At 38.4% G+C, this 288,358-nt stretch overlaps 2 protein-coding genes and 1 pseudogene across 2 annotated transcripts; 2 read left to right on the top strand and 1 right to left on the bottom strand.

Moving 5' to 3' along the window:
* Positions 1–61,970: 61,970 nt before the first annotated feature.
* LOC136880465 (distal membrane-arm assembly complex protein 2) lies at positions 61,971–65,982 on the bottom strand. The gene is made up of 2 exons (XM_067153303.2): positions 65,931–65,982; positions 61,971–65,806 (listed from the first exon to the last, which is right to left on the bottom strand). The coding sequence occupies exon 2, from the start codon at positions 65,730–65,732 to the stop codon at positions 64,911–64,913; it is 822 nt and encodes a 273-aa protein (XP_067009404.2). The 5' UTR covers positions 65,733–65,806; positions 65,931–65,982; the 3' UTR covers positions 61,971–64,910.
* Positions 65,983–66,282: 300 nt separating this feature from the next.
* Cdk8 (cyclin-dependent kinase 8) lies at positions 66,283–230,785 on the top strand. The gene is made up of 10 exons (XM_067138108.2): positions 66,283–66,540; positions 66,813–66,888; positions 96,345–96,455; positions 96,535–96,675; positions 122,246–122,435; positions 127,279–127,492; positions 173,032–173,104; positions 199,629–199,726; positions 206,503–206,608; positions 229,948–230,785. Exons 1-10 carry the CDS (start codon positions 66,410–66,412, stop codon positions 230,209–230,211), a joined length of 1,404 nt encoding a protein of 467 aa, XP_066994209.1. The 5' UTR covers positions 66,283–66,409; the 3' UTR covers positions 230,212–230,785.
* Positions 144,081–145,507, top strand: LOC136880449 (piggyBac transposable element-derived protein 4-like; annotated as a pseudogene).
* Positions 230,786–288,358: the final 57,573 nt, after the last annotated feature.

The raw sequence follows: 288,358 nt of genomic DNA, 5'->3' as shown, positions 1-288,358 counted from the left end.
ATTTGTTTTTTCGGCCGAAGAATGAAAAGCGATGTCATTAAGTCTAAGGAATACAGTGTAGGACTTAATTTCAACAATTCAAAGCGGATATATAAATCTTAAAAAGAAATTTGAATTGAATCCACTGTTCACTGTTCTAGTTTCTCACATTAAACAATGTAAACAAGTTATTGAAGTTCCAGCACATCTTACTGTCTTCAGATGAGGTGAGTCAGGAATGTGAAAGGGATCAAGTACATTCTATTTGGTTCAACTTAATAACAGAGTATTTAATATTGTATATAACAAATTTTCTCGTAAATTTGGGAATTTCCAATAGCCTAGTTACAATGTAAGGAACTTTCTACATATTTCTGGTTGCACTTATTACAGTGTGTTACACAATTTGACATTGGATTATACATCATACATACAGGTAATGATAATTTATATACTATTAATTATGTGTTCTTAGATAAAATAACTCATATTAGTATATATACAGCAGATGTTTCATGACATAAACTCACAAATAATATGATCGTGATTTATACCATATAAAGTCCGGACATAACTACGTAAATCATAATACTAAATTGATGTAAACACTTCATAGCCATACCTCACAAGTCATAATAATAATAATAATAATAATCATCATCATCATCATCATTATTTGCATTAGTTACCCATGGGTTAAAGAATATTGTTTCCAAGTTATATCAGTCTATTACACTTGTGTCAATGTGTACAAAGTCACTTCTTTTCTGAGCTGCTACATCAATCAGTAATCACTGACCTACATTTAGGGGAGTCGCCCAGGTGGCAGATTCCCTATCTGTTGTTTACATAGTCTTGTCTGAAATAATTGTAAACAATTAGGAGATTCATTGAACATCCCCTTGGGTAAATTATTCCAATTCGTAACGCCTCTTCCCATAAACAAATATTTGCACCAATGTGTCTTTTGAATTCCAACTTTATCTCCATATTGTGATCTTTCCTACTTTTGAAAACACCACTCAAACTTACTTGTGTACTAATACCATTCCATGCCATCTCTCCACTGGAACATACCACTTAATTTAACAAATCAGTAGTAATTATAGTTCCACCTTATTGATACGATATGTTGTGTGCTGCAAGCAAGTTTGCAAATTATAGTAGTACATGTTTCATTTTATTATTAACATCATCAGCTACAGATATCTTTGTCTAGGTAAAAACATTAAAAGTGTAAAGAAATAGTCTTCTCAAGATGATCTTAAAAACATACTTAACCATTTAAAAATATTGGAAAAAGGTAATGGCTAAGGGGGGAGAAAGTGAAAGAGGGGGGTTAAAAACAATAGCTACAAACTTAAAAAACTGTGATGGTTTGTCATAATGTTCTTGTAAAAAGTCTTTGTGTATACATGCACACTGTGATCAATAAAAAAATTAGGGTAAAATGTGTCTTCCTATTGCACTGTGTTCTTGGAAAATTCATTAGCAGATCTCAAAATTGATGAGACTCATAGTATTTTTTTGTAGAAAAGCATAAAGGTTTTTGATAGCTCTCAGTGTGGGACCTTCCGTAACTGAATGGTCATTAAGAAGTTAATATTTTGTAATTGTGACCTGTAACCATGAAAAGGTAAAGAAAAAAAAAAAAAAAGGCATGAATATTTCCCTACTAACCTTTGATCTAAAGTGAACTTTGTGTCGAAACAGATGTTGACTCACTCAGAATTGAAGCGTCCCAAGATTTTTTGCCAGTCTTGGAGCAGTCTTCCTGCCACTAATACAGCTTTACCTCTAGTGAAGTAATGATGTGTGTTTGTTGGGTTCTGCTGACTAGCTTAGGAAGGTGAAGAGAGGAGAAGAGGAGGCGTGTCCTTGACTTCCTTATTGTTTACTCCTACTTTGTGGGGAGAGGGAGAGACAATTTGAGGATTTGGAAGCATAATCTATCTTCTTTTATTTGCTTGATTATAATATTTCCTGCCTAATAACTTTAAGTAAATCAAAATATAATCGTAGAGAGTGTTCTTGTATTCAATCGCGTCATTCAAATTATCATCTTATGTTATCTTTATTAATAAGCTTATTTTCAAGGGTATTGTATTCATTAATCTACCTTTGTTCATTTTGTTTACAGTAGTAAGATCTTGTTCAATGCTTCCGAAGCTATGGCCTCTCATACTCGTGCGCCCCCATACTAATTTGTGAACTTGCTTAAGGCACACAACATATTGTATCGATAAGGTGAAATAACAATTACTTTCAATTAGTTAAATTACGCTACACATCGATGCGGATCATGAAGTTGATTACCTGCAACATACCATTTAATCAAGAAGTTAGTATAAATAACCACCTAATCGATACTTTATTATTGCCTCAGGCAAAATTGAATATAAATTAACACTTACAGGACATGTTTCGACCACTTAGTGGTCCTCTTCAGCTGTATAAAGAAAGAATTGAGGAGGAAAAAACCCATTAGAATTGAGAAGAAAAACATTAGGACAATAAGCACAAATAATAAAAGTTCTTTGGAGACTCCATTGTTAAAAAAAGACGTTTATTCTGCGCTGCCTAGAGGGTCTGTCTTTGAGCGCGACCTGGTGAAGTAACGATGTGACACAGTCTGACAGTTCATGCAAAGCTCTGGAGAGAAGGGAAGTAGAGTTTTGTCGTCATCTAAAATATCATGTGAGGGAGGAGGGAGATTGGGCTGTGCTTCTGCGAAGTCGTGTTTGATTATATCTCTTGTTCGTCTTGTCTGTTTCATATCTACCCATTCCAAGTATTTACTAATATTCTCGTACAAGATGTTTTTTTGCTCGTTTTCGTTAAGATTCTCTTCACCGTTTTCTAATTTATCAAGAACGATGTGGATGTTTTCCGGGTTGTTCATTAGATTTCCTTTATTTATCATACAGATAACACTGGTCAACAATGATTTTGTTAAATGTATAATTTATGGTGATTCTTATGTACTTTTGTGTGCTGATTACGAATATGAAACCAGAAACTTCCCATCACCCACAGTTTTTTTGTAATTTCAAATCTTTGTTTTCATATTTACGGGTTAGCATGCTACCATTAACAAAGATTAATAAACTATTATAATTGTTGGTTTATCATACTCTTACTATATTTTTTTACTTTTTATTCTCTTAAGAATGTACAGAATTCGATATTATTCATTGTTGCCACAACAATTAGAAACTTTAAAACATTGCAGTTGTCAGTTGAATTAGAGATTTCTTTCATGCGACTGTCTGCATAGAGTTGTGCTTCCAAAGTCTATTGAAAGGAGATAGTTTGTGTTCAATATACAGTAGTGTTTTATTTTATTGTGTGAAAAATGCCTCGCAACTGTAAAAATAAACCAGATATTTTCTGTAATATATGTGGCGAGTTAACCCTTAAAGCGCAGAGGTGAAGTGTTACTACTTTAATTAAGGAAGCTTATAAGTTGTATTTTGATTGCAAGATGGATCTGAATCAGAATTGGGCCCCTAACATATGTTGTGCTTCATGTGTAACTCTATTGACTGGATGAATGAAGGGGACTCGCCATATGCCTTTTGGAATTCCGATGCAGTGAAGGGAACCTACGGATCATTTGACCGATTGCTATTTTTGTGTGACTAATATCTCTGGTATATCTTAAAACTCAAAACATACAGTTGTATATCCGTCTCTGAAATCAGCAACCAGGCCGGTTCTACATGGTCCAGGGCTTCCTATACCTTCTCCACCAGATAGATCGTTGATGCATGGAGATGAAGAAGTTGATGTTGGTGAAGAGTTATGTGATGATAAAATGGATGATGACCAACCCTTTGTAAAGTTCTGTTGCTTCTTCTGAGCCTCATTTACTTACACAATCAGATCTAAATGATTTGGTTCGTGATCTTAATTTGTCTAAAGCCAAATCAGAATTAATCGCTTCAAGACAATTTTTTTTTTTTTTTTTTTTTGCTAGGAGCTTTACGTCGCACCGACACAGATAGGTCTTATGGCGACGATGGGATAGGAAAGGCCTAGGAGTTGGAAGTAAGTGGCCGTGGCCTTAATTAAGGTACAGCCCCAGCATTTGCCTGGTGTGAAAATGGGAAACCACAGAAAACCAATAGTGGGATTCGAACCTACTATCTCCCGGATGCAAGCTCACAGCCGCGCGCCTCTACGCGCACGGCCAACTCGCCCGGTACGCTTCACGACTAAAAGGCTGGAACGTTATAGAGAAAGATACCAAAGTCTGCTTCTTCCGCCAACGTCAAAAGGAATTTGAGCATATTTTTCCAAAAAGGAAGAACTAGTTTTCTGTAATGATGTTACAGGTCTCTTCGAGTTACTAGGGCAGCAGCATAATCCAGAAGAATGGCGTTTATTCATTGATTCTTCAAAAAGAAGTTTGAAAGCGGTACTGCTTAACAATGGAAATATATTTCCATCAGTTCCTGTAGCCCATGCAGCTAACTTACAGGAATCATATGAGAACATGAAAATGGTACTATCCGCTATCCAGTATGAAAAGTATTCCTGGCAGATAAGTTCAGATTTGAAAGTTGTAGCTCTCTTACTTGGTTTGCAGTTAGGATATACGAAATTTTGCTGCTTTTTATGCAAGTGGGATAGTCAAGATAGAAATAATTACTATATAAAAAAGAACTGGCCAAAAAGACAGTCATTTACTCCAGGACAGGAAAATGTCGTTCATCAGCCTCTTGTTGCATCTGACAAAATCATACTGCCCCCATTACACATAAAACTAGGTTTGATTAAGAATTTTGTAAAAGCACTTGATCATAGTACGGATGCATTTCAATTTCTCCAAACCAAATTTCCAAAAATATCTGTAGCTAAACTAAAGGAAGGCATATTTGTTGGTCCTCAGATCAAAGAACTGATGAAAGATACAGTGTCTGAAAGCAAGTTAAAAACATACGAACTAGCTGCATGGTCATCATTTAAGAAGGTGGTCACAAACTTTCTAGGAAACTACAGGTCAGAGAATTACAGGGAACATATTAGTGAACTTCTACAAAACTATAAACACATGGGATGTAATATGTCTTAAAATACACTTCTTGGACTCGCATCTTGACTTTTTCCCTGAAAATCTCGGCGCTGTCTCAGACGAACACGGGGAACGTTTCCATCAAGACATCGTCGAATTTGAAAGCCGTTACCAGGGAAAATGGGGTCCAAATATGCTGGCTGACTACTGCTGGTCACTCAAAAGGGGTGTTCCTCAAGCTAAGTTCAGCCGAAAATCTACCTCTCATACTTTTTAGGTATGTAAATGAAATTTAAGTTTAGATAATAAATTTTAGTAGGAACAACAACATTTTTTTAATTTTTTGAAAATTACTCAAAAACTGTGAGTGATGGAAAAATTCTAAAAATGGATTTGAAATCAACAGAAAAAAGTGTATGTAAATTAAAATGCATGTAAATTCAATTTAAGTTAAGATAATAAATTTTAGTAGGAATAACAATTTTAACATTTTTTAATTTTTTTTTAAATTACTCAAAAACTGTGCATGATAGAAAAATTCTAAAAACAGATTTGAAATCAGCAGAAAAAAGTGTACCAGAAACACCCTTTCACTTCCATTTAACAAACAAACGCCGGGCTGAGTGGCTCAGACGGTTAAGGCGCTGGCCTTCTAAACCCAACTTGGCAGGTTCGATCCTGGCTCAGTCCGGTGGTATTTGAAGGTGCTCAAATACGACAGCCCCGTGTCGGTAGATTTACTGGCACGTTAAAGAACTCCTGCGGGACTAAATTCCGGCACCTCGGCGTCTCCGAAGACCTTAAAAAGTAGTTAGTGGGACGTAAAGCAAATAACATTATTATTATTAACAAACAAAAATTTAAATTTTGTTGCCCAGTGTAATTTGAAGGTCCTGTCTGATATTGGTGAATTTGTGGTTGGACCCTTTCATATGGGATCCCATGGCAGAGAATCTTTTGTATTTTTCAGCATTGATGTGTTCTTGTTATCTAATTAAGAAGTTCCTTCCAGATTGTCCCAAGTGAGTTTTATTTACACTAAGTACAAGTTAGCTTATAAATACCAGATTCCTGGAATTCGTCATCTTTAAGTTTATTAGCTTTATTGTGACTAAAGAACCTATGTTTTGTGTTGTTGTTGGTTGAGAAGGCTACTTTGGTGTTGTGTTTCTTGAATAAGTTGGTGATTTTGTAAATCTTCGGGTTATTAAAGGTGAATTTGACATATTCTTTTTCTGAATGCTGTTTAAGTTTAATTTGTTGTTGGTATTTGCATTTAGTAATGATTTTATTGATGAATTTCAAACTGAAACTGTTATGTAGAGCTTGTTGATGAATGAAAGATAGTTCCTTCTTCTAAATACTTTGAATAATTTAGACCCAAACATAAAATTTACAGCTGAAGAAGAAGAGAAAGGCATACTCAATTTTCTAGATATCCAAACAATTCGGAAAGACAAGCATTTCCAATTTAAAATATACAGGAAACCCACTTTTACACCGACCACCATCAAAAGTGATTCTTTACATCCCATCTCACAAAAGAAATCTGCTTATTATAGTTTCGTCAACAGAGCCTTTGAAATTCCGCTAACAGAAACAGACAGAAAGAAGGAACTATCTTTCATTTGTCAACAAGCTCTACATAACGGTTTCAGTTTGAAATTCATCAATAAAATCATTACTAAATGCAAATACCAACAACAAATTAAACAGCATTCAGAAAAAGAAAAAGGATATGTCAAATTCACCTTTAATAACCCGAAGATTTACAAAATCACCAACTTATTCAAGAAACACAACACCAAAGTAGCCTTCTCAACCAACAACAACACGAAACATAGGTTCTTTAGTCACAATAAAGCTAATAAACTTAAAGATGACGAATTCCAGGAATCTGGTATTTATAAGCTAACTTGTACTCAATGTAAAAAAAACTTACGTGGGACAATCTGGAAGGAACTTCTTAATTAGATATCAAGAACACGTCAATGCTGAAAAATACATAAGATTCTCTGCCATGGGATCCCATATGAAAGAGTCCAACCACAAATTCACCAATATCAGACAGGACCTTCAAATTATTTTATTTTTTCTTCTCAATTCTAATGTTTTTTTCTCAATTCTTTCTTTATACAGCTGAAGAGGACCACTAAGTGGTCGAAACATGTCCTGTAAGTGTTAATTTATATTCAATTTTGCCTGAGGCAATAATGAAGTATCGATTGGGTGGTTATTTATACTAACTTATTGATTATACTCATCGATACAGTCATGAAATGGACAACTTGTAATACATACCATTTAGTCGAGCAGCTCATCTCCTTTCTCCCAAGTCTTCCCAGCACAAACTTGGCAACATTTTCCTAATGCTACTCTTTTATCAGAAATCACCCAGTGCAAATCAAGCTGCATTTATTGTGGAATTTTTCACATTCTCGAATCAAGTAATACTGGAGAGGCTCCCATTACTCCAACTGTAGTCTAGTTGGGGTCTTACCAGAGACTTATATGCCCTGTCTTTTACTTCCTTACTACAAACCCTAAATACCCTCAAAACCACATGCAGAGATCTGTACCCTTTACTGCATTTACAATCCCATTCATATGATTATCCCAATGAAAATCTTTCTTTATATTAACACCTAGGTACTTACAATGATCCCCATAAGGAACTTTCACCCCATAAACACAGTAATTAAAACTGAGAGTACTTTTCCTATTAGTGAAACTCATAACTTGATTTTTAACCCTGTTTTATCATCATTTGTACATCATACAACATTACAAGTAACAACTCTCATTATTGTTCCGTATTGAAAATGACGTTAGGCATAGATATAAAGGATGATTTAATAAAAAACCACCTATTCAACACTTTCCACGTTTAATGTGGTTATTACCGGGCGAGTTGGCCGTGCGCGTAGAGGCGCGCGGCTGTGAGCTTGCATCCGGGAGATAGTAGGTTCGAATCCCACTATCGGCAGCCCTGAAAATGGTTTTCCGTGGTTTCCCATTTTCACACCAGGCAAATGCTGGGGCTGTACCTTAATTAAGGCCACGGCCGCTTCCTTCCAACTCCTAGGCCTTTCCTATCCCATCGTCGCCATAAGACCTATCTGTGTCGGCACGACGTAAAGCCCCTAGCAAAAAAAAAAATTAATGTGGTTATTATCTACATGATTTTATGTAGACTTATTTAGGTCAGGTACATGTTTCACCCATTATTTTGGGCATCTTCAGCCTGTATACAACCTTTAGGTCAACGTTTGGGACCTTTTTAACCAATATAAACATACCAATATATACAAACATTAATGAACTCTTAAGACAGGTAACATAAGTTAATACAGTTAAGTTTTTTGGTCCTAATCTATCTAATTTGAAAACTGTCCAAAACTAAAATGGATCTTCTTTTTGGTAAAGAGGATTACATACCGGGGTTTATGTGACCCCTATATCATATCATGTTTTTGACGTACCGTGTCTGTTGACAGAATGTGTCGTTCACAATAAGTGGAGATTTAAACTGATTGTTGATTGTAGGTTGGTCAAGATTGAAAATATAAATTTAAATTAAATGTGTTTTAACTTGCCAGTTCTATTCTGGTTAACTTAAAATGTTCAAAAATGAAATGAAATGGATCTTCTTTTTTATCATAAGTCTTGAGAAAGGATGATATTAAAACTGGGGCTTATTTGACCCACAATTTTCATTTTCATGTTCTTGACGTAACTAATATTTAAATGTGTTGTCATGCACAAGTGGAGATTTTAAAAACCGACTGTTATAGGTAGACTGGTCAAGAACGTTGTTGTGAATGAAACTGTTAGCGTCTTGACTTTGGGTCTCATGTAACGTCAAGGAACTGACAAGAGTACTCAAGAGTAGAAATGTTGATAAGACAGGCGCTGCCGGAACAGACAGGTCCATCTAGCATGAATTGAACAAATATTCTTAAGATCCCTCCCAAAGACCAAGCAACACATCAATGGGAACAATATTCATACAAGACTGTATCAAGTGTCTAGGATGTTCCTTCTCAATTAAACAGCAGCCTAAAACTAAGAAACAGCTTAATATTGTACTCTTGTCAATTCCTTGATGTTACATGAGACCCAAAGTCAAGACGCTAACAGTTTCATTCACAACAACGTTCTTGACCAGTCTACCTATAACAATCGGTTTTTTAAATCTCCACTTGTGCATGACAACACATTTAAATATTAGTTACGTCAAGAACATGAAAATGAAAATCGTGGGTCAAATAAGCCCCAGTTTTAATATCATCCTTTCTCAAGACTTATGATAAAAAAGAAGATCCATTTCATTTTATTGTTGAACATTTTAAGTTAACCAGAATAGAACTGGCAAGTTAAAACACATTTAATTTAAATTTATATTCTCAATCTTGACCAACCTACAATCAACAATCAGTTCAAATCTCCACTTATTGTTGATGACACATCCTGTCAACAGACACGGTACGTCAAAAACATGATATGATATAGGGGTCACATAAACCCCGGTATGTAATCCTCTTTACCAAAAAGAAGATCCATTTTAGTTTTGGACAGTTTTCAAATTAGATAGATTAGGACCAAAAAACTTAACTGTGTTAACTTATGTTACCTGTCTTAAGAGTTCATTATTAATGTTTGTATATATTGTATATATTGTATATATGTATATATTGGTATGTTTATATTGGTTAAAAAGGTCCCAAACGTTGACCTAAAGGTTGTATACAGGCTGAAGATGCCCAAAATAATGGGTGAAACATGTACCTGCCCTAAATAAGTCTACATAAAATCATGTAGATAATAACCACATTAAACGTGGAAAGTATTGAATAGGTGGTTTTTTATTAAATTATCCTTGATATCTATGCCTATCATACAACATTGTCGAGGACTTTTCACAGTTTGCTCGCAATCTTGTAACTTATTTTTTACTCTATACAGTATAACATCATCCACAAAAAGCCTTATCTCTGATTTCACGCTGAAAATTAACACCAAAATTAAATTAATTCGGTCAACTGAACTCTTTGTAAATATGTGCAGTACGTACATGTACTTTTTTCCTTCGGTTAACTGCTTGTATCCATCACCTTTTTCAGTCCAGTTCTATCGCTCATTTTGGAAAACTATAAAATTGTACTTCACTACCCGTACTTGCGTATGTATTGGAATATCTGACAACACAACAACAAATCCTTTTCTCTGCCATTATCATCAGAGTGACTACATGTTCATAACAGAATAGGGACTGCATGTCTGGAGTCTGCCCCACGTGTGGCTCTCCGTCCAGCCGCTAGAGCGACACGCGTGGTGCCTGCAGTTACTTTGAGGCAGAAACAGGTTCCAAGAAGGACATTCCAGGAATCATTAAGGAACAAGGGGAGTACGCATGTGAGGATCTTCAGAAGGCAGAAGTATTTAGTCAGCAGTATGTAAAAATTGTTGGTTACAAGGATAATGTCCAGATAGAGGAGGTGACTAATACTAACTAAGTATTGAAATTTACCTACAATAACAAAAGATACAAAGGCTGAAACAGAAAAAAAAGCAGCTGAAATTGATAAGATTTCTGGGGATATACTAAAAAGGCAATGGTGCCATATCTGGAGCTATACCAAATGAATGGAAAGTTGTTATAATAGCCACTGTGCATAAAGGAAAGGGTGATAAACATACAGCCAAAAATTACAGGACAGTCAGTTTGACAGGTGTTGCATGTAAGCTTTATGGAAGCATTCTTTCTGATTATATTAGACATGTTTGCAAAATTAATGACTGATTCGATAGAAGGCAGTTTGGGTTTAGGAAAGGTTATTCCACTGAAGCTCAACTTGTAGGATTCTGGCAAGATATAGCAGATATCTTAGATTCAGGAGGTCAAATGGACTGTATCATGATTGACCCGTCTATGGCATTTGATAGGGTAGATCGTGGGAGACTACTGGCAAAAATGAATGCAATTGGACTAGACAAAAGAGTGACTGAATGGGTGGCTACATTTCTAGAAAATAGTGGGTGAAGCATTATCTGATCTTGTAATCATTAAGACGGGAATACCTCAAAGTAGTATTATTGATCCTTTATGTTTTCTTATACAGAATTAGCACTCAAATCAAAGATAGATCTACTCTATTTAACCAACACCAAAACAGAGTAAGAAAAGAATCAATACTACTACTATTTTAACAGAAAATATCTACTCAGTTATATAAATCATACTTTTATGTACGGAAAGGGAAGAAATAAATTACAAAGTGGTACTTAATTTTGGTTGATGGAAGTGGATTCCCTCTGCCTAGATTATCAGGTTGGCAGATGACCTTGTCCTTGTATTTAGACTGCTTCATTGCACAGACTGCACAATATCGGATTTAGTTGACCATATCAACTAAAAATTCCCTAGCTGTATCTCTCGGGCGTTGATCGTGGGCTGGTTTAGTTGAGTACATCCCTCTTTGAATTTCCATCATGGTACCAGTTTCCTTGAAGATTGGTTGCTGAAAACTAACACAAATATTAGTATGGAGCATACCAGAATTGATCCTAGTACAGATTATGGTTTTAAAAATACGGTACTTAATTTGAATTCCTGGAAAGATATTATGCTGCACTGCATTTATGTCTTATATTTCTCACTACACAGACTTCCAGGTTACTAACTGCATAGACTAGAAAACGTTTAGCTGACAAATGGAGCAGAGTTCCATTTCTGCAAAATTCTCTGCGTAGGCTGTCCTTGCTCATATCATGAGTTAAACACGGACTCCTTCATTCGGCACTCCGCTGAATTGTAGTCGTTGCTCGGATAGAACTGTTCTTGATACAATTATACCAACTTCCATTTCAAAATTAATATACATTTACTGCAAGAGGGTTCTAACTTGAAGTTTCACAGTCATGAATAAAACGTTGCCTTGGTAACATTTTCTCACAGCTCGATAAGAATATTAATTTCCAGCTAAGAATTATGTAGATCAGAGAGCTCGTACAACTCCTCATACTGCCTATAAAAGCATTACATGGTAGGTGTGTCCATAAATTACCACTCCTAGTTGGTTAACATTCCCTATGTAAATGTTTATTGGTTAAATTGATTTCGCCTCGGAATTTTCTTGAATCTTTTGATTTGAAAACATAGCTCTGCACAATGTGCATTTTTTCTGATTATATTAGACATGTTTGCAAAATTAATGACTGGTTCAGTAGAAGGCAGTTTGGGTTTAGGGAAGGCGACAAGCTTTCTTATTATAATTATTTCATCTTCTTTTAATGCCCAATGAATTACTTTCTTCAGATCAACTGACTTTCAGTCGAGGTCCATACTGGTTGATGAAAGAGAGTGAGAAACAACCTCTTCTCTTCTTATCGGCATGGGCGGATGACTTGCTCACTCTTAAGGTCTCGCACTAGGTGTTTGATCAGGTCGTTCAAATGTATATCAAGTTCCTTGCGCTTGTCAATACAATAATGGTAATTCCTTTGTAATTACAGCTACAATATATGGGTACAGTATCTCCCTGGGTTGATGTATAATTTCATCAGAAGATTAAATTATAAATATTAGTACCTGAGTTATGTGCCTGTATTATTTTCCTTAGATTTCAAAAATATTACTCTTACTGGCATTTCCTTCCAGTTGTAATCCTGTAGATTAGCTCCAGCTTTCAAGTGTTCTAACGTAAATTTGCTGCATTGTAATTTGCTCTATAATTTCCATTAAGACATTGAATTATTTTATAGGGCCCAATAAATATTAGTGCAAATTTGGCACAATAGCTATTTGTTGGATTATAGGTGGTAGGCTTTCTTACTAGAATTATTTCATCTTCTTTCAATGCCCAATGAATTTTTTTCTCAATTCGACGAATTCTTCTTTTGGCATAATTTTCCAAGTTCTGTCTTGTTGCTAGAATAATTTCTTGATGAGTAGGCTGGGTTTGTTTAGGACGGGTAATTAAGTTACTCCAAGGTCGAATTGGATATTGATGAAAGTGAACAATAGCTGGTACTTGTTTTGTAGCTTCATGGACAGTATTGTTCACCACTAGCAAAAATCCTTGCTAGATTTCCTGCATATCTTTTGGTAATTTAAATTACCTGGCTCCAGTTTTCCCATTAAATAGTCAATTATAGGCCTTAATTCTCTATCCTTCTTTTATGCTTGTTGGAAATATTGAAGTTTCCTCAGAAATTCTTGGTCTTGTTGATCAAGTCTAGTTGATTGACTTCAGGGATTTCCTCACTAGGGTTTCTGCGTAAATAATCAGCTATTGCATTTGATTTACCGGAAAGTGTTCTAACTTTATATTGAACTGTTGAACAAATATTGTCCACCTTGCCACTCTTTCACCAGTCAAATTTGCTTTCAACATAAATGCTAAAGAATGGTGATCTATTTGTAAAATCATTGAAAATCCATAAATGATTTTTTTCCAATACATCAATGCATAAACAATGAACAATATTTCCAACTCAGTAACTGTATACTTTTTCTCATGGGCTCTCAACTTATGGCTTAGGAATCCTAGAAACTCTTTCCTTTCAGGTTTTTCCAGATGCTTCTAATATAATATGGCTCCAACACCATATTTTGAAGTGTCTGTCTGGATTATGAAGTGTTTTCCAAAATCTCGATAGCCTAATTAACACTGTTTTGCAGCATTTCCTTTGTTTTAATGAATGACTCTTCTTCAATATCAGACCACTTCCATTTCTGTCCCTTTTCAAAAGTTCTAGTAGAGATGACACTGTTTCCGTATATTTCGGACAATGATCGACGAAAAACTGGCACATACCAAGGAATTGCCACACTTGTCTTATACGAGTGGGTCTCGGGAATTTGCTAACAGCCTCAGTTTTCACAGGATTTTGTTTCATCCCTCTACCATCAGTTTTATGGCCCTAAATAATACTGAAGACTGACAGAAATTGGACTTTTGAAGATTCACTTGGAATCCAGTTCTAGTTAAGTTGTCAAGTAACATATCCAGTTTGACTATTGTCGCGGCCACCAAATTAGGCGGGTGAGGAAAATTGTGCTGTCATCAGATTGGGAACGGCGAAGCGACAGATGATCGAGAGTCGCTTACCCCTGGGCACGGATTGGCAACGCTGATCGTGCAGTGCTGTCATACTGAAGCCCATCCGCTCCAGGCCACCTTACCTGAGTCATTCCCTGTCAAGCAGCTGTTGAGCTCGCATCGTAAAGGCAGTTAAAGATGGATAGTGAATGTGAATTGATTTGGGCTCAAGTGAAGAGAGAAGTGGCAGAGAGGAACAAGACATTCAAAATAAAGAGCGTAGAAAAACTCACGTCAGAAGCCATTGACAGTGCGACTGCTGCAGACTGGGAAAAGTGCATCAATCGCATGGAAGATGTTCAAACAGACGATTGAGCCAAGGAAATAGTAAGGGACGAAAGAAAGGAGCCATTCATCATCAGTGTAAAAGACGACTCGACAGATAGTGAGATGAGTGATGACAGTGACTAAGACTGCCTTGAGGCCAGAAACCGATTCTTACTTCATTGTAAATCAATGTAAACCTATTCTTTAAAGTAGTTATTTTCCTATATTACTCGGTACAATATACAGTATTCAAATATTTATCATGTAATAAAACTGATACGGATTAATATGTAATCCGAAAGTACTTACGGGGTCCTGCAGCCTGTGCTGGTGCGCGTGCCGCGAACTGCCTCAGCTAGCGGCATTTACATGATCGCTTTCCGGGCCATTTTCCAGGAAAATTACAAGACTCACGGAAATATGTTTCAGATAAAAAATATGTCAGGCGATTTTTTACATTTTTCTCGCAGACAAAATTTTATTGGCTGAAGAAATAAAAACTTGGCCGCTTACTGAAATGTTCAATACATGATTCTACGGATTTAAACTTACTCGTTCAAGATTTTATTTTTCATAATTATTTAAAGTGGTTTATATGGAAAATAGTTATACCACTGAAATCAGCAGTCTTTTCTGAAGCTTGTAGTATAATTAGTCTCGAAACATTGTATGAAGTAACATCAGAAACTTGAGAGAGAACAACTTGCCTCGCGCTCCAAAATGATGTGTTCAGTTATACATTTCTTCACCAGTTGCTACATAACCTTGGCAACAGCGTAATTTCTCTGACCCGCCTAATTTCGTGGCCGCGAAAATAGGTGTTCTTCAAATGTTTCTGACGCAATCAAAAGATGGTCTATAAATCTTGTTGTAAATTTCTTCACTTCTGGAGTGAGTCATTGGTCTAGAGATCTGATCAGGGCTGCACTAGCATTTCGGACACCGAATGGCAGAGTTTAAAAAAATATACATATGCTGCTTATATAAAAAATCCAGTGAAAAGTCTTCATTTTTCCTCAAGGACAATATGGTAATATCACAAAGTCACATCCATAATTGTGAGGTATTTCATTCCCTGGAATTTACATATCAAGTCCTTTAAATTTGGAACTTGATCATTTCCGTTACTAGTTTTTCGTTTATACCTCGTGCATCAAGACAAATTCTCAGCAATCCATCAGGTTTCGGAATAATTACGAAGGAATTGAGATATGGAGTTCTAGCCTTCATTATAACACCATTTTCCTCCATCTCCTCAATTACTTTCCCAACTCTTATTGTAATATTTCTCAGGAATAGGGTAAAATTTCTTTTTATACAGTCTCCAGTCAGTCATAAGCAGGGTATATTTAAAATTGGGAATTACTCCTTAAGCATAAAGACTAGGTGTTCTTCAAATGTTTCTGACGCAATTAAAAGATGGTCCACTTCTAGCTTATCTTGTTCACCTCCAACAATTTCCTGTGCTTTCCTCTTTATTAAGTCGAGTGGATGAATTTCTTGATCTCCGCACATAGAATATGGTTGACCACTCTGCAGGTCTTGTTCCATTCTGGATCATAATAATTTTCTTCCTCCCTCGGTGTCAATTTGTTAATCACCAATCCTGGATTATGCAATTGATATTTTTCTTCCAACAAATCTTGTGGTTTTATTACCCAGGAATCCACTTGAATAACTTCAATTTTGTTCTACCAAATTAAAATCAGTCATTTCTGTGAAATCGTTCTTCCTTGAACTTATTTGATTTTCTTCCAAATTAATTGTGGCTTTATAATAACTAAGAAAGTTAAATAAAAAAATTGTATTATAATTGATCTTTGACATGACCACAAAAACATGAGTAAATTACAAATTTCCAATTTGCAAATGAATGAATGCCTGCTGTTTGCATTTGACTGACGTGTCAGGTATAATTCCCTTTAATTTTGGTTTCAGAGACTGGAATTATAGGAATACCACTCATCTTCTGAAGTTCTTCCAACAAAGTATTAGAAATTGTGCTAATATTGGCACCTGTGTCCAATAAACAGGATACAGCTATTCCATAAATCATAGCTTTAATTATGGACAATTTAACTATGTTGCAAGTGTACAACTGATCTTTTTCTTCCAACAAATGTTGTGGTTTTATTACCTAAGAATCCACTTGATTAACTTCCATTTTGCTCCTCACAAATTTTTCTATTTTGTTGATCTCATTATCATTTAGAAAATTGGAGGGGTTTTTATCACCCCCATGTTATTTTCTTCTGGCCGAGGTTTGAATTTTTGGTGGCTTGTCTTCTATGTTCCTCTCGGTATGCAAACAATTCAGCTCCGGTAACATCTATGTTTGTATTTTGGCCTTGAATTGCCTTTTCCCATTTTCTTGTTTAGCTGTCTTTCTCCAATTCTTCAAGATATCAAATATTCTTGTCTTTAGTATCGCTCCTCGTCTCCCTGCATTGATGTAATTGGTAACCATCATTCCAGTCTTTCTTCTGGGATTAGAATCGAGAATTTCTATGATTATTTTTGGAATATCTGACATTCCTTTCTCTATTTCTTTAAGTGTAAGGTTGGAATCCTTGTGAGTTCCTCCAGTAATGCTTTCTTCCATCTTCCTCTGAACTATCATTTTTCCTTTGATGAGTTTGAATTTCTTTGTTCTTTGACTTAAATGAAGCTTTCTTATTCTCTGTTTCAATGACATGGATGATGGGATCATAGTTTTTCGATGTTTGGGGTTGCTCCTTCAATGTCATATCTAATTGTCTAACGAGGGAACGGTATGAAGTCGGACGCCGAATTTCTATTTGATTTTCACATATTCATGTAGGTCTTTTTAAGCTGAAACAGGTAGTGGAAATGTAATTTTTTGCTGGTCCTTTTTAAGGGGGCTTTTGGGAGCTCAAATTTGGCGGAGCGTGCAATGAATTGTATAGTATATGCCAGCACACATCAGCGCTCACTGCCAGCGACTGTCTTGCCTCGCCACTTGAATCTAGGGAATGTCGAGGTGCAGCCAATAATCGGCTATGTTTGGGCGTGCTCGAGTCATCTCGGCGTTTAGTACCGCCTACCTAGCGATTGCGCACCACGTGTGGGGCAAGAAGAAGAAGAAGCTTTGTTTTGTTTTGCTGTCGAGGTGCAGCCGATGCAGCTAGACGCCGTATATGTTTGTATAACTTTAAAGCCTAGAGTTTTTACTACGGTACTTGACTATATTTTTAAAGCGTTTTCAAGTCCCTGAAAAATAATTGCTAGTTGCTTTACGTCGCACCGACACAGATAAGTCTTATGGCGATGGTGGGACAGGAAAGGGCTAGGAGTGGGAAAGAAGCGGCCGTGGCCTTAATTAATTGCCGGGTGTGAAAATGGGAAACCACGGAAAACCATTTTCAGGGCTGCCGACAGTGGGGTTCGAACCTACTCTCTCCGAATACTGGATACTGGCTGCACTTAAGCGAGTGCAGCTATTGAGCTCGGTTGAAAAATAATTAGGCGGCAAGATTGAACATCGAACGTTACGTGTTTAAAAATGATAGAAATAATTAAACTAAATAATGATTTTTGCTTCTTTCCACTATGATAGTTGAATGTTAATACTGATAGTAATAATAAAACTCAATAAGGATTTCAGTTTGTTCGAATCCTTGGTTGTGGCCGTTATTTCAGAAGGTCCCGGATTTGATTCCAATCCGGATCGGAGATTTTAATCCCGTCTAATTACTTCTGGCTCAGAGACTGGGTGTGATTAGACCCATATTGAATTTGCTATAATATGCTTACAATAGTGTGATTTTTTATTCCACCTTTTCAAAACAATTGGTTTTATGTTGTTAGATCATAGTGCTACAACACTATTTTATGATTATGATCTAACAACATAAAACCAATTGTATTGAAAAGGTGGAATAAAAAATCACAATATTGTAAGCATATTAAGTGGTATGTTCCGAGCTGTCAGGGGAGAGATGGCGTTGGAGGACATTAGTAGACGAATAAGTTTGAGTGGTGTGTTTAAAAGTAGGAAGGATCACAGAACAGAATGAAGATAAAGTTGGAATTCAAGAGGACAAATTGGGGCAAATATTCGTTTATAGGAAGGGGAGTTAGGGATTGGAATAACTTACCAAGGGAGATATTCAATAAATTTCCAATTTCTATGCAGTCCTTTAAGAAAAGGCTAGGAAAACAACAGGTAGGGAATCTGCCACCTGGGCGACTGCTCTAAATGCAGATCAGTAGTGATTGATTGATTGATTATCAATTTAGCAAAATAAATATGGTATTTTAATTAATGCCTATCAAAATACGTACAATTGAAACTGCCTAAAATTATTTTAGAAACTACTTGACAGTCTTTTAGGCAGTTAAAATGACCTTTTAACACCTAAATATCCGAAGTCTAGTAATCACTATTGCATGTTTCTGCGGTGGTTGGGAGTGCAGTGTGTTGTCTGAATTAAGAAAAAAACCTACCTCCTGTTTTCCTTGACCGTGTCAAGGATGAAATTAATGAAGCATATTTAGGCTGTTAGTATGAAGGGATCGCCACTCCCAAGGTGATTTATTAATGAGTGATAGATACTATGAAATGAGAATGGAGAGTGTTGCTGGAATGAAAGATGACAGGAAAAAAACTGGAGTACCCGGAGAAAAACCTGTCCCGTCTCCGCTTTGTCCAGCACAAATCCCTCGTGGAGTGACCGGGATTTGAACCACGTTATCCAGCGGTGAGAGGCCGACGCACTGCAGTTTGAGACACGGAGGCTCAGTGTGTTGTCTGAATATTAAGAGAAAAGTGATGGAACAAACACTAACACCCAGTCTCTGAGCCAGAAGTAATTAGATGGGATTAAAATCTCCGATCCGGATGGGAATCAAATCCGGGACCTTCTGAAACCACGGCCACAACGCTGGCCATTCAGCCAAGGATTCAAACAAACTGAAATCCTTATTGAGTTTTATTATTACTATCAGTATTAACATTCAACTATTGCAATAGAAAGAAGAATAATCATTATTTAGTTTCATTATTTCTATCATTTTTAAACACGTAACGGTCGTTGTTCAATATTGCCGCCTGATTATTTTTCAGAGACTTGAAAACGCTTTAAAAATATAGTTAAGTACTGTAGTTAAAACTCTAGGCTTCAAAGTTATACAAACATGCACGGCGTCTGGAGAGACAGATTTTATTTGTACTATTGCTTAAGAATGAAGGATATTCATACTTTAAAACGTGGGAGCGGCTCCACGCACTGCGCTCACGAGACACAGTGCTGGCTTCACGAAAACTGCATCGGCTGCACCTCGCGGAAACAGGCGGACATGCTTTATGGCTGCACCTCGACATTCTCTCGACAGCAAAACAAAGCTGCTTCTTCTTCTTCCCCTCCTTCTCCTGCTCCACACGTGGCGCGAAATCACCATGATAGGTAGGAGGTCCTAAACGCCGAGATTTCTCAAGCTGTCCTGAGCAAAGCCGATGATGGCTGCACCTCGACATTCCCTAGACACAAGTTGCCTCGCCTTCCCTCTCCAATCCTTTGGTTCTCCTCTGTCCCCCACCACATACAGCTGCCTACAGTTGTGTACACGTGATTCTGGGTGAAGACTGACATTAGTTGGGACATTTTACTTACAAAGAAGAATTCATTGTGGAATAAATAAACAATAAACATTGTTTACAAATCTCTACTTAACATACAAATAATACATTATCAAATATCATCTGCATCATCATGACATTCAAAGTGTCCAGGAAATGACTTTATTCTAACATAGTCTGGCATTGGTTCATTGTTCATGGCATGATAGTAAAAATCTAACACAAAATGTGAATAACAAAACATAAGACAACAATGTGCGCACCTTATAAACGAAAAATTGGTACAATCATTTCCAGCACACTTTTTATCAAATCGTGAAAATTCATTTGCGAGATGGTATGAATTGTGCTTGTCATTAATGGAATAACCACCAACTTTCAAACCATATTTCAGCATTGGTACAAAACAATCAGCTTGTAATTGGTTATGCACTAGCATTTGACTAGTTATAAAGAAAAGTCTGTTTTAGGGTTTTAATTTTGACTGGCCATGTAAATTCCTTACCCGGCAAATGTTTTCCATTTGACGGACTAAACATTTTAGTTGTTGGAAGAGTCCAAGATCACACGGCTGGCAAGGATACGTAGTTCCTTTTGGTATGTATTCAATTTGTACATGTTTGTTCGTCAGGGATTCAAGTTGTGCATTTTTGCCCTGGGCACTGAATGAATCTATGAGAAGAATATTTCTTCCGTCTTCCTGTAATTGAGGATGTAAAACGTTCTGATACTTTCTTGTACTCTAAATCCAAACTTTCCATTAATTTCTCGGAAAACGATCAAGAACAAATGTCCCATTTCTCCGGCTTTTGAAATGTGATATTGCACTGTGTGAGAGTGCGTAAAGCTATTTCGGGAAGTAAGCGTAGCAAGAACGTCTTTCACACCACGAAAATCATAACCTCTCTGTGTTGCCATTTCGTACTGAAATCGGGACTGTTCTGAATTCCAGATATTGGCATCCGGGATCTCTTTCTTTTGTTGCAATTCATTAATGAATGTTACAAAATTTTAGCCACTTCATGTCGTACTTCTTCGTCCGTTTTAAACGTTTTACTGACTAGTTTGGTTACTTTTAGGAATTGAATTTTCAAACGCCTTTCAACGTTTGTCAAGTATGAGTCGCTTTGGAGAAAGTGTTTGGGGCAATACAACTCTCTACCCCATCATACCAACGCTCGGTATCCAATTTTGTGACATATAAATAACACATCCTTGCCTTGGTGAACTCTTCTTTCACATAAGCTCGAACCATTGCACATTTCCTAATTTCTCCATTGTGTTCAACATGATTGACGATTCCATAAATTTGTCTCCGAGTCTTATTATACTCCTGTACAGCATACATAGGTCCTCGTTCCTTATTTTTTGATACATGTCCAACAGTGATTCGGAATCATAATCTTCCACTGACTTACAGGTTCTTCCTCGGCCATCACAAGACTTTTTATCTTCGTTAAACTCATCTCCATGTTTGCGTTTTTTCGGTGATGTCCTTTTCTCAACGCCAACTTCGTCTTCTGAATCAAAGAAAACGGCGTCTTCCTCCTGAATAAATTTATATTTTCCCTCCAAAATTGCATCAAACATTGTCTTTATTTGTATATACATGATTTGCTCTTCATCAGAAAGCCCTGTAGCTTCCTGAATATTAACACCGTAGGCATTAATAAGAGCTGCAATAATGTTGAATGCGGCCATAACAAAGTAAAGAATCCAATGCGATTGCCTGTATGTGGAATAGCCATCAGTCGTGGAGAACTTAACCAAATAGAAAAGGACTGTCCGTTCCATATACGCAACTATTGGCAGCCGTATGTGGTCCGGGACAGAGGAGAACTGAAGGAGTGGAGAGGCAGGGCAGCCGCTGGACATAAGCGCTGACGTATGCCAGCATGTACTGTACAATTCAGGGCGCACACTGCCATATTTGAGCTCCCAAATATCCCCTTAAAAATACCAGCAAAAAATAAGACTTCCACTGCCTGTTTCAGCTTAAAAAGACATCCACGAATTTGTAAAAATCTAATCGAAATTCACCGTCCGACTTCGTATCGTTCCCTCGTATGTAGTTTTTCAGTCTCTACAGCAGATTGGATATTCGCAGCGACTGAAATTTGCTGGATATCAGGTAGTAATTGTCTAATTATAATTGAACATACTTCCTTCTCTTTAAGTGAAAAATCTAATTCTTTAAATCTTCTAAATTGATTAATGAAGAATTCTATATACTTCATGGGCGATGATGAAGCACATTTCCTAGCATTAACTTTGGTTTTCAATCCATGCTGGAAGTCCGTATTCCGGTACTAGTCAAGAGAAGCTTTCTTGAATCCCTCAAAATTGTCAAATAAAAGATGAAATGCCATAAACCAGGAATAAACTGAGCATTCCAAAAACTTCTCCATAGCTCTTAATTGTCTTTCAGGTGGAATATTGTGATCACGAAAATACTCCTGCAAATCCTTAAGAAATGGCTTTGGAGTCCCACCTTTTTGATTACCGTACCAAACTTATGAGGTTGATCGTTTTGCAATCGTATCATATTTACTACAGTAGAAGTCCAATAGTCTGGCACAATTGGGACCGGCCCGGTGCCAGATTACCGAAAATGCCGGACTATCGGGCGGTACCTCTTACTACGATATAGGTTAAGGCATACAGTGAAAACAGCTCTAACACCCCGTTTTGCAGTAAAATGTTGATCAGCAGAATCATTAGTTTAATAACACAGTCCTCTTTTCAATCGTGTTGTTTCTTATTGTCATTCCATAATAATGCCGAAGTTCATCGATATCTTTATCTGTAAGTCTTCCTTTACCATTTAGAGACTTTGCATCTACAACTTTTTTTTTTCCTTCTGTCTGCTTCAATTTTTGAAGGCATGTTCCCATCCATTTTTGAACGTGGCTCAAACATTCAATTTTTTAAATCTGGTTTTTTATTATATGGTTGGCTTTCCAGTACTCAGTGTAGCACACAGCCTTCCAGACTGAATATTTCCAGAGATAGAGATATTTAAGTCAATGCATAACAACTGGATTGTATCAGATACATTTGCACTATTTACTTTGAAATAATAAAAAATACACTTCCAATGGTTTCGACAAATGCATCAAGTTGTTCAGGAGAGATCGTTATTAAGAAATAATTATATTAAAAATTCAGGAATGGTGCCAGACCATCGGGCGTTCCGGACTATTGGATGCCGGACTAATGGAATTCTACTGTATATAATTTGAAGCTGGTTCACCCCACTGACTGTGGGTAGCCGTCTCATTTTGAACCTGATTTGAATTTTCAACTGGAAATTCTTGTTGTTTCCTAGGAGTAGAGCTAACTATTCCTGTCCTCATTTTATCTTCTAATTTATTTTGTTGTTCTATTATAGATGCTGACAGAAGTCTAGAACTTTCTTGGTGAATTTTGAGTATCTTAAACTCTCGACTCAAGTTAGAAGTTTTGTCTTCCCTTTCATTTACCTGATCTTTCAGTGCTTGTTTTTCTGAAATTTGACAAGAGTTCTCATTCTACTTTGAATGCACTTTCTTTTACACTTTCTCACCTACTGTTATGTCTAATACATTAAGTCTGTGAAAAAGAGTTTCCGGATTCATCCGTAAATAATTGTATCATGCTGTTGCATAACTCTTTGAAACAACCTGCCCATCTCAGTTGAATTGTTTACAAATAAGATTTATTGCTTTCTAGGCCTTCATTAACTGTATTGATACTAGCTTCTATCTCTTCCTTGTGTTTTTCTAAAGATTCACTTAGATGTTTCTTCATTGTTCCTAATCGCTCAGTAAACTCTTTAGCCACACTAACATCCAAACTCGTGATTGTCCTTTCCACATCCAGTTTTAATTTAGAGTTACTAGTTTGCACTTAATTTTGTACAGCTGCTAATTTACCCTGTATTAACTTGAATTCAATGCTTTTCAATTTGAGATTTATTCTGCTTATGAATTTCTCTTAAAGTGTTCCTAAGGTGATCCTGATTTCTCATCAGCTTAGCTTCTAACTCAGCTTGACTATTTTTCAATTCCGCTTGGTTAGCTCCTAGTTTAGTTTCTATTTGAGCTTAATTAGTTGTTAGTTTTTAACCTTTCACTAAGCTCACTTGCTAACTACACGTTTCTCTTCGAGACGTACTTATTATCCTCCAGCCAAACACTCAATTCATTCACTAACTTCTCTTGGTTAGAGTTTATTTCGGCCTTTGAATTGGTCAGCATATCGCCTAAAGCTTCTAGATCCATTTTTGAGAACTATTGCTCTTGCCCCATTCAACAAAACAACCTATCTATACCATTTTCAGAGAATCCATCTCTATCAAAGAATAGCCAAAGAAATACTCATGAAAGTGAGATTCAGTGCCTCCAATATTGAGGTTATAACTTTATCAAAGTCAAAGTCATGAATAAACTAATTACACTGAGAAGAATAAATTAATATTGCCACCAAATTAAATTACCATGTGCCTCATTAATAAGAGCCATAAATTCAAGAATGCCACAAAAGTATGGATGCCAAATAAAATTTAGATACATCTGCCAGGTCATCGGCCCAAAATACGGCGTTAGCCATGTGGTTAGGGACACGCAGCTGTGAGCTTACTGTCGGCAGCCCTGAAGATGGTTTTCCGTGGTTTCCCGTTTTCACACCAGGCAAATGCTGGAGCTGTACCTTAATTAAGGCCATGGCCGCTTCCTTCCCATTCCTAGGTCTTTCCCATCCCACCGTCACCATAAGACCTATCTGTGTCGGTGCAAAGTAAAGTAAAGCAAATAGCAAAATACGGTCACATATTAAATTGCCAAGATTTGCTGAACCCTTCCGTTGCTTAGCGCCAAATAAAATGATTGCCAAAACAACTAAATCATCGGCCCTGTAAGTTGGGCTCCATATTAAATGTCCCCTTTCCGGGTACGCTCAGTCAGACAAGCACGAGGTATCCTGGGCATGGTACATTCGTAAAGCCGATTTTGCTATTTTAGGACATTTAATACAATTTATACGACAATGGGGATATGTGGCAAAGTAGATTCATGGCATAAATGAAAGAAAAATATACAACACTGGTGGACTTTTATTACAGCAAACACAAAATTAATAATATTCTCTGGGTAAATTTTTGATCAAGAAATTAACAAACTCTGAAATCTTCACTTTCTGTGGATTTTATACAAATACAAAATTGACTGGACAGAATTTGAGGCATCTCCTTCATAGTTGTCCTCGCAGTGGTTAAAGAAAACTAAAATTCAACTAGAAATAGCTGTCATTATTTGAAATACTCCATCCTTAGAATAACTAATTAATGTGTCTAACCTTGACAAAAATAATACCACCAGGTGGTCAAATTACATTCTCTAATACATGAAATTTTAATAAATGGACTTTTAAATCATGTCTCTTATTTAATTGACTTGGCTTAAGTCAGTATCCTTTGACAGTTGTCAAATTTTAACACCATTATCTTTTAAGGTAATTACAGTTGCTTTCCTATGCACAATGAAATGAAATGTCGTATGGCTTTTAGTGCTGGGATATCCCAGGACGGGTTCGACTCGCCAGGTGCAGGTCTTTCTATTTGACACCCGTAGGTGACCTTCGCGTCGTGATGAGGATGAAATGATGTTGAAGACAACACATACACCCAGCCCCCGTGCCATTGGAATTAACCAATTAAGGTTAAAATCCCCGACCCGGCCGGGAATCGAACCCGGGACCCTCTGAACCGAAGGCCAGTACGCTGACCGTTCAGCCAACGAGTCAGACTCCTATGCACAATGTACACTAGTGACTGATTTAGGTATCAAACACTCCACTTCTTTTAACTAACTATTTACAGGCTCTTGTTTACATTGTAGTGGTTTAATTAAGTTAAAATATTATTTGATTAATCCACTAATTATTTAATTGATCAGGATTATTATTTCACTTTTTTTTCCATTTTATGAGCTCATCGTACTGTTCAGTATGCAAGAATTAAGAAATAAAATTGACACCAGTATGTACCAATCCGCCCAGTTCTTCCCTCCCTCAACTCGTCCCCCTCCCTCCGCCACACCCTTACAATACACGTAGTAGAAACGCCAGTCAGATTACCGCTAGCAACAGAACAAGTTAGACACTCTACGGCATTCGAGTAAGTACGCATTTTTACGTAACCCATAACCGTACACAACCACAACTGTTATCTTTGTACATACACTTTAAATGCATTTTTTTTTCTTTACAGTCTATCCAACATTCTAATCATTGAAAATTTACACAACAGAGGGGATACTACAATTATATTGATAAATATCTTCAATCCAGTGCATTGTCGTGAATTTACGACGTGTATTTTTAATTCAACGTATTCTTATTTGACTGGTTACATAACCAATTTAACCCAAGAAGAATTACCATGATCATCCCTGACCTAATCTTCTACTACATGATTAATTAGACATTCGTCTGAAATTGAAATGGATCCATTTTCTTTAACATTTGGTGAAGGTCCAATTAAGCTGTATTGTTTAGAATCCTCCACCTGCTAGCTTGCCCATTCAGGAACACCTTAAAGTGCCTCTCAGAAAGCATGTTGTTCATTAAAAGTGCCAACTTTTGACATGGGATGATTTTAATAAATTTGGACATCAAGCCCTCCCTCTATACAGTGTCATAAGCTGCTGTAAGATGCACGAAAACTGTAGCTGATTTGAAAACTCGTTGAAATCCAGCTTCTACTACAGTTGTCAATGTTAAGACCTGGTCGCAGCAACTCTGATGTTTCCTAAAGCCACCTTGTTCGATCGGGATGATTTGATCGATGGCCTCTTGAATGCGATTTAGAATAAGCCTTTCTAGTAGCTTATAGGTCATGCTGAGTAGTGATATTGGTCGATAATGAGAAGCATCAGTTCCGTCTTTTCCCGGTTTCAGGATGACAATTATCTTAGCCTGTTTGAAGAGCTTTGGTAATTTTCCAGTTTTCAGAATTTCCTTGAAAAATCCAATAAGCCACTTCTTTATTTTCGGTCCGATGGCTTTAAGAAACTCTGGATATATGCCACCAAAGCCAGCAGCTTTGTTTACCTTTAGCATATTCAGGGCTTTATCAAGTTCCTCAATGCAAAAGTCACGTGAGTAGACTGGGTGTGGTTTTAGATGGGACCTCTTTATGTACAGTTCATTCTTCACAGTTCGTGTCTGTTCTTTGTCTATTTTAGTTTTTGAAATATTCATCAGTCTGGATGCAACAGCATTGGCATTCACATGTGTGACTGTACTTGAAAACCTGGGATCGGTACCAAGTTTTCTAATGAGGTTCCAGGCTTTCCGACTAGAATGTGTGAAGTTGAGTCCTGCCATTGTTTTATGCCATTTTTCTCTTCTGTTCATATTCAGAGCTTTCAAGAGGTCATCAGCTGTCACATCGTCGTGAGATTCTTGATATTTGGCATATAACTCATCGCATTCTTGGGACCATCCAGGGATGTACTCCTTCCGAAAACCACGTGGGATACATTTCCTGGCATTTGCTTTAATCGCACCCAGAAATCGTTCATAATTGGATGGTACCGTAAAACGGGGTAACTCGGCCATCCAGGGTAAATTCGGCCAGTGACGCATGGCAACACTGATTTTCTCCTGCCCCCTATACTATAAAAGATGAATCACTTGCAACAACTAAAATACGCGCGCAATAGAATGCTCTGTCAACACTCGCTAGTTCAAAGAATATAGGCGGGCTCATTGTCGAGTAAAGCGATTTGTTTCGCAGCACCGATTATTGTCTTGTTGGGTAACATTGAAAAACAAACTGTTCTCCAGCCTCAGCATATGATTCTCTACTCCAGCTATTTATGGTGTTAGAAAGTAAGTATGTCTGGTAACTGATCAACTGAATTTGATGCATTTTATTCAAATAGGTTTTTCATGGAATAGTTTTGTGATAAAAGTTGTCCTCTTCCAGGGTAACTTTGGCCATGCCAAGCAGATACAAGAAAGTTTTAGGCGGCCGCGGGTATTGTAATTACAATCCCGTTTACCTAAAAAAAACGCATTAGAAGAGATAAAGAAAGGCACTATAACGATTCGGCAAGCCTCAGAGAAATATGCTGTTCCGTGATCGACCCTGCAAGACAAGCTGAGCAAGAAGCACACGGGAAAAATAGGACGTCCAAGCATTCTTTCAGCTGAGGTTTGCTTTGACGCTTATATGTAACTGCTTCATTTATACCCCCAAGGTATTGCTAACCGAGATATTTTATTTACCTATTACCTCTGGTGTTTGTTTTCAGAAAGAAGCCGACCTCATTCATGGACTTACTACGTGTGCTGAATGGGGATATCCGTTAACACCTGGAGACATCAGAAATGTGGTGAAGGATTATCTAGACAGAGAGGGAAAAACAATTTCCATCTTCAAAGATAATGTGCCTGGTGCAGACTGGCTCAAAAGTTTTCTTGATAGACATCGAGATTTATCGTTTCGCTTTGCGGAAAATATCAAACGTGCTAGAGCCTCCGTAGGATCGGTAGAAATTGGTGAATACTTCGACAACTTAGAAACAACACTGGACGGAATTCCTCTAGAAAATATTATAAACTACGATGAGACTAATTTTGTAGATGATCCAGGTAAAGTTGAAGTGATTGTAAAAAGAGGAAGTAAACACCCTGAGAGGGTTACTGACTGATCAAAGAGTGGAACTTCTATCATGTTGGCAGGAACAGGGTCAGGAGAGTTCTTGCCTCCATATGTGTTCTATCGAGCCAAACATTTGTACCCAGGCTGGACGGAAGGTCGTGTCACTGGTGCACATTATAACAGAAATTAAAGTGGTTGGTTTGATATGGCCATTTTTGAGGAATGGTTTTCTACAATTTGCCTGCCGTATCTCAAGAAGTTACCTGGTAAAAAAGTAATAATAGGTGACAACCTGTCCAGCCATCTGTCAATGGAAGTAATCAGACAGTGTAAGAACAACAATATATCGTTTGTGCTCCTGCCACCAAATTCAACTCCACTAACACAGCCATTGGATGTTGCACTTTTCCGTCCACTTAAAATGTCTTGGAAGAAACAGCTGAACAAATGGAAGAATAAGAATAGAGGAATCTTACCTAAAACAGAATTTCCCAGAGTTTTCAAGGTGGCCCTGGAGGATATAGGGGATGGAAGGTTGAAAAGTAGCCTGAAATCTGGCTTCAGAGCTGCAGGACTTTGTCCTCTAAATAGAGATGCTGTCCTAAAAAGACTTCCTGATTTTACCGAAAATCAGAGTTCGGAAAAGTCATGGAGCGAATCGTTCACGAATCTCCTGAAGACATCTTGATTAGGAGAGAAGATTAATTCCAGATTCAAAGGAAAATGACTGAATGTGAGGCCTGGACGAAGTGTAACCACAAACTACATATCAGAGCAACCCCGAGATGAACAGCTTGAAGAAAATGATGAACTCTGCAGCCAAGAAGAGAGAATTTTAACTGAAGACAGGACGGCAAGTTTGGAACTGCAAGTAGATGGGACTGATGAATATGAAGCAGGAAACTTCGTACTTGTAAAATTTTCCAAGGACAAAATTCAGCGATTTTATGTTGGAGAAGTTAAAGAAACTGGAGAGCACTTGGTAGTGAAGGTTTTGAGGAAGAAAGCTGGAAAGGATGTGTACTTCACTTTCCCAGTTATTGATGATGAATGTGACGTCTAGAAATATGATATTTTGAGGAAATTGGAAGTTTGGGATCCAGTCAGACATTGGCGATACAAATTCAAGAGCTTAATTGACAGGCCAGATATATTTTAATGTAGACGCCAGTGTATTGTGAGAACAATCCAAAAATATTTTATTTTTTCCACTTGTTTCTTTCTTCATACATTGGACTCAAGAGAATATGATTTTGCTATCTTCATTATCTTTCATGCCAGGAAAATTAGTTACGTAATCATTGAGTGCTTATAGGCTTAAGTTAAATAAACTTGTTTCTTCTTTGGGGAAAATGTGAGTTATTTGGGAATATCTTGTAAATTTGATCACTATACGTCTGTTTTACCCCGATTATTGATATCAGGCTTTTTACAAGTTTTTAAAAAACTTTTACGGTGGCTGAATTACTATTACTATTATGTACATACATAACAATGAAGGAAAAATACGGCAGAACTTATATTATTTTTTCAGAAAACTAGAGGGAAAATTCTATGTATATATTTTCAAAATACACGAAAAAGTGGCCGAAGTTTACGGTACTGGAGGAATCCATTGAATGGTATTATCTAGACCTTTCTGAAATAGTTCCCAGTTTGCAAGTTGAAAATTCCATCGAGGTTGAGGTATGGAGGTGACTAATGGAATTTCAGTACCAAAATGAATTATGACTGGCCTGTGCTGGCTGTGTGGGAAAGACTTGATGACTTTTCGTTGTGTCATTTCATTATTTCCAGATCTAGATGTGATGCACAAATCAGGAGAATAGTCCTTTAACCATCTGTCAGATCGGAACGTTCCAGGATCTTTAGCATTATACACAAGCTGAAGATTGTGCATGTCCATCCATTCATTTAGAATAGCTCTATTTTGGTCTTCTTTCTGGTATCCCCAGACATGACTTTGACTGTTGAAATCACCATCATACACAACTGGATGACTGAAGAATCTTACAGGTGGATTTGGCCAACTAACTTGTGGTGGTTTGTAAATATTTGCAACTGTGGTTCCGGCAACTTCTACACCCGAAACAAAAATATCTGCTGTTCTATCCTGGTAAGTTACTTTGTAGTCAGTAAGATGGGACCTGACGTATGTTGCAATGCCATACTGTTCATCATTTATGGACCCAACCAGAACGTATCCATAAATTCTTCCTCTTCTGTAAAGATCTGCATCATTCTTGGTGTGACTCTCCTGTAATGCTATAACATCTACTTTGTTCTGCAGTATCAGACGTGAAAGGTATTGACTTTTAGCAGAGGAAATTGATTTAATGTTCAAGTGACATATTCGTAAGCTGTTACCAATAGGGATTGATGAGTGTTCTGTGTATGGTTGGTCCTGAAAAGGACTTTTCGTTGGTAAGTTCTCTTGCACACTTGTTGCTGTGTAGCAGCACCTTTGTGGAAGAATTAGCCGGTATTAAATTGATGCCCAGGAATTGCCCGATTGCAGTACCCACAGTCTTCAGGGAGGCTCTTTCCTTGATCCCCAATATGAGAATAGAATAATAGTAATAACAACAGTGGTAATAAGAAGGAAACGCTAAAAATAAAACACAGCGTGCCATTGACATAACCAAGGAGAGGGGTAACATGGTGAAAGTAGGTCACGGTCTGCGGCCTTTTGGTTCCACGCCAATGACAGAGCAACAATTTTCCAAAAATCTCACCTTAAATGCTGGAGTAGAGACAAAGGAAGACATCATTAAGATACGTTCCAAATTTCAAGTTCCTAAGTATTAAACAGAAATAAACATAAATGTTCCCAATGATTGAGTGTAATTTGATAGAATCTGATGATGTTCTTTCAAGAACAAACCATGTCATTATTTAATAGTCGTTGTTTAATAATGTGTTTTTTCACAGGTATAGCGTAATATTTATATTTAACTTGTATGTTCAACAGAAAGTTACATTTCAGTGAGTCGACGCTGGAAAGTACGGCTTCCTTCTTTAAAAAAAATAAAGTCCATTTACTTGTGTCAGTGTCCTTGGTTATCATTCTTTCCCGACCCTGAGGATATTAGTTTTCAAGGCCTTGGGAGTCTTTCATTTTCACGTCCTTCATGGCCTTTACCTTTCTTTTGCCGATACCTTCACTTTTTTGAAGTGTTGGACCTCCTCCATTTCCCAGTTGTACCTCCTCTTAAGACAATAATCGCCACTACCACCATCCCGACTTTATAGATCACGATTACCTAAATCTCATCCAGTAACCGCAACAATTTGCAAGTAAATGAACAAGTGCGCAAAGTATCCTGGAATAATACCCGTGGCGTGACACCTTGCGAGTGCTAGGTTCCAGAGTTGCTAGCTCATGATGTGATGTCAAAATCAAATCAAATAAAAATCTCTTTATTTGCAAATGAGGTGTCTACCTCGGTGGCAAATGGTACACTAAAATACATTATTGTCAAGCACTAAATATTAAATTAACAAGAGAAGAAAATTTTCCTATAATACAATATTATACAATTTACACTAACAATGTTTTCTACTAAACACACAGCTCATCCTTATTAAATTTATATTGTTTACAAAATTCTACTTATAATATCTCCTGTACTACTTACAAATATAGTCAACTGATATACAGTATGTGGAATTACTTCAAATGATACTATACAACTGGTATAAGATTAATATTTATATTGCATTTATTTACTTATTTACTTTTTTTTTTACCCGTTCTGGAACCTAAGTTGCATAACGACCTGCTGCGTCTTAATCAGAGCCCCTTTTGCTACCATTTTTCAGAGTTCCTGAAGGGCCTTCACAGCTACCGTAGCGGTCCCAGGGCCCTCGAAGTCCCCACTGTACTTCACCCCTACAGGCAGTCCCCTACTTTGGCTGTCCAAACTCCTTAGACCAGGGGATGGAATTAATTTATTCACACACATTTTTTTAAAATTTACAATAACCTGCACTGGTTGAATGCCCTCTAACACTTCATTTATTTTCTCTGTTGCTGTTTATTCTCTTCTTGAATATCTGTACAGATTTTGGAAAAGGATCAAACACGACCCCTGGTAAACTGTTCCACTCCTTCACACCCTTCCCAATGAATGAAAATTTACCCAAATCGCTTCTGCTAAAATTCCTTCTAATTTTATATTTGTGGTCAGTCCTGCCGATATAATTATTTTCCAACTGAAGCCTCTCACGGATATCTCCCCATGCTTCTTCTCTTGTATAGGCTCTATATAATCCTATAAGTCTAGTTTTCTCCCTTCTCTTACTTAAAGTTTCCCAACCAAGTTCCTTTAACATTTCTGATACACTACTCTTTCTCCTGAAATCCCCTGTTACAAATCTTGCTGCTTTCATCTGTACACTATCTATTTCTTTTATTAGGTATTCTTGGTGAGGATCCCAAACACGGTTTGCATATTCCAATAATGGACGAACCATACTCAAGTAACTTTTTTCTTTTAATTCTTTGTTGCATCCTTTAAGTAGCCGCATTATGACATGTAACGATCTGTATGCTTTCCCAACAATGTCATCAACATGACCCTTCCAGTGCAAATTACTTTCAAATCTCACACCTAAGTATTTGCACTTGCCATCTTTTGGGATAACTACTTCATCCAAAGTACAGTATATTCAAATTCAGTTTTAAAGATCCTGTTTGTAAAAGTTGTAACAGTTGATTTGCCTCCATTAACCTTCATATTATTTTCTTCAACCCATTGTTGGATGCTTTCAAGGTCCCTTTGTAATTCTGAACAATCCTCAATGTTGTTTATTTCCCTATAAACAATTATGTCATCAGCATACAATCTTATTTTTGATGTTATATTGTTCCCTAAATCATTTGCGTATATTAAGAAAAGTAACGGACCGATTATACTACCCTGTGCAATTCCCTTCCAAACTTTCTCTTCCTGAGATACATTATTTCCTACTTTGACTTTCTGAACCCTTGAATTTAGAAATGTTTTTATCCAACGTGTAACCCTTACGTCCAATCCTATTCCCTCCAATTTCTTTAATAATATTCCATGTTCCACTCTATCAAAGGCTTTGGAAAGATCTATGGCTATGCAATCTAACTGACCTCCTGAATCCAATTGATCTGATATGTCCTGCTGAAATCCCACCAGTTGTGCCTCACAAGAAAATTTCTTTCTAAATCCATACTGGCTCCTCATGAACCAATTTTTATCATCACATATCCCTCTGATGTACTTTGATATTAAACTCTCCAGTATTTTACAAACTATACTGGTCAGGCTGATTGGTCTGTAGTTCTCTGGTTTCCTTTTATCACCCTTTCCTTTATAAATTGGTATTATTATAGATTCCTTCCATTCCTTTGGTATTACACTATTATTTATGACATAGTCAAAGATAATTTTTAAATAAGGCACTATATACCGCCCCATCGTCTTTAATACCCCCCCTCCCCAGTAATTTGATCACTTCCTGCTGCTTTTCCTTGCTGAAGCAGTTGGATTTCTCTGAAAATATCTTCATTTGTGAATGAGAAGCTTCTTGTTTCCCTCTGTGTCTCTCCCTCTCTATCTTCTGTTTCAGTTTCCATGTCCTGACAATCATCTACTGAATCTCTGAACTCCGTACTAAATAGGTTTGCTTTCTCAGTATCTGTTAAATAGTGTTCACCCCCTTCTCCCATCATTGTAGGAATTTGGATTCCTTTTCCTTTTTGATTCCTGATATATGAATACAGCTTTTTCCATTTCCCTTTGTGGTCATTACCCTCTTGAAGTATGCCATTCATATAATTCTCTTTTGCTTCCTTTTTCACTCTATTGAGTGCCCTCATTAGCTGTTTTCTAGTTTCTCTACTCTCCCTACCCTCTTTGATTTTCTTGTTTACTATTCTACATTTTCTTTTTAATTTTCTTATTTCCCTTGTATAATAAACAGGGTCTGAGGTCATTTTACCCTTCTTAACAGGTACAAATCTCTTCTCTCCTTCCCAAATGATTCCTTTAAATTTAGCCCAAAGTGTATCTCCCTTCACTTATCCAACAACTGAATTGTGATTTAAGGTAAGTCCCAAATTCATCAACTTTAGTTTTTCTGTACGATTTCTTGTCTTGTGTAACCCTCTTATTAAGCCTTTTTAGTACGAGTCCTACATCCATTATTACAACCTTATGGTCTCCTATTCCTTCAATTACCTCAGTTTTATCAACAATTTGCCATGGTTTAACCAAGAATACATCTAGTAAGTTATTGAGACAAGTCGGTTCTTGTACTACTTGTGTAAATCCTCCTCCCAAATTAACTTATTTGCCAGTTTCTGTTCATGGGCTTCACTTGCAGCTCCATTCCATTCAACTTCAGGCAAATTTAGATCTTCCCCAATTATTACCATATCATTATTATTGTTTTTATGAGTATAATCTATTATTTTCTCAAATATTTTCATGTCTGTTTCCTCTCTTCCAGGCCTGTATGTTCCTATAATTCCCACCTCCTTCATATTATCACAAACTAATTTTATCCCTAATATTTCATCCCTTTCATCGGTAAACCATTCATGTGAATAATAAGTTTCCTTCACCAGAATAAACAGCCCCCCCTCCCTTTTTATCTCCTCGGTCTCTACAATAGACTGTGTACCCTTCTGGAAATACTTCTCTATTACCCACACCTTCTCTCAACCACGATTCCACTCCTATCATCACATCAGTCTCATACGATTCCATCAATGTACCGAATTTTAATTGTTTATTTACTACACTTTGACAGTTTACCAAGAGCAATCTCAGACCCCCTTCCTCCCTAAAACTTGACTGTTGCAATTGGGTAACTTGAAATTCCTTACTATCCTGAGTTTCATTTTCTAGTTGACTGAGCCAGCTTGAAGTACAGCTGGCTCTTTCTAATAGTTTTCCTGGTCAGTATTATAACTCAAGGGAGTTGCCTGTTTTACAGTACATATCTTAAGATTAATAAAATCTAGAACAATATTTGCTATCTTTTGTTTACCTGAATTGTTTAGATGGAGGCCATGTTTTGTATAACAGTATCTCTCAAAACTGCTGCATTCAATAACCTGAGTATTCCGAAAATGTTTACAAATTTTAACAATATCTGTATTGACCTTGTCCACTTCAATGTTCACACATGAGTCTCTACTCAAATCATGCCTGTAGGGCACGTTCACTACAATGTATATCAATTACTGGAATGTAACAATTACAGTTTTATTTCAAGAAGTAAATTATGAGCAAAAATTTGTTAAAAGTAATGATCACAAGTAAAAATTACTGAAAAAGTTATATTTACATGAAATGTAATTACTTTTACTCAACTACTTCCCAACGCTGCCTGTTGGATAGCATAGTTTACTTTATCAGTTTATGTCTTCTCTCTGTGTCTGCATTGGTAATATTAAATATAACAACAAATGTATTGCAGCCAATGGCCATTATATAAAAGCAGAGTCAGGGATAATGTTATCTTGGGACACATAATAGCATGATATCTATCACAATGTCTGTGACATAGTTCACAAATGCATTCAGGACCTGAAAAATGAAATAGTCTTGTCATACAGATCTTACGGTGAAAACCAAGTACTGCAAATCTTGCGACCATGTGACACAGCTTATAACATGTGCCTTTCCATTCTGATGACATCATGGCATCAGTGCCGTAAAAATCAATCGGAATTTCATTCTTATTTGTCTGGAGCTTAAAAACATGTAGAGACGGTATATACTGGGCACATTTACTATGCACAGAGTATCTTTAAATGACAGAAAAATGGATGTGGGTGTTCTGCAGGATATGTCACTATTAATTATAGAACATTTAGAAAACTCCCGCAGCTTTTTAATAAATTTTCTTTACGTACGAAAATTACCTAAACCATCACACTTACCTACAAAGGTCATTCAGTGAAGTATCTGTGAATTGTATGTTTTGAAATCTGTAGTTCACCTTCTTATATCAAGAAAACTATATATGCATGTTAGTCTGAAATTATAACAAGTGGCAGTTCCTGTAATGGTGTCATGTCCTGCTTATAATTGAATTTGATTGGTGTTGCTGTAAAGATTCTTTCGACATTATATTCATAAATCTTATGTACTGAGAGACAGAATTTTACCTGATAATGTGTGTAGATGTCTTATGATGTTGTGTGCATTTGTAATTAAATTGAGCTGTCAACAGGTAAAACATTTTCACAACCTATATGTTGGGTACCATCCTACCATTCACTTGTTGAAGTAAGAAACCAGAGAAAACAATTTACTGGTTGGCCAAGAATGGAATTTTAGTCCACCTCTCTTCTTACTGTAGTTGTGTTATTTGAGGCTGAGTGCAACCCATTGCAGTCAATGAGGAATAAATGAAGGCCATATTTTATCATGTTCATACAAGGTCTGTTCACAATGAGACTAAATAAGCTCACCGGAACAAAACATTAGTCACCCCTGGAGAAATCATTACAAGCATCATTTAACACCAAGGAGCTCCATCTCTGGACTTGGTAACTGCCTGGATTTGATTAAGAAGTGAGTCCACAAGGTTGTGCAGGTACGCCACATCCAGGTTAAGCGACTCACTGAGGATTTGATCGTACAATGCCGCCAAAATGTGGGGATGCTGATGTTGGCGTATTACCTGTTGTTCCAACATGTCCCACAGACTTTTTAATGGGGTTCAAGCCCTGTAATTTTGCAGGCCAGTCGAGATTTAATAGGATGCGAGGTTGTTCCTAAAACCAGTCACATATGCATCCTGCCCGATGTACTTTGCTGTTGTCATTAAAAACTCGGGTGTGAGCAATGGCCGCTTCCGAGGTGACGGACTTTGAAAGTATATTGCATGCAGTTCCTTTCACAATATTCTCTTGCTAACAGGTTGGGATGGACCTTCATTCACTGACTGCAGCAATTTCTGTGGGGTTTGGAAGCTATTTTTATTCACAAGGCGTGAAGCGCTTCTCTGGTCCCTCTCAGTCAGGATTTTTTTCCGACCACAATTCTGACCTCGTCTTTCTTGACCACGTGTAGTACATCAGTGCTTGTAGACACGTTGAACAGTGCTCTGCAAAACACCAACAAACCCAGCAACTTCACATACCATATGCCCGTGGGCATGGCCAAACATGATTGCCCCTTTTTGCTACTCTGTCACATCCTTACATAAACCCCAGTTGATGTGCACTGTCCACTTGAAACCTCAATGTTTCACTGATTGCTACTGTCTTATGCTCATGCAGAGCCAGTGCACATGTGGTTGAGCATGGAACTCGTTCGCCGTGCCGTCTTTACAGGCTTACTGATTCCTTATTGCTTATGCACTAGGGTGGCTAATTTTTTGTCCGGTGAGGTTATGTCAAGAGCAGAACATCCTGGATTTTAGGTTTATCTGTCATAACACATGCAGAGCATCTTTTCAGGATTCGTTGCTTTCAGAGTACTGTATATTGGATCTTTTCTGTTAGTATGAATTTGTTAATACTGCTTATTTGTGAAAAGAAGTGAAATAGAACAAAACACAGTTTAAAAACTCTTCAAAAAGGAACGAAGCGTTATTTGCAATTAATTAAGAATTAAGTATTGTTGTTTCATTAAATTATACTTTCTCTCTTTTTTTATCTTTATCTTTATGTATTGACTTATTCAACAAAAGAAGAACAGGAAATAAGAAGAACTGTACATATTTTACGCTATAAATGCAACCTGAAAAGTAGATGGGCAACTAGCTGGTCCTAGACTATCTTAAAATATATTAGGCAAATCATACATGATTTAGGTATTTTTGCCTTTGAAACTACATACACCAGAAACAAGTATTACATTGCACTTTATTTTCTGGGACTTTTGTTAACACATTCACTCCCAGCTCCCTCCATGCAGCCCAGTGATTTTTTATGCCACCCTGACTCGCTAGGTAACATGTAACATATGGATTTAACTTAGCATCATCACTCCTGTAATTCCAACCATGAACTACAGAGACCTTCAGGACTGGCATGTGTCTATTTAGTTCACACACACCCCACAATGCGGGAAATTACCCCAAGCTGTAGTAAAATGTTCATCTACTTGCTATCTACTGGCAAACTGATATCCTGTGTCATCTAATGTACATTTGAACATAAAAAGTTGGCACAAATTCGATAAAAGTTGGATACGTTACTTTACACACGTGAAACATAATCTGACCATCATCAGATATGGGAGTGAATGTGTTAAATACTTCCAGGCCCATGACTTTCGCTTGGTACCCATTACTATGCGCTAACTATATTATTTAATAAATTCTGAGTAGAAGAGGGTAGACCATTCACATCTACCATGAATCAAAAGGCTCAGGCTCAAATGAAATGATAGATTCTGCTCGTGAGTTGATTGCTTGCACATATGTCTCGTGTTATTTGATGTGAATCAAAGACCGTTTGACTAAGATACCGCAGGGTGTTATTGTTCTCAGTGTACTGTATCTAGGAAGCATTTTAACTCTTCTCTAGAGGCTCATGAGGCATGTCTCCTCTGTAAGACATTGAAAAGTTATTTAGCTTCTTGAGACATGTGCTCTTATTTCTCATGCCGCTTGCTGCATGAATCTACAATGGTTCATTCCCATCATAGGAGCATTTTAGCAGGATTATGTGCTGTGCCTTCGATCATTTCATTTTTCTGATCTGAAAGGAATGAAGAAATGTGAAGAATAATGCGTTTACAATTTTTTCCGATGCCTCGATTCACTCGCACTCATTTCTTAGGCTGTTTGTATGATGGGTTCACCACTCCCAAAGGCATTTTATTACCTTCTGCCAGGTTCAAATTAGGCCACCCCTAACATGGAGTCAGACGCCTTTTGTAGCCGCTCTTCTGGAGTACAGATGCGACGGGTTTGCCCCTTCCGCCACCTCCATTGTACCGAAGTCCATCTTCTCTGCTGTGGATGCCATTGAGGTCTTCACCCATAACCCAGGGCACGGGCCCTCCATTATGACCCCTAGAGAGAGGGTGTCCCAGTATTTTAAACCCCCCAGGAATTGGGCTACCTGTTGGTCCACGGGTTTTATTGGGTATTTCAACCAGCCCTACATACTGTAGGGTCCCCCTATCCGCCACCTGGGGATGTGCTCTGTAGGGGTCAGGTTCCCCTGGTTACTTATTGGAAGTTAACCCCACCCACAAAGGCTGAGGTTATTTGCAGAGGTGGTAAAAAGGAATGTAGCTAAGATATTTGAGAGAGTATTGGAAGCAAGACTGAGGAGGAAGCTAGAAGGAAAAATGGAAGAAGAACAGTATGGTTTTAGGAAAGACAGATTAACGTTTGACCTGATCTTTATATTGAGACATATGATGGAGATGAGATGGGAGTTTGGAAAAGACATAGTGATGACATTTATTGACACTGAGAAAACTTATGACAGTGTGCCCAGACAGTTGGTATGGGACACATTCTTCTTTTCCTGCCGCTTTTTCCCACACCTGTGGGGTCGCGGGTGCGAACTGCGCCGCACATGTGATTTGGCCCTGTTTTACGGCCGGATGCCCTTCCTGACGCCAACCCTCTATGGAGGGATGTAAGCACTATTGCGTGTTTCTGTGGTGGTGTATAGTGTAGTGTGTTGTCTGAATATGATGAGGAGAGTGTTGGGACGGACTTATACACCCAGTCCCCGAGCCAGAAGAATTAATCAGAAGCGATTAAAATCCCCGACCCGGCCGGGAATCGAACCCGGGACACTCTGAACCGAAGGCCAGTACGCTGACCATTCAGCCAACAAGTCGGACGGTATGGGACACATTAAGGAAAAAAAAAAAAAAAAAAACCAAGTTAACAGAGTGGAAGTGCAAATGATGAAAGCTATGTACAAAAATGTTGTTAGTAGTGTGAAGACTAGTATAGGAAAAACAAAATGGTTTAAAGTTGAAAGTGGTCTCCGACAGGGAAGTGTACTGTCCCCCATACTATTCATCATAGTCATGGATGAAATTCATAAGAACATTAAACAGAGATTGGGAAGACAGGCAACAAAAGCCATCTTGCTTGCAGATGATATAGTGATATGGGGTGAGGATGAAAACAAAAGTGCAAAAACAAGTAGAAGTATGGAATCAAGAGATAGAAAAATTTGGGATGAAAGTAAGCACAGAGAAAAGTAAAACAATAGTGATGACAAGGGGAAAGAAGAGGAAAGATAAAACTGAATGGTAAAATTCTGGAAGTGGTTAAAAGTTTCAAATACTTGGGAAGTGTGATCACAGAAACCGAGGAAATTGGGAAAAGAATACAACAAGCAAACAGCTCCTACCAGAGTATAAAGGGTATTTTGTGGAACCAAGATGTGCCGAAGAAATGTTAGAAAGTATTATATTCAATCTATTATGAACCCATACTAATCTATGGAGCTGGATCGTGGACTACTACAAAACGAGAGGAGAGTAGAATATAGGCAGCGGAGATGAAATTCCTAAGAAGTATTGAGGGAAAGACCAGAAAGGATAGAATTAGAAATGAAGAGATAAGGAAAAGGACAGGAATCTTGAAACTTCAAGACGGGATAGAAACAATAAAGCCAAAGAGGTATGGACATATGATGAGAATGGGAGGAGAGAGTGTGTGCCAAAAAAAAAAAAAGAAGCTTTTTCAGAGAAGCTAACAGGAAAGAGACCACGAGGAAGACCCCGAGAGAGGTGGACAGATTCAGTGTGGGAGTGCATAGAGAAGAGGGGAGGAAAACCAGAAGATGTACTTATAAAAGGAGAAGAGTGGTGGAGAGGCAGGCAGCGATGGAGGTCCTTGATTCACAACCAGACCTGGGAAGTTGGAAACGGGAAATGAAGATTATGATGAATGTGTTTGCAATAAAGATTTACTTCAAACTGGATAAAATATTCTTCAGATGACCCAGGCATAGTATTATGGTGTCAGCATTTCAAAAGGCAAGCATCCATTGAAGGCGATGCAAGACCTGGGCAGCCATCTATGCTATTTGATGATATTTGTCCCACATGTAACATTATACACATAAAAAATAGTAAAATAATAAACAAGCAAAGGAAATAAATAAAAAAAAAAACATTTAATAAGCAAAACCAAAGGCAACAGGAACAGACGGAGAACAGGATGTGGACGATGCTGGACAACCTTGCTGGGTGGAAATTCTAAGTTCCCATAGAGGGAATTAGATATTTTTCCACCAATAGAGCATATCAAAAATCAGATAAAAAATTAGATGTATGGCAAACGCCTGAAAAGCCATACATCTAATTTTTTATCTGAACCTTGCTGGGAACGTAACCAGGAGGCACTTAAGTTCTTGAACGGGGGCAATAATATTCAAATAGCGTTTATTAAACATAATCAACTTAACTTTCAAAACAGAGTAAAAAGGAGATAGTCCACAGATATTAATGGGCATGATTGATGCTGGAAATTAGATCTACTATTAGGATACAAAAATGCATGACATACAAAATTCTTAAATAAACTATTTTACTGTGGGAGTGCGCACAGGCACTTGGGTTCGTGGTCCTGCCCTCAGAACTCGATGTTCCATGCACCAAATAAATGCAGTCATGTTTAAAGGTGATATCAAAGGAATTTAAAATTTTAGAAACAAAAGTCAAACAGTAGCAAATTAGAAAACACAATAAGCTAACAGGCATCAAGGAGATTGCAAAGACATGACCATTTGTACTGGGAGGGACAGCATATCCAATTAGGAACCTATTTTGGAATTGAAGATTGAACGTACGTTTGAATGTAAAAAGTTGGCGCAAATTCAAATCTAATAAAAGTTGGAAACGGTATTTTACACATGTTAAATTTAATCCAACCAGTGGACTAGCCCCATTCTACCAGAAACAGGCAAACAAAGAAAAATACAATTATATTACTTTTATATTATGATGTACGTTGCCTGCTGTCATTTCTTGATGGATACAGTACTTTTGCATCCATCTCTTGGCACAGACCAGAGTAAAGTGTAGCTTCCACCGAAGTCCCAGTCAACATCCATGGCTGTGACAATATGGAAGTTGCTGGGGTATGGGTAGTGCTGAGTAATGATGATATTCAGATCATGACTAATGCATCTGAGTGTTATGAAAGGTACTGCTCATAGGGTCAGTCGTGCTGCAGTAGTACTTTCTGACCCGGTGAGGAAAGCAATGGCAAACTACCTCACTCCTCATCTTGCCTAGTATGCCTCATTTTGGTGCTGCCATTGGTTTTTGGGGTTTCCTTATAACTGTATAACCTTTGGTGGTGCTATTTGAGGATCCAACCAGCCTCTGGGCTGATGACCTAACAGACAGACAGATTATGATGTACGGTACATGGTAAAATTGCCTGCTCCCACAACAAACTGCATATCATAGTGCTGAAAAGCGCTTTTTGAATTAAATTAAGCCATCAAACATGCAAGACTGTCCCAAACAATTCCTGCAAGAAAAGCAAGCTCATTTAAGACATAGTAACGGAAATAAAATTTACCTTATCCACATCAAGCCGGACTCCCCTTTGAAGTGAGAGCTCTAACGAACTACTTCCGCTCTGACTGATAACCAAGATGAGAATCAAGGTACTAAAAATTGTGTCTTAGGATTCCCCTCCCCAGTTTGCATGCGACACCCTTCCAAAACAAGGGAAGTAATCGACCAATCACGTGCAGAGTTTTAACGAGCAGTCTTTGCAACTTCTTACATGAGGGTGGAATATTTGCCTCACTCTCTGATGTTCTACAGAACACCCTGACATTTGCCAGAACACTTGAAAAAAGGTTTCATTCTTACATCATTCCCACACTCTTGTAACGATCACTCACCTATTTTCGGTTGCCGTCATCTGGAACTCCACCGATTTTCATATACTCGCTGCTACTTTACTCATCTAACCGGCCTTGGACTTTCACTGCTGCCTTGCCGTGCATCCGTCCTGGTGAACTGCTCACTACACACTGAGTCTCCACTGGATTACGTCACCCGTTGCGTCAGTGTCCGATATTTCTCGACGTTTTGTGTACTTTTTTCCTGAACTTTCTACAGCGGTATAAAGGCTTCCCCCACATACTCGGTCTTCAGTCCAGCACTGACACCGAGTGTGGTTGGAGGGTCATCTGATGACTTCCCAGTATTTGCTGGGAAGCTCCACTTCTTTTATTTGCTGTATTGGGTGAGCAACAGAGTATTTATTTTATAATTACCACTATTATTCTTCCCCTATGAATTTTGGAGTTATCTTCATTGCTATGGCCGTTTTTCTTTTAAGCTTGATATGAGTGATATTTCTCCTTAACAAATGAACATCGAGTAATATGCAATTTCAAGAGTTAGTGAGTGATTGAACTTGTGGCCTGGGCGGTACAACTTATCACATAAAACTGTTCCTGCATTTGGCAGTGTTTATACTCAGGCGACTCCCATTATTGTGATCCCCGTCCTTGGTCTTTCCCGTGCCTTTCTTCTCCCTTTGTTTACCTTTTTGGAAATCTGTGTCAATATTCTCCGAGGCTTATAGGTTACCATGTTCATTTGATTAGTCACACATTATAACTTGTAAATGGTCTAGGGATTCTATTCTAATGTACGTCATTCACGATGAGCGATTTCTTTTATGTGCCAGATTACAAAATTTTGAGTTGTAAATTTGAAATTGATTTCCTTGTAGAAACAATATACTGTTTTGATTAACCTTTTTTCTTCTTCTTATTACATCCACCAACCTCCAATTGGTCCCAGCCCTTTTCTCCTTGAATGTCTTGTCAAAGAATCTTAATCAACTACTACGTTGTTGCTTTGTTTTTCTACGAATTGATAAATTTGTTTCTTTCTACATCCCCAATACATCACAAAATGTTAGCAGAGTAACTCATCTGATTTATTTACTGTTATCTTCTTTCAATTTTTCTCCTTTTTTACTCTTTGTTACTGTACTCTCTTTCTCAACATGGCAACTTTTTCCGATAATTTTCCATTAAATTCTTCTGATAACTATTCATTTTGACCCCCGATTTCTCGGTCTCTACCTAATCCACCTTGTGTGGATTTAATTTCTTTTGATGACACTCCGCCCTCAGAACCTTCATCCACTATTTGTTCGTCTTCGTATTCTAACACTTCAGATTTATTTGATCAAGACCTAAAACCTAAACTTCGAAGTACCACTCATCATTTACATCCTGAATCTTCTAGGCCACTCACCTCATCGCCGATTTCCCCAAATCCACTCATTCCCTCATTAAATCTAGAAATTATTAAACAGTCATTAACACAAGTGCCTCCTTTAACTGATACAAATCCTCGAAATTTAACTATATGGCTATTTTTTGTCCATAAATTCCTTAAAATTAACCTTGCCCCATTTTCTCAACTCATTAGTTTATTAAAGTCTAAAACTACTGGACATGTAACAAATTTTTGGCTTGAAAAAAAGGCACATTTTCAGGATTGGGCTCAATTTTGCACGTCTTCATAATTACTTTCTACCTTATAAGGTACGTCATACATTGAGTTTGGAACTTGTCCGCCGTCATCAACGTTCTGACGAACCTGTACACGATTATTTAGACTCACTTCTTACTTTTAGTGATGTTCTTAATATCGCTAATAATCCATCGGACTTAATTTCAATTGTTACATTTTATGCTGTGCCTTCTTTCCGACAACTTCTTCAGATACATTCTCCTCCTACCTCTTTGCTACAATTGTATACCACAGCACAAGCCCATACGACTTACTTGTATGCAGATATTTCCTACTATGCTCGTATACCACCACCAGTCTTACCTTCTGCTACTACCTCTCCCCCGGCGTCATTATCATTACCAATATCTCGTTCTGTTATAGTCAGTAAACCTATTATTTGTTACCGCTGTAGAGGTACAGGACATATAGCTAAATATTGTGCCTCTCCCATCTCGGGAAACGCCCCCAACCCCCGTCCTTAGGCAGTGGACGCGTTCAAGGGGCAAATCTGCCTGATCAAATACATGCTTTTCATCACGACACCTTTACTACTCGGCAGCCTTTTCGATCTTCTACTATTTCTTACACTAAACCGAGCGTAAAATATGATTCTCACATTTTTTGCTCATTACCCAGAACTTCACATATTGTAGTCTTGCTCCACAATATAAGTTTATAGATATATAGATATATTATTTAACTGTATCACCAGTGAACAAAAAATTTTTCTTGGTGCTCAATTTTTCTCATTGTAATGCATCTTAATGTTTATAATTTAATTACTAATCAGACACCTGATTTTTGCCTTGAGGAGGTAATTTGACTGATGATGCCCTCAATGAAGGGCGAAACATGTCTCAAACAGAATTAAGAATATATTCCTAATGTTTAAAATTTATATTGTATTGAATAGGTGACACATTAAACCCTTTAGCATCCTGCGATCTGTCCATATCTCCGAAATCTGCGATCGTTAGGAGATCATATTAAACCAGACGTATGTTCCAGATGAGGGGATTAATTTGGTATCAATTATAACTTCCAGTTCGGACTGCGAGTGCCGATTTGAGAAATCCACATCTCCCCCTCTCCAAGCCATGACATCAGCTAATCCACCAGCTAGGTCCTCCATCAATATACACTGACTGACAGAGCAAATGCAACACCAAGAACGAGTGGTTCGAAAGGGATGAAAGTTGGGGAAAAAACAGAGATGGCACGGACGAATAATTGATGTTTATTTCAAACCGATATGCAGGTTACACAATGCGCACGGCATCGACTCAGTAGGATGTAGGACCACCGCGAGCGGCGATGCACGCAGAAACACGTCGAGGTACAGAGTCAATAAGAGTGTGGATGGTGTCCTGAGGGATGGTTCTCCATTCTCTGTCAACCATTTGCCACAGTTGGTCGTCCATACGAGGCTGGGGCAGAGTTTGCAAACGGCGTCCAATGAGATCCCACACGTGTTCGATTGGTGAGAGATCCGGAGAGTACGCTGGCCACGGAAGCATCTGTACACCTCGTAGAGCCTGTTGGGAGATGCGAGAAGTGTGTGGGCGGGCATTATTCTGCTGAAACAGAGCATTGGGCAGCCCCTGAAGGTACGGGAGTGCCACCGGCCGCAGCACATGCTGCACGTAGCGGTGGGCATTTAACGTGGCTTGAATACGCACTAGAGGTGACGTGGAATCATACGCAATAGCGCCCCAAACCATGATGCCGCGTTGTCTAGCGGTAGGGCGCTCCACAGTTACTGCCGGATTTGACCTTTCTCCACGCCGACGCCATACTCATCTGCGGTGACTATCACTGACAGAACAGAAGCGTGACTCATCGGAGAACACGACGTTCCGCCATTCCCTCAACCAAGTCGCTCTAGCCCGGCACCATGCCAGGCGTGCACGTCTATGCTGTGGAGTCAATGGTAGTCTTCTGAGCGGACGCCGGGAGTGCAGGCCTCCTTCAACCAATCGACGGGAAATTGTTCTGGTCGATATTGGAACAGCCAGGGTGTCTTGCACATGCTGAAGAATGGCGGTTGACGTGGCGTGCGGGGCTGCCACCGCTTGGCGGCGGATGCGCCGATCCTCGCGTGCTGACGTCACTCGGGCTGCGCCTGGACCCCTCGCACGTGCCACATGTCCCTGCGCCAACCATCTTCGCCACAGGCGCTGCACCGTGGACACATCCCTATGGGTATCGGCTGCGATTTGACGAAGCGACCAACCTGCCCTTCTCAGCCCGATCACCATACCCCTCGTAAAGTCGTCTGTCTGCTGGAAATGCCTCCGTTGACGGCGGCCTGGCATTCTTAGCTATACACGTGTCCTGTGGCACACGACAACACGTTCTACAATGACTGTCGGCTGAGAAATCACGGTACGAAGTGGGCCATTCGCCAACGCCGTGTCCCATTTATCGTTCGCTACGTGCGCAGCACAGCGGCGCATTTCACATCATGAGCATACCTCAGTGACGTCAGTCTACCCTGCAATTGGCATAAAGTTCTGACCACTCCTTCTTGGTGTTGCATTTGCTCTGTCAGTCAGTGTATACGAGTGGAAGGAACACTCATGACGACAGTCGAACCACAGTTTACGACAGTTTACCACAGTCGACGACAGTTTACTTCAGTTTATGTACTAACTCATTTCTACGGACGACCGCAGGCACTTATAACCGCTCTTACGTACTGTATTCAGAGCTCGGGCGATGTTGTTGTGTTCCAGTCACCCGCGGGCCGATTAAAGTTAGATCACGCCAGATTATGCTATGGTCTGAGCCTACGAGTGGGATATTGTGACTTCACATAAAGATGTAACAGTAGCAAAGAGTGATATAATAGCTTCTTTTAAAGTAACAGTGAAAGTCGGTGTACTAATCTGTGTGACGGACAGTAAATGAAAATCATACTGAATAACTGAGCCTGTATTGTAGGTAGCTGAAATAAATCCGCCGTAAAATGAACACATCAAGAGTGCGACTTGTTATTAATTCGGACGTGCCGTGTCGGATACCATGAAACGCACCGGGCGATGTAATTGGCACTCTGCTGTTTGTGTCTGGTCCTTTGTGAGGGGAAAAAGGGACGAAGATAAAATAGTGTACATAGATAAACTTGGGTCTATAGTGCCGTAGTGGTATTATATGTAAAATTTAATTTCAGTGTGTTAGTGTTAATATGTTATAATTAATAAATCAGTGTCATAATGGAGGAGTGCCATGGATTACAATATGAAGGGAAAATGAAGCCAGCCATTATGAGGGCGTAAGCCGGAAAAGAGGCCAAATGGGCCTCTCATCCGGAAAACCTGCCGTATAGTTCAACTACAGATGAGTACTGATATGTAAATTTATTTGGGGATGTTACCATGAATGGGAAGGGAAACAGTTTTAATTTTGACTTGGTTACTGCATGTAACAAAATGGATTGCTTCCCGAGTCCATTCTAAATTTAGTATACATGGACGGAATTAAATTGTAGTAGTGTAAATGTTGGGTCATATAATGTGTTTAATTTGTTGTGCATATAATTACGTAGGTGTAGGGTAGAGATTTAAGTCATGCATGGATTGTAGTATAAATCTAGTTGAGTTTTTCTCAATGTTTGATTTTGTGTTTAATGTTCAAACTGACCCAGAGTTTGCTTTTTATGTCAGTCAATTGACGACAATTCGTATGATATTGTTATGGAAAATCCAGCCATGTGCGATGCCAGCGTTTTCCCTTGTTTTAGGGTTTTTTATTAACATTGACAAAATTTGTAGGAAATGTCACGAACTAATAATTATAATAATAATTCATGAGATACCGTCTTTCAATGTGAACAGTGAGTAACATTAAATTTTGAATGGATAAAATGTTAAGATAATTGGGAATCGTTGATGACAGAATAGTTTTGTTATTCGGAATTCAATTATGTGGTGATTAAAAATTTGTGAATTAATAATTATGAGTATTAATACCGGTGCTAATAAACCCTAAATGCTAATAAATGTGTTGTTTAAATTACGGTCCAATATTTTATAAATAAACGTCAGATATTTAATTTGCCAGTATGAACCAGACCACGTAGGACTAATAATTACGTGATCATGGTTATCGAATTTCGGCGAATATAACTTCAGGCTGTTGCGATTATTTGTGGAGAATGACCTAAGAAGTAATTCAGATACACAGAGAGATGTTGTAAAGATCATGCAGTCAGAATCTAAATATGTCGTACGATGTCGTCAATGAGAAATAAGTCAGTTGAAAACTCTGTGATTAATAATTGAATAAAGTGATGTTGAGATATGAAGAAAGATAAATTCCATATGGGGACACTTACCGTATAATGAAGCTGTGTTGAAAGATAATGTGATATGAAGAAATGTATGAAATTAATGAGACACAGAGAAATGAGTGTACAAATACAGGCAATGTAACAGAGTAGAATTGAATTACGTAGAGGGCAGGATTTGCACCCATAATAGTATGTACGAAATAAATGGATTGCGCAGAAAGTCGTTGAAAGACTACGGACCCAAAGATGAAAAGAGGTTAAGATTCCACGTAAATGATTGTAGGGTGTGATGGTTTAGAATGACGAATGCTGATAATCATGACAATAATAATAATAATAATAATAATAATAATAATAATAATAATAATAATAATAATAATAATAATAATAAGTATTGCAGATCTAAAATTGGACCGTGTTAAATGAAGGGATGATGATAAATGTGTTAAAGAGGAGTATAACTAATGATGTGAAACTGATAATAATAATAATAATGTTAGGACAGTGATAAATCATAGTGATCAAAATAATAATAATTATTATTATCAAAATAATAATAAGAATTTTTTTGTTGATGATTGAATATTTGTAACGCGACCGGTATGTCGAGACGTCTGCGGACGTGACCAACTAATAATAATAATATCATATGAGTAAAATCATTATAATAATAATAATAATAATATTTGTATTTTGCGTCCAGTAATAATAATGATCATAATAAAAATGTGGCAGTGTCAGAAATCATAGATAATAATAATAATGGACGCAAATGATAATTTTGTGGATTAATAATAATAATAAATTAAATTATTGACGGCAATATCCTCAGCGTAAGAATTCGAACGGAGATGATAATCATATGGTGTCTCGTAACTACCGTAAACCCGGTTTGTTTATTTTTGCTTGAGGTGGAAAGGAGGTCATCGCCCGGTATTTCCCACTACACCTCGTGTTATCTCATCTTGACAGTGACCTATTGAGACCAGATGGTCGAGCTAGGTAAAGTGACCGATATACGTCGGTCTGTCATGCTAGAATCGAGGAATGGTATTAATACTCGTGGCAGTCTATATAGTTTAGGTTCTTTTAAAACTCATGATCGTCTATATAGGTTAGGTTCTTTTAAAACTGTATTGGGGAATAGTGTTAATGTGCAAAGTACACAGACTAAGTTAGATTCTTATCAAATCACTAAAATCAATGAACCTGTAGAAACAAGGCCTATTGTGGAAAATGACATCCAAGATACTAAGAAAGCACCAAGGTTAGTTGAACACTTTAGAGGATACTATCAAAATGTAAATGGACTTTGAAGCAAACTAACTGAACTTACAATTTCTTCATGTTTAGCTGACTATGACTTCGTGGTATTAACCGAAACAAACTTAAATGATGGAATTAGTGATGGGGAACTCGAACTCGAAACGTATTCAATTTTCAGATGTGATAGGTCTTCTTTAACGAGTACGAAGGCATCCCATAGGTGGGTAATGATCTGTATTAACAAGAGGTTTAAACCTACTCTGATACCGTGCATTAACACAGTTGAACAGTTGTTTGTGTCCCTGACTTTTAACACCACAAAATTAATCATTGGTGCTGTATACATACCACCCAAGTCTCCTGTCCAAAAATATTTCGAACATTGCAGTGCTGTTGAAAAAATTATGTCAAATCTTGACAACCATTTATTGCTCATTGTTGGTGACTACAATCTACCACATCTTAATTGGATAGTAAATGAAGAAAAATCTTCTGGCCTTATGTCAGTAGGTAACCACACTAAGCAGTCCAGTTTAGTTATAGACACTTTTTTTTATCTCTGTTTAAATCAGTTTAATGCTATCCCAAATTTTCTAAATCACTTTCTTGATTTGGTTTTCAGTAACTCCAGTTCCATTGAAGTAAAATCTAGTGATGAAAGCATTGTCCCCCTCAATAGACACCACCGAGCATTAGAGATTTCTTTACCTATAAATGAGCTATACAATTCCTTGCCTGCTGATAGTTTTTATTTTGACTTTTTAAATGGTGACTATTATAATGGACTAAATTATTATCTGTCACAGTTCAGCTGGGAGGAGATGTTTCAAAATGTATCAATTGATAAAGCAGTAGAAATCTTTTATTCAGTACTACATTATGACATGGAACTTTACATCCCTATACGGAATTTTAAGACTCTCAAATTCCCAAAGTGGTTTAATCATAAATTGAAGTCCCTGATTATTGAAAAGAAGAAAGCACACAAGCGATAAAAAATATCAGGTCTCAATAGTGATTATCAGCATTTCTCAAAATTAAGAAATGAATGCAAGTCTGAATCTAAATCTTGCTATACAATGTATGTCTCCAACTGTGAATGAAGTATTACTTCCAATCCGCAGAAATTCTGGCAATATCTAAGTTCTAAAAGGTCATGTAATAATATTCCTTCAACAATGCATCTTAATGAAGTTACAGCCGATACTGGAGAAAATATTGTCAGTCTTTTTGTTAACCACTTTTCATCTGTTTATTCTTCTTATCAGAATAGTAGTAGTATGTCATATGATTATCTTTTCTCTGTCAATCTATCAGTTATAAACATTAGTAAGGCAGAAATTTACAACAAACTGATATCTTTGGAATTAAAGAAAACTGTCGGACCTGATGGTCTTTCAATGTACCTGCTCAAGTACTGCTCATTTATTTTATGTGAAGCACTCTTTTATCTGTTCAACTTTCATTAAACCAAGGCGTTTTTCCAGTGGAATGGAAGAAAGGATTTGTTAGTCCAGTTTTCAAAACTGGTGATAAAACTGACATAAAACAATATAGACCAGTTATAATTTCTTCTCATATTTCCAAAATTTTTGACTCAATAATTCTTGACAAAATCACACCTCTCTGTAGAAACATCATCATTGATGAGCAACATGGATTCTTTTCAGGACTGTTAACCTGTAGCAATCTTCTTTTATTCTATCAGTTCCTCTACGATGCAATAGAGAACCACCCCCACCACACTTCTCAAAAGCTTTTGACACTGTCGACCACGATATCTTGCTGCAAAAACTAACAGGCTACGGAATTAATGGGCCTCTCCTCTCATGGTTTGAATCGTATCTTAAAAATCGCCTGCAGATTGTTAAAATAAGGGATCATTTTTCTGCACCTATTATTGTTACCAGTGGAGTTCTTCAAGGGTCTCACCTTGCGCCCTTACTTTTTACTCTCTACATAAATGACATTAAAAATATACTTAAGAATTCTGAATTGCTTTTGTTTGCTGACGATGCAAAAATTTTTATGCATATTAATTGTCCACGATTGTTTAAAACTTCAAGATGATTTACATCATCTGGAAAAGTATTGCATTCAAAATGGGTTGAAACTTAAGCACGAGAAATGTAAAATAATATCGTTTTTTAAAAACAAGAAGAAAATATCATTTCAGTACAAATTTAGTAATAACAACATTCTAACTCCTGTTTCACAAGTTAATGACCTTGGTGTTTTATTCAGTTATAACCTATCGTTTAATGAACATATTGAAAATATTTGTAAGAAAGCATTTCAAAGATTGGGTTGCATTACTAGATATTCTAGAGAATTTTCAAACTTAGCTACCTATCTATTGTTGTATGTGTCTATGGTACGCCCTATACTAGAATACTGTACACCTGTTTGGAACCCTTCTCATCAGACCTCTATCCATAGATTAGATTCAGTACAACATAAATTTCTTCGTTTATATTCATTTAGAACAGGATTCTCATATGATAATGTTGATTATACATCCTTACAACAGTCCTTATATATGCATAGCCTGTCACAACGCCGTGAATTATTGGATACACTCTTCATTTTTAAATTGCTTCATTCTTTGGTGAATTGTCCACAACTCCTTAAAAAAATTAACGTACATGTACCAGACAGACGCACAAGGTTCAAGAATACATTGTCTACAAATTGGCATAGAACTAACTACGCATTCAATGGGCCAGTTGAACGAATGTCAAGATCTCTAAACAAACTGGATATTGATATATTTAACTGCTCATTGTCAAAATTGAGAAATCACTTACAGAATCTCCAAATTTGACTATTACTTTCCTGTGATTACTTGTAATATAACCTGTGTATATATCTGTACATATTTTTCTACTTATACTCCATTGAACTTTCTTTTTTAGTGTGTTTTGTTTTGTTTATTCTTCTGTACAGTTATGTAAAATGGTATTACTGTTAATAAAGTATTATTATTATTAATTAGGTCATGCGTAAATATTTGTAGAGGCGAATTTTAGCTGGCAAGGCATCCGCTGGGTAATGATAGAGTCTGTCCGTGAAATAATACACCTTCCTAAATCATGTAGCATTACTCAACCCGATTGCCGACATCAGGAACTGTAGATATTGTCGGAGGTACTCAATCTAATTAGAATCGGGAAGCCGACGATAAATATTATTATCCTCGGGCTCTCGACCTAAAGAAGGCTCGTCCTTGTGGACCATCAGATCATACGGACACTGGTTCGATCCTAACGTGATCAATTTGTGAATCATACCCCAAATTTGTTTCTTTTCCAGGATGGACATTATAAGTGTATTGTCACCACTTGCGGTGAAGCAAGTGACCTTATTATTTAATGTGTTGTAAAATCATTGTTTTTCTGAAGTGTATCTAAATTCAGCGTGCCAGATGGCGCAATAAACTGCTTCTTCTGGCATTTATTTTCAAAGGAAACCATTCTCATAATCGTTTTATTGTAGTTAGATATTATGCCCTTGATAAAAATTAAATGTCACTTCCTAGTCCTATCATGGAGTCCTTAAATTCATGATTATGATTGAGCATCCCCCACTTTATATTTCTTGCATGCCCCGTTCATCCCTGTGTTCACTGATGCCTCTACATTTATAATTTTGATGAATTAAAATATGCACCGACATCCCTGAGAATAATGCTAGTCTGGGACTCAGAGGGTGGACGGGTGCAGTTGATTAATATAAAATACAGGTTTCAGCAACAAGTAAGAATCATAGTTGACATTCGACGGTATCTTTAAGATCTATGTCCAAGTAATTCTTGAGGTAGCGAGGTGTTCATGTGAAGGTCATATTTTACTGAACAATGGCTGTTGTTAGTCCCAGTTCGATGCGGAACCAGAAAGACCTAATGAGAATAATAGGAGCATAGGTGTGGAGTAAAATTTAAGGCAAGGGAAAGAACGAGAAAAATAATGTGTAACTCACCTTGCGCAGTGTGATGGAATGCTTGACATGCAGTGAGGGACTGAACTAGTAGATGTGTGAGAGAGCAGAAAGGAAAAGAGAATGGAGTGAGGGAGGGGGAAGGGAGAGACTAAGGGGGGGCAGAAGGTTGAGGTAGTAGGGGTAAATGATGTGGGTAGGTACTATGCAAAGCGTGGAAAATCAAACTTGAGTTTACAGATAACCCTTGAACGCCCAAATTTTTTATTTTTTGAAATGTTCAATTTTTCTTAATAAACATTCTTAAGATAGGGTATTATTCGAGGAAGATCCATTATTTTGAAGGAAACATGTTTAGTTTCGGAAATATAGGGTGTTGCATATATGCAACACTAGGCGCTTAAGTAGTAGTCTGCAAGGTACCAACACATGTTGTTTTCTCCGAGAAAATAATGAAAACAAGAGGACAATGAGCATGGAGAAGATATAAGTTATTGTTAAGTTGATTATTTACTAAGAGACAAAATAAAATAGTTTATATACAATAAGACATTATTTACAGTACGTATTATATATATACGGTAATCAAAATCCTATTTATTGGAAAATTGACAGGATATTCAGAGTTCTTCAGTTTACTGGTGTGATCATTTGCTGTGGGTTTCTCTGAAGACTCAGTGATCTGTATGTCCCTTTGTGTGGAACGGAATGAAGCAACTTATGCAATTTTGGTTGAACTGAATGAGAATACTATATAAATTTAGGATCTTCAAGTTTTTCTTCTTTTCTTCTTTTGCTCCTTAAATGATCATATGCTAGTCTATACAGTGGGTTATCTTCTGCACTTCTTTCATTTAAACTTGATTCAAAATTATTTTTTTGTGTAAGGTAAATTTCTAAATTTTCCAAAACATTAATTAATTTTCCCTTTTTATGTATTGATCATTTTTATAATATTTCTTTCTACTCTTTGATATGGTGTATTAGGACAATACTTCTTTAAATTGTAAAACAAAAGATTGTGTGATAATGTTTTGTTCTTTGATCTGACCACTGAGGAAGGGAACGGTTGAGACTTCCCGAAACATGTTTGGTTTAATAAATAGTTTTTCTTTCATTTAATGAGTGTATTGATCAAGGTGGATTCAAATAAACTAGTTACATTATACAACTTCATGTACGCGACCTTTCCCCTGGGCTCTGTGTCGTAGAATTTGACGTAGTATTGCACCACTTCCCACTCTGGGGGTTCTATATAAATAGTATTTACTCCTTCATCTCGCTTCCCTACCTCCTCGAGAATTTCTGCTAATGTCAAGCCCCTGAAATAAATGTGAATCGAATAAATGATGCTATTCAACTATGATTTCCTCCTATATATAAAAGACAAAATTTCCTACCACCACTTATAATAATAATAATAATAATAATAATAATAATAATAATAGCTTAATAATATGTACCACAAAACTGGTATATGAGTTTGAACTGCATGCACAGCAACGAAGGGTTGTTACGTCAATAACAAACCTTTCAATACCAAATTGGTACATAAGGAAGTGATTTGACAACGGATCCGCCTAGCGTTGCGAATATGCAACGCCGAGAATATGTGGATCTCACTCACCCACGAGTTATTAATTGTAACTGGAATCGTGCTACATTCAAAATCTGATGAATTAACTTCCTGGATTTCCTAAAAGAGGTTAATTATTTCTAAATCATAAAATTATATGGTGAATCTTACCTCTTACGGTATGCCATTGTGATAGCTGGAACACACAGCGAACTTCAAACATACACCTCGTTGACAATAAAGCAGTGACTATTGATTAACCGACTCGTAACAAAGCACAACACTTCCCTTTACCGAATACTCGTGCAATTTTCATTCGTTTATTGAAAAACAACTTCATACATTGAAAGAAAAGAGCACCGGCACGCCGTTGCACATTTGCAACGCTAGGCGTTCATGGGTTAATACTTTAAAAATAAAGATGAGAAAGTCAAAAAGAATGATGTTTGGTTTCTCTGAAATGCCATTTAAATTAAAATTAGGATTAAAGTACTGGTCAAGATGTATGAAACAATTTTCCGTTACCTTTGTCTATTATTTTGAGGATTTTCATGTCCTGTTCTACGTTGGTGAAACTGTGTTTGGAATCATGTATTTGTTGTCCTATTGCCGAAAACCTATTATATTTTGAAGCATTAACATGTTCTGAGTATCTAATTGTAAAACTTCACCCAGTCTGCAGTTGTTGCATTTAAATCTGTAAGTTCCAGATTTTGAAAAAAAGGTTAGATTTGTTGACTGAAGTAGAGCTGTGTAAAATTTTTACATTCCTGTTAATGGTTATAAAAGCTACTTTTACGTTGTTCTTTTTGAAGATGTTGGTGACTTTCTAAACATCCTTATTAAAAGTAAAGGTGGAAAATGGGGAAGCATTGAGTTTTCTTTTGTTAAAGTGGTCTTGGGGCAGTATTTGAATTTTCTGATTATCCGATCTATGAAAAAATTGTTGTAGCTGCTGAATTTAGCAATTGCGCGGATAATATTCAGTTCGTTTTTTTTAGCCCTTCTTAGACATCAGTATGTTAAATGAACGAAAAACTGAACTATTATAAGTTGCACGTTGTGTGCTTGCGGGTGCGAAGGGAAAATAGAGAAAGAAACAAGAAAAGGAACATACAATAAGAAAAACACAATGGTAGGTCAGCATGGGAAGAAGGAACAACAGAAAGAGAAGAAAAGGACAAGGACAATCTCTACATCTTCATACACTGCAATCTTTGAATAGATAGACTTTCTCCTAATCAGTCCTAGTTCTTCTACATCCATCTCCTCACAGCCCCCAACAAGCTTATTTCTACTTCCCAGCTTCATTAGGAAGAACGGCGGGTATCAACAATCATCAAGGGGACTATCTAGGTTGATCTTGTCTTGAGGTGGGAAGTGCAGGATAAGAAGCAAGCCAGATAAATAAAGAAAAATGGAAGAAACATCAGATAAATACAAGTGGTAAAAGATTACGAACACAGGACAAACAAAAAAGGAGGAAAGGATCTCTATGGGATAATATAAGTACTGGAAAGAAACAAATTGGTATAAAATCAAGTTATATATATATATATTTACACTAATACATAAAATAACCTGATAAAACCAATGAAAAGATGGTGCAAATCTAGGACACGGTTCAAAAATTGTTCTGCTAAGGGCCCAATAACTCTGATTATATTTTAAGCTTGCCAATTCCTGAACTGATGCAAGGTCTCGGAAAGGAGCTGTGACTCTTTTTAAATTGGCTTCCCCGGATAGACAGTCTTTTGCAGCTAGCATGCCAGTGCTAGTCCTATTGTAGGATATGGTCCACACTGACAAATATTCACAATTATAAGAAATGAAGGAAGGTCCACCTATTCAATACAAATTAATATTTGATGTACGTTATATTTACATTAAATATTTCCTTCTATTCTTATAATTGTGCATGCTAGACATGGTGCTTTTGCTGGCAGGACCTGGTGTTTACAGTGCACTATGTCTTCTGGTATAGACTAGAGCAATTTTGTTACTTTCATTGATCTGTCTCAGCTTTATTCTTGGTTTTGACAAAATGAAAGTGACTGAGGTATGAGTGATGCTAGTAATGCCATTCCTTCTGCAGGAAGTCTCTGCTATGGATGGTGTGAAAATATTGCTCATAGGATCAGTTGGTGCATGCATTTCAGTGGGCTTGGCAGACTGATATGTAATAGCAACTTCTGGCTCAGTGAGGAAAGCAACGGGAAACTACCTCACTCCTCATTTTCCTAGTACGTCTCTTCAGTGATGTCTAGGCCATCTATGACAGCTGATGATGGAGCTGTTGAGGATCCAACCAGCCTTCGTGCTGAGGACTAAACATACACATACAGACATGCTGCACTGAGTTGACTATCTAGTTCATTCCCTTCAACTTACATAGCCCTGTGTCAAATACTTCTCTAGATCTAAACATTTACATAATATTCACTGGTGGATAGTAAGTATGCTCTCAAAACAGGTGCTGCAGTAAATAGGTACACAATTAGAAAACAGAGCATACACAAGAACTTACCACACAACTTTGTTGCCATCCTGTATGGCAGGTAACAGCTCAGCCCTCTTTACATTAGGTGCAGTGAGATTCCTCAAGACAACAGCAAGGAATATACAATTCTGTGAAATGTACATGGAACACTGTCCTTTGCATATTTCTCATTATACACTGCATGCAGTTAATTTCAAATTAATAAGTACACCTGAGATAGGATGATTGCAATTATTAACCGACCGAGATATCTTGTGCACGTCAGTGCGTTATGTCCTTCGCCTACATTTCTGAAAAGGAAAAAAGATACCTTTGGTTTTCAAACTTGAGTGGCAGCAACCTACATCTTTAAGGAATCAGGAATCAGTCAAAACTCAGACTGCATTTTAACGCTATCTGTGGTTAAATATCTGAAATAATGCACTTAGCTCAGTATGCAACCTAGGTTGGCATTCGCGCAATCACCTATGTCCAGGGCCTGTAAAATTGGTTTCAAGCAGCGGACAGCGCATGCATTTGGAATTCAAACTTAGAGAAGCAGCGAGTACTCTTGAATCAGAAGACAGTACTCAGATATCAGTGATTGAATATACAACCTGTGTCTGAAAATTTCGGTGAATGGTCGCCTAGTTTGTACACTGGGCTAGTTCTGACGATGTGCTCGCGCATACGCATTGCGAGACATGACACCAAGTGCCCCCTATCGGTCAACTCAACACAGTTAAACGAAGTTGAACGCTGCAACACATCGCACGGAGTCAGTGTGAGGACTCGTGTCATTGCACAATGGAGTGCAAAACGGAGCAATGCGTTAACATGAAGTTTTGCTTCCACCTAGGCAAAACGGCAATGGAAACACACACAATGTTAGTGCAAGTTTATCACGCTGCTCAAGCAGTGAGTAAAAAAGTGGATTTAAGACTGGTTTAAACACTTTCGAGATGGAAAAGAAGGTGCTGAGGACGAGGCGCATTCGGGTCGATCAACCACAAGCACATCTCCAGACAACATCGAACGAGTGCGACAGATGCTTGTGAATGATCGGCGACTGTCCTTACGAATGATAGCAGATAAAGTGGGTATAGGCAAGGACAGTGTAAGGACCACTGTTCACGAACATTTGAAAAAGCAGAACATTTTTGCCCGGTTTGTACCGCACAACCTGAGAGACGAGCAGAAGCAAACTCGGATGGAAATGTTGGGAGATTTCATTGACGTTTATGACCAATATCCGGAGGTGTTGAAAACCATCATTAGAGGAGATGAGTCGTGGTGCTACCAGTATGATCCGGAGACCAAGAGACAGTCAATGGCGTGGTGTTCAGCGTCTTCTCCACCTCCCAAGAAAAGTCGGCCCCAAAGTCCAAGATTAAGGCAATGCTGATCGGCTTTTTCAACAGCAATGTTGTCATTCATCATGAATTTGTACCCCAGGGTACATCTGTCAACGCGGAATTCTACAAGGGAGTTTTGAAACGGCTACTGCAACACATCAGACAGGTTTGGCCTGAACTGTACCGGAGTGGACAGTGAAAGCTCCTCCACGACAATGCCCATCCACACACCATGATCCGCATGACCCAGTTTCTCGCTGAACGCCAGGTGATTGTTCTTCCACACCCTCCGTATTTGGCGCTGGCAATTTTTTTTGTACCCCCATCTTAAATTAGCCGATAGGCCACCGGTTCGACAGTGTAGTAGGTTACAAGTAATGAAAATCATTTTATTATCCGTATTGAAAGAATCTCAATAATAATATAAGAAAAATTTATTGGACATAAATATAGGTATCCAACAATGTGTGACAAGGGTTCTCTGGGAGATTCCAAAAGAAGCGTTTGCTACCAGCTTCCAGCAGCTTTACAGCCAATGTCAAAAGTGTGTTGTAGCTAACGGAGATTACTTCGAAGGCCAGTAAAGGAGTTTTGTGTGTAATTTACGTTGTAATTATTTCATGAAACCATTCACCGAACTTTTCAGACTCAGGTCATAGAACTCTTTACAGGTTAGATTATTTTTGGCTCTAATGGACAAGCCCGATTTTCTCTGACCTTAATTTTTGTACAAAACACAAAAACACACACACTGTATGATTTTCTGGAATTCTTTTGCCAGTTCAGTTGACATTTGTTATTACTTTTACTCAGTTTTCATTATTTCATATAATTTTAGACATACAGTCGAACCTCGATATCTCGAACCCCAATGACTCGAATTTTCAGTATCTCGAAGTAACTTAAATTTCCTGGCCGTCATGCATATTTATTGCGCTATTGCTCGAAATTTGGTTACACAAATTTCTTGATTTCTCAAAGCAAATATTTCCTCCCTTGACGCAAAAAATACTATGTAACTCGAATTTTATGCAACATTAACTGTGCAACACAGCATTTGTAGTTTGTGAGGAATTGTTAACAAGTAAGGAAAGTTATTTTTTGCTAGTGGCTTTAAGTCGCACCGACACAGATAGGACTTATGGCGACGATGGGATAGAAAAATGCCTAGGAGTTGGAAGGAAGCGGCCGTGGCCTTAATTAAGGTACAGCTCCAGCATTTGCCTGGTGTGAAAATGGGAAACCACGGAAAACAGTCTTCAGGGCTGCCGACAGTGGGATTCAAGCTCACTATCTCCCGGAAAGGAAAGATTTTTATTGTTTCTATTTTGCTTTACGTTGCATCGACACAGATAGGTCTTATGGCGACGATGGGACAGGAAAGGCCTAGGAATGGGAAGGAAGTGGCCGTGGCCTTAATTAAGGTACAGCCCCAGCATTTGCTTGGTATGAAAATGGGAAACCACGGAAAACCATCTTCAGGGCTGCCGACAATGGGATTCGAACCTACTATCTCCTGGATGCGAGCTCACAGCTGCGCGTTCCTAACCGCACGGCCAACTCGCCCGGTAAAGGAAAGGTTTACAATGATGCTGGGAGCTAATATGACAAGAACAGAGGAACTAAAACTTCTAATGATTGGAAAATCAGCGAAGCCTCACTGTTTCTTGGGTTTGAATTAATTACCGTTCACGTACGAAATCAACTCCCTGAAGTCGTGGATGACAAGCTCCATTTACTAATCTTGGCTGCGTGGTATTGACGAGAAATTTCAACTTGATGGGAGAAAAGGTTAACATTAACAAATAGAAGAGACTAACAGATTTTTTTTCCAAAGGTGTTAACTGAGGTATGTTTCTTGTATCACTACTGTATGTACTGTATCCTGTCTTCTAAAAAGTTACTATAATATGAGTTATAATACGCTAAAACTGTTGCCGTAAAATAGAATCAGTCTGTATATTTTTAAATACTGTTAAAAATAATGTATTCAGTTTATACATACGATACATATGATACATAATTATGATTCAACTACAATACTAAAACTGCTCACTCCACAGGGAGAAAAATTGCTGTATTACCTTCAACATGATCTTAACTTACTCCTAATGTTATTATCTTCATCAAATTACAAATAATTTATTTTATTAGTGTCTAATCTTACCCCGTAACATGAGGTAACATTGGACATGGGTATAAAACACATACCATCTGTACACACTCTCTAGTATAGAAAAAGAGGCCAGGAAAGTTAACTATGAATTTTTTTTAAAATGAATGCATAAAAATCATAAGCTTGATAATTATGAATGGAGAAGCCACACACAATAAATCAAGGTAAGGGTTAATAGAGAATGTTTTCAGGGTGGATATATGAGAGTGTTGTTTAGGCTGAGTATCTTTGCTTGCAACACTTGGTGGAGGTGACAATCTTCTATTCTTGGCAGACTTACTGGTGGTAGCAATCCTCACTGGTAGTACATTTTCCAAGCTGGACGTTAATTTTCTTTCTGTCATTCTCCTTGTTGGAGTCTCACAATGCAACTTTTCAAGAATGTCTACCATAGCAGAGGAAACAGAACTTTGAAGGTCTGTGGTACCATTACCAGTCCTCTTTCCTGGCATCAGCTTGAGCACACACTCTTCATCAAGAGGATGTATTCCGGATTTTAAATTTCTAGAATCTCGTCCTCCTTCATGTAGTCTGGACATAAGCTGGTCCAGAAGTGCAGGAAAACAGAGTTCACACAAAATTATCTGCTAACTTGGTAATTAACAACACTGCAATGAGTAAAACAAACTTCAAAAAGCTTTAATGCTGTGTGATTTATTTGTGGTATCCGTCTAAAGATACCCCTGAAAAATGAACCTCCATTATTAGAAAACCCAATGTTTGCATAAATGTCATTACTTTTTGCAAATTGCAGTCGCTTAAGTGCGGCCAGTATCCAGTAATCGGGAGATAGTGGGTTCAAATCCCACTGTCGGCAGCCCAGAAGATGGTTTTCCGTGGTTTCCCATTTTTACACCAGGCAAACGCTGGGGCTGAACCTTAATTAAGGCCACGGCCGCTTTCTTCCCATTCCTAGGCCTTTCCTATCCCATCGTCGCCGTAAGACCTATCTGTGTCAGTGCGAACGTAAAGCAAAAAAAAAAAAAAACTTTTGCAAATTTATTTTAAATATATCTGTAGCATAAAGCAAATCATTCTAAGCTATATTGGGGAGATTATATTTGATATATCTTTCAACAGCAGAAACAGTGCTGGATCCTTCTTTACCTCCAAAACATTAATAACAACAGAATATAACAGGACGTGATGTAAATTCAGTAGTCGTGTTGTTAGCAACACGGCAAAACTAAAAGTACCTTTCACTATGATGAATCCGAGATGAGGAAAAAAAAAAAAGGAAGACCTGCATTATGTCCTAAGTTACCCTGTTTTATGGGATGTGCTATACATGCTCAAAAAGTGTATTCTCTATGTCTTGCGATTTCGATAACTCAAAATAAAATTTAGCTCCCGACATGATTCAAGATAAGTTCCACTGTAATGCTGTGTGATTTATTTGTGGTATCCGTCTAAAGTTACCCCTGAAAAATGAACCTTCCATTATTAGAAAACCCAATGTTTGCATAAATGTCATTACTTTTTGCAAATTGCAGTCGCTTAAGTGCGGCCAATATCCAGTAATCGGGAGATAGTGGGTTCAAATCCCACTGTCGGCAGCCCAGAAGATGGTTTTCAGTGGTTTCCCATTTTCACACCAGGCAAATGCTGGGGCTGTACCTTAATTAAGGCCACGGCTGCTTCCTTCCCACTCCTAGGCTTTTCCTCTCCCATAGTTGCCATAAGACCTATCTATCTCGGTGTGGCGTAAAGCAAATTGTAAAAAAGTGAGATACAACATGGCGCGGCTTGGGCGAAATCACGTAATACAGAGCGGGCTTGCCAACTTATGCATTCTTAGTGACAAGACTATTGGGCTGGATTGGTTAGGTCTGGGGAGTGACAAGACCATTGAGCTGGATGGGTTAGGTCTGGGGAGTGACAAAACCATTGGTCTGGATTGGTTAGGTCCGGCTAGTGACTAGACCATTGGTCTGGGGGCGTAAGCTCCCAGGTTAGAGCTGTGAAGCGGCCCTCAAGCCTCTCGTATCCCGGGTGACACCACCATTGGTCTGGATACGTTACAGTAGGTTGGTGACAAAACAATTGGTCTGGATAGGTTAGTGACAAAACCATTGGTCTGGATAGGTTAATGACAAAACTATTGGTCTGGATATGGTTCTCTTACTTTTAGCGAATATGGCAACCCTTTATTACACGTGATGTGAGCTCCGTCGGAGACAATACGAAGCTTGTCCGGAGAATAGGAACACATCGTAAACATTGGCCGGCCAACAGGAACACAGCACATGGTCGCATTCAGATGATTTACACAGTCTCGGTTTTAATTTTGCTATATAAGTGTTAATACTTCTTGGGGCGGGAAGGTGGGTTTCCTTTCTGCTACTTAAGGTATCATTGTACATAATGTTTATAGGAGTTTTATCATCCTTAAGTCTGCGCACCAGGTATGGAAGCAGCACCAGAAGTATTGAAGTGAAGAATAGATAGTACTATCACAGGGGCGAGCATAAATAGCTTATGCTTTAGCAAAGTTCTTAAGAATTCAAATTAACATTATCACTTCAGAATAAATCACAGAGAATATAACTCAGCATACAAGACATTGCTGACTTTAAAACTGTTCTAAGGAATCTTTATGAAGCAACACACTACAATAAGAATGATACAGTGTAGGGCCTAATCATTATTTACTTATTTAAACAACATAATTTTCTCACAACTGTTGATCAGTTTTGAGGCTAAACATAACTAAGCAATATAAACCGACAATCATTTATACATTTTCTTCTAGTTTCATGTATTCTACTCCATCTATTTTAAGGTTTGGCATAATATCCTCAAGTAAAAGACAAACTAACTGAAAGGTTTTAGAGTTAGCTAAGTTATGCACTTTCAAAGTCTGTAGCTTCTGAAACCTATATAACGCACAAAGTCCACGCTCTGTCACATTACGACAATTACTAATGTCCAAGTATTCTAAAGTCTCCATATATTCACCACTTATACGATCCATACACCAGTCATCAAAATACGGACAACTGTTAAAACTCAACCATTTCAAGTGCTTCAGTCCATACAAATTACGAAGACCTTCATAGTAAATAGGCATATTAGAAGCATCTATGGCTTCCACATACAAATCTGGAACATATTTCTCAGGAAGGTCATACTCTTCTTCTTCGTTCTGTTTCACCCAATCAGTTCTACCACAGAATTTGATAGATCCATTACGATACACAATGAAATGAGCTGCTGCCAAATCATTCCCCAAAATTTCATGGCGTTCTGGAATAAATCCTTGGTTCATTATTGCTTTTAATTCCTTTCTTTTAAGCCACCATTTACGAATTTTTTGCGGGCGTAAATCGATTGGTGTCTGTAAGAACCTAACTATATCAGGTTTCATTCCCTTCTCAGGAGCAAATAATTTGAAAGCACTGTACCATTCTCCTTCTTGCTGATGCCAAGGTATTCGAAAAGGTTTCTTTTCCTTTGTATCATCTGCGGACGAAAAGCGAACAACAGTGTTAAACACACTTGAATAAGATGTTAGTTTCCTTGTAAGTAAATTCTTCCTCAGGATATTAACTGACATGTTTACAACCGTCTGGATCTTCTTAACCTTAAATCACGTGCAGCTAAGAGAGGACGAAGAACCCATCACAATTTCTGAAAACAATACGTTTCTATAAAAGTGATTATCAAAATGTCATCTTAATGCTGCATTTACAACAGCAAAATCAGAGAAAAAATCTTATACAGTGGTACAAAAATGCACCTCCGCCAATACTACCTATCAGAGCGCCATATTGCAATGTCTTTCTCAAGGATCATATATAAGAGAAAGTCTTTCTTCCGAAGATCTATTGTTCCTTGTTTTGCAGTGTGCGCATCTTTATTGTAAAAAAAAAAATGTGATTTTATATATTTATGAATCCTCCAAGTTTGAAATAAAATTAATATTTATGACAATAAAAGAAGAAAAGATAACGTGTCTATCTTGAGAAATGTTAAATATACTTCAAAGAATAACCTTTAAATGCAATGTATAAATATACCGCTCTCGGTAATTTTTATTTATTTACAGGGGAGTCAATGAACAATTGCATACACCGTCAGGCTGATATTTATGCTCTCTGCTGGGAACTTCAGAAAGGAAACATAAAATCAAATAATTTGCGGAGCGGACTATTGCGTTAACTTTTGACAGGTCAAGAGGTATTCGAGTCTCGAGATAGTTGTTAAGGAGGTTGTTCCTTTTCCTTTATCTGTATGATGGACTACGAATTCAAATTGAAAACAGCAAACGAGCGTGCCAAAGTAGAAGATTTATTTGATTATGAGGGGTGTAAAGTAGGAAGAGGAACGTATGGTCATGTTTACAAAGCGCGGCGTAAAGACGGGTAAGTGATAATTTTCGTGTTAATAATTTCGTTAGTTAATCTTACAGTAAATTATCGTACTAATAAACTATTTTCTAGATTGCTTTTTCTCGAGAAAGAATTCTTACGTTCATAAAACATGCATTTTCACGTGCACTTATTACTGCAGTATCTTCATAACACCAGTGTCGGGATTTTACACCTTGTTTACTTGTATGATGACCCAACGAATTGATCTACAATAGTTACTGAATGTGCTTGTGCTCATGAAAATACTTTTATTATTATTTCAGATCAGACACCAAGGATTATGCCTTGAAACAAATTGAAGGAACTGGGCTGTCAATGTCGGCCTGTAGGGAGATTGCTGTAAGTACCACTTTGAAACTAAACAGAAATACTTCAGTTCGAGATTGGTATGCATGGTAAAATTTTCAAGAATTCAGCCTTATGAATAGGCTACAAGTAGGCCTACACCTCCTTAGCTGTACAGAAAATGATTATGGACTATGGCATGTCCAGACGTATATAAACTACATCTAAACGCATTTCTATTGTGCCTTAGAATATGTCTCGTGTGGTCTCTAGCTCTTCCAACTAAATGTGATCGAAAAAAGGAGGACAGTTATTGCCAGGTGTGAAACTGTTTGTAATATGTATGGTAATGAGAGAAGAATATTGCCTAGTCAGGCTAAAAGGAATATACTCAGCAGAAAATTTATGGAAATCTGTGCCAACATAAGATCTAGTCCCATACAGTAGACTAAAGGAGTACTTCAGAGGGATCCATTGAGCCCCATTCTGTTTACTGCAGCCACAGCAGATGTCAGAATAACACCAGAAAATGTTCTACATGAATGCATATGACATGGTGTTGGTTTCAGGCAGCCAAGGTGATCTTCAGCAAGCCTTCAGAGTGACTAAATGGGCAGAACTAAAGGAATTGCTCATCAACGAGGCTAGGGCAGTGATAGTAACTTTTATAAAAGGAGGCAAATGTGAAGTTATTTGCTATAAATGCAAATCCCCTCTTGTCTGCCTCACACTTCAAGTATCTGGTGGTCACGCGACTGATACCAGGGAACGTTATCACAATCCATGTCCATGCGAGAGTGAATGCTGCTGTAAGAGTAATGAGTAACATGTTAGAACTCTCTCACTGGAAGTGATTACACTCTTTCATCCAAAAGTTGCTCTAGTGGCCTCATATAGGCTAGAGAACGTAAGTGCAGGCATCTTGCTAAGCTAGAGAAGTTCTTAAAAAGATTTCTTTGTTTATCAAAATTCATACATAGCCTATGCCTTAACGAGAGCTCCCTTTCATTAAGGAATTAAGGCTCTAGCTGCTCTTACTATCTACACCAGGATATGAGGCACTGATGACCATTATGAGCAAAAATCAGGATGGAATGTAGAGTGACTTTTGCTACGATGTGTTGATCTGAAGGGAGAAAGAAGATTGATTTCAAAATGTGTGTTGCACTTGTGTGTGTGTGTGTTTGCTCTCCCTATTTCCTTGGGGTGTTTGGATGTGGGGATTCATGAAGAGTTCAGCTTTGTTTGTTTACTGTGATTGTAAGAATGGTAAGTAAAATTAATTTATGATTAAATTTGCTTCATCTATCTTCCATGTTTGTTTGCATTCAACAATAATGATCACATTTTCTGAGGCTTTTAGTTTAGCATTTTATAAATGTACTTTTTGTCAAGTCATTCTTCTTTCATTGTCAACTCGGTTCAACTTTTTCAGTCTCTCGAAGCATGAAATATTTTCTTCTTCTTTTATGACTGCATAGGATCACTTTATTCAGTCCATCGTTCAGGTCTCTTTGAAGGGATTGTTCGGGCTTTGCGGTCCTCCCAGTACTTCTTCAGACACTCCGATCTTCGTGCCCTTTCCTCGGTTGAAAATATGCGTGTTGTTGGTTTGTTTCATGTAGGGGTAAAGCGGAAGTTTATATTCTTGAGTTTTATATTCAATTTTATCTTATTGTGGTGTCTTCTGTTGTAAGGCTTATTTCCTTCAGATCCTATCTTACTTCTCTGATCCATTTACATCCTGTTGTGGTATTTTTTTGAGACAAGATTATGTTGTACTAGTTGTTTCAGAAGTCTCGAATCCTGCATCCTCATGATATGTCCAAAGAATCCCCATTTCCTCTTACACATAGTAGCCTATCTGTAATGGGTTCTAGTCCTTTGTACACGAATTTGTTAGGTATTATCTGCCACTATCCATTTTTCTGGTATTTGTTGTTGATGCAGGTTCTTCCAATCGTCTTTTCAATTTTCTGAAGTCTGTCAGTCTTTAATTGTTTATTCAGGTAAAGTAAACTTGTGTCCTCATCCCGAGGTGGTGCAGCTCTTTTCAGGCACACCCCAGTGGAGGTGAGCTCCATGTACCATTTCAAACACATACCAGCCCTCCTGCCATTCTTAAATTTCTGACAGTACCGGAAATCAAACTGGACCCCCGAGGACGGCAGCTAATAACACTAACTGTTACGCTACAGAGGCGGACGTTTATTCAGGTGAAAAAGTGTTTCTGCTGCATATGTAGCATCCAGTTTTATAACTGTGTTGTAGTGTTTTATTTTTGCATTTATTGATAAACATCTCTTTTTGTAGATATCCCATGTTAATTTTTGTGCTTTAGCTAATCTGTTTGTTCTTGTTGGGATTGAGATTTTTTAAATTTCGGTAATGTGTTATTACTACTTCGAGATATTGAAATTGAGTTACCATTTTGATTTTATTACTATTTATGGTAACTTCTTTTAGTTGTGTTTGTTTCGGGGGCATAATTTCTGTTTTTTTAAATTACATTTTGAGGCCAGTTTTATCTGCAAAGTTTTGAAGTTCTGATATCTGGGTTTTTGCTTCTTTTATGTCCACTGCGAGTAATGCTAAATTGTCGGCGAAACCCAGGCAATTCGTTTTGATTTTTCAGCCAATCTTTATTTTTGGAGGACATTTCCTAAGCCATTCGCTCATGACCACTTCTAGAGCACAATTAAATAATAGTGGTGAGAGCCCATCTCCCTGCTGCAGTCCAGTTGTAATTTCAAATGACTCTGATGTTTCACCCCTAAACATCACTTTTGATTTGGTGTTAGTGAGAGTAAATGTTATCATGTTTATTAATTTGGGGGTCGATGACCTTAGATGTTACGCCCCTTTAAAAAACAAGCAGCAGCATTATCTACATCTACAATTGTTATCACCCTATCTCTGTTTCTTCTCTTGTTATAGTCCATTATCAACTTAAGACTCATGATCTGATCAGGAACGCTCCTCCTGGTCTGAACCCTCCTTGATATTCTCCTAGTTCTTTCTCAAGTTGTAGACTTATCTTATTAAGGATGATTCTTGAAAATATTTTGTAAGTTATGTCTAGGATCGAGTTTCCCCTGTAGTTATTAGGGTCGGTCTTGACTCCTTTTTTGTGCAGTGGGTGATTGTAGTTGCTTAGCCAGGATTTCCGTTGGGGGGGGGGGGGGGGGGGGGGGGGTTGGGCATTCATCCAAATGAGTGTCCATAGATCCAAGTAAGAGTGGCGGATTCCGGAAGCTAATAGTATTCTTCTTCTTCCCCCGCCTTTCCTACATCTGTAGGGTCGCAGGTGCGAAGTGTCTCGCACATGTGGATTCGGCCCTGTTTTACGGTCGGATGTCCTTCCCGACGCCAACCCTATGTGGAAGGATGTAATTACTGTTGTGTCTTTCTTTGGTGGTTGCTAGTGTAGGATGTTGTCTGAATATGAAGAGAAAAGTGTTGGGGCAAACACCCAATCCCAGAGCCAGAAGAATTAATCAGACGGGATTAAAATCCCCGACCCGGCCAGGAATCAAACCCGGGACCCTCAACACTGATCATTCAGCCAATGAGTTGGACTGCGGAAGCTAATATTAATATACATTATATATAAATTTCTTAATAAAAGTACGTTCGTTAAAACTCCTGGGATGTCTGGACTCCTTGGACGACCCCCCCCCCCCACGGCTACCTCTGTTACTCCCATCCCAATATAACTGCAGCATATCATATATTCCGAGTACAAGTGAAATGAATGCAAGAATAAACAGTTTGAGTGAAAGTGCAATCTGGTTTAGAATAAATACGGTAATGTTATTATAATAATGGTCATGTGATAAGCAGTAAAGAAGTGACATTTTATACAAATAATGCGGCAAAGAAATACACGTCGAATACAGGTTTCTCGCCCTTCTTGTCCATGGCTAGATGATGAAGCTAAGAGAATGATGGCCCACTGTGACTCATTTCGACATTATAAACAAACCCTAGATGACACAGACTTTGAATCTTACCGCATCTTAAGAAATCGCACAAAGTAGTTAATCAGAAATAAAAAATGTATATATTTCCAGAATTTAGCAAACAACTTAAATTCTAATCGCGCATGGGACCAACTTAGAGCTCTGGGAATAGGAAAACATTGACAGAGGCAGACACCTCCTGACATTTAACTTGACGAACTGAACGATTAGTTTAGTAGAGTCAATATTTAACCTACCCCAATTAACTGCACCGACTCGCTGCCCTCTCCTCCAGCAATCCACCATTCACATTTCACAGTGTCAGAGAAAATCAGGTTAAAAAGGCTGTGTACTCGATTAAATCAAAGACTAAAGGTGTAGATGATATTCCTATTACTTTTATACATAACGTTATGGGTGCTGTCCTGCCTATACTGACGCCCATACTGAACTACTGTTTACTAAACGGAACTTTCCCTCCTGTCTGGAAAACAGCCAATATTATACTGGTACCTAAGAGTTTACACCTACAATCACCCTTTGACTATCGTCCAATGTCCATACTCCCTGCACTTTCTAAAGCCTTTGAGCGTTTAGTATACGAGCAAGTTCTGGAATACCTAAATAAAAATGCTCTTTTAGACCCTCTGCAGTCAGGATTAATAAGGATCATAGTACCGCGACAGCACTTTTGAAGGTTACTGAAGACATTAGAAACGCTATGGACAAATGACTGCTCACTATACTTATCCTTTTTTACTTCAGTAGCGTGTTTGACACTATAGTAATTCCGACTATGATAAAGAAAATGGAACTGCTAAATTTTGACCTGGCTGCGCTAAGGTGTTTAGTTCTTATTTGAGTAACTGTCAACAGCGTGTAACAGTAAACGACAAGGCCTCTAAATGGAAAATGAACTTAGTGTTGCCCCACAGGGCAGTATTCCAGGGCCCCTAATTTTCTGTATTTGTATCAATGACATACCATCTGTAACAGGAAATAACACACACCACCTCTATGCTGACGATCTTTAAATATATCGACACTGCAAGACAAGATATTAACAATGACCTCCGACGGCTGTGTACATGCACAACGAAACACTCTTATACTAAACTGCACAAAATCTCAGGCCATCATAATTGGATCACGAAAATTACTGAGCTTCTCAAACAATCCTGCCTATCCTGCTGAATGGTAACATTATTTCCTACAGTAAAACGGGTAAAAATCTTGGCGTAATGATGAATGAAACGGTTGATTGGTCTGATCACACAAAAGAAATATGTAAAAAGATTTTTGGAGTTCTTCACCCTCTTAAATGGCAGAGGGATGTATTTCCATTTGAGCTATAGGCCAAGCTAATACAGACACTCATTCTCCCTATTCTTGATTATTGTGACGTCGTTTTAGTTGACATGATGAGAGAAGAAACACTTAAAAGTTCAACGAGCACTGGGTTTCTGCCTGCGATTTATTTACAGTATCGGGTACGATGGTCATATCACCCCATACTATCAGGCTGTCGCATGGCTGATGTCTGATAAACGGCGGCAGCTACACACTTTAACGATGGTGTTTAGAGTGGTACTGAAAGTCAGCCACTGTATATTTCTTCTAAATGAATGAAATGGTTTTATCATCATTTCACAACTAAATACTACATGTTCTAGATTCATTCTTTCTATTCCACTGCACCACACATATAAAATTATTAGATCTTTTGTGGTGAATGTCGCCAGATTATGGAATACCCTGTCAGCTCAGGTCAGAGAAACTAGCTTTTTTTTTTTAAATCACGATTTGAGGTCACCTGCCGAGACTCTCTGCTGAGGACAGCTGACTGAATGGTTGAAGTATGAATGTGTACGTGCCTGAGAATTAGTCATTTTTAAGAGTTTTTAATATTCATTTAGTTAGTAATTTATTTAAATTCATTTTCAATTCTATTAATTTATGTAGATTTAACTATTTTAAGTATCTCACTATTTTATTTAAGATTCTGATTAGTATGTGGTTAAGTGTACGAAGGGGCCTGGAGCCCTAACTTTGCCACTGTAGAGAAGGCACTAATAAATAAATAAACAAATGAATATATAAATATAGAATGTAAAGCATATCGGTATTGGTATTTTGTTAGTTTTTAAAGAAAAATACACGTCACAACATATGCTAGGTAGGGTTTACCTTGTCCTATTAGTTTCCCTCGTGGTGAGGGCCCATGCAGCTGTCAGCTTGCATCCGGGAGATAGTGGATTTGAACCCCACTGTCAGCAGCCCCGAAAATGGTTTCCCCATTTTCACACCAAGCAAATGCTGGGGTTGTACCTTAATTATTAAGGCCACGGCTGCTTCATTCCCACTCCTAGGCCTTTCCTATCCCACCGTCGCCATAAGCCCTATCTGTGTCGGTACGACGTAAAGCATATTGATAATTACTTTCCCTCGCACGCCTGGGATACAGAATATAGTACCATAGTATAAAGTTACACTTTTGTGACGCTAATATTCGTATGTATAATTTTTATTAACGTGCCAGAAACCGCCGACACAGAGCTGTTGCCATTTCAACACCGTTTTAAGGGCCACCGACCCAAGCCGGGATTTGAACATGCGAACTCAGACTCGGAAGGACAGCGACTCAACCAATTGAGCCACATGAAAAGGAGGCGTTTTTGATTATTGTTATAAATAGATGCAGTTAGTATTTTTACAAAAGTTTTATGAGGAGCATTTATTAAGGCATACGTTTTCAAACTGTCCTAAATGCACGAGGCCGGACAGAAGAACTAGCTGGAAGCTGAAGAGCCTTGCAGGGGTGTCGCTTCCTTCTCTGTTCACTTTTCCAAACTTTTCCAAACCGCCTACCAAGCGACCGCTGTTCAGCCCGGAGGCCTGCAGATTACGAGGCGTCGTGTGGTCAGCACGACGAATCCTCTCCGCTGTTATTCTTGGCTTTCTAGACTTCCTACTCACTGTCAGGCGTCAGATTGCTCTTCAATTATAAACACGTGGGCTGAGTGTACCTCGAACGAGCCCTCAGATCCAGGTAAAAATCCCGGACCTGGTCGGGAATCGAACCCGGGGCCTCCGGTAAGAGGCCGGCACGCTGCACCTACACCGCACGGCCGGTTGGTTACTCTGATGTCTCCTTATTTTAGAATTTGACTTAAGGTATCCTGCATTCGATTCTCGGCATTGACAGAGTTAAGAAAAACATGGGATGGGGAAGATACAGCCTTGTTTTTGGGTGCAGTAGAGTTGGCCTTGAGTCTCCCATAATCGAAATATGTACGACCTGGAAGGTAGTCACCTTCACGGGGCGTAGTACCAAAGTGGTTCCTTTTCTTAGAAGAGGACAAATTAAATGAAGATTAACTTCCTCACAAACGAAGAACACTATTACCAATTTGACGAACAGTTTCAATAATGCAGCCGGTTTATGTTAAGAGTACAGAAGCTATGATTGTACATGGTAACAATCAAAACCATTAATATCTACTGAAGATCCGTCACTGCACTCGGTAGTACTGGCTTTCTTTTCATATCCACCGAGCGAGATGGCCGTGCGGTTAGGGGTACACAGCTGTGTGCTTGCATCCAGGAAATAGTGGGTTCAAACCCCAGTGTCGGCAGCTCTAAAGATGGTTTTCCGTGCTATTCCCTTTTCACACCAGGCAAATGCTGTGGCTGTACCTTAATTAAGGCCACGGCTGCTTCCTTCCTACTCTTAGCCCTTTCCTTTCCTATCGTCGCCATAAGACTTACGGTGCGATGTAAAGCAAATTCTAAATAAAAATTAAAAAATCTTTTCACAACTCCTTCCAAGGAACAGTTGTATCCATGCTACTGGCCTGGGCATTATTTTGTGGGTACGCCACTGTATCCACTTACCATTTAAGGTAGTAAGCCCAAAAGATGGTTGGATACTCAAAACACACCACCATAAATGATGCGGCTATGGCTAAAATGTACAAAGAAAGGTAAGGGACGGGATCTAGTGTTTCAAGTAGAATCTGTATCAATAGAACGTGGTTTCCCATTTTGAAAACGTTTTATGCATCAACAGCGATTCAAGCCTGGGCCGTCCTGATGAGAAGATGGAACCATTGGAACTGAGTTATCACGTCTGCCAATTACAAGATAGTTTTGATGGTGCCATTTCAGGTTCCAATCAGTTCCCGGGCATTTGAAAAAATATATAGGTCTACCTATTGAACTAAGGCACGCATCCGCGATTGTCTTGCTACTGTTAGAATTAAAAAAACTTTTTCGTAACTTACCAAGGATGTGCATACTTTTGGCTTCTCAGTGACAAAACGGTCCCTCTTCAAAAAAGTTACTTATATGGCACAAAATGGAACTACAGTAAGTGCAGCTCACAATCCTGTCACAGTCTTCCCAATGCTGCAGCTTAAACACAGCACATCTCTCAACCATGGTACAACCAGTGGATCCCTAGGACATTGTTGTTTCTGGGAACTGATGTGCAAAAGCTGACACGATGTTGTAAGCTTGCAACTGTTTCTGGCCGTGGCCTCCGTTATCTCGGTGATAACTTTCCGGCCCGCTACTGAGTAATCCCTTGCTAATTACCCCTTTCCTCATGTCTTGACATTTGTCAACACACGGTTACATTCCCAATACTGAGGTCTCTACAGGGAAATATCCCCACGCATCACAATCTTAAGTGTTTTCCTTTCATTCAAGCAGTACAAATATGGATAATTATGTATGGCCCTATTGAGCCTTTCTATTAGATTCTTTGGAAATTCTGAGTTCCTTTGGAGGGAATTAGATATTTTTCACCAATAGACCATGTCAAAAATAGATCAGATGTAAGGCTTTTCAGGCGTTTGCTCTATTAACCAGCGTTTTATCTTAGGTCTGACACTAGACTCATCAGAGTGGGATGTGTCAGACCCTACCCACTGACGCTGAGGTGTGTGCAGGTGAACTTATCAGAAGCCCTTATAAGAGGCACAGTCTGATAACTGCATACGGGAGATAAATCTCCACAATGGAATTATTGCCCGCCTAGGAATTCCGAATGGAAAATTTTAAGTTCCCTTGGAGGGAATTAGATATTTTTCACCAATAGAGCATGTCAAAAACAGATCAGATGTAAGGCTTTTCAGGCGTTTACTCTATTAACCAGCGTTTCATCTTGGGTCTGACACTAGACTCATCAGAGTGGGATGTGTCAGACCCTACCCACTGACGCTGGGGTGTATGCAGGTGAACTTACCAGAAACCCTTATAAGAGGCACAGTCTGATAACTGCATACGGGAGATTTGGCTATGCCAGTGAGTGAATGAGGGCTGTTGTCTAGTGTTCTAGCAGTTCTTCTTTAATCCAGATAGAGACAAGTTGTAGTTGGAGGTCAACTTTTGCTAATCTTCCTGCATATTTCCAGATTTCTGCAAAGGTCTGTTCTTCTCCTGACACTTTGTAGTTTTTTTATTCAGTGCTTGGTAGACTTCCTTTATTGTGGCGGGATTGATGTTCTCTGGTGGTGTTCTTATTGGGCTGTTGGTGTCCAAATTTAGGAGTTCTGTAGGTTTCTCAAAATTTGGAAGCTTGTTGAAATATTTAGCCAGAATTTCTGCATTGTCGTAATTGTTATGAGCCAGCTTACCATTTTCATCCTTCATCAGTAGGGTCGGGGGGTTCATATTTTTGGAGCTGTTTCTGAAGGTTTTCTGAAATATTATATTATATTTTTGAAAGAATACATTACCGAGCTCGATAGCTGCAGTAGCTTAAGTGCAGCCAGTATCTAGTAATTGGGAGATAGGAAGTTCGAACCCCGCTGTTGGCAGCCCTGAAGATGGTTTTCCATGTTTCCCATTTTCACACCAGGCAAATGCTGGGGCTGTACCTTAATTAAGGCCACGGCTGATTCCTTCTTACTCCTAGCCCTTTCCTGTCCCATTGTTGCCATAAGACTTATTTGTGTCGGTGCGACAAAGAAATGAAAATCCTCAGCCTGTTTCCAGTCGTTTCACCAACTCAGGAATGGAATGAATGAAACTCCATCTAGTGGCGAGGATAGGAATTGTGCTGGCTGCCGAAGCCTGTTGCTCTCCTCTGGGGCAATGATTCGTGACTGACAGATGAAATGAAATGATGTTGGAGTGTGTTGCTGGAATGAAACATGAGAGGGAATACCGGAGTACGTGGAGAAAAACCTGTCCCGCCTCTGCTTTGTTCAGCACAAATCTCACATGGAGTGACCGGGATTTGAACCACAGAACCCAGCGTTAAGAGGCTGCCGCCTGAGCCATGAAAGCATAGCGATGTAAAGCAACCTGTTTAAAAAAAAAAAAAAAAAAGAAAACAAAATTATTAACGTGATGGTAGAATTTTACTATCTGCAGCCCATCCTTGACAAAATTAGCTGTTTAAGTGATGCAAATCTTGTCTAGAATTTGTTTTAGAGGAGAGATGTGTTCTTTACAATAGCCAGGGACCCACCAGCCCCTGCCTTCAGAAGTACTTTTAGTTTTATAACCTAATGAGATTCCTAAGAAGTACAGTATGATAGGAAAAACAAGAAAAGACAGATTGAGAAATGAATATATTAGGAAGGAAGTTGGGGTAAGAAAGCTAAATGGGAGAGATGGAAAGAATAAAGTAAGGTGGTTTGGACATGTAAGGAGGATGGAGGAGAATAGAATTCCAAGACAGATGCTGGAGGCAAAGTGCAAAGGCAAGAGAGCAAGAGGAAGACCTAAAACAAGATGGATTGACTCGGTGAAGAGCGGCATAAGAAGACAAAATATAGACTGGGACAAGAGGAAGAAGGAGAATACCATAAATATCCCGACCCGGCAGAAGCTGCATAAGGGAAAATGATGATGAACCTAATCAAATGTAGCACGTGCCATTCTCTGTTAGTTGAGCAGCTGCTGGCACTGCTATTGGCTGACATGTAATGAGAAATTATGTAATTACCAGAAATCAACTCAAATACATTCTCAAATACATACATGCGGAATAAAAACACAAGTAAATAAAACAGAGCTAATGAATAAACAATAGACAGCCATTTGGTAGGTGTTTTGCACATGAAATGGTCTGCACCTATCGAGACCAATGTTTATCACCATCTGGATCCAACCAGTTCACAGCAATGGTTTTGTCACCAACTGGCGATGCGTGACGTAAAGTGCTGACAATATATCTGTTATTTTTTTACTAGCTTATTATGCTCGTCAATTTTCTTTCTGTAAGCTGTACTCAAACGGAATTCTATTCTGGGCCTTCAGAACTGAATCACATTGGCAATAGTGTTGATGTGTGCTTGAGACACTTCATGGCGTCTCTTTAAAACTCTGGAACTATCTAAATTGTCCACACCGTCTTTATTCCAAGCATTTTTTTTTTCTGAGGAAAATAGAATACAGGGTCAAAAGTACAGTTTAATATTTGCACAGCCACATAACCATCCAGATTTATGTACCATGAGCCATGAAACTATGATACTGTTCTTTTCGATTCCTTGAATAAAATTTTAAGAGAAGGCGTGGGTCTACCTTTTTCAATTATGTTTTCTTTTCTTCAAAAGTTCTTAACGAAAATGGCTTGTTCATTAGCTTTATGTTATACACTAACATTCTGGGCCCGCCAACTCACTTATTTTTGAGGTGGAAGCGACAGCTCTCATTTTAATGTTTAATATATTGTGCAGTCCTATAGGCTATCCTTACCTAACATTAAATATAAATTCACACTTTAACAAGAGAAGTCATATCGTATTATAATAGAAAACAATAACACAATAATATAACAATACGCTGTTGAGCGCGGTGGAACAAACGAAGGAAAGAGTTCAGCACTGACGTTATAAGCTTCTGTTTCCACTTTCCACAGTGGTAACACGACCGGAGAATGTAGCCAGGATACATCTCAGTGTCGAGGGGAAAGGGGCCATGCTTGGCGCAGGTGCAGTAATACTTGCCTAGCTGATAAAAGAGATTCAAAGTGTAACCACTGCATGGAGTGGTTATAGCCTCTCGCACCATATTTATCATTACTCTACTTCTTGCAGCCCAGTACTCGCTACATTCAGCTGCGCACGGAACGACTGTCGTTTGTTTACACGCTCGCGGACTTCTCAGGAAGGATATTGTGAAACGGTGCTCAGAGCTGCCAACCTCTGTACTGAGGAACTAATGAGGGAGGTGCTTCGATAGCTGGTGGTGGTGATTATTGTTACACGATTGGTCTGGACTTGTTCTTGCCGTGTGGGCGGTTAGGATAGGATCTGGACAAGACCATTGGTCTGGGCGGTTACAAGACGCATTGTTATTTTACATGGTGTTTTATGTTTGTGCTTTTATTCAGCTGGGGTTGATAAAGCAATGTATTTATCAGAATTGATGGCAGTGATGCCACATTCCGTTCACGTTGACCAATGACAATGCAAGAAGCTACTTTAGTCATGGACGATGGCGGCTATTGCTCTTTATTAGGTTATAAAAGTAAATGTACTTCTGGGGGCGGGATGGTTGGTTCCTAGACATCGCAATGAACACATCTATCCTCTAAAAGGAATTATAAGTAAGATTTGCATTATTTTCACTTCCTTATAATGTTATAAACGTTGGGCTGCGGGATGTAAAGTTATACCACCTCTCGCTCAACTTTAACGCTGCTGCAATAGAGTTCTCGCGACACTTCATGGCGAAGAAACAAAAATATGAAATATTAATGTTAATGAATATTCGATTTTTATATTTTCAAACTGGTACCAGTGGTAACAGTGGATACTAGCATGCTTCGCCACTGCCAACTGGACCTCTACGTTGTTATATATCTTGGGTAGTTGTGCACGAATGCAGTATTTTTGCTGCTTAACTTGTTCATTTTGTAATTAATACGTCTAGTAGCATTCAAGAGTGCCTGTACATAGATTGACAGTGATCAAGTTTTATTATAAATTTATCCCATGTCATACAACATTATTACAACAGATCACAACTTGTATTGCAAGAATGGCTTTGCCATTGTCCGGCACACTTTTAATTAATTCAGCTTTTCGCCACTGAAAAACAGATATGTTACAAGATAAATAAAAGACAATTATACCATGCCTAGATGCCTGCACTGTAAGTGATGACTGCTGGTGTTAAGTCGGAGAGGGCAGAGAACATTTTTTCCAATGTGTTTTTTTACATGTATGCTAATACAGATAGGCTATGTTATAAAGTTGTAAATGTTATATTTTGTGCTTCAACAGACTGAACCACTTACAGGGTTATATTTACTTTTTATCCTGTTTTATTGGCTACAGACTGTTTAGGCCTGGTTCTATGAGCAAGTTGTAATGGTTGCAATTTGAACTGTGGCATACCTATCAAAGCATTTATAAACACATGATAATGATGCATTAGAGGAATATCGTTAAAAGTTATTTCTGTGGGAGAAGGTAGATGGAATAGTATTATACACTCTACGTTGATATATATCTTGGGTAGTTGTGCACGAATGCAGTATTTTTGCTGCTTAACTTGTTCATTTTGTAATTAATACGTCTAGTAGCATTCAAGAGTGCCTGTACATAGATTGACAGTGATCAAGTTTTATTATAAATTTATCCCATGTCATACAACATTATTACAACGGATCGCAACTTGTATTGCAAACATCTGCGCGCGGTGTGACTGTCGTTTCTTTCATTCTTGCGGCCCTCTCATGGATGACATGATCAGGTGGTGCATAAGGCTGCTATACTGTCTACTTGGGAAGTAAGATAAGTAGTGAATGACCTTTTTCTTTGCCATGTGGACAGTATGTGCCATGCCCATTGAAAAAAGCCTATTGAAGTGAGTGTGGCCCCAAATGGGCCACTGTTCTCATGACTAAGATTGACCTGGATGTGCAAAAATAGGTTACAGCTACTAAATGACAATTTTTTCCCTTGCTATGCGGACTGTGTGGTCCTTTACAGATTCTATTTACTTGTGCTTTTATTCTGCGGTGGTTGGTAACAGAATTTAATTCTCATTTTTCCTGGGAACGACGTCACAATGCATTTTATGTTAGCCAATAGCAATGCTAGTAGCTGCTTCAGCAATAGAATATGCCATGTGCTACTTTTCATTAGGTTATAAAAGTAAATGTACTTTGGGGGGAGAGGGGGCTGATGAGTTCCTAGACATCGCAGTGAAATGAATTGTACTTAAGATTTTCATCATTTCTACTTATTTACAATGTTATAAAGCTTGAGTGACATGGCATACATTTTTACCGATCTACTGACACAGAGCTGAAGGCTGCAAATTAATTTTTTTTAAAAATATCCATGAATCATACATCTTCACTATAGACCATTATGCCTTTCAGTGCTCGGTCTACAAGTCTTTGTGAATTTACTAAATGCCTCCACAATCCTCTATTTATAACTAGCTCTGAGGCCTTGTTTAGTTCCATACCTCTTACGTTTAAATTATTAGAAACTGAGTCGCAGAGTGAGTTAGCCATGCGGTTAGAGGCACGCAGCAGTGATCTTGCATTTGGGAGCTGGTGGATTCGAACCCAACTCTTGAGAGCCCTGAAGATGGCTTTCCATGGTTACCCATTTTCACACCAGGCAAATGCCGAGGCTGTACCTTAATTAAGGCCATGGTTGCTTCATTGCTACTCCTAACTCTTCCTATCCCATCGTCGCCATAAGACCTATCTGTGTCGGGGCAACGTAAAGTCAATTGTCATACCATTGATGTCTTGGTCTCCCTCTGCTTCTCTTACCCTCAGTGCCAGGATTCTCTTAGGTAACGTATCCTTCTCATTTCGTCTCACATGACCCCATCACCGAAGCCAGTTTATGCATACTGCTTCATCCAAAGAGTTCACTCCTAAATTAGTTTTCATCTCCTCATTCAGAGTACATGCCTGCCATTGATTCTACCTGTTTGTATGAGTGATCATTCTTGCTGTTTCAGGTCTGTTACTTCTAGCTTATGAATAAGATATCCTGAGTCCACCCAGCTTTCAATCTCATCAATCAACACTGATCTGCATTTAGGGCAGTCGGCCAGGTGGCAGATTCCTTATCTGTTATTTTCCTAGCTTTTTCTTAAATGATTTCAATGACATTGGAAATTTATTGAATATCTCCCTTGTTAAGTTATTCCAATCCCTAACTCCCCTTCCTATAAATGAATATTTGCCCTAATTTGTCCTCTTGAATTCCAACATTACCATCATATTGTGATCTTTCCTACTTTTAAAGACGCCACTCAAACTTATTCGTCTACTAATGTCATTCCGCGCCATTTCTCCGCTGACAGCTCGGAACATGCCACTTACACAATTAGAAATAGGAAAGGACTTATTATGCAAATAAGTACTGATAAGGTGAAAGTCCTTTCTTATTTCTAATTGTGTAGTTCGTCAATATGGATTTGAAGATCATAGATTACAAAACATACCACTTATGGTATAGATGTTGATTCCCATAGGGTATCTGTCCAATAACGGACCATTTATATTGGTATTACATACCACTTAGTCGAGCAGCTCGTCTTCTTTCTCCCAGTTCTTCCCAGCCCAAACTGTGCAACATTTTTTTAACACTAATCTTTTGTTGGAAATCACCCAGAACAAATTGAGCTGCTTTTCTTTGGATTTTTTCCAGTTCTTGAATCAAATAATCCTGGTGAGGGTCCCATACACTGGAACCATACTCTAGTTGGGGTCTTACCAGATACTTATATGCCCTCTCCTTTACATCCTTTCTACAATCCCTATACACCCTCATAACCATGTGCAGAGATTTGTATCCTTTATTTACAGTCCCATTTATGAGATTACCCCAATGAAGATCTTTATTTATAACAACCCCCAGATACAATGATCCCCGAAAGGAACTTTCACCCCATCAACGCAGTAATTAAAAGCGAGAGGCTTTTCCTATTTGTGAAACTCATAAAGAAATCCAGACTTCAGTGATATGGGCACATAATGAGAATGAATGGGGAAACACCTGCCAGAAAATATTTTGACCTTAATCTCTTATGGAAAATTCTAAATTCCCATGGAGGGAATTAGGTATTTTTCACCAATAGAACATGTCAAAAACAGATCAGATGTAAGGCTTTTCAGGCTGTTGCTCTATTAACCAGCGTTTCGTCTTAGGTCTGACACTAGACTCATCAGAGTGGGATTTGTCAGATCCTACCCACTGACACTGGGGTGTATGCAGGTGAACTTATCAGAAGCTCTTATAAGAGGCACAGTCTGATAACTGCATACGCGAGATAAATCTCCACAATGGAATTATTGCCCACCTAGCAATTCCGAATGGAAAATTCTAAGTTTCCATGGAGGGAATTAGATATTTTTCACCAATAGAACATGTCAAAAACAGATCAGATGTAAGGCTTTTCAGGCGTTTGCTCCATTAACCAGCATTTCGTCTTAGGTCTGACACTAGACCCATCAGCTGATGAGAATTTAATTCTCATTTTTTCCTGGCAACGACGTCACAACGCATTTTATGTTAGCCAATAGCAATGATAGTAGCTGCTTCAGCAGCGGAGAATGCCATGTGCTACCTTTCATTAGGTTATAAAAGTAAATGTACTTTAGGGGAGAGGGGGCTGATGAGTCTAGTGTCAGACCTAAGACGTAACACTGGTTAATAGAGCAAACGCCTGAAAAGCCTTACATCTGATCTGTTTTTGACATGCTCTATTGGTGAAAAATATCTAATTCCCTCCATGTGAACTTAGACTTTTCCATAATGTCTGTTTGTTAAACACCTGTGGTCTTCCAGTGCGGCGGTTGACACAGGTGGTAAAATTCTCTCTGCAATATTGAAAATCCACCCTTGACACTGTTGACCTCAGAAACCCGAATTCGCATGTAATCTCTGCAATGCTATGCGCCATGTGACGAGTGCTGATGATCATCCCACATTCAAAGTTGGTTAACTCGACACATGTTGCCATCTTCACGACACTGGTGCCTGTGATAGACTGCTCAGCTACACCGCAGCTAACCGCAATGCTCAGGGTTCATACATGGCAAATTTTATAATGGGAAACCCTTTCTTTGACTTTTGGCCACTCAATGTATAATACAAAAGAAGCTTAAACAAATTCTGTCGGACACTAATTTCTTAATGGATTCAAAAGAAATGATTTGTCTAATGAACATGAAGCCTGGCTACCTACATTGAAAGCTGTGCCTAAAATCCATAAACAAAACACACCAAGCAGGCTCGTAGTGAATTTTTGAATTATATAAGACAGCACAGTTTATACACAAATTTGTAAAGAAGCATGCGCAGCGGTTGGCTGACTCGTCATCACGGAGCTCTTCGCCGCTTTGGAAATAAACATAGTGAGGAATTCCCTCTCGAAGTCCGTCCAGTTTAAATTTAAGCCCTTCAAGTTATTCCACCAAGTAGCGGCTTGCCCTCTTAATCGCGGTGTGATGAGTTGCACGGAGGTGTCCTCTGGTAGATTAGTGCTTCCTGATAGACTGACCGATCCCTCGACAAAGGTAGTCGGGTTCTCTTCCAGTCGCCCATGGTATTCCAGAAGGTTCTCTATAACCACCTTTGGGTCTAGGTGTCCTGTGTTGCTGGTTAGGTTTGAGGGGATTAGATGTGTGGCATTACGTCCTGTTTGAGTTAATCTATTCCCTACTGCATGAAGGATGCTTTTCCTTATATTCTGCACATCTCTCTTGATGGTCGATAACAGGTTTTCTATCCTTCCTTCAACAGCAGAAATATGGCTCCCAAAATTTCCTTTGACGGCAGAGATACGGCTTTCAGAATTTCTCTTGACGGTAGAAATTCTCCCCTCAACCTGTTGCTTTATGCCAGAAACCTGGATTTCTACCTCCTCCTTAAGGTTCGAGATATCTTCTTCCAGCTGGCTAACCCTACTATCAATCTGTTTAATCTGTCCCAGTTTTGACCAGATGTCCGATATCTGCTTTGCTATTTGATTGGTGACGTCGCCAATTTGGGATGAATTTTGTCATCTACGGTTGAAATTTTTGATTCTAGGCCCTGCTCTACTTTGTAAACCTGCCTGTACACTTGTGCTATGTGTCCGGTTAAAGCTGTATTTTCATCTGAAATTTTGTCATTTACTTTCAAAATTTGGTTTGCAATCTGTTTTGTTAGGGCACAATTGACATCTGAAATTTTGTCATTGAGTGTCTGCATCATGCTTCTTATCTTAGAACACATTTTTTTTATATTTACCTCTTCTTCTGACGTTTCGTCCGGATCTTCATCGACCTCAATGAAAAACTTTTCGGGATCTTCTTTTTTGATGTAGATGTTGATTCCCATAGGGAACCTAAAATATTTGTCCCGAATGAGTGAATTTATAATACCAATATAATGGTCCGTTATTGGACATTATAAATTTTCCAGCTAACTCATTCTTGGTTGCCTGCGTTTCGCCCTCGTGTGCTAAGTTAGGCTCGTCTCACCACCCAAGACGCAAGGCTAGTGCATACCGTGGAGGCCATTGCATAGGCTATTTGAAGCCACCAGCAGTGCCAATGCACTATGAGAGAATGAGTTAGCTGGAAAATTTATAATGTCCAATAACGGACCATTATATTGGTATTATAAATTCACTCATTCGGGACAAATATTTTAGGTTCCCTATGGGAATCAACATCTACATCATTTGATGGCCAGGCAGGCATCTGTTTTTGGAAATGAGACATAGCTCTCATAGTGCATTGGCACTGCTGGTGGCTTCAAATAGCCTATGCAGTGGCCTCCACGGTATGCACTAGCCTTGCGTCTTGGGTGGTGTGCTAAGTCCCAACTGACGAGCTTAACTTAGCACACGAGGGCGAAACGCAGGCAACCAAGAATGAGTTAGCTGGAAAATTTATAATATCCAATAACGGACCATTAATTGGCATTATCTTCTTTTTTGACGAGATCTTCCTGTAACCCTGTCTGCAGCTATTTCTTCTTGCTGTTCGTCGGAAATTTCTCTTGGCGAGTTAATCTTTGAGTTGTTGAACAGACATCTTTTGTAGTATCACTTGAATTTTGTTCTATTTCGCACTATTCTTGTATTCACTCACAAATTCTTACGTCCTGTCCATGGTTGCCAATGGTGTCAACTTGCGTACACTGATGTTTATTTAAATTAATTTTTTACACATTAATCACACATAACTTAACCAACTGCCATCACAAACAGAACACATATATCAACAAACCAATATCTTTAACAACTGCCTGTCACGAAACACATGGAGATTGCAACCTTGAAACAGTTGACTGCTGACTGCTTACATTAGCATGTTGGCCTAAATGCAATGCTTTCTCACGAAAACAACTTCATCTAAACAATAACTCTAACTCCACCATGAAGACCACTTCCTTGCGTATGTTGCCTGGCCAGGCTTCTAGAAGGATGTGTCACAACATATCTTCTAGTAAAGTCTAAGAGTGCTTAATACATATTTATACCGGGCGAGTTGGCCATGTGGTTAGGGGCACACGGCTGTGAACTTGCAATAAAGTCAAATAAATATGAAAGTTTATTTGTTCCACCTTTTCAATACAAATAAACTTTCATATTTATTTGACTTTATTGTACATTTCAATACGGACCAAAATATGAGAATCATAACATGTAATGTGAACTTGCATCCGGGAGATAGTGGGTTCGAATCCCACTGGCATAAGCCCTGAAAATGGTTTTCCGTGGTTTCCCATTTTCACACCAGGCAAATGCTGGGGCTGTACTTTAACTAAGGCCATGGCCGCTTACTTCCAACTCCTAGCCCTTTCCTATCCCTTCGTCGCCATAAGACCTATCTGTGTTGGTGCAACGTAAAGCAACTAGCAAAAAAAAAAGCTTAATACATAGTTACAATTGGAAGTTTTCTCCATAGTTCTTGTCTTACCTAGTGCTATTCTGGATATCACAATGTGTTGCACAATACTGTAGTGGATTACACACCATATATATGGTTAATAATAAATTATTTACTGTTAATTACAGTTTCATAAGTAAATATATATATATATATATCTTTATAGCACGTTTCATGATAGCCTCACAAATAATACGTATTATCGGTACAAATGACGTAAATAATAATAATATTTGCGTTATACAGCGTAGGATACACTTAAATTTACCTTTGTAAAGTGATTTACCGATGGGTTTAAGAATATTGTTTTCAAGTTATATCAGTCTATTACACTTGCGTCAAATCTAAGATTACATAGTGGTTTAAGCAAAATTAAAATACAGTAGAAGAATTTCTAATCATTTTAATATTCACATTAGACAATAGTTTTTTCTTATTTAACAAGAACATTTATAAGCAAAAGGAAGGATTGGCCCTGGGTTCACCTGCTTCAGGAATTCTGGCGGACATCTATATGGATCATTTGGAGACCAGCAAAATTGTTTTAAAAAAATACAGGGGTTGAAGGTATGGCTAAGATTATTTGACGTATTTGTAATCATTAATGAGCAGGAACTCAAATCAGACAAATTATTAGAACGTTTGAACAGCGCAAACACATAAAATTCACTCTGGAATCCAAAGAGAATAAATCTCTCAGTTATCTAGACTTGATGATATCCAGAGTGAACGACCACTTTCAATATCAGATTTTCAGGAAACCGACTGTGACAGTTGTCATTATCAAAAAGGATTCAAACACCCAGGACAACACGAAAAAAGCCATCTTTCATAGCATGATCAACAGGGCATTACATAAAATCAGCTTCATGGTCCGTATCACACTTGCACAGATTCACAACTAAGTATTTTTTATTTTCCACCTCGTCGATACACTAAATTGCTTAAGCCAACTTATTGGTTAAAAGTGGTACATGTTTTGTATATTATAAACATCTTCAGTCACATCTTCCCACAGAAGTTTTTTACATGCCAGAAAATCTACCGACGTGAGTTTGACTTATTTGAGCACCTTCAAATACTACCGGGCTGAGCCAGGAATGAACATGCCAAGTTGGGGTCAGAAGGCCAGCGCCTCAACCGTCTGAGCCACTCAGCCATTCAAAATCTTAGTTAAACTGTATGAATGTTAATAACTGCATCAAGAGACATATCATCAATTGTAACAAATCATTTTATGCACAAATGGACTTACCTGAAATATTATCGTAGTTTGTTAATATTACGATAGTTGTTTAAGGACAAGCAGAATTGTAAAGCTTAGGAATTCCAACCTTTGTTTTTAGTTTATTTTAAGTAGAAGTAATAATTTTATAGTTGAAAGGTTTTAGACATACTAAGTGAATTTTATAATTGTGACTGGTGAAGGGAATGGTAGCATTCCCGAAACATGTACTGCATATAATTACATAAATAATTAATATGAGTTCATACTTGTGAGCACTGACAAGGCAGACCCATACAAAAGAAAGAAAGAAAGAAAAAAATTGTAGTATTCAACACAGACCAATTAGGCGAAATATGGTCAGAATCGTAGAACGTCATTGATTGTTGTACATATTTGAAGGTGTTTTTTTTATGATGCTTTGGGTGTACCATCCATCCCCTGATTACTTCCCACATGTTTGGGAACACCCTGTAATATGGCATGTAGATATTGTCCTCGTTTCTACCATGAAGGTAATTTGTTCCAGACTAGTCAGCCGCTTCCAGATGTGCTCAGTCCGAACTATGATAAAATAATGCCCTAAAAATACATACATCCTGGAATGATGGGGAACATATAACTAATATGGACATGGTGAGTAATGTATCCGCACAGACACACACAAGATGCTGTCAGTTGTTAGTTGGTACAATGAATTTTATTCACATATATTCACAAATTACACACTCACATAACCTTAATCACAGTATCTCAATAAAACACTTCACTTCAAGAATATCAACAAGCCGCCATTATTAAATCAGTTGACAACTGACACTGAATACCACCTAGGTTACAGTGTGAAGCACAGTTGAAAACAGTTGACTACCGATCAATTCAACATAGAGACTGCCTTAACTCGGCATGTCAGCCACTCTCTGCCAATAATTTCCAAACCACAACTTCAGTAACTCGTTCCACAACTCACTCATCGCCGTTAAGATCGCCTCCTTACTTTTGTTCCTGGCCAGGCATCTAGAAAGTACATTACAAAATAAAATTACCTTCCTGAATATTCCAGAGTGTCCAATATATAGAAATAGTGTACAGAATATTCACAATCATTCTAGTGTCTATACCATTCTGGAAGTTACAGTATGTTTCACAATTATGAATTACAATTTACATATACAGTAGAGTCTCGATTATCCGACCTAAATTGGACCTGGAGTGTGTCGGATCACCGAAAATGTTGGATAATACAGAACAACTTTGAAAATGAACTGAAACAAACAGGAAGGCTGTACTCTAGTACTAAAACAATGGCATGTTTTTCGCTACTCTATTTATTGAATTATCAGTTCAATTGTACAGTACATGCAGTATTGAACGAAAGCATTCCAAATGTCTTACGAAAAGAAACTTGTGAACAATGTCTGCTTGCCTGCTGATCCACGTTTTCTTGCTGCGAGATCCCGCCATGGACGAAAAATCAGCACCTCCATTGCTCTTGCGTCCGGCTGTTGCTCAACGTAGGTTAATGGCATTTCCAGCGCACTTAATCCTTCACTGTGAGTCATCATTTTCTCCTCTTGTTCTGCAATGCCTCGTTCTTCTTCATCATCATCATCCTCATTCCCATTAGCATTCACAAAATCAATAATATCAGTGTCAGTTAGTTTAAACAGCTGATCTTGTGCATGCCACTTACTCGCATCTTCAGTCGTAGCACCCTCACAGCCAGGAATGCAATTCAGTAGGGGCACAATATTTTCCATGTCTTCTTGTACCACCTCCACTTGATGTTCAACCTCACTCAACAATTTGTTCCAAGACTTTGCTAATGTTGTTATTTCAACTTCTTTCCAAGACTGCGCTATCCAGTGGAATGTATACTGTATATCAGCTTCTCTTTCCCCTGAGCCAGTGTCTATGTCTCCGGAATGTGCCTGTTTGAATGCTGCATTGATATATATGCAAGTGGCTATCTCACTGAATAGTTTATCTCCTCCTAACATGTCAAAAATAATATATATTTCTCGTAATACTCTTTTCAAAATTATGGACAGGTTGAACATCATCCATATAATCATTCGGAGTAACAAAACGAAATATTTGTGTTACCGGAAATACCCCGGCATCGCAATTAGTTCCGAGTTCTCGATATCCGTTTTCACTTATATCACTGTTATCACTAAAATTATCTTCATTGATACGTTATTCCCTCACTGAAAATTCACCTCCACCTCTTCTCAACAATTCTGTGTCACTTTCTTCGTCTATATTCTGCTCATTTTCAATATCCGCAGTATTCAATCCCGCCATGTTTACGAATGAAACAGCTGACCCGCGCTCGCGGAAGTTCAAGACCGTTTCATAGGCGACGTCAAGACAGATTATCACTCTTCTCTCATTTCCCAAGCCTTGTAGATCATCCTGCGTGTTCATAAATGCCTGATAAACACTTCAAAGCCGGAAAAAATAAAAAACTATCGCATATCTCACGTAAGTGTGCAGATAATACTTTCGGGCGCTAAGGACCGGAAGGCAAAGTGAAGAGTCGGGCGCTAAGGGCGGGAAAGGGTTAAGGCTGCGATATGCAACGATCCTGGTCTAGCCCATCCTGACCCTCAACGGAAGATGTGCCTGCAGACGGACGCCAGTGACTCCAGCTTAGGAGCAGCGTTATTCTAGGAGAGAAATTGACGGTGGAAGGGACATCATCAAGTATGCCAGCAGAAAGCTGTCTCCCACCGAACAACGCTACTGCACTGCCGAGAAGGAAGCCTTAGGCGTGGTGTAGGCCATGGGAAAATTCATAGGCTACTTGGAGGGAAGGAAGTTCCAGCTCTACACCAATAATGCCGCTCTCAAATGGTTGAACTCGGTCTCTGGCTCAAAATCTAAATTGATGCAATAGTCTCTGTTAATCGCAGAATTTGATTTTGATGTGTGTCATGTCCCAGGACCGACAAACATAGGAGGAGACAGTTTATCTAGGCATCCAGTGATGGAACCTGAAGCTAGGAGCACCATTGTCGAGAGGGAGTTCCCTCAAAAACACCAGAGTGAGCCTAAAGAACCTGTCCTTATGACCATCAAGAAGGAACTTGATGTAGAAGTAATCAAACAGACGCAAAAACAAGACAAGCTCTGTAGTACCATGATGCAGTGGATTAGGAGACAGAACACCGATGGTCAACTCGTCCCGAGGGAATTCGAGATGTGGTACAAGAATTTCCGGGTTGACGGATGACTCTTGGTGTACAGATCTCGCCTCTGACACCCCTGCAGTAGTAGTGATCCCCAGATAGCACACGATGGACATCCTCGAGAAGTTCCACTACAGCACTGAAGCCGGACATCCGGGAGACTAAGAGACACATCAGTCTATCCAACGTAGATTCTTCTGGGTCAACCTGTGGAAGACATCCTGGACTATGTGAAAGGGTGTTACACGTTTGCTTGTACCAAGGCGAGCAACAGGAAGGCAGATTCTAGTCGGGCGAGGAAGTCGGCCGCAACATCCTTGGGAAATTATAGCCCTAGACTTGATGGGTCCTTACACTAGAACACCACGGGGTAAAACAGGACTCGTAATAATTACCGATCTCTTCACAAGATGGATTGAGGCCCTTCTGATACCAGAAGTCATGATGGGACGGATCATCAGCCTTCTCCAAATAAGGTATTCTGCCGCTACGGTTGCCCACGGTGTACTCTTGTCAGACAACGGGAGTCAGTTCACGTCAAGGAAGTGGCAGCAAATGATGACAGAATGGGGTGTGGAGCACTGGACCACCCCGATCTACAACCCAAGGGCCAATCCAACTGAACAACGAAATTAGGAGCTGAAATGGATGCTACGGGTCCACATGATAGACGGAGAACATCGACTGTGGGACCGTCGGGTACCGCAGTCACTCTTTGCCCTGCGACGACGCATCATCCTTGTCACCGGCTAGTCCCCAGCGGAGCTGTTCCTTGGTCAACAGTTATACGGCACCGGGGATTGGGAGATTCGTCCACCACCGACTTCTGGTGAAGATGATGCAGCTGTTTCCCTAACAGAGTGGCAGCAGCAGAAGCAGCAACAGCAGGGGAAGCAAGCTTTGGCCGAGAAGAGATCCCTTACCCAGGCTCAAGATGTCGAAGAGACCCAGTTCTTCCTACCAGGCCAACAAGTACTGCGACATAAGATTGGAGGGTTTCACACAGTTCTCGCACCTAAGTGGGTTGGTCCCATCGAGGTGAATAGGCAGCTGGGCCATGGGGTCTACTTACTAAAGACCAACCCTCCTGTCAAGGTCCACACATCGAAGTTGCGGCGAGTCACCCAACTGCTGTGCATACAGAGTGAGCCTGGAGGTGAGGTTACTAATGACACAACACAATCTGGTCATCATGAGGAGAATGCATCGACTATCATCGAGGAAGAGGCTGGCAGCGAGGCAACCCCAACCCCTGATACGGCACAAGCTGGTCAAGAGGAGGAGAGCACGACGTCAAACTTACCAGTCTGTGATTTTTCAAGTCGCTCTTGTCACTCCATTTGTGAATAGGAACTACAGGGCAAAAGTGCTCCGTACAAATAACACTGTGAACACCAGGTATCCAGTTCATTTAAACATAGGAATTTCATTTTGTCCGTATTGAACTGAGAAAGGATGTTAGGAAAAACTTAAAATGGTCCACCTTTTCAATACCAAAATGTTATATTTATTTATAACATGTATTTGCACTTGGAACTAGTTTCGACGCTGTGTTTGCGTCATCATCAGCCAAAATGTGGGAAATAGGCAAGATGTAGGCATTTATATTACACAAGGCGTTACATTAAACAATACACATCTTATAAGGAGATAAAAACAGGGACGAATATAGAAACAAATGAATCGTTGAGAAAACAAAAGTTATACATATTAAAAATAACCTTAACCACATATCTTGCAGTGCGAAAGTGTTCTTCTTGAATGATTCCTGAATATTAAAAAACACACGCGCACACATTTCTGGAGAGCCAGCAGGCAGGACAAAGTAAAGTGAAACCGTAAGAGTTCTTCTGAGAAGAGTTCCTCATTTTTTCTATGTTCCGACTAACTAATGAAGTCTCCCTTGAGTTCCTGATAAACATACACAACGGGAAATTCTCCTTCACTTTCAACAATAGCTCTAAAGACCAACGGTAAAATTTTAAATATTGTGCAGAGACGTGAAAGCATGATTTTGAACATGATATAACTCCTTCATATAACCCAGTTTTTTAATACAAGGTGTTGCATTAAATAATACACATCTTACGAGGAGATAAAAACAGGGACGAATGTAGAAACACATGCATCGTTGAGAAGGCAAGTTATACATATTAAAAATAAGCTTAACCACATAACTTGCAGTGCGAAAATATTTGCCTTGAATGATTCCTGAATACAAAACGCGTGCGCACACACTTCTAAAGAGCCAGCAGGCAGGAAAAAGTAAGGTGAAACCTTAAGAGTTCTTCTGAGAAGAGATCATCATTCTTTCTATGATCTGACTAACTAATGAAGTCTCCCTTGAGTTCCTGATAAACATACACAACAGGAAATTAAACTTTACACATCTTACCTTAATTTCCTGTTGTGTATGTTTATCAGGAACTCAAGGGAGACTTCATTAGTTAGTCAGATCATAGAAAGAATGATGATCTCTTCTCAGAAGAACTCTTAAGGTTTCACCTTACTTTTTCCTGCCTGCTGGCTCTTTAGAAGTGTGTGCGCACGCGTTTTGTATTCAGGAATCATTCAAGGCAAATATTTTCGCACTGCAAGTTATGTGGTTAAGCTTATTTTTAATATGTATAACTTGCCTTCTCAACGATGCATGTGTTTCTACATTCGTCCCTGTTTTTATCTCCTCGTAAGATGTGTATTATTTAATGCAACACCTTGTATTAAAAAACTGGGTTATATGAAGGAGTTATATCATGTTCAAAATCATGCTTTCACGTCTCTGCACAATATTTAAAATTTTACCGTTGGTCTTTAGAGCTATTGTTGAAAGTGAAGGAGAATTTCCCGTTGTGTATGTTTATCAGGAACTCAAGGGAGACTTCATTAGTTAGTCGGAACATAGAAAAAATGAGGAACTCTTCTCAGAAGAACTCTTAAGGTTTCACTTTACTTTGTCCTGCCTGCTGGCTCTCCAGAAATGTGTGCGCGTGTGTTTTTTAATATTCAGGAATCATTCAAGAAGAACACTTTCGCACTGCAAGATATGTGGTTAAGGTTATTTTTAATATGTATAACTTTTGTTTTCTCAACGATTCATTTGTTTCTATATTCGTCCCTGTTTTTATCTCCTTATAAGATGTGTATTGTTTAATGTAACGCCTTGTGTAATATAAATGCCTACATCTTGCCTATTTCCCACATTTTGGCTGATGATGACGCAAACACAGCGTCGAAACTAGTTCCAAGTGCAAATACATGTTATAAATAAATATAACATTTTGGTATTGAAAAGGTGGACCATTTTAAGTTTTTCCTAACATCCAGGTATCCAGTTCTTCCTCTTAAACTGGGTGAATTGGCGTGCGATTAAGGGTGTGCAGCTGAGAGCTTGCATCCGGGAGATAGTTAGTTTGAACCCCACTGTCAGCAGCCCTGAAGATGTTCTTTGGTTCCCATTTTCACACCGGGCAAATGCTGGGGCTATACCCTAATTAAGGCTATGGCCACTTCCCATTCCTAGACCTTTCTTATCCCGTCATCGCCATGAGACCAATCTGTGTCGGTGTGGCGTAGAGCAAATAGTTAAAAAGAAATCTTCCTCTTAACTGCCTTTTGCCATAGGGCCCGATGGTCTGGGTTCTTAGGAAAGCTACATTAATCCATATTTAAAAACAGTGATGTTCTCTCCATGAAAAAATAACCATGCATGTCTACATTTAATATGTACTAGCTTATGAGAAGGAAAACTTACCAATGAAAAGCAATGCCGGGTTTTATGTTCCTGTCACTTCTGTTGTTGCACCCATACACACAACAAAGACCCATGATAAACAATGGTTACATTAGGCAACTTGTCACAAGTAACTCACTGGGTGAATACAAACTTATGACTAGCAAGTAGCATGCACTGCTCTCCAGCTAGTCGTGTTGCCACACAGTATGGCTGCTGCTTTCAAGGAGTGGTCCCGCTTGGCCTGGCTAAGGGCCACTCCATTACTATTCCCAACTCCCTGGTGTTAAATGATAATGACTCAGGGAGGCTAAAAAAAAAAATAATTTGCAGTTTGTGGTAACTACAATTTGTGTTAAACGAGGAGGCCTTCCATAAGAAATAATACTCTCTTTGCTGAAACCAAAATTTTGTTGATGTAAACCAAGTGTTTGTGTTAGGCGAGTTCATGTTAACAAGGTAAATACAATATTATGCTATCTTTTATACATACTGGTATTTATGTTTAAGATGTTGATATAGTTGTTTGTCTTTGAAGTTGCAATGTCAGAATCAACTGTATTGCCATTATTCTTCCTACTTGGTCGTTGATTGATTGATTGATTGATTGATTGATTGATTGATTGATTGATTGATTGATTGATTGATTGATTGATTGATTGATTGATTGATTATCAGCCAGTTCTATCAGGATGTACGCTTTTTCCCTCTTTACTTCCATGATTTAGGCTAATGTGACTTCAACTTGATCCCTAATATGAAGGAACCACTTCACAGCATTTGATTTAGAACTACTCCAGATATTCTTCAGGCTGTAAATTCCTCTCTTCAAGCAGTCAGTTAAAGAGGGGCTGCCAGGAGCATGCTAGAACTTCCATAACTCTAGCAATGCTGATGACTACACCAAAGGCCAGTAAAACTTTGAAACAGGTGTATATTTGGTGTCTGTAGTAATAAAATAGTTGCCACTGTTGATGTTCCAACCCATGTATTATATCTTGTGAATACAAGAATCATTGACAAAAGTTGAACAGTTGTAGTGAAAATTTCTAACATTTAAGTGATTTTCAAGAAACGTAATTAGGTTTTCTGTAGTTCACATTCAGATACATTTAGTGTGGAAATGTAATCCTTTTCAAAAGCATGTACCAACTAAGAAATAATGCGTGCAAGGTAAGAGGAGGACCATAGTTTGTAGGTCAGGCAGAGCGCAATGAGGTTTGTACCTCTTTAGTTATTGGTACTCGTAGACTTTTGTCACGGCCAGGAGTGAATGAGGCAAAAGTTGTATTAAGACAGTCTAATCTAAGGTTAATCTTGAATTGTTTATCACTAACACCAGTCTCTTGTTACCTTGCAACTATATAACCTCTTCTCTCTGAAGATTTCTGGAAAGATTGTATCTTCCATTTTATGTACATGAAATACTATAAAAGAATTCCACAATCTGTTCATATTTGTTTTGAAGTGTTTGTAGCTTGTATTACCGGTATGTTATTATTTTTTTCCTTTGTTTCAGTTGTTGCGAGAATTAAAGCATTCCAATGTCATTAATCTAATACGAGTGTTCCTGTCACACAATGATCGCAAAGTGTGGTTATTATTTGACTATGCTGAACATGATTTATGGGTATGTAAGATGAATTATTTAAGCATGTGAGGAAAGGTGTGTTTACAACTTAATAAACTGATGACCTTTATCTTTGCAGCATATTATCAAATTTCATAGAGCAGCCAAAGCTAACAAGAAGCCACTAATGGTTCCAAAGGGCATGGTGAAATCTTTATTATACCAAATACTGGATGGAATTCACTATTTACATTCAAATTGGGTTCTGCATCGAGATCTGGTGAGATATAGATTGAAATTCTAATTGATCGTTTGTTATAAGGGAATAAATTATGGAACTTTTAAGAAAGAGGCTTTACTGACTTAATGAAAAAATATATTTTAATATGATAATCAGAATGTTCATTATAATAGAATGTTAATCAAAGACCCACAAACTGGATGTTAAGCACGGTGCTGGGTTTTCCTGTCTTGCAGGCAGGCTGTGCTGTACCATCTTTGCAAAAGTACTGGTAATCCATATGGACTGCTTTTGTGGGTCATAAGAACAGCATTATTAGGTCTGCTTGGCTTGTGTATACTGTTTGTTATATGGTGGTAATACTATTTCTTTAATTAAATAATTAAATTATATTATCTGAAAATTCAAGAACATATTTGTAATTTAATTACATAGCTTTGAAATGGACCATTGCTTTTCAAATTCCTTTTTCTATAATTTTAATAGGATATTATTACCCACCAGAATTGGAGTATGGCCTAATTGGAGTTCTTGGAGGGCATTACCTTAGTGGTTTTATTATTTCAATATTGCAGATGTTGTATCTTGATGTATTATTAAATGTCACTACCTCTTTGGAATTGATTGAGTTCAACAATTGATTGGTTTGTAAGGTGGCTGCGATATACATCATGCTCAATGGTTATGTACACTCTATCATTCAATACACTGTTAATTCTTAATCAGAATGTAATTAATCCCAATTTAACAGTGGCAACAAGGAATAGGAAATTTATCAGAAACTGATGAAAAAAAGTGCTTGCAAGTATAACCCAAATGGTTGCGAGTGCGGGTCGAAATTTGCCAATCGACCTCTATTTCGAAAATGGTAAAATGAATGTTAATGTTTTCAAAGCCAGATTGAACAATTATTATTTCATGGCAGAAGTAATCGTCGTCGTCGTCATCATCATCACCACCATGATGTAACACTTCCAGCGTGCCGGGGTAGGGTGTTGTTGAACGAGCTCTCCATGTAGGTCTCTCTTTGCATCATCACTCTCCAGTCCCCTCCTCTACTCTCTACGTCTGTCTGCAATTAGTCCAGCCATCGTTTCTTTGACAGACAGTCAGCAGAAGTCAATGACGTGAACATTAAAACAGCCATTCTATTGATGTTGATTTTGGACGACACTTAAACGTTGCTAGAGTCTGTGTGTGCCGAAGGCATGCCTGTTTTGCCGATGTCAGCTATGCTGTGGTTATCAAGTTATTGGAAGGTCATTTTACTCCAACAAAGATGCATTTTTCATCTCAAAGGATATTTTACTCTGTAGTTAAAACAAGGGTGAGTGGCTAGAGAGTGCAGCAAGACTGAAAACGTTGGTGGCGGATTGTACTTTTGGAGAGGAAGTTACAGTAGTGCTAAGGGATACTTTTGTTATTGGCTACGAAGAAGGAAAAGTGAAAGACTGGCTTTTCGTTATTTAAAATATTTTAAGAATCAGGTAGCAATAAACGATTGTAAAAGAGCATTGGCAGATTATATTGGTAATATTATTAAGTTGAAAGGAAAAATAAGGGCTGATGAAAAATATGAAAATTGTGTTTATATTTTGGTATTTTTAATTGTTGTGAATAAAAGTCCCCAGCTTATTGGTAGGTTAGGGTTTTAACTGTTGGAACTTAGTTTATCTAGCAGTAATTTGATTTCTGAACCATATGGAAAATATTTTTGATAAGATAGATTGTAAGGATGAGTTTCAAAATAAAATGTTAATTAAGGTCAACATAAGTTTGTTTTCAAACTGGCTATTGTCGCATGTGTAACTCATTTTAAGGATTTCTTATTTGATAGGAAATTCACGCTGGTGAGACTCCAAACTGCTGCTCCATATTTTATGCAGCAAGCCACCTCTAATGTTGGATTTATCTTTTGTCAATGTATCACTTTCATATTATCTTAACTAAGTCAGAAACAGATGTTGCTGATTTCTTTTCCTAAAGTAGAATTATTTACATGAATGAAAATTACCTTACTTGTTTAAATTGGCATCTAATTAGATAGGAGTCAAAGAAAGACATGATTTTGCATACAATGCCAGCATGATTCTGTATTGACAATTTACAGGTTAATATATGGTAATTATCCACCTAGTCAATACAAATAAATTTATTTACAATTTTTAAATTGCACATCATCATCATCAATGTCCCACTCCGGTCACCCAGGTGTGGTTATAAATTGCACATCCATTACATAATTAGGACATGTTTCAACCTCCTTGAGCCATCTTCAGCTATATTAGATAATATAAATGTACAAAACTTGCATGTTATCTAAACAGTCAGAATGTTACATCATAAATCTTACATTCGTAAGTGATAAAAGTTTCATGCGTTAAAATGATCTCTTTTAAAAACATCGTAAAGAAATTAGTCAAAATTGCTGAGAAACTGAAAGAAATAAAATTTGATTTGTGGTTCTCAGAATGTTAAAACGTCTGCAAAATCTTGTAGAAATATAATACAAGTTCACCCTATTTGGTGTTTCATATGCTTCACTTATTAAATCTTGTCAAACCTATTGCTTAAAAAGCAGCTTGTGAAGTTCTATATTATGGACATCAGCTTGTTAGTCCATTGCCAAAAAAAAAAAAAAAAAATTGAAATTTGAAATTATTGGCAAAAGAAGCATGATCTTACAAAGGTGTGTCCATCAACTGTGTTCTGTTGCTCACTGCTGGCCAGCTGAGCTGACACTAAGCTGACAGCGTCCCAAGTGGGACATTACTGGTGAGATATTCACCTTGTATTATAATTCCATGTAGAATTATATCGTAGTATTAGTTAAGACTAATTATTAGTTTGAAAATCTTTTATCACTTACGAATGTAAGAGTTATGATTTAACATTCTGATTGTTTAGATAATATGAACTGTAAGTTTCATCCAATTATATTATCTAATTAACTGAAGGCGGCCCAAGGAGGTCGAAACATGTCCTAATTATGTAGCAGTTTTTAATTTAAAAATTGTAAATGTATTTGTATTGATTAGGTGGACAATTATTTTACCATTTTTCTATTCCAGACATGATTTTCTCAAAGGTTGTAGGCTATGTGCATACTGGAGTTTGACCATTGTCGAAGACAGAAAGAGAAGACCTGCTGTTTGATTTTATTTAGAATAAAACAGAATTGATGGTAGTGTCGGGATGTTTGACGTCGGGTTATAAGATTGTTACGCAGGAGATAACCTGGGGGAGTCGCTGTGAATACCTTGAGACTCTGGCAAAAAAATGGGGTGTGATATGCGATTATGAGAGCTCAGCAAGAGAGTTCTCTCAGCCTCTGTCAACTCAATTCTCCAACTTTCTACCTACACGTGGTGCCCCTGTTAAGCTGAGAAACTCAGTGGAAGGTTGGGTAACCAACCCCAGTGGGAAACTGAGTCGGCGAGCGGACAGGTTTTGGAGGTCAGTGGAAAGCAACAGGAAACCACCACTGTTATTTTCCCATGACAATCTTAAATTAGCTTCTGGAGTAAGTTCCCCATTCGGATCTCCGTGGGGAACAGGATTGAGAGATGCCTCATAAAGAGACCATCAATGCAAATTGTCCTTGCGCACAATTATGAAACTTGAAACATGGAATGTTCATGGCCTATTACAGGCAGGAAAGCTTTCAATTATTGAAAGAGAAATGCACTTACATGATTTGGGTGTACTAGGACTCAATGAGACACATTGGAAAGGATGTGATCATTATATGTATTACCAACAGAGAGAATACTGTATACTTTTCAGGGTGTGAGAATGAAAGCCAGAGTGGTGTTGCTGTAGTTGTTTCAAAGAGACTATCCAGTGCCGTCTTGGGAATATGAACCCATTTCTGATAGGGTCATCTTCATTAAGTTCAATGCTTCTCCTTGTAAAATCAATTTGGTTCAGGTTTATGCTCCTACATCAGCAGCATCTGAGGATGAGATTAACGACTTTTGTGAGCTACTACAACATGTTATCACCGAGCTTGATAGCTGCAATTGCTTAAGTGCAGCCAGTATTCAGTATTCGGGAGATAGTGGGTTCAAACCCCATTGTCGGCAGCTCTGAAGATGGTTTTCCATGGTTTCCCATTTTCACACCAGGCAGATGCTGGGGCTGTACCTTAATTAAGGCCACGGACGCATTTATACAGTTGTGATGTTGAATGATTTACATCGAAATATTGTAGTGTGTTATCAGTTTCTTTAATACTAATCTCCTTATATGATATTAAATAGGTGCAGATGCTCCCTCTTCATAGTTGTGTTGTTGGACATTCTAGTGATCTGCGAGAACAGAAAAACTAAATATAATTTTGCCAATTAGAATGTCTACTGAACGTGTGGATTGATGGGTGCTTACTTACATAGTGCGGTTGACTAGTCGGTGTGTACTGTTAGGGAGCATGTCGTGCACTGCTCCGTGTACGTCTGGGGCTGGTACTTGTGGTTACGGAGAGGGGAAGTGGAGGGGCAAGAGGGGTAATGATTGGGGAAGGTGAGGTAGAGCAGGGCGTGTCTTCTGGAGGTTCCTTGGTATGTATCAGATTCTGTTTCTTAACTGTTTTTAAGTAGGTATTTTTTTTAAACGGGATAACTGTATTAAAGAGGATATTAACTCTATGTGTAATTTCATTTAAGTTAGAATTTGAGTTAGCATATTGATCCATACTAATGTAAAATTCTTCCATTATATGAGTAGAGGGCTCTTGGGGATCATACTTAGAATCTGCATGTCGTTTCCAATATTTGTAAAATTGTGCTCATAATCCTCGTTACATTGAGTTATAGATGAAAAGTGATTTTTTAAGGAGTTAATATGTTCATTATAGACATGATATTGTATAGGCTTTTGGGCTATACAATATCATGTCTATAAGTACGGGCTGTGAAAGCATTAATGGCAACATTAATATGTTCATTGTAACGGTTAAGGAAATTTCTTCCAGTATGTCTGATATAGCTAGCCTCACAGTTGTCGCATTTCATTCAGTACACTCCTGAACAACTGTATCTATTATCATTAACAGATTTGGCGTTGTGTAAAATGTTGGCACTGCTATGTGTGGTTTTATATGCTATTTTTAGATTACATTTTTAAAAAATATTGGTAACGGAATGAACGTGGGTATTATTGAAGGTGAAAAGTAGGTAATCCTTCTGGGAGTCATTAGCTCTGGTTAGTTTTTATTTGGGTTGATATTTCATCTTTTGAATGATTTTATTGACAATTTTTTTTATTAAATCCATTTTAATTGGCTATTTTGTAAATCATGTTTAATTCTTTTTTCAGTTCTTCCTGAGATAAAGGTATATTGAATGCTCTGTGTATCATACTGTGATGAGCTGCTTTTTTGTGGGCGTTAGGGTGGATGGAATCTAGTCTTTATTAGAGGTTTGTGTGAGTTTTATATGCTTAATATGTCAGGTGATCCTGGTGTCTAGTGACAGATATATCTAAATAATTCAAAGTGCAGTCATTTTCTTTTTCTATTGTGAATTTTATGTGTGGGTCTATTTTGTTTAGTTGTTCTAATATATTTATCTCATTGGTGAATCTATTGTCTATAATAACAAAAATGTCATGTACAAATCTGCACCAGATAAAGATGTTCTCAATTTTGCTCGATTGAACCAGCTTTGCTAATGTGTTGGCCTTCTTCTCCTCCCAAAAATCTCTATCTTCCTGCAGAGCTCCTTCCTTTGTTCTTCTTTCCAAGTTATAGTGGCTCTGTGTTGGCTTTGTCTTTAAAATGGCGATTGTTAAGTTTGGTTTTCAATTTACATATGTCCTGTACACCAGGCGAGTTGGCCATGCGGTTAGAGTCGCGTAGCTGTGAGCTTGCATCCGGGAGATAGTGGGTTTGATCCCCACTTTCGGCAGCCCTAAAAATGGTTTTCTGTGGTTTCCCATTTTCACACCAGGCAAATGTTGGGGCTGTTCCATAATTAAGGCCATGGCCACTTCCCTCCCACTCCTGGGCCTTTCCTATCCTATCGAAGCCATTTGACTTGTCTGTGTCAGAGCGACATAAAGCAATACAATATCTTCCAAGATGTTGATCTCCTGGAGATCTGTTTCAATCTCATGAAGCCAGCTGTTCTTGGTTTTAGATGAAAGGGCTGCGTTGAGAATTCTTTTAGTTAGTATGTTACTGTTCATTCTTCTTACAAAATTGTACAAAACTGTTTTGATCCTCCTAGTCAGTACTATATATTTTACGTGCAAGTAAGACTAAACTTCACACATAAATAGACATTTTTGACCCGGCATTGGGTCATCCTCAGTAGGACATGTATAATGAATTAAAAACATAGGAAACACACAAAATGAAATGTTACTTAAAAAGTTTTTTTTTAAACTGTGAAATGTTGATCGTTAAAACAGTCTTGAGCTGGAGATCTTTCAGTTTCAATGTTTTTGTTGTCCTTTGGTGTGGTTCAACTGGTATCTGTATACTGTTGGCTTAGTTGTGTTGCAACATGGGCTGATAAACATAAGCATAATTGAAGTTGAACTGTCTGGTTTTTAGTCTGTAAAATAGATAATATAAATCGAATTAAGGTTGAAAAATGGTGACTAACAGGAACAACATTTAGATTAAGTTATGAAGAATGAAAATTAACTTTTGTTACGTGGCCCACTTGTATCACCCGTGTTCTCTGACTACGGAGTCCAGCTCTCGACTGACTTGCTACCGCAATCGAGACGCAAGACGTGTTGCGACAAGGAAGTGGAGTGGGGAAATGGGGCAGGGCTTGCGGGAGAATGGGAGTGTGCGTAATAATGGGGGCGGTGATTGAAACCTAGTGTAATAATTGTGAGTTCTTATGTTCCTGTCTTTTACTATAAATGATCAGAATGAAAGTTTTCCCATATTACATCCTTTTTTTCCATTTGTCTCATTTAAGTTGAGGGCTGGGTTTTTGTATTGATCCATGCTGATGTAAAAATTCTCTAAGATGTTGAGTAGTGGACCTTTTTGTTCACATTGTAGAATTTTTAGATCTTGATCTATTGTAGTATAATTGTGATTATAGTATTTGCGGATGGTTTCTCATGGCAGAGAAATGATTATATTACAAAGCGTTGCGATGTTCTATATATCTTATGAGTAAGTTCCTACCAGTTTGTCCGACGTAACTTGACCTGCATCCCTGACATTCCAGTTTGTATACCCCAGAATTTGTGGATTTATTGCTAGTATTTTCTGTGTGAGAATTAAATAATATTCTTTCATTAGTGTTGCTGGTTTTGAAAGCAATTTTTAGGATCTGTTTTCTTAGGACATTGGTGATTGTCAGAGGTGCCAATTATTACGGATTTCACCTCACGATTACGGCATTATGGACAAAGGAGAAATTATTACGGAAAAATACATTATTATGAAAAAATAATTTTCTTCGGAAAAGGAAAAAAAATGTTTTGAACATTACTGTGCAACCCTCCTTGTTTCAGTGCTTGTGAGTTGGCAACTATACTTGTTCATTCGTCATTTCCTTTTGCTGCCTATGAGCATTTTGTATTTAATTGTAAATGAAGGATCCCTACTCCACTATAAAACCTTAAGTAATATTGTATTTGCAGTATTAAGTGTACCTGACAGTAACTTCCCCACAGAAAGAGTTTTCATTGTTGATAGGAAAAATTAGACATCTGAGGCCTACATTAAGCAAATCTACACTGGAATAGCATATAGTTGAAAAGAGGTAAATGTCGTCATATAGGGATGGATGCTTCAAGACAACCTACTCTGAAGAGCAACTCATCGCTGCGCGTGCACTACCGCGTATCTGACAACGCTCTTCCTGTCCATTATTTTCCTTAAGACAGGCCATGTCACCCAAGCACATATTTATGGATATGCAGTCCCACAGAACAACACGCAAAGGAAAATGAACCTTACCGTACTGCACTGTAGAAATGTGTTTGCATGACGTATTTACGTACCGGTACTCCTACAGCAGAATGGATATAAGGTTCATTTTCTTTTACACATACAATATGTATAAGTAAGAATGGCTTGTTGTCGGGAAGCGCAAATGGGGTGTCATTATCGAGAGGGGAGAAGCATGCTTTGGGTTTGACTCCATTTTCGGACAGAGTGGGGATTACTGATAACCCACTTCAAAGGTTGTCACCTCTGTTATGTGTATATTATTATTGCTAAATGTGAATGTGGCATTTCTTTAGTTTTTGACTCTTTCGTTAAAGTTGTTGTGGGCTTGTTAGTATGTTTGTTGATTAGCTTATTTATAAATTTTGTGTTTGTCAAAGCTATTTCGTGGATGGTCCTGATTTCTTCTTTCAAATTTTTCTTTGAGAGTGGGATTTTTAAAGCTCTTTCTAACATGCTATTGTAAGCAGCTTTTTTGTGAGCTTCAGAATGTATTGAATTTTGTTTAATGGTGTTAGCAGTGTAAGTTGGTTTCCAGTAAATGTTAAATGCCAGGTGATTATTCTTATGACGTGATAGTGTGATGTCTAAATAATTAAGCAAGTTATTGTTCTCCATTTCCATAGTGAATTTAATATTCTGATCTAAGATGTTGATTAGTTCCAAAATTTCCTTTCCTTCGTTAACGCTGCTATCTATGATGGCTAGCACATCGTCGACGTAACGTGTCCAGTATTTTATAGCTTTGATCTTATCTACGATTTTAGTGTACCATTTGCCACTGAGGTAGACACCTCATTTGCAAATAGAGAGATTTTGATTTCTGATGATGTTTGTGCGTTCTAAGTGGTCCATATATATGTTCGCCAAATACTCGAGGACTGTGCTCCCATAGGTAAACCTGTCTGTTGGTAGATTTTATTCTCAAAAATGAAATAATTATTACTTAAAGAGAATTTTAATAGGCCTATGAACTTACCTATTTCACCAGTGCTTAATTTACTGAATTTGGTTAAATTATTTCGTATCAGATTTATAGTGGTTTTAATGGAGATATTGGCATACATATTGACGACATCAAATGAAAGGATCTTCTGGTGTTCTGGTACCTTTATATGTTTTATTCTTTCGCTTGGTAATGATAATGTGTACTGAGGGAATCTTGAATAAATTAAGATAATTTGTTCGTCAGGCTACCCCTAAAATTGATAATTGGTCGTATAGGGGTGTTACCCTTATGAACTTTTGGTAACTATTTTACTACAGGTAACCTAGGTTTCATGGCAATGACTTTTTTTTCTTTCCAAATTCATTCAGAAGGGAAGGACTATTATTGACTATTGATTTTAATTCTTTTTGCAGGTTATTTAAGGGATCCTTCTTAATTATGTCAAATTTATTTTCCCGCAAAAAACGAATGAATTTTGTTAATATAATCATTCCTCTCCACGATTATTATTGTATTCCCTTTATCAGATTTAATTGCTATTAGGTCATTAACCTTTAATTTTTCTTTGAGGTTTTTAACTTTCTTATTAATGGATCGGTCTGTGTTATGATTAAATACTTGTTTATGATAAAAGTTTTTTTATAACATATTTTATCTCTTCCTGTTTATCTAAGGGTAATTTGTAGACTGCCATTTTGGTTTCTACTACAGTGGTAATTATACTATCTTGTTTAGAGGTGGTGGGCCAATCATGTTGGGTTCACTACTCAGAATTTCAAGGTCATCCTTGCTAAGACTTACTTTACTCAAGTTCATAACTGGTGGATGAAAACTTTTGGATTTAATGAGTTTTTTGTGTTTTTTTTTTTTTTTAGTTTATGAGAGAGTTCAATTTTTTTTGTCTAGTGTACTTTGTCTACTGGATAGTGTGTTCTCTAGTTAATTTGTGATGTGTTCCTGTAGTGAATTCCATTCTAATGGTGCTAAAAGTGTGGTAATTTCCAAGTGGGCCTCGTCTGTTGTCAAAATTGACTTTTTCTTATGTAAAAATTTGATCTCCTCCCGTATCCAAATCTTATCTGTCTTTAATTGAGTGAATCTAGTTCTTGTAGTGTTCCTGTGCATCATTTTAGTAAATTTTAGGAACTTAGGTGTCACATCGTTACTAAATCTTTTCTTAAGAAATGTTTTTTTTATTTTTATTTTTCCTATTTTTGCTGATTTCACTTTCGTATTACTGTAGAAATTAGCTTTCTTTCTTGCCTGGATGGCATTCCCATTACAGAGTATGAATCTCATGTTAAATCCGTATTGGCAGTTGAACTTCTTACAAGCCACGAGACAGAAAAAAAAGGGATAAATGATAGATTCCAACACCATTCACTTTTAATTTCCCAATAGTAAAACATTTTTGTTATCGTTACAGGCACTCAATCCAACTCCGTTCTTGTTATTGAAGTTCCTGAGTTCATCATTTATATGAACACATTGAATAATCCCCCATTCAACTCTTTCCAACAACAAGCGGCTCATACTTTAACAGCAAAACGTCTATAAACAGTGTGACAAAAAATTTTTTTATGTGCTCATTTTACTTGCATAAATCTGAATTGACAGAGGTGGCACAAGATCGACAACATGACAGTTAATATCAACAATGATTCTAAAGATTTTTTTTAAAATGTTACATAATAGCCCCCTTTAAACAGGGAATGCAGTATCAAATAGGTCAATTTAGTCAACTATTTACAAATTCAAACTGACAGCATATATAGGGATATCCATTTTACATATTGAAACAGAAATGCCCGTAATTTAGCTTAGTGGAGAACATGGTCGTCGAGATGATCCTGCCTCCGTGGCGGGGGTGCCGCTTTCTATCCAGGACTAGGCCCCGTTCAGAAGATACAGGAAGCCCCGGCCTGTAGTACACAAGCAGCGCCTTGTAACCCGGGTCCGTGTAGCCCTCGGAGAAGAAGAAGCCGTTAGGGGGGTCGCTCCCGTCCCTGTACGGCTCTGTCTCCACCTCGATCTCCGATGCCTCCTGCTCCACCTCCAGCTCGGGTGCCAGCATCTCCGGCTCCGTGTTGCTCTCCTTTGCCGGTGGCACTCGAATGAAGAGGTCTCGGAGCAAGAACCCGAACTCCCTCGCACGTTCTTTGGTCGTCTTCAGTTCCATCTGGTTGCCCGCCGCAGTCCACCTGAAATAAATCTCCTGAAAGAGAAAGCAAGCACTGTAAAGTGCTACAGCTCAGACAAAGGTCTTTCTAAAGTGTACCAACAAATACAGTTTCCTGACTAGTACTGGGAAAGTACAGTTTGCTTGACGAGGGGAGAGAGAGAGAGAGAGAGTGAGAGGAACACGTCCTTCCACTACGACAGTCAAGCTTGTCCTCTGAATTCTACGGAGCTAGTGGGCTTCTTTTATACCCACAGGTCGGCTGGCAAGGCTGAAAATATGAGATTCTTTAACCTTCCATAACTCGGCCATCCTTCCGCCAATTTGCTTGAAATTTTGTACAATGATATTTGTTATTTAGGCCTACAAGATGACTTGCTTTCAAATTACGATCGGACATCCCGGTCTGGATATAGTGAAATCGAAGGAATGGAACGTTCGATCGTGACGTCACTCGGCCTTGGCTGGTACCCTGCAGCGAGCTATCACCTGCCTGCGCCGTCACACGCGATGCCTGCGCGCTCGGCACTCATTTCAAATCTTCACAGACGGGTGTTAAGTGAGTTTTCCACAATAAATACGTGGACAGTGAATGCTGACAGGGCATTCCTGTTTCAGTATGTTCTCTCAATAAGAGTTAACAGAAGTGGAGCAGTTAGAACATCTTAATAATAATAAAAAAATTCCAACATAAACATTAAAATGTATCGTCAAGAATACATGTCCAAGGAAGAACCATCATATTGTACCATTTCATTGCCCAATTTGCGTCATGAACGGCAGTTACATCGCTGACATTTGCCATGCATCGCAGTAGAACGACGAAAATTATATGATAAAAGAGTATATTACAAGGAAAATATGCCGACATAACGAAGCAAGTGAGCCGTGAAGTACAATTATGACGATCAGACCTAAAGAATCCATGCGGCCGTGAGTAAAAAAAAAATTGTATTGTTATCCCGAGCTGAAAAGACATTCACTTAAAAAAAAAAAAGAGAAGTCAACATCGGAACGAAATATCAGTCAAGATTCAATACAAGAAGAGAAGAGATTATAGTTGGAGAAGAGAATTGCTATTAATACAATTACGACTATATATGAAATGTAAAGAAAATTTTGCCAAATCTCAAATACGAATTGGAAATATTGGGCGTGAAAGAAGAGTAAGGAAGGAAGGGCAGATCACGCAGTAGAGGTCGCCAAGTCAAGATTGAAACTGTTGATCAGAAGCCCTTATATAAATTAGAGATCGCCAGCTAGCAATTTTAAAGTTAACGATAAGCAGAAAACATTTCAATTACCGTATAAAATATTGTATCTTCAAAAATTATTTGCTAGGGAGATAGAGAATATACCCAAGAGTATTCAGTTCCTAATTGAAATGTGCATCTAATGCCGTCCTTCAATTTGTTTTTGCCGCATGTAATCATCGGAGATTCCATGGCAGAGTAAATCAAGAAAATGGGATCGCAATCTGGAGGTACCCTGACCAGCCGTACTGCACGCCCGACGCCCAAGTCCAGTAACCAGTAATGACGTGCACTTGAACGCGAGATGCTGGCCAAAGAAGAAGTTCCAGGATGAAATCCAACCCAGCGGGTTAGCGAAAGCAAGATAAGTGAAGTTCCCTGTAGTTATTTTACGTAGTTAAATTATTAGATTTGAATGAATAATAGTGTGTGTCTAAGTTGAAATATGTGTGCAGCTAGGTCAATGTCGTGGTCTTTGAGATATAAACTCCATGGATAGTGTCTTTGAAAAATAATCCATATAATCATGTGGGAATACGGATCTAGGTAGTCTTTGATAACACAAATTTATACTCCATGTATAGGAATGTTTGTTTACTTGAAGAAAGCTTTGAAAATCAGAATTTTCAACGTTGTGATGGATATATATGTATTTCATAGTGCAAATCGACCATAATACAATGTAGAAAGAAGTAAGATCGTACTCAAGGACATAGGAACATGACATAACGTTTAATCATCACCAAACGTGAGTAACAAAGCCTGAGATTTTAATACATGCCTTTATTACAGGAGATGTATAGTTGTTTGTGTTATTTAATATCGTAATCCTATAACATGCTATTACATTATGTTTAATGGAGTAGACGTACATTGCGCTATTCGTAGAGCAACAAATGAATAAGTGAATGAAATTGTTGATATGGTCAATGACATGAGTATTGTGGGCAAGAATACTGGTCGGATATATGGAAATATATGAAGTAGGAGGAATTATGTTAGGTATGGTGCGCATACGGCAAAATATGAGTTTATATGAGTAATTGGTGATATTTATGAAGCGTAATGCTGATGTTAGGTTAAAGTTGTTGTTCTTGCCATGTGAGATATACGGTAGCGTATCATGTTGGGTTAAATGGAATATGAATATGACTGTATGAGCTTATTGAACCTTTAGGTTGTTTATGGTGTACGATCATCGAGATTATATCCTAGAAGTAACGCATTTTTGGCTGAAACTTAATATTTTCCTAGAGGAATTTTACACGTTAGGCTATCTCCAAGTTGATTTCCTGTCAAAGTTATGATTGGAAGTAGGAAACGTCTCCATAATTTAGATAACTACCGTCCGTAAATAGGTGACCTTCATATACAATTTTCTTCGAAATTTTTCGCGGATTGATGATTGTTTTTGAATCAAGGTATATCAGTACCATGAGAATGACTTGCTTGTTGACACACGAGTGCTACGTTAGGTTAATCCTACACATTTACAAGGAATATTATGAATATATAAGTTTACTTAGTAGACACAATACTTACCTTTAAGTTGATTTTCATTGATATGTTAGTGAATGGCAATTTTAAGCCATGTTAAGTGGAACTCGCTCATGTTGCTTACGTTAAAAAGAAAACTTGAGAAAAACCAAAACCAAAGATATTTCACCCATATCTTGAGAAAATCAACAACAGTTAACTGATATTTAAGTAATACTTTGAAGACATTATTAATAGTTTTTTTTAAGATGTTTCAAGGACTCTAAATGACACTTGAATGATATGAAATTGACATTCTTGATATTTAACTAGTATTTAAATAATTCTTTCATGACATTTTTATAATTCTTCAAGATGATCCGTCAATTCTAAATGATATTTGAAAGATACTTAAATGATAAATAATAATATTTTTCAATGACAATGTAAATAATATTTTAAAAATTATCTACTATATTTTAATTAGGGATCGGAATTCAGTGATTACGATTGGACATGTAAATAATTTTGTAACTTCATTCCAAGTACAATCATTTATTTTTTTATTTTTTCAATAAACTAGGTGATAAGGATTTTGATTTGAATTTTTGTTATATATTTATTCACTTCATAATTTGAAGAGGTATTTGTAGGAATACGTACATGTTGAACAGTGAATGAATCCAAGGTTATTCTTAGTTATTGACTACAGTTAAGCGGAGATGGTTTGCGAATGAACTTAGAAAAGAAGCTGTGCATTTTCCTTAGTCGAGTTGACGTTAAAAAAAAAAAAAAAGGAAATATTTTTTAAAATCACAATCTTTATCCCTGATAGGTATTGTGCACCGAATGATATATATGGCTGACATCAAAACATGAAAAGTAAGTGGTATTTGATTGAATGAGTAAAAGTAGGTGGAGGCGAAGGAGTACTTATGTCGGATGGGATGAAATATTCGAATGATAGGTCAAGTCTGTATATTTATATTATTATCAGGTCGCAGAGTTAGGATGATGTACCCATGTCTCATTCCCATCTGCATGATGACTTGATGATTGTGGGGATTCAGTACATTTATTTGACCGCCCAACATAAGATAATGGATTATTAGCAGGAGTATTTGAGGTAGTTGTGAGTAAAGGCACGATACCAATAATGTACCCCCCGAAAGGAGCATTATTTGGTGCCCATTCGTGGAGCAAAGACTGAGGATACCCAGGGTAGTTGAAGATATAAATATTGGGCGCATAACAATAATTGGCGCACATCAATGAAGCAAGACTGAGGATACCTAGGGGCACGGCATTAAGTTAGCGTTAATGGTAAAATTGAGGACACCCAGTCCAGTGATAAGATAATTATTGAGCATTAATTGGTACTTAAAATTGAAATATTCAGATTTCTTTTATATCCTTGCCTCAAGGATTGGTTGTAGATGCAATGCTGAAAAAAGTACAAGAAAATGTTAAAAAAATATTTTCTGAGCATTAATGGGTTAATACTGCCTGTTGTCATTTCTTGATGGATGCACTATTTTTGTATCCGTCTCTTGGCACAGGCCACAGCAAAGTGTAGCTTCCACCGAAGTCCCAGACTCATCCATGGCTGTGACAATATGGAAGCTGCTGGGGTATGGGTGGTGCTGAGTAATGACAATTGGAGCACAGCTAGTGTCTGAGTGTTATGAAAGGTGTTGCTCATAGGATTAGTCGTGCTGCAGTGGCACCTTCTGGTCCAGTGAGGAAAGCAGTGGCAAACTACCTCACTCCTCATCTTGCCTAGTACGCCTCATTTGGGCTTTGGCATTGGTTTTTGCAGTTTCCCTATAACTGCATAGCCTTTGGTGGTGCTATTTGAGGATCCAACCAGCCTCTGGGCTGATGACCTAACAGACAGACAGTAAGAAATGCTAATTGTACCTTTATGCTGGCTGGCTAATTGTTAGTTACAAATAGTTCTTATTAACAGGAAGTGAGTTATCAAATTGGAATTCTTTCAACCATTTGGGAACAACTATCCTCATGCAACTGAGGCAGAAACACTTGATGTCAGTTATCAGTATTCTGGTTAGAAGTGTTTATTATTTACCGAGCTCAATAGCTGCCATAATCGCTTAAGTGCAGCCAGTATCCAGTATTCGGGAGATAGTGGGTTCGAACCCCACTGTCGGCGGCCCTGAAGATGGTTTTCCGTGGTTTCCCATTTTCACACCAGGCAAATGCCGGGGCTGTACCTTAATAAAGGCCACGGCCGCTTCCTCCTTACTCCTAGCCCTTTTCTGTCCCATAAGTCCTATCTGTGTCGGTGCGACGTAAAGCAAATAGCAGCATTGGTTTATTTACTGTTGAATAACTATGTTAGAAAATCTTTCTTTTGTATATCTCAAATTTTTTCTGGGGTCGCTGGAGCCATTCTGGCTTCTCTTTGCTTTATGTGGAATAAAGTCCTGGGGAACATACAGAATTCCTGCATCACGTGACAAGATATCATGTCCACTAACAGTATTGAAGTTACTGTAATTGTTATCTTCTCTACATAATGAACATAACATTGAACAAATGCTTAATTCTATACAGCTTCATGAAATTAAAACACAATCCTGTTGAAGATATGTATATTTATAGGAGAGCTTGTTTTAAATGTTCATGGAAGATATCCATATTCTTCCAACTAGATAAAATGTTTTTTATTTTCTACATTAAAACAGTTCAACTGCCTTTTTTTCTTTCAGACTTTATTATGAGTGTTTCATAAGATTTACTGCACCGCAAAATAACAACTATCTGTGTCGGTGCGACGTAAAGCAAATGGAAAAAAAAAAAAAAACAACTAAGGGTTTTTAACTGAACCTTGTCTGAATTGATGAGATAAAAAGCTAAGCCATTTTTAACTCCTGCACCTCAGTGTGGAGACATAACTGACACTGCTTCAAATTTATGACTGGCATGATTTGGAGGCTGCTACTCTTGGTAGTCAGGGGGCATCTCTTCTGTACCTATGCTTCAAATACATACAGCTCTTTAATTTGAGTGGCCGAGAGTAACAGGTGCTTTGGATTTTCAGACCAAACTTGCAATGTTTTGGCAACCTGTGCAGGGGGACTATCTAAAGGTGGAAAACATGTAGTAGTAGAATTAAGAAAATCATAAATTAAAAGTGCAATTTTGTTACTCTGTAGTGTAATTTTATTTACAAAACATGTTCAAAATACACACCTTCATGTTCTGCACAAAGCACTATATGCCTCATAATGCTTTCTTGCACCTTTAACTTCATGAGGGGTCTGACATTTTCACTGATGACTGCCATAATCCTTCCTACAAGATTATCCCTGTTATCAGGCACTAATGCATAAATTATGTTATGCATGTAGCGCCACAATAGGAAATCCGTTGTGCAGTTTGGTTCACATAGCTGTCAACTTGTATTCAGGAGTTAGTGGGTTCAAACCCCATTGTTGGCAGCCCTGAAGATGGTTTTCTATGGTTTCCCATTTTCACACCATGCAAATACTGAGACTGTACCTTAATTAATGTCAATCTCATTCAGGAAACTTACCATGGTTACATGTGTAGAGTCATTCACAGGGGCCGTATATCTGAGCCTATATCTGTACGTTCAGAAATTCGTCAAGGGTGTATCCTGTCGCCAACTATGTTCTTGTGATTGACGAGGTAATGTGGAACGTGACTCGAAATGTAAAACTTGGTATCCAATGGGGATTAGTCGATGGGCTTGAAGATCTGGAATTTGCTGACGATTTGTGTCTCCTGTCTGAGGCACATAGGGAAATGCAAGCAAAGCTCGAAGATTTGGTAGAGGAAGGTAAAAAGGTGGGAGTAATGATGAACTGAAAGAAGACCAAGACGCTAAGGATTAACACCAACAAATCAGACCCATTTATCTTCAATGTTGCAGGTGGGGACGCACATATAGAATACACCCGCGGTATCCCCTGCCTGTCGTAAGAGGCGACCAAAAGGGGCCCGAGGGGCTCTCAACTTGGGAGTGTGGATTGGCGCCATGGGGCCCTTAGCTGAGTCTTGGCATTGCTTCCACTTACTTGTGCCAGGCTTCTCACTTTCGTCTATCCTGTCCGACCTCCCTTGGTCAACTCTTGTTCTTTTCCGACCCCGACGGTATTAGAGCATTCGAGACCTAGGGCGTCTTTCATTTTCACGCCCTTCGTAGCCCTTGCCTTTCTTTGTCCATTACTTCATCTTTCGAAGTGACGGATCCCATCTTCTTTTTTCTCTCTCTTTAACCCCTGTGGGTGGGGGACGCAGACGAATAATACACCCACGGTATCCCCTGCCTGTCGTGAGAGGCGACTAAAAGGGGTGACCAAGGGATGATTGAATTAGAACCATGAAACTACTTTTGATTCATACCATCATGCGGGGAACACCATGGGTTGCCTGTACTTGCGAGTAGTACCACTATATTAGGTACGAAATAGGTTTGTGATTAGTAGCTGCAAAGAGTTGGTTCTCCTGTGGGTTTCCAGTACCCGTGCGTCGTACCCATGTGAGCAACACTGCGGGTCTGGGCGTTGCCTGTGAGTTGTACCACTATATGAGAGACACCGTGGGTCTGCATTGCCTGTGATTAGTACCCACTATGTGAGGAATACCACGGGAATACTGGCACCCGTGACTAGTACACTTAGGTGAGGAACCTCATCGGTTTGCGTTGGCTATGAGTGGTGCCATTGTGTGAGAAACACCATAGGTCTGTGTTACCTCTACGAAGTACAATACTTGTGAGTAGTTCCATCTTGTGTGGAACACCGTGAGTCCGTTACTTTTGGTTAGTACCCCAACATGACAGATACCATGGTTCTACTTTACTCGCGACATGTACCATTATGAGGGGCCGATGACCTGAATTTTGGACCCTTTTAGGCATCAAGCATCCTTGATTCAGGATTGTGCTTTATAAGTGGTTCCTTGGTTAGTAATGCTATTATTTATGATCTTTTTTGAGTCGGATCCACTGTTTTTCTTTTTTTGTTTGCTTGCTTTTTTTTTTCGGTTCATGTCCATTCATTCTTCATGACATTTTTTTATTTTGGTCAGTGGATGATTTTGAATTTGTTGTCATTTCATACTATTAGGGGCCAGTGACCTTGATGTTAGGCCCCTTTAAACAACAAGCGTCGTCGTCGTCATCATCATCATCATTATCTACAATGGTGAATCTATCGAGGATCTGGATAGCTTCACTTACTTGGGGAGTGTAGTTGCCAAAGATGGGGGAGCTGCACAAGATGTCTCACAGCGCATTCAAAAAGCAAATGGTGCTTTTGTTTGGCTCTATCCGGTGTGGAAGAATAAGAGAATACCTATCAGGACCAAACTCCGCATCTTCCGAAGTAATGTCAAGTCTGTTCTAGTATATGGGTCCAAGACTTAGAAAGTGATGGGAATAATTACATTCAAGTTGCAGACCTTTGTTAACCGCTCTTTGTGAAGGATTCTTAACATCTACTGGCCGGAAGTAATCTCCAACCATGAACTCTGGAGTAGGACGGGAGAGAATGAGATGGCCATACAGATAAAGGAGCGGAAATGGAGATGGATCGGGCATACACTGAGGAAGGGGAACAAAGCAATTGAGAGACAGGCGCTAGACTGGAACCCGTAGGGTAAAAGGAAGAGAGGGTGACCCAAGCAAATGCGGCGAAGATCTGTTCACATGGAAGCGATGGAAAAAGGCAAGACCTGAAATGAGGTAAAGAGGCTGGTTGTCAACAGGACCAGATGGAGATGCTTTGTTGATGCCCTATGTTCCACGAGGAACAACAGGAATTAAGTAAGTCAACTACCTTAATTATGGCGAGGGCCTCTTCCTCCACATTCCTAGACCTTTCCTATTCCATCATCGCCATAAAACCTATCTCTGTCAGTGTGGCGTAAAGCAATTTAATATTTGACATGGCTTTGTCCTGTGTGCTTATGTATCCACAAAGATACACACGAGATGCTGTCAGTTGGTACAATTATTTTATTCACATATATTTACAAATTAACACACACACACACAATCTTAATCGCTGTTGGCACAGACAAAACACTCGCATCACAAACCGCCATTTTAAAATGAACAACTGCCGATCTTTTCAGCATGGCAACTGCGTTTACCGCATGTCACGAGATCACAAGTAAAATCTTGCTACACCATAACTCGCTAACCAGTAACCCTCTTCCAATAACATCCAAACAATAACTCGTTCAACAACTAACTTCACCGTCAGGATCATCTCCTTATATAAGTGCCTGGCCAGGTTTCTAGAAAGCTACATTTAAAAAAAATTACCTCCGAAAATTCTAGATTGTGTAATACATAGATTGTAATATACAGAATATTCTCAATCATTCTTGTGCCTATACCATTCTGGAAGTTACAGTGTGTTTCACAATTATGGATTACAATTTATATATACAGGTAAGAATTCATTATAATATTAATTTACAGCTATTTGCATTAATGGAACTGATATAAATGTCTATGTACAACACATGTTTCATGACGTAACCTCACACACAATACGATCATTCGACTACGTAAATAATTTTACTAATCCTTTCACGACGTCTCACACTCAATACGATCGTTCAACTATGTAAATAATAATGATACTAATACTAAATGGATGTACATCACTTCATAGCCATACATACAAGTAATAATAATAATAATAATAATAATAATAATAATAATAATAATAATAATAATAATAATAATAATAATTGAAAAAAAATTGAGCTCTATATTTGCATTAGTTACCATGGTTGAGAGAATATTGTTTTCAGGTTATATCTGTTATCGCACTTGCGTCAACATCCCCCCTATAACTTGAAACAATTTCCACACTTTGTCACATTCTCTTGGTCCACACCATTTAACCACACACACAGACTACCTCGTTCACACAGCCTTCCTGTTGGCTCTGTCAAAGTCCACAGTTCGCAGCCCGGTGGTTCCATCGGGGACCACCACCTTCCCATGGTGGCTCCGCTGGGTCGGGTCGACAGTGTCTTCATTCCTGGTGATTGTGATCTGTCAGGTTGCCCCCTCGTTTGGTGGTTGTCGGTTCGGACCCTACTGGTTCTCAGTCTCCTAGAGGTGGTCCCACTGCCTGTGTTATTGCCATCGCTGCCTCCATCTCCTGGGATATCATCTGGGCCTTCCCATACTTCTGCTCTTAGCTGAACATCCTCCTTGGACGGTTTACGTTGCTGTGGAGCTTATTGCGGCTGTCGAGTGCTTCGCTCTTGTTGTTGTGCTGGTACGGCCCATTCACCATCGCGTCGTGTGGTTGTTCGGTCTCGCAGCACACCATCGGCGCGCTGCGCCCCCTCCCATAGCTGGACTCGGCAGTCTGCTGCTGGCCGGTGCACACCGCCACGCCTGCCGAACTCTCCCACTGCTTTCTTGTAGGTCGAATGTAACTGTGGGCTGCGTCGTACTTCCATCTCCTGCCCATGAAGTCCACTGATCGGGTATTCGGCTCCCTCTTCTGTCGTCAATCTGGTCTTGAACTGGGCCCCCATTTTCTCCTCGAGTTTTCCGAACTGGGCCCCGATGTCACCCCCGAGTTTTCCCATCCGGGCCTCGATGTTTTTCTCGAGTTTTCCAAACTGGGCCTCGGTGTTTTACTTGAGTTTTCCAAATTGGGCCTTGATGTTCTTAGCCTGGGCCTGAATGTGGAAGTTAACTGTTTAAGCATCACCACGGTCCTCTGGTCGTTATTCATTTTTGAATCCAATAGATTCAATGGTCCTGTCACGGTCACCAGTTAACGTATCCACAAAGACGCACACGAGATGCTGTCAGTTGGTACAATTATTTTATTCACATATATTTACAAATTCACACACACATACACGTAACATTAATCGGTGTTGGCACAGACAAAACACTCGCATCACAAACCGCCATTTTAAAACAAACAACTGTCGATCTCTTCAATATGGCGACTGTTTACCGCATGTCACGAGATCACAAGTAAAATCTTGCTACACCATAACTCGCTAACCAGTAACTCTCTTCCAGTAACCTCCAAACAATGACTCATTCAACAACTAACTTCACCGTCGCGATCGTCTCCTTATATATGTGCCTGGCCAGGCTTGTAAAAAGCTACATAACAAAAAACTATCTTCGTGAAAATTCTAGAGTGCGTAATACATAGATTGTAATGTACAGAATATTCTCAATCGTTCTCGTGCCTGTACCATTCTGGAAGTTTCAGTGTGTTTCACAATTATGGATTTCAATTTATATATAGGTGAGAATACATTATAATATTAATTTTCAGGTATTTACATTACCGGAACTGATATAAATGTCTGTACAAAACATGTTTTATGACATAACCTCACACACAGTACGATCATTCGACTACATAAATAATAATAATACTAATACTTTCATGACATCTCACACACAATGTGATCATTCAACTACGTAAATAATACTAATACTAAATGGATGTACATCACTTCATAGCCATACATACAAGTAATAATAATAATAATAATAATAATAATAATAATAATAATTTGAGCTCAGCCTTTGCATTTGTTACCTAGGGTGAGAGAATATTGTTTTCAAGTTATACCTGTTATCCCACTTGCATCAGTGCTAGATGGAAATTCTGTTGGAGGATTAAATTATAATATTATAACATTATGATATTAATTTACAGGTATTTACATTACCAGAACTGATATAAGTGTCCATGAACAACACATGTTTCATGACATAACCTCACACACAATACGATCATTCGACTACGTAAATAATACTAATACTAAATGGATGTACATCACTTCATAGCCATACATGCAAGTAGTAGTAGTAGTAATAATAATAATAATAATAATAATAATAATAATAATAATAATAATAATTTGAGCTCGGCATTTGCACTAGTTACCGTGGGTGAGAGAATATTGTTTTCAAGTTATACCTGTTATCGCACTTGCATCAGTGCTAGATGGCAATTCTGTTGGAAGATGAAATTATAATATTATAATATTATAACATTATAATATTAATTTACAGGTATTTACATTACCGGAACTGATATAAATGTCTATATACAACACATGTTTCATGACATAACCTCACACATAATACGATCATTCGACTGCGTAAATAATAATACTAATACATTAATGACATCTCACACACAATACGATCATTCAACTACGTAAATAATACTAATACTAAATGGATATACATCACTTCATAGCCATACATACAAGTAGTAATAATAATAATAATAATAATAATAATAATAATAATAATAATTTGAGCTCGGCATTTGCACTAGTTACCGTGGGTGAGAGAATATTGTTTTCAAGTTATACCTGTTATCGCACTTGCATCAATGCTAGATGACCATCCTGTTGGAGGATTAAATTTTTAACAAGAAATAGGCAGAATAGGCAGAGTATTCTGTGTAGGTGACATTTTCACTGACGAAATGGGGCCTAATGGAAAAGTGGCCTTGAATATGCACTTCCTTTCTGCAGTGTGGTTTGACATTTCTGCAGTAGTGTTTGTTGCCGCAATCCATTCTGCCATCACTCCCGAATATATACTCACCTATCCGTAAAATTCATCTTCTGAAGTCAGTATTGCCAATATCAGCCTAAAAGACAGAGAAATTATGTTAATGCCAAAAAGTGCTGTACCAGAATTGGTTTTGTTATTATGGTAACAATTTGGAAACTAATCTGCTCCAAAACCCACTCATGAATTGCTGCATGATGGCTGTAGTCACCAGATTGCAGTTCCTACATCGGGTGTGTCTTAAATGGGTGCTACCCAAGATCTCGTTTAATTCAAAGGACCTTTATGAAATTACTACAGCCTTTCTCAACTGCATCAGGAGACCTGTGCCACGTGGGTCATGATGAAGCATCAATACATGTACTGGTCCTATGTCGATGTAGTTTCTGTTCAAAATCTCTAAATCAACTGTGGTTTTTGATCTCACCTCTCTGGATACAAGTGTCTAAATAACCAACTGCATGTCTCTGATTTTATTTGGCTTTCACCATATCCACCAACTCGTCATTTTTGTAATGCTCCTGCTCCATTCATTAACAAACAACATGCAGCTGAGACATTTGCTTGTGGTCTATTATGTGTGAAGTCATAACATCAACAAATACCCCTCCTCTTGAGTTTGAACTGTGAACCTATGTTTAGAGCAGACTGTCACTACACAGGTAAAGCAGAGAAGTCTCCGACACATTGGGAGTTTGGACTGAATATCAACTTCTCCAGCGGTACATGTATAGGCTGGATTATTATCTTTCGTCCTACCATTTGACCTGCTATTTGCACACCCAGACAGGACTAATGACCAAGATGCCCCTAGCCCTTTAATGAAGTGATGACTCCACCTTATTTAGAAATGTGTCTTTGCTTATGAAATTGTATTAATGGAGAGTACAGTTTTTACATTTGTACATTTGTACATTACCAGTCATATAACAGGGGGAGTTGGTCATGCGGTTAGGGTCGCGCAGCTGTGAGCTTCGATTCAGGACGTAGTGGGTTCGAACCCCACTGTCGGCAGCCGTGAAGATGGTTTTCCATGATTTCCCATTTTCACACTAGGCAAATGTTGGGGCTGTACCTTAAATAAGGCCACGGACACTTCTTTCACACTTCTGGCCCTTTCATATCCCACCTGCACCATATGACTTATCTATGTTGGTGCGATATAAGGCAAAATAATAATAATAAACTACTCATATACTCTTTAAAGTTTTTAAACCGAACTCTGCCATTTAAGATGGGTTTAAGGAAATGGAACAGGATGTACTCAGCCTCCAATAAAATAATTGAGGCTAGAATTGTACTGAAATCCCTCTCTCGCCCATCCTTGAATTGATTTTTCACAGCCTTCTACACCATCTCATGATGAATGCCAGGGGAACCTCTAGAATTAGCAATTTCCTCTTCCTTTCCATTTCCTGCACAAATTAATGTCTCTTTTTCTCTTTGTCCGTACTGTTCTTAGAATCCTAATAACACTGATATGATCATTGAGAGAATAAAATTATATTTAATGTGTGGAAATCCACCTGTTCACGTGTTCATCAAGTTTTATCATACCAAAGCCCAACGTTACAGAAAGTGCCTCATGATAACATAAGACTGTTACACAGCCAACGCGTAACAATCCTCATGTATTTTATATAAACTATTTAAATGTGTGTCGTTATACAAAATTTTTACTTAGTGTGTGTAAATTGTTGCTATATGTCTATTTATTCTCTTGCTTGGTTTTACGAAAGGCTGATTATGACATTGAAAAATGTCGAAACCGGTACCTTCATAATAATAATAAAAATGTTGTATAACTTATGTGCAACAGTTTAGTATGTATTGAAAAGATGTATTTCTTCATATAAAAATTACTTGTGTGATTCTCAGTTCAATACAGAACAACCATGAAATATTTTACTTTAAATAAAATGATTGGTATTTATTGATGCCAATTCTTAATTACATTTCAATTTGTCGGAGAAGGATATAACCCAGTATTTTAAATTTAATTTCAAACACATTTGTTTTAAATTTAATTTCAAACACATGAATTGCTGCTTTTTTTCTGTAGAATTTGAAACATTTTAAATACACCTAGCCTTGTACACCAGTGAGACATCCTGTTCGCTGGGAATGTTGAACATATGTTTATTTCAAACACTACACACCTACATTGCATAAAGTTTAATCTGTTTGCTAATTATTGCCATACGCAGTACTGTATGGGATCACAGAATGTCATTATTTCTTTTAGAAACCTGCCAATATCCTGGTAATGGGTGAAGGTCCGGAGAGGGGAAGAGTGAAGATTGCTGACATGGGTTTCGCTCGGCTATTTAATGCTCCTTTAAAGCCTCTAGCAGATCTGGATCCAGTGGTAGTGACTTTCTGGTACCGAGCCCCGGAGTTGCTTCTTGGTGCCCGGCACTACACTAAGGCTATAGGTTAGTTGAGTCTATTCCTAGTATATAGCTTTATTTTAATGAGAAACTCCTTTAAGTATTTGTATGAAAAATCTGAAATTGTGTCGTTTTATGTATTGAAAGTCATATACATCGTAGGATGCAAGTATCTCTAGTGGATTGCAAGTGGGTTATCTTTGCTTTCCAAGCTGCGAATCCAACAAGTTTGCAGAGTATGACATCTTACTCCATAAGCTCTCCGACATGCTAGCAGCAACCAATTCACACCTGTTTGCGAAGTTGGTAGAAATATGTAAACCAAGTTACAAGTTATGGCTAAATCAAAAACATGTTTCAAGTAGTAGTGTTATCTTACATGTAAATCAGCATTTATTCTAATCAAGGATAATAAATTACATCATGCAGGATAGATCAAGCAATGCCATTCGCCCCAGGTGAGGTATTCAGGCACAGTAGTACCGTATAAGCCCTTCACTTAATGAAGGCAGTCTCAAGGAGTTTTACCTGGAGTATCTATGTTATTAATTGCATTAAATCTACATGAGGACTTCAGTATTTGGCATCTGTTTTAATGCCACGTGAAGGTTATATTGTGATACTTGTAAAAGTGAAGGCAGTCCTTGTTGTACATGAACTTTCACTGCCAGACTATGGCAACATATAGTGTTTCAGTGATTATAATCACAAATAATTATTTGTGAGGACTTAAATATTTGAGCATGTCTTAAAGACTTGTCCTTCATAGCCATGTACAGTTGTAATGATTTTAATATTTTCCAGTCAGGTTGGTGACTGATAAACTGGGATACAAGTCAGTTTATGAGTTTCACAAATAGGAAAAGTCCTCTCAGTTTTAATTACTGCGTTTATGGGGTGAAGGTTCCCTTTGGGGATCATTGTAAATACCTAGGTATTAATATAAGGAAAGATCTCCATTGGGGTAATCACATAAATGGAATTGTAAATAAAGGGTATAGATCTCTGCACATGGTTATGAGAGTATTTAGGGGTTGTAAGGATGTAAAGGAGAGAGCATATTTGTCCCTGGTGAGACCCCAACTAGAGTATGGTTCCAGTGTATGGGACCCTTACCAGGATTACTTGGTTCAGGAACAGGAAAAAATCCAAAGAAAAGCAGCTTGGTTTGTTCTGGGCGATTTCCGACAAAAGAGTAGCGTTACAAAAATATGCAAAGTTTGGGCTGGGAAGACCTGGGAGAAAGGAGACAAACTGCTCGACTAAGTGGTATGTTACTTTACATGTTATAAATCTCATTTTTGGTCTGTATTGAAAATGTACAGTTCAACAACAATAAAGGTGTTTTAATTTAATCCACCTATTCAATACTCTTATTTTCACTTATAGTCGTTACATAAACAGACTATCAGTTAAATGGGACATGTTTCGCTCTCAATTAAGGGCATCTTTAGCCTAAAAACAATCATCAAGAGTACAACTAATATTAAATGTGGAAGCTAAATGTTTAGCCAGTTATAAAAATTTGCGACATAAAAATGTGAAAAATGATGCAATATATAAAGATGCTAATGGAAACACTGTCAATGATTAAACTATAATCTTGTCAGAGACTAAAACTTCTTCCATTAAAATTCTAGTTAAAACAGTTCATTTAAAATGTTAGTGAACTGTTTTAGTTAGAATTTTAATGGAATTAGTTTTAGTCTCTGACAAGATTATAGTTTAATCATTGACAGTGTTTCCATTAGCATCTTTATATATTGTATCTTTTTTCACATTTTTATGTCCCGAATTTTTATAACTGGCTAAACTTTTAGCTTCCACATTTAATATTAGTTGTACTCTTGATGGTTGTTTTTAGGCTGAAGATGCCCTTAATTAAGGGCGAAACATGTCCCATTTAACTGATAGTCTGTTTATGTAACGACTATAAGTGAATATAAAAGTATTGTGTAGGTGGATTAAATTAAAACACCTTTATTGTTGTTTAAGCTGTATGTTCCGAGCTGTCAGTGGAGAGATGGCGTGGGAGGACATCAGTAGACGAATAAGTTTAGATGGTGTCTTTAAAAGTAGGAAAGATCACAATATGAAGATAAAGTTGGAATTCAAGAGGACAAATTGGGGCAAATATTTGTTTATAGGAAGGGGAGTTAGGAATTGGAATAACTTACCAAGGGAGATGTTTAATAAATTTCCTATTTCTTTGCAATCATTTAAGAAAAGGCTAGGGGAACAACAGATAGGGAATCTGCCACGTGGGTGACTGCCCTAAGTGCAGATCAGTAGTGATTGAAATTGAATGTTTATGAAGTGAGCGTATTTGAGTATACAGTTCAAAAGCATGTCATAAAACTGCGTAACTTTAATTATGATATTTAAATGTATGAAAAACAGTACACACTCGGTGCTTAAGCATAAATTAAGGGTTCTTAAACCAAACCAAGCCACACCCCATGGCACAACAGCCCCAAAGGGTCATGGCCTGTCAAGCAACTGCTGCTTAGTCCAAAGTCCTGCAGATTGCAAGATGTCATGTAGTTGGCATGACGAATCCTCTCGGCCGTTATTCTTGGCTTTCTAGACCAGGGCCGCCATCTCACCATTAGATGGCTTCTTATCTACATATATAAAATAAGAGTTTTGTCTGTACATTGCTCAGAATTTGAAAAGAATGGTATTTCTGTATCGGTCATGTCCATAGCAACAAGGAAATGCACTTTTTCCTTTTCCATAATTTCTGTATGTATGTATGTATGTATGTATGTATGTATGTACGTACACGCATCACGAGAAAACGGCTGAAGAGAATTTAATGAAAATTGGTATGTAAAGTCGGGGGATGAGCCACTACAATCTAGGCTATAAATCATTTTATTAACGCTGAGTAAAATGGTAGTTCAGGGGATAGACTAAAATTTAATTCTCAAATATTTATATTATTAGTGGTCCCATTGTTAAATACTGCATAACTAAAGTTATATAGAACTAGCTGATGTACCCGTGCTTCGCTACGGGATTCTTAGAAAGACTGTCTTTGTGGTTTTCTAACTGAAGTCAACATAGGTCATTACAATAAACGTAAGTAGGAATGTCGCGATTAAAAGCAATGTTATCATATAAAATACTCGATCAAATGAAAAACCGCACATTTTCTCACTTTTAACGAACAGTACTATGGTCCCAATATAACAGTCCAAAGTCCCAGTGCTGGAATGAGCTGGCCGCAGACAGCCGTGAACACTTCTCTGCCATTGTTTATGTAAGTAAGAACACTGCTCATTCCAATCAGTGCCACAGAGTAGGGATTGAATAGCTCGAATGCTATGATGAACCAGTGTGTTACGTATCAGCAGTGTCAGAAAATTTATGAACCACAGGAATGGCATGCTAAAGAAGAAAGTTATCCAACTCCCCAGCTACTTCCTACCAATATTCAGGCAGGCTGTTATACTCTGTATGACCGGACGAGTTGGCGAGGGGCACGCAGCTGTGAGCTTGCATCCGGGAAATAGTGGATTCGAACCCCACTGTCGGCAGTCCTGAAGATGGATTTTTGTGGTTTCCCATATTCACACCAGGCAAATGCAGGGGCTAAACCTTAATCAATGCCAGGGCTGCTTCCTTCCCACTCCCAGCCCATTCCTATCCCATCGTCTCCATAAGACCTATCTGTGTCAGTGCGATGTAAAGCAAATTTTAAAAAATACTCTGTATGCAACAGTAATCCCATCTATCGGAAATGAGTGGCAACAGAAGACACAAAGCATATCACAACAAACAGTGGTCAATGTCATGTTATTGTTGATCAGTTTTATGAGCTTTCTATATTGTAGGCCTTCACATTTAGTTTTCTTTCGACTCTGTGATATTAGGGCGTCTTATAAAATTATTTATAGCATAGATTGTAATTCCTTATTCCCCAACTTTACATACCGATTTTCATTAAATTCTGTTCACCCATTTTCTCGTGACTGCGCTGATATGGACTTAAGTAACAAAAATCCAAATTCATGAATATCTCTCTTATAGCCGGTACGGTAAAAATGTATGACATAAATGATTGGAAATTTAATACTATATAACTTTAGTTATGTAGTATTTATCGACAGGACCACTAACATTATTAAATGTTAAACATTACCAACATTATGAAAGTTAACAGTCAATATATTTCCATTTAATGTGAACAAGAGTAGAATGTCACATTAGAACTTTAAAACATGGGCAGCTTGATCACTCCTTTGCACTTTTTTTATAAATAATATTGACTATGATTAATCCTAAAATAGCATCCACTCAGAGCTCTGACTTGAAGATAGAATTAATGGCTGATGATGCCTGCAATGCCAGGTGAAACATGTACCATACTCAAACTTAATTGTTATAGTCATAAGACTCAACCAGTATTGAATAGGTGGTTTTAATAAATTAATGTTTAACATTTAATAATAAGGAAGGCTGTTGAGACGCAATTAGAAATAGACTAGGCAAGCATTTCACGAATAGGCTCATCTTTTGCATTCAGGTGGACTCAATTGACATGTCATTCTTTGTTTATTAGTGTGTGTGATTTTTATTTTTTTAGTATAGCTATGTTATAGTGTTACATGTATTATAAATAGTGTTTATGACAGATTGAAAATCTTTTAAGTTACTAGCCTAAACAGAGTCAAATCACAATGCCTGTACTCATTAGCAAAGGCATTATTATTATTATTATTATTATTATTATTATTATTATTATTATTATTATTATTATTATTATTATTATTATTATTATTGGATTGATCTTTTGTTTTGATTTTGTCAACAAATAACAATTACTCAGAACTTGTGATATAAACTTAATGGTGACTTGATTTTTTCTTTCCCATTTTTGCAGATATCTGGGCAATCGGTTGTATATTTGCTGAACTATTAACATCTGAGCCCATTTTTCACTGCAGACAAGAAGATATTAAAACTAGTAATCCATACCATCATGACCAGTTGGATCGGATATTCAATGTAATGGGATTTCCTTTAGAGAAGGACTGGGAAGATATCAAAAAGATGCCAGAACATCCAACATTGCTTAAAGACTTCAAGAGAGCCAAGTGAGTGTTTTTTAAAAGAGTATTTCAAGTGTACTGCATAAAGATTATATAGGCTAAAGGTACATGAATGACTTCTGAATGGATATTTTCTTTACTGGGCTTTCTCCACACATAGTAGCATTTAGCAACTTATAATTTGCAAAATGACAATCTAATGAAGTAAAGTCCCGAATTTTAGTGAAATTTGTTTTCATTTCAGGGTTATTTGAACATTTCTGCAGCATTTACAAATTATCATGATGGCAAAGAAGACTTAAATATTTGGTTACTTACTAGCTAAATTACATACTGGTATTTGGAAATTATAATTTTACAAAATTTTAGTGAAATCAACCACTTGGTAAGGCCCATATACATCGTTGCTTAAAATGCAGATGGAACGTTTGTACATGGCTGTGACAAGTGTGTATAAAGGCTTAAGCTAGTTCAGCTCTTCACAAAAGTTGGCAAAACATTTGATAATGGTCCCTCTGGCTGTTATTATTAATCCAGTCAGTCATTAATTTGAAGGCTTGTGGATGCTCTTCTTGGTGGCATCAACTTCTTGAGTTTGGCTTTCTTGGGTCTTGAACTTGATAGTATGGTCACTGATGTGTCCAGGGGCCTATTCCACAAAAGTATGGTCTTGAACATTACAAGTTACTAGTGTGGGTTCTTTGTAATGAATAGAGTTGTACATTTCTGTTCCACAAAGGATTGAAAGTGAATTGTTACAAGTTTTACAAGTGACGACACATCAATAAACATACAACGTCATAGCATGAATCAGCTATTTATCTTCGTATTCCATTAGTAGGAAATTACTCCATTATTATTATCCATTCTGTTCTTCCGCAATCCTCGCATATGTTCCACGATAGTCTGACATAATTGGTCTGTCATTAGGAATCAGATGCCGCTAATAACGATATTCGGCCGCCAAACTTAATTGTTACAAAATTGCAAACCCTGCATGAATTGTTAAAATGGTATCAAGAGAAATGAAGTTATTCATTTTGAAGGAAATATAAAGAAGGAAAGATATTCTTTTCGGTGCATTCAGTGAGTTTGAAAAAAAAACAAGGCAAAATAAATGGTTGAATGGAAATATTTGACTTGGGAAAAGTTTGACGTATGTAAGAGAGATCTGCTCATTAATGATTCCCGGAATGTCCTTCTTGGAACATGTTTGTTCAGTATTTTCAGGCCAACAAACAATTTGAGGAAATTTTATATAATTTATTGCTGCTACCACAGAATGTATTCCTACAGACCGAAGATTTTGCCATCCCATGCATATCTGCAATACCATGGTACTGACCACCATTTCCTAGCCGATGTAGTATTGTTAGTAACTGTTTTTTAGCAGCGAGAGATTTATTTCTGTTTGTAGGATGTTTTAACCTATGCCCAACATCCATCAATAGTTCTTCCACTTGTATTGTGCTTAACCTAAAACGCTCATTGTATTCAAATACAGTGTTAAACTGGAAGTTTATTCTTCCCCTATACAGACGGTAGTTTTCATCACCATCACTATCACTACTGCTAGACCACATATTTATCAAAATGTATCTGAAATAAGTATATTTAAATAGCGCTAGTACATTTGTATATTATTGTCCTTTCACTGGTAGAGAAATACTTCCCAATTCACTAGTAAGTTACAAGTACTAGTACTTTCGTGGAACACACCCATCAAAACTCACTGGTAATTTGTAAGTATGGAGTAGGAAAGTACATCTGTAGAAAATTCTTTTGTGGAACAGAAACTCTGATATTTGTACTAGTTACTAGAGAATTTATTTGTAATGTACAAGACCATACTTTTGTGGAATAGGCCCCTGGAGTAGAATTTGGCTTAAGTGCAATGACATCTGCCTGTCATTTGTTTCCAGTATGAGAAAGTACATACGCCTCTTCATAGACATTAAATCCTTTATCACTGCAATACAGTAGTTGGCCGTGCGGTTAGGGGTGCGCAGCTGTGAGCTTGCATTCAGAAGATAGTGGGTTTGAACCCTACTGTCCTACGGTTCTATGGCTAAATGTTTAGCACGCTGGCCTTTGGTCGAGAGGATCCTGGGTTCGATTCCCTTTGGTTCGGGGATTTTAACCTTCATTGGTCAATTTCAGTGGCTCGGGGGCTGGGGGTGTGTGCCGTCTTCATCATTAGAATTCATCATTTAAGTAGGGCCCCATCCTCATAGATGCACAGGTCGCCTATACCAGGCCTCTTCGGAGGCCACACGCCATTATTATACCCCACTGTCGGCAGCCTCGAAGATGGTTTTCCGTGGTTTCCCATTTTCATACTCGGCAAATGCTAGGGCTGTACCTTAATTAAAGCCACGGCCGCTTCCTTTCCACTCCTAGCCCATCATCGCCACAAGAACTATTTGTGTCGGTACGACAAAGCAACTTGTAAGAAAAAGTAAACGGTAAGGTGTATATTTCACAAAACTCAAGCTCTTAAACCACAGGGAGTTAAAAGGTTTTGAACCAGAATCTTCCAAATCATCCCAATAGAACAGGAAAAGTCTTGAAAAGTCAATGGAAATATTATTTATTAACTAGAGCAAGATCACCGTTACAACACCAAATTTCACTGTGTGGTAAAAAATGCCTTGCACCTCAGTAAAATTGCTTGGCATTCACATTTGCAGCAATTTAAAATGGAACAAGCATGTTCAGGAAATAAGGTGCAAAGCACACGGAGTCCTCAGATCTCTACTGGGAGCCAGAAAGAAAGCAGTTCAGACAGCCTGTTTGGCATTAGTACAGCCAATACTGTTGTATGGGCTTCCTTCCTGGCACCCTACTACAGTGGAGAATGTGATGAAACTAGACGGAGCTCAACACCGAGCAGAACGGCTAATTACTCAACAGAGTTATTTAAATACAGCCAAGTCACTGCCCCCGTAACAGCTCTCTGTAAACAAATAGATATTGCTTTTCTGAGGAAATCTCTTGCAGATAACATTCACACCAAACCTTTTTAACCGCTTACAGCTGAACTATCGTTCCGCTCAGAGTTCGAGGTGTGTCCCTTTTCCCTCCATTTGCAAGAACAGTATCATATCAAAGTGGCTTCTTTATTCATTCTGCTTGGCTGTGGAATGAACTCTCTCCACAGATAAAAGAACTATCTGCAGAAAATTTTTGTAAAGAGGTAAAAAGAATGTGTATATATAACGAAATCTTCCGTACATAACATCATTTTTCTGGTATGTGAATGTTCAGTATGCGTGGGAGAATGAAGATAATAATAATAATAATAAAAGTTATGATGAGAGAGAAGACCATGTAGAGACTAAAAGGGCAAACCAGTCTTTGCTGAGAGATAGGGAAACTTTTCTGGAACGAAACGATTATCTCAAGATTGTGAAAGACATAGGTCCCAAAGAGATACAGAAACATCTGTTGATAGAGAAGAGTGTATGCACAAAAATTGCACCAGGCATGCACAACAATATCATGTGTTTAGAACACGTAATTGTAATAATTTTGAAGTCTGTGGTGTGTTGCTGAACATTCTAACTGTTCAGTTGATACTGTCCTGGATATAGAAGACTGAATTTTTAAATTTTTTGACCCTCCTGGAACTATTCTTCACAAACTGATTTTAAAGGTAGGTTTCCCTATATTATTGCTCCACAACCTAAACATACCAAAATTATGCAACGGCACAGGATTGCTAATGAAATCGTTAAAACAAATTCTTTGAGCATATATTTCAGGTGTTATGCCAAGAGATCGCACGACATGTTGTATACTGTTTGAAAGAGGAATAATTGTTCTTTCTTGCGAGAAAAAACAGTGTTAGATTTTCTCGACTAGTTCACTTTCTATCCAGCATTGAGTGTGAATCCTCATCGCACCTGGCTCCACCGAAACCAAGGCCAGTAATAGTAATCATAGTGTGTAAAAGGCAAGGGGATGAACCACGGCTTTACAAAAATCATGCTGTGTAATATCCAATGGATGTTTTCAGGGCCAATAGCTCTCATGTAAATTAAATATTGTGAACGTGTAAAGAGCTAGAAAATGGAATGCCAGTGTGTTAATATGTTGCAATACAGTGTACTTCTGATTATTTGTATGCGGATTATCTGTTTTGCAGGTTATTTGTTCAACCTTAAAAAAGAATTCTAAAAAGATGGTGAACTAGGCTTTCAACAATTTGAGTTAAGATATGTAGCCTTCATGACAGCAATAAACCATGCGCTGTGACAGTAGAGTAGGCTACCATGTCCAGTGTTGTCAATTAGCTGTCCTTATGAACATTTAAAACAAAATTTCTGTTGTAAATCAGTCTGCACATTCTTCAGATTTATCATGCCAAGGGCAGAAAAATGCAAGAAACTGTTTTTAACAATAAAACAAGAAGTTGAAGTAATAAAAACAATTGAGAAGTGAAAGTCATTGTTTGCTGGGATTATACTGTTTAAATAGCTCATCTTTCCTTGTAAGCTCTTTTCTTACTCCAGTTATCAAAATATATTAGCCTTGTGTGTGTGTGTGTGGGGGGGGGGGGGGGGGCTGTTTCAACTATGCATTGCCCCATACTTAAGCTGGCAGCAGGTTATGGAATAGGAGTACAAACTCTCCACCATATTAAGAAGAATAAGTCAAAGCTGAAGAAATTTATATGAAATATTGACAGCAGTGGTGGACCTTCAGAACGAAACGGTGGCAGATTATTTTTGGACTGAATTTCAAGAGTTAATGCAAAGTGAATATTTGCAACCTGATCAAATTTACAATGCCGATAAGACAGGGCTGTATTGGAAATGTCTACCGACAGCGACACTTTCTTTCAGGAATGAAATTAGTGCTCCTGGGCATAAATCATCCAAGGAGCGCATCGTTGTTTTATGCTGCAATGGGAAATCGCAGACTTAAATTATGTGCCAAGAAACCACGTTCTTTTAAGAGGATGAGAGCTAAAAATCTTCCAGTACACTATTACAATCGAAAAGGAGCATTCATTGATGGGCCAAGAAACTTTCATGGGCTGGTTTCACAAGAAGTGTCTGCTTTAAGTCCGACATTATCTCCAAGAGAAAGGAATTGAACCAAAGACGGTATTAGTCCTCGATATTATCCCTTGTCCAGATGTGAGCAACTTGGTGTCCAATTACAGCATCGTTTTGACCAAATTATTACCCCCTAATGTGACTGGTAATCCAACCCATGGACCAAGGTGTAAAAGCTTAAAGCATCCCTTAAAAGCTGTTGTGGATTAATTCTGAGAAAATGAATGGAAAAAGATGTGAACATAATGGCATTCTGGATGAAACTGTGTTGGTTGTCATTTATGGCATATCTAATGCTTATCAGTATGTCATATCATAGACAGTAGTGAGGTAATGGGACAGAATATTTCTAGATGTAAAAGAAAATCACTTCTTATGGCCGGTTTCTGGTACACCACAATTACCTGTTAGTTACCTAAATGCGCTTATAACTTTAACTGCGCTGTTAACTTTAATGAGTTTCTGGAAACTTAAATCCCGATTTAGAAGCCCTGGTAATAAACAGTACAGTTATCATGTTTAGTATCTCTCGTCCTCCAATAGATGTCTCTACACAAATGTTTTTAGGGTTATTTTGGTAATATCTAGTTACTTTTACCAGCAGAAGTTTTTTACAATGAAAAATGGTTGGCAAATATGAACAGTCATCTCAATCAATCTGATTCAACATGTAATAATCTCTCATAATATGAATATATGTATGATCTAATAATGCAGAGATATATTTCCCCGTCTTCCTTATTCACAGTACGCAGACATCATCTTAAATTTCACCTAGATGGTTGTCATCAATAAAATGATAAAAATATACAGCAATTACCAAACAGATCACTTTTTACTGATTCAGAATACAAGCATAAATGAAAATAATCACATAAATGAAAACGTGCAGCACACTTTGGAACCTATCATTCTGGCACTGTTTGTTCTTGCTGCAGCTGTTGCCAGATTTTTTTAGTAGATTGCAAACAAACCGAAAACTTCTACTAAAAACATGCATATACTGTTTTTCTGTTCAAGGATGCTGGACATGTACGGCAAGATTGCCGTTTCTTCAGTTTTTCTTCCGTATCTCGGCGCCGAGTCTTACGTACAAAATGTTGCTTATTCCTGCTCGTATCTCTCGATTACTCATTCATTTATCATTCTTCTTTGACATGTAATTTGACCTGATCAGATGCCAAACCCTTTAAGAATTCCAATTCCATTTTTTTCTGGGCTTTCATGGCACAACTTGAACAACACGAAAGCATTATAAAACTGCAATCGCCAATAGCCAAAAGAAAATAGCCATATCACTAAATTATTTATTTATTTACTCGAGTCAGAAGCATACAATAGAACTTTTTTGATTTGGTTTAACATTACAATTTAGTAACAATATAACAGAAGGAATTTTACACATATATGCCAGAAGCAATTGTAGAGATTATCAATTTATCATTAGTAGTAATGTACTCCTTGAACTGAGAATTTGTAGCTCTTAATAACTGCAAACGGACTAGTAATTTGAGATGTTTTACTTACACTGACCACGCAACATGCATTGACAGAAATACTCTCGTAACTGCTGGCGTGAAGTCCACTTGAGAATTTCAATCAATGTAGTGAGCTAACCCTGACTCAGGGTGTGAAGTGTTTTGACACAGATAAGAAGGTAACATAAAGTACAGCTCACTGCAAGATTTTTTATTAAATGTCCAGATGTTTTATGTTTATTGCGAGTCTATGAGACCTTACGTCTCTGTTTAAAGGATATAATAACGTTAAAAAAAGCAATGAACAATTAATATTTATTATTCAGCAGGCTTATATTAAATGCATACTGGTACCTAAGATATTATTTAGTACAAATGTAAATATTAATGGTAAATACTCCATAATTTCAGATTGGATGTTCACTAACTGTTGGTGGGACTCATGATTCAGAGCCTGACGAAAGAGATCTTAACATTATAGCTACACTGAAAGATCAATTTGAGCCTGATGAAAATCCATTTGATTCGAGTGCTATTTTATTTGACGATTCATTTCCCATGTTGGAAGATACATCTGCAGTAAAGGCGTCATGCTCCGAGGAGATTGTAACCTCTAACAGCAGGGACAGATGACACTATACAAGTGGAATCAGTGACTAAAGCCAGTGATAACGTGGAAGTAAACATACTGACTAAAATATTGTTGACTCCAGCTCACCCAAGCACATTAAAACTACAATGAATGACTGTAAAATATACTATAACCAGTTCATTATCACTTACTAATGTTTACGAAACTAATATAAAACCTTGTACGAAATGGTATGGACTGGTGCCTCATACTGGTATTTGTTGGAATCAGCTCTGACATAGAGGTAACTACAGCACTAGCTGCAGTTACCAGTCGTTGCGCGATAACTGTGAAGAAGCTGGTAACTGTTGTTTCGGAAACTCATTTTAAACGTATTACCAAGTAACTGATAAGTACGCATCTACAGATAACTGCCATTCCAGAAACTGGCCATTAGTGTGCCCCTCTGCTAGTTAAATAATTTTCACATCAGGCAAATGCTGGGGCTGTACCTTAATTAAGGCCACAGCCACTTCCTTCCCACTCCTAGCCCTTTCCTGCCCCATCGTCGCCATAAGACCTATCTGTGTCGGTGCGACGTAAAGCAACTAGCAAAAAAAAAAAGAGAGGAGGTCCACCTGTTCAATACCATTAGCTTGTATATTATCTTAAAAACTCGGCCTAGTTTTGACCCCATATATATTGGGTCATTTTCAGCCATGCTCCAGTTGGAAGACATATGCACACATATAACCAATACCAAATTAAGCATTCTGGTATATCACAATTTACAATCCTAATTTAAAACATTGACGAAGTCCGAATAACACATCTAAACTTGAAACCAAATGACACATGAGAACTGTTGTGATTGATGCGGAACTATTTCGTCGCTCTTACAGCAACCAAATGGTCCTGAGTTGAACTGGGAGTTGGCATCCCTATCTGTATAGATGAGCAACTTAATTTATAATTTATGTTTGTTCAATAGTAATATAGGTAGCTTGTGTGTAGCTTGAAGGGGAACATTCGTAACTTGAATAGGTATTCCTTTTCATCAGATGTAGTGATCTATTGTTTAATTTGGTTTGAAGTGAATGTCTGAAAAGAAAATAATTTGAAGTAAATTATTGATACAAAAAGGGAAGCTAGAAGATCAAGATTAATATATAGCTGTATGAGACTCACCCCTATGTTCTTCGTAAGTTGCGTGGACCTGGTACGGACACCAACACCAGATTGACTGTTGAGAGGGAGGAGGAGTATAGCTTATGATAGCAGGGGTTGGAGGAGGGATGTATGAGGAGGGGCAGGTGGATAGGTTTGAACTGATTGGTGGATTTAACGTGTCTTTTTTCCGTTTATACTAGGCAGGTGGGGGGCGGGTAGATAGGTTTGAACTGATTGGTGGACTTAACGCATCTTTTTTCCGTTTATACTTTGTGTCTATAGGAATATATCAAACAGAATATTAGATTTTTCATTTATTTCATTTAAATGACAAAGAAACCACTGAACTAATCAATATGAACCCAGGATTCCCCAAAGCTACAGCACAACCCAAGATCCACAAAGCTGACTTCCCCATGAGACCTATAATTAATTATGGACCGAGCCTTCTATATAAAACCTCACAGTACATACAACAGTTTTTAAAGAAAAATTACAGGTTTCTAGCCAACAAATCCATTAAGAACACAATAGAATTAGTTGTAAATCTTAAAAATTTTGAAGTTCAACCTAACCATACAATCCACTTTTTGAATATTAAAAACATGTATCCAAGTAGTGTATCCCTATAAAAGAAACCATAGATATAATATACAATAAGTTAAGAAAGTATAGTAAATTATCCATACCAGAAATTTAGGAATTAATGACCATTCTGAAATTGGTTCTAAATAACAACTACTTCAGTTTTAATATCATCATTTACCAATCGAATGGTTTGGCCATGGGATCGCCAACCTCAGGGATATTGGCGGAAATTTACTTAGGTAATTTAAATACACACAGATCTTAAACAAACCCATATTCAATATTTGCTACTGGGCTCCCTATGTGGATGATGTTCTGGCTATATTAAATCATGACCTTGGGAATGCTGCCAATATCCTATCCAGTTTAAACGCCCTAGATCCGCATATCAATTTTACACTGGAATCTGAATCCTAACAGAATTTAAATGATTTATATTTAAGTATTACTAGGCATACCAACCGACTATCTAATCGTATCTTTAGAAAACCGACTCAAACGCTTAGTACAATCCAAAATGATTCTCTCCATCCCCAATGTCATAAAAAAAAGCAGCATACTATAGTATGGTAAATAGTGCATTCACCATCCCCTTATCCAAAGGAGACCTTCAAAATGAACTAAATGTTATACCATCAGTAGCTAAATCAAATAGGTATAATGCACAGTTTATCAATAAAATCAACACAACTACTTTAAACAGAGAATCAGTAGACAAAAAAACATATTCCTCCTTCACGTTCAATAATATAAACATATACCAAATTACCTCCCCTGCGAACCATGTGACCTTGCCGCGGTGGGGAGGCTTGCGTGTCCCAATGAAGCAGATAGCCAAACTGCAGGTGCAACCATACTGGATGGGTATCTGTTGAGAGACCAGACTAATGAATGGTTCATTGAAAGTGGGGTAGCAGCTTTTCAAAGTTGCAAGGGCAGCAGTATAGCTGATTGACTTATATGGCCTTGTAATAATACTCAACATGGCTTAGCTCTGTTGATACTGCTACACGGCTGAAAGCAACGCGAAACTACAGCCGTAACTAACTCCCAAGGACATGCAGCTCTCTCTGTATGAAAATGAGGTACTGATGATGGCTTCCTCCCGGGTAAAATATTCCAGAGGTAAACTAGTCCCCCATTCAGATTTCTGGGTGGGGACTACAGAGGGGGCGATCATCAGGAAGATGGATACTGACATTCTGCAAGTCGGAGCGTGGAATGCTAGAAGTTTGAATCGTTGTGGTAGGTTAGAGAATCTGAAAAGGGAGATGGATAGAATAAAGTTACATGTAGTTGGTGCAAGTGAAGTACGTTGGCAGGAAGAACAGGATTTTTGGTCAGGCAGCTACCAAATTATCAACACAAAATCAAACAGTGGAAATGAAGGAGTTGGTTTAATAATGAATAAGAAAATAAGGCAACGGGTAAGCTACTATGAAAACCATAGTGAAAGAATTATTGTTGTCAAGATAGACACCAAACCAATGCCCACCACGATAATGCAGGTCTATATGTCTGCTAGTTCAGCGGATGATGAGGAAATCGAAAAAATATATGAAGAGATAGAAGATTTAATACAATATGTAAAACGTGACGAGAATCTAATTGTGATGGGAGACTGGAATGCAGTGGTAGGCCAAGGAAGAAAAGGTAATACAGTAGGAGAATTCGGTTTGGGATAAAGGAACGAAAGAGGAAGTCGGCTGGTTGAATTCTGCACTGATCATATTCAGTCCTTGCCAATACTTGGTTCAAACACCACAAACAACGGCTGTATACGTGGATGAGACCTGGAGGCACTGGAAGGTAACAAATAGACTTCATTATGATTAGGCAGAGATTCAGAAACCAGGTGTTGGATTGCAAAACTTTCCCAGGAGCGGACGTGGACTCTGACCACAACTTGTTGGTCATGAAATGCCATCTGAAGTTGAAGAAATTGAAAAAAGGAAGGAACGCAAGGAGACAGGATCTAGACAAGTTGAAAGAAAAGTGCGTGAGGGATTGTTTCAAGGAACATGTTGCACGAGGACTAAATGAAAAGGCTGAAGGAAACACAGTAGAGGAAGAGTGGATAGTCATGAAAAATGAAGTCAGTAGGATTGCTGAAGAAATGTTAGGAAGTAAGAAAAGATCAACTAAGAATCAATGGATAACTCAGGAGATACTAGACCTGATTGATGAATGACAAAAATATAAGAATGCTAGAAATGAAGAGGGCAGAAAAGAATACAGGCAATTAATGAATGAAGTGGATAGAAAGTGCAAGATAGCTAAGGAAGAATGGCTGAAGGAGAAGAACAAGGATGTCGAAGGTTGTACGGTCCTAGGAAAGGTAGATACTGCTTACAGGAAAATCAAAGAAACCTTTGGAGAAAGGAAATCTGGATGTATGGATATTAAGAGCTCAGATGGAAAGCCACTTCTAGGGAAAGAAGACAAAGCAGAAAGATGGCAGGTACATATCCAACAGTTGTATCAAGGTAAAGATGTAGATGATTTGGTTCTGGAACAAGAGGGTGTTGACGCTGATGAAATGGGAGACCCAATTTTGAGGTCAGAGTTTGACAGAGCTCTGAGGGACCTAAATAGGAACAAGGCACCTGAAATTGCTGACATTCCCTCTGAATTACTGACTGCCTTAGGAGAAACCAGCGTGGCAAGGTTATTCCATTTAATGTGTAAAATGTATGAGACGGGAGAAGTCCCATCCGATTTTCAGCAGAATGTTGTTATACCTATTCCCAAGAAAGCCGCTGCTGACAAGTGTGAAACCTAGCACACTATTAGTTTAGTATCTCATGCCTGCAAAATTATAACGCATATTATTTACAGAAGAATGGAAAGACAAGTTGAAGCTGAGTTGGGAGAAGATCAGTTTGGCTTCAGAAGAAATGTAAGAACACGTGAAGGAATCCTGACTTTACATCTGATCCTGGAGGATCGAATTAAGGAGGACAAGCGCACGTACATGGCTTTCGTAGATCTAGAAAAGGCTTTCGATAATGTTGATTGGACCAAGCTATTTAAGATTCTAATAGTGATTGGGATCAGATATCGAGAATGAAGAATTATCTGCAATCTATACAAAATTCAGTCTGCAGTCCTAAGAATTGAGGGCTTTGAAAAAGAAGCAGCAATCCAGAAAGGAGTGAGACAAGGCTGCAGTTTGTGTTCCCCCCTCTCCTTTTCAATGTTTACATAGAACAGGCAGTAAAGGAAATCAAAGATGAATTTGGAAAGGGAATCACAATCCAAGGAGAGGAAATCAAGATATTGATGATATTCTTAATCTGAGACTGTAGAAGATCTCGAAGCTGCTGAATGGTATGGACAAAGTCTTGGGTAAGGATTGCAAGACGAAAATAAATGAGTCGAAGACAAAAGTAATGGAGTGCAGTTAACGAAGGCAGGTGATGCAGGAAATATTAGATTATGAAATGAAGTCTTAAAGGAAGTAGATGAATATTGTTACTTTGGTAGTAAAATGATGGCAGAAGTAAGGAGGATATAAAATGCAGACTAGCACATGCAAGGAAGAGCTTTTGTAAGAAAATAAATTTGCTCACTTCAAACATTGATATAGGAATTAGAAAGATATTTTTGAAGACTTTCATCTGGAGTGTGGCATTGTATGGAAGTGAAACATGGACAGCTCAGAAAGAAAGAAAATAGAAGCTTTTGAAATGTGGTGTTACAGAAGAATGCTGAAGACGAGATGGATAGATCGAATCACGAATGAAATGATACTGAATCGAATCGGTGAGAGGAGATCGATTTGGCTAAATTTGATGAGAAGAAGAGATAGAATGATAGGACACATCTTAAGACACCCAGGACTTGTTCAGTTGCTTTTTGAAGGAAATGTTGGTGGTAAGAATGGTAGGGCTAGACCAAGGTATGAATATGCCAAGCAGATTAGAGCAGTTGTAGGATGCAATAGTTGCGTCGAAATGAAAAGGTTAGCATATGATAGGGTGGCATATGGAGTTGTATCAAACCAGTCTATGGACTGATAGCTCAAGCAACAACAACTCATACCAAATTACTAATATTAGCAAGAAACATAACCAACAAATAGCTTTTAAAAGAAATACTAACAATTTTTCCAATTTCTTTATTACATGTACTATCAATCAAACTAATAAGTTTTCTCAATCAGACGTCTACAAACTGCAGTCCAGTAGCTGTGAAAGTATGTATATAGGACAAACAGGACGTCATTTTGCAATAGGGTACGTAGGACATGTCAACGCTTCAAGATACAAACGTCTCTGTGCCATGGCACAACACATGACAGACTTATAATTTTACATCAATTGACTAAGATCTAATCATATTAAAAGTGGATAAGGAGGGCACCATGCTCAAGATATTGAGGAACTCTTACATTCATTTAGAACAGTACTTTATCCCTAAACATAATATTAATGTAATAAATGAAAAATCTAATGTTCTATTTGACATAATAATTCCTATATACACAAAGTATAAATGGAAAAACGACACATTAAGCCTACCAATCAGTTCAAACCTACCTACCCCCCCCCCCCCCACCTGTCCCTCCTCGCGCATCCCTCCTCGAACCCCTGCTATCATAAGCTATACTCCTGCTCCCTCTCAACAGTCAATCTGGTATTGGTGTCCGTACCAGGTGCACGCAACTTATGAAGAACATAGGAGTGGATCTCATGTAACGATATATTAATCTCGATCTTCTAGCTTCCCTTTTTTTTTTTTTTTTTTTTCCTCAATAATTTACTTCAAATTTTTTTTTCAGACATTCACTTCAACCAGATTAAACAATAGATCACGAGTTGGCGGGGTAGTAAGATAAATTAACACTAGACTGGTAGCTTCTATACCAAGATTTATTAACTAAGCACTAAAATGGCACAGGACTGCACATAACTTTCGCTCATAACACACACTTACACAGTTCGCGTGCTCTCTCTCTCTCTCTCTCTCTCTCTCTCTCTTAGTTTCTCACTTGTTCTATCACTACAGATTATTCTAACAATCTAAACAGTTATCTCAGAAAATCACAGGTCATATGCACTTGCACCCTAGGGCAGTGTACACTGTATTTCAAAAGTGGCCGCACACTACACAGTTTTACATTCACATACAAGGTCTGTTGCACAGCTTCACGATCCCTCTTTTGCCGTCAGTCCATGCTGTGGCACTCTAGTCAGACAATCATGGCAGTTCACGCACTTCACAGCACTGGCAGTCACCCACTGACTGAGCTCACGACTAAACTACTCCAACTGAGGCAAGTAACTCCTGTCTTATATATCTGCGCCAGTCATTCCAGAACAGTCCTGATGCTGGATGTATCCAGGAACCTCGTAGGTTGGAAGACTCCAGGTTAATCGTCTCATAATTTCCATAGTTCTGTGCCACGCCACCATGGGCGGAAGCAAGAGGGAGGCCGTTCTAGCACCGAAGCCTTGTTCTTGTTTGGCGCGGTCGAATAGTAAGTGGGTGGGCCGATACCGTGACGTTACCAGCCTATAGCAGTTGGACTATAACACTACTGCACGTGTTGTAATTATGTTTCCTCTCACCCAGCGGAACTTGGCTGGGGCGGTAGGAGGAGGAGCAACACTATTAGTAGGGGAAGGAGAAACTGCTCCGCCTATATGTAGAATGGAAGGATGGGTTGTTTGTTTTAGTAGAGGTGACTTTAAACGATTAATTCCGCGCAATATTAAAAGTAACGGTATCTGTTCATATAATGAATTTTTATTCTCTTGGAAGTCGTTCAAATTGTTGTTCGTATTATAATACTGGTCTAAACCTGTGTAAATATTTTCATATATACTCATCAGGTTACCTTTGCTCACTGTTTTAATATGGTCAAGCCTCGATTTATATCGGTATATTGGTGACCCGCATCTCCAAATGGACGCTCATGGCAGAATACTTCCTGTGTCTATTAGCATTGACATGTTCCTGATACTTTACAAAGGTGAAAAATGTAATGTAATGTAATGTTCCTGATACCTAGTTTGAAAGCATTAATAGTATTAACACTGAACCCATTCATATTCTGTATAAAACATAATTCTTTATTCCTTTCCTTGTTAGTTTAAGGCAAATTGAAGGCTTTATAATTCATACTAAGCCGGGCTGAGTGGCTCAGACGGTTTAGGCGCTGGCCTTCTAACCCCAACTTGGCAGGTTCGATCCTGGCTCAGTCCGGTGGTATTTGAAGGTGCTCAAATATGTCAGCCTCGTGTCGATAGATTTACTGGCACGTAAAAGAACTCCTGCGGGACTAAATTCTGGCACCTCGCCGTCTCCGAAAACCGTAAAAGAGTAGTTAGTGGGACGTAAAGCAAATAACATTAATTTTAATTCATACTAAAATAAGCAACCCTCTTATGACTCCCTGGATGTAAAGAATCATTTTTAATGGTTACCAGAGTAATGTATCCACAAAGACGCACACGAAATGCTGTCAGTTGGTGCAGTTATTTATTCACATCTATTTACAAATTAGACACACACATAACCTTAATCATTGCTGTCACTAGCAAAATACATACATCAACAAAGCCGCCATTTTAACAACTGCCTATCACTTCAACATGGAGATTGCAACTACTGCATGTCACAACAGCACGAGGTCACAAGTATACTTCTGCTGCACCATAACTCTACTGAACAATAACTCGCCCTTACCATCAAGACCACCTCCTTATATGTGTGTCTGGCCAGGTTTCTAGAAAGATACGTTACAAAAAAAATACCTTCTCGTAAATTCTCGAGTGCCTAACAACATGGTTATAATGTATATAATATTCTACCATGATGTAGTGCCATTCTGGTAGTTACGCTGTATTTCACAATTTTGTAGTGGATTACAAATTATATACAGGTAAGAATAAATTATATTTCGGTTCTTACATTCCGGTATTTGAACTGATTCAATGCCTATATACAGTGCATGTTTCATGACATAACCTCACAAACATTGCGATCGTATCGTATGTACATATGATGTAATAATAATAATGCTAATACTAAATGGATTTAACCCTCAGACACTCAGCGTGCCGATCTATCGGCGCGCGAGTTTACTACCAAAACACTCACCGCGCCGATCCATCGGCGTCGACTTATCAGGCTATTTTAAGAATGAAATATTGTTTGTAGAGTGCAGCACAAATTAACTACGGTATCTTTGGGTTTTAGTTCATAGTTAACTCACCAGATAGACTCACTAGACGTAAGAAATAATTTGCTTCAGACAAATGAAAAACGCACACTGTGTATGTTTACATCTTGGCGCTGAGAAGTTTTAATTCAATAAGTGTCGTCATGTTTTGCTTCGTAATACGAATTCAGCTCAGCTAATTTCCTTTATTTAGTTTTCTGTGATATTCTATTAGTATTTCTAAGTTTTATTCGCCGTTTTCGAGTGAAGTGTAGTTAATTATTCTCTCGTTCAAAGTGTTTTTTGTTGTTTATTTTTGTGCAGATTTTCAATGGCTGGACTTAATTCATCACTAAATGATACTGAAGTATTAGATTATTTAGATGAACTAGATAGTGATAGTGATTTTAGTGCCGAAAGTGACTCTGACTACACGGAGGACGACGACAGTGATTCAGAAATTAAGCCTACAGCTGCTCATGCCTTATCTGACAGTGAAGATGATGAGATGAATGATGACTACAGGGAAGTTCTGTCACCTGAGCAACCTCTCCCACATCCATTCCAATATCAAGAATTACCTGGACCCAAACACATGCCAACTCCTGATTCCCTTCCAATAGCATATTTCTATCTGTTTTTCACAGATTTCCTTCTTTCCCTCATGGTAACAGAAACTAACAGGTACGCACAGCAAATTATTTCTGGTAAGGCAAGTGTACCTACTCATCTAAAGAACTGGACTAGAACTTCTATTGCAGAAATTAAAGGCTTTCTGGCATGCATCCTCAACATGGGTATAGTAAAAAAAATAACCATTGCTTCATATTGGAGTACACTACCTTCTCTGGCCACTCCATGGTTTGGAAAAATGTTCACTCAGCATAGGTTCTCCCTCTTGTTGCGATTCTTTCACCTAGTTAACAATGAGGGATTGCCAGTTCCAGGAGAAGTAGGTTATGACCCCTGTGCTAAATATAAACCTTTAGAGGATCATGCCAATAGGATTTTCAGGCACCATTACACTCCACACTGGCAAATTAGTGTAGATGAGAGTTTAGTAGGTACTAAAAATAGAACTAGCCTCAAGCAGTACCTACCCAACAAACACCACCACAGATGGGGGATCAAATTTTGGATGATTTGTGATTCAGTATCCAACTATTGTCTGGGATTTTACACTTATAGAGGTGCAAAATCTCAAGAAGATACAGACAACATTGCAAAAAATAGTCTGGGGTACACTGTTGTAAAGAAGCTTCTGGTCATGGGGGGTTACCTTAACAACGGCTACCATGTATTTGTGGACAATTATTTTATGTCAGTGCCACTTGTTCACCATCTCTACCAGCTGTGTACATTTATAACTAGAACTGTTAGGAGGAACAGAAAACTTTTGCCACAACAATTTAAAAATTAATTTTCTGTTGGACAGAAAGTGTACTATAGATCTGGTCCACTTCTAGCATGTGCTTTCCGTGAAAAGAACTCTAAAAAAAAAAAAAAACAACAGTCATTCTTCTGTCAAGTTATGCTACAGCTAACGATCAAGAAGTTCCTGTATCCCACAATCATTTCAATAGGAAGACCAAACCAGAAATAATTGCAAATTACAATAAATTCATGGGAGGAGTTGACACATCTGACATGATGCTATATAGTTATCTGGATGAAAGGAAAACTGTAAGGTATTGGAAGAAGGTGGCTTTTAATATGATAGCTAGGATGGTGTTGAACAGCTACATCCTTTACAAGGAGAATTATAAGGGGCCTGGGAAAATTAAATCTAGGCTCAGTTACACAGTAGCCATTATTGAACACCTGGGGGAGGAGTGGATGGCTACAAAGTCATCAGTCATCGGTGATCTACGAGGACCACAGGGGTTAAGGAAGCTTCCAGGGAACAGGGAATCTCAATGTGTAGTTTGTAGCACTAAGGAGACAAGGAGGAGATCAAGAACATTGTGCCAAAGGTGCAATAAGGGCCTGCATGGAGAGTGCTACCCCAGGCATAAATGCTGAACTCCAAGTGTGGTATGTGCAGTGTATCACTAACATTTTAATAGTATTTTATAAATTTGCAGTACCTTGAACTTAATTATGTCAAATTAAAGAGAAATTTCTGTTCTTTGTTGTAGGGTAGGTTTACACAGAGTAAGAAAATCAGTAATTCAAGTTTTTAAACTTTAAAAGTAATTTATTTGATCAATTTTTTTTTCAATTTTGATTATTTTTTTGTGTGTCATGTTATACTGAATAATGTGAGATATTTTTTTCATAATGTACAGACATAAGTGTATCTGTACATTTTTTTTTTCATTTGAATATATTTTAAATTGCTAGTATAATAAATTTTTAAACATTTAGGTGTAATATCATGAAAATAACTGAGTGTTCTGGGTTGCACTAGTGTATCACTAACATTTTTATAGTATTTTATCAATTTACAGTACCTTGAACTTCATTATGTCAAATCAAAGAGAAATTCCTGTTCTTCCTTGTAGGATATGTTTACACAGAGCAAGACAATCAGTAATTCAAGTTTTTAAACTTCAAAAGTAATTTTTTTCATCAAAATAATTTTTAATCAATTTTGATTATTTTTTTGTGTCATGTCATATTGAATATAGTGAGATATTTTTTTCCATAATGTACAGACATATGTGTATCAGTACAATTTTTTTCATTTGAATATAATTTAAATAGCTGGTATAGTAAACACTTCATACCTACAGTATACATTACACATAATAATAATAATAATAATAATAATAATAATAATAATAATAATAATAATAATAATAATCGCAACATACGGACTAGAAATCAAGAATCAACTAATGAGGGACAAGGTAGTAAGATCCAAGCAGTAGAAATGAAATTTTTAAGAATATCAGTTAACAAGACAAGAAGAGATAGAATTCAAAATATTAAAATCAGAGAAGGGCTAAATATTAGTACAGAAGGTACAGAAAACAAGACTGAGATGGTTCGGACATGTAAAAAGAATGGAAAAGAAACGGGTAGCAAGAAGGGAATTGAAAAGAGAAGTTAAAGGGAAGAGACCAGTTGGAAGACTGAGAAGAAGGTGGAAAGCTGGATTGGATGTGGCAGAAGTAATGGAGCAGGAAAAGTGGAAGGACAGAAAGGAGTGGAGGAGGCTTGTTAACCACACCCGGGCGACTGGAGAGTGGGACATTGATGATGATGATGAATCATATAATAATAATAATAATAATAATAATAATAATAATAATAATAATAATAATAATAATAATAACAATAATAATAATAATAATAATAATAATACAAGCTTATATCTGTTTATCACACACGCGTCATAGGACGATAGGGAAGTCCAACAGAATGTAGAGTGTTTGATGAGACCTTGCCCCTCCATCTCTTGAATCTTCTGGATGACCAAGATGTCCTTATCCGGGTTGATTGGATATGGACGTTGCTTGATGGGTGAGAAAGCGCTGCATTCAGTGGAATGCGTTACCATGGTAGTCTGTCTTATTTTATTGGTGATGACTTCCGGGAAGTCCTTTAAGGTGTGTCGCAACTCCTCTTCTTCACTCGGTCGAAGATGTGTTAATTGGATATCTCCCAGGTTTACGTCGACTTCTGTATCCTTGCGAGTCCAGAGATTTCCATCGTGGCAGGCGACCCTCAGATGTCTGCCTTTTCCCAAAGAGACTTCATGAGTGCATAGTCAAGGATTACCTTGTATTCCACCAGAAAGTCATGACCTAATATGATGTGAGGTATCAGGTTCTGAATCACTGCAACACCAATTTCAATAGGTATGTTCATACATTTAACGGTTAGTCTGTCCTTGGATGGAAGAGGTTACCCTGTTTGCTGCTCCGAGGTGGTGAGACTTCATAGGCGGTAGTAATGTGGCAACAGTCTCGTTGACGAACGAAATAAAATGTCGTATGGCTTTTAGTGCCAGGATGTGTCCGAGGACTTTGGCTCGCCAGTTGCATGTCTTTTGATTTGACGCCTGTGGACGACCTGCACGAATGAATAGCTTGCTTGTCTGTCGAGTATGGCTGAAAAATTCTCGTTGCCAATCCTTAAGATGATAGCTGGGCGGGGTTGGCCTATTCTGCTCACTATCTGACCAATCCCTCCCCTACTCAACCAGGGTTGCTTATCTGTCAGGTCTTGAGGTGCATTCCTGTTCCTGGTCCCATCCTCCCTCAATCCAGAATGGGCCGGACGTAGTTTTCCGACGTCAAGGCTGGGCACTTGTACTTCAGGTGTCCCGCTCTTCCACACTGGTAGCACTTTCTACCTGTGCTGGTCTCTTCTGTAGCTTTCCTCTTGTGTCCTCCTCCAGCTGAGTGATGATTCTGCATAGATCATCAAAGGATCTCGGTTGTGATACTTTCACTAGGGGTCGAATCTTACCGTGGAGTAGCTCTGTGATGTCTGGTAAGGTCTAGTTTTTGCTTCCTTCCAGGTGCAGAAGCTTGAAGAGTTGGTACTTCTGTAGGACGAAGGCGCTAGCTCTCACGCCAGTGGGTTGTGCCTTAGTCAGTAGCTTCCTTTTCATGGAGCTCGTCACCCCTTCGGAATTATACCTATCGAGGAATTCCCTCTTGAAGTCCATCCAGTTTAAGTTTAGACCCTTCAAGTTATTCTACCAAGTAGTGGCTCCCCTCTTTAATCGCTGTGTGATAAGTTGCACGAAGTTGTACTCTGGTAGATTAGTCCTTCCTAACAGACTAATCGATCCCTCAGTGAAGCTAGTCGTGCTCTCTTCCATTCGCCCGTGAAATTCCGAAAGGCTCTCTATAATCACCTTCGGGTCTAGGTGTGCTATATGTCTGGTTAGGTTTAAGGGGGTTAGAGGTATGGTGATGTGTCCTGTTTGAGTTAATCTATCTTCTACTGTGTGCAGGATGTTTTCCCTTATATTCTGCATATCTCCCTTGATGGTCCAAAACCAGTTTTCTAACCTTCCATCAACAGCAGAAATATGGCTCTCAAAATTTCCCTCAACGGTAGAGATTCTCCCCTCAACCTGTTGCTTTGTCGGAAACCTGGATTCCCCCCTCCTCCTTGAGGTTCGAGATATCCCCTTCCAGCTGGCTGACCCTACTATCAATCTGTTCAACCTGTCCCAGTTTTGACCTGATGTCTGATATCTGCTATATTAATCGATTGGTGACGTCGCTAATTTGCAATGAAATTTTGTCATCTACAGTTAAAGTTTTCAATTCTAGGCCCTGTTCAACTTTGTAAACCTGCATGTACACTTGTGATATTTGTCTGGTTAAAACTGAGTTAGCTTGAGAAATTTTGTTATTTACTTTTGAAATTTGATCTGCAATCTGTCCTGTTAGGCCAGAGTTGACATCTGAATTTTTTTTATTTACTTTCAAAATATCATCTGCAATCTGTCCTATCTGATGGCTGAAATTTTGTCTGAAAGTTTGTTGTTTACGTCTGAAATTTTGTCATTTAATGCCTGCATCAAGGTTAATAAGTTAGAACACATTTTGGCAATATTTACCTCATCTTCTGATATTTCGTCTGGATCTTCGTCATCTTTGATGAAAAACTTTTTGGGATCTTCTCCTTTTCAGCAAGATCTTCGCGTAATCGCGTCTGCAGCGATTTCTTCTTCTCGTTCGGCGATAAATTTCTCTTGGTGAGTTCGTCTTTGAGCTGTTTCAGTGGCATATTTTCTATTATCACTTGTATTTTGATCTATTTCACACTACACTTGTATTCACTCGTAACTTCTTGCGTCCTGTCACGGTCACCAATGATATATCCACAAAGACGCCCACAAAATGCTATCAGTTGGTACACTTATTTATTTCACCTTAACTTCAGATAAACATACACATAACCTAATCAAGTGCTATCACAAACAAAATACACACTTCACCAAACTGCCATTTTTAACAAATGCCTATCACTAACCCACACGGAGATCGCAACCTTAAAACAGTTGACTGCTTACAAGCATGTCATAACATGTGGTCACAAGTGTAACTCCTGTTAAACCGTAACTCCAACTAAACAGTAACTCGTCTCTACCATCAAACCACCTCTTTATATATGTGCCTGGCCAGGCTTCTAGTAAGATACATTTTCTCGTAAATTCTAGAGTGCTTAAGGCCCAGATATAATGTACAGAATATTCTACAGAGTTCTCGTCTACCTAGTACCATTCTGGATGTTAGTGTGTTTCACAATTCTGTAGTGGATTACAAATCACAAATACAGGTAATAATAAATTATGTACAGGTTCTTACATTAAATAAACTCGTATAAATATCTGTATACAACAAATGTTTCATGACATAACCTCCCAAATAATGCAATTGTATACTAATAATGATACTAATAATTGGATGTTCATCATAATAATAATAATAATAATAATAATAATAATAATAATTCAAGCTAGATACTTGTATTTATTACCCATCTGTGAGAGAATATTGTTTTCAAGTTATATCAGTTCATCACACTTGCAGCAAGTATTACATGTTGGTTGTTATTTTTGGTATGAAAAGCTATATTGAAATTAAGTCTCTTGAAGATGTTAGTGATCTGATAAATATTTCCATTAGTATAGGTGAAGGTGGCAAAGTTTTCCTTTTCATGCTCTCTTTTCAGCTACGTTTGATGTTTATAAACATTGGCTTGTTGAGGTTTTAATGCAACATGAAGGAATTTGAATTACATTTTCCAAAAAAACTTGCAGTAATTAATGAATGTTCAAAAAAGCCATGGATCACGAAGGGTATACGGATTTAAAGTCAAAAATGTAAATTACTAAGTAGATTGGCACAGCAGAGTTGTGACCGGGTTTTTTGTAAGTATGTTAAAAACTACACATCAGTCTATCGAAGAGTTCTTAGGGTGGCTAAGATAATGCACAATAACAAGAAAGTTAAAGAGTCGTGCAATAAATCATGAACCATATGGAAGGTAATCAAGGGAGAAACCAACAGACACGCAGTTGGAAATAAAATCAATCAATCAATACTGATCTGCATTTAGGGCAGTCGCCCAGTTGGCAGATTCCCTATCTGTTGCTTTCCCAGCCTTTTCCAAAATGATTTCAAAGAAATTAGAAATTTATTGAACATCTCCCTTGGTAAGTTATTCCAATCCCTAACTCCCCTTCCTATAAATGAATAATTGCCTCAGTTTGTCCTCTTGAATTCCAATTTTATCTTCATATTGTGATCTTTCCTACTTTTATAAACGCCTTCAAACTTATTCGTCTACTAATGTCATTCCACTCCATCTCTCCGCTGACAGCTCGGAACATACCACTTATAATACCAACTGATGAGCCCACCCTAGCACACGAGGGCGAAACGCTGGCAACCAAGAATGAGTTAGCTGGAAAATTTATAATGTCCAATAACGCACCATTTATATTGGTATTATAAATTTACTCATTCAGGACAAATATTTCAGATTCCCTATGGGAATCAACATCTATATCACATACCACTTAGTCGAGCAGCTTTTCTTCTTTCTCTCAATTCTTCCCAACCCAAACATTGCAACATTTTTGTAACGCTACTCTTTTGTCGGAAATCACTCAGAAAAAATCGAGCTGCTTTTCTTTGGATTTTTTCCAGTTCTTGAATCAGGTAAGCCTGGTGAGGGTCCCATACACTGGAACCATACTCTAGTTGGGGTCTTACCAGAGACTTATATGCCCTCTCCTTTACATCCTTACTACAACCCCTAAACACCCTCATAACCATGTGCAGAGATCTGTACCCTTTATTTACAATCCCATTTATGTGATTACCCCAATGAAGATCTTTCCTTATATTACCACCTAGATACTTACAGTGATCCCCAAAAGGAACTTTCACCCTATCAATGCAGAAATTAAAACTGAGAGGACTTTTCCAATTTGTGAAACTCACAACCTGACTTTTAACCCCGTTTATCAACATACCATTGCCTGCTGTCCATCTCACAACATATTCGAGGTCATGTTGTAGTTGCTCACAATCTTGTAACTTATTTATCACTCTATAGAGAATAACATCATCCGCAAAAAGCCTTACCTCCGATTCCACTCCTTTACTCATATCATTTATATATATAAGAAAACATAAAGGTCCTATAACACTTCCCTGAGGAACTCCCCTCTCAACTATTACAGGGTCAGACAAAACTTCACCTACTCTAACTCTCTGAGATCTATTTTCTAGAAATACAGCAACCCATTCAGTCACTCTTTTGTCTAGTCCAATTGCACTCATTTTTGCCAGTAGTCTCCCATGATCCACCCTATCAAATGCTTTCGACAGGTCCATTTGACCTCCAGAATCCAAGATATCTGCCATATCTTGCTGGAATCCAACAAGTTGAGCTTCAGTGGAATAATCTTTCCTAAAACCGAATTGCCTTCTATCGAACCAGTTATTAATTTCACAAACATGTCTAATATAATCAGAAAGAATGCCGTCCCAAAGCTTACATACAATGCATGTCAAACTTACTGGCCTGTAATTTTCAGCTTTATGTCTATCACCCTTTCCTTTATACACAGGGGCTACTATAGCAACTCTCCATTCATCTGGTATAGCGCCTCCGACCAAACAATAATCAAATAAGTACTTCAGATATGGTACTATATCCCAACCCATTGTCTTTAGTATATCCCCAGAAATCTGATCAATTCCAGCTGCTTTTCTAGTTTTCAACTTTTGTATCTTATTGTAAATGTCATTGTTATCATATGTAAATTTTATTACTTCTTTGGCCTTAGTCTCCTCCTCTATCTCAACATTATCCTTGAAACCAACAATCTTTACATACTGCTGACTGAATACTTCTGCCTTTTGAAGATCTTCACATACACACTCCCCTTGTTCATTAATTATTCCTGGAATGTCCTTCTTGGAACCTGTTTCTGTGTTAAAATACCTATACATACACTTCCATTTTTCACTAAAATTTGTATGACTGCCAATTATGCTTGCCATCATGTTATCCTTAGCTGCCTTCTTTGCTAGATTCAATTTTCTAGTAAGTTCCTTCAATTTCTCCTCTAACTCTATTTCTTTCCAGTCTGCACCTCCTTCTTAGTCTCCTTATTTCTCTATTATAATAAGGTGGGTCTTTACCATTCCTTACCACCCTTAAAGGTACAAACCTGTTTTCGCATTCCTCAACAATTTCTTTAAACCCATCCCAGAGTCTGTTTACATTTTTATTTACCGTTTTCCACCGATCATAGTTACTTTTTAGAAACTGCCTCATGCCTGCTTTATCAGCCATATGGTACTGCCTAACAGTCCTACTTTTAAGACCTTCCTTTCTATCACATTTATTTTTAACTACCACAAAAACAGCTTCATGATCACTAATACCATCTATTACTTCAGTTTCCGTATAGAGCTCATCTGGTTTTATCAGCACCACATCCAGGATATTTTTCCCTCTGGTTGGTTCCATCACTTTCTGAATCAGCTGTCCTACCCATATTAACTTATTTGCCATTTGTTGGTCATGCTTCCTGTCGTTCGCATTTCCTTCCCAATTGACATCTGGCAAATTCAGATCTCCCGCTACAATCACATTTCTTTCCATGTCGTTTCCCACATAGCTGACTATCCTATCAAATAATTCCGAAACCGCGTCAGTGCTACCCTTTCCCGATCTGTACACTCCAAATATATCAAGTTGCCTATTATCTTTAGAAATGAGCCTTACACCTAGAATTTCATGTGTCTCATCTTTAATTTTTTTGTAGCTTACAAATTCTTCTTTCACCAGAATGAACACTCCCCCTCCCACCATTCCTATCCTATCTCTACGTTACACACTCCAGTGCCGTGAGAAAATTTCTGCATCCATTATATCATTTCTCAGCCATGATTCAACTCCTATTACAATATCTGGTAAATATATATCTATTAAATTACTTAATTCTATTCCTTTCTTTACAATACTTCTACAGTTCAACACTAATAATTTTATGTCATCCCTACTTGATTTCCAGTTCCCTGTTCCCTTATCACCGCTCCCTAGGCCATTCCGTTTCCCTGAATGTACCTCCCTATTACCCTTCCAAACAAATTTCCTAACTTATATGTACCACTGCGGTTTAAATGAAGGCCATCTGAGCGCAGATCCCTATCTCCTACCCACCCATTAGGATCTAGAAATTTCACTCCCAGTTTCCCACATACCCACTCCATAGTCTCATTTAAATCCCCAATCACCCTCCAGTCAGTTTCCCTCCTACACAGTATTCCACTAATAACAATCTCCGCTTTCTTAAACTTCATTTAAAGGTAAAAATTTCATTGTTCCGTATTGAAATTATTGATGTTAAAAATTAAATAATTGAAAAGGAGGTTCAACCTATTCAATACTTAAAAGAAAGAAATATAGTAATTACATTCTTATTTAAATGGGACCGGTTTCGACCTTAGTCCAGGTCATCATCAGCCGTAAAAACATGTACAATGTTTATGAATATTGGAGGTCAGTTTCACACTCTGATAGGCACAACCAAACTCTTAATTTTCTAGACCTAACTATTACTAGACATCCTTCTTCTTTATCTTACAAAATTTTCAGAAAACCAACCCAAACAGCAACTACAATAAGACAAGATTCTTCGCACCCCCAAGCTCATAAACGTACTACTTATAACAGCTTAATTTTTCGTGCCTTCAACACCCCTATGTCCAAAAAAGATTGAAATAATGAATTAAACACCATCCGCAACATTGCTAAATTTAATGGCTTTAACAACTCCTTCATTAACCACATCATCAACAAATTCAAACACCGTCCAAAAACCACTTTATCTAAAGACACAATAAAACCAACTGCTTTTTCCACCTTCACTTTCACTCAGGATGCTTATAAAATAACTAATATTTTTAAAAAACATAATATGAAAATTTCTTTTAGAACTAACAATAGAAGTCTTGATATCTTACACAACTCTAAATCTCTAAATAAGTCTAATGCTTTTTCTAAATCTGATGTATACAGATTTAAATGCAACAACTGCAATTCCTCCTACGTCGGACAAACTGGCCGCTACTTCAGTATCAGGTACTCTGAACATGTCAACGCCATTAAATACAACAGATTCTCTGCCATAGGACAGCACATACAAGACTCCAAGCATAGTTTCACCAGTATTGACAATGACATAAATATACTTAAAATCATTAACAAAGGCCCCCTCTTAAACATTACTGAAAATTGCTTTATCCACCTTGACCAGTACTTCAACCCTAATTTCAATTTAAACGGCATTTCTGAAAAACCCAATATCCTTTTTGACTTCCTAATTCTTCTTCTCAAAAATTCCAAAACCCCAATTCTATTTTCCATGCCTTACATAGTTCCCACCCACATTTTCTACCTCCAATAACCCACCTTCCTAACCCACGCTAAACTACCCCTCCTTCATTTCCCAATCTTATCCTTCCTCATTACCATCTAACTTCAATTTCTTTTATTCTTTCTCTTATTTCACTATCACTCTTCCTCGTTTAATTTATTCTTCCTTCTCTATTTAACAAAAAAAAAAAAAACCTCGACCTTCATTTCGGTTCTCCTATTTCAAATTTTAACTCTTGTCTTGCGCCAACTTCGACTACTTCAATCATAACCTAAAAATTTTTCATTTTAAAAAATAGCGCACTGTGCATATAAGTTTTCATTTGTTTTCCGATATTGCGTTTTTTACTACATTTTTTCTTCTCTCTACAATTGTTTTTTCAAGTCAACTGTTTTCCAAGAACTTAGCAGGAGTACAAGTACTCATTCAATTATACTGATTTGCGTCGTATATTTTTATATACGTACTTAACTTCCCGCAACCGTGACAAATTCTGGACCTTCATAACATTCTCCACTCTACTTTGGCGTTCGACCGCAGCGCATGACCTTGAATGTGCCGCGCTGATCACCAGGAGCTGGCGGCTTTCTACTACAAATCTATTCGTCTGCGACTTCAATTTAGTTTGATCTTCGTATATTAGTTGATAGTGTTGTGACTTTGTGCATGACAGAATGTGGTGTCGTGTCTTTGTGCCTATCAGAGTGTGAAACTGACCTCCAATATTCATAAACATTGTACATGTTTTTACGGCTGATGATGACCTGGACTAAGGTCGAAACCGGTCCCATTTAAATAAGAATGTAATTACTACATTTCTTTCTTTTAAGTATTGAATAGGTTGAACCTCCTTTTCAGTTATTTGATTCTTAACTTCACCCGTGCTGCATTTACCAGATCCCACACATCTCCAACTATATTGGTACTTATATCAGCTTGCCTTACGTTGTTGGTACCAACGTGAAACACTACCACCTTCTCCTCCCCCTCCTCCCTCTCTTCTACTTTCCTCAACATCTGCCTCAACCTGCCTCAAGTTGCTGCCATAAAAAATGATAAGGAAATACAAATGAATGATCCTCATCATTTGGCTAATTATAATGATTTCTTTCTATCCCTACCATACAAACTTGAAAATGCAAATAAATCAGATGTATTACCAGAACTGCCAACCTTTGTGAAAAACTCTGTGCAGTTAACTCCAGTAACAGAACTGGAAGTTTTTAAAATCATACAATCTTTGAAGAACAAAACTTCCACAGGTGTAGATGAAGTTCCCACAAAACTCATTAAAAAATGTGCTCCCTATCTGGTACAGCCTTTAATCTATCTCATCAATGAATCATTTTCTAGTGGTGAGTTTCCTAATCTCCTAAAAATAGCTATTGTTATCCCAGTCTTTAAAAGTGGAAACTTACACGATTTACATAACTACAGGCCAACATCAATACTTACTGTTATTTCAAAAATATTTGAATGTGCTATGAAAGATTGGCTTGCTAAATTTTTAATCAAATATAACTTGTTAAATAATGCACAACACGGGTTCAGAGCTGGCAGAAGTACTTTGTCTGCTTTATCACATTTTACACAGTGGGTCGTAAATGCCCTTGATAATGATGAAACTGTGATAGGACTATTTCTTGACCTGTCAAAGGCATTTGATACTGTTGATCATGAAATATTGTTGCACAAATTATATCAGATTGGAGTTAAAGGAATTGTTAATGACTTGTTTAGATCATACCTGGATAAACGATCCCAGTTTGTTGAAATTACACACTGTAACAGTAAAGGGCATAATGAGACATATCACTCTCAGGTAAAAAGAATAGACTTAGGTATTCCGCAGGGTAGTATTTTGGGGCCTGTTCTTTTCTTGATCTATGTGAATGATCTTCCTCACAATAATCAAGTAGAAACAGCAGTTCTGTATGCTAATGATACAAACATAATTATTAATAATCCTGACCCTACGTCTATAGAAACTACAGCAAATGCAGTCCTGTCTAGGTTAGAATCATGGTTCAGGAAAAACAAATTAATATTGAACTTTAAAAAGACCCAATACATGGAATTCAAGGCATCTAACTACCATGACAAAAAAACTGCAAAAAAACACAACCTTATATTAAATGCAAATGCAATTGAAAATACGTTGACCACAAACTTTTTAGGTGTCCATATAGATGAAAAATTAAGATGGGATTGTCATATTAAAGAAATAGGGAAGTCTCTGAGTTCTGTTTGTTTTGCCTTAAGGATTTTGTCTAATAATTGTAGTGAAGAATATGTTAGAGTAGCATATTTTGGATATTTCCATTCAGTCATCACTTATGCTATTGGTCTCAGGGGCTGTTACAAATCAAATCTTGATGTTATTTTTCGAATACAGAAACGAGCTATCAGAATTATATTGAGACGTAACAGGTTATATCATTGCAGACCATTATTTAAGAGACTAAGGATACTCCCAGTACCAAGCATATACATCATGCAATGCATTCTACACGTGAAAAAAAAATATTGATCACTTCAGAAAGAATTTTGACAATCACAATTACCAGACAAGAACAAGAAATAATATTTTTATCGAGCACAAGAGTAAAACCATTGCCTTGAGACATGTAGACTCTGTTGGAATCAGATTGTATAATAAGCTTCCAAATAAGATTAAATATATTCGTCCCGTCAGTTCATTTACCACAGCTTTAAAAAATCTCCTGCTGAGTAGCTGCTTCTACAGTACAGAAGAATATATGATGAAGTACTGGTAATGATGCTACTACTTATTAACTTGTAAACTTTCTTAATATCTAGTATGTAGCTTAAAAATATGTTAATGTCACACCGCTATGTTCATATTATTAACACCTCACCAATATATTTTTATTTTGTCTTGTAAATATTGGCTATTAATATTATTTAAAAAAAATTAAGATGTGCTGTCCTAACATTGAGGTATTTGGTGTTTCTGTTTTTCTTCTTTTTCAAAATGTTCATTGTTGTGCATATATTATTGTTAGTATTAGGAAATCACTTGACAGCTCCTATACAGTTGGCATATTTCAAAATATGTAATTGTACAGTCTATGGAAGCTAAATAAATGAATGAATGAACATTTTATTTTATTATTACACTGACTGACAGAGCAAATGCAACACCAAGGAGGAGTGGTCAGAACTTTATGCCAATTGCAGGGTAGACTGACGTCACTGAGGTATGCTCATGATGTGAAATGCGCCGCTGTGCTGCGCACGTAGCGAACGATAAATGGGACACGGCGTTGGCGAATGGCCCACTTCGTACCGTGATTTCTCAGCCGACAGTCATTGTAGAACGTGTTGTCGTGTGCCACAGGACACGTGTATAGCTAAGAATGCCAGGCCGCCGTCAACGGAGGCATTTCCAGCAGACAGACGACTTTACGAGGGGTATGGTGATCGGGCTGAGAAGGGCAGGTTGGTCGCTTCGTCAAATCGCAGCCGATACCCATAGGGATGTGTCCACGGTGCAGCGCCTGTGGCGAAGATGGTTGGCGCAGGGACATGTGGCACGTGCGAGGGGTCCAGGCGCGGCCCGAGTGACGTCAGCACGCGAGGATCGGCGCATCCGCCGCCAAGCGGTGGCAGCCCTGCACGCCACGTCAACCGCCATTCTTCAGCATGTGCAAGACACCCTGGCTGTTCCAATATTGACCAGAACAATTTCCCGTGGATTGGTTGAAGGAGGCCTGCACTTCTGGCGTCCGCTCAGAAGACTACCATTGACTGCACAGCATAGACGTGCACGCCTGGCATGGTGCTGGGCTAGAGCGACTTGGATGAGGGAGTGGCGGAACGTCGTGTTCTCCGATGAGTCACGCTTCTGTTCTGTCAGTGATAGTCACCGCAGACGAGTGTGGCGTCGGCATGGAGAAAGGTCAAATCCGGCAGTAACTGTGGAGCGCCCTACCGCTAGACAACGCGGCATCATGGTTTGGGGCGCTATTGCGTATGATTCCACGTCACCTCTAGTGCATATTCAAGGCACGTTAAATGCCCACCGCTACATGCAGCATGTGCTGCGGCCAGTGGCACTCCCGTATCTTCAGGGGCTGCCCAATGCTCTGTTTCAGCAGGATAATGCCCGCCCACACACTGCTCGCATCTCCCAACAGGCTCTACGAGGTGTACAGATGCTTCCGTGGCCAGCGTACTCTCCGGATCTCTCACCAATCGAACACGTGTGGGATCTCATTGGACGCCGTTTGCAAACTCTGCCCCAGCCTCGTACGGACGACCAACTGTGGCAAAGGGTTGACAGAGAATGGAGAACCATCCCTCAGGACACCATCCGCACTCTTATTGACTCTGTACCTCGACGTGTTTCTGCGTGCATCGCCGCTCGCGGTGGTCCTACATCCTACTGAGTCGATGCCGTGCGCATTGTGTAACCTGCATATCGGTTTGAAATAAACATCAATCATTCGTCCGTGCCGTCTCTGTTTTTTCCCCAACTTTCATCCCTTTCGAACCACTCCTTCTTGGTGTTGCATTTGCTCTGTCAGTCAGTGTATCATCTTCATCATTTTTTTTTTGCTATTTGATTTACGTCGCACCGACACAGATATGTCTTATGGCAACGATGGGATAGGAAAGGCTTAGGAATTGGAAGGAAGCGGCCGTGGCCTTAATTAAGGTACAGCCCCGGCATTTGCCTGGTGTGAAAATGGGAAACCACGGAAAACCATCTTCAGGGCTGTCGACAGTGGGGTTCGAACCCACTATCTCCCGATTACTGGGTACTGGCCGCACTTAAGCGACTGCAGCTATCGAGCTCGGTCATCATCATCATCATCATCATAAGTGTTTTTTATTTCATTTATTCCCATTTTTGTATCTTCTTTTAGCTGAAGATGTTCCACATTAGGAATGAAACATGTACTTTTTAATATTGTAATTAGATTTTAAGCTGGATCATGTTACATAATTACATAGACTAGCAATAAAAAAAAACACACAAGTATTGGAAGATGGGATTCTCCATTCAACCAAACCTTAGTTGAGTTGATGCCAATATATAGGACGAAAAATGACATAAGTTGTGTATGCTATTTTCTTCGAATACATCTCTGTTGTAACACTTGTGCTATAGATCCTCTAAGACTGTTAGGTTTTTTTTTTTTTTTTTTCATTTTTTTTCATGTTGAACTGTGTCTGACAGAAGGACCCCTCCTATTTCAAGTTTCTCAGTTGTGTACAAAGGAAATAAAAAATTGACAGAGATATATGCTAAGTCATTTTTTAACTCAGTGTTAACATTTCCTGGGGAATTAATGACAGAGGCAGAACTGTCAAAATTTTCTGCTTAATACTTGACTGCAGCGAGTGAAATTCCCCACAGCATTATCTGTTTCGGTGGCAGTTGTACATTAGGATTTTTATTCTTCACTATATATCAATACTTCCCAGAATCTTAATGAATACAGTACTTTTTCCCTATTAGAAACCAATTTATCCATATTAGGATGTACTGTTCTAATTTCTTCACATATTCTGTGAAAACCATGTGCAGTGCATGTAACATAAATCATTTATGGATAACTAACAAGACCTGCTGCTGCCTTCTTCATGTGTGCTGCAGAACCTGTCATACTTCGCACCACCTGGCCACAAGATATGCTTTGCCTCATTTAATAAACTTACAGCTGTCACATGGCTCACAGCAATCGTTCCTTGGCATGTTAGCAGAAAACATTTCTTCAGAATTGCTTCATTTTTTAATAACCCTGCAATGACATTTCCAACTTTCCTGCCAATCAGTTTTGTCTATGGTAACCCAGATATTATCATTTTTCACAAATTAATGAGTATGTTTTAAAGTTTATTTATTACGTTTTCTCTCTAAGTTTATTCTTGAGGAATGTCAATATTTAAATAGTTGGTTAGAAACTTCCATAACACAGGATTATTTTCTTTATACTTTTTAAATTTAAATTCCACACTCTTTATGAGTTTCCAAATTGTGTTTTTCCCTCCTGTAAGAAAGTAGTTTTCTTTTGATGGCATAAGTATTCCAATTACCAATTTGTAAAACATCATTTAACAGATTTTACTCATCAATTTTTTCCTTAGGTGTAAGATTGCATCATATGTCTCCATGGTAAGCCAGTGTACTGATTTGTTTTCTCTTTTTGTCAAATCATCTGCATTTTCCGATGTTGCAAAGTAAGGTAGTTGCGTCCATTAATTTTGCGTCTGCATTGATACGTCCAGTAGTGATTTTATCTGGTCTTCACTTAATATTCCTTAAGAAGCTTCTACTTAATTAAAACTTTACTTGACCACATGGTGTCACAAACATACCATAGAATAATAGTCATTTTAATTATAGTATTACCGGGCGAGTTGGCCATGCACGTAGAGGCACGCGGCTGTGAGTTTGCATCCGGGAGATAGTAGGTTCGAATCCCACTATCGGCAGCCCTGAAGACGGTTTTCCGTGGTTTCCCATTTTCACACCAGGCAAATGCTGGGGCTGTGCCTTAATTAAGGCCACGGCCGCTTCCTTCCAACTCCTAGGCCTTTCCTATCCCATCATCGCCATAAGACCTATCTGTGTCGGTGCGAAGTAAAGCCCCTAGGGAAAAAAAAAATTACAGTATTTGCTCCATAATTTGCTATTTTCACTGTAATGGAATTGTTAGTAATCAGCCATCTGTTCGCCTAATAACCACAAGTAGCAGAAATGACACAGTACCTATGTTATGTCTCATCTTAATCTGTGCCAGACCGGGCGAGTTGGCCATGCGGTTAGAGGTGCGCGACTGTTAGCTTGCATCCGGGAGATAGTGGGTTCGAATCCTACTATCGGCAGCCGTGAATATGGTTTACCGTGGTTTCCCATTTTCACACCAGGCAAATGCTGGTGCTGTACCTTAATTAAAGCCACGGCCGCTTCCTTTCAACTCCTAGGCCTTTCCTATCCCATCGTCGCCATAAGACCTATCTGCGCCGGTGCGACGTAAAGCCACTAACAAAAAAAAAATCTGTGCCCGGTCTTAATTTGTTAAAAAAATGGGAGATAGGGTAGGCACTCAAGGATGACCAAACTATCTACTATCATTATTATTATTATTATTATTATTATTATTATTATTATTATTATTATTATTATTATTATTCATTATGCCCATTCAGAGAGCACACGTTTGAAGTTGTTCGTTGGCCTGATGGTTTTTGCCTTCTTATCCTCCCAAAATCTCTTCATGGATGCACTGTGTTGCATCCTACATTCTTTGGTCTACTTTCTACCAGTTTTCTTTTTAGTTTTCTCCATGAATTTATGCTTGGCTACTATTGTTCTAAAGGCTTCATGATCTTCTATGATGTCATCAGTGATATTCATTTCGGTGGTCTGCCTTACTTTCTTGTGGTCAGTTTATTTTTACCTTCTTTGAGTTGATTACTTTATGTAATATTTTGGTGAGTCTGTTGGTGTCCATTCTATAGATATGGCCATAGAATTTCAGGCGTTTCTTGCGTACGGCATCAGTGAACCTGTCACTTAATGAGTAGAGGTCCACTATTCTCCTTTTAATCCACATTCCATTTTACCTCATAAGACCATAAATTTTCTAGAGTATTTTCCTTTCTTGCTTCTCAATTTCTATAATTTCAGAGTGACTTCTTAGGGATATACTTTCTGAGGTGAATAAAGCTTCCAGCAAAACAAATGTCTTGTTGTGGTTAATTTTGCAGTAATTCCACGTTAGTCTGTACATCTTATGGAGTTTGTTGGCTCTTTCTCCATTGGCCCTACTGTCTAGTCCTGATGGTACTATGAGATAGTATGATTTCTCCAAAGTATTTGAAGGAGGACACGTGAAATTGTGCTGCTTTCCATCTGCAGCAGAGTGGGTTTTTTTTGTTTTGCTATGTTGATGTAGATTTTTCATATACTGGGTGTTTTCATACTATATCTGGAGGCCTGCCTTTGATGCTACAATATATTCTGTTATCTCTGTACGAAGTATTGGGTTTCATCTCTGGTCTTAGTAATGATTGATAGATCATCAGCAAAGGCTAAACAATTCACCTTGATTTTGCTTCCCAAATTTCCAATGCTCGCACCTTTGACATCCTTTTTCCCATTCTCTATTATTATTATTATTATTATTATTATTATTATTATTATTATTATTATTATTATTGTTATTATGATCATCATCATTAATGTTGGAGCCTCTGTGGCTTAGGTGGCAGCACGCCGGCCTCTCACCACTGGGTTCCGTGGTTCGGTCACTCCATGTGAGATTTGTGCTGGATAAAGCAGAGACAGGACAGGTTTTTCTCCGGGTACTCTGGTTTTACCTGTCATATTTTATTCCAGCACCACTCTCCAATATCATTTCATTTCATCTGTCATTCATTAATAATTGCCCCAGAGGAGTGCGACAGGCTTCGGCAGTCAGCACAATTCCTATCTTCGCTGCTAGATGGGGCTTCATTAATTTCTTTCCTGACCTGGTCGAATGACTGGAAACAGGCTGTGCATTTTCATTTGCATTATTATTATTATTATTATTATTATTATTATTATTATTATTATTATTATTATTATCAATATAATTAATTTGTACAACAGTAAAATGTAGTTGTCTGTTACTGGTGTGTATTTCACCCTTTTATTGGGCACGGTCAATTCTGCAGCAGAACTAGCAGCCTTGCAAGTATGAGGCAAATGAGATGGTGCTAAGGTGTCGACACCACATGAGAGATATGCCTTTATTCCATGGGACTAAAGTCAGACCATCAGGATGTTTTCCATCTGTGTGACTAATTCCACTCTGTTCTAGGACAGAAGGAACATCGATAGATGTAAAAGCTCTTTTGATAATGAATTAATGAAAATCGACCAGCACTTTTAGGGCACCTTAAAGCATGGTGGCCATAAACGTCGTTCACATATGCACTTAAGTGATTGGCATATTTTGCAACTAAGATGTAAGCCGATTGTGATTTTAAACATTGTGTTATCCATAAGTGTGCCCACATTGGCCGACGGAAAAGCCTTACACCGTGAGCCTGCTTCCTTTTTCTGAAGAAAGAGATGTCGTGCTTGATCTGTTTCTGATGGACATGACAGAATCAAAGAGTCAAAAATTCGATGGGTGTTTACCATCCCAAATTCTTTGTGAACCCAGGGATGCTGGAGGACTCAAATTATTGGTCATGGTATTCCAGTGATATCTTGCGTCAGTCATATGGCATATCTCAACATTATCACCGTATTACGTATAATATAAATCATTTTTGGTTCCGTATTGATGATATTTGACTTTATATAACAATAAGTTCTTTTATTATTTTATCCACCTAATCAATACATTAAACACAATCAATTAGGACCTTGTCATTAATAAATTGTTCGTTGACAAATTATTTAAAAATATGGTACATGTTTCGTCTTAATTATGTAGGCATGATCAGCCATAAAATCAGGCACCTGATTGACTTATAAATTAATGTTAAAATAGGACTGTATTAAAAAGAATCTTATAAGGTCATGTATAAAAATTAAGATGTGGCAGGTACGTATAAGGTATCGCATAGGTTGGATCTTTTATCACGACCATCAAGCTCACTGACATTATCACAACACCTTTTGCACTTATTTTTTGTCGTAGAACTGTTCACTAACTTTAAATTATCAGAAACATCGGATTCTACTTGTGAAAAATAGTCCAGATTATTTCATATGTGTGATGTACAGCCGCTGTCGGGGCACCACATTTTATCTACGTCGCGGTCCGTCACAAACTTGCACGAATTCAGTTCTGATGTAATATATAGCGAGGTACTTTCTTCGGCCTTGTGTGCATTGTCATGGTCATTTTTACTCGATTTGCACACCTTTGCCTTATGACCTATCTTTTTAATACGATAACAACGAAGAGATGTGGATCCTCCTTTTTCGCCTTTATCGACTTTGCTTGTGGGCTTTCTATAATTCTTGTTCTTGTATTTTCGTTCAACAGTCATACAGTTTTGCATCATGTTGTTCTGGTCACTGCTCCTCGCGTCACTTTCGACAATTCTTATGCATAATACCTTGGGCTTTGAAAGTTCGCTGCGAGATTGTATCGCGCATTGAAAGTATTCAAAACTGTCTGGCAAGCTATACAGAAGTAATATGGATGACAAATCATCATTGATTGCCACGTCCATACCATTCAGCTTGTCCACGGCGTCGAAAAATCTCCGCAAATGATCGCGTACATTCCCATCTTCACTTATTCTTTGAAGCACGATCTGCTTTAATAATGTTGCTTTCCGTGCTGGCCCCTTCGATTGGTAAATCGACTCCAGTTTTAGCCACAGTTTGAGCAAAGTGACACTGTCTTTTACCTGTTTCAATTCCGAGGGTTGAATCACCGAGTTGATATCTGACATTGCTTCACTGTCGCTTTCTTCCCATTCTGTAATAGTGGCCGCATTCTCACTGACCGGTCCACGCTTAACTTTTATCCCAGCTACATATGCCCATGCATAATTTGTTACCGACACAGCCTTCATGTCAATTTTCCACATGTCAAGGTTTTCCTTTGAGAATGTCTCAACGCGCACCATACTTGAAGTGTTCATCTTCACACACTATTTCTTCGCAGAAGACAGCTGGCTAAATGTTTAACTCAACCTCGCCAACCGTGTGCGACACAATATTTTCACGCGTCTATTTTTCAGTGTATTTTATCACTACACATTTAATCACTTTCCAAACGAGCATCCTGGCCCCATAACCTGTTGAAAAGGCACGATGTTTCGGAAAGTAATAAGGTTAGCACGGTTTGTATTAGAATGGCACTATTTATTACATACGTTAATCACAGATGAATGCAGTGAAAACAATAGACATGGAGGTTACAATCATGACGTGTCAGAAAGGAAAAAAAGGAACCAAAGTGTGTAGGTGACGCTACTTGATGGTGGTTCAGCCAGAGTCATATATAAATATTCTCAACATTCTGGTTACATGATTTAATTAATCTGAAATTGGAAAACCTTTCTGGACAGTAATAAAAAATCTTAGGAAGGGAGGGAAAAAGGAAATGAACAGTGTTTTGAGTAATTCAGGTGAACTCATAATAGACCCCAGGGAATCACTGGAGAGGTGGAGGGAATATTTTGAACATCTTCTCAATGTAAAAGGAAATCATCATGGTGGTGTTGCAAACAGCCAAGCTCATGGGGAGGAGGAAAATGATGTTTCATAAGGCAGCAGGAATAGATGAAATTAGACCTGAAATGGTGAAGTATAGTGGGAAGGCAGGGATGAAATGGCTTCATAGAGTAGTAAAATTAGCGTGGAGTGTTGGTTAGGTACCTTCAGATTGGACAAAAGCAGTAATTGCACCTATCTACAAGCAAGGAAACAGGAAGGATTGCAACAACTATTGAGGTATCTCATTGATTAGTATACCAGGCAAAGTATTCACAGGCATCTTGGAAGGGAAGGTGCGATCAGTCGTTGAGAGGAAGTTGGATGAAAACCAGTGTGGTTTCAGACCACAGAGAGGCTGTCAGTATCAGATTTTCAGTATGCGCCAGGTATTTGAAAAATGCTACGAGAGGAATAGGCGGTTGTGTTTAGGTTTCGTAGATCTAGAGAAAGCATATGACAGGGTACCGAGGGAAAAGATGTTCGCCATACTGGGGGACTATGTATTTAAAGGTAGATTATTAAAATCAATCAAAGGCATTTATGTTGACAATTGGGCTTCAGTGGCAATTGATGGTAGAATGAATTTTGGTTCAGGGTACTTACAGGAGTTAGACAAGGCTGTAATCTTTCACCTTTGCTGTTCATAGTTTACATGGATCATCTGCTGAAAGGTATAAAATGGCAGGGAGGGATTCAGTTAGGTGGAAATGTAGTAAGCAGTTTGGCCTATGCTGACGACTTGGTCTTAATGACAGATTGTGCCGAAAGCCTGCAGTCTAATATCTTGGAACTTGAAAATAGGTGCAATGAGTATGGTATGAAAATTAGCCTCTCGAAGACTAAATTGATGTCAGTAGGTAAGAAATTTAACAGAATTGAATGTCAGATTCGTGATACAAAGCTAGAACAGGTCGATCATTTCAAGTATTTAGGTTGTGTGTTCTCCCAGGATGGTAATATAGTAAGTGAGATTGAATCAAGGTGTAGTAAAGCTAATGCAGTGAGCTCGCAGTTGCGATCAGCAGTATTCTGTAAGAAGGAAGTCAGCTCCCAGACGAAACTATCTTTACATCGGTCTGTTTTCAGACCAACTTTGTTTTACGGGAGCGAAAGCTGGGTGGACTCAGGATATCTTATTCATAATTTAGAAGTAACAGACATGAAAGTAGCAAGAATGATTGCTGGTACAAACAGGTGGGCAATGGCATGAGGGTACTCGGAATGAGGAGATAAAGGCTATTTTTTGAATGAACTCGATGGATGAAACTGTACGCATAAACCGGCTTCGGTAGTGGGGTTATGTGAGGCGAATGGAGGAGGATAGGTTACCTAGGAGAATAATGGACTCTATTATGGAGGGTAAGAGAAGTAGAGGGAGAAGAGAGACGACGATGGTTAGACTCGGTTTCTAACGATTTAAAGATAAGAGGTATAGAACTAAATGAGGCCATAACACTAGTTGGAAATCGAGGATTGTGGCGACGTTTAGTAAATTCTCAGAGGCTTGCATACTGAACGCTGAAAGGCATAACAGTCTATAATGATAATGTATGTATGTATATGGATTTTGTTGAATTGATTTAATGAAAGTTTTATTTTTATATTGATATTTGGAAATATTTTCATAAATTTACAGTTGTATATACGAATAATTGAAAATATGTATTTACATTTTTAAAAATATTTATTTACCTAAAATTATGAACCCTAGTTATCGAATCTTGGTCAGGCAGATACTGGAAGCTCCTTGGTGGAAATGTCCTTTTCCTAAGGTCATTCAAGATATGGTGTATGGCGAGGTTAAACAAAGTAGGTGATAAAAAGAAACCCTACATTACACCTCTAGCAGCATAATAAATTTGGTTTGTAGCCTTAAGACTTAACTTGGGTGATATTACCTGTTTGGAGATGGAATGTTATGTTCAAGACCTTAGTTAGATTTGACAGTGTTGTCAAGTTCATTTTAAGATGTTCATAACTAGTGTTGTAAGAAATTTTTTGGATGTCTAAAAATATCTCCATAGTTTCAAGAGGACTCAAGAGATTGCTGTGCAGAAACTCAACAGCGATTGATAAGACTGTTGTCACTAGTTCATACTCGAGTGCTTATAGCATTTGAGGATATATCTCCACAACCACATTTTTCTTTGACTTAGGTTCCTAAAATGGAATCTAACATGACAGTATTGACATTACTGTCTGATGCCTTGGTGCAAACTCTGGTTGGGACTAAATTAACATGCTCCTCCAGATGTCATTGACATGTCTACGCACAGAACATATTGTGTTGGGTCTCTGATAGTTAATATCCATTACGTCTTCACTTAAATGTGTTAAAGTTATTGAAGAAATGTTTTAAATGCAGCTGGTGCATCAAGATGAGTGGACAAAATGAGATCATTTGACATGAAAATATGAACTAATGAGGATCATGATGATGATGATGATGATAACGATGAAGATGATGATTGTATGATCTTAGCAACATGATGCACATCCTCTGCCTACTACGCTGGCGTAGCAGGTGGAGAGGTGATATTCCCACGTGGCGTGTTCAGGTGGCGGATAGGGGGGTGCTAACCGGCTTGCAAGCGGACTTGAGGGAAATAAACTACCTCTCGCGTACCAAACACACAACCCCCTGTGGGTGGGGTGCGCAGACGAAGAATACACCCACGGTTTCCCCTGCCTGTCATAAGAGGAGACTACAAGGGGCGACCAAGGGATGATTGTATTAGAACCATGAAACTACTTGTGATTAGTACCACCATGCGAGGAACACCATGGGTCGCTTTTACTTGCGCTTAGTACCACTATGTTAGGTACAAAGTAGGTTTGTGATTAGTAACTACAGAGTGCGTTGCCAGCTTTTACAGTACCTGTGATTAGTTAGGAGTGACACCATGGTTCTGGCTTGCCTATGATTATTACCCACTATATGAGGAACACCCCAGGATAATGCGAGTCCCTGTGGTTAGTACAGGTATGTGATGAACACCATAGGTTTGTGTTGCCTATAAATGGTGCCGCAATGTGCAAAACACCATAGGTCTGTATTACATGTGCGAATTTCTTTACCTGGGAGTAGTACCATAATGTGTGCAATACCGCGAGTCTACGCTACTTTTGATTAGTACCGCAACATGACAAATACCATGATTCTACTTTCCTAGCGATAAGTACCATTATGAGGGGCCGATGACTTGGATTTTGGACTCCTGTAGACTACAAGCTTCATCGATTCAGTATTATGCTATAGAAGCAGTCCTCTACTCGGTAATACTATTGTTTTACGTCAGTTTCTGTGAGTGTGAGGCATTGAGGGTCGGATCCACTGATTGTTTTAAATTCATATCCATCCATTCATTCTTCGTCCTCACGTTTTGAATTCTGGTCAGTGGAGAATTTTGGACTTTTGTCATTACATTTCATCTCATTTTGTACCATTAGGGGCCAATGACGTAGATATTAGACCCCTTTAAACAACAAGCACCATCATCGTCATCAGCAGCAGCACATTCTGTAGAGGCACTATGTAGGCTGTCTGAGTAAGAGTTTCAATTTGCTGACATCTAGCTGCAAAGCAAATTTCTCCTCGAAGGCATTTTGTGCCACTAGAGGTAACCATTACTGCATATGATTATGATTACTAGCTTTGTGCCACTAGAGGTAACCATTACTGCATATGATTATGATTACTAGCTGATCTACCCGTGCTTCACTACGGGATTCTCAGAAAGACTGTCTTTGTGGTTTTCCTAACTACAGTTAACTTAGGCCATTACAAAAACGTCAGTAGGAATGTAGGGATTAAAAGCAATGTTATATAAAATACTCATTCAAATGAAAAACCGCATATTTTTTCACTTTTAACATGTTGGGTGCCACGTGACGCCATATAACGGCACACAGGTCTTGAAATACGAACCTTGATAGAAATGGTCACTTACCAAGAAGAGAATTAGTGAATTGGATATTTGTGAATTAGTTATGGATTCTGATGGAGAGAAAGATGTAAGTGTTGATGACAGTGAATATAACGCTCGTGACGAATGCCCTGACAGTATGATGAATGTATCGAGTGATGTGGAAGACAGTGGCGATACTGACAGTGACATTATAGGTGGGGATGATGCTGGTGCAAGTGGTGTACACAATCATGTGAACAATGATGACTGAGGTCCTTGTGTAGGGACACAGAAAGATATTACATTTACAAGCCAGGAGCATCTAAATCTTCATATTGATACTTCTTCAGCCACAGGAGCACGCACATCAAGAATTTTGAATCGGTCTATAACTAACCCTCAATAAGAATAAAGAGCAGACCGATGGCCACATGACCCTTTTAGTCGCCTTCTACGACAAGCAAGAATTACCTGTGGATTTATTCAACGTTTGCCACCCACAGGTGGTCCAACAGTTGGTACCAAACCACAATCCGGTCTGGGCCTAGGTCGCCCCTTTTCAGTCGCCTCTTACGACAGGCAGGGTATACCGGGGGTGTATTCTTCATCTGCGTCCCCCACCCACAAGGGGTAACAATATGTAATGTAATATAAGGACTTTTTTTGCATTTCAGCAGGTTTTTGTAAATATTGTGTTAGTTTGAATTATCACATAAAATTGACATATTTGAAATTTGTGTTGTACATTCCATATAAAACATCAAAAGATTCTGTGACACCGTATGGCGTTACGCTATATTTTATGCTTAGTAAAAATTGATGTGACACCATATGGCGTCACACATGACCTTGGTATGATGAGATAATGTTTACTTAGTACATCATATTAATATATCCCATGATTATATAAACAATCGACAAGACGTATAATTGCTATGGCACCAGCAGAATATTCATGCCTGGCACCAGTGGAATAGTGTGCTACAATCAGCTTGGCACTCAACGTGTTAACGAACAGTACTATGATGCCGATCTAACAGTCCAAAGTTCCAGGGCAGGAATGACCAGGCCGCAGACAGCCGTGAACACTCCTCTGCCATTGTTCTGTTAAATATACACACTGCTCATTCCAATCAGTGCCTCAGAGTAGGGATTGAATAGCTCGAATACTATGATGAACCAGTTTGTTACGTACCAGTAGTATCAGAAAATTTATTAACCAGAGGAATAGCATGCTTAAGAAGAAAGTTATCTAACTCCTCAGCTACTTCCCGCCAAAATCCAGGCAGGCTGTTATACTTGGTATGACCAGGCGATTGGGCTGTGCGGTTAGGGGTGCGGAGCTATGAGTTTGCGTCCTGGTGGTAGTGGGTTTGAAAATCACTGTCAACAGCCTTGAAGATGGTTTTCTGTGGTCTCCCATTTTCACACCAGACAAATGCTGGGGCTGTACCATAATTAACGCCAGGGCCGCTTCCTTTCCACTCCTAGCCCTTTCCTATCCCATCGTCGCCGTATTACCTATCTGTGTCAGTGCGACGTAAAGCAAATTTTAAAAACAAAACTCGGAATACGGCAGTAATCGCATCTATCGGACATAACTAGCATCACAACAAACAAGAGTCAATGTAATGTTATGTTTGTTCATTGTTACGAGCTTTCTGTATTGTAGGCCTTCACATTTAGTTTTTTTCGACTCTGTGATATTAGGGCGTCTTACGAAATTATTTATAGCGTAGACTGTAGGCCCAGTTCCTTATTCCCTGACTTTACATTACAATTTTCATTAAATTATGTTTTCCCATTTTCTCTTGACTTGGCACTCTTATTGACTTAGCAACAAAAAAATCCAAATTCATGAATATCTCTGTGATCATAGCTGGTACAGTAAAAATGTATAAGACATAAATGATCGGAAATTTAATTCTGTATAACTTTAGTAATATAGTAATTGTCGATAGGACCACTACTAACAAAAATATTTGAGAATTTAAGTTTGGGCCTTCCCCTAAACTACCATTTCTTTCAGCGTGAATACGATTTTTATGGCCTAGATTGTAGAGACTTATTTTCCGAATTGGCATACTGATTTTCATTAAGATAGGACCACTAATAACATAAAAATTTGAGAATTAAATTTTAGGCCTTCCCCTCAGCATGAATAAGATTATTTATGGTCTAGATTGTAGCGACTTATTTCCGGACACTACATACTGATTTGCATTAAATTCTCTTCAGCCGTTTTCTTGTGATGCGTGTACATACATACAGACAGACAGATAGAAATTACGGAAAGTTAAAACGTGCGTTTCCTTGCTACTGTGGACAAGACCGATACAGAAACACCATCCTTTTTAAATTCTGAGCAATGTACAGACAAAACTCTTATTTTATATGTATAGAAAATGAGTATTTCTCATTACTGTGTATGGTAATGATGGATAAAATTAATATTTCTCCAGGATGATCAGACTGGCAATTATCATCAGCATCATCATCATAATCATTTCTTCGTGATCATATTTGAATAAAATTAGCATGTTTTATTAAATTCTTAGGGTTACTTCTTATAGGGAAATTCTGTCTGAGAAATTGGCTACTCAAGTACATACTGACCTCAAAATTCTCTTTGGTGCAGACCCATCCAGAATTCTCGTCTACTCTTATTATCCATGGAGCATGTCTGTTTTAAAATTACATGCTCTGTATTTCACTATTTCTGTAAATGTATCTTTCTTTGTGATCATATTTGGATAAAATTAGCATGTTTTATTAAATTCTTAGGGTTACTTCTTATAGCAAAGGAAATTACTGCATTGATTTATTTGTTTCTTTAATTAAAGATTTAGCTATTTTGTTGGACATGTTTTTGAAGAATTAACTTAATCTGTTATTGACTTGATTTCATATATGTTTTATTCCTATTATAAGCATGCCCTAGAAAAGAAAAAAAAAATGGTTATGATTTGTTTCAGAATTACAAATGATATTTAAAAACCAGTTTTCTTCCTTCTTTTGTTTATTATCTTTTGAAATTGCAAAATTGTTTCTGTTTCAGTTATTCTAATTGTTCATTGGTGAAATACATGGATAGACACAAGATTAAACCTGATAGTAAAGCATTTCACTTGGTAAGTTTGCATGCTGCCTTGACAAGTATATAATGGTGGAAAAGGGAATTATAAAATATTCCATATTTAAAGTGTACCGTTCAATCATGACATTGTCAAACAGATTAAGATTAGTCAATGTACATGAAACTTATTCTATTATACTAAACCTTTGAATATATTTTTATTTTTGTATGATAATTTTGAGGTTCTTTGTAACTATTCATGTTTATGAAGAAACTAAATATTCCTGTAGTTACTGAAAATTTCTTATAACATTTAAAGCGTGAACTAAGTAAGTAATTTTAGAAGATGGGAAAGGGAAGATTTGGACGGCATATTGACTTACCAAATCAAGAACTGATTCTAGAGTACAGTACCAAGATGGTGCGTAGTGGGGTTCGTCTCTGAAGTCACTCTGGGTTAATCCAGCCAAATCCTGATTTATAGATTCATTTAATTGTCAGGAATAATTGAAGCAGGTTAATTAGTGTACCATTAAGAGTTTACAACATTCAAAAATGACTCTTAAGGCTGTACAAGTTAAGGTCTCATTGTTTGAAAAACAGATGAAAGAATTTCTAGCTCGTTTCAACCAAGCGACCGTGGCTGCCAACAGTGCTACCAATTCCCACGACATGCTCCAGGATCTCCACTCGGATTGATACAAGTGTGATAAACTGATATGACTTGAAAACAATATTCTCTCACCCATGGGTAAATAATGCAAATATCGACCTTGAAGTATTATTATTATTATTATTATTATTATTATTATTATTATTATTATTATTATTATTATTATTATTTACGTAGTTGGATGATCGCATTGTGGGTGAGGTTATGTCACGAAACATCTACTGTATATAGACATTTATATGAGTTTAGTTAATGTAAGAACCTGTATGTAATTTATTATTACCTGTATATATGATTTGTAATCCACTACAGTGTTGTGAAACACATTGTAACATCTAGACTGGCACCAAGTATGGAGAATATTCTGTACATTATATCTATGTATTAAGCACTCTAGAATTTACTAGAAGGTGTTTTATAATGTGTCTTTCTAGAAGACTGGCCAGGCACCTGTATAAGGAGGGGATCTTGTGGTGGAGATGAGCTATTGCTTAGTTGGAGTTATGGTTTAACAGGAGTTGTACTTGTGGCTGACATGTTTTTAAACAGTCAGCAGTCAACTGTTTCAAGGTTGTAATCTCCATGGGTTCCATGATAGGCAGTTGTTCACATGATGGTTTGTTGATGTTTTCGGAGTGAAGTGTTTTCTTTGCGACGGCAGTGATTAACCCTTACCCCTCGAATTAAAGTTCTCTGTGTTGCCTCTACTACTCGTATTTTAAATGTACATTTTTATCTTATATGGCCTGTATTATGATGTAGTTTGGTGCTGGTTGCCCATTTTTCACAGTTCCCCCAGCACCTGAAGAGCTGCGCGTCGCTTTTAGCAGGGGACGCCCTAACCTTTTCCGAGGCACCATATCTGCTTTGTCCATATAGGCTATTGTTACGATGGGCTCGCCACACCCAAAGGCATTTTATACCTACTGCCAGGTTCAAAATTAGGCCGCCCCTAACATGGAGACAGACGCCTTTCGTAGCCGCTCCTCTGGAGTACAGACGCTACGGGTATGCCCCTTCCGCCATCTCCGCCGTACCGAAGTCCACCTTCTCCGCCGTATTACGTATTATGTATTATGTATTACGTACCCATAACAACTTACGGAGCAGAAACTTGGACAATGACAAAGAAGGATGAGAGTCGAATACAGGCAGCTGAAATGAAATTCTTGAGGAGTATGATACAGAAGAGTAGACGAGACAAAATAAGGAATGAGAAAATCCGGGAAGAAATTGGAGTGGAAAAAATGAATGATAGAATAGAGAAGAGCCGACTAAGATGGTTTGGGCACATAAAGCGAATGAGCGACGAAAGAATGCCAAAAAAGGTGATGGAAATGCAAGTCCAAGGAAGGAGAGGCCGTGGACGACCACGATTGAGATGGAAGGATACCATCCAACGCAGCATTATAGAAAGAAACCTGGACTGGGACACAGTGTTGGAGGAGGAGTGGTGGAAAGACCGAAGAAAGTGGAGAGGAACCATATTTGCCCCTACCCGGCTACAGCTGGATAAAGGGAAATGATGATGATGATGATGGCCTGTATTAATCTTTCACGATTTTGGAGATAGCACTTGGTTTTAAATGATGTAGTTAGGCTATCCACGTTTACAGCAAGCTATACTGGAGCAAATAAAAGCAATATCTGGAATTTAAGACGAATTATTTTGCATTTTTATTATTATTATTATTATTATTATTATCGTTATCGCATACCGATTGGTTTCGTTAATAATTTAGTGTACAAATTATCGCTAAAAAGCAATTGAAAAACTCTATTCAGTCTCTGTATTCATACCTCGCGGTAGTTTGTAGGCTGAAACCACTGTAAACGGCAATTTCTTGAAATCTGAATCTGTTGATTTACAATTGTGCCAGCCGTCAGCATCAGGTGCATGTTGGGTTACGGTACACAAACCGACCATCGTCAGTTCACTTTTAGGCATCGTGAAATGCTATTAGATATATCCATTAGGAGCAGAGGTGCGAAAATACTGAGGTTTTGTGTGTTGCCTGACATATACAACATATATATGACTAGAAGAGCACATGGCGGCCATGTTTGTTTACTATGTGCGTGATTTGACAGCTGACGGCTACACTGCCATCTAAATAATGGATTTTTGACTGATTGTCGAATAGTATCTGTATTCTACAAAGTTCCACGTGGAACCAAAAGATGGCAGTACAGTATATCATCGTGTATTTTGTCGGCTAAGAGACGGCAGACGAGCGGTGGGCGATAAAATGCCATGTCGGGTCTCCCCCGACATGCGACCGGAACGGGAATATCGTAATGTCGGGCCTTACCCGACAGACGAGTGATAAAGGTTAAGGTCACGTGTATTTAATTTGTAAATAATTGTGAATAAATCCGTGTATGCAAGTTGACAGCGTCTTGTGTGCGTTATTGCCGATACAACATTGGCGACCATGACAGGACGTAAGAATTTACGAGTACGAGCGTAGCGCGAAATAGATCAAAATGAAAGCGATACTAGAGAATATGTTGGTGAAGCAACTCAAGGATGAACTCACCAAGAGAAATCTCCTGACGAACGGGAAGAAGAAATCGCAAAAGACCCGGTTGCGGGAAGATCTCGTTTAAAAAGGAGAAGATCCCGAAAAGTTTTTCTTAGAACTCTATGAGGATTCGGAGACAGAAGAAGAGGTAAATATAACCAAAATGTGTTCTAACCTAATGACCATGACACAGGCACTAAATGACAAAATTTCAGATGTCAATTCCAGCCTCACAGGACAGATTGCAGATCAAATTTCAAAAGTAAATGACAGAATTTCAGACATCAGTTCCGTCCTAACGGAACAGATTGCAGTGCAAATTTCAAAAGTAAATGACAAAATTTCTCAAGTTAACTCAGTTTATACTGGATAAATATCACAAGTGTACATGCAGGTTTTACAAAATTGAACAGAGCCTAGAATCGAAAATTTCAACCTTAGATGACAAAATTTCATCACGCATTAGCGATGTCACCAGTCTATCTATTAATGCAGCAGATCAGACATCAGGTCAAAACTGGGACAGGTTGAACAGATCGATTAGTAGGGTAAGCCAGTTGGAAGGGGATATCTCATACCTCAAGGAGGAGATGGAAATCCAAGTTTCCAGCATAAAACAACAGGTGGCAAGGCGTATCTCTGCCATCGAGGGAAATTTCGGGAGCCGTATTTCTTATGTTGAAGAAAGGTTAGAAAACAGGTTTTCAACCATCAAGGAAGATGTGCAGAATAAAAGGGAAAGTATTCTTCACACAGTAGAAGACAGATTAACTCAAACAGGATGTACCGCCACACATGTACCCCTCAAACCTAACCAGCAATACAGGACACCTAAACCCAAAGGTGATTATAGAGAGCCTTCCGGAATTCCAAGGCGACTGGAAGAGAACCCAACTAGCTTCATCAAGGGATCGGTCAGTCTGTTAGGAAGGACTAATCTATCAGAGGACATCTTCGTACAACTCATCACACCGCAATTAAAGAAGGCAATACCGCTCACTAATCTACTCCGTAACAACCACCCGTTCCGATAGACCAGCAAGGAAGAGGCAGCATTCCAAGGCATTAAGGATGCGATATGCAACGCTACCGGTCTAGCCCATCCCGACCCTCAAGGCGGGAGAGACATCATCGAGTATGCCACCAGAAATCTATCTCCCACTGAACAATGCTACTGCATTGCCGAGAATAAAGCCTTAGTCGTGGTGTGGGCCATCGGCAAATTCAAAGGCTACTTGAAGGTAAGGAAGTTCCAGCTCTACACCGATAACGCCGCTCTCAGATAGTTTAACTCTGTCTCTAGCTCAAAATTTAAATTGATATGATGGGCTCTGTTAATTGCAGAATTTGATTTCGATTTGTGTCACATCCCAGGACTGATGAACATAGGAGCCGAGAGCTTATCTAGGCACCCGGCGATGGAACCATTGTCGAGAGAGAGTTTCCACGAAAACACCAGAGTGAGCCTAAGGAACCTGTCCTTATGACTGTCAGGAAGGAACTGGGACACAGTGGATTATGAGACAGAGCACTGATAGTCAACTCGTCCCGAGGGAATTCAAGATGTGCTACAGGAATTTTCGGGTTGATGGAGGACTCTTGATGTACAAATTACACCTCTCCGATGCACCTGCATTAGTGGTGATCCACAGACAGCTTACGACGGACATCCTCGAGAAGTTCCACGACAGCACTGAAGCCAGGCGAAGAGACATACCTGTCTGTCCGACGAAGATTGTTCTGGGCCAACATGCGGAAAGACATCCTGAACTATGTGAAGGGGTGCTACATCTGTGCCTGTACCAAGGCGAGTAACACGAAGGCAGATACCAGTCAGCGAGGAAGACGGCAGCAATGCCCTTTGGAGGTCATAGCACTGGACTTGATGGGTCCTTACCCAATGAATACCACGGGGTAAAACAGGACTCCTAGTAATCAAGAGAACTATGGAGAATATTCTCTACAATATATCTATGTATTAAGCACTCCAGAATTTATGAGAAAGTATTTTGTAACATATCTTTCTAGAAGCCTTGCCAGGCACCTATATAAGGAGAGGATCTTGATGATAGAGACGAGTTGAGTTACGGTTTAACAGGAGTATACTTGTGATGTCGTGGCCGACATGTTTGTAAACAGTCAGCTGTCAATTGTTTCAAGGTTGTAATCTCCATGGGTTCTGTGGTAGGCAGTTGTTAAAATGGTGGTTTGTTGATGTTTTCGGAGTGAGGTGGTTTTCTTTGCGATGGCAGTGATCAAGGTTATTTGTATTTAATTTGCAGATAATTGTGAATAAATCTGTGTACGCAAGTTGACAGCATTTTGTGTGCGTCATTGTGGATACAGCAGGCTTCACTGATTTCCAGGCCACGTTTGGAACTGAATTGGTCTCTATGAAGGAAGAGTTAGTCTCATTGCAGTGAAGAGTGAAGGTGCAGGAGGAAAACTGAACCAAGCGGCTGATACTCCAGGCGAAATTGCCTTATCATCCACAGGATCAGTGAGTGCCCAGAGGAAGATATAGCGGCTAAGGCACTCAATATGGTGAAGCAGAAGCTAAACATTGAGCTTACCATGGAGAGCATTGACTGCTGTCATAGGCTGGGGACCCGATGAAGAACTGCTGCTGATGTTTTAACAATGAAAGAGGCTGATAATAATGAAATTTACTCGTTATCATCAACGTAATGCGGTCTGGCGGGCTAAATGTGCTCTCAAAGGGACGGATCTCCTAGTCACCGAGTCTCTCACTGTTACTCGGAAAGGGATGCGTGTGAGCTGTTGTGAAGACGGGCCTGGTCACAGGAAGGTCAAATAGTAATAATGGACAATGATGGGAGGAAACACTATTTAAACACACCTGCGGAGCTGGTTATACTCCTCAACCAGCTAGATGCAGACAACAAAAGAAAGTGACAATTAGCTTATATTTGTATTATAGTGTTTTATTTTTGAGTGTGAATGTGAGTGCATGAAAAGCTGGTGCGACATCGGAGGAGATTCGAAGGTAAGAAGCATGTTTTCTAGGTTGTATTCTGCTTTGTGTGATGAGTACCATTATAGCCAGTGCAAGCTGTGGACCCGACTGTCCCCCTACCTCTAACCACTCATATCAAGACGGGACACACCCCACTGCCAGAGCTCATTGAAGGTCTTTTCTGCTCTGATGGCGGGCAGCCTACATGCTCTCAGGGCAAGCGGGGGACATGGGGCCGACCAATCCAGCACGAAGCGAGAGGCCGTTAAGGGAACGAGACAGAGGCCACTACTACAACATTGGCAGGAGTGCCTGCGCGCGCGTTGAAGTTATGTTCCACATAACTATGAAATACAGAGCTTCGTATGTAATAGTTCGGGTATGGCCTGTGGACGAGTTTTATTATTTATATTTATTTTATTTTGTATTTATTTATTTTTATTGTTTTATTATATCTTCAATGTGGTATGATATGAGTTAGTCAATAATTCATATAACAAGTGCATTGACAACAGACCGAAAAACAATTCGTTCAAACGTACAGAGTTACACAACACATTCTCTTATTTTCTTATGTTCTTACTTTACCTTACATTATTCCAGCTGAAGTATCCGTGTTACAGCACTCCGACACTCATCATTGTCACCAGAGCTGTCACTGGAAATATCCTCGTCACTCGACTCCTCACTGTGGATGTCGTCTCGCAGATTTGTGATGATATCATTCGTGACTGTGTCCAATACCACGTCCATTTTGTAATCGTCCTCTTGAAATTTTTCAGCATGTGACACACAAGCCTTCCACTCCTGTTCGGTTACTTTATCCAGCTCCTCTTCCATTAAAGATTGGACATCAGCTAGTTTGAACATTTTGTTCCTTTTCCCTACAGCAGTTTTAACATTTCCCCAAAACAACTCTAAGGGGTTATATTGACGGTGATAGAGTGGCAGGCGAGCAACGGTATAATCCCCTTCTGTCAGCAAGTATATCAATTTCGTATATTTTTGCCTTTGGCTTGACTAGTTTCACAAGGGACAACAGTTCGACTCTGGTGTGATTGCCGTCATGAGGAATATTCCTAGCAGATAACCACAATATAATATCAGCTTTTCGTATGTTCGTTGTTGGGATTCGTTCTAACTGTACTGAATGGTAGCTGGCATTGTCCATTACAATCACTGCGTCTTTGATGTTCCTTTCGTCAAGAGCGTCCAAAATCTTTAAAAACCACTCTTTAAAACCCATATTTTTTATATCAGCGTGTTAGTCATCACCGGTTTATTTCACCTCTGGCCTGAAAACCAATTTACACATCTGTAGAAAACCAATGTGACTGGAACGTATGTGACAAACAATAATTCGTCCACCTTTTCCCACAGGAAATTTTAACCCCCTGTACCCTCTTTATCTTGCCAGATTTTTGTTGGAGCGTAATTCTGATGAGTGTAAGTCTCATCTAAATAAAATATATGGGGCGAAGGGTCCTTATTCCTGAGAAGATGCATTTTTCTCAAAAACGTTACTCTGGGTGTTACTATATTGGCTCTCTCCATTGAAAATCTCCCGTCATTTAAAAAAAAAAGTATTTAAACACCATAGACTTCAGTATCCTCCACAATGAAGTAACTCCCAATTTAAATTTTATATCTCTTTCTAAATCACCACATAATTTGTTCAGTGTCGGATATTTACCCTTTACGTAATAACTGAGGAGAGTTCTTCTTATTACATCTTTATGGAATTCGTCGATTTCCTTTGTTGTACATGATATAGAAGTTGATTCCTATAGGGAACCTGAAATATTTGTCCTAAATGAGTAAATTTATAATACCTTTTGATTCGTTTCCGCAGTGATTGAAATGAGATGGAACCAGATGACTGGGTACTGTCTTTACCTACCTTTACTATACGCTGAATGGTTCGCGAACTAACTTGACAAGCTTCCGACACACTCTGCTGCACTTTATACACACTCAATAAAAGGCCATTATTTTCTGCTTCCTTTTGAAAATATTTATGAACATTGCTGATCATTTTTCTACCCTGGCTCCTTATCTCCTTCCTCTTCGCTATTGTAAGGTATATAGTGCAGTTATTACATACAACAACATAGAACAACGTAAATAGAAACAATATAATAGGAACAAACTAACGTCACATCACGTGCCACGAACACGCTAATTGAAGAATGCAGTAAAGGATGCGGCAAGAATGCCTCATAAAACAAGAATAATCATAAAACAAACTCGTCAAATAAGCTCTTTGTAATATCCACACGCACACTGTAAGACTACTCGGCAACACAGCAGTTCATAGAGTGAAGTGAGCACGACAAACTCCCCGGGCGACTGAGTAATTCTCAGCGCCACCGCTAGACAATTTTTTGTTTGTTTGGGCAGTGACATATTGCCCGCATCAGACTCCCCGTAACAGCATGTAGGCTGCCTGCCATCAGAGCAGAAATGACCTATAGTGAAATATTTCAGGCCAACTCACTATCATTGAACTGCATTCACTTAAAATCCCAATCACTACCTGCCCATCATGAGGAGCTAACAGCTATTCTTGAAAACAGCAGTGTACACGTAGCTTGTGTTAGTGAGAACTGGTTACGTGCAACTATTCCTAGTAGTACGGTTCACATAACGGGCTATTAACCGGGTGATTTGGCCTTGCGGTTAGGGGCACCTAGCTATGAGCTTGCATCCGGGAGATAGTGGGTTCGGACCCTACTGTCGGCAGCCCTGAAATTGGTTTTCCGTGGTTTCCCATTTTCACACCAGGCAAATGCTGGGGCTGTACCTTAAGGCCACAGCCATTTCCTTCCCATTCCTGGCCCTTTCCTATCCCATCGTCTCCATAAGACCTATCTGTGTCGATGCGACATAAAGCAAATAGAAAAAAAAAAAAACCTGTCTATAATATTTACAGGCATGACTGAATAGATAAACGAAGTGGAGGAGCAGCCTTCTTTCTGTAGAGATGATATTAAATGTAAAATTATGTGCACTTTTGCGCACTGTGCTGATCCGAGACCAGAGTTCATTTTTGCCAAGATCACTGTGACAAGTTAGTCCTATTAGGAGTATTTTATCAGCCACCACGGGTAGGTCACCACTCAGACATTGAAGACATTGTACAGAAACTATCATTTGCTTATGAACATATTTTAATATTTGGAGACTTCAATACTAATTTACTGGAACAGGCTGGATATAAAAAGCAACTGTTAAGTATTTTCCATACATGTGATATGACAATACTTCCACTAAAACTGACAAATCATACCTCATCTTCACATACACTAATTGACTTAACGGTCACTAACAGTCCTCATAAAATAGTATCACATAGTCAGATCCCTATTCCCAGCATATCGACACGACTTAATATATTTGCCTTACTCTCTCAAAGTACCCAAGTATAAAACGAGATATATCACATTCAGGGCCATTAAACATATAAACTTAGATCATCTAAGAGTTGATGCCTTGAATAGTCCATGGGGTGACGTAAAAATATAAATTATATCGATAAGGAAATTGAATCTTTTAGTTTGCTTATGCTTTGACCTCCCTGATAAACATGCACCTAAGCGCACGGCCAAAGTCTCCCGACCTTCTACGCACAGCTGACTGAGGATATCAAAGAAATAATGTCTCACTACAACGCGTTACACCGGCTCTACAGACACACTCTCTCTCCCAGTGCACTTGAACAGTATCGGACACTTCGGAATAGAGTTAAAATAATAATCCGAAATGAGAAATTTTATTTTTTCCAACACCTGGTTGGAAATTTAAATGTTTCAAACACTTGGAAACAACTTTGTTCCTTTGGAATAGGGAAAGATTTTCCCCAGCCATGTAATCCAGACATCTCTTTGGAGAGATTAAATGCTCATTTTTAGGAAATAAAAATTAAACCAGAAATGCAAACAATATGACAGACTATAAATTCTCTTTCGAACCAGCTACCACCAAGCGCATTCTTTGAATTTCGTGAAGTCAGAGAGATAGACATGAAACGTGAGCAACTATCAATTACTTCTCCTGCTATAGGACCTGATGAAATACCCATACTCATAATAAGACACATTATTGACATTATTCTTGTCATTACTCATATATACAACACCTGCCCCACAAGTGGCCTCTTTCCAACAATGTGGAAAAATGCCATTATAAAACCTGTTCCAAAAACTCCCTCTCTTATACTTATAACAGATTATCGACCTGTTTGCATACTTTCATCTCTCTCTACGCCTCTTGAACTCATAGCACATGTGCAATTAACTGACTATTTAAATAAATTCAAATTATTTGACCCTTTACAGTCGGGTTTCAAAAAGGGACACAGTACGGCCACTGCCCTACCAAAGGTTACAGATGACAGTTCTAGAATTCTTTCACTCACATCTTACCAAAGGAAAACAATGCATAATTCTTCAGAATAGGTCATCTGAATGGGTAACGAAATATTCAGGAGTACCACGGGGCTCATTACTTGGAGCACTTATCTTTGTTATCTATATTAATGATATATCGACACGGTTAAGACACTGTAAATACAACTTGTATGCTGACGATCTACAAATCTATTATCACTCCAAAATTTTGGACATCAATCAAGCAATAGGTTATATGAAATCTGATATAAATAATATCTGTACATACGCTCATGACAACTATATTTTAATTAATCCATCAAAATCTAAAGCTATTATTGTTGGGCAGATGAAACAAATCAGAGCGCCAAAAAGCAAAAACATCCCTCCACTAACTTTATCTGGTAAAATTATTCCGTACGAAAACTCTGTAAGAATCTAGGTGTTATTATAAATGAGAGTCTTAACTGGGGAGAGCACATTACCATTGTCTGTAGAAAACTGTACGCCTCCATCCACCCATGAGAATTGGGCTTATAAATATTCTTATCCTCCCTGTATTTTCCTACTTTGACGTAGTACTAATTGATGCCACGAGAGAACAACTAAACTGATTACAACATGCTGTGAACACTTGTATTCAATTTATTTTTTCCTTACGCTATGACGTTCATGTTACCCCTTATTATTGTCAATTTTCTCTTCTAAAATTTGAACAGTATAGAAACCTCTACATGGCAGCATTAATATTTTGAGTTTTAAACTAGAATATCCCATACTACTTATCTTCACGACTGAATTTCCTTTCCTCTTTTCACCAGCGTAACAACGCTCCGGTAGCACACTTGCTATCTCTTTCAGCAGGTCAGCAGCATATAGCCGTTCCTTTGTTGCAAATGGAGCTAGAATGTAGAACTCTCTCTCCCCCATAACATTAGAGCGATAAAAAGCTTAAATCCCTTCAAATTGTCTTGCCGTGAGCATCTCCTTGATGTGTGTCGCCAGATTGAATGAATCTTGTGTGTGTTTTTTTTTCTAATATTAGGAATATTTTTTGTGCTGATATTACGTCTTTTGCCTTATGTTACCCTAGTTTATAATGGTAGTTCATAAGATTAAGGATATTCGTTTTGCTTATGTTATTTGTGTCATGGTCATGATACTTCTAGTTTGTAAGATAAGATTATGAATATTTCTCTCATATGTACAAGACTAAAAATTGTGGTTAAGTGTAAGAGAGGACCATGAGTCCTAACTTCGCCACTATTAATAAAGGCAAATATAATAATAATAATAATAATAATAATAATAATAATAATAATAATAATAATAATAATAATAATAATAATAATAATAATAATAATAATAATAATAATAATAATTATTATTATTATAATACCCGTGTGGGGATTTACCGGTTACCTCCATCGGGCGCGTCTCATTGGAATTGGGGAAGCTCGCTGGCTCTGCCGCCAGCAGAGTCGGAGGGTAGTAGGGAAATAAAATACCACCGTGAAAAAAAAACTGGTCCCTTGCCAGGGTTACGGCGATGACTGGTAAATGACCAGAAGCCAGAAAACAGCTTGAGGCAACCTCTAGGGCTAACAACCCTAGTTGTAAAAGGATGGGTACCCGTCCAAAGCAAAGTCAAGTCAAAAAGCATGATGACACAACATTTCAAGAAACATACCCCAGGGGGTAAATCTTTGGATAAATCGCTCGTCGTGAACACCACGGCGCACGAGTCTCGTTCGGATTCTGGGGGAGACTCGACATCATGCAAGAGACGAGTCGGAGCGTCTCGGTGTACCCCGAAGAGTCAAAAACTCAGGCCAAAATCTAAAACCTTTCTAACAACTTTCAACATAAATTCACTTACACAAACTGGCAAGCTGAAAACCCTCATCAAAGCTCTTCACGAAAATCAGATATCCATAGTGGCCCTACAGGAAACAAGGTACCCAGATGAAGAGATTATTTAATTTGAAGGCTACCGATTTTTCAAGAGCAAAGCGCAAAGAGGAATCCTCAATGGAGCTGTGATGCTTGGAACCGTGTTTGCTGTTAAAACCAAGATCCTTAAATCAGTGGCAAATCTCGAACCTGTGAATGACAGATTGTCTATACTCACAATTAAATGCGCTAACAAAACCTACGCCCTAGTTAACGCACATGCTCCTACAAACGATAAGAACAAGTCTGATCCAAACAAAGTTGATAATTTCTGGGACCTACTGGATGAAAAATTGAACAAAATCCCCAAACACCATGTCAAGCTTCTTTTGGGTGACTTCAATGCCCAACTAGGTCGTGAGCAGAAGTACAAGAAAGTTATAGGAAATTACCCTCCTCACAAAAGAACCAATCCCAACGGCAAAAGACTGGTGACCATTTGCGAAAATCACAACCTGCAGGTCATGTCGACCCACTTTCACCATCTACCCAGAAAGCAAATGACTTGGCGTTCTCCCGTCCAAGCTCTCGGAGAGTTCCAAATTGATCATGTTGCGATCTCCAGGAGAAACAGCCCTGAGATTATGAATGTCAAGGTAAAGAAAGGCATCAATGTGGCCTCAGATCATTATATGTCTCTTATCAAATTCAAACCAATTCCCGCAAACACAAGGAAGACAACCAAACAGATCACACGCTTCGACAATGATAAACTTCGGCAAAGGGTCGAGGAGTTCCAGGAGAAGGCTAGACCAAATGACTGTGACTTTAACAACGCCAAAAGTCTCCTTGTTGAGGCCGCCAAAGACGTTGCAGAAATCAAGAGAAGCAAAAAGCATGCCTGGTGGAATAGTACCTGCGAATCAGTCCTCCAAGAAAGACTCAATGCGTGGAAACAGTACAACTCTACGAAATCAGAAAATGATTGGGAAACCTACAAAACCCAACGTGCCCAAGCAGCTAGGGTGTTCAGAACTGAGAAACGTAAATACGAAAAATCTCTCATTGAAAAGATAGAACAAAACTTTAGGAAGAATGATAGCAGAGAGTACTACAGAGCCTTCAAACGCAAACTCACTGGCTATAAACCACCATCTCTATGCTTTGAGCGAACGGACAGCACACTGGCGACATCAAATGAAGAAAATTGCAGCATTCTGGCAGACTACTTCAAGAATTTACTAAATTGCTCTAAACCGCAAAGCGCCATTGAGACCAAGGAACCCTTACTCAGGTACCCAGATTCCAGACCACCCGACAGAGATGAAATCAAGCTCCACATTGCCCGTCTCAAAAATAACAAAGCGCCGGGGGAAGACTCAGTAGTAGCAGAACTATGGAAATATGCCCCAGAAGAATCACTTGATATCTTGCAAAAGCAAATAGAAGAAATTTGGAACAAGGAGACCCTACCCGAAGATTGGAAAATAGCTTTGATCCATCCATTACACAAAAAAGGCAGCATGAAGTACATCATCAACTACAGAGGAATATCTTTGCTACCTGTGACGTACAAAATTCTGTCACTTGCCATCCTGGAGCGTTTGGAAGCACAAGTCGAACATCAAATAGGTGAATACCAAGGAGGGTTCAGAAAAGGTCGCTCAACAGCTGAACAGATCCAAAATCTCAAAACGATCATCAGATATTGTACACTAAGGTCCAAGCAGTATGTGTCTGTCTTTGTGGACTTTAAGAAAGCGTATGACTCCATTGACCAGGAGGTCCTGCTAAACATCTTACATGAATTTGGAGTTGATTTGAAACTGCTGGCATTAATTAGAGCCACCCTGACTGATACAAAATCCAAGGTGAAGTTCCACGGATGTCTCTCGCATTCCTTTGACATCAAAACAGGAGTCCGACAAGGTGATGGGCTACCCCCGATACTCTTCAACTGTGTTCTTGAAAAGATCATCAGAACCTGGCGGGTGAGATTACAGGAAACCAACTACAGTCCATTGAGAATAGGAACCAAATCCAAGGGGATCGCAACAGACTGCTTAGCATTTGCCGATGATATTGCTGTTCTCTCAACCGACATAGAAACCGCTAGAGCTCAAGTTGAAATTTTAAAGGAAATTGCCGAACAAACTGGTTTGCAGATATCGTTTGAGAAAACAGAAGTAATGATTAACATCAAAGAGGCTCTTACGAAATACGGGGACATCACCCGAGTAGACAAATTCAAATAGCCTACCTGGGTGAGATCATCATGAAAAATGGACTGGACAAAGAAGCACTTCAGGAGCGAGTACGCAAACTGGAAATAGCCTACCAAACATCCCGCACAATCTACAACAAAAAATGCCTTTCCCAAAACACCAAGATACTTCACTATGAAACAGTTCTGAAGCCAGTAGTTCTATATGCAGCTGAAACCCTGTCTCTAAATGCCAACAAAGGACTACTTGAAGAACTGGAGAAAAGAGAACGCAAAATTGTGAGAGGGATCTTGGGATCAAAGTACAGAAATGGAATCCATCAAACGAGATCCAACAAGGAAGTCTACACGTTAAAAATTAAATAATTGAAAAAGATGTTCAACCTATTCAGTACATAAAAGAAAGGAATGTAGTGATTACATTCTTATTTAATAGTGATTAGAAATGGGACCGGTTTCGACCCTAGTCCAGGTCATCGTCAGCCGTTCAAAACATAAAAAACAAGAAAAACAATGCATATGAAAAAGAATAAGTGAACTCTGGATCGGTATAAGATGAAATATAAATTGATGATGGGGGTAGAAATTGTGAGTCACTTAAAATAAAACAGAACGTAATATTATGAAAGGTAGTACGGCACACCCAATGATAAGTCACTCAATGTTTATGAATAGTGGAGAACAGTCAAATGGGTCATTTTATACAATCTGTCAGGTACAAAGTCACAACACTATCGAACAACATATGAAGATCCATAAATATGTTGAAGTCGCAGACGAATAGATTTATAGAAGCAAACTGCCAGCTCTCGGTGATCAGCGCGGCACATCCAAGGTCATGTGCGTTCGAGACCACAGCGCATGACCTTGGATGTGCCGCGCTGATCACCGAGACCTGGCAGTTTGCTTCTATAAATCTATTCGTCTGCGAATTCAAAATATTTATGGATCTTCATATGTTGTTCGATGGTGTTGTGACTTTGTACCTGACAGAGTGTAAAATCTGACCCATTTGACTGTTCTCCACTATTAATAAACATTGAGTGACTTTACTTATCATTGCGTGTGCCGTACTACCTTTCATAATATTACGTACTGTTTTATTTTAAGTGACTCACAATTTCTACCCCCATCATCATTTTATATTTCATCTTATACCGATCCAGAGTTCACTTATTCTTTCATATGCATTGTTTTTCTTGTTTTTTATGTTTTGAACGGCTGACGATGACCTGGACTAGGGTCGAAACCGGTCCCATTTCTAATCACTATTAAATAAGAATGTAATCACTACATTCCTTTCTTTTATGTATTGAATAGGTTGAACCTCTTTTTCAATTATTTAATTTTTAACGTTAATACTTTCAATACGGAACAATGAAATTTTTATCATTAAAAGGAAGTCTACAGCAAAATAGAGAAAATTACCGACACAATCAGAAAAAGACGGGCACGATTTTACGGTCATCTGAAAAGAATGGACAGAAGAAAGTTAACTAAAGAAATCTTTCACTTTTTTGATTCAAACCGCAAAACCACAATTCCCTGGTTTAGAAATACCAAAGAAGACCTGCAAATGCTACATATCTCAGCTGAAGACGCCTTTAACAGAGATCTCTTCCGCAAGAAAATATTGACGAACGGGCTAAACCGAGGCGAGCAACCGAAGAGAAGACACGGTGCCCCTTGGACAGAGGAGCGTAAGCAGGCCCACTCACAAAGAATGAGGGAAATTTGGGCTCTAAAGAAGGCCAAGTTCAGTGTCAAATGCAACAAGACTTAACGTGGTCCTTGATGGCCCCAGCAAATCTATATATATAAAACAACTTGTCCTGACTGACTGATTCATCATCGCCGAGCCAAAACTACTGGACATAAAGAAATGAAATTTTGGGCATAGATTCATATTAAGATGTAGGTGCTCGCTAAGAGAGGATTTTTGGATATTCCTTCTCTAAGAGGGGTGAAAACGGGGTTGAAATTTTAAAATGAGTGTGTCTATATCTCAAAACTTTAAAAGTTTACAGATGTGAAAATTGGTATTTAGAATCTTCTTTAAAAATAAGGAAACACGTATTTTTTTGTTTTCAGACAATCCCAATAGGAGGGGTGAAAAAGGGTGAAAAAGGGGTTGAATGCCTTTAATCAGGATACCGGTAGTTATATCTCAGAAACTGAAGATATAACATACCTCAAAATTGGTACTTTTGATCGCTTTCAAAAATAAAGAAACACAATTTTTTTGTTTTTGGAAAATACAATTAATGCGAGGGTGAAAAGGGGGGTGAGTTTTTAAAATGAGTGCATCTATATCTCAAAAGTTTTAAAGTTTAGAGATGTAAAAATTGGTATTTAGAATCTTCATTAAAAATAAAGGAACACTTTTTTTTTTTGTTTTCTGAAAATCCCAGTAGGAGGGGTGAATAGGAGTGAAAAAAGGGTTGAATGCCTTTAAAGAGAATACATATATCTTAGAAACTGAAGATATTAGAGACCTGAAAATTGGTGTTTGGGATCTCCTTTAAAAATAAAGAAACACGTATTTTTTTGTTTTTAGAAAATCCAATTAATGGTGGGGGTAAAAGGGGGGTGATTTTTTAATATGAGTGTATCTATACCTCAAAACTTTTAAAGTTTATAGATGTAAAAATTGGTATTTAGAATGTCCTTTAAAAATGACATATGCATATTTTTTGTTTTCGGAAAATCCTAATACGAAGGGTGGAAAAGGGTGAAAAACAGGTTGAATGCCTCTAATGTGGCTACTTTTATTTCAGAACCCTAAGATATTACAGACCTGAAAATCGGTATTGGGGATCTACTTTAAAAATAAAGAAACATGTACTTTTTCGTTTTTTGAAAAATCCATATATGGGAGTGGTGAAAAGGGGGTGAATTTTTAAAACGAGTGTATCTACATCTTAAAACTTGAAAAGTTTACAGATGTAAAATTTGGTATTTAAAACCTCCTTTAAAAATAAAGAAACATGTATTTTTTTGTTTTCTGAAAATCCCATTATGAGGGGTGTAAAAGGGTGAATAATGGGTCGAATGCCATTATTTTAATTAAGCTACTGATATCTCAAAAATGAGGATGTTGCAGACGTGAAATTTGATATTTGGATTCTGCTTTAAAGTAAAGAAACACGTATTCTCGAAAAATCCAATCAAGGGGAGGGGGGTGAAAGAATTGAAAAATTAATTGACTTAATTGTATGAGAATACTTACGTCTAATAAAAACTAAAGTTGTTACAGACGTGAAAATTGGTATTTGGATCTCCTTTAGAAACAAAGAAAAACGCGTTTTTTGGGGGGGGGATCATCTTGGGGGTCGGGATTGAAAAGGAGTTGAATTCCTTTCATGAGGTCACACAAATCAAAAACTGAGGAAGTTAGAGTTGTGATAATTGGTATTTAGAAGATCTTTTACTATTAAAGAAATAAGGTTTTTGCCGGAAAATTCAATTGGGGTGGGGGGGCAGGAGTGTGAAAGGAAGTGAAAGAAGTGAATTATTTTTATGGGGATACTCCTGACGGATTTGATCCATATTAAAAATGCTAATAGGAAAAGATGGCAAAGATTTAGGGACCCAACTGACCGGGTGGAATACCTGAACCTAGCCCGGGAAGTACGAAATCGATTGCTGGAAAGAAAGATTGAAAAATGGGAGGAAACTTGCCGTAATCTATTCGAAAACGAGTCAGATCGCGAATTTTGGCGGATTCTCTCAGATAACCAGTCAGATCGCGAATTTCGGCGGATTATATATAAAACAATAAGCATTCAATTATAAATTTCAGTATAATACCGTAGCGAAGCACGGGTATCTTGCTAGTTATATATATAATAATAGAGTAGGACCTAATATATTAGAATTATTTTGATATATATCATGCTGTGGATGAATGTAGTGCCTTGTGTCCTAGTTCATGAAACATGGGCAATGGCTGAATGGCCTAGTAAGTGGTTAGAGTCGGAATACCGTTTGCTTGAAATAGGAGTGGGCATCTGTCATTCAGAGTTGTGGCCCTCCTTGTACTCAGGTGCCTAGGACTATACAATCTTCTGATGGTCCCTAACCTATTAGAAGAGAGATTCTTACTGGGACTATGTGTAAGCAGGGTAGTATACTACTTCACAGAAAATTTACTGAACATGCCCAGAACATTTTAAGCGAGACTCAGACCTATGTTAGACGGAGTCCCACTTCCACTTGACTGCTGGCCAGAGACTTCTTAAAAACAGCTTGGTGAACAAAATGGAATTCATTGGGTAGCTATCCATATTAATGGGGCTTATGGAAGAAAATGCCGGCCACGTGGGGTAGGGGTAGCGTGCCTGCCTCTTACCCGGAGGCCCCAGGTTCGATTCCCGTCCAGGTGAGGGATTTTTACCTGGATCTGAGGGCTGGTTCGAGGTCCACTCAGCCTATGTGATTAGAATTGAGGAACTATCTTATGGTGAAATAGCATCCCCGGTCGAGAAAGCCAAGAATATCGGCCGAGAGGATTCGTTGTGCTGACCACATAACACCTCTCAATCTGTAGACCTTCGGGCTGAGTACCACTCGCTTGGTAGGCCAAGGCCCTTCAGGGGTGTAGTGTCATCAGTTAAATTGTGGAAGAAAGTAGAACTGGGTGAGTCAAAGAGGATGTGTCTAGATGTGTTAATGATGTTTAGGTAAGGGGAGATAACAAGGAAGTGATAGGCGATTATAAGGTTTTGAAAAAACGGGAAATGCAGAGTGTGGGGTAGGACTGTTCATCAAAAACACCATGGCACACAAGATAGTTTCTGATGTGAGGATATAGATAAGGATAATAATGACAAGTTGTATGAAGCACTATGTGACATTGTAGTCAGGGTCGACAGCAAGGAGAAATAGAACTGAAGGATATGAGATGATGAATAGGGCCCCGATTTTTATGTAATATCGAAGTACGAAATATGTACATAAAAATGTAGTATATATTAGGGAAATATGTAATAAAATTCATTATATTAATAAAATGAATACCGAGCTCGATAGCTGCAGTCGCTTAATTGCGGCCAGTATCCAGTATTCGGGAGATAGTAGGTTCGAACCCCACTATCGGCAGCCCTGAAAATGGTTTTCCGTGGTTTCCCATTTTCACACCAGGCAAATGCTGGGGCTGTACCTTAATTAAGGCCACGGCCGATTCCTTCCCACTCCTAGCCCTATCCTGTCCCATCGTCGTCATAAGACCTATCTGAGTCGGTGCGACATAAAGCAACTAGCAAAAAAAAAAAAATAATAAAATGAATATTTTTAAGATCACCCTTTATCAATGCTTTAAATTTGGTGTATTCATTTTATAATTACATGGTTATGATATGAGAATATAAAGTTGTTTTAAATACCTCCATATTTTACGACAGTTTTATCATTGTTGCTTTAGATAATGTACAATGCATGTTTTTTTAAAGTAAGTACCATTTTTAAATATGATTGCTGCATCACTTCGGTCGTCGTTCAGAGCATGCACGCTTAGGACGTACATCTGTAGACTACCCACAAATGCCTCTGACAGTTAAGTCCTGCTGAGTGTGAACTACACGCTGTGATTTGTTTTCAAAATGCAGAAGACGTGAAAGATGTTGAAATTAATCAGCAGATTAGTGAAGTGTATGGAAAACACACAGCGAGTAAAGGAATTGTAAGAAAACAGTTTAGAGAATTTAAAGACGGCCGTACTAATGTCCACAATGAGAAGCATAATGGACAACCGTCTGTCATTACCGATGACTTGATGCAGAGGTTCGAGAAAATGGCCTTTTTATGATTTCATCATTAAGTTATGAGTTGCCTGACATTTCAAGGAGTGTTCTGTATGAAATTGTCAGGATGGGTAGATTATTGGATGTTGTGCTCACGCTGGGTACTGAAGATGCTGAGGGGAAAAAAAACCAAGCTTGTAGGCAGTGCTTTTAATTTCCTTGACCGGGCGAGTAGGCCATGTGGTTAGGAGTGCGCAGCTGTCAGCTTGTATCTGGGAGTTAGTGGGTTTAAACCCCTCTGTCAGCAGCCTTGAAGATGGTTTTACGTGGTTTCCCATTTTCACACCAGGCAAATGCTGGGACTGTACCTTAATCAAGGCTATGGCCGCTTCGTTCTCACTCCTAGGCCTTTCCTATCCCATCATCGCCATAAGACCTATCTGTGTCGGTGCGACGTAAAGCAATTTCTAAATAAAAAAAATAAAAAATATGAAAAATGAAAAGAATTATCACCGGTGATGGAACATGGGTGACTTATGTTATGCCAGAATCAAAACAGTAATCCATGGAATGAATACATTCACCATCATTCAAGAAAGCAAATATTATCAACTTGCAAATTCATGTGCGCTGTGTTTTTTGATAGGGTATGTTGCGCGAAGATTTTTTTCACTGGGGTGACACAATAAATGCCGAAACTTATTGTGATACCGTAAGTGAATTCCGTCATGCAATCCAAAACAAACTCTGTGGCAAGCTCACAAGGGGGTTTCTTTTGCTCCTTGACAATATACGACCTCGTATGGTTAGTCTGTCACTGATAATGTATAATTATATTCCACCTAGTCAGTACTATTACAGTATTTATTGGCGGTATGTACACTACACTGATAGACTAGGTTGTCGTCAATACAGACAAAATAAATTAACAGTTATTGTTAAAATAATAAACTCTCTTGGCTAATCGAATCTGAGACCTTATTGGTTAATTTGGTTGGGAACAATTTTATCATCCTCCGTATAGACCTAGCACCTAGTGACTACCACTTGTTCCTGTACTAGAAAAAAGCATTTAGGTGGTCAGCGCCACGTTGACGATGACCGAAAAACAATAATGTTGCAGTGGCTGGCACATCAGGCGGCAAATTTCGATGAGGATGGAATTCATAGGCTGGTTTCATGCTATGACAAATGCCTTAATATGCTTGGAACTTATGTTGAGGAGTAGTTTAAGGTACAGGGTTACATGTGAAAAAATAATTGTTTAAAAAATTTCATTACCTTTTTTTTTTTAAATATCAGTAAATACATAGTCTACTGTTTTCTCATTTTAACAATAAGTGTAGTTACTTATTAAAAGGCATAGTCATATACTTCAAATACTCTATTTCCACTTGTTATGGTGTGTGCGCGCGCTAACTATGGGATTATTAAGAAAAACAGCCCTTACTTAAAAAATATACTTTGTGAAACAGGAACTGTTAAGAGAAATAGGAAATACCGTACTTGCCCCAGAACTTTAAAAATATAATTTCTATTGGACAGAAACAGTGTTTTAGGTCAGGTTCAATGTTCGCATGCACATTCCTTGAAAAAAGTACAAGAAACACCCAGTAATTCTATCTAGCATGCAATAGCCAAAGAACAGGAAATTTCAGCAACCCACAACAGTGCTGACAGCAATAGTAAATCATCAATAACATCATCCTATAATAAATTTATGGGTGGGATTGACACCTCTGACATGATGTATACTTACCTTGATACTGGAAGAAGGTGACTTACAGTATCATTGCTAGAATGGTACTGAACAGCTACATTCTCTACAAGGAAAACAGTAAGAGATCAGGGAAAATAAAATCTAGACTGTACTGTACATTATCACTATCAGTAATCAAAAGCGTGGGGTGAGAAAGAGCTTCCTGAGAAGAAAGAGCCTGTGTTTTTGTTGTTGTTGTTGTTGTTGTTGTTGTTGGAGTCATCAGCCCATAGACTGGTATGATACAGCTCTGTATGCTACCCTATCCTGTTCCAACCTTTTCATTTCTACATGATTCTACATGTGCTCTAATTTGCTTGTCATATTCGTATCTTGGTCTTCCCCTAGCATTCGTACCACCTACACTTCCCTCAAAAACCAACTGTACAAGTCCTGGGTGTCTTAAGATGTGCCCTATCATTCTCTCTCTTCTTGTGGTCAAATTTAGCCAAATCGATCTCCTCTCATCAATTCGATTTAGTATCTCTGCATTCGTGATTCTATCTACCCACCTCACCTTGCATTCTTCTGTAACACCATATTTCAAAAGCTTCTACAGTATTCTCTTTCTTTCTGAGCTAGTTAACGTCCATGTTTTACTTCCATACAATGCCACTCTCCAGACGAAAGTCTTCAAAACATCTTTCTAATTTCTATATCAATGTTTGAGGTGAAAAAATTTCTTTTCTTAAGAAAGGCCTTTGTTACTTGTGCTAGGCTGTATTTTATGTCCTCCTTACTTCTACAATCATTAGTTATCATACTACCCAAGTAACAATATTAACCGGGCGAGTTGGCCGTGCAGTGAGGGGCGCGCAGCTGTGAGCTCACATCCAGGAGATAGTGGGTTCGAATTCCATTGTTGGCAGCCCTGAAGATGGTATTCTGCGCAGTTCCCCATTTTCACACCAGGCAAATGCTAGGGCTGTACCTTAATTCAGGCCACGGCCGCTTCCTTCCCAAACCTAGGCCTTTCCTGTCCCATTGTCGCCATAAGACCTATCTGTGTTGGTGCGACGTAAAGCAAATAGCAAAAAACAATATTCGTGGACTTCCTTTAAGATTTCATTTCCTAATCTAATATTTCCTGTATCACCTGACCTTGTTTGACCGCACTCCATTACTTTTGTTTTGGACTTATTTATTTTCATGTTGTATTCCTTCTCCAAGATTCTGTCCATACCATTCAGCAATTTCTCCAGATCGTTTGCAGAGTCAATCTAAAATAACAATATCATTGGCAAATTTCAGGGTTTTGATTTCCTCTCCCTGGACTTTGATTCCCTTTCCAAATTCCTCTTTGATTTCCTTCTATATAAATATTGAAAAGGAGAGGGGACAAACTGCAGCCTTGCCTCACTCCTTTCTGGATTGCTGCCTCTTTTTCAAAGCCTTCAATTCTTATCACTGCAGACTGATTTTTGTATAGATTGTAGATAATTCTCCTTTCTCGGTATCTGATTCCGATCACCTTCAGAATCTCAAACAGCTTGGTCCAATTAACATTATCGAATGCCTTTTCTAGATCTACGAAAGCCATGTACGTGGGCTTGTCTTTCTTAATTTGGTCCTCTAAGATCAGACGTCTAGTTAGGATTGCTTCACGTATTCCCACATTTCTTCTGAAGCCAAATTGATCTCTGAACTCAGTTTCTACTTGTCTTTTCATTCTTCTCTAAATAATGCATGTTAAAATTTTGCAGGCGTGAGATACTAAACTAATGGTGCAGTAGTTTTTACACTTGTCAGTACCAACTTTCTTGGGAGTAGGTATAAGAACATTCTGCCAAAAATCGGATGGCACTTCTGTATCATACATCTTACACACTACAGTAAACAGAATAACCTCTCCGTGCTGGTTTCTCCTAAGGCAGTCATTAATTCGGAGGGTATGTCATCAATTCCCAGTGCCTTGTTCCTACTTAGGTTCCACAAAGCTCTGTCGAATTCTGACCTCAAAATTGGGTCTCCCATGTCATCAGCATCAACAGCCTCTTCTTGTTCCAGAACCCTATCATCTACTTCTTTACCTTGATACAACTGTTGGATATGTTCCTGCCATCTTTCTGACTTGTCTTCTATCCGTAGAAGTGGTTTTTCTATCTAAGCTTTTAATATTCATACACCTAGTTTTCCTTTCTCCATAGGTTTCCTTGATTTTCTTGTATGCAGTATCTACCTTTCCTAGGATCATACAACCTTCAACATTCTTGCACTTCTCCTTCAGCCATTCTTCCTTAGCTGTCCTGCACTTTCTATCTACTTCATTCTTTATTCTTGTGTATTCTTTTCTGCCCTCCTCATTTTTTTCATTCTTGTACTTTCTTCGTTTGTTAATCAGGTCTAGTATCTCTTGAGTTATCCATTGTTTCTTAGTTGATCTTTCCTTTCTTCATAACTTTTCTTCAGCAGCCATTCTGATCTCATCCATCATGACTGTCCATTCTTCCTTTACTGTATTTCTTTTAGCCTTTTCATTTAGTCCTTGTGTTACATATTCCTTGAAACATTCCCCGAGACTGTATGGTATGCAGCACTAAAGAAAAGAGGAGGGGGGCCAGAATTGTATGCACTAGGGTCTGCATGGAGAGTATTTTCCAAAGCAAAAATGCTGACTCCAGAAAGTACATGTACCATTGTTTACATTAAGTACTATAATTCATGACTAGATAAGAGTACAGAAAAGAAAATTATATCACGTTATACAGAATTAAATGTACTTGTTTTCAGAATGACTGGTCACGAAGAACACTTATGAACAGGTTACGTTTTAGGTATTTGAAAACTGATTTTTGTTTTTTTATAATTTATTTTTTAAGTTCTAAATTTCTTTTCATGGTAATATTTGCCGTTAACAATTTTGGAATATATTTTTCCTAAAATTACGTGGTATAACGTACTAATGAGATTTTCCTTCACTTTTTATGTTTGTGGATTTCTTTATACGATGAAATTTTACATTTTAACTTACATAATAATGAAAAATGACCTGAGTGTTTTGCGATTGACTGACGAATATAGCCAGAATGCAAAAGGGATTAAGAAAAGAAATTTTCTCACTTCGAACATTGATATAGGAATTAGAAAGATGTTTTTGAAGACTTTTGTCTGGAGTGTGGCATTGTATAGAAGTGAAACATGGATGTAACTAGCTCAGAAAGAGAATAGAAGGTTTGAAATGTGGTGTTACAGAAAAATGCTGAAGGTGAGATGGGTAGATCAAATCAAATCCTCATGAAGTACATTCACCCCACCAACTGTCGTTAGTTCTATTGGATAATGTCGATGGTTTGTGGTTCATAATCTGAATCCTATAGATGAAAGTGAAGATGTGAAATTTAATAAACTTGCGACCATGTGGTTGGTTAACTGAGCCACTGTTCACCTAACACCACTACCTGTGGCTCCATTAACCTCTTAAAAAAAAAAAAAAAGACAAAACAGCCCTTGAAAGGCCTTGGCCTACCAAGCGACCGCTGCTCAGCCCGAAGGCCTGCAGATTACGAGGTGTCGTGTGGTCAGCACGACAAATCCTCTCGGCCATTATTCTTGGCTTTCTAGACCGGATTAACCCCTAATGTTCATGAAATTATAAGTTTGACTGTAACCTAATCAGTAAAAAAAAAAAAAATAAGGAAATTGAATGTTTAAAATGCATAGCTTTCATGTGATGTATTAGTATATTGATCAAGGATTTGAGTATATAAATGAATAAAAAACAAAGAAATTACCCTTACGTTTGCTATTTAAACACCACACTGAAATTCCACTATATTAATCTTCTGGCACCTAAATAATAGATGGGAAGGTACAGAATGACAAATTCTTAGTGACAAAATACTTCATAAGTTAGATTTCCCTTCTAGTGATTTTCAAGATGGAGTGGTTCAGTTAACTTCCATGATCAGTTAACCTAACCCTACCGTACAATTTATAGAGATCTGTTAGAAGGGGGTAGAAGAGCAAAAATTTTGGGAGACATCATTGTGCAGTGTTGGTATAAACTTCAAGAAAAGTACTGTAGATTTTGGTATGACTTTTCTATGAAGAATGTCTATTTTAATGTACAGTTAATGATAGTTGTTGTTTGAAGAGACTCTACATAATGGTTATCAGCTCCAATAAAGAACCATTTGTCATTTTGTGTTATCTTACATGACTAGTTTTCATCCTCCACTTTATTTTTAAAACTGGTTACTGCTGTCAGTGTCACTGGGAATACTGTTAATATGGTACTATTTTCTTGCATTCTTTGTGAAATTTGTTTGCCTTACCTACCTTTCTTGTTTGAGAATATCAAACTAAATTGTGTTTACTTATTTATACATTTATAAAGAAACAAAGCTAATTCACTGTGATCATAAAAAGTATGTGTAATATGTACTTTCCTTTTTTCCAGTTGCAGAAACTATTGCTGATGGATCCAACCAAGAGAATCACCTCAGAGCAGGCAATGCAAGATGCTTACTTCTTGGAAGAGCCTCTTCATACAGCAGAGTAAAACGATATAAATTATAAGTATTCTTTGAAACAATCCTTATTTATGGTCATTCATCTGGTATGTATTTGGTTACAGTCCAGGATTGCTTATTTCTTCACACTGTGCACACATTATTAAAATGTATCCTTCAAGATTATTTTTTAAAATTTACTATGTAAGAATCTCATAAGCTATTGAGATATGTAGTATTTAAGTTTACAGGCATATATGTGCAAATCTAGTGCCTCGAAAAATTCCTGAGCATCCCACTGAATGGCGTACAGCTTTTTGGATACTGAGGGAGCTGTGAAAAGTCGGTAGCCAATACTGAACCTCGCTCTGATGGATACCATAAAATTTGGAACAGTCACCATCTCAGCAGTAACATAGAAGACCAATGAACTGATCAAATTTAAGAAGGACATAGACTGGGCGAGTTGGCCATGCGGTTAGAGGCGCGCGGCAGTGAGCTTGTATCCGGGAGATAGTGGGTTCGAACCCACTGTCGGCAGCCCTGAAGATGGTTTTCCATGGTTTCTCATTTTCACACCAGGCAAATGCTGGGGCTGTACCTTAATTAAGGCCACGGCTGCTTCCTTCCAACGCCTAAGCCTCTCCTACCACATCGTCGCCATAAAACCTATCTGTGTCGGTGCAATGCAAAGCCGCTAGCAAAAAAAAAAAGAGAGAGAGAAGGACATAGCCATCCATGGGGTAGATGAGGCCACTTGGAATGGAAGACAAAAATTAAGGCTGAAGGTCAGGTAAAGGTTGGACTTCTGTGTGAGAATAGGAATCAACTAGGGGATGTACTAATTAAATTTTGTCTGAGAGAAACCAGCTGATTATAGGGAAATGGGCAGTAATTACTAGGTATAGTTGGGGAAATACCACGAACCTATTACGGTGGCGTAGCAGGGGGAGAGGTGATACTCTCAAGTGGCGCATACCAGGTGGCGGATACGGGGGTCCTAACTGGCTTGCCAGCGAACTTGAGGGAAATAAAATACCTCTCGCGGACCAAACACACAACCCCCTGTAGGTGGGGGACGCAGACGAAGAATTCACACACGCTATACTTTGCCTGTCATAAGAGGCGACTAAAAGGGGCGACCAAGGGATGATCAAGTTAGAACCATGAACCTACTTGTGATTCGTACCACCACGCGGGGACACCATAGGTCGTTTTTACTTGCGCGTAGTACCACTATGTTGGGTACCAAATAGGTTTGTGATTAGTAGCAAACGAGGGTTCGACGGCTTTTACAGTACCTGTGATTAGTAGCATGATAGGAGCGACACCATGGGATAAGGGAACCCATGGTTCTGGCTTGCCTATGATAAGTACCCACTATATGAGGAACACAGTGGGATAGTACGAGTCCCTGTGGTAACACCCTTATGTGATGGACACCATAGGTTTGTGTCACCTGTAAATGGCACCTCAATGTGCGAAACAGCATAGGTCTGTAATACGAATTTCATTACCTGTGATTAGTATCATAATGTGTGGAATGAGTCTACGCTACTCTTGATTAGTACCACAACATGACAAATACCATGGTTCTACTTTCCTGGTGATAAGTACCATTGTGAGGGGGTGCTGACTTGGATTTAGGACCCCTTTTGACTACAAGTATCATCGATTCAGTATTGTGCTATAGAAGCAGTCCCTTGGTCAGTAATACTATTGTTCTGTGCCAGCCTCTGTGCATGTGAGGCCCTGTTTGTCGGTTCCACTGATCGTTTTAAATTAATATCCACCCATCCACCCACTCGTCCGTCCGTCCAAATTGTGGTCAGTGGATTTTTTTTGGCTTTTAATTTGTCATTTCATTTTGTCTCATTACTTACCATTAGGGGCCAATGACCTAGATGTTAGGCCCCTTTAAACAACAACCATCATCATCATCATCATTATTTGGGCAAATAGAGGAACTAACACCTTAATTGACTACATATTGATGGAAAAGTCTAATTGTAAAGAACTTGTGAATGTTACAGCCCAGATGAAGGAAGCTTTTGGTTGCAATCACTGGTCAGTAATAGCAAGTATGAAATTAAGTAGGATTGTACTATTACAAAAAAGGGGAAATTACAAATAATTAAATGAGTAGGGAAAGGAATGCCGAGATTATGTTGGATCTGGTTTATAACAGTATAAAAATTCAGTTTATACTGAAATGTGGTTATGGATGAGCAAAGGAAAGATAGAGGCGGAGAAGAATCCTATTCCTTGGACCTAGGTGCATCTGCATGGTGGGGTATGGTGGTGGTGATAAAGTCCGCTGACTCAATTATTGTATGTTTGCTTTCATATATGTCAGCATTACTGTTGTATGTTACTATGTCCAGCAATGAAATTTTACCAGAAAGTTCAATTATTACTTACCTTATCTAGTGAATGAGTGCTGTGATGTTTGTTTACATCTGTAGCACAAATTTGGACGCAACTTGCGAAGCGAGGGAGCCAGCACATACAGGGTGTCTCATATAAACCCATACCAAATGCACGGTGTTTGTATTCTGCACTATGGCAGCTGCAGTATGGGAGGCGCGCGCATATAATTCTTGACCTTGCAAGCTGCCTGCAAGTGTTCGACCTGGAAAGCATGAGTCGGCAGTCTGAATCTCAGCTGTTAACGTAGTGAGACAGTTGTCATTGTAACACTGTATTTTCATATGTAAATGTTCTGGTTTCATCTTAATGGTTGCATGAACAGTTATAACTCTCACAATTGGTGTGCATAAAATCCTAATGGTGTTTATGAAGTCCCTAATTATGATAGGATGATGGTGTTCGGTGTGCTGTTAGTGCAAGACGAATAATTAGGCATATTTTTTTTGGGACGACGGTAAATGCAGAGAGGTACCAACATGACATTTTGATGCCGTGCTTCCATCACTTAATCCAAGAAGAAAAATCACCTGGGTGGTTTCAACAAGATACAGCCCCTGCTCATACAGCAGAAGATTCCATTCTTACAATCTTGGAAGTGTTTGCAGACAGAGTGATTGCTGGTCTATTTCCCTCTCATTTTCGAGATCTAACAGTGTGTGAGTTTTACTTGTGGGGTAAACTGAAAGAAAATGTTTATCAAACAAATCCTCACACATTGGAGTAACTGAAAGAAAACATTACAAACAAAATCAGGATTATTACAGTGGCAGAATTCATTCAGCCAGAACGTGGTTACCAGATACATTGCCTGTATAACTCTAAAAGGACGACACTTCCAGCATCTTTTATAAAGTAAGATTTCATACAAGATTGTATACACGCTTAAAGCATGGTGGCTGCGCGCAACTTAAGTTCTGAGGCGGCTGCCTTAGCGCAGGGTACAAACACCGTGTGTTCGGTCTGAGTTTATATGAGAGACCCTGTAAACTTGCTTCAAAGTACTACTAGTCAGGCCGGAATGCAGAATACATGTGGCTGCTGTTATGCTGTTGATACCAATGTTATAATATATTCGAATATAAAACTTCATTCAGACATACTGTAGTAATCCATTAATGTGCAGCATCTGAAGTAGAGCATCCAACATTTTAACTTCAGGCACCGTATCAGTTGACGCATCAGCCATGTCTTATTGAAATAATAACGTTAAGTTATTTATTAGACCACCTAATCAATACAAAATCGTCTTGGATGATTTACATATAGTTAACAAATTTAACAAAATAAATATAGTTAACAAATTTATGTAAATCATCCAAGACGATTTTGTATTGATTAGGTGGTCTAATAAATAACTTAATGTTATTATTTCAATCAAATATCATCAATACGGACCAAAAATGATATTTATTACATGTAATGTCAGCCATGTCTGTCGAACTACCCTTGAAGTGGCTACTGCTCCCACAATGTCTTAAAAATAAAGGTTTCAAAACTGTGAAAAGGACTGCTAAAGCTGTTGGTAGAAGTGAGAAAACTGTGTCTAACATTGCTAGGGACTGTGTAAAAGTTCTCCATTGCTTTTCAGACCAATATCTACCATAGTCCTTTCGAATTCTTCCATTCATGGGACTTGGCACCAACAGGAATGTATTTCTGTACTTCATTCTACTGGTACTACTAGAAAATTTGGGGGTTCAACAGGTTTATTAAAATCATTTTTCTTTGCACGTGGCCAATGTTGACCTGGAGTTCTTATTTCATTTTTGTTCTTATTCAAAATGACAACTGATCTTTAACATGAAAATTAATTAAATGTATATTAATTTCTTATTGTCCTTGTGGATTAATAAGTAGGCTGAACCTTTGTGGTTTCTCTAATATAGTGTGTCCCGCTCCCAGTGGGGCCGGCAGCCAACATGCACATGCATGCATGCTGACTCACTGCATAGCCACGAGGTGGTCAGTTACTCGAGTTTGTGTGTCATGGGAAGCAAGGAAGTGATACCTTTGCTGCAAGAGCACATGTGGCTGAATTACAGTAGAATTAATGTGATTAATTAAATTATTACACTGTTGAAAGGCCAGTGAAATTCACGCTTGAACAAATCTAATGACACACATGTAATGACTGAGTCATTTAGAGAGGTGTGTAGACGATTGTAGGAGAGATTTACCAGTGTTCCAGTTCCACGTAGAGAAACGGTTCGATGTCTTGTGAATAAATTAAGAATAACAGTATCACTTAATGCTGTAATTCCTAAACCAAAATGAAGGGTTCTATGGGAAGAAAAATTCAACGACATTAACACATCATTTTTACGATCTCTCACTAAATCTCTACGGTGTGTTGCACAACAAGATGGCATCTGAAAATCCTCAGTACATAGGACTACTAAAATATTGAAATTAAAATCTTAGAGTGACTATCGTCCGCCAATTATGATCCTATGATTATGATGCCAGGGTAAATTTCTGTGATTGGGATGTTGCAAAATATTGCCGACGGCATTGTTGACCCACATTTAATAATTTTCTTGGGTGAGGAATGATTTCATTTGTGTGGTCACGTTTCTTCACAAAACAATATTGGAGGACTGAAAATCTGTAATTAATTAATTGACTAAAAATATGTGCGCATGAGGAATTGAGCCGTTACACCACTTACTGTGCTCGACACACAGTCAGCCAAGTATAGTGTACTGCTTATGCACTTTGTGGATGTTCTCCTAGCAAACATTTCCAAAACCCTTGCGTAAAGTCTTATGAAGTGTGAATGTATCGGAAGTTCTTTGCTAATTTCCAAGGTGCCCAGCAGTTTGTCTTATTTCGCATTGTATGAACTAAGAACTAAACAATAAAAACAATAATATCCGCATTAGTGCAGCACAAGAGATGGGACATGATTACACAGTGATCTAACTTCCGACTTCACAACCAGACAATCAAGGTTCTGATTCTGGTGGATCATGGAACAGAATTTTCTCCTGAAGATTCACATGCCAGCAGGAAGGGCATTTGGCTTCAAAACCTCAGCCAAAACTGAAAATGAGCAAGAACTATAGTGCCCCCTGAATTGATTGGGATAAGGTGAAGAAAGCGCAATATAGTAGGCGTATATGAGAAGGAACAGGAGGAATGTGAAACTAAAGGAAAACAATTCATTGAACGCTGAGATTGATGGTTTCATGGCTGGATGTAAATGCATGATATCTTTTGGGTTTTTAACTTGTTAGAACAGTTGCAGTTACGGTTGGTCAAGTTTTTCTTCTGAGTATGCGGAGCAAAGTCTTCACGAATCATAAAATTTCCTTGCAATTTGCCTCTTTCATGCAGTAAAAACCCAAAATATGTTATGTCATTTATTAGAATGTTAGATTTTATATATTTATTGAACAAATCAGCAAATTGCTGCTATTGTGGGTTGCCACAATGAACAAAGTATAGCATATCAGAATACAGAAATTTTTATATTATAGAAATATAGTGGTAATGTATGTGTGTATGTTTGTTTGTTGGGTATTCAGCCCCAAGGCTGGTTGGATCCTCAACAGGTTCACCCTTAGCTGTCATAGATGGCCTAGGTGTCACTGAAGAGGCGTACTAGGGAAATGAGGAGTGCGGTAGTTTCCCGTTGCTTTCCTCACTGAGCCAGAAATTGCTATTGCACATCAGTCTGCCAAGCCCACTGAAATGCGTGCACCAACCAACCCTATGAGCGACATTTTCACACCATTCATAGCAGGGAGTGGCTGCATAAGGAATGGCATTACTAGCGTCACTCATACCTCAGCCACTTTCGTATTGTCAAAGCCAAGAATAAGACTGAGACAGGTCAATGAAAGTAACAATTTTATTCTAGCCCATACCAGAAGACATAGCGCACTGTAAAACCTACATCTTGCCAGCAAATATGGTTTTATAATCATGGACGTCTGAACAAATGAGATCTCGGAATGTGTACAGATCTACGAATGGTGTAGATTCGTAGTAACTACGTTTTTAATGCTGTTCATAGGCAGCTCAAACTTCTGCTATAATTTCATGAACAAGGCAGGTATTGTGCCACGAGCACCAACCATTAGGCTGATAATCTCTACTTCAATTTATCTCTTATATATGTATAGAATTTCAGTATTATTTCATTGATGGTTTAAATATTACAGTTCAGTGAATTTGGGCTATGACATGCTATTAATAGGTGATTAAAAAGCTACAAGATACAACAAAATGTAGTTTCGAACTGGGGAAATTTATGTATTTTAATTAGTACCGTAGGATTACCTCACAAGGAAACGGGTAAATGGTTGATAAAATAATATTTAGATTGATCATTTTCTATGTTATTTGTTTCACCTTACTTGCAGTAATTCATTGTTTGGTTTTTAACAGTGTATTTGCTGGATGCCCCATTCCATATCCCAAGAGGGAATTTCTGACTGACGACGACAATGAGGATAAGTCGGAGAATAAAGCCCGACAGAATCAACCTCCAAATGTAAGTTTTTTCATATGGCTAGTAAATTGAACCTTCATCCTTGATGAGAATATTTAATTTTGTGGTAGCTGTCTCTCTGTTCACTGATTTTTTTGTAATCTGTTGCTATTATGTAGATCTTAAAACACCTCCTCTTTGTCTATCAGTTACCTACAATTAATAATCTTAATTATTAAAATGTGTGTAATGTGTGTAATATATGCCTTGCTGAGTGGTTGGCATCTTGGAATGGGTATTTTATCTGTGTCCAGTTAATTCCTCTGACTCAGAGATTGGATGTTGTATTTGTCCAACACACTCCTCATCCTATACACATGGCACTCCTCACTACAAACCATCAAAGAAACACACAATAATGAATACATTCCTCCACACACGGTTTGTTCCTGACATGATTGGGATTTAAGTTGGTAGATTTTCTGATTTATTTAAATGCTCCAAAAGGGTAAATTTTTTGCAGCTTGTAGTCTCAAGACCATTGGATGATAAAGAAACACAAAATGCTAGTCATAGTCATTATTCCTTTCTTGAATTCGTAGCTTTTCAGAGTGTACGTTTTTTTTCTTACAGATCCTCATTTTCCTCTATTTTTCCTTTTTTTATTTCCTCTGATACTTCATTACAAGATATTAGAATCATTCCGTATTGATGGTTTTCACTTTACAAAGGAAATTTAATATGTCCTCCTATTCAATAACTAGCATCAATTATGTAAAACTTTAATCCCCTTTTTCACTGAAGATGGCTCATACGAGTTGAAACATGTATCACTATTAATACTGTGATACTTCATCATGAAATACTGGATTATCTTGAAGCGGCAGAATGCTTGGTACCTCCAGGATTTCTGTTATTCTATTTTTCACAGTAATGGGTCAGTTTGTACATACCTAGATGTCAAGTTTCATTGTCTGTACCTTAGTAATGGAAATAAACCCTTTGGCTACCCCTACTTCTCACTGTATAATCCCAAATACCACCTGCCACCGAATAAGATTCACACCCTGAATTGCTAACAGAAAAAATTTGGAAGAAAAATTCACATATTTACCAATTTTATTATATTTCTGCAAATGTGTCATAACAATTGATAATTTCAAACGCTTCACAAGTACCGTAATATAAACACCACACATGTGAGAAATAAAATTAGTTCGATGTACAAATCGGTAAGAATTTAATATCATCAGAGCTACCTCCATTGGAACTTTTGTCACACCTTACTATATATAGACATTCTTGCTAACGTCCATTGAATTCAAACTTCCACATTTCTTGAAACTTATCCTCACCAAGTCATTGGATGGTCACACTGGCAGACACTATCCAGTCAGTGTAGAGCTGTTTCAGTGCAGCTCTGAAAGGCTGGTTCACACAAACATTCAACAGCTGTGGCATGGAAGTCAGTCCTCCTGGAATTGTGACAAGATCGGTTTTCCTTATCATTTCCTTTACAGCATCTGTAGTGTGCCCATGATAACTGTCCAGCATAAGAATGTTCTTCTGCAGTGAAGCTTCCAGGCAACATTGCCGAACACACTTCACCCCTGTCCTCAGTTAGCGCACTGTCCATCCAGCTGGATTCTTGGAGTCAGATGAAAATAACAGGCAGCAAATTTCCTTTTGGAAGTGGTCTTCTTTCAGGAACCACAAATGGAGGCCTTTTGGTTCTGTCAGCTAACATACACATTACTGTGCAGCATTGCTTTTCGTTACCACCTATTCTGATGGTAATGCTTTTAGAGCCCTTAATGTGAACCGTATTGTCTAGCAGCATGTCAAGATACCTGGGCGTCTGGTGAAAATTTCCTATTTGAGAAAGCAAATAGGAATTTTGGTTCTACAAACATATTATAATGTGGTGATGAAAGGCTGTCAGCTTTTCTTCATAGGCACCAGGGAGATATGAAATAGATGCACGCCTTCATATGCACAATCCATTTCTTCAATAAAAATTCCTTATCCAGCTAGCACTTGCAGTAAAACCCTTCTTTTTAACTTCCTTTGCAATCTCTAATGATTTAGTTGACATATTTTAGTCGATACAGTATAACCTAAGTTATGTCTTTAAGTCATATATTTATAAAGTCCTGGCATGATTTCTGATTGTTTTAACTTCTATTACAACTTTAAGTTTCTCACTCATTGTAAAAGAATGCAAATGCTGTCTTGAATTCAGTGTTACTACTGATGTTTCTTCACTGAGATCGCAAAGTATCAATAAGCTGGCACTGCATGGTTCCGGAAAAATTAGCAACGGAGCAAGATTTTGGCCATTCCCAAGTCACGCGACTTGAAACCGCTGTTGTTTCATTGATGGGCATTCAGAACAATGTAGTACGAGAGCACAGTATGAAATGCTTGAATATGACCCACACCCGATTTTCAGAAGCAATATCTTTACAAAAATAAAGTGCAGGTGGTATCGGTACCCTCGGGGGAACCTGTTAACCCCTAGAGGGCGCATCCCCGGGTGGCAGATAAGGGGGCCCTAAAATTCAGTAGGGCTGGTTGAAATACCCCATACAACCTGCGGACCAACAGGCAGCCCAGTTCCTGGGGCTTTAAAATACTGAAACACCCTCTCTCCAGGAGTCACAAATATTGAGACCCCAATAGCACCAGTAGCGGAGAAGGTGGACTTTGGTACGGCATTGGTGGCGGAAGAGAAAAACTTGTAGTGTCTGTACTGCAGAGGAGTGGCTACAGAAGACGTCTGTACTCCAGTGGAGCGGCCTAGAATAACACCTGGCAGTAGGTATAAAATGCCTTTAGGAGTGGCAACCCCATCGTAATAATAGCCTATATATGATATGATACTAGTAAATCAACCTCGGAAAAGGTTAGGACGTCCCTTGCTTAAAGCAACGTGCAGTTCTCAGGATACTGGGGAACTATGAGAAATGGGTAACCAGTAACTAACATTAAGATAGGAATAGTAAATCTTATGACCCTGACAGGAAAGGCGGAGGAAGTAGTAGATTTCATGGAGACGGAGAAGGTGGACATGATGGGGCTGAGTGAAGTGAAATGGAAAGGTAACGGAAGGAAGAAATTGAGGAAAGGATACACATTATACTGGAGTGGTGGCCAAGAGGCAGTGAACGGAGCGAGACTAATCATTTTGAAGCAATTGGAGGAGTATATTGAAGTGGTAGAATGTGTGAGTGACAGAATAATGAAGATTAGACTAAAGATGAAGAATGAAGTGATGGACTTCATACAAGTTTATGCACCACAGACAGGAAACAGGGAAGATGATATTGAAGGAGTCTTGGAGAAAGTAAAATGAGAAATTTTAGGTGTGAAAGTGGTTATTATGGGAGATCTGAATGCACAGGTTGGAAAAGAGACAAGGAAAGGAAGAAGTCATTGGACCATATGGATATGGGAAAAAGAATCTTGAAGGAGAGGAACTAGTGGACTTCTGTGAAAGGAATGGACTTATAGCAGGGAATACATGGTTTTGAAAAATAAAAAATAACAGAAAAATTAGGAGATACAGGTGGGGTGTCAGAAGAACAAAATCAGTAAATGACTACTTTTTGGTGGAAAGGACAAATTGCAGGAAGTTGATGGATGTGACAGCTTTACCAGGAGAAGCATTTGATGGGGACCATAGAGTTGTGGTATCAAAATTACGGTTGGGAAAAATGGAAAACTAAAAGAGATAAGAAAGCAGGAAATTGAAAGACAAAAATGTACAAGAAGATTTTCAGGAGAGATTGAAGCAATAAATCCCAGTTACTGAAGAGGAAAATGTAGAAGAGGAGTGGACCAATTTTAAAAAGGCATTTGTTAGTGCAGCAGAGTGTGCTTGTGGCAGGACATCTACAAGAGTGAAAGAAAAGAAGACAGCCTGGCGAGAATGTAACCGAGGTCAAACAGAAGAAAGCAAAAGGAAGTATCTCAACAGCAAATGGAGATATAAGAAGGTGCTAGGAGAAGAAAAGAAGAGTTGGGAAGAATTTAAACAAGAAATGGAAGTGGATGTAAGTGACAGTAAAAGGATGCTGTATGATCTTACAAGTAAGAGGACAGAAAGAGTTATCACAAAGCTAGTGAGAAAAGTGAGAAAAAGGAAGATGGGGAATTTCTGACACACCCAGAAGATAAAGAGAAGATGGAAGGAGTATTTTGATAAGCTGTTGACTGTAAACAACTGTACAGGGGAGATAGAAGCAATACAGTGTGAGGACTCAACAACAGAGGATTATATGACAGTGCTGGAGGTGGAGTTAATCATCATTGGTTTGCTCTTCCAGCGAGCCGGGTAGGGTGTTTGAAAATGAGCGTTTTCCAAAGTTGCCTATTCAAAAAGATTTTGTTGTCCATATTGCAAACTATATTCCTATCTGCCGTTTCCAAAGCTGTAATTGCTTCTTTATCTGATCTTTTACTTTTTACTATTCATATATCATTTTCGTATTCCCTTTACTGTCTTCTCCCAGTTTAGTTGTAAATTCTTCCCAACATTTCTCTTTTTCTTCCCGTACAATTCTCTTGACTTCCATCTTCCTGTATCTATATTCTTTTGCCATCTCTTTCAATTTATTGTTGTCTATTCGGTCGCTGTTGATTCTTTTGTCAGACTTAGCCACATCAAGAGCTTTGTTGGCTTTATTCCTTTTCATTATGGCTTCTTTCACTTTATTGTTCTACCAAGATGTTCTTTTCTCTCTAACTCTTACCCACATGGGAGCAGTGCAAAATTGACGTGATAGACATCCAGTGCATGTGACCCTTATTATATTTGCTATTTTGGAACACAGGAGATTTTCTTTTTTGTTTGTATGTACAGTATATCTACCCCTTAATCTCGTTTTTCTAATACGAGGTCAAGGTGAGATGAAATTATATAGCATGTTTTTTTGAACGGATGCCCTTCCAGACGCCATTCATTTGAGGAGTTAATGAAAATGAAATACACGATTGTGAATGAAATTGGGTGCAGAGGTGAAAGGAATAGGCTGTGGCCTATGAATAGGAACTGTCCCAGGATTTACCTGGAAGTGAAGATGGGAAACCACAGAAAACCATTCTCAGGACACCTAATGGGTTTTCGACTCACGCGGCCACTCCGCTTGCTGGAGACTTCCCTTTTATATTTTGAAATAGGCGTAGTATTATCTATGTTCTCTCTTTCAATAAAAATAAATCCAGTTTGATTTTGTATAATTTATTAATGATTACTCTTATAACCATTTTGAAAATTTATCTAGCTGAAATTCAAATTACCTCAATAAGAAACTGTAAATTTGGTCATGCTAGCCTAGGAGTGCGTATAGCAAGTGGAGAGACACATCTCCCCTAGTATCTCGGCATTGCATTGTGCTTATCACAGGGTAGCTTGCAGTGGTATCACTGTGGTATGCCAGCCAGCCACTGTCTTGGAGAGTTCAGTTGCATCTTATCAGCCCAAACCACACTAGGGCAAAATGCTGGTGCTTTTTCGATAGAGTTACCTAAATTTTTTAATTACCTCAATTAGAAGCAATAATTTATGGTAATAATGACAATATGCAAATTCATTTTTTCAGTAGTGAGGTTCTTGCGGCATTCTGATCTTTTTATGTATACTATATTCATTATAACTTCCTTCGGTGGATTGCCTTAGACAGTGGTCTGCAAAGTGGGGGATACCGCTTTAGAGGGGGTGTCTAAAATCTGAAGTTTGTATGACGGTACAAACTTCATCTCATTTTTTAACAATTATTATTACCTACCACCCGTGGTGTCAACTTCCACACAGTGGGCCGATTGCAGAAATGATGACTAGTTTTAAGCCTTAGACAACGTCTACCTAAACAACGTCTAAATCAAGCACGATCTTCCATTGCATAAACAATGTTCAGTTGTTGTTTAACTAGACATCACTTTCAATTTTGGTTTGAAAATAGAGACAGAAGTATCTTTCATGCAACTCTTTGCTTGTTGCAACCAATGAAATTCGTCGGTGTGTGCGCCGAACGCCAGTCAGCTGTTTGTCTTCCTACACAGTACTCAAATATGGCTAAGCATGAGTATGACTTGCCCACATATAAGAGTATCGCTTTCGGTGGAAGTTAAATCTCATCGTAATATTATCGACACTAAAGCGACACGCCACCGTGCGGGAAAGTGTATAGCTTTGATTATAACGTTGTTACTGTGAGTGTAATCTACTCATAAATACGGTAGCTTCGACGAAGGGAAGATGAAGCAATAGTGATGTGTAACAGTGTGTGTTGTAAGGGCCATATAGATGTAGATTGCATTTTGGAGATCGTAGGTTCGAAATGCATCATCGGCAGCCCTGAAGATTGTTTTCTGTAGTTTCCCTATTTACACACCAGGCAAATACTAGGGCTGTTGTTATGGCCACGGCTCTTCTTCCCTAGTCCTCCTCTTTAAACAATAATCACCACCACTTGCCTTTTTCTATCTTATAGTTGCTGAAAACATAAACGATTATACTGTATATAAACCCCATACAACCTACTTTTTCGTTTTCACTATTATGTGTGTTTACTTGGCAGTGAATATAAGTGAATCCCTCACGGTTGATGTATGCGACAGCTCTCTGACAATTGGGACACGTAATTCTGATATGTATGTAGTCGAAGTGACCTATAATTCCATGGAAATTATCCCATGTATAAAATAAAATATATCTGTTGCCAAGAATTGTATTCAAGTTGACAGTTACCGGACTGTCCCTTTGTCAGTATCAAGAAACAAGTCTCTCAAAAAGTGAAACAAGATCTATCTGCCCGTACATGTCAAACGAATTTCTGGGATTTAGCAGCAGGCGACCCACAGAGAGGCCGTCGGACTAACCTTTCTTTCCGGAATTGTCTCGACATGATACTACAAATTACATGTTTCATGGTATACATAACCTCCTGATTGTGATTCACTCCTCTCATTTGAGGTTAAACAGTGCTCTCGGCAGTGTTTAAACATGACCGGTTGAACATCGGTTTTAGACAGTGTCTAAGTGATAAATAACGTCTCTGCAATGTGGCAGCCATACTTAGGCATTGTTTAACCGTAGACATCATCTAAATACCGTTTCTGCAATCGGTCCATTTTATCTTAATGACAATAAGCCACTTGACAATGTTATCACCACTACCTTGCTACGCTATGAGAATAGATTCTTCTCAGCCTGAAACTTGATATCAATAAGTGCAAAGACTATGAGTAAACAGTACATTCTGCTGTATAGTTTGATTTCTGCACATTCTGGGTAAGGGTAGTTAATCTTTATCAGTGGTTAATATATTGTCATAATCATGGACAAGTGGCTGATTCACATTGGTAAAAAAGCAATTCCGTGAAAATTTTTCATCTGGTGCCTGTTCTCCTACATGATTATAAATTTCATTATGTATTTATATTGACAGCTTACTATTATTCTGAGTTGTTTTCTAATTCTATATTTCCTCCTGTTCAGTACAGTATGTTTTGTTTACAGTCTATACATGTTTCAGCCCTGTATTCGCGCCATCTTCAGTAAAATAACTCTAAATAAAAACATTAACACATAGTGCATTTGTCGTGAATGTATGGTGACTGTGGTACATAAAAACATGTATGCAATTAAAATATTGTCCATTTCTGAATGAATGTTTTACTGTATTATTTATTCAGAACCAGTAGAAGCAACCACTTTAATGGTGTATGAGTCCATATAGTGAATCTGTCTGTCTTGACGTTATACTTATATTCTTCATAAGGCTTGTATATTGCGTTAAAAGATCTTAGTTTCTGAGAGGAACGTAAAATAAAATAGGGCTAAGGGATACATCTAAATATTCCAAAGTTCTGCCAAATTGTGACTTTGTAGTGAAGTTGTATTTGAAGTTGTATTGTGTGGAGTTGTGGCCAAAATTAAGATGTTGATGTATGTAATATAGAAATACTGTATTAGTATGTATGTTCAGTTTTCAACCCTAAAGCTGTGGTTGGATCCTCAACAGCTCTGCCATCAGCTGTCATAGATGGCCTAGGCATTACTGAAGAGGCGAACTAGGGAAATGAGGAGTGATGTAGTTTCGCGTTGCTTTCCTCTACTGTATTAGAATAGTATTTATGTAGAAATGAGAGAATAGGTGTTATAATAACTGCAATAACAATAGAAATATTGCACTAACTCCTCGTTGCCCAGTGGGAATGTAGTGTTCCTTTCAGTGATCCAGTTTAGACTGAGCATTGCTATCACAGTGAGGTGTGCTGCTACCACTAGTGGAAGAGGAAGGGGAGGGAGATACAGTGCGTTGATTTGTTGAAGGCAAGACACTAAGTTGTGTTTACAATAAAAGGGGGCAATGGCTTCGTATAATACTTTAGTTTTTGTGTTAATTTCTTTTAAATTATATTCTGGGTTGGTGTATTGGTCCATGCAAATGTATAAATTCTCAAATATATCGAGCCTTTATGAGTGAAATAAAAGAATTTTTAAATCTTGATAAAAACAAAAGGAAAGTAGATTCGAAATAAAGAACAACAAATTGATAAACATCTTAAACACATCTGAAAGTCGAAAGCCTACATTAAACATTATAACCTGGAAACTGATTTATATGTAAATACATATCTCTTTAGGAAGCTAAAATTAATTCATTTTGCATTATCTTTACGAATCATGACGTGTTGAGTTGAAAAATGTAGTACAGTATTCATTTTCCATATTTGTCCATATTTTGGAGTTTAGCACGTTTGTTCCATATTCTTCATCATTAAAATCAATATAGTCCATATTTTGGCTAAAAAGTATTAAATTATATTAAATTAGCAGTCCTTTCAATAATGGAGAAATAAATTTAAAATTTATATTCGAAAAATTAATATTTTAACTGGTGTGCAGGTCATTATCACCCCTGTCCACGTCTGGGCTGATAAAATAAGCTGATAAGCGGTGCAAAGAAAGAGAGAGTTTGAGCCCGGAAGTGGTGGAGATCAGCCGGTCAGTACTGTGACTATCTGAATCACACTTACAGCACTGATAAGCTGCATTACATAACATTGACTGTGTCTGTGCCATAATTTCGTAACTAGGGAAATCTCATTCATCGACTATGTGCTAGTGGTTTCCGGATTAGTTCGTAATTCGGGCATTCCCTTTGATTGCTTCATAACTCCATCTAGTTCAGTACCAGTCATTCACAGTTCGAATTAGCAGTGAGACGGATCATAGTGTTCTTGTACGTTCAGTGTGTGCAGTTGTATATTGATATTCATTGAAGACATTAACATTGTTACAATATGCCTAAAGTAGCTCAGTCAACCAGTTTAAACTTGAAAATTTATGCATCAGAATTTAAAGAAGATGGTTTATCAACTGACAGTAAGATATTATTTTGTAATTTGTATCATTGTACAGTGACATCTACTCAGAGGTTCCTTGTGCAACAACACATTTCAACCAGTAAACACCAGGCTAACAAACAACGAGATTCCAAGCAGAGACATTTGTTTCTGACGCAACCAGCAACTTCCAGTGTAACGTCAGAGTTCAACACCGATCTCTGCCGTGCTCTCATCTCTGCTGACATACCCCTTTTCAAACTGAATAATCAGTGCTTCAGGGAATTCCTCGAGAAATATACTAAAAGATCCATCGCGGATGAGTCAACATTCAGAAAAACGTACTGTTCAGCCATATACGGCGAAACTGTTAGGAAGATAAGGCAAGAGATTAAAGACAGTCCAATTTGGGTTTCCAACTGACAAAGAAGGTAGGCTAATTGGCAACATAATCATTGGTTTGTTAAGCGAAGATTATTGTAAAGGGATTCTCTTACACTGTGATGTTCTAGAAAAGTGCGATAACAAAACTGTTCAATGAGGCTTTGGGTATCCTCTGGCCACAGGGCGTTAAGTATAATAAACTGTTACTTCTTATTTAGTGATGCTGCACCTTATATGATAAAAGCCGGAGAAGCATGTGTTTATCCTAAGATGACTCATTTAACATGTGTAGCACATGCCTTTCATTGTGTGGCAGAAGTGGTAAGAGGCAGTTACCCCAAAGTAGATTTATTGATTTCCTCAGTGATAAAAGTTTTTCTCAAAGCCCACAGAAGAGTTCATCTTTTGAAACAAATGTATCCAGAGATTCCATTGCCGCCAAAGCCGATTCTAACTAGGTGGGGTATGTGGCTGCAAGCGGTTGAATATTATGAATATATAGACTGTATTAAGAACGTTCTGCATGCCATGGACTCTGAAGATGCAGCCTCTATTGAAACCGTGGAAACAGTTGTCTGCGATACAAGTGTGAGAAATGACTTATGTTACATCATCATCATCATAAACCATCTCCAGTTTCCCGGGTGTGGTATATGAGCCTCCTCCATCTCATCCTGTCCTTGTACCATTCTTCCTCCACCAACTTGTCTCAATCATGACCTCTCAGCAGTACATCGCTCTTAAATAAATCTATCCATTTCCTTCGTGGCTTTCCCACGGGTCGTCTTCCTTCTACCTTTCTGTCAAATTCCTTCCTTGCAGTTCTGTTTACTGGCATCCTCTTCATGTGACCAAACCACTTCAGTCTTGATATCTGAATCTTTTTGAGGAGAGAATCATCTATTCCTACTTCTCTAATTTTCTCATTCCTAATCTTGTCGTTCCTGGTTTTCTGGATCATAGTGCGTAGGAATTTCATTTCAGCTGCCTGAAGTTTGGAATTATCTCTATTGGTCAGTGTTATGGTTTCGAGACTGTATGTAAGAATTGGTGTATAATAGGACTTGTACAATGTCATTTTTGTTTTCATGGGTATTTGCTCATCCCACAGTAGGTGTCTTACCTCGTGGTAAAATTGTGTTGCCTTATTGATTCGAATGTTCACCTCATGTTTTGCTAGGTTGTCATTTGATATAACGCTACCCAAGTATTTGAAAACTGGAACGCCGTCCAGTTGAGCTTCATTTAACATGACTATTGGTTCTGCTCCTTCCCCATACACTTTCATCACCACCGTCTTGGTCTTGCTGATGTTTAAACCCTATTTCTTAAACTCCTCATTCCAGCTTTGTATTCTCTCTCCCAATTCCTCTTCTGAGTCACTCCAGATCGCATCCTCATCTGCAAATGTGAAGGCTTTGATATCTCCATGTTCTTTCCTTTTAATAGATTTCATTACTACATCCATTACAATAATAAATAGAAGTGGTGACAATGAGCTGCCCTGCTGCACTCCTCTCTTTGTTTCAAACCAGTCCGACAAACCACATCCTACTTGAATACAGCTTCTGTTCCCACTATACAATATTTTCACTTTGTCTATGAGGCTGTCTTGCACTTGAAGTTCTTTCATGCATTGCCAAATTCTTTCCCTTCGTACACTATCGTATGCTTTCTCAATGTCCAAAAATATTAGAAATAAAGGCTCCCAGTATTTTTCCATTAGCATCCTAATTGCAAATATAAAGTCTGTAGTTGACCTTCCTGGTCTGAAACCATACTGCTCTTCTTCCAAACTTGGTTCAACAGTATCTCTGATTCTGTTTGTCCAACCCTTGTCCCGTTTCCCTACGGGGTCAGGTATGAGGTGAGATGAATTTGTCGTGGTGGTTTTTTTATGACCGGATGCCCTTCCTGACGTCAACCTCATCAGAGGAGTTAATGGGAGATGAAATGAATGACGTGATATATGATAGTAGGGAGAGGGTGAAACCCGGTGCCGGCACATAGCCTACTGCTGTCGAATAGCACCAAGGGGTCTGCTCGAGGCTTAACGTCCCCATCCAACGGACAAATCACCATCAACAGCGTCATATGCCCTCAGTCCATATGAGCACTGCGGAGAGGTTTGGAATTTAATCCAGGCTTTTGGCACGCAATCTAGTGATTAGAAATTGTATACCACCACCTCCCCTACCCTGCCGGCCAACATTCAGATGGTAAAATTTTTTCGACCAACGGGACTCGAACCGGCTAACCTCGGTGTTAGACCGTTTTAGACTTCAGCGCCTTAACGATCATGGCCACCAGGCGGGCTAGTATCTCTGATTCTGGTCTCTATTATTTTTTCCAATATTTTCAGGACATGAGACAGTAGTGTGATACCACAGTAATTAGTACATTTTCGTCAGCTTCCTTTCTTGAACAGAGGTACAATGATGCCCATCTTCCAGTCCTCAGGAATAGTATTTTCCTCCCATATCTTGTTGATCAGTCTGTAGAGCCATTGAATTCCTGGAATTTCCACTGCTTTCAGCATATCTGTACTTAGTTCATCTATGCCCACTGCCTTTCCTTTCTTCATGCTCTTGAGCGCATTTTCAACCTCAAGCTATGTAATTGTTCGTTCAGTTGTGGTTCCTCAACTTGGCTCTCCTCTATCCGTTATGTTTTCTGTATCTCCATTCAGCAGCTTTTCGAAATAGATCTTGAGTTCTTGTTTAATTTCTCCCTCTTCTTGTGCCAGAGTTCCATCATCACATTCTATTGCTTTTATGGTCTCTTGATCCCTTTGCTTGTTTTTCACTACTCTGTATAGCAATTTCTTATTTCCTCTACTGTCCTCTTCCAGTTTGTCTGCAAACTCATTCCATTTCTTCTCTTTTTCTTCTCTTACAATGTCCTTTACAGCAAGTTTCTTGTTCCTGTATACTCCTTGAAGTCTTTGTATTTCTTGTTCATTTCGTTCTTGTCCCTGTTTTTGTTTTTCCTTGTCCAGTGCCTTCTTTATTTGGTTTCTTTCTATCACTGCTGTTTTCACTCTATCATTCCACCTGGTGTTTCCTTTTTTCTTTTGATAGAACTTGTAACTCCACATAGGTTTTTGGCTTCTCCCACAAAGGTGTCTTTGAAGGCCTTCCATTCTTCATTAACGCTGGTTACTTCACACTTCGGCAAACTCTGTAGAATCCTTAGTTTGTATTCTTCCTTTATTTAGACTTCTTGCAACTTCCAACTTGTTTTTTTCGTAATAAGTTTCTGCGTTTCATTTGTCTTATGTTTGAAGTCTACTACCAACAATCTGTGGTCACTGTCCATGCTTTCACTAGGAATGACCTTTACATCTGTGATGTACCTGCCACCATCTTTATTTGTGATTATGTAGTCAATCAATGTTCTGTACTGGCCATCCCAACTGTACCTTGTTATTCTGTGACTGTCTCTTTTTTTGAAGAATGTATTTTTGATTATAAGATCATTTCTTCTGTACAGATCTAATAGTTGTTCTCCTTCTGGGTTCCTTTGTCCACATCCGTGTGGACCAATGATGTTCTCGTACCCAAGTCTGTCTACCCCAATTTGCGCATTTAGATCTCCAATAATAATATTTTCCTCATTAACTGTATCTTCCAGGTCTTGCCGAAATTTCTCTTTGTCTTCCTCACTGCAGCCTGTCTGTGGTTGTATGATGGGTACTTAGTGTTCTCCAGTTTCATGAACATTTTAATGATTCTATCACTTTTGCAGGTAACTTCAGCTGTAGCATCAGTCCCTTCGTTAATTAAGAATCCAACACCATTTTTCGCTACCTTCTCCTGTCCACTCAAGAATAATTTATAACCTCCACGAAGTGTCTTACTTCCAACCCCTTTCCATTTGGTCTCACTTAATCCCAAGATTGAAATTTTTCTTCTATCCATCATGTCTAGGAGTTCTTCTAACTTTCCAGTTAACGATAGAATGTTCATAGTTCCAATTCGGTATTTGGGTCTCTTTTTTATTTGGGGTTTCCTTTCAGAACATTGTATATCATCAGCCTTACGATCATCATACTTTACAATTGTCTGAGAGGACGTGTCAGTCCGGTCTATAATATTCTTTCCGAGGCTCTTTTTCTTATTGAAAGCGACTGTACTCAATACTCTCCTGCCGACTTGCTAGGCCTAACGCATAAGAGGATTTTCTTTCAGGGTTTACTCCCTTAGCCTTTGAGGATGCCTTCCTCGTCCTGCAAGGCAGTAGGTTCCATCTGTACACCCCAGAAGGATGGGTTGCCTCTTCCACCATCTCCACCGTGCCGAAGTCCATCTTCTCCGCCGTAGATGCCGTTGAGGTCTTCACCCTTAACCCAGGGCAAGGGCCCTCCATATTTATGACCCCTGGAGAGAGGATGTCCCAGTATTTTAAAACCCCCAGGAATTGGGCTACCTGTTGGTCCGCGAGTTGTATTGGTTATTTCAACCAGCCCTACATACTGTAGGGGCCCCCTATCCGCCACCTGGGGACGCGCTCTGTAGGGGTCAGGTTCCCCTGGTTACTTATTGGAAGTTAACCCCACCCACAAGGAGTAAGGTTATTTGCAGAGACTTCAGCATAATTTTTCATGCATCACAAAAACACTGAAAAGGCTCCAAAACTCGCATCTCTCACTGTCTGAAAGTTATGAAATTGTGAATAAAATTGTGGAACAACTAAATCGTGGTACAGGTAAAGTTTTAGATGTAGCAAATATGAAGATGGCCACTGTACTTTCAAAGAACCCTGGATATGAAGAAATGACAAAGGTTGCTGCAATGCTGTGTGGAGATTTAAGTGTAAAATTAACATTGGATTTAACCCCAGCAGATATTGTGAATTTGAATTATGCCCCCATTACCTCTTCCGATGCTGAACGCAGTTTGTAAATATAAATCTGTCCTTAGAGATAATAGGAGAAGATTCACTTTCCAGCAGTTAAAAGAACATTTTGTAATCCATTGTTTTGGTAACAGAGAATAAAAGATTCTGTTCTTCAAATATATTAAAATGAGAAATGGAACATTATGTTGCATGTAGAGCTACTTTGTTTAGCTTCTTTGAACTTTGATATTAAACAGAAATTAATGTTATATGTGTAATTTTAAGTCCATATATAATTCCATATTTCAGTAAAAATAACTAAATATGTATGTACATATTTCAATAATTATTAGTACATATAAATCCGTTCCCTGATTATAACCAACACACAGCTTGCAAATCTCCAAGAGAAAATTAAACAAAATAACCTAATTATCACTAAAACAAAGGCAACCAGACAGTAATTATGAATAAAGATGGTTATATAAACAGAACATAATCCTTCTTTTCAAATAATAATTTCTCCATAATCAAAAAGGCCCCACCAATAAAAACTCAATGAGATCCCAAATACATCATAGGTTATAAATTTCAGTATGGTCCGTATTGATAATTGACAGTTGATCACTATCAAATAAATAGGTTTCACCTATTTATAAATTATGTTTTGTACAATAGTATATTCTATTGTATAAACCATGTGGCTCTTCTATGCAGATGGGGAATGCCAACTCCTAAATCAACTCAGGAACAGTTGGTTGCTGTAGGAGCGACGATGTAGCTCAGCACCAACAGCAGCAGTTTTGAAGTATCATTTGATTTCAAGTGTGGATGTGTTTTTTGACTTCATCAGTGTTTTAAAATATGGATTGTAAATTGAAACATACCAGATTGTTTAATTTATTATGTGAGCATATGTTTTTCCATTTGGATCGTGGCTGAAGATGACCCAGTGTATATGGGGTTGAAACTAGTCTCAGTTATATAAGACACAATACAAGCTAATGGTATTGAATAGGTGGACCCTTCTCTACCCTTTGATAATAATCCCTACATGCATAAAAATATCTCATTGTTACATGATGGTCAAGAAACAAATTACTACCATGAATCGTAGATTACCAATGGCCAAAGCCATGCCTAAGATCCACAAGGATGGCGCTCCCATCAGACCAATAATTAATTTCAGAAAGGGCCCCGCACATAGAATTTGTCACTTTATACTAATTGTTTTAAAGAAACTCTATCAATTTCTAGCTAATACTTCCATTAAAAACACAACAGAATTGAATTATGTAATAGAACCAAATACTTGAACATTCTACCACAGTACACTATTCACTCCTTTGACATAGTCAACATGTATCCTAATATCCCCATCACTGACACCATTAATTTAATAAAAACTATCTTAGCAAATACAGTAATTAACATTTTTAACTACCAGGAAGTTGCCAGGGCATTTAAACCTCCAGCCCAGCCATTTTTAAAGAGTCCCTGCCTGTGTCCTACCTTCTGCACTGTGGAATAAAAATATTTATTACTCCTATATTATGCTTTGAAATGATGTGAAAATTAGAACATACCTGAGGAAGGTTTCTGGTATAAATTTCAGGTTTTTATATTCTGGTGTCACATGCTCCAGGGTGCAGAGGGATGCTGCAGTACCATCTTGTGTCAGATACTTTTTTCTTTATTCTTGAGACAAACTCCACATCTTCTTGTTGAGCAGGGGTCAGTGTACAGTGGTGGGAATTTTAGCAAAAAGTGTTCATTCATTTTTCCATCCAGACATGGCGGGTTTTTTTTTTTTTTTTTGCTGGTGCTCTTTGTGTGTGTGTGGGGGGGGGGGGGGTTGCCTGGTGAATGGAATTGTGGTGAAGTGGATGCTAGTGATGATACGTCAGAGAGGGCTGGAGAGGTTGTTTTAACTTGGGTCGGGGCTGAGACTAAGACAGGAGTAGGAGATTTATGACCTTCAAGATAGTGTCTAGAAACTGTCTGTATGAACTGTAGATAGGTATTTTTGTCTGGGTATTGGACTTCTGGAAGAATTGAAGAGGCTGTACTGTAGTAAATAGAAGAAAACTTTCTTTGGCCATATACAAGTTTTCCTCATGAAGGGGTTTAGAGCAAGGTATTGGTCAGCTGTGTCTGTTCCATGAATGTGCTGATTGTAATCTGCTACAAATACCAGTTTCATTATTTTTCTGCCAAACTTTGAAGTGACCTCAACCATTTCAACAGAATGCAATAATGAAATCATGGTGATTATTTTCTTGTCCATCAGAGAGGCAAGAATTATTTCCCCACCATGTTTGAATATCATCTCCCCTCTTTTAAGGATTTTTGTTGGTCCTTAAGATACTTCCCTGTTTTGCCTGATTGTCCCACAAACCATGGTATTCTGCTCCCATAGGGTTTTTGCAAGAGCAACACTGTTGTAGTAGTTATCCTATTGTTCTCACATGCAATTTTATTTGACGGACATAAATATCACATGAGTACATGTTCACTTCCTTGTGTAAATTACTTTATTGTCACTGTAAGTCACAAAACATAATTATACACACTAGCAAGTGACACTACAACACTTAATAGTGGAGTACCGTGAAGTCAATTCTGACAAGTACAGATATCAACAACCCTGACTCGTGCATTATAACATACAGTCTCTTGAACTCACCACCTCACTGACTGACGGCTCGATATATATACTGTTCAATCAACTGTGTAGAGTTATCGATTTGTGGAAAGGTTCTTACAACACTCTTATGGAACACATTCGAAACATCGATCGACCAGCTAGTCGAATGGAATACTCCAGTACAGACATACACACACATGTTTAACACTTCATTTTGGCTGTAACTCCACATAATATCCATATGACAGTCTACAACTTACTACAAAGTCACAGTTCGACAGAACTTCGGAACATTTGGATGTTTCCCTTATCCCTATTTTACTTTATGTTCCTCTCAGAGGCTATGATGTTTTAACACAATATACAAGCCATATCAAGAATTCAAGAAGTTTAACATCTAGGAAAACAAATTCAGTATATGGACTCTCACATCACGTTTTCATTTAGGCCTAACATCTACAAGACTGAAAAAATAATTTTATAACACATTCATTCAAGAAATGGACAATATTTTAACTGCCTACATGTTTTCATGTACCATAGTCATTCATAACAAATTTTTAAAGTTATTTTACTAAAGATGGACCGAACACAGAGCAGAAACATGTATAGACCAAAAAAGCCATATTGCATTGAACAGGAGGAAATATAGAAATAAAAAAGTTTTGAAATAATAATGCCTCTTCTCTTATTGAAATACCAAACAAAGAACAGATTGCGAATTTAGTTGTATGTTCATCTTTCACATCTGCTTCAGCTTTCTCCAGCTAGGTTACTTTACAAAAATGTGCATAAACATCAAGGCAGTTATCTAAAACTAGGTTTCCCTAACATTCTTGTGAATAACTATGTATGGCCACAGTGTGTTCTTTGCTTGGATTTGTAGAACGATAATTTGAAACCTGAAAACTTGCACGACACTTCCAGACAAAACGTCCAGAGCGTGTGAACAAAACTATTTGACATTAACTTAAGTGTCACGAGCAGCAAATGAAAGTAAATGTCAAATTCCTTGAAAAGCATGCTGCTTTCCCTCAGAAAGCACTAAGAGCATCGTTAGAGGCATCTTACTTAATAGCAAAATCGATGATGCCGGGCATCATTGGTGAGAAATTACTTCTTCCTGCAGCCGTAAAGTTGTTTGCATTAATACATGGAGAAAAGTATAGCAAGAATCTGAAGATCATACAGCTGTCAGGATACACCAATACTATATTGCATAAAATGAATTTCGTACGTGTACTTAAAAGGTATGGTCGAATGTTCCACCTTTACAATACTAAACTTTTTTATTTAATTATTTAAATAACATTTTAAAAATAACAGAACATGTTTCATCTATCTTGTAGAGATCATCAGCCGAAAAGTTTTAAGATTAAGCACGAAGGACAAGGACAAAAACACATTAAAAATAATTTGGACTGCCTAATATGTCAGTTAAAATGTTGAAGAATATGCTGGAATGTTCTGAGCACAACACTTGAATACTGTTAAAAGTGAAAATTAAAATATTATATACATGAGATGGTTCAGTGGTCCTTCTTAACATGATGATGCTGTGTTGACATACTGCCCCCATTATTGCAGAGCTAAGCCCAGCCAGTGAGGGAGAGATCCCGGGGTGGACCGTCCGTTCCTGGCTTTCCGTTTTTTAGAGGCATTTAAGGGAAAAAGGGGTGACGTTCAAGCCAAAAAAATAAAATTTAAAAACAACGCACTTACATTTATTGACATAAGCATCAATGAACACGAAATATCCTTGCTGGGATTAAATACAATGCTCTTTCATGATGTCTGGTCTTCCTGTAGCAATTTACAACCAATCAAATATAATCCTCGTCCTCCAGCTTTATTCTGTAATAAAAATTAACAAAAGATCAGGCCTTCACTGCCTTCAAAAATTAAAAATATTTTTCTAAATGAAAGTATCCTGAGACTTCAAGAATGATTTGCACAAAATTAATAGGCAGCTATCTCACTTGTTATTCCATAATAAAATTAACTTAAGGTTCCATTAGTTGCAATCTCAACACATGGTCAATGTTAAATACTGATGAATTTTATTAACTAAGGTATGTAACGTCCATTAATAACACCAGTAGAAATTCTGATGGAAAATCTGAATTGAATCCAAGATTATAATTAATTAATTATTATTATTATTTATTTCCAACCCTATCTGTGTAGTATTTACTTTATCATCACACTATCGTGTTTACAAATTAGTGTATTCCACTAAATAATTCTCACTGTAATTATGACACATTTCCAATTAATTAACTAACAAATTAATTATTATCATCGTTACTCGTTATCTCCGAAGTTCAAGCTAATTATGCCATTTGTGGACATTAAATTTATACTTGCATGGCATTTAAAGTTTCAAATCAGTTTGAAAATATTTTGGAAATTTTAATATAAATGCATTGAAAATTTTCTCATAACCACGTGTGAGTTAGTTAAGGGTTAATTTATAAATTGCTTGCCTTTACTGGAAATGAACTCGGCGATCTTTCGTTTAAATCTTTGGTAAGTGCAAATTAAATCCTGGCCTGGTCTTACTCGACGTTATTCTCAGCAAATTGTTCCTTAAAATACGCTAAACAAGTCATCATGGTGGCAAAACAACGTTGAAATAATCTGTGCCATTGCGATAAACGCACGACCAGATTAAAATATACTGAATAATTGAAAACAAGAAAATGTTCCTAATTACAACACACTCACATACACATACCACATTCACACAAGGTAATGCGTATTTTTATATACACAATATTTACAACGAATCCTGCCATTATGAATTAATTAATTATTTTAGCGTGGTCACGTCAATAATATCCGGAGGATGAACTCGTGTCTGGTAATATTCTCAATTCAATTAGTGGCTAGTGATTGAACTTGTGGTATCACTTGAAATGAAATACTCATTAAACAGCAACGGAGATCCATCTTAATTTCTGAAATTGACTTGAAGATTCTAATAGAATTCCATAATCATCACCATCACATGGGTTACAAGTCGCAAGTGTAGCGTTCGTGAGCCTTAATCACATTATTATTACTCCCTATTTATGAAATGTATTCAACGTGTGCTCCACTTTATTATAAATCACATTGTGCTCCCAAAGACACAAGCAACAAATCATTCGATAATAAATTATTCAATTAATATCCTGCAGGACTGCCAATATTCCAGGCGCATCATGAACTGAGCACATTAAATATCACATATAAGGAATCTAAGACAATTTATAGCCCACGACTGTTTATTTATATTCTTAACCCGTTCTTTTATTTAAATTTATTATTATTGTTAGTGATTATTAGATCTATCAGTACTCCTGAAATGTTGTGAAATTAGATGACTCGATCCTAAAGAATGCAAGTGAACTTAAAATGACACTAAATTCGACCCTATATCACAAATTTTACATATCACTCCAATCAAGATATTTCCAATATCACACGTAAGCAAATGAAGTTTATCGCGTGGTCAGTGATTTTTAAATATGTCTAAATCCTACATATGAGAACTCATTCAAAGACAGACTACACCAGCTAATCTAATAGATTTCAAATTTCAGTCACACACACGTAACTCAAGTACCATGACACCTCAAGAAATGAAAATGAAAGTAACTCAATCTACTACAACAACTAATAGAACTATGATTTAGAGAAGAAAGATCATCTAGTTTTACAAAGTTGAGAAAGATATCAAACAGTTAAACTGGTACTCAAGTTTAGCTGAAGTTCGATTCCAGGTTGAGGTTCGTCATTCCGGCATTTTCCCGTCAGTCACCTGCTCCAACCAGAAATGCCTTACATGCTTAGCAGGTCATGGAGACATGGCAGTAGGCGTCCCACGATGAAATTATGCTGCACATTGTAGGGGAAGAATCTATCTTGAAGTACACGGCGATTCGCTGGGATGAGTTTCGCCACGTGCCAGTAATGTAAGCTGTAACTAATGCAACAGATATTAGAATGTGCACACACGCTGGAATATTTAATGTTCTCGTGGAGAAATAAACTTAACTTGGATAACTAATGTTGAAGTTCACTCCATAAGATTTTATAGTAAAACTGCACTAAATTAGCAGAGCGGATGTCTGCCTGCATGGCTGAATTTTTCCCACGTGGTCCCGATGAATATTTTCACCAGCAGAGTAGCGTAGACCAGAGTTGAGTAGAGTAGAGATTGATTTACTGCGAACATGACGTTTTATAGTTTTCGCTCAGGGCTGTGCTTTTTTTTTTAGATACGATCATTGGTTCACGGGGTCATTGTAATTGGTCGTGACTGTTTCTAGAAGCTTGCCTGCTTGCAGCGCAGGTTGACATGCGCGTGCCTCACTTGGTGACACTGGCTTGTCACGTAATTTACCCTTCACTCAATTGAACACAGATCAATACATTGTCCCTCTGAATGACAGAAAAAACCAGTTTGGTGCGCACACACAGCTTTCCAAATGATGAATACAACTCCCAGCGAACAATAAAACTTTAAATGTCGACCTGTCGTAAATAATCCAACGATAGCCAAATTTGAAGGGGACAAAACAGTTTGCTGATCCGTCGGTAGAAACTTGGTGATATGGAGCACAGTGTTTAGTTCCATTAGAATGAAGACGATTGATAAATATATGTTAAACATGAGTGAGGGTTCCAGTAAAATGATAGTGAGTTTGTCTTGTTGGCTAACAATTCTTGATAAAAAAGTAGGCGGAATATCTGATAGTGATTTCATAAGTGGAATGTGCAGTGGAGAGCCATTCTCGCCTACTCAAGAACGGCTAGCTCAGCGTGTATAGACTTTTTTTTTTTTTTAACAAGAATTGTTAACATCATCTCGCCAACAAGACGAACTGAATACCATTTTACTGGAACCCTCACTCATGTTTAACATGTTTATCAATCGTCTTCATTCTACTGGAACTAAACATTGTGCTCCATATCACCAAGTTTCTACCGATGCATTGGCGAACTGTATGTCAACACAGCATCATCACGTTAAGAAGGACTCTATTACCAATTTTTTTGAACTATCTCATGTGTACAATATTTTAATTTTCACTTTTAACAGTATTCAAGTGTTGTGCTCAGAACATTCCAGCACATTCTTAAACATTTTAACTGACGCATTCGGCAGTCTGAATTATTTTTAATGTGGTTTTGTCCTTGTCCCTAGTGCTTAATCTTAAAACTTTTCAGCTGATGATGTCTACAAGATAGATGAAATATATTCTGTGAGTTTTGAAATGTTATTTAAATAATTAAATTTTTTTTAAAATTATTATTGTAAAGGTGGAACATTTGACCATACCTTTTAAGTACCAATACTATATTTCGGAGTTACAGTAGTTGTAATATTACAGTGCCCTCTTTTAGTAATAATTCTACAGAATCATTTTCCACAAGGTTGTTGAAATTTTGTGTGCTTTTAGTACCATTAATTTTTAGCATAGATGTAGTTTCTGGATTTGCTCATTTCTTTGAAGAGTGCTTTACTTTATTTTATGATCACAGATAAACTTGTGCATTAAGTTGCATTAAATATTTTGGTTATTGGTGTTTATTATTACCATATTATTTTTTGTAAACATTTTAACCAGCATTATTTGCTGTTACAGGCCTATTATTATTATTATTATTATTATTATTATTATTATTATTATTATTATTATTATTAACAGAGGTTCTTATAACTTAGATTTTTGTGCAATTTGTGAGTACTGAGTGAGAAGGAAAGAATTAATTAATATATGCTCCAGGAGGTGGGTGTGACATAAAATGTTTGCAGAGGACTGGCCTAAGACATAAATTTCAGTGTATATTTAGGAGCTTCTTGTGAGTACAATCAAAAGCAAAAATATAGAAATGAGTGCAAGAGGGTTTGAAATTTGCCGTCTTCACAAAGACTGTTTTTCTGCATCTTCAGCCACCTAACGAGATCGTGTATGACGAACCGGAGATTGTCTCTGTACTGAAGTGTTTTCAAGTTTGTCCTTTTTCCCCCTCTTCTGTTGCTTCCTCTTCTCACACTGACCTGTAATTGTGTATATCCTATTGTGTGTTCCTGTTAATTTTCCTTTCCATATATGATTTGAATTGTTAATTGTTTATTCCTTTCCGTTACTTATACAAATAAATGAATTGATCTTTATAATTCCAGGGTAATCAGGGTAACCAGAATGACCAGGGCAATCATAATCACAACCATGGACCCAATGCGAAGCGGGTCCGTCTAGCACCGTCTCATGGTGTCAATCCAAACCAGCAGCAGCAACAGCAGCAGCAACAACAGCAGCAACAACAGACCGAGTTCCACCAAATGCAGCAACAACAGCAGCAACAACAACAACTCGCTCAGCAAAACATGATCTATACCGCAACCACAAATACTCAAGCTACACCTAACTTTGGCCAGAGATTCTGAGGTCCTCTTGTTCCTCTCTCAGTGGTGTTAAGTCACCATTGCAGCAAATCTTCTGTTGCTCCTCCTGCCTTGGTGCCTTTGTCTGAGGTTTTGAGTCATTATTGTAGAATGAAAGTGGTTGGTAACCCTCTTGAAGATTCAGATTTGGATTAAATATTCCACCCACAGAGTGTCCTTGTTCAAAGAGTATAGCTGTAAGGTGGCTTTGATTTTTAGTTGAGACGAAATTTAGTTAGCAGTCATCTTTCTTGTAATGACTGTTCTTCCAAGGAATGCTAAATTTTGAATACCAAGTTACAGTTTGGTTGTACTGAAATGATCTTGGAAAAAGAACAGGAACCTGATTAAGAAGTTATTTCACTGTGAGTTCGCACTTTCTTTCAAAAAATGACTTGATTTCAGAATTATGAAATATACAACAGTGCTTCTGTATAAAGATTGGGATTTATTTTAGTGATAGTCTATATTGTATATAAGGTTTGGTTTAAATTGTGTATGAGTGTAGAGCACTTGCAAAAGTGTTCTCGCTGCATTGTATATGAATAAATTTTGAATTGACAGGAAAGTGAATGAATTTGAAGTACGTTTTATTAATGAAGGTGACTGAAATGTCTATTAAACATTAATGATGAAATGACAAGGAGTGGTTAATCTTTCTATGGTATACTGTACATTGCATTTCATTGTAATGTGTGTTTCATAATAATATAAATTGTTACGGTTTATTGTTGATGTATCTTCATTTCTGCTCGTTACACCAGTTTAGGTAATCAAATTATACCATTGAAACACCAGCTTCATCACACACATCCATTTATTACGAGCTGTTGACTACAACTGAGCATCACACACACCAAGCAGTTCAAACGTTCAACGAACAAAGCAAGCGAAGATAAACCACTCGGCTAAAATTATATGAGTTACCAACACATAACCTCAATGTTGTTTTCCTTAAGATATGTACAAGATATGATACATGACATTTTATTTTTATGAGAAAACCACAACATTCCAACACTCCCCCCTTTTCTCAAAAAAATAAAATATTACACTTCAGTCAGTTATCCTCTCATTGCAAACCTATAAGCTTATACAAACTCTTAAGTTTGTTGCTTGATAAATTCTTTCTGAACAAGTCTGCAGCATTTCTCTCTGATGATACATATACAAACTCAATGAACCCCTTTTCTACTAGCTCTCTACATACATGGTACACGATGTCAATATGTTTTGACCTTTCACTCACATTATCGTTTTTACTCAATTCAATTGCTGCTGCATTGTCAGCAAAAACTTTACAAACTATATCCATAAAGCTTTACAGACATAGCCTAGCTCTGATAGCAAATCTTTAATCCAAGTTACTTCTCGAGATACCTCTGCCATTGCTATGTATTCATCATCCATTGTAGATCTAGCAATACAACTCTGTTTCTTACTATACCATGATACTGCTCCCCCTGCCACTGTGGTTACATACCCACTAACTGATCTTCTAGACTCAGTATCTCCTCCCCAATCTGCATCACAGAACACTTGTACTGACTCCTCACAATTTTTGAAACACAACTTTAAATCTCTAGTACCACTTAGATATCTCATGATATGCTTCACTTTCCAATCTTTAATCTCTAGGTTTTTGACAATTTTGACTAACTTTACTTACTGCAAATGCAATGTCAGGTCTAGTATTATTTGACAAATGTAGCAAACTTCCTTCTGCACTGCGATAAATGGTACAATCAAATTCCTGCTCAGCATTTTCAGCTGCTGAATACCCACTTGGTAAAATAGTCTTACTCGGTATACAGTCGCTCATGGAAAAATCGGCAAGTAATTTGTCAATGTACAAACTTTGACTCAACATAACCCCTTCTTTTGTCTGTTCTATTTTTATTGACAGTAAGTTTGTTGCTTTCCCTACATCTTTAATCTCTAACTCATCTGCCAACCTTATTTTAACCAACTTAACAACCTCTTTGTCACCTATTGCAATTATGTCGTCGACATACAAGCCAATAATACAACACTCCTTTACATACACACATGGTTCTTTGACACATTTCTTAAAATCTAGTCTTCTAATTATAGTATCAACACAAGCATTCCTGTCTTTACTCAAATTACATAGTCCATAGATGTTTTTCTTCAATTTACATACATAGTTTTGGACATCTTTTTCTACGAACAATTCTGGTTGTTCCATGTATACAGTACAACTGATTTCACTGTTTAAGTAAGCATTAGTTACATCTAGATGTTCTACCGTCCAACCTTTACGTACTGCAATACCTATTAACAGTCTCATTGTTTTCCTCTTTATAACAGGACTAAATGTTTCATCATAACTAAAGGCCTTATTACACTAGGCCGCCAGGTGGCGCTGCTCGTCATTGGGCATTGCTTGTTATGGAGCTTATTAGATTAGGGCAGCCGGTGGTGTCACCACAAACTGGCTGCTGTCTGGTTGCCATGCCCTGCGACCGCCTTGGCAGCCACGGGTGGCGGAGAGTCGTGGCGGGGCATTGTATCATACCGAGCTTATTACAATGGACAGCCAAGTGGCGCAACCAATCGTGCCACCACTCGGTTTCACCACCACGTGGTCAGTCTACTGTGCAATAGTGATGGGAGAACATGTCGGACAACAAGTATACGTATATGCTCCTCCTTGTACTTTTGATGAAGAAGAGAAAGCGAAGGGAGCGGAAGAGGGTTGTACTATGCAGTACTCTTTTTGATGAACTGTGTTCAGACGACAATAAATTTTTTAATTACTTAAGAATGTCTAAATTGTTTTTCTTTGAATTATTGTCGTTGATAAAGGTTAATATTACCGGGGAAGATATTAAAATGAGAAAGTGCATCACACCAGAAGAAAAGCTCGTCACTTTGAGGTAAGTAAAACGATCAATTGTATTTTCAGTTATTAACTTTATTGCATTAGGAAATATTAACTAGTTTGGAAACAGTAAATATTAACAGAATATTCATATTTTACTCCAATATTGCTTATTGAAGATTTACTTCTATTCCTCTTTCAGTCATATTACTGAATGCAATTTTGTATGTTAATACCAAACTTATCCTATTCTGTCAAAAGGATATTGATTCAAAATGTGACTAAAAGTAATAACATTTATTTCCAAAATATAATAAAAAAGACCAATTCTTTTATATGTTTATGTTGAGTGTTTGTATGTACAGTAAGTTATATATACTACACATTGAACAGCAAAGGTTCACTCATTTGAGTATCAGAATCTTCATTTGATGTGACTGAAGGGTCTGCAGATGGAGTAGATTGTAAGGGCATGTTTGCATCTTGGCGTTGTTGAAATTGAGTCTGGAAGAAATGAATTTGCGAGATCGTCAGCATATTGTTACAACCTAAGAGGGGGGAGCGGGGGATTATCGTAGGTGAAGAGCACATATAACAAAGGAGAAAGTGGAGAACCTAAATAGCACAGTGACCGCTGAAGTGAAAACGTACTAAATATCATAAATATAGTTAGTATAATCTGATTGGTGTTTTAATTTTGTTTCCCTACATCTAAAACCACGCGAATTGTTGTCAAAAGGAAACATTAACGGCCGCTAGTTTAAAAATTGATATTTTTTTTTTTTTTACCTTTTTTCCCAATTACTAACTTGTTAAGAGAATCATACATAACAAATTTCATTTCTGTAGTTGAGAAAGATGGAGAAAAGCCTTCACAAGAATGACAAAGTTTCAGTTAGAGTTTGATGTATAAAGAAACTTTCTGTTTAACGACATTACTTAAGAATAATATAAAGTTTAATTACTTAGTGACGTTATTCCGCTTAGCCAAGGACTGATGCTCGATATCAGGTAGGAATGTACGAATGATTTCATTCCAAGCATTCAGTTTTACTTCCTTGTTACTATAAGCTTCATAACTGGCGTCCCAAATGGCGGGTTGTTGTTCAACAGCACAAATTAAATCTTCTGTATTCACTTTGTTGTCCAATAACTTCTGGCACTCTTTCAGGGATTCTTCTTCTTCTTCCTGCTTCTTGCTTTTCCCCTTTGTCTTGTCTACACTCTCACTTCCACTAATTTCCAGAGTGACAATCTGCAGTTCACTATTCAGGTAAATAAACCAATATGCAGAGGAAAGTGTGAGAAAAAGAAAGACCAGACTTTCCTGCCTGGAAGAAATACCAAACTATTGTAGGACTGAGCGACGGGTTATTGGCGGCGCCACCGGCTGCCCTGCACGTGTCGCCAACTGAGTCACCAACTGAGTCACCTGGCGGCCTAGTGTAATAGGAGCCTAAGGTTAATCTGTCTCTTAAAACCTTGAGCAACCAACCTGGCCTTATATTTCTGAATGTTACCCTTACTGTTATATTTCAGTGAAAACACCCATTTGGAACTAATTACCTTGATATTTTCTGGTCTTTTTACAATTTCCTAAACATCCTTCTTTCTCATCTCATTGATCTCCACTTTCATGGGTTCCATCCAGTTAGCAGACTCTTGGCTTGACATAGCCTCCTCAACTGTTCTAGGTTTCACTACATTCACATGTCTAACTTCCATCACTGCCTTACAATCTGCACAAGTCTTACATTTCCTCTGTCTTATCGACCTTCTCAGATTATTCTCTGGCTCTTGTATTGCTATAGACTCAACCTCTAGTTGTTCCTCTCCGGTCGTTGACTCAACAGCCAATGTTTCCTCTCTGTCCTCCTCTGTGTCTAACTCGGTCCCTAATTTTATCTCTGGATCTTCAGTGCACCGTATGTCAAAGTATGTTTCACTACCCTCTGCCTTTGGTACATTTATCTCTTGTATGATATCAATTCCAGGACTTTTCACCTTAAAGGGAAATATATGCTTCTCACATACCACACTTCTCCTCACTATTACCTTTTTCCTTTCAAAACTACATAATCTATATCCATCTTTAGTACCTGCCTCGTACCCTATCATAACGCATGACTCCGCTCTGGGATCCAACTTCCTGCTGTCTGCCCTCACAGCCCACGCCTGACATCCAAATACTTTCTGTCTACCTATTTCTTCCTGATCCAGCTTCCTATTGAACCACAGTTCATACGGTATCTGAAAATTTTTTGCTGAGGATGGGCACCTATTTCTTGAATACACTTGCAGTCATTACCGCTTCTCCCCAGAATTCCTTTGGTAACCCAGACTGGATCAATAGATGTCTAACAGTATCAAACATCATTCTATTCTGACTTTCTGCTAATCCATTTTGTTGTGGAATGTACGGTGCAGACCTCCTGTGAGTAATACCCCATTTTTGCATTTGTTTGAAACCTGCTACATGTATACTCTTTACCATTGTCAGATTGCACAACCTTAATTCCTACACCATGTAACTTCTCTGCCTTTGCCTGATACCTGTTAAACACCTCCAACATTTTATCCTTGGTTTTCACACATACAGCCACATATCTGGAGTATTCGTCAATCATTGTCACAATATATTGAGCTTTCCCAAGTGATGGTGGACTAATTTTTCCAATTACATCAGTGTGCACAACATCAAGTGGTTTTTCTCCCTTACGCTCACAAGACTTAGATACTCCCTTGTTACTTAGTTTCCCCTGAATGCATACAGAACAAGTATTAATATCATTACTCCTTTTCAATTCTAACATAGGCAATTTAAACAATGCTTCAGAATGTGCATGTCCATATCTCTCATGCCACAACCTAACCTCCCCAACACATTTAAATGCTACATTGTTATTACATTCTTGATCTATCATTTGGTCACAATCACTCACAGCTACAATATAATTTCTTCCCTCTATGTGTACTACATATACATCATTTCTCCTGTTTGCAATAAACAATATTTCATCTCCATTCTTATCTACAACCAATGCTTTCTCACCTGCAAATCCTACTTTGAAACCTTTGGTGGTTAACTTACCAACTGATATTAAATTTGCACCTAAGTTTGGTACATACTGTAACCGTTACTTCAGCGGCTACAACAAACACAGTAAAGGGAGGAAAGGAAGTGCAATCACACGGTACCTAAGACACTACATACACAAGAAAACAGCTGATGAACTATTCGGAACTCCGCCGATAACAACACTGGTAAATATCAGTAGGGGCAACTTGACGATAAAAACCCAGGAACGTAAAAGGAACTGGGAACCTACCAAGGGCATGGAGATGGCTTAGGTTGCAGATTCTGGAAAATCAACCCTGATCCTTGATTTTCAAAATATATTATTTAGCAAAATATTATTTACAAAGGACTTTACCAGCGAATTCCGAACAATTTCAGTCATACCGAACTCGTGAACTACATGTTCCTAGAGACACACAAATTGGACGTTCCTTGACAATAGCTTCCTATAAGTTCAAAGAGTCAAGCAAATACCATATATCTAATTACAACCCAAGTAGTACAATACAATTTAGAGTGAAGTTAAACGTACCTTTCAAAATATCTGAACAACATAATTGAACACGTCAAGTGACACGGAACTACTAGAGGCAAAACCTCAAGGTAAATACATAAAACTAAAATTTACATCTGTAGTGAAACAAGGAAAGGGGAATACCTCGGAAACAAGCAGGCAAGCCCAGCTGAAAAGCTAAGGCATCTGAAATAATTGAGTGGCGAGTCTGGGCGAGGTTAGAGCAAACTCCCATATGAAAAAGCAAACTAACATTAAGTGAAATTTAAGGTGGAACAGAAATCGAGAGTGCTTACCCCGAAGTGGCCCATCCCAGTAGCGAGACGACATCTAAACTTCGGACAGTCAAGTGACAGAGGATAGACAGACAGACAGACCATGAAAAGCTGCCTCCCTCTCTTTAAAAAGGAAACCCTGGCCTTGGAGTAGCCAATCAGAATGCAGGAGCCCGCCTTTCGCCACCCAAATTCACCAATCACAACTCCTACTTCAGTCACGAAGTATAAATAATTTTCTCGAATACACACGATAGCGAATCTTCCATTTCCAGAACAGTCAGAACATACTTTCTAGAATACATAACTAACAAAGGCCAATACACCCTGTTCAAAAATTCAAGGTACAACTTTCTGGATAGTTCCAGTAAATATAGAAATGAAATCTAGTTGTTACAAATACCATATGTTACCAAAATATTTACACTGTACAGGTTAGGTAGTTACATGTAATACAAATAAAATATTTTATCACCACACTTCAGGTCATACAGTAAGTACTACTTAACAAGGTTTACAAATAAAACTTCAATAAACGCTTTCCACTTCCAATATATTCTACACCTGTGACATCTTCCTTTCCCTGAAAGTCGAGCCGTGCTCGACCCTAAACATAATATAGTGGGGAGAAAGGCGATCAATTTAGAAAACGTTCTCACTATAGTATAGATACTAAAGATACATGACCCTAATAATCACAATTTTCTAGAAGTTGACTTTCTAACAATAAACAAAACAAACTGTCACATAATTTTCAAAAATAATAAAGGTGTTCCAGGATCCACCTATTCAATAAATACCACAGAAATGTCCACATGGAGAGTCACACTACACTTCAAAATGCCTTTTGAACCTTTTTACAATTGCTTTGACTATTTCTACTCTGTCCACCAAAGGCTGTACACTCATTCCTTCTACCCACTGTTAGTCATCCGGAACCTTCTCGCTTTCTTATAAGACAGCGTTCAAAACCTCCTTTTTAGCCAGTTATGGACTAAGTATCTTGCACCTCTTGCACCACCTTTTCACACCAGTCACAGCACAGCTAGGCCACAGGTTCTCTCTGATGATGTGGCTGCCGACACAGCCGTTTGCCGCCAGCCTCCATTCAATTTCAGTCCAAATCAGGGTGCTAGGTAAGTTGCAGTCCAGTGGTATCTTGCACCAAATAAGCAGGTGGGTAAGACACCGGCCAGTCAGACTGCCTCCATTAGGATGTTCATCACAGGATTGTGGTGCCGGACGGTAGCGCCCAAGGCACACAGTGTACCTCCCAACTTGGCACTTCAGGTTGCCGTCAGAAGAAGCTGGTCACTGCACCACTGTAATATAAACAAACCGCAGCAGACAGGGGAATACTTGAGGCAAAATTATGCTGCTGGGCTCAAAGATCTTGCGTAGAGTCACCCAATGGGTGGCTTAATGAGTATGCAGTAGGGGCTCTCCCTTGTACACCAGGGATCTTAGGGCACCCAACTCCGGAGTAAGCACTATAATCATTCATTTGACAAGTTTACGGTGAGGGTGAAAGGAAACTACAGGAGTTTACCCTAAACCTGAAAGTAAGGGGAATAAATTCCAAGCAGTGACCCTAAACTAAAACCTACCTAACTTATAATACTAAATCCATTACAGTAAAGGATACCTAAAGTATTTACCTACACAATTACAACTACTTACAACAAAACTTAATATTACCTTATAATAAACTCTTACAAATAGCTTACAACTAAATCTACATGGTCACCAACAATAGTATTTACCCCTCCCTACCTGACTTAAGGTACCTTGACCTGGAAGAGGTTGACTCTGCTGATCCTTTTCCTTTTGGGTGCCCTTGAGAAAAGGATGGAGTACAGGTTAGGTTAGGACTAACGTTAGCCTGCAACGTTACGGGCGCAGACAACCTCATTTGTGAAAGGTTCTCACAAATCTGAGAGACCATCGGGGCATTAACCTGTTGTGTAGGGGTTATGCAACCTAAAATAGCACTTGATACCGGTGATGCTAAGACGGGGGTGGTTTTGCACCATAGCATCAGAACCGGGCTGATGAACAATAGAGGGCAGACACTGAGCCACAACAGAATTACCAGATACCACAGGAAAATTTGTACGGGTACCGACATGCAAAGGAGATAGATCATTTGAATGACTTACAGTTCCAAACAACGAAACAGAAGATCCCAGGGCAGCATTAGTCACCTCAGACTCCTGAATAACACCAGCACTAGGTGTCAGATTGCACACTTGAGCAGCAACAGATGCATCACCAGAGTTAACCCTTTCACACATTTCAGGTGGGATGGACACTTGAACTTCAGAAACTGTGTTATTCAACTTATTGCCTTCAAGCAAACCACTGATTCTGTCGAGAATTCTCGAAAACTGTACTAGTAGGGCTTGACATTCCTGCCGCTCAACTTCCGGCAATTCGAGAGACAACAAATCCTTAATTCTGTCCAGGTAATGTAATAACTGCCCTTTAACCCGCGCTCATTGGCCATGCGAGGGCTCAGAAGCACAAAAGGACACAAGAATGGCGTTAAATTCAGCGAACCTATCTTTAACCACAGCCAAAGACCCATGCAACTCGTCCGTAGTTTGAGAGACTGTTTCAACAGGCTAGTGTCGTCTCTGACATTGCCTGTTGAATTAATTTTTCGGATACGAAGTTTCATACACGAGCTCTGCTTTTCTCAAATGGAAAGGATTGGGAACAGTGCGAGCCATTCTGACTGGTAGAAACAAGATTTCAAGCGATATACGAATACGATATACGAATCACAACTTTTACGGTGTTTCTACCTGTCAGGATGGCTCATGCTGTTCCTAATCCTTTCCATTTAAGAAAGGCAGAACTGATTTACGAGTTAAAAATTCGCAAAATTAATTCGACAGGGAATGTCAGAGATGGCACTAGCCTGTTGAAGCAGTCCCTTGACCTACCTATAACCATACCTGAGTTAACTACAGACGAGTTGCGTGAGTCTTTGGCCGTGATTGAAGATAGGTTACCTGAATTTAACGCCATTCTTGTGTCCTTTAGTGCTTCTAAGCCCTTGCATGGCCAATTAGCGCGGGTTAAGGGGCAGTTATTACATTATTTGGACAGGATTAAGGATGTGTTGTCTATGGAATTGCCGGAAGTTGAGCGGCAGAAATGTCAAATCTTATTAGAACATTTTTCCAAAGTTTTCGACAGAATCAGTGGTTTCCTTGAAGGTAATAAGTAAAATAACACCGTTTCTCAAATTTAAGTGTCGACCCCATCTGGAATGAGTGACAGTGTTAATTGTGGCGAGGCATCTGTTGCTGCTCAAGTGTGCGATCTGACACCTAGTGCTGGTGTTGGGCCTATTCAGGAGTCTGAGGTGACTAATGCTGCCCTGGGATCTTCTGTTTCGTTGTCTGGACCTAGGACACCTGTAAGTCATTCTGATGATACATCTCTTTTGCATGTTGGTAACCGTAGAAGTTTTCCTATGATTCCTGCTACTTCTGTTGAAGCTCAGTGTTTACCTTCTATTCCTAATCAACCCGGTTCTGATTCAATGGTGCAAAACCACCCACCTGTCCTAGCGCCACCCGTATCGAGTTGCATAACCTCTACACAACCGGTTAATGCCCAAATGGTCTCTCAGATTAGTGATAACCTTTCTCAAATTAGGTTGTCTGCGCCCGTAACATTGCAGGATAACGTTAATCCTAACCTATCCTGTACTCCGTCCTTTTCACAAGGGCAGCCGAATCAAAGGCACAAGGCTTTGCTAAACCCTCTGGACTATTCTAAGCCTTCCCAAGCACCCTCTACACCTGTCTTCCCCCAGAGTTTCTCCAATCTGCCTCACCCGTTGACCACTGTGTTTAGGGGTATCTCTAAATTTTCAGCTAACTCCGTTGATGAAGTTATTTCCTTCCTTCGCTTTCTAACCGAGTTCAAGGATCAGGCAATAGTGTATAATCTCAGTAACGATAACGTATTTCAAATTCTATACCCACATGTCTCTGGAGCTCTTTCTGAGCACATTGTCCGGGCCATTACTGAAAGATGGTCAGTAGATCAATTTCATGCCCATGTTCTTGAATATTTCATTCCTGCTCGTGCCTTGTCTGCATTAGTGCAGAAGCACTATTTTAGAGTACAACATTTTAATGAGTCGCTATCTGAGTATGTTCAAGACATTAAGCTCCAAGCTAAGATTTTCCGGCTCCACTATTCAGAGGCTCAGATGGTTGCCAACATAGTTGAAGGTCTCGCCCCGAACTATAGATCATATCTGGCTCTTTCACCCCGACCTGCAACTTTCGCCCAGTTGGAAGCAATTACAGTATCCGCTGAAGGCATTCGATATGCTGACCAGCTACGCCTGGCATTAGCCCCACCTCCTATAACCGTACCCCCTACTCAGGATTCTAAAACCACCCCGTCACCTGCTTCCAACTCGCGTAATCCCCGTTCATGTTTCAATTGTGGCTCCACGGCTCATCTCAGGCGGGATTGTCCCAAGGCCGGGACATTAGGCAATAGGAAACCTGCGATGGGTGGAGGCTCTTCTACCAATACTTCTTGCCGTAACTATGGATCAATTAGGCATTTCTCTAGGCAGTGCCCACGGAACACTTCTGGCTCTGGACCGCCAGGCCGTAGTAGTGCTAGATGACTAACCGCCTGTTCTGATGACAAATCCCAAAGCATGGCTTCTTGTCTTGTCGATCATGACTGTACCTTGGTTGATTTACTTTATTCTGAGGCTAATGATTGCTCCCAGTCTGACTCTGGTCTTCATTTCTTACAATCTTGTAGGATTTCTGCCATACCTTCTTGTAAACTACCATATTTATGCATAGAGGTAAATAATGAACCTGTCTGTGCATTACTAGACTCTGGGAGTAGTGTCACCTTGATGAGTGAGACCTGGTATGATTCTATGAAAACTGTTTGCAAGCTACATACATTACAACCCGTGTCCTTAACCTGCCATACTGCTAATTCCAATTCATTGAATATTGTAGGATCACTAGAGGTCAAGATTAGAGTCCGTGATTTCACCTGGAAAATGCCAGTACTAGTGGTAAAAGATTTATCCTGCCAATTCATATTGGGTGCAAACGTTATTGCTAAAACAGGCATGATTTTGGACCTCCAGTTCAACAGATTCCATTTTAAATTTTGTGCAAGAACATTTGAGCTGTGTGATCGTACCCCTATTCTGCCTTGCCATGTTAACGCTGTTCCCGAAGATTCTGATGAACCCAAGGCTTTTGATTTTAATCACTTACCCGAAGAGCAGGCCAATCAACTTAGGAAACTGCGATAAGTTCCCTGATGTCTTCACCGACAGGTTAGGCGTCACCAATGTATTGGAATACAAAATTGAGGTTACAGATAACATACCTGTTCGCTCTCCTCCATACCGGTTGTCACCTCCCAAAATGAAAACCCTGAAGGCTATCATTGATCAAATGCTCGCTGATGGAGTGATACGGCCTTCCAAGTCAGCCTATTCTTCTCCAATGTTTCTGGTTCCCAAACCACAAGGTGGTTATCGGCCTGTAGTGGACTATCGGATGTTGAACCATAAGGTAGTCCTCCAATCTGTCCCACTTCCTGATTTGAACTCTTGTTTTTCTTGGTTCGCTAATGCAAAAATTTTCACCACTTTCGATTTAAATCAGGCTTGTTACCAGATACCCCTTGCCGAAGAATCCAAGCATCTCGCTGCATTTGCAACCGATTGGAACCTATATGAATTCGAACGCGTCCCTTTTGGCCTAGCAACTGGAGCGGCCGTCCTTACACGGTTACTAGATTATGTCTTATCGGACATTAAGTTCAAGTTTGTTTATAATTACCTTGACGATCTCGTAATTTTTAGCGAAACCTTCGAGGAACACCTACTCCATCTCAACGAAGTGCTGGAAAGACTGCGTAAAGCAGGTCTAACCCTCAAGGCATCCAAGGTTTCCTTCGCACAACCCCAGATGTCCTTCTTAGGAAATATCGTGTCGGGGAGGGGTGTCTCAATCAATCAGTCTCGTACTGCCACCATCCAGAATTTTCCCCCTCCAAAGGACGTCAAGGCTGTAGCCAGATTCATTGGCATGGTGAATTTCTTTCGCAAGTTTATTCCTAATTTTGCTGAACGTGCAGCTCCATTAAATGATTTGAGAAGAAAGGATGCCAAATTTGTGTGGGGTGATGCCCAACGCGAAGCCTTCATGGACTTGAAATCTGCTTTATGTAACGCCCCTGTACTGGCTATGCCAGACTTTTCTAAATGCTTCATTCTTCAGACTGACGCCTCTTCCTCAGGCATATCCGGAGTTCTTCTACAGGAATTTCAAGAAGGGCGTCGTCCTATTTCTTATGCTTCCCGTGCCCTGAATCCTGCTGAGCGCAATTATTCCATTTATGAGTTGGAAGCCCTGGCTGTTGTCTTCTCTTTAGAACGCTTGAGAATGTACCTGGAACATCTCCCTTTCGATCTGGAAACTGACAATCAGGCGTTGAGTTGGGTACTGGCCAAGCCGCAAAAGACCGGTCGTCTAGCACGATGGGCAGTGCGCATCTCAGCCTTCCAATTTGAAGCCTGCCACATTCGTGGCACGGAAAACGTTGTGGCTGATGGCCTCAGTAGAATGTCCCATCCAGACAGCTCTGACCCTCAATCCGAGCCAGTAGACTCATCTCCCGAACAAGTATCAGCTTTTGTCAATGTAGTTCTCACTGACTCTTCCTTCATTTTCAAGGATTTTGCCAAACATCAAGAGGATGATCCACAGTTAAAAGCCATTGTCGACAGGATTAAGTCCGGTGAGTATGTTAAGCCCTATATTCTTAAGCATGGTGTCTTGTGTTGTCCTGCTCGTGGTCGCAGAGACCCCAAAATTGTAGTCCCAACTAACCTGGTCCCGGCTCTCTTCAAATACTTTCATGAATCCCCAGTGGGCGGTCATCTGTCAGCCCAAGGGCATGTATATAATAGACAAAGTTTTGTAATTTTAATTTTTAATTTTAACACAACGCTTAGAAATTTGTAAGTTTTTAAGATAAGTTTTCACTGAAAATTATGAAACAATATATCATGAAGGTCTTTCAGAGGTATAAGATAGAAATGCAAAGGGATTCGATTCAACAAAATAAGCAACAATACCTAAGATAAATGCTTAATCAACCCAAGGATGCATTCTGTCAGCCCAAGGGCATGTATATAATAGACAAAGTTTTGTAATTTTAATTTTTAATTTTAACACAACGCTTAGAAATTTGTAAGTTTTTAAGATAAGTTTTCACTGAAAATTATGAAACAATATATCATGAAGGTCTTTCAGAGGTATAAGATAGAAATGCAAATGTGATTCTGATATAGCTGAAGATGACCTATGAAGGGTCGAAACCGGTCCTAGATTGTAATACTTTGCAAGAAAATAAATGTATTGATTAGGTGGAATTTTTCTTTCCTTTTATGAAGATTGGTAAATGTCAATACGGAAAATGAAATTCATAAATCAACATCTGGGCGTTTTCAAAACAAGAGAAAAAATCCGTAACCACTTTATTTGGAAATCCATGGATAGTGAGATCCGTACCCTGTCAAGTCCTGTAAGATTTGCAACATCAGTAAACCTGCCCCGAATACTCGTCTAGGTCTCTTGTCTTCTGAGCAAGCTTCTCGCCCCTTGGAAAGACTGTTCATATACTATATTGGTCCTTTCCCGAGATCTCGGATTGGTCATCGTTTCATACTCGTGTGTGTTGACGCCTTTTCACGTTTTACGTGGCTGTTCCCCACTCGGATGGCTAACGCCAACACCACCATCTCGTGCTTGAAACAGATATTCGCCTCGTTTGGACCCTGTCAATTCTTGGTAAGTGATAACGCAAGAGCCTTTACTTCTGCCCAGTTCCGGAATTTCTGTTTTGATCTATCCATTGCTCATGTAACCACTACTCCGTATTACCCGAAGCCCAATTATGCTGAGAGAGTGAATCGTAACCTGCGATCTGCCCTCATCGCTTATCACTCCTCAGACCACTCCAAGTGGGATTCCTCACTGAATTGGTTGTCATTTGCATTTAACACTGCTGTCCATGAAAGCCACAAGCAAACCCCTGCTTCGTTAATGTTGGCTTTTACTCCAAATTCTCCTCTATATAACCTATGGTCAATTAATGATCTTCTGCCCGACGATCCAGCCCAGAAAAGATCCGAGCTAATTGGCACCGTGCACGAAAGAACTTGAAGGTTTATTACGCTAAGGTCCAGCGTAATTACAACCACGGGCGAAGACCGCACGATCTCTCTGTGGGTGACCAGGTGTTTATTAGAACACATCCCGTCAGTAGTGCTGCGGACCATGTTATCAGTAAGTTGGTCCCCAGATTTCGAGGTCCCTGCACCATCTTAAAAGTTCCTCACCCCGGTGACATTATTGGTGAGCGATCCCGAAAGGAAAAGGATCAGCAGAGTACATCTCTCCCAGATCAAGGTACCTTAAGTCTGGTAGGGAAGGGTAAATACCATTGTTGGTGACCTTGTAGATTTAGTTGTAAGTTATTTGTAAGAATTTAGTTATAAAATAAGTTTATTGTAAGGTTATTTATAAGGTTTCAGTTATAAGATAATAGTTTTATTGTAAGTTAGTTGTAAGTAATTGTATAAGTGAATACTTTAGGCATCCTCTAGTGTAATCGATTTAGTATTATAAGTTAGGTAAGTTTTAGTTTAGGGTCACTACTTGGAATTTTCTTCCCCTTACTGTCAGGTTTAGGGCACCCTCCTGTAGTTCCTTTTCACCCCCACCATAATCTTGTCACGTGAATTGTAGATAGCAGTGCTTACCCCGGGGCTAGTGCCCTAATATCCCTGGTGTGCGAGGGAGAATCCCTTCTGCATAGTTATTAAGCCACCCATCGGGTGACTCTACGCGAGATCTTGAGCCCAGCAGCATACTTTTACCTCAAAGTATTCCCCTGTCTGCTGCGGTTTGTGTGTGTTACAGTGGCTGCAGTGACCAGCTTTTTCGGGCAGCAACCTGAAATGCCAAATTGGGAGGCACACTGTGTGCCTTGGGCGTCAACATCCGGCACCACTATCCTGCGGGAAACATCCGATTGGTGTCAGGTGGACTGGACGGTGTCTCACCCCGGCTTACTTGGTGCAAGAGTTCAGTGAACTGCATCTCACTTAGGTGTCGGGTTTGGACTGACATTGAATGGAGGCTGGCGGCAAACGGCCGTGTCGGCAGCCGCATCATCAGCAAGAACCTGTGGCCTAGCTGTGCTGTGACTGTTGTGGGAAAGTAGTGCAAAAGTGTTAGCAACAAGTGAGAAGTTTTGGTATTTCTAACATTCGAAGAAAGTATGGTGTACATGATTTGGTAGACAGACTACAAATTGTCTAATCATCTGTGAAAGAAGGCATTTTGAAGTGCAATGTGACAATCCATGTGGATTTTGTGATATTTATTCAAGAGGTGGATCTATATTATTTTTGAAAATTATGTGACAGTTTGTGTTGTTGGTTATGACAAAATTAACTTCAAGAAATTAGGTGTGTTAAAGTAATGTACCTTTACTATCGGTACTGTGTGAAAACGTTCTATTGCTTGCTCCCCAGTGAGGTTATATTATTGGTCGAGCTGGGCTCGACTTTCGGGGGGAGGAAGATGTTACAAGTGAACTATGTAGCATGAGTGGAATGTAAATTTTTTAAGACTTTATTGGCGAAGTACTATATAATGGTTTATTTATCATGACCTAACCTGTACTGTTATTTTTAGAGCAAGCTATGTCCATGCCTTTGGTAGGTTCCCAGCCCTTCCATCTTCCCGTTTTGTCGTTCACTAGTTGGCCCTACTGATAGTTACGTACTTGTTTTGTTGGAGATCCGCGTATGCTAGCTACTGTTTTTCCGAGTGTGTAGTGTTTTCTTATATTGTGTATTGTACTCTTACCTTCCCCTTTTAACTGTGTTTGTGGTACCTGTTAAAATTGTGTATATCAAACCTGATATTCAATTCTCTGTCTCCACATTTACTGTAGTCAGTACACATCGTACACATATTTTAATCAGGGTAAGGATATTTGAATTGCACTTAAGCTCTTTAGTTTTGAGTTTATGTCAACTCCACGTTCGAATCCTTAGGAGTGGCATTTACTCTGCTCCTCTAGGGCTGAAGTGCTCCCTACAAGAGTTGGCCAAGCAGGTTGGATAGACGATAGCTTAGCACACAACATGCCTAGACCCAGCTAAAAAACCCGAGTTCGCTAATGCAGGCACAACATCACAGGTTGCTCGGCTCCTACCTAAGGCAAGGGTGCCCCTGGAGGAGCTTTACTCTGCTGGAACCTTACCACATCAGAATGAAATGTCCTACAAGAGCTGGCCAAGGAGGTTAAATAGACGACAGCTTAGCACACATCATAGCTAGACTCAGGTAAAAAAACCTAAGTTCGCCATTGCAGACACAACAACAGCACAGGTTGCTCGGTGCCCCTGGAGGAGCTTTACTCTGATCACCCCCCCCCCCCCCCCTCGGAATATAGTAACCTACAGGAGTTGGCCAAGGGAGGTTATACACAACAGCTTAGCATACATCATACCTAGGCTCAGCTAATGACCCCTAGTTCGCTAACACTTGCTCTTTCAAGTCAGGTATCCCTTTTAGTAGCCTCTTTCGACAGTATTCCATAAGATAACGACATACTATTTTCTGAAGGTGTCCGAGGACGTAGCGCGTAGCTAGAGGTAGCTTGCGCGTGGCGGCCATCTTGCGCGGTAGCCCTAGAGGTAGATTGCGCGCGGCGGCCATCTTGCACGTTAGCCCCTGGCCACTGTAGTAGAGGTAACAAAGCAAATACCACATACAACACGTCTGTAAATGTAATTGTCCATCCTGCGGACATTTTTACTTTCACCTTACCTATACCTTTGATATCCAGCTTACTGTTATCTCCTATTTCTACATTCCCAGTTACATTTGTTAACATGTCTATAAACATCTCCTTTGTTGGACACATATGATGGGATGCACCTGAATCGAACAGCCAATCTCTAATTTCAGTTTCTACAGAAACTGCCATGCTCATTGTTTTATCTACTACATGTATAATTTCTGAGCTTACCACTTTTCCACTCCCATTCACTGATTTACTCTCCTGCGATGATTCGTCATTCTTCATTGCTGGACATACTTTTGAATAATGCCCTGACTTACCACAATTGTAGCACTTTTGGGTACTGCAACAATATTTAGATACATGTCATTGTAGCAACTATATTTTCCTCGTCTCACGTTTTCCAGTGTCGTAAGGCTTTCCTCCATTTTGCTGAAGTTTCCTTCTGCTTTCCTCAGTGAGTAATCTCGCCTTCACTTTCGAGATGGTCAGTTTCGCCAAATCAACTTCCAAGGAAGGTATACAAACTGCATATTCCTCTGTAAGGTTTCCGATGATCATTCCTGCAACTTGTTGATTTGTGAACTTGTATTCAGGTTTGCTCGTTCTCCTCCACAGTTGATTTATTTTTGTGAAGTATTCTTGAACGCTTATGTCCTTGGGCTTCACAAAATGAGGTAACTGTTTCAGGGTCATAGCACCATTCACTAGCCCTCCGTCATTGCACAACTCGTCCAGTTTTTTCCATGTCTTTTTCGCTGATTCAGTATCTTCAATGTCACTTTCAAAATCTTCACCGACATATTTGAAAATAACCGCTAACGCGATCACATTGTTTCGCGCTCATCGTCTCATTTCTCTCCGAGGCAGTTGACAACCTGGCGTGTCCTCATAGCCTATTACTGATTTCCATACATCTTTCAATAACAGCTCTTGTTTCACCTTTAATGCCCACGAAAAATAGTTCTCCACTGTAAGCTTGGCTACATTCCTATTCAGTGTTTCTTCACTGGTCCACGAGGTTGCCATTTTTCCTGTCAGTAATGTCACAACTTGCTTCGTCCGTTACTTCTCGTTACTCCATTTCAACTTATATTGTCCAAAATTTACTGCGGTGTTTTGGCGCTCTGGAGCTCTGGGCCCATTACCTCACAACATTCAAACATTTACTATAAACATCATTGAGAAGCTGGAAAGGCAATGAGAAATGCAACTTGAAATGGGTATGTAATGGACACAGATTGTGGAATAAATCATAGAAAATGAATATAGTAACTTGGAAATTTTTTTCAGAGCGATCATAAGAAGATATTATGAATTGGGTTAATGTTTGGCTGGTAATTTTGAGCATGGTGGTTGGGAAATATGGTTAAAGGAAGAGAAAGGTGACCAAGGTAAAAGCTATCAAATTTTAAAATGTTATTTTGCTGTGGATTTAAGATGCAAACATCACATAGTTTCTGAAGGCAAAAATATGATCAACCAAGGCCAAAATCTGCACTCGTAGAACAAATCCCTTCATTGACTAATAATCCTGTGCACTAATTTTTCTCTCTTTCTGCAGTAATAATGATTCGAGTTTAAGGATTTCATCATATATATATTCGTATTGAACCGAGAATAAAATGGGAACAACTTATGGGTCCATCTTTTCAATACAAAACAGTGTTATAATGGTTGAATTACAACATTTTAATTAGTAATTAGGACTAGTTTCAAGGCCAATTTCTGCATCATCTTCAGCCAAAAATTGAGAACAGACATAGACACACATGGGTATAAATAACCATACAAGGTAATGCACTATAACAATGTAACTCTTATGTTTAAAATCTAGTGGCATCATATGCAAGTACATACCGTACGTTTCCAAATGCATATCTTAGATTTTTCCATGTTGTCTCCTGTTCTTGAGAAAAAAAATAGTTGCCATGACTTATGACTCGACCTCCATATTTGTAAAAAGAACAGTCTATCCATTCACATACAAAAACATTTCAAACAGCGGTACAATGAGATTTCCGTAAGCTTATGGATGTTATGGGACAAATGCCCAGTAAAGACATCTTATCAAAACTTTGAACAACAAAGTAACAAATATTCTTGCACAGTATGATTAGGGTAATCCAATGGAATAGCCAGAGTATTTTAGGCAAGTGACACGAACTAAGTCTATTAATTAAGGAATATCTTCATTTAGTTATACTACAAGAAACGTGGGTAAAATCAGGTTCTAATTTAACATGTCTGGTTATAGGATTGAAAGATTGGGTGGTGTTATCATGATAGCAAATAATCTTACATACCAAACGATCGACATAAAATATCATATTCCCAAGGTATGTGTCCAATATGAGTATAGTCAATTTATATTGCCCACCTGCTGTACATGGCAGTAAACACAATGGACTTTATTCTTTAATCAGTTTACTAAACAGTCTTCTATCCTTATAGCTGGAGACTACAACACACATCACACAGATCGGGACTGCATATATAACTCATCTAATGGAAGGAATATTCTTCATGTCTCAAACAGCAATGAGTTAATAATTCTCAATGATGGATCTCCCACCAGACTTACTCCTCCTGGGAACCCACCAAATGCAGTTGACCTAACAATTTGTATCATACCACTTTCACATCTCACAACCTAGCAAACAATTAGACACACATCTCAGTGATCACTTTCTTATTTTTCTCACCGTAGGTGGAGGTAGACCTTCCTATTCACCTCCATCTACCAATGCATTCCATTTGACCAGACCTTTTACAAATTTTGATCATAACTTCTTTGTTATCTTTCTTATATCACTACTTAAACAATGTAAATCGTCTTCCCCATCATATTCTTCGCTTATTAAAATCATTACTATCTTGATATACATCACCGAATTACAGTAAGGAAACCAGTACTTCTCAATAAAATACCTGTCATAAGATGGTGGGGTAAGCAGTGTGATGAGATGGTTACAAATAGAACAAATCTTTTCCGTATATTCAGGCATAACTTTATCTTCCATAATTATATAAAAATTTAAAAAATTGCTGTACATATGAAACAAATTTTTAATAACAAGCGTAGACAAGCGGGGGAGAATTTTATTTCCAACATCAATAGATCATCCACATCACGCGATGTTTAGGGAGCTATACGATCCATAAGTAACATACATAATAACTTTGTAATTCCTAATTATATAATAACCTCATATGAAAACAATACAAAATTTCAGTTTTAACTCAACCTATAAGCTTTCCAGAACTTGATGCAAGGACTTGTAGGATAATATCTACCTCTCCATTTCTTGACTTCATCAGTTACCATATGATCAGTTCCTTTCCGTACAAAGCCATAAAGATATTATTGGACGTCTACAATAACATTCTAATTATAGCTAGACCACTGGCAGAATGGAATAATTTTTCTATTATCCCAATATTAAAAGAAAACTGACCCAAATAATTTCCTCAACTATCGTCGCAATGTATTAGGATCGTGCATCCGCAAGGTTTTTCTGCGCCTTCTCCTTTCTTCATCTACTCCAGTATTAGAGTATTATATTCTCCTTCCTAAATTCCAATATGCTTATATTAAAGGACGAAGCCCCTATGAAGCACATAGTATTTTTCTGACTGACATTCTCCTAGCAAGATTACGTAAACACAACACAATGGCGGTATTTCTTGATATCAAAAGGAGCATATGATAATGTTAGTATCCATATACTCTTACAATACTCCAAAGAATGCAGTTATCTAATAGTTTCATCAATATTATGGGGCAACTCCTGCTCAACAGAAGACTTCTAATCAAGGGAAGGAGGAGAGAAAGAAGAAGGTGGTAGTGTTCTACGTTGGTACCAACATAAGGCAACCAGGTATAAGTACCAACATAGTTGGGGATGTGTGGGATCTGGCAAATGCAGCACGGGTGAAGTTTAACACTAGAACGTCCAAACTTTCCTCATACCTATAAAGGCCGCAGGCGGTCATTTTGACCGCTGGTACTGATATATATCTAGCATCCAGGATCTGGAAAACATGTGAATGTTCAATAATTTATTTTAAAACAACATAGTTAAACATTGGGATGTACAGTACTGTATACACTTCTAATAAGTAAGAATGACATATTTTGGCAGACTTGCTATTGAATGCCTCTGTGAAAACTTATGATAAAAATAACAGTCTCTATTTGTTTACAGACCTATTCAAGCACGTGATAAGCAATTTATGCAAATGATTACCTTATGCAAACATTTTCCGCAGACTACTTTGTTGCACGAAGAACATGTGTCAGACGTTTTGTTCTGTATACAACTGTAGTTCACTTGACATTGTCAGTCGCTTACAACGGGCACATTGGACCTGAGGCTGAAGTGTAGGGAGTTCAATCAATTGGGATCTTGTCTTCACAAAATCAGATTTTAGTTCTTTTATTACTCGAAGAATATAATAATTTAGAGTTAATATAATCATGTCGAGAGATTCTCTGTCCTGTAACTTCCTTCTAGACTATCCTTGAAATTGTTGCCGTTGGATCAAGTATGTTGTAAAATAGATGTACAGGCCACCTTTGGCATGCAGCCTTAGTGGTATATTTACGTACCATTTATCAACTACATCCACACCATACTTAGTTCCGTTATAAAATTCAGTATTATAGCGAGACGGGCAACGCGTACGCAGCGGCATTCAAACAGTTCGGCAAATGTTTGATCTCCCTGGCCACTCACTTGCCTAGCAGGGGGTGATTTATGATGGCAGTGGGCTTTAAAACAGAAGTTTGCATTCCCCTTCAGAAATCCTCACAGCTCTGTTGCCAATGCACCTCTTGTTAAATAGACGTCAGTCTCTTTTTTCAGCTCAGACAATTCACACTTGCTTTGTTTGCTGTTTGAAAGTTTTGGATTATTTCTTTGCTTCGTTAATTAATGTTCGTGAAGTGTGTTGCTTTTCACTTCGCTTCATGCAGTCATGCAGAGGCCGTGGGAATCACACCTGGAAATTATCGTATCAGAAAGTCCTGAATTAAATCTGCCAGTGCACGCAAACGATCCTCAACCGAGCACCAGTAGCAGTGATATTCGACCGAGTAGTACTGGTTCCGTGTCCGTGAGTGATACTGAGCCGAGCAACAGTGGTTCCGCGCCCGCGAGTGATACTCAGCCGGGTAGTGGTCGTTCCGCGGAGAAAAGAAAGGTGACTTAAACTTTAAGTAAGCAAAGTCAACGGCTGGTATGTAACGCATACGAATACGTTATGAAGAACAACGTTCACAAGGGTTATATTTCTGGGACAGCTAAAATGTTAAAACTTAACAGGAAAACTATAAGTAAAATAGTAAAGAGGGGACCTACAACTCCAAAAAAGTGTGGTAATAATATGGTTATCTTTAATAAAATCGATGATTTTTGCTGTAATAATAATAATAATAATAATAATAATAATAATAATAATAATAATAATAATAATAATAATAATAATCGTATGGCCTCAGCTACCGTGTGCAGACATTTCGATTTGATGCCATCTGGCTGTCTGCTCGTCAATTTCGACGTTCCGTTTTACTCTAGGTCCGCTAGATGGCAGACAGAGTAAACCGGATCTCTCTTGGGCGTCTATGGCTGAGATTTAATTAATTTTGTTGGGTAAATACCAAATGTATCACCAGAGGTCTTTTACATGCCGACATCGTACGACATGGAGTGTCGAATGGACTTTTTTCCGCCCTTCAAAAATCTGACTACCTCTGCCAGGTTTGAACCCGCTATCTTGGGATTCGGAGGCGGACACTCTACCACGGATTCACAGAGGCCTATTTTTGCTGTGACTTGGTGAGACGCGAGGTATATACATTCTTTACTAAAGATAAGTCACCAACCGTACAGGAACTGTTAAAACATTTGAAAAATGTGTGTGGCTTTCCTTATGAAAAAACTACTCTACGACAGCTGTTGATGAAACTTGGGTTTTGTTTCTGTATTCTGAGGAAAAAACAGATTGTAATGGAATCTGCTAGAATAGTAGCTTGGCGATATAAATTCATAGACAGTCTCTGGAAGTTGCGTTCAGAGGGGTGCAGAGTTGTCTATCTAGATGAAACTTGGTATGATACTCATGACATTGTGAAGAAAGGGTGGGATGAGAGGAACTTGTAATTGCATACTGAAAGCACCAACATGGCAAGGCAAGAGTATTATGATATTGCATGCTGGAGGCAGTGAGGGTTAGATTGAGAATTGCCTTTATTTATCGGATAAAAACATTGGAGACTGCAAAGCTGATAGCCATGACGAAATGACAGCTCAAGTTTTCGAAAATTGGTTTAGGTCTCATCTTCCAGAGAACCTACCACGTGACCAAAAATGTGTAATCGTGATGGACAATGCAAGCTATTATTTGTGGCAGCTGATTAGGTTTCCTTCTATGAACACTAATATTAAGGACATGATTAAGTTTATGAACTACAATAACATTCCCGTGCCAAAACCTGTACCCATCAAGGCAGTTATGTTGCAGGAAATCAAATCAGCCAATATCGGTAAAAGGTACGCTGTAGAGGAGATCGCAGCCTCATGTGGACACGAAGTTTTGCGACTCCCTCCATATCGCTGTATTTTAAACCCCATAGAAATGATCTTGTCTCAGCTGAAGGCATATGTTAGGAAAAGTAATGTTACGCTTTCAGTATGCAATTACAAGTTCCATCATCCCACCCTTTCTTCACAATGTCATGAGTATCGTACCAAGTTTCATCTAGATGGCGTGTGTCAACTTCTGCGTGAAGGAGCTGGAACGATCGGTCATGAGAGGTGGTTTGCTTGTGTTCGAAGCACCATTAAGACAGAAGAGAAGTACATGAAATATGACATGGATAGCAACCAATATAGATTTGTAATTCACCTAGCAGACAATGACGAGAACGACGAATAGAGGTAAGGCAAATACTGCATTTCTTCACAATGTCATGAGTATCGTACCAAGTTTCATCTAGATGGCGTGTGTCAACTTCTGCGTGAAGGAGCTGGAACGATCGGTCATGAGAGGTGGTTTGCTTGTGTTCGAAGCACCATTAAGACAGAAGAGAAGTACATGAAATATGACATGGATAGCAACCAATATAGATTTGTAATTCACCTAGCAGACAATGACGAGAACGACGAATAGAGGTAAGGCAAATACTGCATTTGTTTAAAGAAGTAGCTAAGTTTGCTGGATATTTTTTTTTTGTCTGATCTACGTACTCCGATATTTATAATAATAATAATAATAATAATAATAATAATTTTAAACCCCATAGAAATGATCTGGTCTAAGCTGAAGGCGTATGTTAGGAAAAGTAATGTTACGCCAACTTTGAGTGCTAGTGTGTGTGTCAACTTCTGCGTGAATAATAATAATAATAATAATACCCGTGTGGGGATTTACCAGTTACCTCCATCGGGCGCGTCCCATTGGAATTGGGGAAGTTCGCTGGCTCTGCCGCCAGCAGAGTCGGAGGGTAGTAGGGAAATAAAATACCACCGTGAAAAAAAAAAAACTGGTCCCTTGCCAGAAGCCAGAAAACATATTGAGGCAACCTCTAGGGCTAACAACCAAAGCAAAGTCAAGTCAAAAAGCATGATGGCACAACATTTCAAGAAACATACCCCAGGGGGTAAATCTTGGGATAAATCTCGTTCAGATTCTGGGAGAGACTCGACATCATGCAAGAGACGAGTTGGAGCGTCTTGGTGTACCCCGAAGAGTCAAAAACTCAGGCCAAAATCTAAAACCTTTCTAACAACTTTCAACATAAATTCACTTACACAAACTGGCAAGCTGAAAACCCTCACCAAAGCTCTCCACGAAAATCAGATATCCATAATGGCCCTACAGGAAACAAGGTACCCAGATGAAGAGATTTTTGAATCCGAAGGCTACCGATTTTTCAAGAGCAAAGCGCAAAGAGGAATCCTCAATGGAACAGCGTTTGCTGTTAAAACCAAGATCCTTAAATCGGTTGCAAATTTCAAACCTGTAAATGACAGATTGTCTATACTCACAATTAAATGCGCAAACAAAACCTACGCACTAGTTAACGCACATGCTCCTACAAACGATAAGAACAAGTCTGATCCAAACAAAGTTGATAATTTCTGGGACCTACTGGATGAAAAATTTAACAAAATCCCCAAACACCATGTCAAGCTTCTTTTGGGTGACTTCAATGTCCAACTAGGTCGTGAACAGAAGTACAAGAAAGTTATAGGAAATTACCCTGCTCACAAAAGAACCAATCCCAACGACAAAAGACTGGTGTCCATTTGCGAAAATCACATCCTGCAGGTCATGTCGACCCACTTTCACCATCTACCCAGAAAGCAAATGACTTGGCGTTCTCCCGTCCAAGCTCTCAGAGAGTTCCAAATTGATCATGTTGCAATCTCCAGGAGAAAGAGCCCTGAGATTATGAATGTCAAGGTAAAGAAAGGCATCAAATTGGCCTCAGATCATTATATGTCTCTTATCAAATTCAAACCAATTCCCGCAAACACAAGGAAGACAACCAAACAGATCACACGCTTCGACAATGATAAACTTCAGCAAAGGGTCGAGGAGTTCTAGGAGTAAGCTAGACCAAATGACTGTGACTTTAACAACGCCAAAAGTCTTCTTGTTGAGGCCGCCAAAGATGTTGCAGAAATCAAGAGAAGCAGAAAGCATGCCTGGTGGAATAGTACCTGCGAATCAGTCCTCCAAGAAAGACTCAATGCGAAGAAACAGTACTACTCTACGAAATCAGAAAATGATTGGGAAACCTACAAAACCCAACGTGCCCAAGCAGCTAGGGTGTTCAGAACTGAGAAACGTAAATACGAAAAATCTCTCATTGAAAAGATAGAACAAAACTTTAGGAAGAATGAAAGCAGAGAGTACTACAGAGCCTTCAAACGCAAATTCACTGGCTATAAACCACCATCTCTATGCTTTGAGTGAAAGGACAGCACACTGCCGACATCAAATGAAGAAAATTGCAGCATTCTGGCAGATTACTTCAAGAATTTACTTAATTGCTCTAAACCGCAAAGCGCCATTGAGACCAAGGAACCCAGATTCCAGACCACCCGAGAGAGATGAAATCAAGCGCCACATTGCCCGTCTCAAAAATAACAAAGCGCCGGGGGAAGACTCGGTAGTAGCAGAACTATGGAAATATGCCCCAGAGGAATCACTTGATATCTTGCAAAAGCAAATAGAAGAAATCTGGAACAAGGAGACCCTACCCGAAGATTGGAAAATAGCTTTGATCCATCCATTACATGTGCGTTAACTAATGCGTAGGTTTTGTTCGCGCATTTAATTGCGAGTATAGACAATCTGTCATTTACAGGTTCGAAATTTGCAAGCGATTTAAGGATCTTGGTTCTAACAGCAAACGCTGTTCCAAGCATCACAGCTCCATTGAGGATTCCTCTTTGAAGAACATCAACAACTACAGAGGAATATCTTTGCTACCCGTGACTTACAAAATTCTATCACTTGCCATCCTGGAACGTTTGGAAGCACAAGTCGAACATCAAATAGGTGAATACCAAGGAGGGTTCAGAAAAGGTCGCTCAACAGCTGAACAGATCCAAAATCTCAAAACGATCATCAGATATTGTACACTAAGGTCCAAGCAGTATGTGTCTGTCTTTGTGGACTTTAAGAAAGCGTATGACTCCATTGACCAGGAAGTCCTGCTAAACATCTTAAATGAATTTGGAGTTGATTTGAAACTGCTGGCATTAATTAGAGCCACCCTGACCAATACAAAATCCAAGGTGAAGTTCCACGGATGTCTCTCGCATTCCTTTGACATCAAAACAGGAGTCCAACAAGGTGATGGGCTATCCCCGATACTCTTCAACTGTGTTCTTGAAAATATCATCAGAACCTGGCGGTTGAGATTACAGGAAACCAACTACAGTCCATTGAGAATAGGAACCAAATGCAAGGGGATCGCAACAGACTGGTTAGCATTTGCCGATGATATTGCTGTTCTCTCAAACGACATAGAAACCGCTAGAGCTCAAGTTGAAATTTTAAAGGAAATTGCCGAACAAACTGGTTTGCAGATATCGTTTGAGAAAACAAAAGTAATGACTAACATCAAAGAGGCTCCACCAAAACTCCATACGAAATACGGGGACATCACCCGAGTAGACAAATTCAAATACCTGGGTGAGATCATCATGAAAAATGACTGGAAATAGCCTACCAAACTTCCCGCACAATCTACAACAAAAAATGCCTTTCCCAAAACACCAAGATACGTCACTATGAAACAGTTCTGAAGCCAGTAGTTCTATATGCAGCCGAAATCCTGTCTCTAAATGCCAACAAAGGACTCCTTGAAGAACTGGAGAAAAGAGAACGCAAAATTGTGAGAGGAATCTTGGGATCAAAGTACAGAAATGGAATCCATCAAAAGAGATCCAACAAGGAAGTCTACAGCAAAATAGAGAAAATTACCATCACAATCAGAAAAATGTCATAGAAAGAAAGAGATCCACCTTATCAATACTAAATTTAATAATGTTTTTTTAAAACAGGACCGGTTTCGACTTATCACAAGTCATCCTCAGCTGTCATTTACATACACATTAGAATACATGTTTTAACAGTTGTATCTTACAAATAAACATGTCATGTTTGATAGACATTAGGTAGTATGTCTAGAAGTGAAATTCTGCTTCTTACATCTAAGTTTAGAGGATCAAAAATATTAAAAAGATATCTATCTTTAACACATTAAAAGAATTATAACACATGATAAAATTTGTTGTTTACACCTGACCTTGAATATAGCATTAATGTTCAAGTTTTACTAGTAATAGTTCTTTAAAAGGACTTTCATATTGCATTGTTTTTAGTCGACTAAATATGCTTAAATGTAGCCGCATTTCATTTTTCAACGCAGTCTGAAATTCAGATTCACATTATTTAATTTGACAAAGTTTATATAAAGTATACTACCCCATTTGAAATTGACACACACGCATGAAGAAAGAACAATACTTCATATGAATTTCACAAAACGTATATGATTGTCTTATACCTTTCAACTTTTATATATTGAAGTGTGCTAATGTCTTCTTTGCATGAAATGTATTTTAAATAGCATATAATTGCAGGAGTCATTCAACAGAGGTTACAATTACCTAGCTTACTATTATTTCAAACACATTTCACTTTGTTATTGTAATTTCAACTTCGAATTCACATTACTCATTTTGACAAAGTCTAAGCCTAATAAAAAGTATACTGTATAAGCACATGCGGCTACACTTAAGCATATTTAATCGACTAAAAACAACGCAATATGAAAGTCCTTTTAAAGAACTATTACTAGTAAAACTTGAACGTTAATGCTATATTCAAGGTCAGGCGTAAACAACAAATTTTATCATGTGTTATAATTCTTTTAATGTGTTAAACATAGATATCTTTTTAATATTCTTGATCCTCTAAACTTAGACGTAAGAAGCAGAATTTCACTTCTAGACATACTACCTAATGTCTATCAAACATGACATGTTTATTTGTAAGATACAACTGTTAAAACGTATTCTAATGTGTATGTAAATGACAGCTGAGGATGACTTGTGATAAGTCGAAACCGGTCCTGTTTTAAAAAAACATTATTAAATTTAGTATTGATAAGGTGGATCTCTTTCTTTCTATGATATACTATAGATATCAATACGGAACATCATGAAATTTATTAATCAAGAACAATCAGAAAAAGACGGGCACGATTTTACAGTCATCTGAAAAGAATGGACGGAAGAAAGTTAACTAAAGAAATCTTTCACTTTTTTGATTCAAACCCCAAAACCACAATTCCCTGGTTTAGAAATACTAAAGAAGACCTGCAAATGCTACATATCTCAGCTGAAGACGCCCTTAACAGAGATCTCTTCCGCAAGAAAATATTGACAAACGGGCTAAACCGAGACAAACAACCGAAGAGAAGACACGGTGCCCCTTGGACAGAGGAGCGTAAGCAGGCCCACTCACAAAGAATGAGGGAAATTGGGGCTCTAAAGAAGGCCAAGTTCAGTGTCAAATGCAACAAGACTTAACGTGGTCCTTGATGGCCCCAGCGAATTATATATATATATTATAATAATAATATTTATTTATATATAAATTTCCTTACTGTTTACAAAATTAATAAGGTATGTACATTTACATTATCATTGTTATTATTATTATTATTATTATTATTATTATTATTATTATTATTATTATTATTATTATTTCTTAATCTGCTTACCCTCAAAGGAAGGTTTTCCCCTCGGACTTAGAGAGGGATCCTACCTCTACCGCCTCAAGGGCAGTGTCCTAGAACATGAGGCATTGGGTCGGGGGATACAACTCGCCCAGGTGGCCTGCTATGCTGAACAGGGGCCATGGTGGGGGATGGGAAGATTGGAAAGGATTGGAAAGGAAGCGGCCGTGGCCTTAAGTTAGGTACCATCCTGGCATTTGCCTGGAGGAGAAGAGGGAAAACACAGAAAACCACTTCCAGGATGGCTGAAGTGGGAATCGAACCCACCTCTACTCAGTTGACCTCCCGAGGCTGAGTGGACCCCGTTCCAGCCCTCGTACCACTTTTCAAATATCGTAGCAGAGCCAGGAATCAAACCCGGGCCTCCGGGGGTGGCAGCTAATCACGCTAACCACTATACCACAGAGGCGGACAATTATTATTATTATTATTATTATTATTATTATCCAGTCCCTAGTTCGTGATTTTACTTTTCCTTTGCCGGGCGAGTTGGCTGTGTGGTTAGGGGCGCTCAGCTGTGAGCTTGCATCGGGGAGATAATGGGTTCAAGCCCCATTGTCGGCAGGTCTGTAGATGGTTCTCTGTGGTTTCCCTTTTCACACCATGCAAATGCTGGGGAGGTACCTTAATTAAGGCCACAGGCACTTCCTTCCCACTCCTAGGCCTTTCCTAGCCCATCGTCGCCATAATGCCTATCTGTGTCGGTATGACATAAAACAAATTGTAAAAAAATTGTACTTTTCCTTTCTTTACTGAAAGTGAGACACTGATATTAGCAGCATATAATTAATATTTTAATAGGCCTACTGTGGTATCATGGTTCATGTTTGTGGGTTACTGTAGTCACGTCCTAGTTCGTGAACCATGGGCAACGGCTGAGTGGCCTAGTAAGTGGTCCTAAGAGTCAGGATACCAGTTGCTATGGAATGGGAGTGGGCATCTTGGACATATTCTGAGTCGTGGCCCTCCTTGTGCTCAGGCGGCTAGGACTATGCAATTCACCGGTGGTCCATAACCCGTTAGAGGAGAGATCCTCACTTGGACTATATGCAAGTAGGGCTGCATCCTGCTTCATGAATTTACCGAGCTCAGAACACTTTAAGCAAGCCTCGGACCTATGGGAGTAATGGAGTCCCACTCCCATTTGACAGGCGAGGGACTCCTTGGAAACAAATTGGCGAACGAAATGGAATTCGATGGGGAGCTATCAATATTAATGGGGCTTATGGAAGAAAGAAGGTAGAACTGGCTGAGTCAGCAAAGAGGATGCATCTGGATGTGCTAGGAGTAAGTGATATTTGGGTAAGGGGAGATAATGAGGAAGAGATAAGAGATTATAAAGTGTACTGATGGGTGTTAGAAAGGGAAGGGCAGAGTCTGGGGTAGGGCTATTTATCAGGAATACCATTGCACGCAACATAGTTTCTGTTAGGCACGTAAATGAGCGAATGATGTGGGTAGATTTGTCAGTTGGAGGAATTAGGACAAGAATTGTGTCCGTGTATTCACCATGAGAGGGTGCAGATGAGGATGAAGCTGACAAGTTTTATGAAGCATTGAGTGACATCGTGGTCAGGGTCAACAGCAAGGATAAAATAGTGATAGTGGGCGATTTCAATGCGAGAGTTGGGAATAGACCTGAAGGATACGAAAGGGTGATTGGTAAATGTGGGGAAGATATGGAAGCTAATGGGAATGGGAAGCGTTTGCTGGACTTCTGTGCTAGTATGGGTTTAGCTGTTACGAATACATTCTTCAAGCATAAGGCTATTCATCGCTACACATGGGAGGCTAGGGGTACCAGATCCATAATAGACTATATCATAACAGACTTTGAATTCAGGAAATCTGTTAGGAATGTACGAGTTTTTCGCGGATTTTTCGATGATCTGTAGTGAACTAAGTATCTCTAGGCCCAGGGTAGAGAAAGTGAAATCTGTCTGCAAACGAATAAGGGTAGAAAATCTCCAAGAGGAGGAAATTAGACAGAAGTACATGGATATGATTAGTGAGAAATTTCGAACAGTAGACAGTAAGCAGGTTCGGGATATAGAAAGTGAATGGGCGGCATACAGGGATGCTGTATTAGAAACAGCAAGGGAATGCCTAGGAACAACTGTGTGTAAAGATGGGAAAAAGCGAACATCCTGGTGGAATGATGAAGTGAAAGCAGCCTGTAAACGTAAAAAGAAGGCTTATCAGAAATGGCTCCAAACAAGGGCCGAGGCAGACAGGGATTGGTACGTAGAAGAAAGAAACAGAGCGAAACGAATAGTTGTTGAATCCAAAAAGAAGTCATGGGAAGATTTTGGTAATAACCTGGAAAGGCTAGGTCAAGCAGCAGGGAAACCTTTCTGGACAGTAATAAAGAATCTTAGGAAGGGAGGGAAAAAGGAAATGAACAGTGTTTTGAGTAATTCAGGTGAACTCATAATAGATCCCAGGGAATCACTGGAGAGGTGGAGGGAATATTTTGAAAATCTTCTCAACATAAAAGGAAATCTTCATGGTGGTGTCGCGAAGAACCGAGCTCATGGGGAGGAGGAAAATGATGTTGGTGAAATTATGCTTGAAGAAGTGGAAAGGATAGTAAATAAACTCCATTGTCATAAGGCAGCAGGAATAGATGAAATTAGAGTGAAATGGTGAAGTATAGTGGGAAGGCAGGGATGAAATGGCTTCATAGAGTAGTAAAATTAGCATGGAATGTTGGTGAGGTACCTTCAGATTGGACAAAAGCAGTAATTGCACCTATCTATAAGCAAGGGAACAGGAAGGATTGTAACAACTATCGAGGTATCTCATTGATTAGTATACCAAGCAAAGTATTCACTGGCATCTTGGAAGGGAGGGTGCGATCAGTCGTTGAGAGGAAGTTAGATGAAAACCAGTGTGGTTTCAGACCACAGAGAGGCTGTCAGGATCAGATTTTCAGTATGCGCCAGGTAATTGAAAAATGCTACGAGAGGAATAGGCAGTTGTGTTTAGGTTTCGTAGATCTAGAGAAAGCATATGACAGGGTACCGAGGGAAAAGATGTTCGCCATACTGGGGGACTATGTATTTAAAGGTAGATTATTAAAATCAATCAAAGGCATTTATGTTGACAATTGGGCTTCAGTGGGAATTGATGGTAGAATGAATTCTTGGTTCAGGGTACTTACAGGAGTTAGACAAGGCTGTAATCTTTCACCTTTGCTGTTCATAGTTTACATGGATCATCTGCTGAAAGGTATAAAATGGCAGGGAGGGATTCAGTTAGGTGGAAATATAGTAAGCAGTTTGGCCTATGCTGACGACTTGGTCTTAATGGCAGACTGTACCGAAAGCCTGCAGTCTAATATCTTGGAACTTGAAAATAGGTGCAATGAGTATGGTATGAAAATTAGCCTCTCAAAGACTAAATTGATGTCAGTAGGTAAGAAATTCAACAGAACTGAATGTCAGATTGGTGATACAAAGCTAGAACAGGTCGATAATTTCAAGTATGTAGGTTGTGTGTTCTCCCAGGATGGTAATATAGTAAGTGAGATTGAATCAAGATGTAGTAAAGCTAATGCAGTGAGCTCGCAGTTGCGATCAGCAGTATTCTGTAAGAAGGAAGTCAGCTTCCAGACGAAACTATCTTTACATCGGTCTGTTTTCAGACCAACTTTGCTTTACGGGAACGAAAGCTGGGTGGTCTCAGGATATCTTATTCATAAGTTAGAAGTAACAGGCATGAAAGTAGCAAGAATGATTGTTGGTACAAACAGGTGGGAACAATGGCAGGAGGGTACTTGGAATGAGGATATAAAGGCTAATTTAGGAATGAACTCAATGGATGAAGCTGTACGCATAAACTGGCTTTGGTGGTGGGGTCATCTGAGGCGAATGGAGGAGGATAGGTTACCCAGGAGAATAATGGACTCTGTTATGGAGGGTAAGAGAAGTAGAGGGAGACCAAGACGACGATGGTTAGACTCGGTTTCTAACGATTTAAAGATAAGAGGTATAGAACTAAATGAGGCCACAACACTAGTTGCAAATCGAGGATTGTGGCGACATTTAGTAAATTCTCAGAGGCTTGCAGACTGAACGCTGAAAGGCATAACAGTCTATAATGATAATGTATGTATGTATGTATGTACTTTGGTATCAATTTAAGTTTTGTCTTTGTTGAGTTTATTTGCCAATTCCTTCTTCCTGCTTTTTCTTTCTTTCTTTCTTTCTTTCAACATCTGCGACCACCGCACGGGTTAAGGATGAAACAAATTATTCTGCGGTATCGGTTTGTGCTGTGGTTCTTGATCAAGTTTTTATATTTTGACTTTAGAATGAATTAAATGTTAACATGTTTAAATGATCAACGCAAAATATGACAACCTTGCTTTTGACAGCGCTCACTTGCCTTTTAAACGACATGCGCCCCTTGTGTCCAGAGGAAGGAAACTGACTGGCAACCCTCATTATTACCAGGGTGGGCCAAGTTTTGAGATCAGAAGATACCGCATGGGTATGCGTTGAGCGTCAGGACTATACTAGGGAGTTTCTTGTTATCTTCACTGACTTGAATGCTCGGGTATAGATTGCTTAGCAGAAGCATATTCTTGTTCAATTTTCCTTGATGGTGTGGTCTTTCTTTTGAAGTATGACAGTCTTGTACAGATTCATGTGTAATGCTGTTATTCACTCCAGGATTTCCTTCCTCACTCGATTGATTGTTCCAACAATGCTAGTTTTCTTCTCTTTCAGTCTCTAAGCCAACTTTATCGAAGTAAAGAATTTATCAGTGGTCAGCTTATGTCTTTTCATGAGGTATGGGTCCATAAGTTTCATGAAAACTTTTTCAGGCTGTGATTCATTGGCAGGTCGCATTTTGTCTTCCCCAAGATAACGAAACTCATTGTGCACATACTTAGAAAAGACATCTACCAGTAAACAGATTTTTAAGCTAAATTTATTTGGCTTGTTTGCCATATACTGCGTGAATCTGCACCAAGCTTTGCTGGGGAAGAATTGTTCATTAGCAGTAACATTCCCTCCTGGTTTATAGCACACGTAACAATTCTCAATAAATCTATTCCAAATAGACACCAAAGCAAATTTGTCTGTCTTCAAATAAGTGGATCTAATTTTATGGATATCAAATCGCAAATACCTTTGTATTTCTTTGAACCTGTTTCTTGCCATAGTGTTCATGAAAACACGGGGACCCCACAAAAACAACCAGATATGATCTACGACAAGACTAGTAAGTTTATAAGCTCCACAGATGTATAACAAAGCAATGAAATCATCTAATTATTTTAAGAAATAGACCAATTATTATCCATTGTTTGTCTACAATCTTTAGTCTCTGTGCACATCTTTATATGCTTCAACATGGATGTGTCAGTGAACAAACACACCGGGCACTAACCTTGCTATTAGTTTCTCATTACGCTTTGTGTGAGAAGTAGGGCCTGCTGCCTCTTTCAGTACATTCTGCACAGCCATCCTTCCAGGAGGGTTCCCAATACTGTCGAGAACAGTCCAAATACTTGTTCCCTCCTTACCACATAACTGATCCCCTAGTACAAATGAAGGAGATCTTACCAGTTCATGACCTCTCGCACCTGGTCCCATTCCTCTTCGAACAGGTTGTCCACTGCCAAGAGATCGTCCTCTGCTGCAAGATTGATCACGGCTGGTTGAAGGAGTAACTGCGTCTATTGTAGAACAATGCCCACTGTGTGCATATTTTCATTAGCCGAATCACTATCATTATCTGACATATTACCACACTGTTGAGGTATAAAATCCTCGTCGTCATTCATTACGTCTAATCTGATAATGTATCTTCGTCACCTGATTCGTCTTCTCCTCGCTTTTCAAGTTCTGCTAATAATTGAACAGAAGAAAGTTTTTGCCGCGAGCTATTATTACACACAATACTACACAAGGGACAGGCACTAACTCATCCACTCGCAACCACTGCTAGAGGCATACTATTTAGTTACATCATGCACTCCTATAGCGCCACTTGTAAATATATCACAGGAAGCAAGCAGTGAGTAGAATAGAGCTCTCCGTATCAGGGAAGTGAAGTGATCAAAATGACCGTTAATGGCCTTCCTAGGTATAACGGACAGTATCAGTGTTCTCTTATTATTTATGGATGTAATTTTTGGCGTGAATGTGCATAACCATAAAAGATTAAAAATTCACAAAAGCACAACCTCATGCATTAAAAATCTAAGAGCGTGGAAATACCTTGAAATTTGCTAACAGTCAAAATGACCGCTCTGGCTGTTCTAGTGTTAAGGAAGCAGAGATTGTTATCAGCGGAATACTGTGTAGGAGAGATACTGACTGGAAGGTGACTGGAGATTTAAATGAGACTATAGAGTGGGTATGTGGGAACTGGGAGTGAGATTTCTAGATCCTAATGGGTGGGTAGGAGATAGGGATGTGTGCTCAGAGGGCCTCACTTAAACTGCAATGATATGTATAAGTTAGGAAATTTGTTTAGAAGGGTTATAGGGGAGATACATTCAGGGAAACGGGATGGTCTGAGGAACAGTTATAAGGGTACAGGGATCTGGAAGTCAAGTAGGGATAACATAAAAATGTTAGTGTTGAACAGTAGAAGTATTGTAAAGAAAGGATTAGAATTAAGTAATTAACACGTTCACTGCCACTGACGCTTTAAAGCGTCAGGTGACAAATGCCGCTGCCACTTAAAAGCGACCAGAGCCCTATGTTTCTAAAGCTGCATAGAAATGCGCTGGCTAGGTGATTGATAATTGTGGTTATGCTGGCACTGGTGGAAGGTTACCTTTAGAACAATTTGCATGCACGATTCCATTGTTGAGCAATTATGTATTGGTTCGAAATGGGGAGCAAGTCAGAGCCCGATCCATCTCATCCTAAGAAGAAGAACGAGAGACAATTTTATATTAATGAAGATTTAATTAAAATGTTAGAGGATTCTGACAGCGAATCTGGTATATTTTCAGGCAGTGAGGACAATGAGCAGAGGAATTCTGAGAGTGAAAGTGAAAGCGACAACAGTGCGCTGAATGAATGAAGATGACAGTGTTTGTGAAAATGTGCAATCAACGTCCGCAAATGAAGAGGAATTTAATTGGGTAGGTGATCCAATAAGAATGACTTGTTTCCCGTTTACTAAAAAGGAAAGCCTTCTTATTTGCCCAGATGATAACCAGCCTATTGACTACTTCCATCTATCATTGGAAAAATTTATTTCTCCAAGAAGTTGTAGATGAAACTAATTACAATGCCATACAGATATTTCTGGGTACAGCAACTAAAGACAAATCGCGAATCAGTCAGTAGAAAGACATAACTTTAGAAGAGCTACGGGTATTTTTGGGTGTGCTTCACATGGGTAACATGAAAATGAATAGGTTATAGGATTATTGGAAGAACGATGTTTCATTCCATATTAAATGCATTTCAGTGAGTATGAGTCACAATAGGTTTCTCCTGATATTGCGTGCTCTTCATTTTTCAAGAAATCCTGGTGAAGGTGAACCGAAACCAAGTGGCCGCTTGTACAAAATAAGACCAGTGATCACATATTTCAACAACAGGATGTCAGAAGTGCACTATCCAGGTCGTGAACTATCACTAGATGAAAGCATGGTTCTTTGGCGAGGTCGTTTGTCATTTCGTCAATACATCCAGAACAAGCGGCATAAATATAGAGTGAAGTTTCACATGCCAACAACACCGAAAGGATTCACCCAGAAAGTTGCGATATATATTGGTTCGTTAGATGATTGTGGTGTGAAGGTTATGCACAGAAGGTAGTTCTCCATTTATTAGCAGATAAATTAAATGTTGATCACCACATTTTTATGGACAACTACACAGTTTAAAAAAAAATAGGGGAACATGTTTTTGAACGTATGCCATGCTCCACAAAACAATACCTCACACCCAGGTGTATTACCAACTAAACCTTTATTCTTTACCACTGAAGTATACAAAGGAACATCAATGGATTCATGTTCATTTTGAGAACAAAAATGAAAATGTCCAAATAAGAGCGAAAACAAAACGATAACAATCCCCCAGGGTGGATTTTTATCACAGCTGGAGAGCTTCAGTATGGTAAATGTCCTCCACGAGCATTTATCACAGCTTAGCACCTACGTGGCATGTTCCGTGTAAGTCGATGGAGGTCACGATGCGGTATCATGTTCCATTCTTCAATGAGAGCCTGTTATAGGTCTTGGAGAGTCTGTGGTGGAACAGGACGCCCACAAACACTTCTGCTCGATGGGATTAAGGTCGGCACTCGCTGCTGGCCATTCTATCCCTTGAATAACCAGTTCTCGCAAGACAGCTCTGGTGATGCATGCTACATGAGCCCTGGCATTGTCGTGCATGAGTACGAATTCAGGGCCAACACTGTATGCAGCAACCAACACATGCTGTAGCAGTATCTGCTTGATGTACCCCGCAGCGGTATGATTACCACGGATGATGACAAGATCCATACGGCCATCAATACTGATGCCACCCCACACCATCACACAACCTTTTCCGAATCAGTCGCCATCCTGGACAATATTTGGCATGTAGTGCTCACCATGGCGTCTCCATACACATTGACGTCCATCACGCTGTGTCAGGGGAAATCTAGACTTGCCTGTGAACAATACAGCTCTCCATTGGCAAAGTTGCCAGTTGATATGGGTACGGGCAAACAGAAGATGAGCTGCGCGATGTTGCTGCGTTAAATGGGGCACTTGAACGGGATGTCTGGGTCGTAAGGACACTTCTCTTATCCCGTTCCTTACTGTCTGGTCAGACACTGTGACTCCAGTGACCCTCCTGAGGTCTTGTTGCAGTTCTCTAGCAGTTGCTGAACGATGCTGTAACGCACAGATGGTCAGATGTCGGTCATCCTGTGGGATTGTCATGCGTCCATGACCTTGTCCAACCCTCCTTGTGAACTGGTCTGTCTCATTCTAGTGATTCCACAAGCGTTGAATAACTGACGTGGAGACAATGATATCCACAGCAACACGACGAGAAATCCATCCTTCCTGGATCAAAGTGACGGCCCTTGTGACTTGAACCTCATTAAGATGTCTCATGGGATGTGCTGGTTTACATAGAGCATGCTGAAATGACCGCAGTAGTCTGTGTACCTCAGAACAAGACACTAATGCAACGCTATTCACTTTATTTTGAGGGGTCACTTGAGAGTTTAATGCATGGCTATACCTACAGATAGAGATAACTTCAATTTGACATACCCTGAGTAGCTAAGGTCTCAAGGTATGCTGTACGACCATTGGAACCCCATCTACCAAATTAACGTTCACATAACAGACCTTACAAAACATGTTCCCCTAATTTATTTGAACTGTGTATTACAACAGTTTTGATTTGGCTAAGAAACTCTTGGATGAAGGAGCACACTGTACTGGAACGCTAAGGTTGGATAGAAGAAATTTACCTAAGGAAGTGAAAGTTGCAAAACTGAAAAAAGTGGAGACAATTGCCAAATATGCTAATGGAGTTATGATAGGCAAATGGAATAGACTTGTGGAAGTGGAAAACAGATGGAATGAAACAATAAAAAAAAAAATAATAAATAAAGCCTTTGTCAGTTGTTAGTGACAACAAATTCATGCCAGGATGGATAAACAAGATCAGACGCTATCCTATTATCCCTCCCAAAGGAAAACAGTCTGTTGGCCTCAGGAACTTTTCATACACTTTGTTGAAATGACTCTACTGAATTCACATTACCGTACTTATTCAGTAAGTACTCTGGTGGCATTATGCCATTATGATTTCAGACTGAACATCATCAAGCAGCTGTTACCTTCAATGAGTGAAAAGAACCGCCCATCACGTGATGTGCCATAGCAGCACATTCTCGTAAAGCGCAAAACCAACTCCAGGGAAGAAACAGATTATGAGGAAGAGATGTATACTCTGTGCTCAAGAAGGAAGATAAACAGACACAATGCCTGACATGTCCAGGTCATGTGATGGCCAGGCAGGCGTTAATTTTTGGTAATGAGACATGGTCCCTCAGGGTGCATTGGCACTGCCAGTGGCTCCAAGTAGCCTGTGCAGTGGCCTCCACGGTATGCACTAGCCATGCGTCTTGGTGGGTGTGCTATTTATTTAAAGTTAAAAACATAATTGTTCCGTATTGAACTGAGAATCACAAGGTTAAAAAGAGAGAGAGGTTCCACCTATTCAATACACTGATATATCATTGTACAAAATTATGTTATCAAGAAGAGGGCCTTTGTTTAGGATACTGATAATTTCAATATCTTGGTCTAACATGTTGCTCTATTGCTGAAAATTTATTGTATTTTAACTTGATTTTTAGGCCCATGTAATGATAGGCCTTAGATTTCGTCCGGTAAGCATCATCATTATTTAAAGTTAAAAACATAATTGTTCCGTATTGAGCTGAGAATCACAAGGTTAAAAAGAGAGAGGTTCCACCTATTCAACACACTTACTTCTACTAAATATTAGCACAATGAGTAAAGTTGTTATTTTGACAAATCTGGATTGTAAGAAGAGGGAATCAAATCAATCAATCAATAATGATCTGCATTTAGGGCAGTCGCCCAGGTGGCAGATTCCCTGTCTGTTGCTTTCCTAGCCTTTTCCTAAATGATTTCAAAGAAATTGGAAATTTATTGAACATCTCCCTTGGTAAGTTATTCCAATCCCTAACTCCCCTTCCTATAAATGAATACAGTATTTGCCCCAGTTTGTCCTCTTGAATTCCAACTTTATCTTCATATTGTGATCTTTCCTACTTTTATAAACGCCATTCAAACTTATTCGTCTACTAATGTCATTCCACGCCATCTCTCCGCTGACAGCTCGGAACATACCACTTACATGTGATAAATATCATTCTTGATCCGTATTGATGATACTTGAATGGAATAATATCAGTAAGTTAATTTATTGAATTTACCACCTAATCAATACAAAATTACATACTTTAGTTGGTTTACTTTGGCATGTTAACTAAAATGGTACATGTTTCGCCTTGAATTCAGGCATCATCAGCCATTATCTGTATATATAAAATAAGAGTTTTGTCTGTACATTCCACAGAATTTGAAAATGATGGTATTTCTGTATCGGTCATGTCCACAGTAACAAGGAAATGCATTTTTTTCTTTTTCGTAATTTCTGTCTGTATGTATGTATGTATGTATGTACACGCATCACGAGAAAACGGCTGAAGTGAATTTAATGATAATCGGAATGTAAAGTCGGGTGATGAACCGCTACAATCTAGGCTATAAATTATTTTATTCACGCCAAGTGAAATGGTAGTTTAGGGGAAGGCCTGAAATTTAATTCTCAAATATTTATGTTATTAGTGGCCGTGTCTTAATGAAAATCGGTATGCAAGGTCGGGGTAATAAGTCAATATAATCTAGGCCATAAATAATTGTATTCACGCTGAGAAAACTGGTAGTTTAGGGGAAAGCCTAAAATTTAATTCTCAAATATTTATTATATTAGTGGTCATATCTTCACGACAATTGGTATGCAAAGTCGGGGAATAAGTCGCTATAATCTAGGCCATCAATAATTTTATTCACTCTGATTGAAATGGTAGTTTAGGGGAATGCCTGAAATGTAATCTATATATATAAAATAAGAGTTTTGTCTGTACATTGCTCAAAATTTGAAAATGATGGTATTTCTGTATCGGTCATGTCCACAGTAACAAGGAAATGCATTTTTTCTTTTCCGTAATTTCTGTCTGTGTCTGTCTGTGTCTGTCTGTCTGTCTGTCTGTCTGTCTGTCTGTCTGTCTGTCTGTCTGTCTGTCTGTCTGTCTGTCTGTCTGTCTGTCTGTCTGTCTGTCTGTCTGTCTGTCTGTCTGTCTGTGGAAGTAAGGAGAAATTGAAGGAACTTACTAGAAAATTGAATCTAGCAAGGAAGGCAGCTAAGGATAACATGATGGCAAGCATAATTGGCAGTCATACAAATTTTAGTGAAAAATGGAAGGGTATGTATAGGTATTTTAAGGCAGAAACAGGTTCCAAGAAGGACATTCCAGGAATAATTAATGAACAAGGGGAGTGTGTATGTGAGGATCTTCAAAAGGCAGAAGTATTCAGTCAGCAGTATGTAAAGATTGTTGGTTACAAGGATAATGTCGAGATAGAGGAAGAGACTAAGGCCAAAGAAGTAATAAAATTTACATATGATAACAATGACATTTACAATAAGATACAAAAGTTGGAAACTAGAAAAGCGGCTGGAATTGATCAGATTTCTGGGGATATACTAAAGACAATGTGTTGGGATATAGTACCATATCTGAAGTACTTATTTGATTATTGTTTGGCCGAAGGAGCTATACCAGATGAATGGAGAGTTGCTATAGTAGCCCCTGTGTATAAAGGAAAGGGTGATAGACATAAAGCTGAAAATTACAGGCCAGTAAGTTTGACATGCATTGTATGTAAGCTTTGGGAAGGCATTCTTTCTGATTATATTAGACATGTTTGTGAAATTAATAACTGGTTCGATAGAAGGCAATTCGGTTTTAGGAAAGGTTATTCCACTGAAGCTCAACTTGTTGGATTCCAGCAAGATATAGCAGATATCTTGGATTCTGGAGGTCAAATGGACTGTATCACGATTGACATGTCTAAAGCATTTGATAGGGTGGATCATGGGAGATTACTGGCAAAAATGAGTGCAATTGGACTAGACAAAAGAGTGACTGAATGGGTTGCTATATTTCTAGAAAATAGATCTCAGAGAGTTAGAGTAGGTGAAGCTTTTTCTTTGTTATTTGCTTTACGTCGCACCAACACAGATAGGTCTTATGGCGACGATGGGACAGGGAAGGGCTAGGAGTGGGAAGGAAGCGGCCGTGGCCTTAATTAAGGTACAGCCCCAGCATTTGCCTGGTGTGAAAATGGGAAACCACGGAAAACCATCTTCAGGGCTGCCGACAGTGGGGTTCGAACCCACGATCTCCCGAATACTGGATACTGGCCGCAAGAAGCTTTTTCTGACCCTGTAATAGTTGAGAGGGGAGTTCCTCAGGGCAGTGTTATCGGACCTTTATGTTTTCTTATATATATAAATGATATGAGTAAAGGAGTGGAATCGGAGGTAAGGCTTTTTGCGGATGATGTTATTCTCTATAGAGTGATAAATAAGTTACAAGATTGTGAGCAACTGCAACGTGACCTCGAAAATATTGTGAGATGGACAGCAGGCAATGGTATGTTGATAAACGGGGCTAAAAGTCAGGTTGTGAGTTTCACAAATAGGAAAAGTCCTCTGAGTTTTAATTACTGCGTGGATGGGGTGAAAGTTCCTTTTAGGGATCATTGTAAGTATCTAGGTGGTAATATAAGGAAAGATCATCACTGGGGTAATCACATAAATGGGATTGTAAATAAAGGGTACCGATCTCTGCACATGGTTATGAGGGTGTTTAGGGATTGTAGTAAGGATGTAAAGGAGAGTGCATATAAGTCTCTGGTAAGACCCCAACTAGAGTATGGTTCCAGTGTATGGGACCCTCACCAGGATTACCTGATTCAAGAACTGGAAAAAATCCAAAGAAAAGCAGCTCGATTTGTTCTGGGTGATTTCCGACAAAAGAGTAGTGTTACTAAAATGTTGCAATGTTTGGGTTGGGAAGAATTGAGAGAAAGAAAAAGAGCTGCTCGATTAAGTGGTATGTAGGATGCTAAAAGGTTTGTTTTTTCCACCTATTCAATACATATAAATTTTATAAATTAGGAATTTATTATTGATTCCGCTTGAGACATGTTTCACCCTTCATTGAGGGCATCATCAGTCAAAATATCACCTCAAGGTAAAAAATCAGGTAACTGGTTAGTAGTTGACATGTACAGATTAATACATATTATTAATACAATTACAAAAATTAAGTATGGGAAATAGTTGTACAAAAGTGATGGTTGAACATATAGGTTTATAGATGAAAAGTCAGCACCAATGCCTAAAATTAACATAGTAGAGTTCGGCAGAGGTGCTCTGGAGAAACAGTTGACGCAATCATAGGAAAATAAAAAGTTTAAAAATATTTACATTATAACAATTAAGGGAGAAAAGGTGTAGTGTTCGGCGTCAATGTTTGTAACCAAAAATTAATGTCAAAGGTTGGTAACTATACAGTATTTACATTGTTCAATTGAACAGTTGAGATAATGTTTTAAAAATATTTACATTATAACATTCAGCGTAAATGTTTGTAATAAAAACTAATGTCAATAGTTGGTAACTATATAGTAATTACATTATCTAATTGAATAGTTGAGAATTTCCAATTATATACATAATTACACAAGAGCAGCTGGTGTGCAAGGATAAAAAATTTTCAGTACCAAGTGCGTCCTGATGTTTTAGAGGTTGGAAGAAGGAATTAGCATTGACATTTCAGAAATATGTAGAGCAGTTTATTTTAGTTAAAATCACCGGGGGTAGGGAAATATTTCATAGCCAAATGAGGTTTTATAGGCATCAAGCTGAAAGTTTTCCAGTTGCAGCGCCGAGATCGGTACGGAGACTGGTCAGTGTGGATGGAGATTCATGGGTATTCGGTGCGTTTGAACGGCAACAATGGTGACAGTTATTAGTGGGTAATTGCTAATTAGGAAAATGTTGCGGGTTGAAACTTTCGCTTATTCTTTTAGTTGACTTCTGTAGCATCGAATGTGATGTGAAGACATCGGTGAGACAAATTGATATTGTTCTGTGGAATAAAGTATGGCGGACTTCGGGATGAAGTTATTGTTCTTTACTGGTCTGGTGAGATAGAATAGAGTTGCTTGTGTTGTGAACTGCTGTGGAGAGATTAGAATGTATACGGCAACTGCAGAGTCAGAGCGTTAAAGCTGGGGTGAGGCATCTTCTCATTATGACTGCGAAGAGGAGCCGTAGTGGCACGCCATATTTGTGCCGATGTGCGCTGGGTTCCGGCGTGTTGTTGAAAGTTGTATTGTATGAAGTGGAAGTTATCTGATGTGTCGCTGAGAGGTAATTGTTGATGAGTATTGGTGGACTATGAAGGAGGATCAGTCGGTAATACGCACATTACATTTACCTTGAGGTGATATTTTGACTGATGATGCCCTCAATGAAGGGCGAAACATGTCTCAAGTGGAATCAATAATAAATTCCTAATTTATAAAATTTATATGTATTGAATAGGTGGAAAAAACAAACCTTTTAGCATCCTATATTCAGTATCTTCAATACGGATAACAATGATTTTTATCACTTGTAAGTGGTATGTTCCGAGCTGTCAGCGGAGAGATGGCGTGGATTGACATTGGTAGACGAATAGGTTTGAATGGCATCTATAAAAGTAGGAAAGATCACAATATGAAGATAAAGTTGGAATTCAAGAGGACAAACTGGGGCAAATATTCATTTATAGGAAGGGGAGTTAGGGATTGGAATAACTTACCAAGGGAGATGTTCAATAAATTTCCAATTTCTTTGAAATCATTTAGGAAAAGGCTAGGAAAGCAACAGATAGGGAATCTGCCACCTGGGCGACTGCCCTAAATGCAGATCAGTATTGTCTGTCTGTCTGTCTGTCTGTCTGTCTGTCTGTCTGTCTGTCTGTCTGTCTGTCTGTACACGCATCACGAGAAAACGGCTGAAGAGAATTTAATGAAAATCGGAATGTAAAGTTGGGTGATGAACCGCTACAATCTAGGCTATAAATTATTTTATTCACGCCAAGTGAAATGGTAGTTTAGGGGAAGGCCTGAAATTTAATTCTCAAATATTTATGTTATTAGTGGCCGTGTCTTAATGAAAATCGGTATGCAAGGTCGGGGTAATAAGTCGATATAATCTAGGCCATAAATAATTGTATTCACACTGAGAAAACTGGTAGTTTAGGGGAAGGCCTAAAATTTAATTCTCAAATATTTATTATATTAGTGGTCCTATCTTCACGAAAATTGGTATGCAAAGTCGGGGAATAAGTCGCTATAATCTAGGATATGAATAATTTTATTCACTCTGATTGAAATGGTAGTTTAGGGGAAGGCCTGAAATGTAATGTATATATATATATAAAAGAAGAGTTTTGTCTGTACATTGCTCAGAATTTGAAAATGATGGTATTTCTGTATCAGTCATGTCCACAGTAACAAGGAAATGTTTTTTTACTTTTCTGTAATTTCTGTCTGTCTGTCTGTCTGTCTGTCTGTCTGTCTGTCTGTCTGTCTGTCTGTCTGTCTGTCTGTCTGTCTGTCTGTATGTATGTATGTATGTATGTATGTACACGCATCACGAGAAAACGGCTGAAGAGAATTTAATGAAAATCGGAATGTAAAGTCGGGTGATGAACCGCTACAATCTAGGCTATAAATTATTTTATTCGCGCCGAGTGAAATGGTAGTTTAGGGGAAGGCCTGAAATTTAATTCTCAAATATTTGTTATTAGTGGCCGTGTCTTAATGAAAATCGGTATGCAAGGTCGGGGTAATAAGTTGATATAATCTAGGCCATAAATAATTGTATTCACGCTGAGAAAACTGGTAGTTTAGGGGAAGGCCTAAAATTTAATTCTCAAATATTTATTATATTAGTGGTCGTATCTTCACGAAAATTGGTATGCAAAGTCTGGGAATAAGTTGCTATAATCTAGGCCATCAATAATTTTATTCATTCTGATTGAAATGGTAGTTTAGGGGAAGGCCTGAAATGCACGAGAAAACTGCTGAAGAGAATTTAATGAAAATTGGAATGTAAAGTCGGGTGATGAACCGCTACAATCTAGGCTGTAAATTATTTTATTCACGCTGAGTGAAATGGTAGTTTAGGGGAAGGCCTGAAATGTAATTCTCAAATAAGTTATTTATTTATTTCTCAAATAAGGTTCTCAAGGGATACCTGGTAGGAAGGTATCGATAAATACTACATAACTAACATAATTTTAGTTATGTCGTAATTTAGTAGTAGTTATGTAAGAAGTTATTAAATTTCCGATCACTTATGTCTTATACATTGTTACCGTACCGCATATAATCACAGAGATATTTAATGAATTTATATTTTTGTTACTAAGTTATATCAGCGCCGAGTCACGAGGAAATGGGTAAACAGAATTTAGTGAAAATAGGTATGTAAAGTCTGAGAATAAGTAACTACAGTCTATGATATAAATAATTTTGTTAGACGCCCTAATATCACAGAGTCGAAAGAAAAGTAATGTGAAGGCCTGCAATATAGAAAGCTCATAAACTTTATCAACAATAACATTACATTGACCATTGTTTGTTGTGATGTGCTTTTTGTCTTCTGTTTCCACTCATCCCTGATAGATAGGATTACTGCAGCGTACCGAGGTTTTTAAAATTTAATTTACGTCGCACCTACACAGGTAGGTCTTATGGCGTCGATAGGATAGGAAAGGAATAGGGGTGTGAAGGAAGCGGCCTAGGCTTTAATTAAGGTACAGTCTGGTGTGACTGGTGTAAAATGGGAAACCACAGAATACCATCTTCAGGGATGCCGGCAGTGCGGTTCGAATCCACTAACTCCCGGATGCAAGCTCACAGCTGCGTGCCTCTAACCACTCGGCCAACTCGCCTGGTCATACCGAGTGTAACAGCCTGCCTGTATATTGGCGGGAAGTAGCTGGGGAGTTAGATAACTTTCTTCTTTAGCATGCCATTCCTCTGGTTCATACATTTTCTGATATTACTGGTACGTAATACACTGGTTCATCATAGCATTCGAGCTATTCAATCCCTACTCTGAGGCACTAGTTGGAATGAGTAGTGTGCATATTTAACGGAATAATGACAGAGGAGTGTTCACGGCAGTCTGCGACCTGGTTATTCCAGCTCTGGAGCTTTGCACTCTTAGATCAGCACCATAGTACTCTTCGTTGAAAGTGAGAAAGTGTGCAGTTTTTCATTTGATCGAGTATTTTATATGATAACATTGCTTTCAATCGCTACATTCCTACTGACCTTTTTGTAATGACCCATGTTGAATTCAGTTAGGAAAACCACCAAGCCAGTCTTCCTGAGAATCCCGTAGCGAAGCACGCGTACATCAGCTAGTCTTAACTTAAAAATAGAAACAGGCATCTGGTTTATATATACATGAAATAAAAATTAAAAAACCTTGGAGAGACTAAAATTACAATTAACATATAGTAAAAGAATTAAAGTTAAGTTGGTTATAAAGATATTACAATGAGTCAGTAAAATTACAATTGGTGAAAGTAATGGTGATATGACATTAGAAGGTTTCTATTATAATTAAAAAGAAAGAACAAAGCAACAGTTTGTCATAAACGAGTGAAAGGATTGCTAAAACTTATGTTGGCCGACCAGCGGTTACAACAAAAATGACAATGATGGTCGTATTTAATAAAAATGTAGCATAAAATAGTAGTGAAATACGGTCATGTGACCGTCAATACTTGTTGACTAGAGATAAATCGAAAGTCAATGGCATATGGTGATATGGTTCAGTTTAATAAAAATAAAAATACGAAGTTGAATAACGATGTTTAAATAGGGCCTTTATGGACCATCTCAATTTGTTGCAAATACTGCAATGTTCTTAAGAATGTGTGGATGATTGACATTCGAGTCGATACAGAAGTGTTACAGTTGAATCTGTGAAAGGAAACAAAAAAATGTGGTGTTAATTGAGTGAAAAATCATAATTGAATGTTAAAGTGAAGATTGTGTACACTTACCATTAGACTAAGAGAGGGTAGTTTGTTACGTTATTACGTTATTAACTGAACGTTATTGTCAACTGTCTGCTTCTTACTGCGAGTGTTGTAACAGTATGTTTGAGTTGGAGGTGGAACTGTTTGTGAAGGGTGTGGCTATGGGCTTGTTTGTAGTGCTTGGTGGGGAGTTGCTATTGGCGGAAGAGAGAGGGGTGTGTGTGTGTGTGTGTGTGTGTGTGTGTGTGTGTGTGTGTGTGTGTGTGTGTGTGTGTGTGTGTGTGTGTGCTGTTGCGCGTGTTGTAATGGTGAGATGCCGTAGGAGGGAGCGAAAATACAGTGGGTGTGGCTAAGGGTCTATTGGTAGCATTTGAAATAGAGGTAATGGCGGTGAGGGGTAGGGGGGGGATTGTGTTAGTTATAGAGGAGGTAGAGGGGCTTATTGATTTGAGGTTGAAAACTTTTAGGAATATATTGGTGAGGGGAATTGAATCTTGTTAGACATAAAGTCTGTTCGTACAAGGGGCTTTTTTTTATCAATGATATCATTTAAGTTCTTATCTTTGTTGAAATGTTGGTCTAGGAAAATGAATAAATTTTCATACTCAGTCATAAGTTTACTTTTGTTGACTCTTTTAAGGATATGAAGGTCTTGTTCTATAGTGGTAAATTTGTGTCCTGTGTCCCTCATGTGGTTGGCCATTGCTGAAAATTTGTTATGTCTTTGTGCATTATAATGTTCGGCGTATCTAGTGGAGAAGCTGCGGCCAGTTTGGCCAACATAGGAAAAATAACATGTGGAGCATTTTAGTCTGTATATTCCTGATCCAGAGTAACTATTGTCTGTGATGTTAATAGAGTTATGATTAAAGAATAGATTACGATTAGTGTTTGTTGTTGTATAGGCTATTTTTACATCGTGCTTCATTAATGAATTGGATATCGGATAAATACCATAGTTATTGAATGTGAATTTAGCGTATTTTCATTTAACGGGTTTCAATGGGGTTAAATTTGTAGCTAATTTTAATTTGGTTTTATTGATGATTTTATCAATTATATCTGTATGAAATCCATTGAATTTAGCTATTTCTTTAATTTCTTGTAATTCTTTCTTTAAATTACTGGGGGACGTAGGGATTTTTAATGCCCTATATATTAGACTGTGATAAGTGGCTTTTTTATGTGAGTTGGGATGTAAAGAATCATTTTTTATGGTTGTTGGAGAAAAGGTGGGTTTTCTGTATATTTGGAAGTCGAACTTGTTTGATAATCGAGTGATTTTGATGTCTAAGAAATTTAAAGAGCTATTGATTTCATCTTCTTTAGTGAATTTAATGTTACTGTCCAAATTGTTGAGGAAGGATAATATGTTGTCACTGTTATTGATTTGTTTATCTATGATAAACAAATTCCGATTGAGAAGCAAAATGACGTACGTTATGAAATAAAAAAGAGACTCCCAACATTGTTTAATGAGATGACATCTAACAACAACTACAGCATCTCAAAACAAATCCTAAATCTGAAATCTAAAATCCATAATAGTAATGTAGTAATAACCAAAGCAATAAAGGCAACACCATAGTAATAATGAATAAACAAGATTACATACATAAAACAGAAACCTTTCTATCAGACAAAACCTATACTATAATTAATAAAGATCCAACAAACAAAATACAGCGCGACTTAAAGAACCTTCTCAAAAATTCTACTTTTATTTTAAATGATCACGATTATCAGAAATTAACCATAATGAACCCAAAGTTACCTACAGTAAGATCATTACCCAAAATTCATAAAAAGGAAGTCCCCATTCGACCTATAATTAATAGTATGAATAGTCTTACCTATAAAACTTCTCAATTCCTACACAAATTTCTGAAAACACATTTCAAATTCAATAACTCCAACCCCATAAAAAAACTCAATCGAACTTTGCAATTCCCTAAATAAATTCAATCTACAACAAAACCACGTTTTATGCTCTTTCGATATCACCAACATGTATACAAATATCCCTATCAATAATACTATTAATATCATAAGGAACAATCTATCGAAACATAGCAAATTGAGTAAAATCAAAATTGATGAGTGGTTAAAATTACTTAGTTTCGTTTTAAACAATAATTACTTCACCTTCAATAAGAAAATTAACAAACAGGAAGGTTTGGCGATGGGAGACCCGTTATCTGGAATATTAGCTGATATATACTTGGATAACCTCGAACACAGCAAGATTATCAATAACATCAACGGACTCTGTCTTTGGCATCGTTATGTCGATGATACCATAGCAATCACAGATAAACAAACCAATAACAGTGACAACATATTATCCTTCCTCAACAATTTGGACAGTAACATTAAATTCACTAAAGAAGATGAAATCAATAGCTCTTTAAATTTCTTAGACATCAAAATCACACGATTATCAAACAAGTTCGACTTCCAAATATACAGAAAACCCACCTTTTCTCCAACAACCATAAAAAATGGTTCTTTACATCCCAACTCACATAAAAAAGCCACTTATCACAGTCTAATATATAGGGCATTAAAAATCCCTATGTCCCCCAGTAATTTAAAGAAAGAATTACAAGAAATTAAAGAAATAGCTAAATTCAATGGATTTCATACAGATATAATTGATAAAATCAACAATAAAACCAAATTAAAATTAGCTACAAATTTAACCCCATTGAAACCTGTTAAACCAAAATACGCTAAATTTACATTCAGTAACTATGGTATTTATCCGATATCCAATTCACTAATGAAGCACGATGTAAAAATAGCCTATACAACAACAAACACTAATCGTAATCTATTCTTTAATCATAACTCTATTAACATCACAGACAATAGTTACTCTGGATCAGGAATATACAGACTAAAATGCTCCACATGTTATTTTTCCTATGTTGGCCAAACTGGCCGCAGCTTCTCCACTAGATACGCCGAACATTATAATGCACAAAGACATAACAAATTTTCAGCAATGGCCAACCACATGAGGGACACAGGACACAAATTTACCACTATAGAACAAGACCTTCATATCCTTAAAAGAGTCAACAAAAGTAAACTTATGACTGAGTATGAAAATTTATTCATTTTCCTAGACCAACATTTCAACAAAGATAAGAACTTAAACGATATCATTGATAAAAAAAGCCCCTTGTACGAACAGACTTTATGTCTAACAAGATTCAATTCCCCTCACCAATATATTCCTAAAAGTTTTCAACCTCAAATCAATAAGCCCCTCTACCTCCTCTATAACTAACACAATCCCCCCCTTCCCCTTACCGCCATTACCTCTAATTCAAATGCTACCAATAGACCCTTAGCCACACCCACTGTATTTTCGCTCCCTCCTACGGCATCTCACCATTACAACACGCGCAGCAGCACACACACACACACACACACACACCCCTCTCTCTTCCGCCAATAGCAACTCCCCTCCAAGCACTACAAACAAGCCCATAGCCACACCCTTCACAAACAGTTCCACCTCCAACTCAAACATACTGTTACAACACTCGCAGTAAGAAGCAGACAGTTGACAATAACGTTCAGTTAATAACGTAATAACGTAACAAACTACCCTCTCTTAGTCTAATGGTAAGTGTACACAATCTTCACTTTAACATTCAATTATGATTTTTCACTCAATTAACACCACATTTTTTTGTTTCCTTTCACAGATTCAACTGTAACACTTCTGTATCGACTCGAATGTCAATCATCCACACATTCTTAAGAACATTGCAGTATTTGCAACAAATTGAGATGGTCCATAAAGGCCCTATTTAAACATCGTTATTCAACTTCGTATTTTTATTTTTATTAAACTGAACCATATCACCATATGCCATTGACTTTCGATTTATCTTTAGTCAACAAGTATTGACGGTCACATGACCGTATTTCACTACTATTTTATGCTACATTTTTATTAAATACGACCATCATTGTCATTTTTGTTGTAACTGCTGGTCGGCCAACATAATTTTTATCAATCCTATCACTCGTTTATCACAAACTGTTGCTTTGTTCTTTCTTTTTAATTATAATAGAAACCTTCTAATGTCATATCACCATTACTTTCACCAATTGTAATTTTACTGACTCATTGTAATATCTTTATAACCAACTTAACTTCAATTCTTTTACTATATGTTAATTGTAATTTTAGTCTCTCCAAGGTTTTTTAATTTTATTTCATGTATATATAAATCAGATGCCTGTTTCTATTTTTAAGTTAAGATAATGGCTGATGATGCATGAATTCAAGGCAAAACCTGTACCATTTTAGTTAATATGCCAAAGTAAACCAACTAAAGTATGACATTTTGTATTGATTAGGTGGTAAATTCAATAAATTAACTTATTGATATTATTCCATTACATACCACTTAGTCGAGCAGCTCTTCTTCTTTCTCTCAATTCTTCCCAACCCAAACATTGCAACATTTTTGTAACGCTACTCTTTTGTCGGAAATCACCCAGAACAAATCGAGCTGCTTTACTTTGGATTTTTTCCAGTTCTTGAATCAGGTAATCCTGGTGAGGGTCCCATACACTGGAACCATACTCTAGTTGGGGTCTTACCAGAGACTTATATGCACTCTCCATTACATCCTTACTACAACCCCTAAACACCCTCATAACCATGTGCAGAGATCTGTACCCTTTATTTACAATCCCATTTATGTGATTACCCCAATGAAGATCTTTCCTTATATTACCACCTAGATACTTACAATGATCCCCAAAAGGAACTTTCACCCCATCAACGCAGAAATTAAAACTGGGAGGAATTTTCCTATTTGTGAAACTCACAACCTGACTTTTAACCCTGTTTATCAACATACCATTGCCTGCTGTCCATCTCACAACATTTTCGAGGTCACGTTGCAGTTGCTCACAATCTTGTAACATATTTATCACTCTATAGAGAATAACATCATCCGCAAAAAGCCTTACCTCCGATTCCACTCCTTTACTCATATCATTTATATATATAAGAAAACATAAAGGTCCGATAATACTGCCTTGAGGAAATCCCCTCTTAATTATTACAGGGTCAGATAAAGCTTCACCTACACTAATTCTCTGAGATCTATTTTCTAGAAATATAGCAACCCATTCAGTCACTCTTTTGTCTAGTCCAATTGCACTCATTTTTGCCAGTAGTCTCCCATGATCCACCCTATCAAATGCTTTAGACAGGTCAATCGCGATACAGTCCATTTGACCTCCAGAATCCAAGATATCTGCTATATCTTGCTGGAATCCTACCAGTTGAGCTTCAGTGGAATAACCTTTCCTAAAACCGAATTGCCTTCTATCGAACCAGTTATTAATTTCACAAACATGTCTAATATAATCAGAAAGAATGCCTTCCCAAAGCTTACATACAATGCATGTCAAACTTACTGGCCTGTAATTTTCAGCTTTATGTCTATCACCCTTTCCTTTATACACAGGGGCTACTATAGCAACTCTCCATTCATCTGGTATAGCTCCTCCGACCAAACAATAATCAAATAAGTATTTCAGATATGGTACTATATCCCAGCCCATTGTCTTTAGTATATCCCCAGAAATCTGATCAATTCCAGCCGCTTTTCTAGTTTTCAACTTTTGTATCTTATTGTAAATGTCATTGTTATCATATGTAAATTTTATTACTTATTTGGCCTTAGTCTCTTCCTGTATCTCGACATCATCCTTGTAACCAACAATCTTTACATACTGCTGACTGAATACTTCTGCCTTTTGAAGATCCTCACATACACACTCCCCTTGTTCATTAATTATTTGTGGAATGTCCTTCTTGGAACCTGTTTCTGCCTTAAAATACCTATACATACCCTTCCATTTTTCACTAAAATTTGTATGACTGCCAATTATGCTTGCCATCATGTTATCCTAAGCTGCCTTCTTTGCTAGATTCAATTTTCTAGTAAGTTCCTTCAATTTCTCCTTACTTCCACAGCCATTTCTAACTCTATTTCTTTCCAGTCTGCACCTCCTTCTTAGTCTCTTTATTTCTCTATTATAATAAGGTGGGTCTTTACCATTTCTTACCACCCTTAAAGGTACAAACCTGTTTTCGCATTCCTCAACAATTTCTTTAAACCCATCCCAGAGTCTGTTTACATTTTTATTTACCGTTTTCCACCGATCATAGTTACTTTTTAGAAACTGCCTCATGCCTGCTTTATCAGCCATATGGTACTGCCTAACAGTCCTACTTTTAAGACCTTCCTTTCTATCACATTGATTTTTAACTACCACAAAAACAGCTTCATGATCACTAATACCATCTATTACTTCAGTTTCCCTATAGAGCTCATCTGGTTTTATCAGCACCACATCCAGGATATTTTTCCCTCTGCTTGGTTCCATCACTTTCTGGATCAGCTGTCCTTCCCATATTAACTTATTTGCTATTTGTTGGTCATGCTTCCTGTCGTTCGCATTTCCTTCCCAATTGACATCTGGCAAATTCAGATCTCCCGCTACAATCACATTTCTTTCCATGTCGTTTCCCACATAGCTGACTATCCTATCAAATAATTCCGAATCCGCGTCAGTGCTACCCTTTCCCGATCTTTACACTCCAAATATATCAAGTTGCCTATTATCTTTAGAAATGAGCCTTACACCTAGAATTTCATGTGTCCCATCTTTAATTTTTTTGTAGCTTACAAATTCTTCTTTCACCAGAATGAACACTCCTCCTCCCACCATTCCTATCCTATCTCTACGATACACACTCCAGTGCCGTGAGAAAATTTCTGCATCCATTATATCATTTCTCAGCCATGATTCAACTCGTATTACAATATCTGGTAAATATATATCTATTAAATTACTTAATTCTATTCCTTTCTTTACAATACTTCTACAGTTCAACACTAACAATTTGATGTCATCCCTACTTGATTTCCAGTTCCCTGTTCCCTTATTACCGCTCCCTAGGCCATCCTGTTTCCTTGAATGTACCTCCCTATTACCCTTCCAAACAAATTTCCTAACTTATACGTACCACTGCGGTTTAAATGAAGGCCATCCGAGCGCAAATCCCTATCTCCTACCCACCCATTAGGATCTAGAAATTTCACTCCCAGTTTCCCACATACCCACTCCATAGTCTCATTTAAATCCCCAATCACCCTCCAGTCAGTATCCCTCCTACACAGTATTCCACTAATAACAATCTCCGCTTTCTTAAACTTCACCAGCGCTGCATTTACCAGATCCCACACATCTCCAATTATGTTGGAACTTATATCAGCTTGCCTTACGTTGTTGGTACCAACGTGAAACACTACCACCTTCTCCTTCCCCTCCTCCCTCTCTTCTACTTTGATGCTCTCGAAACATGTACGGGATGTAATGTGCTAATAAACATTGAACATATAATTTTAAGTATTGACTGGGCCAAGGCCTCTCAAACGCCCAAACTCTCATGCGTACAAACTGTGGTGCAGAGATCCTGTGCACAGTGCATCGGTCCCACTCGGCTCGGACCAGCGCGTCGTCTTGGGGCAACTCTGCTTAGCCCGGCTCAACTCAGCTCGGATTTGGAGCACTACGGAGCAAGCAAGGAAGGGGGAGACAGGCGGAGCGAGCGAGACGGGCGTGGGGAAAGAGAGAGATAGCGCTATTGCTTCAAATCGAGGAGTGGGGGTCTGCACTCTGGTCAACCAAGCAAAGTCATCCTGAAAATATCCATAGTAATAGTATTTTACAATGTTGTCCTCTATCTAACTACGTATTTCCACATCATATTTCCTTTTATAAACCCCATATTATTAATTCATTCATTAAGCTTCTGTTAGCAAAAACACTCACACCCTTTTACATTGCAAAAAAAAAAAATGTCTTTCTGTATCAGGACAGGAATTAGCCATTTATACTGATGGATCTAAAAACCATGAAGGTGTCGTGCTGCCTGTTATATACCAAAACAGCAACTTTCTCGTAAATTTTCTTTCTGCACATCACGTCTATTTTTACTGCGGAAACTTTTGCAATCCAACAGGCTCTAATATATCTAAAACGCCTTCAACCAAATAAAGCTGCAATCTTCACAGATTCTCTTAGCATGGGCACCCGCAAGAGGGGGCACTTGCCCCCTCCCTGGAATTCTAAAAATGTTGATGTTCAATTGTTTAATATCATACCAGATTATTTCATAAACTGAACTTACTGACAGTCATCTAGCATCTGTTATAACTGGAAATTTCTGTAAACAATTTAATGTTGCTGACTTTATATTGGTTTTGCATTCAAGAAAATTGTTAATGTGCCCCCCCCCGAAAAAGATCCTGCGGGCGCCCATGTCTCTTAGTGTCCTAAATTCTCGTTCCATCCAGTAATATTTAATGTCAAAAAGCTACTGTGTGACTTAGAGCAATCTCACCTATACATCACTTTAGTATGGATACCAGGGCATTCTAATACTGCTGGCAATGTGTATGCTGATAGTTTGGCAAGGGAGGATACGGTCGGAGATGGTATAACCTATAACATATCGTTTCAATTTACACATTATCAACCACTAATAAAAAATTATACATGTCAGTTAAGGACTCAAAACTGGGAAAAATCAGCAAAAAACAATTGTTTTTTATTTTAACATTCAACCCACTATTTGTACACAACTTTGGTATTTTAAAGGTAAATATACACATTGACATAATCATCAATATCATATGCTTACGTTTTGACATGCACTTACTCCAGATTATAAATTTTGCTTTTATTTAGCAGATTCAACTACATGTTGGGAGGTAGCGTTGCTCACGTCCGTAGGTTTAACCTCTAATTGCCCTACACATTCCTCCTGGGTGGTGCTAACTGAGCAACAGCGAAAACAGGCAGCCAGACTATCCACAGGATCTCCTGGCAATGACATATTTTCAACGAAATAATAAATACAGTTCTTCTCACTACTCATTAACGAGAAACATTGGTCCATCTAACAGACTTCTACAACTGAATGTCGAGAGCATTAGCAAGGCAAAGTGTGACTATCTGTCGAAATTCCTGTTGGACAATGATATCGACATTGTCGCCATTCAGGAAACTCATGTTTCCAACGAAGAAGCATTCCGAAGCAGAGGTCGAATTCCTGGATATACTACTCTTGGTGCAACTTATCACGAGATATGATATTTTTGCGTATGTTGGGAGCAACCTAAACGAGGCTTCACTAATTTCTGTTAGTGTGAAGGAAGATATACATACGGTTGTCATACAGGTGCATGATATCACTATAACAAATGCTTATAAGCTACTTAAGACACCCTGGCCCGATTTTGTCTTACAAACTGCAGAACATCCTGCAATTTATATAGGGGACTTCAATAGTCACCATGAATTTTGGAAATACTCTGACAGTGATGAAAATGGAAGTTTGCTTGCAGAATGGGCTGAAGTGAACAATCTTCATCTAGTGTTCGATGCCAAAGAT

The sequence above is a fragment of the Anabrus simplex genome, chromosome 1 (genome assembly GCF_040414725.1).
Source record: "Anabrus simplex isolate iqAnaSimp1 chromosome 1, ASM4041472v1, whole genome shotgun sequence".
NCBI classification, from domain to species: domain Eukaryota; kingdom Metazoa; phylum Arthropoda; class Insecta; order Orthoptera; family Tettigoniidae; genus Anabrus; species Anabrus simplex.
Note: the sequence above shows the minus strand (reverse complement) of the source record. Positions and strands in the feature narration are given on the sequence as shown.

What these genes read in the sequence shown, in the direction of transcription:
- LOC136880465 (XM_067153303.2), bottom strand. Translation starts at nt 65,732, where the DNA reads ATGTCAGTTAATATCCTGAGGAAGAATTTACTTACAAGGAAACTAACA.
- Cdk8 (XM_067138108.2), top strand. Translation starts at nt 66,410, where the DNA reads ATGATGGACTACGAATTCAAATTGAAAACAGCAAACGAGCGTGCCAAA. An exon ending in AAAGCGCGGCGTAAAGACGG is followed by an intron (nt 66,541 to 66,812) that starts GTAAGTGATAAT and finishes TTATTATTTCAG; the next exon opens with ATCAGACACCAAGGATTATG. An exon ending in ATAGTAAAGCATTTCACTTG is followed by an intron (nt 173,105 to 199,628) that starts GTAAGTTTGCAT and finishes CCTTTTTTCCAG; the next exon opens with TTGCAGAAACTATTGCTGAT.